At 47.2% G+C, this 224,132-nt stretch overlaps 19 protein-coding genes across 19 annotated transcripts; 7 read left to right on the top strand and 12 right to left on the bottom strand.

Annotated features, from left to right (window-relative positions):
* Positions 1 to 3,872: 3,872 nt before the first annotated feature.
* Positions 3,873 to 4,480, bottom strand: PtA15_3A402 (uncharacterized protein; the record flags this gene model as incomplete). The annotated part of the gene is made up of 2 exons (XM_053167368.1): positions 3,873 to 4,061; positions 4,136 to 4,480. 2 exons carry the CDS (start codon positions 4,478 to 4,480, stop codon positions 3,873 to 3,875), a joined length of 534 nt encoding a protein of 177 aa, XP_053018591.1.
* Positions 4,481 to 6,589: 2,109 nt separating this feature from the next.
* PtA15_3A401 (uncharacterized protein) lies at positions 6,590 to 7,840 on the top strand (the record flags this gene model as incomplete). The annotated part of the gene is made up of 6 exons (XM_053167367.1): positions 6,590 to 6,776; positions 6,852 to 6,896; positions 7,222 to 7,289; positions 7,361 to 7,472; positions 7,550 to 7,662; positions 7,730 to 7,840. 6 exons carry the CDS (start codon positions 6,590 to 6,592, stop codon positions 7,838 to 7,840), a joined length of 636 nt encoding a protein of 211 aa, XP_053018590.1.
* Positions 7,841 to 17,379: 9,539 nt separating this feature from the next.
* PtA15_3A400 (uncharacterized protein) lies at positions 17,380 to 18,615 on the bottom strand (the record flags this gene model as incomplete). The annotated part of the gene is made up of 3 exons (XM_053167366.1): positions 17,380 to 17,607; positions 17,877 to 18,040; positions 18,111 to 18,615. 3 exons carry the CDS (start codon positions 18,613 to 18,615, stop codon positions 17,380 to 17,382), a joined length of 897 nt encoding a protein of 298 aa, XP_053018589.1.
* Positions 18,616 to 31,096: 12,481 nt separating this feature from the next.
* On the top strand, positions 31,097 to 32,028 carry PtA15_3A399 (uncharacterized protein; the record flags this gene model as incomplete). Its single annotated transcript, XM_053167363.1, has 5 exons — positions 31,097 to 31,238; positions 31,328 to 31,427; positions 31,523 to 31,703; positions 31,793 to 31,893; positions 31,974 to 32,028. The coding sequence occupies 5 exons, from the start codon at positions 31,097 to 31,099 to the stop codon at positions 32,026 to 32,028; spliced, it is 579 nt and encodes a 192-aa protein (XP_053018588.1).
* A 1,166-nt stretch (positions 32,029 to 33,194) lies between these two features.
* PtA15_3A398 (uncharacterized protein) lies at positions 33,195 to 33,551 on the top strand (the record flags this gene model as incomplete). The annotated part of the gene is made up of 2 exons (XM_053167362.1): positions 33,195 to 33,228; positions 33,322 to 33,551. The coding sequence occupies 2 exons, from the start codon at positions 33,195 to 33,197 to the stop codon at positions 33,549 to 33,551; spliced, it is 264 nt and encodes an 87-aa protein (XP_053018587.1).
* A 731-nt stretch (positions 33,552 to 34,282) lies between these two features.
* On the bottom strand, positions 34,283 to 34,969 carry PtA15_3A397 (uncharacterized protein; the record flags this gene model as incomplete). Its single annotated transcript, XM_053167361.1, has 3 exons — positions 34,283 to 34,303; positions 34,394 to 34,659; positions 34,762 to 34,969. The coding sequence occupies 3 exons, from the start codon at positions 34,967 to 34,969 to the stop codon at positions 34,283 to 34,285; spliced, it is 495 nt and encodes a 164-aa protein (XP_053018586.1).
* Positions 34,970 to 42,115: 7,146 nt separating this feature from the next.
* PtA15_3A396 (uncharacterized protein) lies at positions 42,116 to 44,601 on the bottom strand (the record flags this gene model as incomplete). The annotated part of the gene is made up of 6 exons (XM_053167360.1): positions 42,116 to 42,513; positions 42,588 to 42,641; positions 42,712 to 43,063; positions 43,142 to 43,392; positions 43,455 to 43,484; positions 43,578 to 44,601. The coding sequence occupies 6 exons, from the start codon at positions 44,599 to 44,601 to the stop codon at positions 42,116 to 42,118; spliced, it is 2,109 nt and encodes a 702-aa protein (XP_053018585.1).
* A 12,549-nt stretch (positions 44,602 to 57,150) lies between these two features.
* On the bottom strand, positions 57,151 to 57,956 carry PtA15_3A395 (uncharacterized protein; the record flags this gene model as incomplete). The annotated part of the gene is made up of 2 exons (XM_053167359.1): positions 57,151 to 57,542; positions 57,842 to 57,956. The coding sequence occupies 2 exons, from the start codon at positions 57,954 to 57,956 to the stop codon at positions 57,151 to 57,153; spliced, it is 507 nt and encodes a 168-aa protein (XP_053018584.1).
* An 834-nt stretch (positions 57,957 to 58,790) lies between these two features.
* PtA15_3A394 (uncharacterized protein) lies at positions 58,791 to 62,626 on the top strand (the record flags this gene model as incomplete). Its single annotated transcript, XM_053167358.1, has 9 exons — positions 58,791 to 58,802; positions 58,950 to 58,997; positions 59,062 to 59,176; positions 59,251 to 59,323; positions 59,445 to 59,529; positions 61,009 to 61,110; positions 61,177 to 61,982; positions 62,060 to 62,435; positions 62,495 to 62,626. The coding sequence occupies 9 exons, from the start codon at positions 58,791 to 58,793 to the stop codon at positions 62,624 to 62,626; spliced, it is 1,749 nt and encodes a 582-aa protein (XP_053018583.1).
* Positions 62,627 to 63,048: 422 nt separating this feature from the next.
* Positions 63,049 to 63,495, bottom strand: PtA15_3A393 (uncharacterized protein; the record flags this gene model as incomplete). Its single annotated transcript, XM_053167357.1, has 2 exons — positions 63,049 to 63,312; positions 63,466 to 63,495. The coding sequence occupies 2 exons, from the start codon at positions 63,493 to 63,495 to the stop codon at positions 63,049 to 63,051; spliced, it is 294 nt and encodes a 97-aa protein (XP_053018582.1).
* A 4,169-nt stretch (positions 63,496 to 67,664) lies between these two features.
* On the top strand, positions 67,665 to 68,153 carry PtA15_3A392 (uncharacterized protein; the record flags this gene model as incomplete). The annotated part of the gene is made up of 2 exons (XM_053167356.1): positions 67,665 to 68,028; positions 68,110 to 68,153. 2 exons carry the CDS (start codon positions 67,665 to 67,667, stop codon positions 68,151 to 68,153), a joined length of 408 nt encoding a protein of 135 aa, XP_053018581.1.
* A 611-nt stretch (positions 68,154 to 68,764) lies between these two features.
* PtA15_3A391 (uncharacterized protein) lies at positions 68,765 to 71,062 on the bottom strand (the record flags this gene model as incomplete). Its single annotated transcript, XM_053167355.1, has 4 exons — positions 68,765 to 68,905; positions 68,974 to 69,807; positions 69,897 to 70,804; positions 70,897 to 71,062. The coding sequence occupies 4 exons, from the start codon at positions 71,060 to 71,062 to the stop codon at positions 68,765 to 68,767; spliced, it is 2,049 nt and encodes a 682-aa protein (XP_053018580.1).
* Positions 71,063 to 71,105: 43 nt separating this feature from the next.
* Positions 71,106 to 88,247, bottom strand: PtA15_3A390 (uncharacterized protein; the record flags this gene model as incomplete). The annotated part of the gene is made up of 4 exons (XM_053167354.1): positions 71,106 to 71,341; positions 71,423 to 71,551; positions 71,655 to 71,763; positions 87,891 to 88,247. The coding sequence occupies 4 exons, from the start codon at positions 88,245 to 88,247 to the stop codon at positions 71,106 to 71,108; spliced, it is 831 nt and encodes a 276-aa protein (XP_053018579.1).
* Positions 88,248 to 91,760: 3,513 nt separating this feature from the next.
* Positions 91,761 to 94,369, bottom strand: PtA15_3A389 (uncharacterized protein; the record flags this gene model as incomplete). The annotated part of the gene is made up of 4 exons (XM_053167352.1): positions 91,761 to 91,962; positions 92,483 to 92,619; positions 93,354 to 93,497; positions 93,986 to 94,369. The coding sequence occupies 4 exons, from the start codon at positions 94,367 to 94,369 to the stop codon at positions 91,761 to 91,763; spliced, it is 867 nt and encodes a 288-aa protein (XP_053018578.1).
* A 423-nt stretch (positions 94,370 to 94,792) lies between these two features.
* Positions 94,793 to 96,654, top strand: PtA15_3A388 (uncharacterized protein; the record flags this gene model as incomplete). The annotated part of the gene is made up of 4 exons (XM_053167351.1): positions 94,793 to 95,104; positions 95,171 to 95,449; positions 95,539 to 96,144; positions 96,226 to 96,654. 4 exons carry the CDS (start codon positions 94,793 to 94,795, stop codon positions 96,652 to 96,654), a joined length of 1,626 nt encoding a protein of 541 aa, XP_053018577.1.
* A 354-nt stretch (positions 96,655 to 97,008) lies between these two features.
* On the top strand, positions 97,009 to 137,298 carry PtA15_3A387 (uncharacterized protein; the record flags this gene model as incomplete). The annotated part of the gene is made up of 3 exons (XM_053167350.1): positions 97,009 to 97,221; positions 136,819 to 136,891; positions 136,970 to 137,298. The coding sequence occupies 3 exons, from the start codon at positions 97,009 to 97,011 to the stop codon at positions 137,296 to 137,298; spliced, it is 615 nt and encodes a 204-aa protein (XP_053018576.1).
* Positions 137,299 to 140,346: 3,048 nt separating this feature from the next.
* On the bottom strand, positions 140,347 to 141,179 carry PtA15_3A386 (uncharacterized protein; the record flags this gene model as incomplete). Its single annotated transcript, XM_053167349.1, has 3 exons — positions 140,347 to 140,492; positions 140,569 to 141,057; positions 141,134 to 141,179. The coding sequence occupies 3 exons, from the start codon at positions 141,177 to 141,179 to the stop codon at positions 140,347 to 140,349; spliced, it is 681 nt and encodes a 226-aa protein (XP_053018575.1).
* A 39,411-nt stretch (positions 141,180 to 180,590) lies between these two features.
* On the bottom strand, positions 180,591 to 181,145 carry PtA15_3A385 (uncharacterized protein; the record flags this gene model as incomplete). The annotated part of the gene is made up of 2 exons (XM_053167348.1): positions 180,591 to 180,594; positions 180,697 to 181,145. 2 exons carry the CDS (start codon positions 181,143 to 181,145, stop codon positions 180,591 to 180,593), a joined length of 453 nt encoding a protein of 150 aa, XP_053018574.1.
* Positions 181,146 to 209,810: 28,665 nt separating this feature from the next.
* On the bottom strand, positions 209,811 to 210,719 carry PtA15_3A384 (uncharacterized protein; the record flags this gene model as incomplete). The annotated part of the gene is made up of 2 exons (XM_053167347.1): positions 209,811 to 210,236; positions 210,576 to 210,719. 2 exons carry the CDS (start codon positions 210,717 to 210,719, stop codon positions 209,811 to 209,813), a joined length of 570 nt encoding a protein of 189 aa, XP_053018573.1.
* Between the last annotated feature and the right edge of the window lie 13,413 nt (positions 210,720 to 224,132).

Raw genomic sequence — 224,132 nt, 5'->3', positions numbered from 1 at the left:
AGAACTTTCCCCTAACGTCTCCTTGTCACGGGAAAAACATACAACCATGTTGTGTGAAGCAAGTTCTAGGATATCTTGTTTACCAAAAAGGTTTACTAGGCTGGCCCGTTTGATCATGTTGTGCTTGTAAAGGTAGGCTATTGTTTGAAACAGCATTTTTCCACTGAGAATGACCTCCATCCGTGGATCCACTGGATCCATACCAAAGGTCACCAAGGCAGTCAATTCACCAGGAAAAAACAGTCATCACTTGTCTGCAAGTGACATAGCAAAGTAAAAAGGGGCCTTTGTACTTTCTCATGTCACTTGTAGGCAAGTGATCATTGTTTTTTCCTGGTGATTGTTTTTCCAAACGTGAATAAATTTCATATATCACGTTTTCAGTGAATTTTTGGGTGTTTTTTTCAGAATTTTTATTTGAACTCATTCTGAAAATGGATAAAAAGAGTGATACATTTTAACATCTTTTTTGGCAAATTTATCTTCAACCAAATAATGGATGATGTAAAAATGAAGAAAGACCTAATTATACTGACAATCTCAACAATTTGATTTTGTTGGCTTTGGTATCCTTTGAGTGTTTTATCAAAGTGTGGATGTTTTTGAATTCTTCTGCAATCTTGATACATTCAGTATTTTCTTCCTCCTGAGAAATTTTCAAAATCCTGTTTAGATTCTTCTTCATAGATTTCAACTCCTCCTTTGCAGCCTCTGTTTTTCCTATGGCAAATCCCAGAGAATTTGAAGCAATAGAAGTATTTTTGATTAGCCTAATGATGGAAAGGTGAGAAAAAAAACTGTGTACCAGGTTTCCCTGATTCAGACACTGAAAGAACAAATGGTAGAGTGAAAATAGGTGTTTCTATCAAATTTCAGTTTCATGAATACATTTTCCAAGATTGTATGATTAAAGCTTACCCTCAATTTCTGATTCTGTGTTCCTTTTTTTTACCAATTGCATATTGGGGAATACTTCTGCCAAAGCCTTTACTGCTTTGAAATCTGAATGATTCGCCAGGGCAAGACGTACTGCTGATATACTGGATTTGTATGCCTCAGTGGCAGCTGATTTATTCTCATCAATAACATCATTGTCCTGGATATTTGCTAGAGATTTATTCACTTTTATAAAAAGCAATTGCAGTCAGAAAATCTTTTGGACAAGAAAATGTGCGGAGAATGATTCCTCTGTTCATCTCTATTCAAATTTTTTAATTATTCATTGTTAGGAAGGTTCAAAAAACTTAAATTTTAGGGGTTTAACTTTTATGAATGATAGACAGAGAGTGAATCAAATTTTAAGAGACTAAATACCCTGTGAATTGTGATCCAGCAATGATCCATGACCTGTTTAATTTCATGTTACAGAAGACAAAATTGAGATTTGGTTGATGGGAATGGTGATGAATTTGTTTTGGGAAAATGCTGAGGGGTCACATACTGCTTCCAACACAATCTTGCCTTGGTGAATTGCCTTATGAAAGGTGTACAGAGAAATCCAGCAATCAGGTTTGGGGGTAGAAATTGGAGTATATTGCAGTGAAGGGAATGCTAAGAAAATACATACTCAACAATTCAATTGCAGAGGGTCCAAAACCAGATAATTCAATTCCAGATGACTCAATTTCAGATGATTTGATTACAGGTGCTTTGATTGCAGGTGATCCAATATCAGAAAGCTCCGTGGAATTAATCCAAGTTGTTTGTAAGTAGAATAAGGCAAGAAAAAATATGTGTCTTAGGGAAAAGCCTGCCATTTTAAATGGGAAGCTGAATGAAGGTACAATGTGGTACAGAGAAAGGATAGTCCACCTCTGAGAAAACTAGCCTCTTCTTATATTGGCCAGAGACTCAAACTGATGGCAGGGAAAACATATCTCTGCAAGCACTATGAAAGCAGCATATTATGTTGCTACCTGTCACAGAGGCAGGATTTGGACCATATTAAATTTAAGTCCATATCCAAGCTATAATGGATTGGAAATGATATTACTGTAATCATATCAGTAATTCTTGTTTTTGGTAAGCATACAGGTTTGCAGCCCATGATGAAGTTTCAATTTTGACTGTTTTTCCATCAAAGATGGTCATGATGAATTATGTATAGACTCTATAAGCTATCTGATTACAACAGATGTGACTTGATCACTTGGCCCAAACAAAGGTGGATTAGGCACTGCTGTCAACACACATTGCCATTTGTGGGGATAAAAATTGGACTCTCTGTTGAATAAAATTATAATATGCCTGCGCTGTTTTCAAAGAAGAAAGATAAACTAGTGAAACAAGAACTCAAAGTTCCAATTGTGCACTTTTTAAGCTTTAAAGTGTGCATGACAGAAAAAAACTGGTGATCACTTATTGTGTGGCCCTTCCGGATGACCTAACTTGACCAAGTTCCAAATCAGAGGGAGGAGGGATCTGTCCTGCAGAGACACTCCAAAGGAGGGAATCGCGGGCTATTTTGAACCAACAGAAGTAGAGAATTAGATTTTTTGTGGGGACTTTTTTGAAATCAATCTCACAACTGAGTGTCTGAACCATTTTTTAGGGTTGACCCAAGCTGTCCCTGTCCTTCTACATATTTTTCACATCCTCAACCCCTTCTCTTGACCTACACTTTGAGTTGTAATATCACTTATTTAAGATACTGTACAGTCAAAAATTAGTGAAATAGGATAAAGTGAAACATATCTGAGTTACAAAAGAAGGAATTCAAGAATTAAAGGCTGTATGATAAAACCTCTAGAAAAAGATATGAAGATTTTCCATAATCTTGTGCATATTTCTTTCACCCAAATCAAACCAAATGAAATGATCAAGTTAGTTCAGCCTGATCCTTGATCTTGGGAGTCCAGAAACGGCAAAAATTCTACAACCAGTGGCCAGTGGCTGTAGAATCCAGTGCAGATGACTATATCATAACCCTATCAAAGGCTAGAAAAAGTGGTGTTGCTTTTTTCAATAAACTGTTGGAATTTCCCTCTCAACCAGTGCTCAATGGCTTTGTTTACACCACCTGATTAACCAAGGGGCTAAAAATTTACCCTCCTTTGTTTGAAGGTTGACCAAATTCCATTTACATTAGTCAATCAGCCTACTATGGATAATTCTGAACTTTTTTGGCAACTGATCCAACTTGATGCATAGCTAGATAACAATATAACATGACCTAAGTAAGCCATTATCAATTCCGTTTGATTGTCTTCTACGCCAATATTCCGACCCCAGCATCTCATACCATGGGCAAACTCCTTTTTATTGGATTTCATTCTTTTAATCTTTCCAACCTCTTCCGCGTCAAGTTGAATTCATTTTTTTCTGAAAGAAGCAAAACAAAATGGAATTCTAGTTCCAAAGAGAAAACAAAGAAAACTTAACGTCCTATGATCAAAAAGGGCTATGTATATGAACAAAAAAAAAGGGTGGGGTGTAGAAAGCTGCGATGGACGTGGTGCCAGTGACGTGTGAGCGAGAAGCAAATGATAAAAAAAACTTCTTGTAAAAAGAACAAAAAAAAAGAGAAGAAAATGGATAAAATGAACACAGAGGAATTGAGAGAAAAAGTACAGGGATAATAATGAAAGTGAACAGCAGAATTATCTTCGCGTGTTGTAGAACAAAAAAAAAGTAAGCCACGCAATATACATATGGGACAAAGGGCATTTTATATCAACAAAAACTCTATTCGTACAATGTTTTTTGATAGGAAAGTAGTGAAGATGTAACTGGTTAGGTTTGGGTGAGGATAAAACTCCCTTCTGAGAATCCTCGAGAGACGAGCTAGCATGTGTGGGCCAATGGTGACCGAAGCAGTATCTAAGTACAAGTCGGCGATAAAGCAGATGGAAAGGCGCCGGGTAATGGATTGATCAGCATTGGTTTCCGAGAAGAAACATGACTTCGATCCATTCTTGTTTGAGACAAGCCCAACGTTTTATCCGGCATTCGCAGGAAGGCGCGCCGTTGGGACGAGGACAAGGTTGGTGTTGGACGATGGACATGAAGAGGTCGATCATGATCACGACTCTTCTCGGGGCCATTTGAGGACCACCAACAACCTGAATAACCGGGGAAAAAAAAGGAGTGTCAGTTGAAAAGAAGAGTGCAAGACCCAGCTAGGAAAGTGACCGACTGATTCCAGTGCGTCCCCCTTTAATCCAGCCCGGCGACTCCACTCGCGACTGAGCATCATCAAATCAGTCTGGTAGATTTTGAAGGTCTGGTCGGATCGGTCAATAAGACACAGACGGCCGACGATGGACTGATAAGCTGGGGGAGGGAGAACATCGCCATAGGGCGGCGGCTCGGAGAAGTCTGATGTGATGGCTTCCGGCTCCGGCTCGGGTGACAATAATGCTCGAGTGACTTTGCTGTTGTGGGAAACATGGGTTATCGCTTGGCCATTCACGTATCGCGTCGACGTCTTGTCGCAGTACTTGTAGATGTAGGCGCTTAATGCTTGGATCGGAGAAATCATGGTGGTTATGAAACTGGGCGAAAAGAAAAACGTTTCTCGAGAAACGCGTTGAAAATTCTGGCGAAGTGGTCGTAAGGAGGAACGTTCCGAGGAGTTTGGTCCAGAGACGTGAAAGCAGGTACAATTAAAGAAATATGATATATGACGACAAAATAATAGAAGAACAGGGTCGAACAGAATAATACAAGTGCTATATGGCAAGGGTGGACAGAAAACGGCGAGCAGAACTATACAGAACTCGGGATGATGAGGAGGAGAGAAGGGAAGAGCAACGAGAGAGCAGAGGATGAGAGGCCCTTAAAAGGCCAGAATCGGCTCCGAGTTCGCATGACGCCCCTGGACGAGGAAGGGGATGAAGGAAGAGGAGCCTGGCAACACGAGCAAGGTTACGACTCGCAAGGATTGGCATGGCCCATGGAACCTTCAACAAGTCCTCCCCCATTCGGGAGTGCTTGCGGCCTCGCCGCGTCCGTGGCTACATAAGGGTCTCCGCGTCCTCCTACCGGCCCTGGCACCACCACCATCACCAACATAGTAGCACCAGCAACAGCCGCGCGAAGAATGATCAGCTCTACCACTCTCCCTCGCAGGCGACCATGTGGCCTTGGCCTTGCGACATTACGCCGCTTGCGGCACGGTCAACCACTTTCTCCCCCTTATCAATGCCCACACCGAGTTTCCTCTATCAACAGCCACATTTTTTTTTCTGCCGTTGTGGTGATCTTCGCCGTCTACTTACCTACCAATTAGTACGTAAGCACAAATAACGCCCCGTTTTTAACTTTCCTCAATATCCGAGAAACCTTTTGTTTCTTTGAGTGTAATACTAAGGCCCTGAAACATGCGTGCAGGCAGTCGTGAGCACACTGCTCAGAGGCTCTTTCCCAGAAGCAGGACACGCGGCAGGATAGAAAGCGCGGAAGAATACCTCCAAGCGGTTGAGATATCCGGGTAGAGACACAGAAGACAACGGATAAGAGCGGGGGCAAGGATGGGTACCTTGCAGACTAGGGCTCGTTAGACTAAATTTGCCGACCCTTCTCTGCTCTTCCCCTTTTTTCTCAAAAGGAGGTGATGATGGCCGGTGTGAAGAATAGTGGCACATGCGAAGAGCCCCAACGAAGCGTGCAGAGTGCGAGTACGCTTTTCCAGAGGGACATGAGATTGTGGGATTAAAGGACACGCATTAGAGGTCGGATCTGGAGAGTTTATAAGAATATGGCCCGGAAAGAGCCCTTGATACGGGGGCTACACACCTCGAAACGTTCCTTTTTTTCCGAGTAAGAGTCAGACGGGCTCCTACAAATCCCTCCAACCGATCTCTCCCCCCTCCTTCCCCTCGCCCGGACCGTGGCCGGTATGTGTGTGTGGATGGATCATCATCTCCATCCTTTTGTCTGGCTCAGCTTGGGGTTCTCCTTCCTCCTTCCTCTACCTACAAAGATCCACATCTTCTTGATGATTTCGGCTGCTCCTATTGGGTACTTAGCTCTTTTTTTTTGGGTTGAGATGATCCCTTTTTGTTGTGTTCTCCTGTCAGTTTTATATAAAGTCTGCTGGACGAGATAAGCCTATTTTGTTCCGGCGATTATGTACCTTCCTGAGTGAGAGTGGTGGGTGAGGATGATCTGGTTGAGATCGAATGCTCCTTGGTTCTTGATGATGATGCTTTCGTCCCCAAAAGAATTCGTTGGAATCTGGCTATCACCTCCGAGTGTCTCTGATCGCATCTGTCTGTGGGCGTGGATGGTCCCGATAGAAATCAGCGGCAGTCCCAGCGAAAGGGTTCAAAAAAGATAAACTTATCCCAGCGGTATCGTCCAATTTGATTTGATTTTTCTCTTTTTTTTCTCTTTTTTTTGGGCGCCGCCAGGAAGCCTGTGTGTATTTTTTTCACATAAACCCCGCCCTGCCTCTCTCTCCGCCCCTCTCTCCTCCTCGCTGCCTATAATAAACTACCAGCAACCACAACAGCCAAAAGTCAGTCAAGCTCACACCTTTCTCTCTTCTTCTTCTTCCCCGTCGACCCCAAACTCATCACATCCCGCTTTTGCTTCTTCCGACCCTGACTCTGATAGCCAGTCCTCAAACACCTCAATCCAGCCGAAAATGCCTATCTTGTGGGAGCTCTCCACGAAACTCTTCGCCCAACTGCCTCCTGTGCCTTCTCACTTCACCCAATGGGAACCTCCGCAGAGCCCGCTGTCAACCTACTCGGGCGTCTTTGCGGCCATCGTCACCTATCTCTCTATCATCTTCGGCGGCCAACGTCTGATGGCTGACCGGAAACCAATGCGTTCGTACTCTCTCTCTCTCTCTCTCTCTCTCTTTATAAAACGTGTAAACTGACTTCGTCACCCTCGGACTACAGAATTCAAGCCTCTCTTCATGCTCCACAACATCCTCCTCTCCCTAGGCTCGCTATGGCTCTTGCTATTAATGATCGAACAAGTCGCGCCGATCGTCTACAACCACGGCGTCTTCTACTCCATCTGTCACGTCAACTCATGGACCCCGCAACTCGTCACCCTCTACATGATCAACTACTAGTCAGTCCTTCTCAAACCTCTTCCCCCCCTCCCTCTTGTCCCCTCATCTGACCCTCTCTCTCTCTCTCGGTTTTAGCTTCAAATATTGGGAACTGCTCGACACCTGCTTCCTGGTCGCCAAGAAAAAGAGTCTCCAGTTCTTGCACGTCTTCCACCACACTGCCACCGCCTTACTGTGCTTCACTCAATTAGGCGGGCGAACGTCGGTCAGCTGGGTGCCAATCAGCGCCAACCTGACCGTCCATGTCATCATGTACTACGTATGCATCCCCTCTTTCTTATTTTTAGATGCCAGCTTGTTGACATACGTACACACACACACACTCTTTAGTATTATTTCACCACGTCGGCCTTCCCAGGATACAAGCCTTGGTACAAGAAAGCTTTGACAACGCTCCAGATCAGCCAATTTGTCATCGACCTCTTCATTGTCTACTTTGCCTGTAAGCTCCTTCTCACAACTGTATGGACTGACTCTTTCCCGTGTGTGCATGTAATGACTCTGCTTAAATGGCTCTAGCGTACTCGTATTTTGCCGCCGAATATCTCGGCTGGCCCACCATGGGTAACTGCACCGGAACCGAAGGCGCGGCCCTCTTCGGATGCGCCATCTTGACCTCCTATCTCTTCCTCGTACGTCCTCCTTTCCATCCCCTCAACACCCGACACTAAAACGCTGACTCGCCTGTCCCTCTCAAAGTTCATCAGCTTTTACCGCAAGACTTACAAGCAGAAATCCGCCAAGGGTCGCGCGCCTGTCTCTTCCTCCCAAGCAGAGACTGACTCTTCTACTGTTACCAAGAAGAAATAGCAGCATTCCTCCTCCTCATTCGTCTCTCTTCCCTCTCTTCCCTCTCTTCCCTCTCATATCTCTCTTTCCTCTCTTATCTCTCTTTCCTCTCTTATCTCTCTCTCCTCTCTTATCTCTCTTCCGTCTCTTATCTCTCTCCCCTCTCTCCCATCTCTTCCCTCTCTCCCCCTTCTTCTCCTAATCTGCTTGGTTGTTTGTGATGCGTGTGTCTGGGCGGAAAGATGTTGGGTCGTGTTCAACAACCACTTAATATATATACATACAGGTAGATATATGGTATAGACTTTCATCTTGAATCAACTTTTCACTTTCCTTTTTTTTGTGGCTGAAGTGAGGTGAGACTTCCCCAACACATTATATAGATCCTATATGAACATCTTACTTTTCTTTCTTTTTACATAGATTGAATTCCCATTCACCAAAATCATTTTTTTCCCTTTGATCTTTTTCTAAGTAGCAGTAGCAACAGTATGGGAGTAGGAACTCACTGGTCTTATCAAGTGCATCAATTGGCACAGCTTCGTCCTGCTGTTAAGTATATACACACCCATCCTCACGCACATACACATATGTATTTTGTTTTCCTTTTCTTCATTCTTACATTGATACATTAATGGTGTTCAAAGTTGGTTTGCATAATTTTATGCATGCATAAATCATAAAATCATAAAAATATTTTGGTGAGGGAATTTTGTATTACATAATCAGACAGTTATATCCCCTGCAAAAAAGATTTTATGATTTTACAATTTATGCATGCATAAAACTATGCAAACCAACTTTGAACACCATAATTATATGTCTTTGTCTTTCCCTTTTTTAATAACAAAAGAAGAAAAAAAACAGCAGTTGTTTTGTTTTGCCTTTTTTTAATACAAAAATCTGCATTATGGACTGCAGACCTGGCTCTGTAGCCCCCTACAGAGCTAATGGGAAGTCCTCCACATCCAGTCAAATCTGGGAACCTTGTGGATGTCAATCTAGACCCAGAAGTCTAGGATTTGGCATGGAAATCTAGCTTATCACTGAAAAAAACTCATGAAACTGCTGCCAGTTGACATGTGTTATGGTCTGTTCTGGGGAGAGGAAGATGGAGTCTGGGGGTTCTGGATCCAAGATGGTAGATTGCAGGATGAGGAAGAGGCTTGGATCTCTAGCCTCTCAAACCTTGAGTATGGTCTGTGACATGTATGTGTGGTCTATGTCCATGCAAGTCTGCGCTACGGCTCATAACATTATGCCCCCATTAATGCCCAAGCAGCCCCCTTTTCTGGTTGATCAATGAGAAATAAAAAATAAAAAAATTCCTCCTCTGTTGGCTCTGCATTCTGTCCCTGGGCAGCATTGAAAAACCCAGTGGGAAAAAGCTTGCCCTCTCACTTTCTTCTGCGCGTCCTCCAATGCCTGGCCGCCCCGGAAATTTTGAGTTCAACTCCGCTGTTCTTCAGGTTTGTTTCCGGTTCCCACAAATTCTCTGCCGGTCCAAATCCGCGCCAGCTGGCAAGGTATTGAGTTGTCTGCCCTCTCTGCCGTTGAACTCCCACTCATCTCCGCCATTGAATGTTACCGGTTCCGGGGTCCGCTGCTGTTGGTGGGCTTGTGTTTGCAGAGTACTGACACGTGGAAAACTGGGTGGACTCCCTGCATGCAGAGCAGAAGGGTCAGTTTGTAAGTGGAGTTTGAAATTCTGCTAGCTATTGGAAATGGTCCAAGCCAGCAGTGTTCCAACTTGGGGCGGGGGCAGTGTCAGGCTTGGTGATGCCAAGAACAATAATTCTTCTAGCTACACCAAGTGAGGGAGTAAATTGTGGTTGGAGTTATTCAATAGAATAACAAATAATAAAGAAAAAATATATATAAAAGAGGGGCCTGACGTAGCAGGGGTTGTTTGATCCCTCTGAAGATGGCTGGGACCTGCTAAGCAGGTGTGTTTTGGTTCCAAGTAGATAAAAATAGAAGATTCAAGGCAAAGATAGAGAAAGTTTATTGTACTCACTTTGAATAGCCTTGATATAGATATTGCCTTGATCTCTGATGAAAGGACAACGGCTGAAAAAAAGGATAGCTAACAACTGAATTGATCTGATTTGGAAGAATTTTGAGTCAAAAAGTTGTCAGGATATCGCAAGTTGTTTCTTAGCTGAGGAGAGCAAGAATAGAGGACAAACCAACCTCTTTAAATATTATTTCTCCTTCCTGGTAACAAATCCCACATCAGTCTTCTTATCTCTAGTTAGTATCAATGGGGCTGTTGATGTCATCAATTGTATATTACTAGCAAGCTTGGATGGGGCAGTCAGTATTGGGATGATCCTCTTTGGGGAGGATCTCCTAGTTACCAAAAGACATCGGACAAGTGACTCATGTCACTTAAATCTCCGTGACCAACAATTCAATTGTTTTGGCGCCTCCAGAGACCTTTGCAGGAATCCTGGATGCTAGAAAACACTGATTAGATGTCTTTTTCTCAACCACTGACCACCAAATTTTAGATCCTAATCTGTAGATTTCTGATATTTTCCTGTGGTTTGAAGCTGGATGGGGTGATTTAAGGATGGAGATCTGGTTTGAAAAGGTTTGAATGGCTTTCTGATGAAAAGTGAAGCTGTTTAGTTGCAAATTTCCATGAAACAGAGAAGCAGAGGCTGAGTTGTGAAAATTTTGAAATTCCAGGTTGCTGCTTCCAGAGGTTTTGCTGATGTTTGAAATGTTTCTGTTCTGATGCTGGTCCTCCCCCAACTTAGCTGATGTCCCCAGAAGCTGTCCAAGGAAAAAGTGCTTGATTCCAACTGACAGCCAACTTGGAGTAATTTTTGGAGTAGGAAAAAATGGTGGAATACTTGTCAGAATAAGAGCCTGTCCGCTCACTTTCTTTTTCCTTTCATGTCTGGCCATGTGGTCTTTTTCTCTCCTGTTTGACCAAGTGGTCTTTTATCTTCCTGTCCTTTCTGGCCATGTGGCTATTTTCCTGTCCTGTCTGACCAAGTGGTCAAATCCTGTCCTGTCCTGTTTGACCAAGCGGTCCATCTGTCCTGTTCCCTGTTCCTGTCCCCTGTCCCCTGTTCCTGTCACCTGTCCTGTCCCGTGTCATTGTGGTTAGGCCCCCCTTTGGATCTTTCTGGGGGGCTCTCTGGTTGTTTGGTTAAAGTCTGCTCCTCGGACATGAAATAAAAATCATCAAGTCTGAGTGCCAATCAACCTCCTTTCAAAGCTCCTTGGTCCTATCAGCTACCCTAGATAGTCCCTCCCCCTTTGGTGCCTCTTCTTGTTGAGCTGAAATCTTAACAATACTGAGAGGAGGATTGGGAGAAATTTGAATAGCTGCCTGCCAAGCAGGCCGCTGCCATCTACCTCAAGAACTTCACCCGGGCCCCCTACAATGGCCAGACCACAAGATATCCAAGCACAATTGAGCCTTCCTCAAGGAGCACATCCTCCAGGCCCTCGCCTCAGTACCCTCCTCCTCCTCCCATTTATCCTCTCTACACCGTTGTGACCAAGACAGAAGTGTCATTACCCAAAAGGAACAACGGAAAGAGGAGGAAAGGGAAATTCAGATGATTGAAATGCGGAGATGAGCCAGCGGGTGTTGGGAAAATAGAAAGAGAAAACACTGCTGGACTGATGGAAATAAGAACAATCCTTGCTGAAAGAGAACGAGCCGTCCCATTGATTAACAAGCAACACAGACAAAACGGTCCCTTTTTAGGAGGGACATAAAATGACATTGTTGAGACAAAGGAGACCTGTTGGACTTTGGACTGATTGCAATATGCGGACACCATCTAGGGGAAGGCATTCTTTGGATGCCATGCAAAGCCAAATATCAGCTGATTGAAGATATAAGACAAAGAAGAGGTGGTGAAGCGACCTTACTTGACTTTTTGCACCGGCTGATGGATGACCAGTACCCGACGAAGATTGCGCTGTAGCCGCCTGATGGAAGCGAGTGGCAAGGTTGAGTACATCGGCAGACGTGATGGTGATGCTGGGGTCCATGGCCAATTGAGCGTCCATCACCGCAACCACGTCGTCGCGGTATTGTTGAAGCCTGGAGAGAAAAGTGAGAATCAACAGCTTATCTGTTGTGAAGCCTCCTAGTCTCTGCTCCAGCTCCACCACACCCCTCTTGAGAGATTCAAAGCTCTCCGGAATTGAGTTGGATTCGAAGGGGTCTGGGGCCTGTGTAAGCTCAGTCCAAAGGCTGAGTAGGAGAGACCAGGAAGTGAGAGGCCCAGCCAATCGCGCATCCAGGTTGGCGCGGGCCGTGTTTGAAGTCATCCCGTCAAGTAATGAGCCCAGCGGAACGTCAATTGGTGATTAGATTACTGGTTGAACGCCAGACTGTGAGGATGAAGCTGTGTTGCAATATTTGAGTTACTGCCGAAATTATCAGCACTGTTTGGTGAGAAAATCCGATCAAGAAGATTTGTGTTATTTGAGTGGATGACAGTCAACGGATTTGTTGAGCTATATTGAGGTTGAGGAGAGTAATTATTAGTTTTCTTCTCTTTCCTCTTGACCAACAGAATCATTGACTTAGGTACTTTCACCACCCCCAAAAGGAAGGCAATGTGCACACATTGCCATGTTCAATACATTGTTGATACCAAGGTATATCACATGGTCAACCTAGGTATTACAGAATATCAACCTTGTTGTTCCAGAAGTTTTTTACAGAAGTTTAACCCTCTTACAGGAGTTTAATTCAGCTGTCACAGAAGTTAAACCCATGCAATAAAAAATTCAACAAGAAATTTCAACTGATAATTTTAATGAAAATATTTTTTGGTGTGGTTTAAAACTCATGCCCTGGAGCACCCTGTCATTGGTTTAAATTCCTTTGAAAGTGCATTATTGCCACATATGTAGGAACCTATCTGCAGGGGTTATCATTCTGAAATCTCCATTTAGTTGTTGTACTAGAGGCCAAAGCGGCTACGCCGCTGCAGGGTGTAACCCCCCGCCCCCTGTAAGCCCATTGCTTGGTGTTAGAACTTGGATTGCCCCCCCCCCCCCTTTCCAGTAGTCTCCACCATGAACCATCCCACTGTGAAAACATGAACCCCTGTCCAGTTTCCATCCCACCATTTCACACCCACACTCACGATTTGGCAGAGGTCTCACATTGCCACTCACACAGCACAAGCTCCTTTGGCCAGCCATTTGTCCCCTTCCCCCCGCAGTTACCCCTTATGTCCCCCAACTGCATCACCCCGTGGGATAAGTGGCCGCTGTGACTCTACTATTTGCAACTACTCAATCAACGTTTTCCATGTCACCAGTGTAAATTTGTTTACCAAATTGTATGATTTTGATCTGTTTTCAGAACCTGTTTGACAAATTTAAAGGGGAATGCCCTTCAGCACATCTGCTCCCAAGGCTTAAAGCACTGAAACTGGAGTAAGCCCTCATTTGTTGAATAGAGTCTATGATTAACAGCAAACCCACCCATAAACAAACACACACACACCTACAATATATTTCAATGTTAGGATCTACTTGCCAATCACCATGTCCTTTTTTCTTCAATTTCATGAAGTTCACCCAACAGGAATGTGTACTTTTTTCAGAGTTTAATACAATTAAAAAGTGTCTGTTTTTATCCCTCTATTTCTATTTCTCTCTCCCTACATATTAGAATTACTACAAGTGTGCAGATTGTCAGATTCATTGACTGAAATGAAGTGGTTAAAAAACGCAACCATGGACTTGAAGACAAACCAATTGCCATTGTTGGATATAAGTTGTATAGGTTAGAGGATTTTTTTGCTGAAAACCTCCATTGATATTGTTGATAAAGACTATGATACATTAAGGATGGCTATAGGGCGGGCCGGCCAACGGGCCGCCCGAACCCGCGCGGGTTTGGGCCGGGTTCGGAAACACATTTCAGATAATAATTTAAAATCGGCCCGGCCCGTCCGACCCGTTTAGCAAACGGGCGGCTCGCGGGCGGCCCGCGGGCGCCCGTGGGCCGCCCCTGGTCAGGGGACCGGTGTTCTCCGAAGCGGGACTGGCTGCCGCTGGCAGCTGCAGTGCCACCTCAGCCAACTACGAACTAGCCATCGACAGTCAACCGGTGACCAACTCACCCCCACGGGCCACAATGGCAAAGAGAAAGACACGCGCACACCCTGGTTCGTCCAAGGAAGAAGGCGAAACTGACGATATCCGCGTCGCCGAGAGATCGGAACCAGAAACTCCATCAACTACGCAGCAGGAGATTGATAGGCAGCCACCTAGAACTGAGGCTTCAGCCCCCCAGACACCAGCCCCCGCCGACAGTTTGAGTGAATCACAAGAAACCGCCGAAGGGAGCTTGTTCAAAAAGCGTAAACTCACCAGCAAGGTGTGGGACCATTTCAAGAAGATTGAAGAAGGTAGGCCGTCCTGTTCTTATCCCTCTTAGTTTCTATCAGTATAGATATAACTGACTCGGATCTTTTGAATTTTGATATTGCAATCATCAGGAGGTGTATCGAAGGCAATATGCAACTACTGCAACCTCAAACTCTCGGCTACATCATCGGCAGGAACGAACCATCTCCGACGACATTCTGATCGCTGTATCACAGACAGCGGGGCTCTTGTTCAACCCAGACAAGGACTTCTCGGTTTCACCAGCTCCTCCCAAACCACCAGCAACCGTGTTTGGATCTTCTCTCAAGAAAAAACTCGAGAGAAATTTGCAAAAGCGATTATTGAGCATGAATACCCGTTCGCGATGGCCGATCATCCGGGATTCCGAGAGTTTATGGAGTCAGCCCAGCCCAACTTCACCATGCCCCGACGAAAGGCAGTGCGGAGTGATTGTATGGCTATCTACAATCACATGAAGCAAGGCGAAATGGCGATGATGGCGAAAGCGAAGATGATCTCCTTAACCACTGACATGTGGACAGCCTCCGATCTGACTGGCTACATGGTAATAACGGCCCACTACATCAACAAGTGGGAACTGAACAAGAAGATCATCAGCTTCCGGCCCCTCCCGCCTCCGCACACTGGCCATGCAATCTCGGAGCAAATATGTCAAGTTCTCAACGATTGGAAGAGCTTGAACAAAGTCGCTTTTGTTACCCTTGACAATGCTGTCAACAACACAGCAGCTATGACCCGGCTACAGCGATTGATAAAGGATCGCTCGGTTGCTAGCTCAACTCCTACGACGTTGCCATACTTCCATGTCCGATGTATGGCGCATGTCATCAACCTAGTGGTCAAGGATGGTCTCAAGGTCGTAGGTCCCGCAGTCGAGTCACTCCGAAATAGTGTTCAGTACATACACGGATCTTTGTCTTGGATGGATGCCTTCAACAAGGCTCTTGTTTCTGTGAATCTAGCCGAAGACATGAAACACCCATCCAAGGATGTACCGACCCGATGGAACGCGACCTTCTTAATGATTGAGTCATCAATGCCATGTAAGTTGGCCTTCCAGCAAATCAATCTTGAAGACGACAAATTTGAAACTTGCCCAAGCGAAGCACAATGGGAGGAACTCGGCGTCATCCAAGATTTCCTCGAGCCTTTCTACCAAGGCAAGCTTATTTGAATCTTACTGTGAGCATCCATCAAACATCTACTGATATATTTTCTCTCAGCCACCCTTGTCTTAAGTGGAACACAGTATCCAACCATCAACCATGCCTACCGCGCAATGACCGCCATTCAGAAGCAACTAGCCCACTACGCCGAACCTCGCACCTGCCCTAGTGAAATAGAAACTCGCCTCCATGACATGGTCAAGCCAATGCTCGAGAAGTTTCACAAGTACTGGGATTCATCAAAGGAGCTTGCGGCGATCGGACTGATTCTAGACCCACGATATAAGATTCGTTATCTTTGCTACAGCCTTGAGCAGCAATCCCACCTCCCAACATCTGAGGTTGATTCTTTCACAGCAAAGGTTAGGTCTTCCATCCTATCGCTTTGGAACCAATATGTACCCCCTCAATCACCTGTTGCCGAACGATCCACTCAACCCGCCTCAACGGCCAAGGTTAAAAAGATCGACGAAGATCTATCCGGGTTCAACGAATACATGGCCGGTACCATGTCTGGACATCAACTCAACGCGCCCGGAGCCGAATTGGATTTGTATCTAGAAGAACGGAACGTTGTCTGTGACCCCAATAGCGAGGACGATCAGTTCAATATTCTTGGCTGGTGGGAGGGAAATGCGGCTCGATTCCCTTCATTGTCCCAGTTTGCAAGAATAATGCTCATGATTCCCATGACATCTGTGGCATCAGAGTCGGCTTTCTCAACGAGTGGGTGTGTGCTGGACGATTATCGGATGCGGCTTAATGACGAAACGGTTGACGCATTGTTGTGCACTCAAGACTGGATCAAAGCAGCCAGGGCGAAGGAATCATCTTAAATTTCTTTTTTATTTTCATATGTTGTAACCGGTGAAGGGTTGTAATGCAACCTGAGTCTGACTGGTGAAATAGCGGGCGGCCCGCAGGCTGCCCGTGGGCTGCCCGCAAATTGTAAGCCCGCGGGCTGCCCGCCACCCGCCCGTTTAGTAAACGGGTTTGGGCCGGGCTGCGTTCTTGGCTGCACTGGCCCGGCCCGGCCTGTCCGCTAACTTCACAGGCTAGCGCGGGCCGGCCCGCGGACGGCCCAAGCCCGCCCAATAGCCATCCTTATGATACATCCTTGATTGATACCTTCTGTGTGGAAGTTTGAAATGAAATTACAAAAAGAAACAGCAATTAAACTTAGCTACCAATGTCCTAGCCCCCCAAAAACACTCAAAAAACTGCATTTTTTCAATTTTCCCACCACAACAGAATAATTACAGCCCAAAGACTTGTACAGTGGAACATGCTGCACAACTATATCCTATCTAATTATAATCAAACTCATTTCAAGCGTCATTCTGCACCTCCCCAGAAGCACATTGGAGAATAATCCTAAATCACAGTCCAGCTCCAAGGTTGAAATACTTGGCTAAACTTCTATCAATCTTACACCCAAAGCATGAGACTCAAAAAAATAACAGCTGAGGCAGATCTCAAACAACAAAGGTTGGATCCAGATCAACAATGTGAAGGGTGGGGACTGGAGGAAGAGCATGAGGAGAGCTGATGAAAGGACTGTAAACCCTAAGAATAGCTGTGTGGCGACTGACATGAAGGCAAATTGTATGTCAGTGTGCTATCAGTTGAGCAGGTGGTTGAGTGGAATGGCCCAGTTGAGGTATGTAGTGGAGACGCTTCGGTGGAGGGGAGCGATGACGGTCACAAATAAATTGTGCGCGGCTTCGTTGAGGTTCCAAAACAGACAATCTCTGGTGATCAGCAGAAATAAAATCAGCCCCAATGTCCATATATCAATCTCTTTTCCGCCGTGTGGGACACCTTTGAGGATTTGGGGCTGCAAAGCCTTTATATCCAAGAGAAGTCATTATCAATTGTCAGCGATTATCGAGAAGGTGCACCTGCTAAAAAAACCTGGAAATTGATGCTCACTCTAATGTACCCAAAAACGTCTCAAACTCGCTGCCCTCTCTGACGTAAACAGCACGTCTAAAATAAACCAGTTGGGAAATACCATCCCGGTCGAGGATGACATTCTTGTCTTAGATCCCGATGGACGATGTTCCGTTCGTGCAAGAAGGCGACGCCGTCGACAATCTGGCGAAAGATCCTGCGCACCTCGGCGGTCAGCAGGCCATTGGGGGCCAGCTCAATGTGTTCGAATAGATCTTTGTTGTCTCCAAATTGGAGTATGACCAGACAATAGCAGTCCGAGTCCTCGAAGTAGTCCAAGATCCCACAGATGTTTGGGTGTCCGGTTTGTTGGTGAGGAACAGAGTGCCTCTCTCACGTCCTCCTTTGCACAAAGCTGAAAGAGGTTGCCTTTGGAGTTTCTAGCTTACATGTACTGTGTGTCTATGTATATGATTGATGTGCAATATTTGACTCTCCTGAGATGGTCCAGGACGTGAATCTTGACCAGGACCGGACCAAGTACTTTGTGGCGCTCCCAAAAGTCGGCGAGGATTCATTGTTTGATGAAATACTTGATCACCAGCGGCGAGCCGACTGGCTATCCGTCTGCGCCCTTCTCCTGGGAATGTTTGACGATACCGTAAGCACCGGAGCCTCTCCCTCATGCCCTCAACAACACCTCGTGCGGCCAATACTTCCGCGAAGAGCTTGGGATTCCCGGGCTCAGAGACTTCATCTACAATGACCAGAAGTCCGTCCAGCTCAGCTTCCCCGCCTGGGAGTACGACTACCTCCTCCCGGCCTACCGGAGGAGTGGATGACGGACAAGTCCAAGTTGCGATGTCCGGTGATGGCAGAGTATGAGCGCGGGTTAATGGTTTTCCGGGCAATTACATCATGGACTAAGGAGCATGGTTGGGAGGCGATTGGAGTGGCGTTATCAAGAAGCGAGAAGAGTAGGGCTTTGGAAGGGAGCAGTTTCAGGGCGGAGGATTTGGTGGGTGAGCCAACGGAGTAGGAGGACATGGCTGTCAGGGTGGGAAAGGAGTGGTGAGGCTCGGACTTGCGGATCTGCAAGGTATCAACAAGTGGACTTGAGGGCACGTAGAATAACCCAGGCCATAGATAATGGATGTTGATGCAAATTGTGCTGGTGTGCAAGCTTGGAGACCTTGCTTGTGCTGTTGTTGAGGGATGGGGAGCTGTTTTCTCAGGAAATGAGGCTTGAGGATCTTGGAGGGTGGAAGGGATCGTCCGGAAAAGTCTGGATCTCGTCCCCATCACCTGGACCAGCCCGGAGATAGCCACCATTGCCACACTCGTGCCCAGCGCAAGGCAAAGTGATGCATCATACAGCTGAACTATGGCGGGTGTGGCCTCGGATGGTTGCCAGCATGGTGGGAGGGTACATACATAGTTGAAAATGGCAGCAAGGCAATATCTTCTTCTGACCGGGACCGAAGGGGTGGCGTGGGTTGGGCAGGCAACAGTGTGGCGGTGGAGACAAGGTCCGCTGAATACAAATCCAGGCATGGGGGTTGATGGGATATTATAAATGGAGGGTGGGATGGGCAAGTTCCCCCCTCCCCCCCCCCAGGGGATCCGGTTTCGTCCGCCCCCTCCCTGGAAGCCCCCTAGTTGCTTGATTAGGCCCCTCCTTGGCAGCTCTTTCAAGAGTCTTTCACAACCGGCCCTTTTTTGCTTGTTGCTTTGGCACAGCTGGAGGGTCATCCATAGGGCCTTTGGGTCTTTGGGGATATTTTCAACTTCTGTGTGTATTGTCCAAATTGTGTGCTCTTCTGTTGTCTTATTTTTGAATTAGAAATACGCTGTAACTTAGATCTAGGTTTCCATGTTTGTGTGGATTTAATAAACTTGGATTTTAGCCAAATGGAGGTACAATAAAAGATTTGAGAACACAGTTCATATATGTTTGTGTAATTCTCTTCAATTTTCCTTGTATTGAACATAAAATTGTTAATCATGTGTTTTCTCAAATCAGTTTCACTGCTTAGTTGTTGTTTTTCTATCATAAGTTGATTTTCTCTTTCAAATTGAATAAATACTTTTGTGTAAAAAATGGTTGAAACAGGCCAGGTGACTTTGGAAAATCATCAGTCACATTAAAGATGGTGGAAGTTCAAAATCCTTTGGGTGGAGGTTGCAGCGCTGCAACCCCTACCCAATCCCAGTAGGTATTAGCCTGTCCCATCCAGGAGGGTATAGGTCGCCAGATGCCTTTGCTACGATTCCGGGCGCACTGTAACCTTGCAACATGTACCAGGGCTTAACGGGTATATCCTGTCCCTTCCTGGTGGGTTTGGGTCACAGGACAGCCCTAAAACAGCCGGGTACCCCGCGAGTTCCAGCCTAGGTGCACATCTACCCTAAAAGCAACTTTGGACAATCATCCAAATTCACCTGGCCTTGATTTGGCCTCCCTGACGAAGTACAAACTCCGTGTTTATTCAAAAGGAGGTATGACCTTCATTTGGACCTCCATAAAATGGAGGTTGTACACCCATCAAATTAGGTTGTACGCCCATTGGTTGGAAGTACAACCATCTTTCATCAGACATTGCATTCACATCCAAGTTTTGACTACACGCACGCCAAAAAGCGTAGACAGTTGTGTACACCATTATTTCTTCGGCGGGCAGGGAAACATACACCCAGATACCCAGTCCTTGGTCCCGTACGCCTGCATAATTGGCGTACAGGACTGGGGACACCAATTCCCCAAATTCCAGCTCTCCGAGAGGAATACATACCTCTCAAAGAGATTTACTTTGACCAGCTCGCCGAGAGGAATACAAACCTCTCAAAGAGATGGACTTTGAACAGCTCGCCGCGAGGAATACAAAACTCTCGGCGAGATGGATTTGTACCAGCTCGCCAAGAAGAATACATCCCTCTTGGCGAGCTGGGCTTTGATCAGCTCACCCAGAAGAATACCCTTGGCGATCTGGTTTACAAATTCAGCTCTCCAGGAGGTATGTATTCTTCCTGGCGAGCTGGTACAAATCCATTTTGCCTAGAGATATGTATTTCTCCCGGCGAACTGGAATTTGAACAGCTTGCCGGGGGCAATTGGCTGGGGTTTCTTGGTGTACTTTTCCCTGCATGCCAAAAAACAATTGCATATACACCTGTGTCTGCCTTTTTGGCATGCATGTAGTAAAAATTTGGTGTGCACTTAGCATGAACCAAAAGAAAAATAAAAGAGAAAAGGAGATTTAGAACTCTATTCAAACTTCCCTTCCATGAGGGGGAGTGGAGTTCTGACTCACAAGAAGCTGCAAGCCCCATATTCAAAATTTTAGATGCGCCAAGGCAGTGTAAGCAACCTCCTGGGAGCCAGAATCCTAATTCTAGTGAGTTTTTATGTAAGGCCAAAAATAATTACACATCTTATTATAAACTGCACACCTTTGGGTTTTTTCAAGGTAGAAGGTAGGAAGAAGCATATCTGATCTTTTTAGGTTCAAAGTTGAGAATATATAAGAAACATATACAACAAAAGTTTCAGCATTATTTGCTCTGTTTACAGCTGTTGTTGTATATATATATTTCAGCATGGCAATGTGCACTCATTGCCTTCTTTTTTTGGGCGGTGTTTGAGTTCAATGATCACTGATTTTAACTGACGTCACTTCTTGATTCACAAGCAACTTGCTTGTTCAGCTGTTCAAAATTGGAACCTGCTGTCAGCTGTGTCTGAACAAAATATGTTTCAGCAACTAAATCCTTGCGAGTATGCACACGCACAACTCACCTAGGCAAACCGGTCCTATTTTACAAGCTTCCAGACCTTTCCAGACCTGCTCTGTAATTGTTCTCAGTCAAACGCCGGGAGCACACTTTGATTCCTCCTTGTAAGGGTTTTGGGCCTGCTAATTCCCTCCTAAGGGGAGCGAAGCAACCTCTGAAGGAGCCGAAGGAGGGTCCCTGCAGGACAGCGTCCCCCCTCCAATGGAGGACTTCCCGCCGATCTGGAAACCCAGATTTTCCTAGATTTCGCAGGGAAATCTAGGCAGATCTAGGATTTGGGACAATTGAGCCCAGATTTCCCTGAAAAATCTGGAAAAATCTGAGTTCCCAGATTGACAGGAAGTCCTCCAATGGAGGGACTTAGGTTTTGGGCTTGCTGCAGGCTTTGTTATGGGGCAGATGAATTTTACAAAGTATATTTTACGGGGTACAGGGCCCTGTAAAACAGGTGCTGTGCAAAACTATACATAAATAGGGGTTATGTGTAGTTTTACAAAGTGTGGGCCAAATTTGCCCCCTTGCAAAGACAGGCCCTGCAAAATGTGGGGTGTATTAAACCACCCTCAAGCGGCCAGATACACATTTGCACCGCCGTGTTTACGGCGCTGGCCGCTGTACCACTTAATTTTCCGGATTGGGATGGGCTGTGTTGATTTTTACTATTTTACAACCACTTTTGTGATTACAGGGCTTGTAATAGTACAGTGTCAGCTTGTATAATACGGAAATACAAGCATGTATTTGCCCAATTTACGTAGTACACACAATCTCACAGTTCATCACGTTTGGCATGACACCATGCCTCACCATGCGTATTGAGGAGACGTGAATACCTCTCAGGATGTTCGAACTTCGAACAACTTTGGCGTACTTGAGCGCATCTGCCAGAGCATCATTCCCCCCCACCCCAAACACCGTTTCTGCACAATCTGCATTGCTGTCCGCTCCTCCCTTTTTTTGAACAAACATCCCAATGTCTTCACCGTCGTTGAACCCCCCAGCACCCGACCCACCCGATATGACTGTGAAGTGGGAGTTGCCTGTTGACTTTGATTTGTTCCATACTTTCATTGACCACGGATGCACCCTGGACCGTGAGGGCTATCCAATTTATCCTAATGGCGCAACCATTTTCGTCAAGGGGGCCGACCAGGTTGTGGTCAACTTTGGATCTGTAGGATTTACTAAAACCACGGGAGTTGAGAAGCGTGGTAAAGGAACTTGGAAAATTCAGCGGACATACTGTCTTGGTGTCCTGGTTTGCAATATCGATACCTGCCAGTGGGTTGGCTCCCCCCCAACAGCAAGGGGAGGTATTCAGGAATACCTTGAACGGCGAGTTTCAAAGAGCTTTGTTCATTTATTTCCACTCCAAAGATGTTACTGACAATTCATAAAACCCTTTGAATCATTTCAGTGAGCCTAAATGTCCAGGAGCTGCTGGCCGATGTCCGGGCAAAGTTACTTGGGAAGCTTGCAATGGAACAGCTCTCCGATTTGATTTTCACATTCCATCCGGCTGGGCTCTGCTCCGACACCGAGGCTTACACGACCACCCCTGGCCCGAATCCAAAAAGCCGGACCCACTCGCCCGGGCTGATCTCAAAGCTGAGATTGTGAAGAACCCATCAGCCGGTGCTTTCAAATTAAAGGTAGGTCTCACCTGTTCATCCCCTTGTGACTTGCAAAATTGGTTAATCCCATTTCTTCCTTTTGACTTTTCAGATGGGTCAACCAAGTACGCTTGACGATCCAATCACAAGCGTAACAGAAATTCACGGCTCATTTATCAACGCTGATCGTTTGAGATACTACCGCCGGCTTATGCTCCGAGAGCTGAACATTGTCCCTGACAAGTTAGGCGCGGGTGTTGGAGATAAGTTCATGATGGACTTATTCCAATGGAATGCGTGCGTCTCTTTTTCTTGGATTTATTGGGTTCCATTAGCTGAAGTGTCTGTTTTGTTAGGCGCGGACTACTTATAATCTCCTCAGGCTTTCAGACGGAGTGCGAACACTTCACTTTCCAGACCAAGTGGATGGCCGAGCGGCTATTGGCACGAGATGAAAACAACGAGGTGTACCAGGGTGGCCTCATCTCCGATGTCACATATCGGTTCTTCGAGAATGGCTATTTGCTCACAACATCAATGTTCTGTGAGCAAACAGCTAGGTGGATACCAGCCCAGATTTCGTGGATTCGAGGACTCAGCGTCAACTACTACAAGCTTCACTTCTCAGCCCTCTTGAGGCAGTTTGTCCGGCCCGACATCACCCCGTCGGAGCGCGATCTAATGGTTCGACAAGTGGTCGATTTTTCTCTTGCACAAACCGAAGGGTTCAAGGCTGCGTACATGGACGTTTTTGCATGTACCGACCCAATGAGAGCGGCGAAAATGATTAAGGGATGTCACCAGCATTTTCGGGCTCAGGTGACAAGGGTTAGGCGCAATCGCTCAATCCTCTCGGCAGATCAAGATGTAAGTTTTTGGTTTCTTGCTTGAGTCTTCCGTCCTCCAACCTGACCAGTTTTGCTTAGGCCGACTTTCAGAAAAAGTGTATGGCTCTACTGGATCCAATCGAGGAGGGTGGTCTTACCCATGAAGAAAAACTGGACGAGTTGCGCCGCCTTTTTCCCAAGACAAAGCGTTGGCTCGACTGGTGGACGATGTCAGACATCCAATCAATGCTTTTTCCTTCTCGTCGACCAATGTTGGATGATCATCCTGATGGCGAAGACGGACTCCCCGATACAACCAACGCCATCGAAAGCATGCATCGTGTCTACTACATGATCAGGTGAGGGCGGGAACACCAGCTTTTTCTGCTTTTCGTGCTCAGAGCTAATCAAGATCTTTTTCTTTTTCGTCTGAAGTTCAGGCAAGAAATGTCTGATTGTCGGCATGGTGGAGCTTTTGGGGTTCATCAGTGTGCTGGAAGAGGAGTACAATGCAGTCATGTGCGGGGTATCGGTCGAGTATGGATCTCAGACCAAGATGCAGGTCAACATTTCACATTCAATGGGCTGGGCCAAGCCAAAGAAGCGGAAATTCATCAACGACGGCCGTCCACCTGACACCACAGCTGGTCTTCTTGATGGCCCCGAACCTTCGATCAAGAAAAAGAACGCCGGGCGTCCCAAGAACTCACTCAACGTTGACCGAAGTCCGTGGTCCACTTACCAATCATACACCGCTTCAGTTGAGCCCCATCTGAAGAATCGATGCTGGATGTCTGCCGCTTTGGAATCTCTTTTTGCGCTGTACAACCCCCTATGGCTTCGGGACAGCAAAGGGAAAGGGGCAACCCTTTTTTACCATCTTGCCATGCATTTCGGCTCCCGAACCACTTTCAACTTAACCAAAATTGGAAGGATCCGAACAGTCTTGACCAACGCCCAGACCAAGCTTTTCAACATGTGCAATGAGAGGCACCAAGCAAGGTTTCAGCCTGGTGCCTTTGCTTCGTGCGATTTTTTCATCGAGCTCCTCTTGGATCCGAAGCTTAATCCAACCAAGGCTCTCACAGGATTGTTCGAAGTTGTTGAGCATCGAGACTTCGCTTGCAGATCAGCTGAACCATGCCTGGTCCCTCAAATTCGATCGTTAACACCCATCAAGATCGAATTGAAGAATTTCCTTGAGAACGGATTGAACCCATCTGATGTCTCGGGCCTGATCCTCCTGTGGACAACCACCGGTCTTTCAAAAACTCCTGGGCTAGTCTGTCGATGCGATTCAATCAAGGCATCATCCGAGCAGAAGCCCAAGCCCAGAGGCCGACCCAAGAAGGTCAAAGACCTATCCCCCGCGATATCGGTAAAGTCCCAACGACCTGAAGATGTAAATTCAACTGCTGAGTACGTTAGGGAGACATCTCGGCTTGGATTCAAAGACGACCTTCCTCCGCAACATCTGTACTTCTTCATGGAAGTCACTCAGCCCAGCGATCCCATTGAACGAGAGCAATACATGGGCGCTATGGACTGGCCATACCAGATCACAATTTCTGGCGTGAAATTCACTCTTTTCTCTCGCGGATACTGGAACGGATGCCACTACTGGTGTAAGTTTGTACGAAGTGGACGAGGCAGTACCCGAGGTGTCTGGTTGCACGATGATCGGCAGAACGATGGCAACGCTCGACTTGTGAATACTGACATGTCATCAATTGGAGGCCGCCACCCTTTCACGAGTTGGCTTTTCTACACCCGTGTATGGACATCCGAGGAGGAGGAGCATGTCAAATCTGCAATTGCTAAGATCTCCAACGCGAACCCCAATGCCGAAGGTGACATCCCATTTGTTCACTTGGCTGGCATGATCAATCCAAATCAGCAAAACTCTCTTCACACCGCCATTCCCTCCTTGGATCCCCTTGAGGATAAGCCAATCAAGCCGTTGATCGTTCGCGAAGGGTATGTTGTTGATGAATTCGACATTTCGGACTCAAGCGATGTCGATGATGCTTCTGAAGAGGCTCAGGATCGAAAGGATAGCGCAGGCGAATCGGATTCCAGCGATGGCGAAGAAGATTTGTCGGACTCAAGTGCAGGCTCATCTCCTGAGTCTGATTCTGAGGAAGCGAAGGCAGTCAGAACTGCTTCAATCCCAAACATTAAGGTCCCAGTTTCCACGGCGGACATCTCAGCTCGCCCAAATCCAATCGAACCCCCAGCCAAACAACCAATCACATTGAAACTTAAGCTCTCGCAGGTCGTTCCCGAGGTTTCGTCAGAGGACCGAGTCGATGATCCAGCTCGAGTTGCAAAGGCAACTAAGCCAGTCCCATCAAACACTGAAGGCCTTTCAGGCCGCAGAAGGAGCCAGAGGGTCGCAAAGAATTAAACTTCATGTTGATCTGTTTTGTTTCCGTTTATACGGTTTTTTCCTTTTGGTTCCCTAAGTGTAAATAGGAAATGCACCTTGCAAAATTATGTTTCTCATTCTTTTGGATATAATTTTACAACGTGCATGTGACAAAGTGTGGTATGGAGCTTGTGAATTTGGGGCTGCAGAGGCACAAATTGAAATTTACAAGCCAGTCCTCTTACAAAGTGCAACCCCGTATAATGATGGCCCTGCAAATTTACATTTTGAGAACTGGGGGCTTAATTTTACCCAGTGTTTTTCACAAGGGGTGAGTTTGCAATGGGCTAGATTTGGCCCACAATTTGTAAATTTACACATAACCCCCGGCAAAGCACATTTTTACGCAGTACTGACTTTACAGGGCCTTGTACCCTGTAAAAGGCACTTTGTAAAATTCTATATCCCCCTTTGTTATTTGATTCTTGACTTGTTCAGACATGTTTACTGGGCCTCAATAACACAAACTCGTCATGTATTTTGACCATTCATCTTGGCATTACACACTCTGCAAGAAACAACACAAGTTTAGGATTTTGAATGGATTGGTCAGGACCATGAAAGGCCCTCTCTTACAAGCTCTCAGACCTGCACCAGCGGGGAAGCCAGCTGGTAATTTAAGTCACAATGCCTTAGTGGTGATTGGCCTCCTCATCAATTAATATAAATAGTCAGTATTGTTGAATGTTTTGTGATTTTTTGCACCCAGTCATTCAGATCATTAAGAAAAATCAGATATCAAAGAGTTTGCCAACCCACTGCATCCTATACCAGACCCCCCATAAACCCAAATACGTAGATTTACTTCAAAAAAACCATTGATTTCTTTTGCTTGCTATATACAGCCTCATCATTTCAGTTCCTCATATAATATTCCCTGGATATTGTCCAAGTGCTTGTGCTTCATTCACATAACCAAACCTTCCCCAGGTGCTATAATTAATACCTATCAAGTTAAATTCTGTTTTTTTACCAACCATCAATACTAACCAACAAGTCATTGACATACTCAGATTTTAATTTTCAACAGGTCTGACATTCACATAAAAATTTACATATATCTAAAAATGTGGGCTCTTTGCCAAAAGCCTGGGGGGGTTATGCAAATATTTTGTATCATGGCAGTCCTATTGGTAGGCTTCAATCCAAGGAGCTGTGGCATGGAATTAAACCACATGTGTGGCATGTCTTCTCGAACACATGTGGCTTTGCCTTCTGCCAATGATGATGGGAAGGGTTTGTCCTCAATGAGCTTAAAATTGGAGAAAAGATGAAATTGAACTGATCTTGAATCTCACCTCTGGATTTGTTTTCTTGCCCTCTCATGTATTGCATTTTTTTGTCTCCCAGAACCAACACTCTCTACACAACAAGGCTTGGGAGGTGGTGGAGGTATGTTGTCTAATTTTCTGAATTTCTGATACCATCTTCAAACACAAATTTATCTGATTCTGACTCAAGTGCCATGTGTATTGTTCATATTCTTATGCAGTTTATGAGAAGGACTTGAAGTCAATGATAGAAGGTGAAATTGATCCAAAAGAAAGCATTGTGGATTTAAAGGATGGGGAGAAGGGAGGCTCTCCTTCTTTCACCAGTGAACCAATCCCTGGACCAGAAGGTAGAAAAAAAATCATTGAGGAATCATCTCCTGGTTGCAATTTCAGTCTGATGTTGACTGAAATGGTAATTTTTGTGGTAGATTTAAATCATTTGGAATCAAATTGGGAGGGAATTCCTCAAAAAACCCACTTATCTGTTCAGCCAGATGAAACTAATGCAAAACTAAGAAGTCTGTATATCAAAATCTTATTTCAGTAGTAACAACTTCTCCTTTCCTGATGAATCCATCTTTCTTGTGATTATAGCACAGCATAAAGAACAAATGATGAGCAAGATATCCAGCCTTAAAGCCACATTGTCAAGCCCCATCTTGCTGGCAGACTTTCACATTTCCATCACAGACTTAGAGCGTATTGTGGAGTGTCTTTATGAGAAAAAGATCATTTGGATTCAAGAAGACAAAGAATTTCTACTAGCAGAAAAAGAATTTGCATTACCTGTTGAAGTTTGGGATATAATACACCTCAAGGCAATAGAATATCCCCTCTCAATTTTTGGGTATTTTATGAAACTGATTGCGCGGAAGCCTCTAGAAATTTATGAAAAGGAAGAAAGATTGCTAATATCACAGTGGACTGACCTGATGATTGATTTAATTCACGACTTGAAAAATCTTAAAATTGTCTCTCCAGAAGCTCTTTCAGAATTCAATAAAAATGATCATGGTCAATTGTTTGCAAGATTCATTACTTCAAAATATCCTCAATATCAATTTCCAAGCACATATCTCAACTTTGATCTCAGATTGAGCATAGCTGAGGACAAAAATCTCAAAAATAGCAATCTGAAGGAGCTTGCCAAGGGTTAGTCTAACTTCCTAAATAATAGTTCATTATTGAATGGAAAGAAAATTCAAACCCTCTTCATTAATTCATGTTCTCTTTTTGTTATCAACATGACAGATTTTGATGAGGACACTTGGAACCAGGTAGAACTCCAAGTTCTTCAAACTCGACTGGTGTGGGAAGATTACTTATCAACTTTCAGTGGGCTTGATGCTTTCAAGTCAGTCAGGGAAGAGTTTCTTTCCAAAGCAGCACCAGAGATTAAAGCCAATTCATTATCTGAAATGAAACTTCTGTTTGAAAACATAATCAACTACATAACTAAATTGAATTTCCAAATTTACGATGGAAATGAAGCACTTGCCCACTACAAATTGATGTATGACATGGAAAAAATCCTCCAGAGAAAATGTCCAGGGGTAATCTCCAATGAATTCAAGCAATCAATTGCTTTTCATCAACTTTGGGCATTTGAAGAAGCTATTGGGATGATTGCACTTACTGAGCATTTTCAAAATGAGCTATCAAATTTGTTCCCACTTAATTTAAAAACAACATCAGGACAATTACTAAAATTTCTTGAAGAAACACATGGGATGCCTCAGGATGAAATTACAGCTGCTATTGAAGAGGGTCCAGAATTTCTAAATGTAATGGAAGATGTTTTTCAAAGACCAATATACCTAACTGATTCCGGCAAAAATAGAATAATTTCAACCTTCAATCACAATACAAAACTAGAGCCAAATCTTAATGACATGGAACAAGTGCCCAAGCTATCAGAAGTACTGCAAGAGTTGTCTTCCTTCTTTGAACCAACCAAGGAAATCTTCCAGAAACAGGGAAAGGAATTTCCTGAGGTATTGAAGGATAGACTTGATGAGCAGTGCAAAAGATACTTCATTCAAGTGGAGAAGCTCAAAGAAATGCAAGATGAAACCAATGGGTCTTTCTCAGAAAATATTGAGAAATTAGTATCACTTGCATTTGGAAAATTCATTTTGTTTCAAAAAACCCTCAAGGAAAACATGAATCGATTTCCAGATTTATATAAGCCTTAATGTTGAATTTTAAGCAATTTGTGTTTATTTATTCACATAGATCTACATTCTGAGCCTTCATCAGCTGCAACCTCTGTTTTTTTTAATCACATGCCATTGTATGTGATGTGTTATACCTGGGGAAGAAACAATGGAAAGAAAAATTTGCTGATCCATCCACACTCAAGTCCTGGCACTCTTCTCATCATTGCCATTTTTCTTCTCTTTCTCTCAAGCTGGTATCTGATCATCTTGATTTCTATCTTGCTTTCATTCTCTCTTTTCATTTTCTTCTTCAGTTCTTTTCTCCAGTGTGGGTCAGGAATCAATAATACTTCTTGTGTAGTGCCATCCTCATGAGTCAAACTTTACCTGTCATTTCACACTATCCCCCCCTTGTCTCCCAAGTCTCTTTCTCTCCTATCAAATTACACCAATACATTTTCAATTTTTATAAGTTCAGGTTGATATGGCTGATACAATAGCTAAGTAAGAAGCTGACACAATGACAAAGAAAAAGTCCAAGCTTAGTGGGTCCAAAAGATGATAGTCATTCAGAAGTAAGGAAAGTAGAAATGCCAATTGGCTACATAAGGATAAGATAGTGTATCATGTAGAGATGGTCAGTGGGTACACATTTGGAGAGACCTGGCCCCCACAGGTAGCTGACCTTGTCATCAATTACCCTCCTAAACAGCATGTCTTGTGCTACGTACTTGAGACAAAGGCAGGGAACATGTCACCCTCCCATATTTTCCTTAGTAAGCTCTCTGTAGGCTTCTCATCCTCACTGCACCTTTTTCACCATTCAAATCAGAAGCTTCTGAGCTTATTTCCCTTTCCTTCAAACTCCTCTGTATCAATTCCCCCCGGAAAAATGTCTTGTATTTTTTTCCATGGTTGGTTTCTGTAACCAATATGCCCCTTTCAAGGGCAGATATCTCTGAAGAAACATCTGGCCATAAACACATAGTTTTATATGTCAAAGTCTTCATTAAGTTGGGATCATCCCATGCATCATGTACTAGTGAACCAGAAAGGCAATCCAAGCTTAGCCAATCCATTTTCCTCATATGAGGAACAGATACTATGGCGCATTAGTAATAAAACCCATGAGGTTCTACATGATCCAACTTTTGGAGATCCAAGAGCTCTGAAAATTTCACCGGGAACATCATTTCAGAAGTAGTGGATTGGCTCAGTAATTATGAGGGGCAGTGGGGTAAAAAATATGAAATGAAAGCTGAGGTACGTAGTAGGCTCCGAGATGATCTACTCCATTTTTAACAAACATTTGTAAAAACATGCTGATAAGAAAAGTGTTTTTTACAAGAATATCTCGAGTCTGTAGGGCCAACGGTGAGACATTTGAGGTAAACCTTTTACATCTCTCCTTCAACAAGATCTACTTCTCAATGGTGTGGCGAGTGTCATGGGACTGTCACAGTTCCACACGTAAGTATCACAGACCCAGCCACAGGTATCACAGATCAACATCTCAACAGCCGGGCTGTGCCCCGGCCCTGCCACTGCCGCACTCCACCGATCCGAGAACTGTATCAAGCGCACTCCAGTCTCACGCACCTCACGAGAGATCGAACATACCATCCCGTGTTACCCCCCATTCTGTGCGACCGAAGAAAGCCCGTCCGCCGAAGCCGAATTTCCCTGCCACAATCGACATTGTACACACATATCCGCAAGCATGCCAACAGGGCCGATCAGTCTGCCGCAACGCAAGTACGATCCTACTCGATTATGTCTCATCAGTTTCCCAAAGTTTGACTTTGGATCTAGGGGCCGGCAGACGGCTGTTTATGCCGCCGGGGCCATCTTTGCTGCCGGATGTACGTCCCGCTTCGTCTCGCATTTTCCTCGAATCCCGATCGACCATCCTTCTAACAAACTCTTATTTTCCTTTTTTTTCGTGATGTAGGGTGGGTGTTTTTCGATGCGTGTACGCTATCGGCTACGATGAAGCCTTCGCCCGAATCCCCCTTCGACCCGGTTCCGGTCCACGTCACGTTCACAGACTGGTGAGACAACAATCCCTGCCCCTGAGACCCTTCACCGCGAGAAAAAAGACGCAGACTCTAAAAGAAAAGGCGGGATACGATGGTTGTGTTTGCAGGATTCCGGGTATCTGTTCGACGGTCGGGATGATAATCGTGAACCTTATAGACAAGAAACGGCTGATATCCGATGGGTCGGCCGGGGTATCGTTCTCGGCACATGAGGGCGTAGCATGGAAAGCCCGCCTATTACTGTTCATGGGCTTTGCGCTGATGGCCGGCGGATTAGCCGGAAGCATCGTCAGTCTCCTGTCCCCCCTCTGCACATCCCCCTCGAGCTGTTGCCCCTTAACTCATTCACTCCCCTCCTCCCCATGTTTCTCGTGTAGACCGTACTTATTCTCAAGTATGCTATTCCCGATTGGGGCACTTATGACGTCACTTACTGGGGTGTCGCTAACGTCCTGCAGAATTTGGCCGTCATGATCTGGTACGTCCCCTCTCTTTCTCTCTCATCACTTTTTGCCCTTCTCTCTCTTCTAATCGACTATCCTCCTTAATTTTGAGCAGTACGGTGGCTCTTTGGCTAACACAAAGTACCGAAGAATACGAATATCCACTGTAGAACAAAGCAAAACAATCCGGATAAAATTATACTTCCTCAATACTTCAACTGGATCGATTTCTCATCGCACATGTAATACTTCCTCAAGCAAATTATCACTGTTTATCTTAGAAATCTCGTGCCACTTTTTGATGCCTACTTTATTATCTGGTTATACATAAGAGGGGCAATCATCAAATCTACTTGCACTCCTGTGAGTCGTGTATTCTAGGCTCCTTTTTCAGTCATACAACAGAGTATGTATCAACTGCAGAGCGGTGTTGTACAAGCCAACCTGATTCCATCTCCTTAAAAGTTGAAACCCGGTCCATATGGTTGTGATAAGCTACTATGCTTCTGATACGCAGTTGACCATAATTCCTCATTCAAAGTGCGGATCAATGAACCATTTGCTCATGGACAGACTTGTGTTTGGTGAGCGTGTATTGAGGATCAAGCACCTCCAAGTTCACGCACTCTCCTCAGATCCACACTTCTTGAGGCAGGCAGTATGTACAAACACTCTGTTGACTGGTGCAAGGAAGTTAGCCGACATTTTTGTCGAGTTGACCGCGCAGTACATAGGTGTTTGATGCAAGGAGACATTCTACAGGCACCACCTCGACCGCTTTCGACTCGACGGCCACTCTTACCTTGTCCTTGGCCAATAGCATAAATACATGAGGCGGGGTGAATTTTGGCCGCCAACCGACTCTGAGACGATGATAGTGGGCGACTGACAGAGTGACACTCGATCCCAAGGGAAAATGATCAGGCCCACTCCTTTCCTGCGCTCGGGGCCAACAAACACTATGCAGTTCTGCTCACCTCGACCCAAGTGTGTCCAAAGGAGCAGTCTGACCGTCCAAATCGATCCCCCAGTCGCCTTTTTTCACAAGAAAGTAATTATTTACCCGGCTTTCACGCAGAGATATTTATCGCCCGCCTGTGCATGTATCGAGCCGACTTTTTTAAGTAATCTCCAAACCACTTGCAGGCCAACCCCCTTCCACCCACTCTTTTCACACAAGCCTCCACAGCAGCAGTCACACTCGACCAACAGAACAAGAAAGCCCCAGCAGCAACAGTTGGAAAGAGCCGGCTGACCTCCCACACGATAATCCTCACCGGATCGAAAATCGAAGGCATCTCGGGCAGGTGTCGAGTCGAGGGTTCTCTTTGCCGTGATGTCGAACACCTGGAACGGAGCGGGGGGAAGTAGTAAGTCTAGAGGTTTACCATATATCTGCGGAAGTAATGTTATTGATTATGGTTGACAATTCCATGACGGGCGGGGACGTGAACGATGGAAAGGCTGCACCACTGGGCCGCCGACGGCCGACGAGTACTACAACGGGGCCCACTCCGACTCGCCGACGATGAGCAGCACCACCGGCTCGGCAAGCTGCTACCAGCCCACTTATCGCTCCGCATGGAACTTCGAACGGCTCTTCCGTCTCCCTCATAACACTAGTCCTTTGCTTACCACTCAGGCCCACTCTCGCATCTCGATGGTCTATCGTCACCTTCATCGCCCCTCTTAAGCTCTTCTCTCTCCTCTAGTTTGTATCGTTAGACTATCTCCATCAGCTGTTTCCTCCATACTATCTACCACACGCTTCTCTCTCCATCAATAATTTATCTCCTAAGCTTGTGTAGTACGAAGCGTCGCGCGCGCGCGAAAACAGGAGCATGGTCCATTCCGCTATAAGCTCCTGTTCTATTCCACAATGGGGAGCTGTATGGAGGTAAATGTGTAGACGCTTGTAGCAGTCGTGCGCTGGCCTCAAGCAATAAGATCCTTCATCCACGTCTTCACCGTTCTGGTTTCGAGATGGCATTTGCCGTCCAGGCTTTGGAGAGCCTGGCTTGCTCTTGAGCCACTAGATCTGGTTCAAACCTCGAGACAAAGACAGAGATTTATTGGAGATTCTGAGTTGTTTTATCACAAGATTGGTTGCATCTCAGAACTTCACTCGATGAAAAGTAATTCTGCGTGCATAAAGAGGTAGCTGAAATTCGGGAGGACAGCCTTTTTCTCGAATAAGAGACTGCACCAAATGATAGTGTATTTGATAAAGGGAACGGCATTTGGGAATCGACAGAATGATGGTGTGGTGGGATAAGCACAAAAGTAAAGGACAGGAAGCTTGTGAATATGGGGGAGGCAAATTCAAGTATTGATGTGGATATGTGGAATTTCCGAGCAAGATCAAGGCCAACAGGACAATGGGAACCGCTCTCATGTTGATCGGACCGGAGTGATCATTCTGAATCATTTGTAGTAGAAGGTGTACTAAAAGAAGGGAGAGAAGGTGGTACATATTTCAGAGACAGTTTGCAGACTCGATAGCCAGAAGCTGATCAGAAAGTGCAGGAGACTTACGGTGGCAGAGTACGGCACCTGGTAGTTCTGTTGACCGGCCTTGCAAGCAACTTGGGGGACACCGCCTGAAACATTGCTCCGGGTGATCAACCTGAAGGGGCCCGAAGTGGGCTGGAGCCTCAGCGAGGGTACATCCCTGCGGAGATCCCGTGAAGCCGACGATCCTATTTGCGTGGCCGATATGTGCCATGAGCCCACGTCGAAGGTCGCCGTATTGCCCGAAAAGTAGTGGTGGCCGGACATTCCGCTTCCTTGCAATTGTGCCTCTGCGAGGACGAGAAGAAGAAAAACCGTCGGTTCGTTATCGGTCGTCAATATTCAATGCCCTCGCCTGCACCTTACGAAGACGCATAAAGATAATAGCGTACCTGCTCCAACTCGCACCCAAGCACCAGTTGAACCACAGCTGTATATTTGATTTCCGTTTCCTTGGAAGGCCAAAGGTGCTTGGCCACTTGATGTCTGTTGGCCGGGCACATTATAGGGAATACGTTGGTCACCGAAGACACCCGCAAGCATTACTAACGAGACTAATTGCAGACTGAGCACGACGCGCTTGACAATTAAAGCGAACATGATGGTTTGTTGATGAGTTCTGTAGCTGCTTAAGGGCACGACGTGTGGTAGGGATTTAACGCAGTAAGTGTTTTTAAAAGAAAGTGGGTGACGGAGTGCTGGGTGGAATTTCTCTGGGGATCGATCAAGGGCCTGGGCGGCGGGTGGATCGGGTTATCTACGCTAGGGTGGACTCTCTTTATAACTCTTTTTGCTGGGGCGGAAGGGGACCTGGAGAGCCTGGCTGCATGACAAAAGCTCTGTTCAGTTTCCCATTCGAAGCCGACCAAGATTCGGGGTCCATTCACCTGAGTAGCCTGCATGTCATGCACCTGTCAGGTAGGTTAGAAGCCCACGCCCCCCTGCAAAGTTCGGGCCACTCTGACCACTCAACCACTCAGCCACTCTGTGTTTTTTCCCCCGCCAAGTCGCCCGACCCCAGCCGCACCAAGCAAACCTTGTTCTCACCACTCCTCTGTGCTCCACCAAACCATCCCAGCAGCACCCGGCAAGACAACCCATTCGCATCAACTCTGATAACCATTGCAGCTCAAAGTGTTCAAAACGTTCCCCGGACTTTGCCTTTTTTTGCTTCTTTCAACCACTTATTTTGTGTCTTTCACTTGTCTTGTCCTCACTCCTAGTGCGTTTTCTTGCTGAATTGTCTTAATTGTTCAATAACAAAAGAATCTAATCCTTGCATATATACACATTAAATGTTCAATAAAGTGCGATCACATTTTTGATAAACATTGATCTTTAATTGAAGAGAGAAAAAAGGAGGATAACAGAATTTGGCGAGTAAGGATTGCTTGAGTGAAGAAGATCAATGTAATCACACTCTAAACATCATTGATGAGGATACAGAAAATAAAGAGAACAACATCATTCTGGATCTGTTTCCCATCCTGCAGTATCCGCGTCCAACGTCTCCTCCACCAAACTATCATGGGCAAATTCCCCATCCTCCGCTTCATTCAAGAAAATTTGTTCCTGCAGCGCCTCATCCATCTCCTCTGGCCTCAGCTCCAATTGAACCTCGTTGGCAGTCAGATTGGGATCCACAGTTATTTGTCCAATCAATCTGAACCACGGGTGTTGAGCACCTGATACACGAGTCTTGCACCACAACCACTCAACGTCGCCTGCCCATTTCTGCATCATTTCATGATGCTCAGCGCGCTGTGAGTAAAGCTCAATTTTAAGGACTTGTTGTCCTGTTTGCGCATCTAGAGTACCCACTTGGGTCGGTGTCACTACTGCTTCGGAGTTGGGAGGAAGGACGTCTAGCAAATAAGAAGTCAGACATTGTTGACAAACAACATGATCAAAATGAAACCCACCAATTTGTCCCGCAAGTCCGTCTAACATTGAATGAATCTCCACCGCCCAAGACATTGCCCGGCCCAATTCTTGTGCAATCAAATCAAGTTCCTCCTCCGCTCGATCAACCATCAGCGAAGCTCCTATGCCCTCACGTACATCTGACGATACAGCCCATGGCGCCTGTGAGTGAAAGTGATGCGCTTCATTCCAGAAAGGGTCGTCCAGCTTCATTTTGACAAACAAATCCCACGTCAAAGGTTGATACAAATCACTAGCCAGCGCACCAGGGTCATAGGCAGTCAGATAAGATTGGTGCCGCTCGTTAAACTTGGCAATTGCCCGAAGTACCGGTCCCTTGCGTTTCTTGATGGATTCATAAATCCTCTCCTTCATTTTGGTTCCGACTCGCCGACCTCGTGTTTGCGATTCAGAGATTGGCTGCCGGACACCCATGATCTCTACAGCCTTTGCATAGAGCTCGCGTCTCGAGCTCCACAAGAGAAGAGACTTCTTTTCCTTTTCAACTAAATAAACCGAGGAAAACAGAGTAAATAAGTTCTCAACATCAGGCAAGGAATTGTCACTACAAACAAAAACTGCCCACTGTCTGTGCTATTGCTATCATACATAATTCCCACCTGCTCGGCCAACTCTCTCTGACATATTTCGGTGTTGTGTATCTCACCTGTGATCCGTTCAATGAGATTTGAAGGTATATCCCACTCCCTTGTCTCTAATACTTCTCTGTAATCACTATCAGCAATGTAATAATTACCCAAATCAACCTCAATGAACTGACCGAAGTTTCTTCAGTGCATCCTCCTTTTCCAAAAGTTTGGTGAGATCCTTTCGGCGTTGTGTGTCTTCTTCGGCAACTTGTGCCAGATGGCCAACTTGATTTTGCCACTGCAACTTGAAGAATTCTCTCGTGTATTTGTTACCATTATCCAAGAATGGATTTTCCTTTTGGAGCAATTTCGAAAGGGTTTCTTTAGCACACCTCCGGCGCCACTTGGCTGCACCATGCTTCTTCCGTAACCACACAACTAATCCCAATCATCTGTCAAGAAACTACCGAGGTGTACACAATGAATTGAGATAAAAATGCTACACTTACTCAGAGTCCTCCGACCCTCAGTATTGTGGAATTGGCAACGATGCGACAGAGATCCCAAGCGATGGTTCCGGGCCGAGTACCGCAAAGTCCGTACCAGTGGGGACAATCCTGACCACAGTCGTTCCATACCTTCACCATCCGACAAACCCCACCCTATATTGTAGCGTGGATTGTATTTGACCTGGCATTTCCATTCATGCACATATGAATGAAAAACTGATGTACCAAATTTAATTTTGTCTTTCTTAGATGCAAAAGCAAAAAAATCACGCTGTACAATTTCCAAAATCATCAGGTCAAATACCATGTCAAGGAAAGATAATTTTGCTGCCACTTGAGTTCACACTGACCCGTTCTAAAAATTTGTCCAAAGAGCAGCCAATATTGTAAAGTACCCCAACTGGTCGCTCGGGTTCTATTTCTTCAAAGAGTTTCTTCAACATAGCTAATGGGAGACACCTCTGCTCTCCAGAACGATATATGTTAGCTAATGAAACTACCTGATCATGGCGGCAACAACACCCCATGAGTCCCGTATCATCACAGCCTTTCCACGTTGTTTCGGATCGGGTGTCGTTTGCTGCCTTGTGGGACTCTGAACAAGGATCCGGCTATGTAAAGTTTAAGTCAGTCTTTTCAGTTGGCAAGTATAACACGTTTTGTCGGGATGAACCAGTGAGAGCCAACCTGTTCATTGCATGCAGCCAAATTGCTAATGTTGTTTTGCATGGACTGGATTCTTTCCGGGTCCAAAAAGATGGGTGGAGTGGTTAATGGTGCGTCCAGCCCTGCCTTGGCATTATGACGGTGTTGAAAGTTGCCATCAAGGCATACAATCAGTGAGTCTTTGACAGATGATCTTGCGCGGTATTCGTCGTCCGAAGATTTTTTTCCAAAGCAACCTGGACAGCACGATCTAGCTAGCTTCTGTGTTGTACTGAGCTGAAGGGCACTGTCGACGGTCTCACTGGTTTTGAGTAGCATGAGTCGGAATATATCTACCGCGGCAGAGAAGCACTTGCGTAGCTCGCGGCGCTGAGGAGTTTTGTATTTCAACAATGATGTTTCAATTTTGGATAAATCAAGGCAATAACCTACTTCAGTGCCCTTAGCATCAAGTATTTTAGGAGACCTTTCTTCTAGCCAACGCGACAGCATCTCGGTGAAGGGAAGGGTGGCCACGTTACACCACTGCCAGGCTAAATTGTGAAAGTGAAGCAGTCGTACTGAAAAGGCGGTCGTAGGCCGGACGGGCGAGCTTGCAATGTAACCGGTGGCGAGCAATCGAACGACATCTGGCACGCATTTACAAAACCGCTTCTGTATGCGTTTCTGCCCTAAGAGCACCAATTCATTTATCAGAATCATTATTGGAATTGCCAGGTTAGGTTGGGGTTGCATACACATCAAGTCAAATAGATCAATGGTACGATAGGTGAAACTTGTACAGCTGCAAATGTGATCTTCCCAAGAATCAAATGCATTTTCAAACGTCCAATTCCCTGTTTTGGCTTTGAGCCACATATACATACCGTGAAGTTGAGGGATGTTGCGGTTCCAGTTGTCCACAAGTCGTTGCCGGGTCTGAAGAGCATTGAATTGATTAATTCTCTGCGAAAGGGAGGATTGTTGTTGAGCTGGGGCCACTGTATGTAAATCCTCCCACTCGTTTTCGTCAAAGTTGTCCCAGAGGTCTGTTTGGGGAAAGGGCTCGGGTTGGTTTGAAGATGGGTCGTTGTTGAGCTGATCGTCGAAGGGAGGATCCACAAGTTCATTGCCAGGGCCTGACTGTTCAGCTTGTAGGTGTGCTTGAAGCGCTCGAGTGGACGACGGCATTGGCAATTCTCCCCGATGCAAGGCTTCCAATCGCTGAAGGGATCGCATGGTGCGTGCATGAGTTCTGTTTCGCAAAGCTCGGTTCAACTGAGTTTCGTGTCGGAAGGGATTGATCCTGTTGGTCCTTGGCCGAGCAGCGGGAGGGGAAGATCTTGGGTGTCTCGTTTGATTGGTTCTTGGGGTTCTTGCAGGAGTTGATCTCGTATTCTGGCTGGATCTTGGAGGCATGATGATGATTGTAGCATAGGCAATAAAGCTGAAAGTGTGTTGAGCTGGTGGTATGTATAAGAGGAATTCCTGTCGTTCTTCGAGAAGGAAAATTAAAACATATGCGCATAAAGCTGGAGCAAGCACGTCAGGCTTGCCCGCAGCAGAGGGAGGATGGTTATTGCATGGGCACCAATTTTTTAAATAAAAAGGGTAGAAACTATCATATCCCACTTCATAGCAATAGCTTAGGCATGATTCAAGAGTAGCATGTCTAGGGCAAGTTTCTGTAAGGAAAAACAGATTTATCCTTTCAAATGATTGTTCTGTTCCTTGGATTTACCCTTCTATGTTCATTCAAATTTCACTCCAGAGTAATGTGGTCATTCTAAATGTTGAAGTGAAGAAACATAAAATTTTCAATCCAAAACATAGATTGTTCAACCATCATGGTAATCAATAACTAATCCTTGCATTGTACTTCTATGTTGGTAATTCACCCCTGAGTAACAGGTCACTTGGAATTATTGCAACTGATATTTGCAATCCCATGTTCATTTAGATTGGAGCAATATAGGAGGGTTAATCCAAAGCTTTTTTTTATTCTTGGATCTTATAATTAATCAATGATACATGATTTTAATTGAACCTTCCATGTTGCTTCATTCCACACTGACAGCCTGTAATTTTTTTTATTGTTGATATATCAATATTTGCAATGTCCACATGTTACTCTGGAGTGAAGTGACATAGAAGGTTCAATCAAAATCATGTATCATTGATTTATATGATCCAAAGAACATATGACAAAGTTTTTTCATTGAACTTCTATTTTTCTTCTCTCCATAATGACAGGTGGTCACTTTAGAATTGTGATACTGATATTGAGAATGACTCCATGTCATTCTGAAGCAAACCAACATAGAATGTTGAATCCAAAGCATGGATTATTTCTGGCTTATCATAATGTCATAATATTCTGTGTTTGAAGTTGAAATTTTCTGTTAATTCACTGCAAAATAATATGCACTTTAAATATTGTGACTGATATTTAGAATAGAAGGGTAAAAAAGAATAAAAATTTATTCACTAGTCTAAACAAAATAATATACTTAATAATTTGTTCACAAGTATAAATAAAATAATATACTTGATTTGAACCCAAAATTTCAAGTTTCTTCACTCATGAGTAACAACTCAAGGCCATCCCTGTGTTGGCCAACTTGCATGGTAAAGCAACTTTGAGAGGCTTGCCCTGATTGTGTTGGGGGGTCAGGGAGCCAGCATGCATTTGGCCTTGCCCTGAATGTGGCTATAACCTGAATTGTAACCTCAGCGCCTATGCCAACATGGCCTTTGCTGACTTCCAAGTCCCCCAACCCAATTGTCAATATTGTTCCTTTCTTCTCTCTACTTATCTTAATGGACATCTGTGGTTTAGCTGTAGTATTAAACTTTGTAATGTATATTTTGTGAAGATTTGTTGTGTTCAGAAGAACACCTCTCATAGTTCTCTTTCTTGTGGATATATATCCTCAGTTGTAACCTAAACATCTCTTCTTTTTATTAGTAACTCAATGAACCATAGATATTTTCAGCTCTTGCATACAGTTAGATAAATAGTTGGAAAATAAATGAAAGAATAAGATCCTGCTGTGATCAAGATTTGTATCTCTTGGAAATCAAAATATAAACTTGTTTGCAAAATACAGTTATGGTGTTCAAAGTTGGTTTGCATAATTTTATGCATGCATAAATCATAAAATCATAGAATCTTTTTTGCAGGGGATATGACTGTCTGATTATGTAATACAAAATTTCTTCACCAAAATGTTTTTATGATTTTATGATTTATGCATGCATAAAATTATGCAAACCAACTTTGAACACCATAAGTGAGCGGAGCTATGGATCAATCAAGTTCTAATTGCCCCCGTTGCAAGTGGGGGCTAGGCTCCGCGCGCGAACGCTGAGACAGTAAGCGCGCGCGCTTCAGCACTCGTACTGTTGGATTACACGCAATCCGACAGTACGAGCGCTGAGACAGTACTAGCGCGCGTGCTTCAGCGCTCGTACTGTCGGATTACACGCAATCCGACAGTACGAGCGCTGAGACAGTACTAGCGCGCGTGCTTCAGCGCTCGTGCTGTCGGATTACACGTAATCCGACAGTACGAGCGCTGAGGCAGTACTAGCGCGCGCTTCAGCGTGTAATCCGACAGTACGAGCGCTGAGACAGTCCTAGCGCGCGCGCCTCAGTGCAATACAACGTAACTACAGCGGAGGATGCTGGGTTTCATGATAACTTTCATCAATATGTCTAAGATGACTACCGCGACGAGGATGCATTCACAGCTGAGCAGGAGCCGAGGCGTCAATGCTTGTCGTATTAAGTAATATAAACCAGAGCTCTCATGATATTAACCATCATTACGATATTATCCATCCTTCCAAAATGAGTATGGCTGTGACGGAACCCAAGCTAAAGAACTGGCGGAAAGGTTAAACACAACAAGACTTGGGGAATAAGAAAAACAATTCAATCTTGAGTGATAAGAAGAACGATGGGGAAATCTAAGAAGAGAAGAGGTGGAGTGTAAGTTAATTAGAAAAAAAAAACGATGATGTGGACACAAATGCAAATACAAGTTATTGAAAAACTGACATGGTCTGCAGTCACGTCAGTCGTTTTCCTCATCCTCATCCTCACCATCTTGATCACGACAACCACGGCTTTCTTGATCAGAAGCTTCATCTTCCTCACTGCTATTAACCACAGAGATCTTGCGCGGAGCTTTGCGACGAGAAAGACAAGCACGTTTGTTATGAGAAGGAAGGTGGCCCTTGTTTTCTTCTTCATTGGAACTAGCATCTTCCTTGAATTTAACTTGAACCCACCCTTCACCAAGGGCTCGCAATATCCTTTCTGAAGTTTCAATTGAGATAGCGTTGATTGGCTGACAAAGCTCGTCTGCAATAAATCTATCAGGATTGTTTCGTTTGACCTTTACTGAGATATGCGCCGCTTTCAGATCGCGGGCAGCATTTTTTCCGGGCCAGCCTCGAAATTTCTTCCCGCCTGCATTATCTTGAACCGCAATATTTTGTCTTTGATCAGATTATGGAACAATTTATGCAAAAATGTCGACTTACTGAGAAGGGCAAGCAATTTTTGGCTGATAAGCTTTTTATTATCTTTTAGTGTGCCTGTGCGCCCAATTTGATTGGTGTGAGTATCTGTGCACAGGGCTGTGGGAATAGATCGCTAAATACTCACCTTGGCAATATTTGTCCTTCTGATGATCTTCTTGCTCGTCATTGTTGGTGAGCTCGGCAAGCTTCCGTTTCTTTTGAGCTGGCTTGCTTTTGCTCACAGAGGCCGAGTCTCTCGGATGGATTTCATTTACGCATGCGAGCTCGTTTGGATCTTTGTTGGTGAGTTCGGCAACAACTGACATACCTGCGACATATGTGTGAAACTTGCGCAAGGGATCACCGTTGTTTGTGAGTATGTTTAGGAACGCGTTGCCCATCTTTGTACCTTCTTGGATGAACAGATCACCCAAAGATTTAGCCGAGGCAACAACAAGCATTCCTTGAATTCGATGACAGGCGGCAATCTCGTTCATCTAATCCATTTGCATGTAACAGCTTAGCTAGTATTCACCACAGGCCTGAACAAGCAGCCTCAAACAAAAGTGACATACCCTTCTGACCGTTTCTTTCACCCATCGCCTGACAAAGGTGATACTCTTTTGGTTCGAGCCAAGAGTTAGTTTTGTGTTTGAGATGTGAACATCTCTGGCGGTCTGGACTACGCCATTAGTGATTTCGAGCGGCTTGTCTCCACATATGGATTCGAGAAAGGCCGGATCCTTGTACTTGAGCTTGGTGGCAGGATCAAAGGTCTTCCATACCTGAGCAACGGCGGTGCACCTTTCTTTAAGTTTTAAGACGGCTACAGCTCAGAGAATGGATTAGTTTGTTGAATCTATTCAGAATAATCTGCGGGTGACTTACTCTGAGAGAAGATTTCCCGTGCCTCCGGATCTTATTGGCAGAAGTTGTTATAGCTGGTTGGACCACGCATGCGGTTGATCTGGCCAATGTGCATGTACAGCAATGCTACGTGAAGTTGGTAACGGATGGCGAAAATGTAGAGTTGCCGCTCGAATTCGTAATATAATTCATCGACCTCTGCTTTGAGGTACGACGGCAGACATTTTGATGTGGCATGCAGGGCCTCGTATTCTCGTAGCTCATCAAGCTCCATACCAACGATCTCCTCCATAATTTCTTCTGGAAGCTCGGTGATACGGTTTTTAGCATTTTCTCCATCATCTGCAGGTGACTGCCCTGGTTTATTCACGTTTCCAGGAACGCAGGTGTTTTCTGATTTGATGTCTTTCTTCCTGCTGTCAGCGGCATTTTCACTGGCATCTTTGTCCGATTCGACTTCATCTTCCGGGCATGGGGGAGGATTGGAACCGCTAGTGGGTTGGGTGTTTGAAGGGCAACGATCTTTGGTGAGATTACAGAGGATCTTGTTGATTTCAGCATGATTCTTCTTGGGAAGAGCTCTGCTGTTGTCCGCGGGAACTTGGTTCTCTTGAGGAGCGCTGCGAGTGACAGGGGGAACTTGGTTCTCTTGAGGAGCCCGGCGAGTAACAGGGGTAGTACCAACGGGAGAGTCAAAAGATTCGGTGCTGGCGGTATGATCTTGATAAAGATTTGCTCGTGTATAGTTAGGCGGGACGGGAGTGGTTCCAAAAGGCGCGCGGTGAAAAGGACCTGGATAGGAATTTGGTTGTGCGTTGTGACGAGGGAGGTAAGGAGTTCTTCCAAAAGTACCGTCCTGATGATAAAGATTGCGATGGGGGCCAAGTGCTGGGTTATTGGGCTCTAAAGTTGGGTGGTGGCCTTGGGCTTGTTGGTTGACGGGGGCGCAAACAATCTCACCCCGACTGTCAATAAAGTATATCTGTTGAGGTTCGCTTCCTAGCTCGTCGAGGTTATGTGACTGGTTGTGGTTGGTGGCATTCTGCGAATAAAAGTTTCCAGTAGGCTGGAATTTAGGGTTGGGTAGGCCATATTGAGGGTTGCGCGAGTTGTGTGCTGGGGTGAAATTTTGCGCTCTTTGAAGGTGTAGTTCGTGGTTGGGGTTCATGCTGGTCGCGGGTTGATTTGAGACAATTTGGATTGTTTGGATCGATGAGGGTGTTGGTTTTCTGTTGAGGTGAAGGGTGTGAATGAAGGATAAAAAATGGTGTCGCGACTTGGTGCGGTTGGGTAAATTTTAAAACAAGTCAGGGGACTTGGCGGGGAAAAAAACACCGAGTGGCTGAGTGGTTGAGTGGTCAGAGTGGCCCGAACTTTGCAGGGGGGCGTGGGCTTCTAACCTACCTGACAGGTGCATGACATGCAGGCTAGGTACTGTGTAGACATAGGGTCCTCAGGTGAATGGACCCCGAATCTTGGTCGGCTTCGAATGGGAATGTGGTGAAGTGGGCGCACCGAGATGTGTTGAGTTCGTGGACGCGACTGACTCTGAGGAACCAACTCTCATCAAGAGATTATTAGGACTCAGCCAAAAGCCCTTCCGATGTACTGTCTAGTTAAACAGCAAAAAACACAAATGAGCTGCGAGATGCTGATAACAAGAAGCACTTTTCTTTACAGAGAGCACCTTGAAGCACTCAGTGAAGGGTCTGCTTCAGTGTTCAATGGTCAAACGCGATGATTGATGATGACAAATCAAACAAGGCAAATGCCCAAAACCACTACATACATTCTCCCGGGAAAAATCCTTACCAGAGCAGTGCAGTCAAAGACATCGCAACAATCGTCGTGATATGCGATTTACAATCTCTGAGCCAAAGAAGGTGCTAGTCTTATTCTGGGGGTGTCAACCGGCTTGTATTCGTCTCGTGAGTCTAATGCAGTAACGCGATGCATTCTCAGATACACCAATTCTAGTGCTGCAGATTGGCAGCTGTCACTGTCCATGGCTACTTTGCCTGTTGTTGATTTTTACTAGGGGCTGTTGGGGCAGTTATCATATTTGACATTCACTTTTTGTTGATTGCAAGTTAGTACAGTTGAATAGGAATAGATTGCTGATAAGAGAGAAGGGAATGAGGGAGATAACAGCTAAGCTTGTCCCGTGTTAGAAATGGATTGATTCCAGAGCTCGGTAGCAATACGCTCTCGTTCCTTCTTCAGATAGGCGTCGTTATCCAAGGACGTAAGAGGGTAGCGCGGGAAGTTAGAGCAATTGGGCTCGGCGGATTCGTCTGTTTCGTCGAAGAGGTTTTCGAGGGGTTCGTGTTTTCGGATAAAGTTCCAGAGCATGCAAAGTGCATAGACCAGTCGGATCTGCTTGTCCAGTTCGACTTCTTCATGTGCGGTTTGGAGGATAAGAAACTTCCTTTTCATACAGCCAAAGATCTCTTCGACTATGTTCTTTCGAAGCGTTGCGTGTCTGGAGTTGAACAGCTCTTCCTTATTCTCGGGTCGTGTAATTCCTCCAGAGGATTTCTCTTTGGGATCGTAGCGCGCCCCTCGGAATGGAATCATGAGGCCTTTTTGAAGTTGATATGCCGGATCCGCTAAGAAATACTTCTTCTCTGGAATCTTCAATTGTCCTTTTGAAATTGCACTATTAAACACTTGAACATCGCTTGCACATCCTTCCCAGCCGGCAAGAACGTTTATAAATTCGTAGTTGAAGTTTACTGCTGCGAGCACGTTTTGAGATATCACCCCGTGTCGGTTCCGCCAGGGATCCTGGACTTTTTTGGGGGTACCGCTCACTGGGATAAAGATCCCATCAAGAGCTCCTATGCAGTCTTCGAACGGTTCGTAATCGGGATTTTCTGCAATGTCTTTCGGGAGCCGACATCTTTTCGTAGTCATCTTGACATATCTGGGGTATATTTCGTGCAAGGCGTCGAGGACAGCGCCGAAGTACCTTCAAAGAAATCGACCCGAAAATCAATTCAACGAAGCCCATAACAAAATAGTGAGACTGTGTGGGCGGGAGGGAAGCTTACCTTTTGACTGTGTACAAGCCACGACGAAACTTGACAGCGGTTTGGCGCATCGAGCTATTATTGCAGACGATATCCAAAAGATCAAGACTTGTTCATCGATCGAGACCGAACGACCGTCTTCGAGAAGCTCATGCGAGTCCAACTGTTCGACCAGGTCGTCGAACGTTTCACGTTCCATTTGCGTAATTTGTTTGAAGAGTTCGGGACTAGCCTCGTTGAGTAAGAACCGAGTATAAGCTTGGCCGCCATCGCCATATTGCTCGTTGTCGATGTCATGTTGGAGTCCGACAAGCAGGACAATGGCCGCTCCGGCAGCCGCGATACATGCGACCTGGTGTCTGTCCATCTGGCTGATTTTGATGGCGTGTGGTCGAAATTGAAGATTGACCTTTCACCGAGCTTAACCAAGTCCCAGAGTGTCCAGACTCCGAGCCCCCGGGGGGTATGTAGGGCAAATCTGACATTAATTATGTAGCAGATCCCCGAAGTCGCAGATGATGGATGGTTTATGTAGACTAGATTTTCGCAGAGGATCCTAGAGGATCTATGTGGCTGTTTGGGCTCCAGATGATTTCTGGGAGGCCCTACATAGATCTCGATGGTGACTTCCCCCGGATTCTTGGCGTTTCAGGGGGCATCTGTTTTTTTTTTTGGCTAGATTGTCAGGGCCTCCATACCGCTGTTGTGGTGGTTTGTGATAGAAACGCATGTGTATTGAACAAACTACCACGCTGGAACCTCATGTTCCGGTGTCTAGTGAGCTGCGGATGGTAACCCAGTAACTGGGTTACAACACCGCCCCCTCACCTAGCCACCGGCCATAGAGAGAAACAGTGGAAACTAAATACAAGGTGATAAGAATTGGAGATAGGGAAAAATATAAAGAAGATTTGAAGAAGAAAAAAATAAGAAAAAAATCAACAGATGGAAAAAGAACAACAAAAAGGAAAAAAAAGAGGAACAACAGCGGTAGAGAGAAAAAGGTATCAGTTGCCCAACAGGTGCCTCCTCAGACGCTCAAAAGGTTCACGCGTCAAAGACTTTGTCAGTATGTCCGCCAGCTGTTCATTAGTTGGTACCCAAGTCAAATCTGTCTTTTTCTCAAACAGAGCATGGTTAGTGATGTGGAATTCTCTGTCAGTATGTCTAGCCCGTTTGTTGGAGGCATCGTCAGTCCCAATCTTAACCGCGGACTGATTGTCACAGTAAAGGTTACCTTTGAAATCAATTCGCAAAATATCTTGTAGTAGGTGCCGGACCCAAAGAACCTGTCTCGTCGCTATCCCTAGCGCCATATACTCCGCTTCACACGTCGAAGCAGCCACTGTTGCAAGCCGCCGAGAGGCCCACAGGATGGGGCAGCCTAAGAACGTCAAGAAGATCCCATATGTGGACTTACTATGTTCTCCACCCCACGACGCATCACAGTAGCATTGGAGTGCTTTCGGTCCCTGGACGGGGCGGAGAGTCATCGTCTTCTCCTTTGTTTGCGCCAAGTAATTCACTAGATGCCGCACGCCTTTCCAGTGGCTCGGTCCCGGTGATGCTGAGAATTGTGCTAAGAAGTTAACTGCAAACGCAAGGTCTGGTCTTGTCCCTACGGCCAGATAGCTGAGGGACATAACAATAGACAGGTAAGCGGTTGAGGAGGAAGGGTCTCCTTCTTGTTCAGACGTGATGTCCAGGTTAGCAGGCAGGGGAGTCTTTGCCGTAGAAAATCCATCCCAATGGAGACCCAAAATTTCGTGTACTAGCTTGCACTGGTCGAGCACAAAAGCATCAGAAACTCTTACAATGTTTACTCCTACGATCAAATCAAGTTTGCTGCTCCATTTTATCTCTAGCTTGCCCTCCAGCGAAGCTTCAAGCTTCTTCAGGATCGCTTCTGAGTCGCCCGTGACGATCCCGTCATCGACGTGGATCCAAATCACCCCTGTCTTGGTTTTGTCTTGAAGGACATATAGACTCGAGTCGTATTGGCTAGCCGAATAACCCAGATCGAGTAATATCCCCTTCAGGTGGAGCCACCAGCAGCGCGCTGCCTGCCGGGTTCCATAAAGTGCCTTCTTCAGCCAGAGTCCTTCGCCATGCTTGAGAGTCATGCCTTCTGGCGGTCGGATCCAGATCTCTTTGTCTATATCTGAATTCAAATACGCTGCCACAAAATCAAAGGAGTGAACTGGCCAGTTGTAAGCTGCCACCATTGTTAGTACTAGACGCATGGAGACAAAAGTGGCTGTCGGTGCGAATGTCTTCTTAAAATCTATCCCTTCTACCTGTGTGAAACCTTTCGCCACATATCATGCTTTGTAGCGAGTGACTTTCCCGTCAGCCGCAGTCTTTACGGCAAAAACCCAGCGACCGTCAAGCGCTTTCTTGGTGGTGTCTATGATCCAAACTTCCCATACTCCTTTCCGATCCAGGTTGCCCAATTCTTCCTTGACTGCTGCTTTCCAGCTCTCCCAGTCATCGGATTTCAGCGCCTGTTTGTACGTCTTCGGGATTCCTGCCAAGTAAAAGCCGCAATTCCTGATCACATCATCTACAAACTTTTCTTCCTGTTCAAAAGCTATTTCGTGGGAGAAGTCTCCTAGCGAAACACAGTTAGTAGACGGGTTAATGTCAATTGGGGTCTTCAGGGAAGACTTTGTTTGCTCTAGCGTCAGCATTGTCTTCTCCGGGAAACACTCAAAGGTAGCCCACGCCGATGACACTAGATTGTCCAATTCTGGCACCCAGAACAGCCAACCTTTGCTGTCTTTCAAGTGTGCGATCACATGGGCTTTAAAAGCCTGGTCAGCCAGTTTATTCCTTTTCTCTGGTGGTTGAAGAACACAGGCCACACTACCGAAAATCCGCGCTACATCCAGCTGTGGTTTTCTTTTGAAAAGCGCCTCAAAAGGAGTGACCTCGCCGCTCAACTTGTTCGGCAGCCTGTTGAGGGTCCACAACGCCCATTCAAACGCGAATCCCCAGAAACGTTGCGGAAGGTTGCTGTTGCCGAGCACCATCCTCCCCATTTTGGACACCGTGCGATTGAATCGCTCTACCACGCCATTTTGATAATGGTGGTACAGTAGGCTGTGTTCTGCCCTGATGCCTTTGCCGCCTAGAAAATCCGCGAGGGCCTTGTTCGCAAACTCCCCGCCGTTGTTGCTACGCAAAACTTTAACTGTCAGTTCTGTTTGCTTTTCCAGTCTGATAATTGCATCCATGATATGCTTGTTAGCATCGCTTTTGTTAGCCATTATCCTAACCTCATTGTAACCTGACCCAATATCCTTTATTGAAAGTACATACTGCCCTTTGTGGTATGTTGCGACCGGGAAAGGGCCCATCAGATCAACATTCAGGATTTCCAAAGGTTTTACTGTCCTGTTTGAGCTGCCGAGGACATTTGTCCGAGTACCCTTGTGTATTGCGCACACCGGGCACCGCAGCTGGCCAGAAGGCATCTTTTCGGGCAGGCCAAACGCCGCCTTTTGATCTATCAGCTTCCTTATTACCCTAAGGCTTGCATGGCCGAAAACCCTATGCCACATTAGGAGAGTCGTCTCGTCCTTCGTCAGATCTTCTGGTCGCCATGTGAAGGTAGGGGACATCTCCAAAGGAGATACAAAAAGGTCTTCCGCTGTGCTTTTAGCTGCTAGACTCAACGGGCATGAAGTCAGCTTGGGAGGCGGCATATCAGTTGTATCATTGCATAACGGAGGTTCTTTTGAAATATAGGAAGAAACAGAATGGGAAACAGGTAAAGAAATGGGAGGAGTTGTTGGAGCAGTTTTGAGAGGAAAACGGATATGAGACGGTGGACATCCAGATAGGGTAGGCGGCAGCAGTCGGGGCAGGCACCACTTGTTTGATGCTCTTCTGAAAGGACAGGAGAAGAGCAATTGCCAGTCTGACGAGAAGATATCAAAAGCATCTTCTACGTGATTGTAGAGGAAATGGGAGTCAGCTTTCCGTAGCGCTGCTAGGGATATAAGCGTTGACAAAGCCCGCTCACAAAAAAGTACTCCTTTAAGAGTTACGATTTGCCCATCCCGGGTTGGAAAAGAGAGGTCCCCAGTCCCTGTGATGAAGGAGCCGTCGCCCTTAGTGGCTACACGGAGGGGAATAGGACAAGATAGGAGCTTAAAAGAGCTAAGTGCGTACCTGTCTGCAGTCAAATGGTGTGTGGCCCCAGTGTTGATGACCGGATCATCACCGTCACCCACCAACAGTTGGCTGAACCGAGGCACAAAATCCTGCCCCAGCTCGTTGTCCAACACTCCGATCTCGAGCAATCTTGAGGTTGATCCCTGATTTGGGACTTCTTGCAGTGGGCAATTGGGAGTCGATGGTTGTTTGTGGTTTTCTTGGGGGGCTTTTTGACTGTAAGGGGGGAAAATCGGTGCTGCTTGAACGATATTGGCGCGGGACTGGGAAGGCTGTAGTTGATTTGCCGATTGAGCTGACCGTTGCCGGTGATCAGGTCGGTACAGGTCCGGTTGTCGTGAAGTCGGTGGAGCATAGCGACTTTGGGCCTGCGGGGCATAGTTTGGTTGTGGCAGGCCCAAACCCCCTACAGAGTATCCTGGCGGTGTGACAATCGGGTACCATGCATTGAAGTTACCGGGTGCCATGGTTGGCGCCGGTATTGCGAACGATCTTTGAGGTGGTTGAAACTGTCTGCCCGGAAGTCCTGATGGAGCTGGTCTTTGTTGGGCATATGCCGGGAATGAATTTGGGGGTTGGCTAAAGTTCTTCCGTTGAGGAACAGGGCACTCGGATAAGAGGTGGTCTGGGGATCGACAATTCCAGCATTGAAGGCCTGTTATTGCCAGTCCTTCCACCATTTCGGGTATTTCCGGCCACACCTTTGGGTCAAAGTACTCCATTGCTGTAGTGATGTGGGAGTCAACACCGGTTTGATATGCGTCTGGTACCGAGGTTGAGAAAACTGTGGAAGAGGTTGAGGTAAGTTCTACCTGGTGCTTGGCAATGTTGATGTGTTTGAGAATCTGGTCTGGTGTGATCGCTAATTTTGCTTTCGTCCTGCTCGAGCTTGCAAAATCTTGCTCAACTCTTCAATCCACTTCCCGGCGCAGATCAGATCCGGTTTCCAACGATGCTTGCAGGACTAGTCCGCCAACACTCTCCCGGTCTAGATCCAAACCGAGTGAGTGGAAGTTGTCCAGTAGTTTGAGGATTTGGGCGATTGCCTCCGAGCTGCTGGAAAAGTCGGACATCTTGATGTTCTTCAATTTTTCCCAGATCATCATCTGTTTGGCCCTGCTAGCCGTATGAAAACGACTACGAAGGTGAGTAACGATGTCAAAGCAATTGTTGTGGCGGAGCATACTGCGGTGCATACTGCTATCGACCGTCGCCAGTAGGAGGGATCGACCTATTTGTTCCTGTACTGGATCGGTACACGCCATTGAAAACCAGGCGCCGTTGCCAAACACCTCCCTCGCCAGTTCGCGCATGATCAGATCCCATCCGGCGAAGTTGGAACTGCTGGGACTGAGCTTGTCTTTTGCTGTCAGTCTTGATGTCGCGTGAGAGACAATTTGGCCTGGTGAGCGACCATGGTACAACGACTGGACTGACGCCTCCTCCAGGAATCGGTTGACTTCGTTTGCTGTGTATACTGGTACGTCACCGTCGTCTTCAGGGGCTGGTGGTCGGTTTCCAGTTGGGGCTGTCTGGTTCGCTCGGGAGGCTGGTCGGCTTTGTGAGCTAAAGCGTCGATTTTGATTGGCGTTCTGTACATTCGAGGAGAAGGCCGCTGGAAGGCCCCACGGGTTGGTGGTGGGTTCTGGGGAGTGGGTGTTACGGATCGGGGAAGACATGTTCTGGGAGGGCAGAGGATGTACGGGTAATTAAAACAAAAAAGAGAGAAGAAAAAAAAATGAGGATGGGAAAGACGATGTGGTAAATAACAGAGTAGCAGGAGACAAGAAAAACTATGTGCGGATAGGTGCCAGCTGAGGTGATCGAAAAACTCTATCTGATATCTCCGTACTATTTTTTTGCTACAAACAAAGTCAGTCCCTTTGGTACCGAGGTAGAAGGTTTGAGGTAGCTAATCTCTGGCTGACTCCAAAAGTAGTTACTTTCTAGATTGGATTAACCAGGGACAAGAGTTGCTGAGGAAAGCAATGATGATGTCGGAGAGTTTGATGATTGTGTAAGGATAAACGGAGTCGGAGGAAAATGCTTTGGCGGATTGATATGATTATGGAAGAAGATACCCTACGCTGGGCGACGATTTCAAGAGACGGAATTCCTACGCTGGACAGGGACTTAGATAGAGAGGTGGAAAAGGAAAACAGGAAAAGAAAAGGGAACTGCTCTACGCTGAGCTTACTGAGAGGAAAAAACGGAGATGAGGGCTCATGACCTGTGGTGGTTTGTGATAGAAATGCATGTGTATTGAACAAACTACCATGCTGGAACCTCATGTTCCGGTGTCTAGTGAGCTGCGGATGGTAACCCAGTAACTGGGTTACAACAGCTGTGACTCGAAGGCAACAGCTGCTTCAGCCCACTCGCAAATCTCATCGCCAACACACCTAACTTAACTAAGTCCCTCTATTGGAGGGGGGACACTGTCCCGCAGGGACCCTCCAAAGGAGGGACTTATGCACTATGTCAACCCCGTGGCAGTAGAGAATTAGAAAAATGATCTTTTTCAATCCTCTCTGGACGCACCATTTGTCACCAGGCAATGAAACTTTGGGGGAGCAAAATGTGCACAACATCATGGAGTTTCTTTGTACATATTTTACAAATTTTTTGGGGCCTTGGGTGCCCCATGAAGTCCTTTTTGTGACTGACAAGTGTTCACTTCATTGTGCATTCCACATTTTGCATTGTACAGAATCTGAAATTGATAATGTTACAACTATGATTGCAGCTCAACCAGAGGAGTTGAGGATGAGAAAAAATAGTAGAAAGAAGGGGACAGCTTAAGCCATCCCAGAAATTCAAATTAGAAAAAAAAAGGTTCAGAAACTCATGTGGGAGATTGGTTTTAAAAAAGTCCCCACCAAAATGCCTAATTCTCTACTGCCGCGGGGTCAACATAGCGCGTAAGTCCCTCCTTCGGAGGTTGCTTCGCTCCCCCAAGGAGGGAATTAGCTAAGTTAGCAACACACACACGTACATATAGTGTTTTGAATAAAGCTTGGATGATTTCTCAAATTTTCTGGTTTCGTTGACCGAGGTCAACTCCGTGTTTTGAATAAAGCTTGGATGATTTCTCAAATTTTCTGGTTTTGTTGACCGAGGTCAACTCCATATTTTTGATATCCTTTCCACATGGTGCATCTTGACAGATGTCAGATGAGGCCCAAGGCTAAATCCACCCCCGGAGCCAATTTCCTCCAGTAGGGGGTGAAGGAGTTAGGTTAGAGAAATACCGAGTTCATTTTCAGAACCAGAGCAGCTTCTTTACCCCACCCACCACAGGCCATGACCATCAGCCGTTTCCCTCTGCCAGTATGGGCCGGGCAGGCAGAGGCCGACCGAGCGCTGGGTTGTGACACAAAGACATCCCGGGCGGAAGTCAATATCAAGGTTTTGTTTAAAGTTGGGTCTGGCTTTTACAGTTTGGTGTGAAGTTTAAAATAAAGTTACTACATAACGAAACCAGAAAATTTGAGGAAAGATCCAAGCATTATTCAAAACACAATACCAGGTGAGTCAGGAAGTGCTTGTACATTGAAGTTAACACTTTCATTTTCACAGCTTCATCATCTATACTCTCGCGTTGCCACAATCTAGAACCAAAGAGTTCGCGTTTTGGGTAACGTTTAATGCAACAGCTTAATAGCCCGGTTGTCACCAAAATGGAACTTGGACACCAGCTTTTGACCATTTCTGATTAAAATTTTCGAAATTTTATGAACTGATCAGATTCTTCATATATCACTAATTCTGGATTCTGATTTTTTATGTAGATTTACTGATAAAATTTGATAAAAATAGGGGTAAAGCGGCCAACGCGATCCGGGCAAATATTCAATCTCTCCGTTACTACTAAACCAACGTAGGATATAGATAACACATCGTGGCTTTACCTATTTGTGTAGTTTTTTTCTCTCTCACCAAGACCTAGGAAGTTTCCACCCCAGTAAGTTCAATAAGAAACCCCTTGGATAACCTCGCTGGTACATACACGCTGATGCCCCTAAACCCGCCAGAAATTTCAACATGACAAAACAATACATAGACCATGTTATTCCAGCTCTTTGTTGTTGCTCTGGCTTGCACTACTACCCTTGTCCTGGGGACTATTGAAAACCAACCGAGCACGTCAGGCAATCTCCAGCTGGCGGAGGAACAAACCAAGAAAGACAATGACTGGAGCCGCATTGAAACAATCCCATACATGGCGATCAACCTTTCACCGGATTGGGAAGAGCTCCACGTGTCTTATTCATTTTCCCTAGACAGCTATGTAAGGGAGAGGCGTATGAATTTCCAAGCAGTAACTGATAGCGCAATGAAGGAAGGTGACAGCCTCCATAGGGCTCTGTTAATTTTTCAGCTGCCTTACATCCCGCGGGGTAAGTGGCTGGTGGTGGATTATCACATCGAGGGAAAGTCGCATTGGGAAAAGTACTTGAATGTTAAACCGATCCACAAGCTTCAAGACATTATAAGTGATTCAATTAACAAGGTCCTTACCAAGCAACTTGACAAACAACCATCCATCATTCTTTTCCCAACACAAGGATACCTTCACATTCAATATCCAACGACGACCTCAGATCAGAAAACAGAAAGCTACATACTTCTACAAGAAAAATTGGTAGACATGATGTCGTTAATGGATCTAGCATTGCTTGCTGAAAAGCCTGCAGACGGTAAACTCTCCACCTCCATCCCAAAGCAAAAACATCCGACGTTGCGCGCATTCAATCAACTAATCAAGGCCTCCAAAGAGAACTCAAAACATCCTCTCCCAGCTTCAGATCCATTAGGCAACCAACAAAAAGTGCTACCCAAAAGATGTTGGTCACATCCAGACCCCTCAATGTTTTATTTTGAGATAAATGATCCACTATTCTGTAACAGTCTGAGTTAGAGTGTGGAAAGTCTTCCTGATCTCCCTGTGTACATAGGGCACAAAGTTTGGGTTCCATGAACATTTGAATCTTTCTTTGAATTCAAACCATCAGCAGCTTGTGTTCTCATTCTCTCTCTTGCAATCAAGCCAGCCACCTCCCTGTTATAAAATTGGGACTGTTTTCTTTTGACTGTGTCCACCAACACCAGCCTAAAGCTTTATGTTTTTCTTTTCTTTTCTAGAAACATTAGCCCTGTTTCTGACAGTGATACCCTCACTGATATCACCCGTTGAAGCTATGATAATGTAATTACTTAGAGCATTTCTAATGGCACCACAATTGCTGGACCTGTGAAGAAGTACAATTCTGGACAGCATATTTACACCTTCAACCGGCACTGGGTTGCTCCACTAAGCTAATGTTAGTGGGCACTAACCACTAGTTTGGAGAGCTGTGTGCAATATGTCTTGATCAGTCCTGAAGGAACAAATTCCAGGACTTGAGCTAAACTCTGGTAGGTCTCTAGGTGGCTGATCAGAAGAGACCAAAGACTGCACAGTTTTTGAGACTCTATTTGTTGAAAGTCGTGCGCTCGTGCGCTCTCTGCGGCGCAACTCACACCGTGAATCAGTGAAACAACCAGTATCATCAAACCTAACCTAAACTGTCCGATACTTCCGGCACTCACGCCTCCACACGGTCGTCTCACATCATCAATCCTCAACCCAAATCTTCTTCTCAACAATATCCCCACGTTCTTCTCTCCCTTCTCAATCAATCATCCGCTCTGATTCATTGACTAAGATCTGGCAGTCTTTGTACCTCAACTACATTGTTGAATCACTTCTCCGAACTCAAGCTCCGGCGAAGCCTTAACTTGGACAGCCTTTCTGGCTTCCAACTTGGTGAGAAATGCACCTCCGCATTTCTGATCTCTTGTCGACATGGCTCCTCCAATCTTCAACGCTAACTCCACCTTCCTTTTTCAGTTTCCTGTCATAGATCTAGTCCTCAATTTTCCATTCTTACATTGTCAGATTTGTTCCTATAACTATACGGTTTGTTTCATTTCTTTTCTATCTTCTCAATCCTCTCGACGACTAATCATCTTATCAATCCCACACAGCCTATCACACTCTTCTATCGTCCACTATTATTGTTGTCTTCTTTTGATCATCTACAATAGCCACAGGGTTTGTTTATTTCATTTCTCTTTCAGTATCATTGTCACATTGCTTGTTCTTACATTTTTTGTTCCCAGTTCTGGTTCTTGGTTGTTTGAAATTTAAGTCAGGTTCTTTACTATTTGGCATTTATTTCAGTTGGTATACATCAACAAGGGTATAGTGATGGGTATGTTGAGTTGGTTGAGGAGCTGCTAATTACAGGCAAGAGTGGAGTTGATGGTTGCAGATCAGGGATTTGCAAGGCTTTAGGGAGAAGGCTGCCCCGTTTTCCATCTAGATTTCTTGGGCAACACAAGTGGAGCAATTAGAGCGTTCTTGGGAGATATCTGGTTTTTGAAGCAATGGGAGCTGGAAGTACTCTTGATGGGGTGGGGATGTTCAGTTGTTGTCCAGTGCCGGCGGCGGCGAGGCAGCTTCACTCGGAACTGTCCTCGTTGAGAGCGGCAGTGACGACATCGCCAAAGACGATCGGCAGGTTATATCGTTTGAAGTCGTCCATTCTACTGCACACCTTTGGCCGCAGGTGGGCATTCAGACATTCGAGGAACGCGCTTCGGGGCTCGTAGTTGCAGTGATGATACATTGCGCGGAGTTCCCAGTGAGTGAACCTGTGATAGAAGTGCTCGGCGGTCTCCTGCTCGCCCTGGCGGAGCTTCTGGTACTCGTCTTGGACGAGACTTCTGTTGTAAGCTTGGACGAGGAGCGGGGGGAGGGGGTTGAGAGTCTTGGCCCATCGGCAGAAGCGGGTCCAATCGCGAGGCCCGACGGGCGAGGCGAGCGCTTGGGCGAGCGCATCGAGCGCGGGTCCTGTGAGCAGCCGGATGCCGACCAAGTGCCATATGTCCCGGTGGGCGTGTCTGATCTCTAGCATCAGGGCGAGGGCGTCGAGCCAGCGCCACACGTCCGTCGTCTTGTGGCCATCGTACGTCGGACAATTCGAGTACGGCCACTGCTCGACCACCCAATCCACATCCCGCTGCCGGCCCTCGTCCGGGCCCACTCCTTGAGACATACTCGTGACTGGCCGCCCCGGCGTGGTGTTGGTGTTCAAGACTCGGCCTTGCACAACTTTGCTGGCGCGCACGATACAAAGCGCTAGAGCTGGCGCTTGCGAATGAGTTCGAGGGTGTGGATCAGGTCGGATGCGTCGGTGGGCGGAATGTGTGGGACACGCCGCCCAGCTTTATCAAGTGGCAACGAGGACCCCTGCACGGTTGCCATCGCGTTTGATGTATGTAACCCTGGATAGGCCGGACAGGGCCAGACCAACTTGAACACCCCGGCTTGGGGAAATAAACACGCCAGGTTCGCCAAGCAAGGTGCTTACTTGATGGTGCGCCCATCCTGGAAAACCCGGGTGTTTTTCCTCCAATGACCCCCCGGTTTGATGCCCCGGTGCTGCAGCATACATGCAGGTTTCCGCCTCTGCAGCCGGGCTTTTATTCACAGTGATACAAATATGTGGAATGGATCGAGGGTGGTAATTTTATCAGATGGCAGCGGCTTGTTGAACCCCACTGTAGTGTGCCCAAAAGTGCCTTCCAACTGCGTCTTCTCTCCGGTGGAAGAACTGGATTGCTGCAGTATGTTTTCCAATCCAGAGCTGGGTATGATGGTATTTTTTTCTGGCTAGATGCTAGGAATTGATCTTCAAGGCGTCGAAGCCTAAGCTGAGCAAACGTGTTCTGCAAGGTGATTAGTGGGAGCATGGCAAGCCTGTTGGATGGTTCCCGGCCATTGGGGGGCGCGCACGGGGCAGGCGCGGCTCACCCGATGCACTGCAACCGGCTGACGGGGCGGCGTACTGTCTCAGGGACGATAATCGGGGGGGGGGGGGGGGGGTGCTGTGCTGTGTGCATGTGTTTGCTGGCGTGCCTGATCCTGGCGAGCTCCTCTTGCCGGCCCGGGGTGTGCTGTGATCTGGCTTATTTTGCTGGCGGTTGGGGCTGGGGCGATCAGGGGCGATAATAGATGAGCACCATCAAGGTTTGCAGGCGAGCATGTATGTACATAAGCGGCCGGATCGGGCGTTTCTGTATATAATAAGCCGCTGCGATGCTCTTCTCGGTCAGCCACTGCGAAATGGCTCGGATCCGCTTCAACCTCTTCTTCTTCGCCGCCATCATCCTCCTCCACCTCACCCAGCTGCTCGTCTTCCCCCTCGCCGTCATCCTCAACGCAACCATCCTCAGCCACTGCAGGCTGCACTACAAGTGTCTCGCCCGCAAGACATTCGCAATCATCCTCATCCTAGTCACCCAGGTATGTACCAACTCACACTCACTAACGTACAGGCAGACAGAGACTGAACCATCCTGCTTTCCAGATATTTGCGCCTACCCGCCTCGTTCTGACCGCCGATGACTCCTTCGACCTGGCCCACGCCGTCCACAGAGACACCCACGGAACCATCGTCGGCCTCGACTTGCCCTCCCACTCCAGTCAGTCCCCACAGAACCATCCCCAAATCCAATCCTGCCCGATCACTGATCCCCACCCCTGCCCCCTCCGACAGTCATCATGGCCAACCACCAGGTTCATGCTCTTTCTCTGCCCCATCTTTCCGTGAACAAAAACCGGCCCCATGTGTACGAATAGCTGACCACAGCTCTGTCGCTTGGGCAGATATATGCCGACTGGCTGTATATATGGTGCGCAGCCTTGATCATCCACGGGCAGAGGCTCCGTACTGACGAGTGGTCGTTGCAGGTCTCTGGCGTACCTGGCCGACATCCACAGCGCCCTGATCATCATCCTGAAAGCCTCGCTGAAATGGGTCCCGCTCGTAGGCCCGGTGCGTCCCTAGAGCCCTATCTCGCTGGTGGACCGTCCAGCTGACGAGTTTCGCAAAAAGGCCATGCAAATGTTCTCCTTCATCTTCCTCAACCGCTCCTGGGCCACCGACAAGAAAGAGCTGCTGGACCAGCTGGACACCTTGGCGGCAGACACGCGCCACCCAGACGTGCCCGCGCTCGACAAGATCGGGCTGCTGATCTTCCCGGAGGGCACCCTAGTCAGTGCGTTGACCCGGCCGATGAGTGCACGCTATGCGGCCAAATCCGGCATCGTGAGTCCCTCTCTCTCTCTTCCAGGTGGGCAATACGGCAGCTGATCCCGTGCGAGATAAGGACGACCTGAAACATTGTCTGTTGCCCCGGTCTACCGGCTCGCTGTTCTGCTTGCGCGCCCTCAGCCGCAAAGTGCCGACGCTGCAGCTCATCGACCTGACGATCGGATACCCGGGCGTCCCAGCAGACGGGTACGCCGCCCGCACCCTTCCCGTAGAACTAGCGCAGCTGATGTGATGGTCGGGCAGATACGGGCAGGACTATTACACGCTCCAGTCGATCTTCGGCCACGGCCGCCCGCCCCCGAAAGTGCACATCCACATCAAACTCATCCCCGTCTCCGCCATCCCCATCGGCACCTTCCCCTCCCCAGCCGACCAGGCAGTGGCAGCGCAACAGGAGGCCAAGGGCACGACGCCCAAGCGCGCCGAGATCGTCGACCCCTCGCCCGATGAAGTCGCCCGCTTCGACGCCTGGCTGCGCGCCCTCTGGGCCGACAAAGACGCCCTCCTCGCCAGCTTCTACAAGTATGGCCGCTTCGATCCGCCCCCCATGGCCTCACCTGACACACCGTCCTCCGAGAAACTGGCAGTCAAGGAGCTGCCAGCCGGGGAACTGCCAGAGAAGCTGCTAGCCGGGGAGCTGCCTGTCGAGAAACTGCTAGCGGGGGAGCTGCCAGAGAAACTGCTGGCCGACTCGCTGCCGTCTGGTGCAGACAAAGGCCCGTTCGAGTGCCCCATCAGGCTCAAGTCCTCGCTCGACCTCATCAGGACCGCCCTGCTGACGGTCCCTGGCCTCAGCCTGCTCCTCTACATCTCCAACCGTCTCTTCTTCCGACCCTAGCCCCCCTCCTCTCCTCCGCCATTTCTGTATCTCCATCTACCCCACTATAGCATGCATACTTCTGTCTTTTTGTTTTTTGCTATATTTTTTTTTTCTCGGCTGGATGCGTGTGCGGCTCGTTCTTTGTGTTCTTCGGGCCGCGAGCAGCGCAGTCTTTCCTCTCGTCTTCTGCGCTTGGGTGGTGTGTGTATCGTTGTAGCAATCCGACGCTGCTGTCGTCGTCGTTGTAGCAGTAGAATAGTGGCAGTAGTAGTATACGTGTATGTTAGAGTGAGATGTGTACATAAACTATCAAAAACAGCAAATTTAATATTTTGTCCATTTGCGTCGATGTGCGGAGTGTGTCCCCTTTCGGCGGGCAGCGTCCGAGCAAACCTGACCCGCAACGCCCACCTCACCGCCAGTCGAGCATGCCCTCCACCCAGCACTTCGCATTCTCGGTCGGCTGGATCGTCATCAGCGCCGTGAGTGTGGCCCAGCACAATCCGCAGAACTTGTCGAGCTGACCCTGCAAGATCCCGCCCCCATAGTTCTCGTACGGCTACCACATCTCGGCCTTGAACGGGGCGCAGGATGCGATCAGCTGTCGCTCGAACAGGGCGCGGCCGGACGACCAGGCGCTGTACCCATCGCTCTCGCTCCTCACGCCCTGTATCGCGATGTCCGACACGCTCTTCGGCCTGCTCACCTCCTCGTACACGGTTGGGGGCTTTGTGGGCTCGATGTATGCCTCGCGAGTAGCGACGGGGCGGGGGAACCGACGGACGCTAGTGTTATCGGCGCTGGCGATAGCCGGAGGGTCTTTAGTGATGGCGCTGGCGAACATGTTTGTGCTGCTGCTGCTCGGCCGGACGTTGGTGGGTGTGGGATGCGGCCTGACGACGGTGCTTGTGCCGCTCTCCCTGGCCGACGTGGCCCCGTCGACGATCCGCGGCGCCATAGGCGTGACCAACCAGCTCGCCATCGTCCTCGGCATCTTCGCCGCCCAGATCCTCAGTCTCCCGCTGGCCACCGCCTTCCGATGGCGCTGGATCTTCGCCTTCTCCGCCCTCGTCTCGCTCCTCCAACTCGTCCTCGCCCCCCTGCTCGCCGCCGACTTGGCCGCCGACCCGTCGTCGGACCGCTCCGACGACGACGACCCGCTCGACTTCGAGCATGAGGCCCTCTTGGCCCCCGCCCACTCCATCCATCTCCAGCCGCCCTCGGTTCCCCCCCTCCCGCCGCTCTCCCTCGCCCAGTTGCTCCGCGACCAGCCGTGGAAACTCGACCCCGCCCTCGCCAGCGGCCTCGCCATCGTCCTCATCACCCAGCTCGCCCAACAGCTCTCGGGCATCAAGTCCAGTCCCTCTCCCTCTCCTCCCCCTCCCCGTCCAGCTGAGCGGCCTGCTGACGCCCGCTGCTCTCCTCAAACAGCGCGGTACTGTACTATTCAACGTCGATCATGAAGTCGGTCCTGCCGACCAAAGCGCTCTACATCTCCATCTTCGTCACCGCGATCAACGTCCTGATGACCTTCCCGGCGCTCTTCCTGGTCGACAAGCTCGGCCGGAAGCGGCTGCTGGTGCTGTCGGCGGGGATGATGGCGGGGACGTCGTTGGTGCTCGGCGTGGCCATCAACCACGAGCTTGCCCACCTCTCCAGCCTCGCCATCGTCCTCTTCGTCGCCTCCTTCAGCCTCGGCCTCGGGCCCATCCCCTTCGTCATCCTCTCCGAAGTCGTGCCCGCTTACGCCGTCTCCGCCGCCGGATCGCTCGGCCTGGCCCTCAACTGGGCCGCTAACTTCCTCGTCGTATGTCCCCTCTTCTCTCCGACCTCCCTCCACCCGACTGACTTTGGGCCCCGAGACAGGGACTGGCTTTCCTTCCGCTCCGCAACCGCTTGGCTACCCCGGACGGCGACGGCGACGGGAACGTCTTCTTCATCTTCACCGGCCTCGGCGCCCTCTCCACCCTCCTCATCCTCCGCCAATTCCCCCGCTAGCTTCTCCCTCCCCCCCCCTCCAGCACCAGCACGAACGACTGCGAGGCCCCGGTCTACTGCCCGTCGTCCGCCGCCGCCCTCGTCTGCGCTGCTGTTTGGACCCGTTTGCCTAGAGTGTCCACATTGCTTCATCTTATCATCCCCCTGCTTTTTCTCTCTCTTTCCCCCCATTCGCCTCGTTCTTCTGCTCCTCTTATCTCTTCTTCCCCCGCCTTCCTCCCGCCTCCTTGTAGACTACCACACCCCCGCATGCATATTTATCCACCCCTATACATACATGTATTCTCTTTTTTTCTCTCTCTCTGTCTCTCTAAGTTGGCCCGGAAAAGCGACACTCTAGTCGGTCTTGTACGTGTTAGTTGTGCGCGCGCGTGTGTATGTATGCCGATGGCACAGGTCATACTTTTTCTGTTTGGCTCGGCTTAGAGGCTGAGTAAACAATGGACGGGAGGAGAGAGGAGGGGGAACAGCGTGAGGATTTCGGGCGGCGCGCGGGGTGGCCCGGTCTTGCGGGCCTGTGGTCGCCGGATGAAGGCCGGGGCCGTCGGGGCCCTTTGATCGCGACCAGGAGACGTTTCAGAAGACTCGGTCAGGGACAGCCCCGGATGGTCACTGGCTTTGCCGGCGAGGCTTCCCCGCCCACCATTATGCAGTACGGCTCGAGTGGGAAGAGATCGAACGGTGAGCTACGAGGGGAGGAAGTCGAGGGAGTATCGGCTGTTCTCCTATGCCAAGGCGTAGACAATCCGGAAACCTTTCCCAGGCACGCAGCGGATGTTCTCCAAACATCCTCCGTGGACCCTACTCCGCTGGGAGCCAAGAGGAATGCCACCACTTACACGCCCGGAGTCGTCCTCCAGAGAGCACATTTCAGCGTAGCCTTAGTCCTCGGCCATGGAATATAAAAGCAGGGGGAGATTGTGAGACCCCCCTTGAGGCCTCACAAGCAGGGATTACATAATCCACTCGTCAGACTCTTAGACTCGGAATCCCCGCGCCCTCCTAGCTCAGCAGAGAGAAGCTAACCTCTCTCCTGGGCTAGGTGAGCATTTTTCCTTCTTCCTTATCTTCAGTTGTATTAGAGAGAGAAGCTAACCTCTCTCCTGGGCTAGCTCTTGCAATATAAGTGGTTCCTAGAAAAGTCTCTCCTTGGCTTCGAGCCAACGTGCCAACCCTGATAAGCGCCCAGTGAAGAGTCCCAGAGCGGACTCTTACACTTTTTTTTTCTTGACACCACTTTTCATGGATCCTTTCGCGATGGATCCCTTGACCTCGTCTTCCGCTACAAGCAACTCGGCTTCGACCTCGTCCTTGTCTTCGTCACCTCCCAAATCTTCCATCGACCTCGATCCCTCCTTAAACCCCAATAAACCAGCGCGAGTAATCATCAAACTCCAAATCGAGGGACGCTATTTCAGAGCTCTTATTGACACGGGATCCGAAATTGATCTTATTTCAGATCGGGCAGTCGATGAATCTTTTCTCGAACGTCGCCCCCTTGCTAGGCCGAGTCAAATCAGGTTAGCGCTTGGGGATGGAACAGCGAGACCCCTCTCAATTCTTCACTTCGTTGCTACATCTTTACGGACAATCCAACCGGTCAGGGTCTTTGATGACGTTTCCCTGCGGGTTGGCCCGGTCCTTGGCGATTTTGATCTCATTCTAGGCACGCCATTCCTGCATTGACATGGCCTGCAAGTTTCAGTCGAAGACCAGTCTATACTTTGTTCCAGATCCGGTCTGTCTTTCCCGGATTATCGCGCAGCTTCATTGGAACCCGCCGCGGTAGACGCCATCACAGATCAGTATCCGTGCGAGGCATCAGAGAAGCAGATTCTTCGAGAATTCGCCAACCTCTTTCCAGAAGACATACCAGCGGTAACGGAGGATTTGGATGAATCTGGCCCGACGAACGGACCTTCCTTTCCTGCAAAAATTCAGGATGCGGCTTCACGAACCCGCCACAAGATTATCTTAACCAATCCTACCGCCGTCATTAATGAACGTCAGTTCCCCTATCCGCCCAAGCATCTCGCGGCGTGGAGGGTACTGCTCGACCAGCACATCAAAGCAGGACGGATCCGGCGCTTGACCAGCCAATACGCGTCCCCGAGCTTGATCATTCCTAAGAAAGACCCGACAGCCTTACCACGATGGGTATGCGATTACCGCAAACTCAACAGCCTCACGGTCCGCGACCGTTCTCCTCTACCTAACGTCGACGAACTGGTCCGATTGGTAGCTTCCGGAAAGGTTTTTTCCATTCTTGATCAGACCAACGCGTTTTTTCAAACACGCATGCGCAAGGAGGACATACCACTAACGGCAGTAAAAACCCCATGGGGACTCATGGAGTGGGTTGTCATGCCAATGGGTCTCACTAATGCCCTGGCAACCCACCAGGCTCGACTCGAAGAAGCTCTTGGCGACCTCATCAACGATATTTGTGTCGTCTATCTTGATGACATTGTCATTTTCTCCAACTCATTCGCGGAACACAAACAACACGTTCGCAAGGTTCTCCACAAGCTCCGGGCTGCTAATTTGTATTGTAGCCCCAAAAAGACCAAACCATTCCGCACCCGAGTCAAGTTCTTGGGCCATTGGATCTCAGCAGATGGTATCGAGGCGGACGATGAAAAGGTCGCGGATATCAAGACTTGGCCCTCCCCGCAATCAGCGAAGGGAGTCAAACGTTTCCTCGGTACAGTCCAGTGGATGAAAAAGTTCATCTGGGGACTGCAACGATATGTGGGTACACTCACACCTCTCACGAGCTCGAAACTAGACGCTAAAGGATTCAAGTGGGGACCTCGAGAGGAGGCAGCATTCCAGAACATTAAGCGGATCATGACGACCCTCCCATGCCTCAAGAACGTCGACTATGAGTCAGACGATCCTCTCTGGCTTTTCACGGATGCTAGCGGGTCGGGACTTGGCGCGGCGCTGTTCCAAGGAAAGGATTGGAAGCAGTTGTCCCCCATTGCGTACGAATCCCACCAGATGACGCCGGCGGAACGTAACTATCCGGTACACAAACAAGAACTTCTCGCGGTCGTTCATGCATTACAGAAATGGCGAATGTTATTACTGGGGATGAAGATCAACGTCATGTCAGACCACCACTCTCTCGTACATCTTCCACGCCAACAATCTCTTAGTAAGCGACAAGCGCGTTGGTCAGAGCTCCTTGCGGATTTCGACCTGAACTTTAACTATATCCGAGGCGAGGACAATTCCGTCGCGGACGCTCTCTCCAGGAAGGATCTCCCAGAGGATGAACCGTTAGAACAGGAGATCGCCTGTGTGGCCGCGTTGACAGAGATTGGTTTGTCTATTTCCCCCACCTTGAAACACTCTATCTTGACTGGTTATGCCCACGACCAGTTCTGCATTGCCTTACGCGATGCCCTACCTCTTCGCACAGACTGCGTGGAAGAAGATGGGCTGCTATTTATTGATGGCCGCCTCGTCATTCCCGCAAATTTTGAGCTCCGGAGAAAGCTGATCAACGAGGCTCACCACCGATTGGGCCATCTGGGATTTCTCAAGACTACACACGAACTTTGCCGCGATTTTTTTTGGCCACGGATGTCAACGGACATTCGACAACTCCTTGAACGATGTGAGACTTGCCAACGCACTAAAGCACCTACCACGGCCCCTGCGGGCAAGATGTTGACGCCATCCTTCCCTCGACAACCTTTGACGGACATCGCCATTGACTTTGTTGGCCCTCTCAAGAAAGCGACCCATTATGATATGATTCTGACCTGTACATGCCGACTGTCAGGTTTTGTCCAAATTATTCCGGTCCTCCAGACAGACACTGCTGAAAAGACCGCCAGCCGGTTCTTCAACGGCTGGATCGCTCGTTTTGGGCCACCCTCGTCAATAATCAGCGACCGCGACAAAGCCTGGACTTCTCGTTTCTGGAAGGCTCTCATGTCTAGGCTCAACATTGGTTTCCATATGACAACCTCGTTTCATCCTCAAGCAGACGGACGTAGCGAACGATCAAACAAGACCATTGGACAGGTCTTACGTGCTTTTATCTCAAAACGGCCGGGCAAATGGCTCGAGACTCTTCCTGCTGTCAAATACGCGCTGAACTCGGCTACCAACGTTGCCACGGGGTTTAGTCCCTTTGAGCTTTTGTATGGCCGTAGGCCGTCCCTCTTCCCCACCCGTCCTGCCCCACTTACAGATACTCTCCCCGATCTCCTGGCCCTCGATAAATGGTTGAAGCTACGAGAAGATGTCTGGGCGGAAGCACGGGACAATCTTTGTTCTAGTCGGATTCGACAGGCAGTTCAACATAACAAACATCGTACGGATCCCCCGCCTCTGTCCATCGGCACGCCTGTTCTTCTGAATTCTGCTGATTGGTGAGGAAAACACCAAGGAGGCGTCGACAAGTTGAAGGACCGATTCGAGGGTCCTTACATCATCACCAAACTTTTCAACAACGGTCAGAACATTGCTCTGGATCTTCCAAACGGCGACAAACGCCACCCGGTTTTCCACATCTCCAAGATCAAACAATTCCGACCAGCCTCGACTCACACTCTGGAGTCTCCTGTGAACACTGCCGATACTGTTTGACTGTCGCCTCTGTCTTATAGGGGGGGAGACTGTGAGACCCCCCTTGAGGCCTCACAAGCAGGGATTACATAATCCACTCGTCAGACTCTTAGACTCGGAATCCCCGCGCCCTCCTAGCTCAGCAGAGAGAAGCTAACCTCTCTCCTGGGCTAGGTGAGCATTTTTCCTTCTTCCTTATCTTCAGTTGTATTAGAGAGAGAAGCTAACCTCTCTCCTGGGCTAGCTCTTGCAATATAAGTGGTTCCTAGAAAAGTCTCTCCTTGGCTTCGAGCCAACGTGCCAACCCTGATAAGCGCCCAGTGAAGAGTCCCAGAGCGGACTCTTACAGAGATTGCCCTCTTTTCCGCCTCATCATCAGCCATCCAGCAGTGCTTCCTTGTATCCAATCAATCCCCTCTAACATCGACATCTCCCACTCCACAACACCATCACCATGCACTTTGCTCTCGCCAGCTTGCTCGCTCTCGCCCTCCTCCAGGGCAGCCTTGCCGCTCCAGCCAGTAGCCCGGCGACGCCGCCCTCGCTCGAAAACACCGCGGACCCGAGTACGCTTCTGCACAAACGTCAATCTTTCAATAGCGCGCTCGGCGGCTATGGAGGCTATGGCTTCCCCCGTGGCGTCTACTCCGGAAGCTCGAACGGATACAGCGCGCAAAACTACCGCAACACCGCCACCAGCTACTCGCCCTTCGGCGTGTCTAACAGCTTCAATGCCGGGAGTAGGACTGCCGGCTACTCCAACAATTGTGTTGGCTATTACGCTAAGGACGCAGACGCCAAAAAACCTACCAATGTCAGTCTCTTTTCTCTTCGCCACAATTGCCGTCTCATTCTTGATGTTGCCTCTTATTGACTCATCAATCCTTGATGCTTCACAGGATTCGTAATCGTGATTATCCGCTCAAGTCTCCTCCTCCTTTGATTCATATCCCCCTGCCGTTCTCCCTTGTCTCTCTGATCAGATTTTTAATGCCTTTATGTGTCTGAATTATACACTCCACTATACCCGTTCCTATTTCTTGACGCATTCAATGATAATGTGTGGCGGCTTTACTATTGTATTGTAATTTTTATCTCCGTCTGTATCCACTAACGTTACAATAAGTCATGAATTTCAGTTTTATCCTTTTGAATTTTTAAATTTCACATTGCTTTGATGGTTATTGAGTCTCGCGCACAATGACATAAAAACTTAGTGATCAACGCCTTTGGACGACTTGCTCAACACAGCAAAGCCAACTTTCTCCGTTTTCTCAAAAAGAGGTACGGCGTACGCAAAGCTATCTCCTAGAGCTGGGAGGGAGGGATAGGGAAGCCACACTTCTTGATGATTATCACATTTAATTTGTCTATCCATTTCCCCATTCTATCACACACATCCACTCCCAATCAATGATTCAATAATCTCACAAGTGGCTTGGTGCCATAGTGGATCACAAAATGGATCTTCCGAAGGCATTGTTTGGGCATTGACACACACTTCAGAAAAGAGACATGTAAAAAGAAAGAGATGGAAGAGAAAGATGGACGGAATCAAGAAGAGAGCTTTGTGTGTTTACGGTCAATTGTGCTCTCAGAACTCAGGGACTTGCTGGAGCGCTGATAGGCTGGATGCAAGACGTTTTCGACGTAGCTACTGAACGTGCTTCTCGGGGTGCCAATGATGTGTGAGCCCTATGAGTGTGTTTCAATGAATTTCAGCGATTTTCTTTGACTCATCAAGTGATCAGGGAAATGCTTACTTTAGAAACAATCATCGACTCCAAGACCGGAAATAGGAACCTATCAAGATTCACGCCGTCGAGGTTACTCTTCAGCTGGGAGAACTCATATAATTCTTGCACCTCTTCCCCATGACCTGCTTCATGTTGACCATCGTGATATGGTGAAAAATCCAACTTCCCAGAAATAGCCTCTCGAGCGTCATGTTTCGTTCGAGTTTGGGCCGATGTTTTCGGGCTTGAATTGTCGAGACCAGCAAGCCCTCGGTTGCTCGATTTAAGCGCCTCTTTTGAGTCTTTCGGTGTAAGAGCCTTGATATCTTTGGACGAAAAAACGCAAGGAAAAGTATCAAAAATTATACTCAAGACTTCTTGGGTCTTGACAGATTTTGAAGGGAGGTCTGTTGAGATATATATCGGTACGTTAAGCTTTTCGAGTTGTCTATCCGCTTTATCATACAACTTTCCATTGCATTTGAAACGTGGTTTGGGTCTTCGATTGATCGCCATCGCGGTGCTCGCCCGTCTCATAGTTCTCGCCGGACCCAATCGGCCCCTTCTGACTCTTCCGGAAGCTTCTTGGTCCGTCTTCTTGGAGCCGTACTTAGGATTTTTGTTGCCGTACACAGGGAAATCGAGATCGCTTAATCCGTTTCCAGAATCGGCTTGATGATTGTCGCTGAGGGTTTTGAGGTTGGAGTCAAGATGCTCCTGCCCGCCTTCGACGTAGGCAACTTTCAGCATTGCCTTTGATTCGTGTCGTGCAATCAAATCGTCTACTATTCGTTGGTCTAGCTTCAAGATCTCCTTGCAAATTTTATGGAATGTTTCTCGTATTATCTGTGGGGACTGGACCTGAATTACCATTCGCAGAGGAGTCAGGAAAACTGGGTTATGATCAAGACTGCAGTCTGCCGACCTAAGCGGTAAGGAATAGAACTCACTTTGAAGAAGGCATTTGCTACTCTGAGGTGTAAGCCGATGTAATTTCCTCTTCCTCCCAAGCGGTCAGCAATTTGATCAGAAATCTTTTCTAGCAAAGGTAGATTTAAAAATTGATTGTCCTCGATCGTCTGATTAAATTTCTGCATTTCTGGACTACTTAGTACAACCCGTTCGCTACCAAAGAGAGACCCAAAGCTCAAGAGTCTCGTATCACTGAAGTCGGCCAAGTCGTCGATGTTCAGTCTCCATGTGTACTTCGACTCAGCCACAGAGGCAGCCGTTGTGGATTCGTAGACTTGGTAGCTATATCGAAACTCATCCTTCACCTCCAGCCACTCGCCGGGGTAGAGCTTTAAGGTGTTCCATAACCAAGCCTCGCGTAAGTCAGTCCGGTCAATGATCGGCACTTTCTTGTAAAGCTCTTTGGTATTGAGGATGTAGTCAACTTGTACAGTCGTCCAGTCAGAATCATACTTGCATTCTTCGAGTAAACTCGATTTATCTTCGTCTACAGGACCTCGACGACTTGCAGAATGGAGGGCTGAGCATTCAGATAAGCGTTCATATTTCTTCTCGTCCTCTTCTAAGGCGTGACTGAGCAATGTGGAGTTGGCCCAGCGTAACGGATGTCCTAGTCTGAAGGGTGGTAAGATCAGCGTGCGATTCAATAATTTTGCCAACTTGAACGCATTTTTCATTTCGATCCTTTGGTTGTGGAATCCGGAGTGCGGCAAGAATGTCAAAAATTTGGTGCCCTCTAACTCTTTCGTCAGATGATGCACACTCGGTCTAACATTTTCATATCTCAAGTTGGGTTGAAATCGCATCCTCGGCAGTGGCTTGTATGGCTTATTCGGCGCTTCTTTCACTATCAGTCGTTCAAAAATTGGTAACGGTCCTTTTCGTTCTACAATTTTTTAGAGGGATTGAGTCAGTAATCCGGCACTTTGGAGAACCCCAATTCATGGATATGAAGCTAGTCTTCCGAAAATTTCTCACCAGAACTTTGAGCTTCCGCTGGGTCTGTATTAGCTGGATCAACAACTTGATCAACACGAGAAGATGATGCGTGAAAGCTTTGCGGTGGCTTCCTATCGCCGGGCACCTCGTCAAACTGATGAGCGCTCTTCGGTTGATAATAGGGGTTGGAACTTGCGCTCGACATCTCATACGACTCGCTTTTCCAATCTCGAGAGTCTTCCTTGACGTTAACCCTGATTGATACCAAGTGAGGATCCTGGGACGATTGAACATTTTGAGCCGTCCAAGTATAAAGAAGTGTTCGGGGAGGGAAACGTAGTAGGGCCACCGTCGAAGCTATCAGAGCGATTATCACAAGAAGCCTGCGGGAAGTTCGTTTCTTCAGACTTCTCAGTGGCGTGTTGCGAAGGGAAGAATCCTCTAGGCCAGCAGACCCCTTCGATTGATGGAAAGATGGTAGATCCTGGTTCCGCATTATAAGAGCCACAAATGCATAAGTATTGAGGATCAAAACAGTGCCGTTGGGAAGTGCCAATTTCGTCACCTTCTTCTGCTCCTCTCAAAGCGACACATGAGCAACGCTCACACATCCATCTCCGTCCAAGATTTGTGGATCGCGCTAGATTGGATTTGGACAAGTACGACTGTGGCAAAAGGAACAACGCCCGATCATCTAAAGAGAGGAAGCATCCACAAATAAATTGATGATCGAACTATCTTCCCAAAAGACCGAATCGGCGCAAAAAACAATGCTTCAAGACAGATGCACGGCTCACCTTCATAAGCTAAACCAGGAAAGCTTGCGTATAGCAATTCTTCTGATCCTTTCAACGGGAATAATGTATATATGATAGCTTGTAGGGGCAAACCGCTTGATTTTGGGACCTGGCATTTTACGAATAAAAGCGAGGCATCAAATTTGACCTCAGGGAAAGGAGCGCTTGACACAAGTACCGTCGTTTCAGAGGGCAAGTGGCTATGTACGAGCTTAACCAAGCCTCTCTGGAGGAGAGCCCCGCAGGGTGATCTCTGTCTCACAGAGAGGCCGAACTTGGAATTTTTGCAAGATCACAAAAATCCAAAAATCAGACTCTTCAAGATTGAACTGAAGTTGATTCTTGATTTCTCAATCAGGATCCCTCCTTCACACAGTTCCTCCATTTAGGCCCCAATTATAAACAAAATTTCGAGTTATATTTTGAAAGTATTTGAAGAGAATTTTGAAACGGAAATGAAATCAAAATGAAAGATTTTTGATTTCAAAATCCTCTCGGAAAAACTTCAAACAACAGGGTGCACATATAAACAATTGTGCATCCCTGAGCAAGTAGCCTGCCGGAGTGGGCAGGCAGGGGCGATATGTCTGTGACACGGGCAAGCTGGATAGAATACAGCTTGCCTGTTCAGCCTTGGCTGTCTGAACCAAAAAAGAACCCGCACACCTCGCCAGGCCAACACGCACACGATGATCCCCCTCCCAATGATTGACTCAACGAATCAGCTCCTCGCCACTTGGCTTTGGAACAAGCAGAATAACGCGTTCGGATAATCTGCGGCAAGATTGTAGCTGTATTGATGTGCGTTTTGTCCCGTGGTCCCGCCGCCAAGGGCAGGATCATATTGCCCCTGGTGGTCCCGGGCTGCCTGGAGGTGTTTGTAAGGGGGCCATCTGTTTTTTTCTCAGTGAGTGCAATCGTGCAATCCGGTACATATATTGCACAATTGCAGCAGCAGTTTTTTTCATGTGTCAGCCGACCCCCGCCCGGTGAACTCCGCCAACCCAGTACAGCCATTAAATGGGGGGGGGGGGTCTGAGGCACCAGTGGCCTGGCAACCATACAGGCATACTGCCTGTTCAAAATTTTGATTCCTCGGATTTTGAGATTCTGGAATCTTAAAAGATTTGTGAATTGAATTGCTAGGTGAAGCCAACACACTTAAAGAGAAACAAGTTAGAAATGAGAAGTGAACAAAAGTGAAATGAAACTGAGAACCAAAATTGAGATCAACAGAGACTTGAGTTAGGACAGGAGTTTTGAGATGGGCTTGGAAGAGAAGGACAAGAGTAGGACAATAGACTGAGAACAAAGTGATCAGTTTGAAGTATCCGGAGAGCTGTGGATTGAAGAGTGATCTCACCAGACAGGAAGGACTTGAGTTCAAGAGAGGATGAAGAAAGGGGAATGAGAAGAGGATAAAAAGTAAGAATGAGTTGTTGAGGGGTGAGTTGGTTTGAGGAGTCGAGGATTGAGGATTGAGATCGAAGAGGTGATTGTTTGAGGAAATGAGTGAGTTGACTGTTGAAGGAAAGAGTGAGTGAGAAAGGAATGGGTTAAGGAAGAGGAGTCGAGTGAGAAGGGAAAGAGATGTCACAGGTGTGACATGGCCATGATTTTTACACTCCCCGTGGCTGGAGAGATCAGGCTGAGAAGGTTGGATCGATGGTTTTTGTGAGATTTGAAACGGAAGACTTAGGAGCAGCTTTTGTTAAGGCGTCGGCAAGCATGTCAAAAGTGCGGATAAGGACAATCTTGATGTTTTTGTGCTTAAGTTCTTGTCGAATTCCCTTGGTCTTGAGGTCAATATGTCTTGTTTTTGGGTTGGAACCAAATTTCTTCAATTTGTCGTCGAGGCCCTTGTTGTCGATGTAATGGGAGGTTGCAAATTTTTCTTTGAATTCATGGTCGTCCATCATTAGTCGTTCATTGAGTTCTTTGTTGTTGATGTAGTGTGTGGCGGTATCCACTTGCAGGTCCCATATGTCGGACAGCAGAGCCTTCAACCAGGTACCTTCGTGGAAAGCGTTGACTAGAGGATTTAGTTCAGCTTCAGTGGAGGAATATGTCACATTGTGTTGTCTGCAACTGTTCCATGAAACCAAAGCTCCGAACAAGTAGCACAGATATCCAGATTGAGAAGTCCTGTAGATCGGATCATCGCCCCAGGAAGCGTCGCTGTATATTTCTAGTAACTCATTGGGATTCCGAATTTCTAGAGTGAGTTTCATGTCTTTGGTGTGTCGAATGTATTGCCACACTTTCTTGACCTCATGCCAATGGGACATTCCAGGTTTGATTGAAAAACAAGCTAGGCTTGAGACGGCAAAGCTGATGTCCGGGCGAGTATAACCGGCGATGTAATTCATGAGACCAATAGCAGATCGGTAATTGATATTCTCCTTTTTGAATAAGGCATGGTCTTTGTCCGAGGCCTCCTTCAATTTGAGATTGGGAGTGAGTGGTGTTGTGGAAGGTTTGCAGTTGGTTAAACCGAGTTCTTCTAGACCATGTTCAATGTGTTTTGGTTGTGACAGGAGAATCTTGTTACCGATCTTTCAAACTTCATGCCAAGAATGGTATTGGGATCATGACAAGACGAGTTGGAAAAACGTTGCTCAAATTTTTCTTTGAAGTTGTTTCTTGGTCCCACTAGAATCAAGTCGTCTACATGGAAGAATAGACGGGAGACCTGATCGTCGCACAAGTATAGACAGGGATTGCAGTTTGATTCGTGAAAACCAACTGTTTCAAGCCAGGACCCGAGCGTTTTGTACCAGTTCTTTGGTGCCTGCTTAAGTCCGTACAGGGCCTTTTTGAGTTTGAGGTATGGAGCGCTTCTATTCACTCCTTTCGGGGTTTTGATGTATATGTCTTCAGATAGAGGTGCATGTAGAAAGGCTCCTTGGACATCAAACTGAGTAATCAATAAGTTTTGATGGAGTGCGTAAAGGAGAATCATCCAAAGAGTTGAGACTTTTCCCGTTGGAGCGAATGTTTCACCATGGTCGATACCTTCGATTTGATTGAATCCTTGTACACAAAGTCTTGCCTTGTGCTTGAGAGGGTTGCCGTGGCAGTTGTCCTTGATCTTGAATACCCACGTTGTGTCTAGCGGGTTAGGTGGTTCATCGAAATGGTCATCCCATACTTGGTGGTTCTCGATCGAGTTGACTTCCTTCTTGATCAAGTCCTTCCAGAATTTCTCATCTGCACATCTTATTGCTGATTCGAAAGAGTTTGGTTCGTAGTAGTGATGGAAACCGAATCGGACTGGCGGTTTGATGATTGATAGATCCCTTAAAGTTCTGCCTTGTGGTTTGGTTTCTTTTGGTTGATTGGGAGCTTTGGGATTGAGAATTTGTGAGACTGTCTTGTCTGATTCTGAGTCTGAGGAGTCATTGATCTCTTCGTCCTGAATGATCTCCTGCTGACTCACAGACTCGGAATTGTTAGGGTCTTCCTGAGTCTGTTCGGTTCGAACTTGATTATGTCCTGATTCCGGCAACTCGAGAGTTTTGTCAGGGTGAAACTCTTCCCAGTCCGCAGAAGTCGGTTCTCCTTGAGGCATCTTGAGGAATCGGACGTGTTTTGAGTCCACGATAGTGCCGCTTTGCAAGATGATTCTGTACGATTGGAGCATCGCATTGAAGCCTACAAGGACTCCTTCTTGACCCTTGCCTTCGAACTTTCGACATTTCACTCTTTTCATGTTCAGTACCACTGTGGTAGTGCCGAGAGGCTTGAGGAAATTGTCCAGAATTTTTCTTCCGTGAACAATCTCGTAGGGTGATTGTAATTCGCCCTTGCAAGGAATTTGATTCAACATGAGACAACAGGATTTAACTACTTCATGCCAAAAGTTTTTCAACATCCCTGAAGAACAAAACGTTGCACGCATGGATTCGACAATAGTTCTGTTTGCTCGCTCCGCTCTACCATTGTGTTCAGGGTGGTAAGGTTTGGATATTAGTCTTTGAATGTGATTTTTCTCAAGGAAGCTGACTAACCTGTCCCCCACAAATTCACCTCCTCCGTCTGAGCAGATCAGGTTGGGGAAGTATCCTCGGCGTTTAGCTTCAGATTCAAGTAGGTTTATTAGGACATTGGTCGTATTGTCCTTCTTTCCTATGGGAAATCCTGCAAGGTATCCAGAGAAGTTGTCGACGAGCGTGAGGATGAACCTGGACTTGATTTTTGATTCTGGCGTGATGGGACCGATCAAGTCAAGGTGAATTCGCTCGAAGACTTTTGATGCAGGTTGAGATTCATTTTTGAAAGGCTGCTTCGTGATTTTCAAAAGAGCGCAAGCTTTGCATTTGAAGTCGTCCCTCTCTGCTTTTGAAATTGAAGACGGGATGAACTGGTCTATGCGTTGAAGAGAAGCGTGACCGAACTTTTCATGTATCAATCTGAGCGATTCCGCTGAGCTTTGAGCATAATTAGCAGAGTAGTTGACTGTCCCTCCTACTGCGTCTGGATTGTCTACAACAAAGAGATTGTTTTTGACTCTTCCTTGGAAGCGACAGATGTTGTCCTTCGAGACTACGAAGCTGTCTTTCTTTGCTGATATTTCACACCCTCTCTCTAGCAAGACTCCGGCGCTGACAAGATTGATGACGATGTCCGGAACATACAGGCAGCCGTCGATGGAGATGGTTGACTGTCCCCATTGTAGAGTTACTCGACCTATGCCCTTGATTGGTAGGGTTGCACCTTCTTTACCGGTACGAATAACGTCTCCATCACTAAGGTTGATTCTGTCAAAGAATTTGGTGTCATTGAAAATGTGAGCTGATGCACCGCTGTTGAGGACTATTTTGAACTTGGGGTTTCCTATCTCGGTCCAAAGTGTGACTAACAACAAGTAGTAGTTGACGTTGTTGCCGTTTTTGTTGGCAAGATATTTGGCCTGTGCCTCTTTCCACCAATCAGGAGCTTTGTCGGAGTTGAGATGCCAGCACAAGTCCGCCGAGTGATTTGAATCTTGTTTCGGATTGTGAAACCCCGACGTGCACCTCTTAGAGCCGTTCGATCCCAACAATCCCTGTCCTCCTTTTTGATTAGACTTCTGGTTTCTTGTTGACAGAAGCGCAGCTTGTGTTGAAGAGGAAGATTCCTTCACTTCTGCACGGTTCTTGTTGTTGAACTGCGTTAGATGATTGCATACAAACTGGACCGTTAGATTTTTGTCAGAGTGCATAATCTGCCGCTTGAGGAGTTGTAGGGTGTCCGGAAGTTTGAAGAGTATTAGATAGGCGAGTATGTCTTGAGGGAGATAGATTCCCACATTGACGAGTTTCTTGATCGCAACTTTGATATCCGTCACAAAGGCTTCTAGAGCGTCTTCCTTGAATCTGACGTATAGGAATTCATTGAACACTCAAGCACGGTTGGCGGATTCGTCAGAAGCAAACCGGTCCTTGATAGCCTTCCAGAGGTCTTTTGCTGAGCCTCTGTTGTCTGCCGTGACTATGTTGTTATGAGTCACGCTGTCCATCTTTGATATGAAGAGCAGTTTCAGTTCCGCATTGACGTCTTCTGCTAGAGGTATAACGTTTGGTGGCTGAGAATTGAGAGCAGTAAGTACCCCCCGTAACTCTAGCAGCGCCGTCATCTTGTCCTTCCAAATCGAGTAATTCTCTTCTGATAGCTGCGGCGTCGTTTCAAGAGCCGTTTTGAGCATAGCTTGTCGGAAGCCATCGTTATTCGTTGAGCCTGCCATTCCCGTTGTATTGGTTATTACAAACGACGGTATCTGCTGTTGTCCTGCGCCGGCTTCACCAGACATAAATCAATCGGTCGTAGGCTTTTAACCGTAAAAGATTTGTGAATTGAATTGCTAGGTGAAGCCGACACACTTAAAGAGAAACAAGTTAGAAATGAGAAGTGAACAAAAGTGAAATGAAACTGAGAACCAAAATTGAGATCAACAGAGACTTGAGTTAGGACAGGAGTTTTGAGATGGGCTTGGAAGAGAAGGACAAGAGTAGGACAATAGACTGAGAACAAAGTGATCAGTTTGAAGTATCTGGAGAGCTGTGGATTGAAGAGTGATCTCACCAGACAGGAAGGACTTGAGTTCGAGAGAGGATGAAGAAAGGGGAATGAGAAGAGGATAAAAAGTAAGAATGAGTTGTTGAGGGGTGAGTTGGTTTGAGGAGTCAAGGATTGAGGATTGAGATCGAAGAGGTGATTGTTTGAGGAAATGAGTGAGTTGACTGTTGAAGGAAAGAGTGAGTGAGAAAGGAATGGGTTAAGGAAGAGGAGTCGAGTGAGAAGGGAAAGAGATGTCACAGGTGTGACATGGCCATGATTTTTACAAATCTCAAACACCCCTCCCGGGTGTGTTTGAAGAGGTTTGGGATTATTTTGAAATGAAAAGAACTCAAAACGAAGTTGGTTTTGATTTCAAAACAATTTCAAAATTATCTCAAAATTCCATTTATAATTGGGGCCTTACTATCCTGGGATGGCAGCCTTGTCCTCTATTCATGGTGTTCAAAGTTGGTTTGCATAATTTTATGCATGCATAAATCATAAAATCATAGAATCTTTTTTGCAGGGGATATGACTGTCTGATTATGTGATACAAAATTTCCTCACCAAAATATTTTTATGATTTTATGATTTATGCATGCATAAAATTATGCATTAAACCAACTTTGAACACCATAATTGATTTAAGGTGTTCAAAGTTGACTTGCATAAAATCATAAAATTTTAAGCAGAAAAAATCTGTACCACCCAAACACTCAAAACAGAGCAATTGTTTGAAAATGGTACTACATAAAAAATTATCACCCAAAAGTTTTATGATTTTATGATTTTACTAGAGTTCAAGGCGGCTACACTGCTGCGACCCAACCCGACCCGCGTTAAACGTTGGGTTGGGTTTGGGCGCTGTTTTTTGACCCAAACCCAACCCGTTTACACCCTGACTCTGATGTAAGCCCCCTCCTATGTTGGGCTTACAAGATGTCATCAGATGATACAAGCCCTTTCACAGACTTGTATATAGCCCATTCCCCTTTCTTCCTTGGCTCAGCAGAGAACTGACATGCAGTCTCTCTGAGCCAGGGAAGCTCTCTTCCTTTGTTTGTTGAAACTTTGTCTCTTTCTCTTACTCACCCCAAATTCCCAGATCCTTTAACACCTTCTGCTCTTTGTTTTCTTTCACTCATCATAATCTGTACAGTGTCTAGTTATGTATGTCTGTCCACATGTCTTGTAGTCTTTGAACCCTGACATCCCTGACTTATCAACTCTCTAGCATGTCTTATCTTTTTGTGTGACATTCACTCATGAGCCTCAGTTATTTTTTTTTGAATATTCATTTTCATCTCACCCACAGTTTGACCACATGTACATAGTCTACTTATACCGTACTAGTTACATGTGAATCAAACCATTGGTTCTCCTCCATCTTTTTCCGCGCCCCAAACTGAGCTGCATCCGGTGAGAGATTCATCCTCACTGCCCTTCACTCTCTTGAGCCACGGAGCTCATTCTCTTTTTTGCTCTTTTGGTTGCCACGGACAAGTCATAGCTTCAACATTGTTCCCTCTCTCTTTCTTTCTTCTTCCTCTCAGGGGAGAACTGACATGCAGTCTCTCTGAGCCAGTGCAATCCAAAGCCCCCCCTGTTTGGTCCTAGAACGTCTCCTCTGCGCCTGTTCCACCACTCATCCGCCATCCGCTCCAGTGAAGGGACACAACCCTTACATCTTAGCTCAAACCCAATGACCAGTACATAGTGGTCATCAAGCCAGGGATTTTATGGGCTCAGTAGGCAGTACATACTGTCCACAGATCTCGGAAAAGCCCAGCTGAATCGCCAGTACATGCTGGCTGTTGAGCTGGGACTCTCCCAGCGCAATGTGTGGTGCATGCTGGTTCTCCAGGCTGAGGAAGGCTCCAATCAACAAACATTAGTTGCTGGTCATTGAGCTGGGATTTTCACATCCCAGTGCCCTGTAATCAAGTGGACTGTGTCTCCACTTGATGGCCAGTACACATTGGACATTGGGAGGAGAAAACCTCCACATGATGGCCTTAAAAACTGGTCATTGAGCAGAGGATGTCTCCACTCAATGGCAAGTATACATGGTCATCAAGTGGAGTTCTCCAATCCATTGCCAGTAAACAGGGTCATCAATTGGAGTATGTATTGACTTGATGACATTGCAAACCACCATTGAGTGGAGGTTGTCCCCACTCAATAAATTATTGGTACTCAAGTGGAGGGTGTCAGGACCCAGGAAAGCCCCTATGGAACACAGTAACAAAGATGTATGAATTTTTGGTCAAAAAACAAAAAATGAATGCACCCCAGATGTATGAATGGGAAATTTGGTGGATAAGGTACTCACCCCAATTGTATGAAGTTTTTTGGGGGACACACCAGGGGGGAATCTGTGGCACTCTCCAGGGAGTGCCAGGCTGTAACTTTATCAGTCAAATGGTCTGAATTCATTTCAATGTCAGTGTGCAACTTTTGTTTGATTGTTTTTATAACTCATTAGAAACTATTTCATGTTAGTATGATGATTTGACATGTTGAATAGTTTGAACTCACAATTCACTCCTCATGAATTTTTGTTCAACTGTAGTCTATGTTACTCATAAGTCTAGATTTCATTGTCTTTCATATTGTGATTTGGCAGAGCATGACAATGACTGAGGTTCAATTCCCTCTCCATAAGCATTGAGTTTTTTCTGTTGACCAAGAGCATCTGCAATAATTATGTTCAAATGGGTATGTTGTGTGTTTAAGCCAACTGGTGATCACTCATCAAAGCCATTTTGAGATGAAGTGTATACACAGTTTTATCTTCAAGTCACAATAGTCTCTTATATTCTTTTTTCTGGCAGGGTTGGCTTTGTCCAACAATTTTGCTGCATAGTCTACCTATTGGGAAGTACAGCTCCTGCCAATGATTCTTTTGTCCCGGTTTTTTGAGGAGAGTAAAAACTCCTCTGGAAGACCTGTTAGTACCCGCTGGATTTGTAACTCCCCTTGATGACTGGTACAGTTGGTCATTGAGGGGAGTAAAAACTCCTCCTGATGACTGGTCTGTACCAGTCTATGGGAGGAGTTGTAACTCCCCTTGATGACCGGTACAGGTGGTCATTGAGGGGAGACTTGGAGTGACAACTCCTCCTGATTACTGGTTTGTACCTTTCATCCATCAGGGTTAATGTAACTCCCCTTGGTGACCAGTATGACCGGCCATCAAGGGTAAGTTCATCAGGGTTAATGTAACTCCCCTTGATGACCAGTACTGACCTATCAAGGGGAAGTTTCACCTCCTATCTGGTCATCAAGAAGTGGTGACTCCCTTTGATGTCCATCTGTACTGGTCATCGAGGGGAGTTACACCTCCTCTTGAGGACCGGTCCCGGCTGGCCCTTGTAAGTCTTGCAGCTCCTCTCAATGACCGGACAGACAAGTCATCGAGGCAAGGTTTAACCCTTCTCAACGACCAGTCTGTGCTGGTCATTGAGGGGAGTAACAAATACTCCCGATGACCAGTACAGATCAGTCATCAGGAGGAGTTGTACATCCTCTCGATGACCTACTATACCAGTCATCAAGAGGAGTTACAACTCATCCCAATGACCAGTATAGTCGTTCATTGATAGGAGTTGCTACTCCCTTCGATGACCAGTACAGGATTTGATCGAGGGGAGTTACAACTCTTCCGGATGACCGGTCATCAAGAGGAGTTGTAACTCCCTTCAATGAAATCCAGTACTGGTCATTGGGGAGTTACACATTTTCTTGATGACCAATTGGTGCTGGTCGTCGAGCAGAGTGACAGTTCCTCTTGATGACCGGTTGGTTCTGGTCATTGAGCAGAGTGTCAGCTCCTCTCAATGGCCAGCTGTACTAGTCATCGAGGGAAGTAACACCTCCTCTCAATGACCCACTTTACCGTGAGGAATTGAATAAAACTTCTTTAATTCCGAAAAGAGAGGCAGTTGCAATGATACAATCAGCAACAGTTGATCATCCACCAGGACGACGACAGCGTAAAAAAACTTAACTACGTTGTAGAGCCTATTGGTTTCTTGCACCTTCTGAATCCGCGGCTTGGCCAGCGGGTACACCTCATCAACACTGGGATGAGTGTTATTTGGTGAGCACCTGCCCACCAGGAGGGATTTCACTATGGAGAAGTCCGTACCAGCTAGCCGAGAAAGGCTGCTTTTGCTGGACGGCAGGGAAGTGTATTGGCTGGCCGGACAACAGAAGGTGTCTTGGCTCGCCGGGCCCGGGGGAAATATTGCTCCTCGGAAATCACCTTCTAGTCTCCATCCTTGCCGAGGTTGCTCCCCGGCAACCACCTGCACATGCATGCTTGCCAAGGATGATTCCTTCCCACCGGGCAGAATTCTCGACGCCTGTACATGCCTGCCAAGGAAACTGGCCATCAAATGGAGTACATACTCCCTTCTCCACTTCATGACCGCTTACATTGGTGGCCATCAAGAGGGGTTCCTGAAAACCGAAGAGGCATTCTTGTGCCGGGCAGGCAAAATGTGGACTTCAAACACCTTTTGCAAGCTTCTTTGAAAGAGTAAGGCTGGGTGGGACAATCATTGCAAGATCAGCAATGTGTAGGTTCTTGGGCCATTTTTTTAGCAAATAAAGAAGTTTTATTTGGGGGTGCCTTTACCGCTCATCAGGATGAGTTCTAACTCCCCTTGATGAACGGTACCAACCTGTCATCAAGAGGAGCTTCCACTCCGCTCGATGACCAGCACCAGTACCCGTCATCGACAGGAGCTACCCTCTTGATAACTAGCACCTGTACTGGCCTTTTATTACCGTTACAGCTGGTCATTGAGATTTTTTATTCCCCTCAATGACCAGGTGTGATTATTACAAGGTCATGTCTCCCCTGATGTTTGGCCAAGCATCAGGGTGTACACCAGTTTGCAACGGACCATTGTGTCCACCCTAATGTTCGGCCAAACATCAGGGGAGACATGTCACACAAGTGACAGGGAAATGATGCCCCTTAACACCCCTTGCAGGCTGTGTTACTCCAGCACTCCTCCCCAGTGACAAGCGGACTGAGCACAGTGCGCTCCAAGCCCCAGGCTAACCTGGACTTTGTATGAGCAGTTGGTACCAGATTCAGCACCTGTTTGATCATGGCGCAAAGGGACTGGTGGAGCAAGGACTCTAGTGATATTATTATATGTCCATACTCCAGGGCCCACAGCCACAATCTTCCACCATCATACTTCACAGATCAACCTGGCTCCAGGAAGAATTCACCATTGGGCCTACCCCAACCACGCAGGAGGTCTTGAGATTCCATTAAATAAAAATTATTAAACATTGGGCTCTGTGAGGTTCAATTCAACCTCCCTGAAATTCTAATATACGCACTGGTCCAAATCTCAGTCTACTGCAGGACTTATACTTTGGGATCTTATCTCACGGGATTTTGCAGAAGAATCATGGTTGTCCTATCTAGTATCTGCAATTTGTGACAGTAGCCCATGACACAATCCCAGAGCCTACTAAAACTTCAAATGAAATTCAAGTTGTTTTGCACTGGAGTCTTGAATTGGCAAAGGTGACAATCTGTTTTTCCACCATATTCAGTTACAGATCCGATCAGCTTTAGTTGAAAATCACATCAATGTGGGTTCAAGCTTGAGTTGCACATGCTCCAGCAGTTGACATCAGTCTGGGTTACTCAAGAAACATATGGTTTGGCACTCCCTGGAGAGTGCCACAGATTCCCCCCTGGTGACAAGAGTAGTAGTAACCAAAAATGTATGAGAATGAGAATATGATGCCACGGTTTTTCTTTACACCCCCCCCCCCCCCCCCTATATTGGTCCAGCTCTTCCTGTATCAACCACATATGCCAATTGCGGCTGGTTTCTTCACTTCCTTGCCGAGTTCCGGGATTTTTGTGAATCTTGAAGTAGCACATCTGCACCATTTATTCGCAGTCACCAAAGGCTTGAATATTACGGATTCTGGTGGGAATTGTGTATCCATTTCCCAGAGATTACATTCTATTCTTATTACAATGTAAAAGAAAAGTGACTGGATGCCAAGGATGAGGCGAGAGAAGGGCTGAAGAAGACAAGAGCACAAGATGCTCAGGGACTCAGAACAAAAGATCAGAAGTCTCCAAAGGAGCAGGTCTGTCTGATATGGGCCTGGAACTGAGTGAGTGTGTATTTCGCAAGGGAACAGAAGAAATGCACTGTGACAAGGGGCCTAGAGAGGGGGCCTAGTTGGCTATGGAACCCTCTGGAAAGGAAAAGAACAACAATAGGAATAAGCCCTCTTCTGGGCATGGGGCAGAATTCTAACACAATGTCTCAAATTGATTTTCTAGAACACTGGCAGAACAAATTTTCAAAGATAAAATCTCTCAAGAAAAGCAATAAAATGTAGATGAAGAGTAACAATCAGTTGTTGATGATAGTCTATGCGGTTTTCTACTTGAATATGAAAGTTAAAATATCTTCTTCTTCCATTTTTTACCTTTGTCACTGCTCTTCTGGGTATGTAGCAGAAATGGCTACTCAAAAAAGTATTTCTGGAAGTATTTCTTCACGCCCGCGGCAAAAAAAAACATACACACAAAATTTGTATGAATTTTTTGAAAAAGCTCTGCATCCTACCCACAAAAAGTGTATGAATGGGCTCCAAAAATGTATCAATTTTTCAAAAATCTTGGAATTTAGGTTACTGTGTTCCATAGGGGCTTTCCAGGGTCCTAGGGTGTCTACACTTGATGTCCAGTACACATTGGCCAGTGGAGGATCCCTGTTTGTATCAGCAATTGATTGGAGAAACCCAATATTTGAGTTACATTACTTTAAACTTGTGTTATCCACGCTTTTTGTGTAACATAACTACCTGCGTTATCCACCGCGCCCTGTTATGTTACAAGTAACGCGCCGTTTAAGTTGCAAATGGTTGGCGTAACAGGTCTTTTTCCAACACCGTTACCCTACGTTATTGCTTGGACAACACAATAACAAGCCCTCAAAGGCCGCTTTGGCGCTGAAATTGGCTTAGCATCTGGCGCGCCGCGGGCCCCAATAATGTAACGAGCAGAAAAAACTGATTCAAGCAGTGGTGCAATAACGTAGCCCACCACCGTTATGAGTAACTGTAATAATAACAGCTTAAAACCCGTTACGTTACCGTTATTGGTAACATAACTACCCACCGTTGCCGGAAAGAATAAGATTGAATATGGAACAACTCAATATGAGTTCAGTATAAACACGCAGCTGGCCCACAATTTAGTTACAAATGAGGAAATGGTTCACATCTGGAAGACTTCCAGAGAGAAATACAGTCTGGAACTCCCCAGAGAGTGCAACACATCCCTCCCTAGAGACACTTCTTCTACTGTACAGGATCCAAAACTAACAATATTACAAAGGGTTTTGTAGATGAGGGAAAAGGGCTGGGGGGAGATGGAAATAGTACATGGATGGGGACAGCTTGGGTGGTCCCAGAAATGAAAACTAGAGGGAATTTGGTCCAGAGACCCATGTGCTATGTTGATTATTAAAAATTGCCCACCAAAAGTTAAAATTCTCTCAGGCCATGACATAGCATGCAAGTCCCTCCTTTGCGGGTCACTTTGCTCCCCCAAGGAGGAGGGACTTAGCTAAGTTAGGTGTTTCTCCAACCACAAGGAAACCATACACATTTTATGTTGTTGGTCAAGTAACAGCCAGAGTATTTGACAAGAGAATTTGGGAGATGGACTTTGTTACTTTCTGTAAGCTGTATGTTTCATGCAGAATCTCAACCACCATCCAAATGATCTTCCCCCCATTATTCATCCCCAAATGATTTCACCTATCCAGTGTAAGCCCTCATCAATTTGGAACACTCACTCTGTGCTGCACTTCTACTTGCTCTTATGGTGTTCAAAATTGCATAAGAGTTTTTTACATAAAATCATAAACTGCAATTTTGGCTGGGAGATGTCACTTTGAGTTTTATGCACGCTGACATCTCCCAGCCAAAATTGGCTTTATGATTTTATGTAAATAGTGTCATATGCAATTTTGAACACCATATCTCTTTCTCTCTGGGCTGGGTGTTGTACCATTAAGCACATTGCACCCATTAGGGGGGGTTCACAATTGAAATTTACAAAACTTTGGGACACATTTCAAGGTGTTTATGAACATTTTTTTAAAAAATTGATAAATTGCACTGATTGATCAGTATCACCTGCTGCTGTGCATTTTCCCAAAATTGTAAAACTTTGTTCATAAAGGCCTTAAATTTGGCTCCAAAGTTTAGTAAAATTCAATTGTGAACCCCCCTATTGTGTCAAATTCCTGTTAGTTGACCAAATAGCTTTTCAGGCAAGTGGCCTAGAGGCCAGAAAATTGTAGCACGCCTGTCAGGGCGCGTCTCTAAAGTGGCGACGCCCTGAATAGAAAAGAACAAGTGGTGAGTTCCTAAAGAGGAAAACACGCTCAACTCAACCGCGGTGCGGGAGGAGAAAGCCGCACCTCCGGTGGAGGGGCTGGTAGAGCTTAGTCGTACCTGAACCCTTAAGGTGGTTCGTGAAACTCTAGCTTACCTTAAAAAGTAGCAAGTGGAAGAAAACCGGATGAGGTGAGGTCGGAGGTTGGTACGGAAACGGAGCGGTGGAGGATGAGCGCAGTAAAAGAGAAAGGATATAAAAGGATATGAGATGCAAATAGAAGTAAAGCCCCGGTCGTTTGTATCAAACAAGATGGACAGGCGTAGTATTCTAATAATGATCTAAGGAACCTCCTCTTGCGCGGAGATTCCTGATCTTTTATAGCCTAGGAGGCCAGGAACTCAGGCGTTCCGTGTCCTCACGGTGTTCCTGTTTGAGCACAATCCACGCGTAGAACATTCGCGTGTTTGTGCTCACTCAAGCACAACAACCGGTGAGAATCACCTAGCCAAGCGTGACAACCAACAGCAGGATTCACATCTGGTTGAATCCCCAGCTTGTTTGCGCTTATGCGCGCACGCGTCATCTCATGTGGTGCGTGTTGTGCCTGGAATGGCATTTGGCGCGCACCCGTCTTCTGTGGCGCGTGTCGTGTCAGCGTTGGCACTGTCTGGACTAGCCAATGGCTGACAACGCCGGTCCCCTGTTGCAATCTTCAGCAGCAGGAGGCTCAGGTCACAATAAAGAGAGTGTGTTGATTGGAGCGGTCTATACAAATTAAAAGCTATTTAGCTAGATATGTGAAATTTTTGCTATGCTATACTATGTGTTTCTTGAGTGGGAGTGAAATTTTTGCGATGTATTTCTTGGTAGCTTACCGGAAGCAAAGCGGGAGGTGGGCCTAGTCCAAGGAGCGGTAGTAGTGCAGACGGCATGCAGCGCAAGCGCGCCATAGAGCAGTAGACCTGAGGCAATATCAGCGCGCCGCGCAGCCCGAGTTCGCAGCAACCGGGGCGCAAACCTAGTTGGCGGAGGACCAACCGGTACCGGCTGGACACTCCTGGCCAAATCGGTACTCTAGCGCAAACGCCGAACGCCGAACTCAATCTGCCGTCTCCTTGCAGGAAAAATTTTCGCCCCCACCCACCCACCCAGTTAGGGGTCCCGCCCACCCGTCGGGCTCTGACCCCAGGGCTTGATACTCCTACGGAGCACGAGAGATTCACAGCTTAGAAGAACGTGAAGTCTCTACTCAATCCTCCCATTTTCCACCCCATCTGTCAGCTGCGGCGGCAACAGGCAGAATGGAACAAAAAGTGGAAAGGAGGGAGGAGAGTGCCAACCTTATCCCACACTTGGAGGGCTTGGGGAGCTACTGGTGTAGCTTCCGGGTCATCCTAGGCAACTGGAACCTAGTAGAAGTTCTAGCACCCGAAAAAGTAAAATACACGACTGGGCTGGGGAAGGAATGATAACCCCAGCCCACAACAAAGACAAACACGAGAGTGGATTGGATGAGTGAGAAACTTTAGTGTATCAAATGCTGGTGGGCAGGAAAAGGGTGATTATTTCTGAAGTTGTATAAATTGAAAAGTGTCGAATCCTATCTCCGGCAGGGAGTCAAGAAAAACCATGAGTCCAAATTATGTACAAAATTGGTTGTCCAGGAAGATATGTGATGTAAAACAGACTCAGAACCCACTTTAAGTTTCTGACTCCGTATCGGAGCCGGCCGGGGCTCCAGTTATATCAGCTTTTTGACGGCGCCATGCAAAGACGTACTCCACCTCAACTTTTTCAGGAATCACCCGAAACCTTCCGATTTCGGTTGGGGGGGCACCAATCGGCAAGATGATGGGTTCTTTGAACTGGGGATGGTTGTCCAATTTTAACATGATTTCTGCTTCGTTAAATGTGTTATTGTCAGCCTCAAGTATGTGCTCTTCTACGTCGTTTACTGTCTGGGTTTTTATCTCAACACGGGTTCCACGAATGTCAAGGCCGTAGTCTTTCAGGATGAAGCTATTGCGGTTATCGCGGTTCAATATGTGCCGGATTACATTCCCACTGGCATCACCAAGATCAGATAAGCAGCCGCCAGTAACTCCGAAGAGGACGAGAAGGTATGTAAATCCAGTCCTGGCTCTCATCTGATAATTGTAGCCGGAAAACTTATCAGACGGTTGAATTAGAATGCGGATAGAGAAATATCATCACACACTTTTTAATTTATCTGGGTAGAGCTTTGGCTTCTGGACTGGGATGTTGTTTTTCGGGATGAATGGCCGCAGAACGCGTGGGAACAAACGAATGACAACGGGTAGCTGAGGATGTCGTTTCTTTCCGAGAGATTGGTCTATTATGCTGGGACGGACACCTCAAGCGGTCAAAATGTTTCCTCGGGACTTGTCCATAGCCGGTATTGTGTATTGGAAGGGGAGAATGAGTAAGACCCGTATGGCAGGACCATGGGAATGAGCAACCCGTCCCAATCCGTCTGGGTAATAGCTTGGGACCTAGACGATGAATATGCAAACTCCGTATCAGTATTATACTGCATGTCATGTTTCTGCTCTAGTCTTCAGTATCGATTCAAATGGCCTAGTCCGGGAGGTGAAATATACGGACCGTGAGTGAGGAGACGTTTCTAATCTCGATTTTACCATACAATCCCGCTTTTACCAGGGGCTCTCCAAAACTAACGGAAAGCGCGGACAAAGGCGGACATTGTCACACATGTCCTCGGTATAATGCCTCAGTCATTACGACATTCGCCTCATAGATATATTCAAGGACGGCAATAGTTTCAGTACATGGTGATTCAGATTCTGTAATCTGAAGGGTCTTTTTTCGGAGGAGGTCTTTGTCACAGAAGGCACTCACGATTGATCTGAAGAAGAAACGTCCATCGCCAAAGGGGCTCGCCAGGGAGAGTGATACCGACAAGAATTCGGCAGCCTGTGCAGCTTGATATCCGTTTCAGATCTTGCCGGTGGACTGGATTTGTGGAGACACAGGCACTGCAGTGGGTTGAAAAAATTGGGCAGTTGGAATGGATACGTGAGCCGGGCCGTTGCTCATAAGAGAAGCCCTGGAGAGTGGAGAAAAAAGGTTTCGATCAATGATGTTTTCCAAGGATAGTGAGGTTGTGGTTAAGTGTAAGAGGCCCCCGTAAAAAAACTGGACTCTTAGCGCGATGGGCTGTATGGGTTCGGGATTGAGAGGGGCTTCAAGCTCCCGAAGGTGCCCCTGGTCGGACACTACTACATACCATCCCTCATCCTCTTCCCTCTCGACTAAAGCGTTATAACGAACTGATCACCTTCAGAGGAATCGGACCTCATTGCGAACTCGCTTTCTCGAGGATCTCCATCTTGTTTGCCGAGGCCTGCGGTACATGCGGGACTTCGGTCTCTCCTGGGACGGCCTCATCCGACCCATGTATCATCAACCAAATCGGCTTCTTCCTCGGCTTCCGGGTTCGCATCTTCGATAATGGTCTCCCGCCTAACTCTAGCCTCTAAACCTCTCCGACTCCAGATACTATCCACTCTCCCGGGTTGTTTCGTCGCCTCCTTTTTTCCCTTTATCTCGCTCTCTCGCTCTCTCGCCTCTCCCCCCTTCCTCTTGATTATCGCAATCATTGATGTACACGAAATATACATGCAATTTCTCTTACTTCATTTCTTAGTCTCATGAACAGCAATAAAAAATAGTTTGGCAAGCAACATGAATTTAAAATCAAGTAAAACACAATTTGTTTTTCTCATCATAGTACTTACTTTTTCTTTGTTCGAGCATCTCCTATGGAGGCGCTGGACCGACAAAAACGGCCAAATTCGTGTTTTTTTTTGTGAAATGCCGGTGAATCCACGACAAAATGGACAAATGAACCGACAAAGCGGCCATTGTTATGCTTTCAGAGCGACAATCCGGCCGCTTTGGTGTTGGTCTGATGGCGCCTCTGGCGCGACAAAACAGCCACCATGGCTCTGAGCCAACATTCCTAGCCAAACATGGTGCCTGAGCCGACACTCCTAGACAAAAATGGCTCTGAACCAGAAATTCTGGTCAATCACGTTTCATGTTTCTAATCTAGCCATCCTTCCTTGCTTCCGCTTCAAGCATCCACCAAACATGTGGGATCAGTATCAGTCTGTATCAGTGTATGTATACAATGGTAGCAGTACTCAAACACGTGTCAGTGTCAGGATTGGTTATAAATCCTTTAATAGTACAAGTACCTCACCAGGCAGGAGAGCAGCCTGGTTCCTATATATACTGCTTCTGTTTTCACCGGCTCCAACCCCCCCATCATTCTCGGCAACTTCTTTATCACTCAACAGGGGGTCGGTTAGGTGCCCTGAAGAGTTGGTCAAGCTGTTTACATGCTGCCTTTTGTACTCTCTCTATCATGCTCCTCTCTGACTTGATTGGGGGTTGGTTAGGTGCCCAGGAGAGTCAGAACAGCATTTCAGAGCATATAAGCTGAGGAATTGAGACCACCTCTTCCTTTTATTCCAGCAAAAAAATCATTATTGACTGGATCAGAAGAAAAATGGTTGTCAAGTGATTTGCCAACTTACACCAGACTCTCTTTGGAGGGCCTGGTGCAGCCTGGCTGACGCTAAGTACCCCTCGCAAAGGGAGCCTCCGCAAATCACTCTAACTTAACTGAGTTGACAGGCCTCATCCCGCAGGGACCCAAGTCCACTCAACAAGCCGTTAACCTCTGCAAGGACATCCAGCAAGCTTTACGACTTGTAGGACATCCTCAGATCGCCTTTGTGTATGGTTAAAGGCATCGCTTTCGTACCCATGCGGTGCAGAAAGTAGGTAGAGTTGCCACAATAGCCCTTATGTACATATTTATATACATATTGGTCTGTATATGTGGTTGTGGCACAGTGGAAACCAATAATCTGATAGCTTCTGGCCATCTTGGAGAATGAATTTGTATAAAAAAAAGATGCCAATGCAAAAAAATTCAAGACACTGCAAAAAACAAAAAGCTGTCCGACATGTCGGTCCAGCGCCTCCATAATCTCCAGTGTTTTGTATATTGTTGTGTATTCAAGTGCCAGGCGACTACGCAAGGAATTTTGGGAGATGGAATTCATGCACAATCTGAACCAGAAAACCTGGACGATTGGCCCACCGGGATTATCTTCCCTCTATTTTTCATGCCAAAATACTGTCACCTATCTATTGCATGTTTGATGCTCAATTGCAGCTATCTTTTACCATTTTGCAGCTCCTCCCCGTTGTGATGGATTCCTGTCAATCAACCAAATGGCTCTCTACTCAAGTGGCCTAGAGGTCATGTAATGGCAGCACACCATTACGCTGCTGCAATGTTCAGCAGCACGAGACTCACATCACGATAACAAAAATGAGTGTTGATTGGAGCGGTTTATATATACGAATGAAAAGCTAGCTAAACGAGTGAAAATTCATCTATGTATGTCTGAGTGAGAAACCATGTACCAGGTGCTACGGTGGGCAGGAAAATGTAGATTCTATCTGAGAAGGGATGCGTATAATCGAAAACGGCTCGAGTTCTATCTCTGGCAGGGAGTCAAAACAAAGCCATGAGCGCAAGGAAATTGGTTGTCCAGAGGTATATGTGATATCGAACATACTTAGAACTTACCTTAAGCTTTCTACTCTGCATCAGAGGCGGGTGGGGCTCCAGCTATATCAGTCGGGTCCCCAAAGGTGTACAGAGCCTGAACTTGAGGCCTATGGTCTAACGGTAATACGAGAAGCTGGGTGTCGGTGGCACCCGGGGGTAATTTGCGGTTGAACGGACGCCCATTGACTACCAACTTGACTGATGCATGGTAATCCGTCGGGTTAGCAGCACTAATATAGTACGATGGGCGCGAATTTCCTATTTTCAAGCTTGTTACACAGCGGGACAAGTGGGATGTCAGGAGGGCGGCCGACCGGACGCCAGCAGGGCCCCGCAGTAGTCGGACGCCCTGATGCCGCCGTTCTGCCACACGCCGCCAGGGCGTCAGCCAGCCCCGCCTGGCCGACCTCTTGGGTGGCGCACTTAGGTCAGCCCAGATGGGCGCCAACCCGACCGAGGCGCAGGGGGGGCGACCGCATGGCGCCATGGCTGGATTTCCCGCGGGCGTCCATCCCGAGATCCTCGGGACATATGTCTCAGGAGGACCTCACGGCGCCTACGGGGATGCGAGGCAGGCGGGCTCTTCTACGGCATGCTGGCGCCTCTGCGGTCACCATGAGGGCATGCATGGAGATGCCTCGGGGGCCGCCGTGGGCTAGCGGGCAGGCGCTCAGGTGACGTGGCCATCGAGGCCACGAGGAACGGCCTGGGGGCGAGGAGGGGGTGGATGAGGGACCGCCGCTCGCTGACACTGGGTCACCAGTGATGGGTCTGCGAGGCGGATCTCGGGTGGCAGGGTGGGCACCCGGGCGTCGTCTCAGCTTGATGCCGACAGCGCCCATTGCAGGTGACTGGCGTGGCATGTGTGGGGCGGCCTGGAGGCGGCCCTTGGGTCCATGCGGACGGTGGCACGGGTGCATGCAGTTGGGCCAATGGGTGGGTGGCCCTCACGGGCAATAGTTAACGTTCGGGGGGTTCTTGATCAATTCTCAATGGATTTCTAAGTACGGGGACATCTACTTAGATACACATAAAGCGGGGGAGACACGATATTGAGGGGGTGGCAAGAAGGAGCGAGCGTTGCTATTGCATGTTTTTTTTCGTGGGGGGGCAATCACAGGGGCATTCACATTTCCGCGATCTCGGTAGCTAGGGCCGCAACGTCGGCCTCGGACGGGCAAACACAGGCCGATCTATCTAAGTCGTCCAACATGGGGGAATCGCCGAAGAGTTCGGCGTCCTTCTGGCAAATCAGGCGATGCCACCTACATTACGGAAGAAATGTCAGATTCAGAGTTGATCGCGAGAGCCATCAAAACTCACGCGTTGATGTGATTCTCGTCGAGGGTCCGGTTTGCCTGGAGCTGGTGATCTATTGTGTCCCAGTGGGACACGGTCCTGGCGTCGGGATCAAAGTGATTCTCGAGCGTGGCGAGTCGGATGTAGGCCCAGCGGGCCTTGAGCATGACGTTGCGATCCTCGCCCAACATTGCATCGATTTCCCCGTTGGTTAGCCAAGGGTTGCCCATAAGTAACCGCCACATATCTCGGCAGTACCTATGAAGGGGGGAATCGGGGGCAGGGTCGGGGAGAAGCCCGTGGGGATAATACCTGTGCAGACGAGGTTCCGAACCTGGTATCGGACATTCTTGAGCTGTTTACGGAGCTCGGAGTCAGCGGAGCCCAATGCTAGGCGGTTACGGTCGTGGAACCCGGGGGGGAAGTGGTTTCGTAGGTACAACTCAGGTTGGGCCCGCAGATTTGTCTGCAGGCAGGCATGGAAGATTGTCAGCATCACGCACGGACGCGCGAGGGGTGGTACCATTGCTTACCATGACCATCCGGAAGAGGGAGCGCTCGCGATTCTCATTGGCGTAGGCATCGAGATTCGGGACCATTATGGCCTCGCGGGCTGCGACCCGCATGAGCTCCTAAGCCAGGAGAGGGGGGGTCAGGATGATGGTCGTCAGGAGGGGTGAGTCTGCGAGGGGTCCTACCTTGTCCGCCGGGAGGAAAAGGAACCTCCGGATCTGTTCCGCCAGGGGTAGGTTGGCCGCAGCGGGGGGCTGTGGACCAGCTAGGGCCGCGGGGGCTCAAGTTAATGAGTCCAACCTTGAGAGAACTGCTCGCAAGGTTGACAACACGACTACATTGCGGTCGTGCTCGGTCATCTGGGCTCGGGAAAGCAAGGGCTGGGATGAGCCAGCGGCTCAGGGCTCATGGTGATGAGCCCTGCAATTCAGGACCACTGACCTCGTTGAAATCGGTTGCGAGATCGTCTGGGACAATCGGGACCCCTCCGAGGTCGGCCAGGAATCGCTCGTTGGGGGGCAAAACAATAGGATCGAGGGGGAGGGGAAGCTGTTGAGGCGGGGGCCTTAATGGGAGAAATAGGTTCCCCCCAGGGGGGATTGCACCCGCACCGGTCCGTGGTCGTTGGGCGGCTCGCTTGGGCCCCGCGGCTACGATGTTGAGGGTAGCAGGAGTCAGGAGGTTTGCCGAGGGGGAATATCGACAGAGGTGGGAGTGCTCACCAAGATCGCTGGGGGAACGGCCCCTGCGTGTGGGCCCAGGGGTCGATTGGGTGGCAGTCAAAGGAGGCCCGGCGGGGCTGTGGGGGTCTGGCTGTGACAACATTATGTGGGGGGGGGGGGGGGGTTGGTGAGTTGTGCCGGTGTGTGGTCCTGAGTAGGTGGCAGGCGTGGGAGGTTGGGTCAAGGAAGATCCTTCCGCATTGGGGCTGGACTCGTGGGAGAGTTGGCGGGTATCTTGGAGCCGCGGAGATGATATCCCCAGACCTAACCCAGGTCCGAGGTCTGGGTTAGGTCTGGTCAGACATGGTCAAGCCCCCCGATTGGCCGCTGCGCTGCTTGCCAGGGCCTCAAGAGCAATTGAAAAGGGCAGGCGCGGGTCGGGCCTAGTCATCAGATATGTACCGGGCCCGCGGGGCCCGGCGGCCCCCGTGCCCCCGTGCCCCGATCACCAGGGGCCGCCCAGGCCACAACAGACAAGTCATCATGCATTCATACCATTGCCAGCAAAACAGACCGGCGTATACCCATGGCGCCATCGGGTTCCCCCCCTCAACAGCCGCCGCCGAAAAGGATGCGAGAGTACGCCCCCGACGAGCAGATCCCGTTCGACGAGTTTGCCGTCGATTTGACGCTACTGGAGGTCCAATCCCAATACCCCTTCCCAACCGGCCCCGCATCCACCGTTGACCCAGGCAATCAGTTCATCAACATCGTCCTGCCGATCACCTACTCGATATGGTTATCGACCCCTCGCGCCACGCGCGAGACGTTTGGGCCCCGACGAGATCGTGAGGTGGAATCCTGGACCCCGACCAAGGAACATGCCGCCCGCCCGTCCGTCCGATTCGCAGGTTTACCATTGGCCTGGTCATGGGAAGATTTTTGAATGGGAATTCTCTGCAAGGTCCGGGCGAGCGATGGATGGCACGCCGAGGAGATGCGGGCATGTCACTTTTCGAATGAGCTCATTTGGGAGTTCATCAAGACAGATGATGCCAGGACCCAGTCGGCCACCATTGTTTGTACCAAGGCCTTGAGAACATGCCTGAAGCAGATCTCAGAGGCCCCGATCAGCGTCTCTTTCATCCTGCACATCTCAACCCCCGACCCGCGACACCCAGTCAAACAAGCCGCACCACACCCCGCGCTACCATCTGCTCAGACCCCTTGTGGCCCCTCCCAGGTGAGTTTTTGGCCCATGCAAAAAACTGATAACAGTCGCCGCCCGCTGAAGTGCAATGCTGACCTTTATCAACTGAGACCTTGCCGCAGGGGGGTGCCAGCATGAAATCAACTTTTGATTGGCCTGTGAATTGGCCTGCAACCAAGTTCTTCCCGTCCAGCACCTCACTGAACCGACGCCGAGCCGGAGCCCATCAAGTCCCCCGCCCTATGACACCCCCTCCCGAAATTGGGGCAATCGAGGAGGCGTTCGCGGCCCTTGTACCGAGACCTCCCGGCGTTCCTATCCAAGTAGATCTAGAGTACAAACTCTATATCCCATTGGGCTGGAGTCAGAGCGGTGGGAAGAATGCCCAATTGTACTCCCAAATTTACACGCACGAGTCAGCCACCAGACGCCCGATGACGGTACCCATTGAGACCCTCGATTTTCCTCAGTTACAAGCGATCGTCTATTCCCACTTGGCCGAAGAGGACGCCTCGGTATTACTCGGCAGCCGCGCGAAGTGCGTGGACGAAAATGACGCCCTCATGTGGAGGTTTGACATCACGGAACCCGGCCAACCCAAAACCAGCGGCATCATGATACCAGGCCCCCTCCGCTTTCGGCAATTCGTAAATGCCGCGAAAGCCTCATCCGCGCTGGCGAGGGTAGCGATTCGTCTGGAACATGAGAGTCACACAGGACATATCAAAGTAAGTCTTCATCATGGATCCATCCGCTAGTCGACTTACTAGGTGTCTAACCACCCCCGCCCCTGTCCACAACACCCCCAGGTCGTCCCTTATGCCCAACGCGTATACTACGCAGCGCATCACCCAGGTGACCCGATCCCTGTGGCTCCAGATAAGCGAGCAGACGCGCCTGCGCCCCGGATGAACCTCAAAGAGGCCCCCCCCGCTCGGGCCGGCGTGGACGCTCACGACCCGCCAGGAAACACCAACCCGAGTCCTCCGACCGAGGCCACCCCCCCGTCGCCCGCGCGGGCCCCTCGGAGCGCAGTCGAGGCCCCCGCGCCAACTCCACTCAACCACATGAACCCTGACAAACTCACGATAGGCCAATTCCTGGCCGTGTGCCATATCGACCCAAATGAACCCAAAGTATTGAAGCTTTTGAACGAACACGGGATAGTCCACTGGCGCGCGCTCATGGGTGTTCCTGATCAGACTCTTGGCGAATTGGAATTCCCCTGGGGGATTTGACGCTTACTCGCAATCGGTCTCAAGCTCCTAAGGTAGCCTGCCCAATGTGGCCCCTATTCAATCCCACAATTTATTTTCCTACTCATGTTGCTCGTATAAGAAATGAAACCCCAAGGATATGTCTGCGTCAATGTGCGCCCTGCTCAGGCTTGGCGCCTCACCGGCCTAAGCCAGCCATTTATATTTAGCATCTGATCGCAAATCGGCTCTTTTGGCCAAGGATGTTACCGCATCAAGGTATTATTGAACAACCATAGGTGCAAGAATCCTCAGTGAGGGGTTGAAGTCTTATGCCCCTCAGAGGCTGACTGGCCTTCGTCCTCGTTGCTTGACTCGCTGCCACCCTCGTCGCCCATGTCGCTCCCATCTGAGTCACTGCCCTCGCTGTCGGAAGAACTCTGTTCTTCATCTGACTCATCCGAGTCGGTAATCCCCTCTGCATCTGCGTCAGCCTCTGAATTGGAGCCATCGGAGGCCGGTTCCCCATCTGATTCTACAGGCTCACAGCCATCAGTCCAGATCGCAAGTCCCCTGGAAATAGCCTCGCTCCAGTCGGATCCGTTGGGTGTAAGTATGGGGAGATTTGCGACAGTTTGGTGGAGGTGGGGATCGTGTAGTGATGCCGCATTGATGATGTAGTTGTCCGTGTCGGTGTGCGCAACCTGGCCCGTCTTCACCCTGGATGCTTTCCCTTCCATCAAAACTGCCTTGGTCCGCTCGACTGTGCATTCCCCTAAATGACAATTATGTTGCACATTTATGCACCCTTGAATGTACTATAACCCACCCCCCAAAATGAGAAGTCAAGTATTAATCAGCTGTTTCATTCAATGGAGAAAGCCCAGGTGCGTACCTTCGCATTGACCACAACACGGTGCTGGCTTCTGACCACTTGCCTCATGTGGTAATGTGCATCCACATCCCCCATGGTGAACACTGAGATTTCTGCAAAGAAGGTGGCGACACGCCCACGAGGAGTTACCTACCACAATGATTCAACCATTCCCACAACCAACCCCCCATCAGCAGACTCCCCAGCCTATCATTCACAACATCATTAGCATTAGGGACAATTTGTTCACAAGAAAGAAATCCACTCCAATCAAACCACTGAGCAGGGACTCACTGCAACAAATGATCCATGGTTGACCCGGTCGTGTTTATTGATTAGTACTTGAGCAACCTGGGATATACCGGATGTTCCATGCGCATTTTGAAGGCTATCAGGTATGGCACACTGGAGATCTTCTGGTAGTGGTAACATAGTACGTGATGGAAACTTGCACGCATCAGGAGACCTCGCCAGATCCGCGTTGTACCCCATAGACCTTTGGACAGAGACATTGTTCCGAAAGAAAGAGGTGACCTCTGGCCCGATCTTGCGCGTCATGCCAGTGATATCGTCCAGAATTACCCCATCAGACATTACCAACCTTAGTGATGATAAATTTTCAAAGGTGGTAGCTATGTCTCTTCCTGGCGCCAGTTTATTTGAATGCACAGATGCCTTGCGTAACACCCCATTGAAAGATTCGAATTTCTCAGTTGAGAATCCTGGAGCAGGACCGAAACGTTCGATAGACTCGGGCAGGTGTAGGAGCATGTGAAACTTGGGTTTGTTAACCCATTGAGCATTTGATTTGATCAGGTGGTATAAAAACTCATTCAAATGCGCCTTGAGATTGACCAGGAATGTCTTCATGTTGTTGATTGTTGTTTGGAATATGAATGGAGTCAACTTGCAGAGTGCAAACCAGATTGGCTTGGTTTCAGAACACATATAGTCAGTGAAGACAAAAGGTGCAGCTTGTAGCAGAATTTTGAAGTCCCTTCCAACTAAACTCTTGATGTGCTTGATGAGATACTTTGGCTTAAATGATTCAATATTCAGCCCAGAGCGATTGAATCCTTCCAGACGGCCAATTAATTCAGTTCGGTCCGAATCTGAAACTCCTGAAACAAGATCCCGTGCTAGATATTTGACCGCTCCCAGGAGAACCACATGTAAAACCTCAACAGGAGTGTCCAGGACCCCATCAAAACCTGAAAATGTGAAATGAAAGGTCAGAATATTGAACTAGCATAGCCATCATCAGAAACAGTGTACCTATCAGTTGTTCCAATATTGGGTTATACAATCTGAGTGAATTTTCCTCATAAAACTTCTTCATCCTTTCTTTGATTGCTTCATCCAATTTGGCTTTGGTCAAAAATCTAGTTGTAATGGGATCCTTCAGGCCTAGTTTCTTCCCTTTGATTGTGAATTGATTGAAGCTTTTTGACATTGCAGTTTCAAATAGCTTATGGCATCTGTGCTTGGTCTGAGCCCATGATTGATTCCTTCTTCTTGACTAAAGAAACCATGAATCATCAGATCAATTGTCAAAAGGCAAATATCTAAGACCAGAAGTAAATACCTCTTCACCAAATTGGTCACGCTGCAAGAAGTGTTGGATGAAAGTGTGAGTCTTCTTAAATTTCTTCATTCTGACCGACAGTTGACACATCCTGCAAGGGTTGAGGGATGAGCCAGGATTTGGGGTGCAAGTAATCTCGGCATGCATTGGGGAGTCTGCAAGAAAACAGAAGACGGTAGAAGTAACCCAGACTTGTTCTCCAATACTATGATCATATACTTCAAACCCCTTGGTGGCCATTTCACTGGAAATCATCCCAAATCAATGGTTATGTGATGCTGACCTAGTGGAAATAGAAGAGAATACTCACTTGATTTCCTGTACAATTTGCTCAGCAATCTCACAAGCACTGGCCAAGTTTGATGTTGCCAAGAAGTGGCAATTGTACTCCTGGTTTGAGATGCGGGGGGGCAGACCAGACAGGGTGAAATAATAAGATATGTGCTTATTGAATTGCTTGGATACATTCCCTGAGGTGTCGTCTGAATATAGAGTGATTGGGACATTGCGGAGAATCATCTTCTTTGCTTTCTCCCTCCATGGGTTTGGAAAGGGAATGTGTTCAAACGAGTAGCTATCCTGGCCCACTGCATAATGGGGTGCAGAAGAACATGAATGCAATTCACCACACATAAATTTTTGCAATGGGAACCTGTGCTTACCACATAATTTCCCAGCACACACCTCAGCCAAAAAACCAGTTCCCATCCATGTGATCTCCGAGTAGTCCCAATCAAATTCATCCACAGATATTGATTGTAGGCGAGAATCGTGGAAATCCGGCAGAAAGGGGATGTGAATTCTCACTTGGGGAGTAATCTGACTGTCTATAATTTCTGTGAAGTGTTCAAGTTCCTGAAAGCGAACCTCCCAGCACCTGGCCCGTAATATGCCACCTTGAGTGAAGAAATTTATTGGTATTACTACCATGGTTGAGTCACCAGGAAAAAACAATGATCACTTGTCTGCAAGTGACATAAAAAAGTACAAAGGGGCCTTTGTACTTTGCTATGTCACTTGTTGACAAGTGATAATTGTTTTTTCCTGGTGAGTGGAGCTGCACTGGCTCATAAATATAGAAATCCTTCTTATTTGCTCGACACATTTGGGGCCGGTGTTCTCGTGACATTCCTGTGAGCCACTTGCATGATATTGGATTGGATAGTGAACAACAACCAATCAGTCAAATCAGATTGTGAGATGTTACATGCAAGTGGGCCACTTGCCTGATTGTGAGAATTTAGATATCATCAACCCATCAGTAAACTCAGGATAAAAGTCCAAGTGGTTAGCTACCAGAGGATTGGCCAAATCCTGTCCACACCAAGAAACAGATAGATCATCAAATCACAGTTGTTGTACCAAAACAAAGATAAGATGACCTCACCTGGCTTATAATTTTCTTGGCACTCAGTGCATAGCATGGGATGTCAAAAACGGAGTCCGCACAACAAAGCTTACTGCCTAGGAGTTCACGAATCCTCTTGCGTGATGCTTGAACAGTAGCCCAACAGGGAAGTTGTAAGCCACATAGTTTCAATATATCTTTAATTTTGGTGTAGAGTGACCTGGATAACATCGAGTGTGTGTGTCCAATAAGCAGTGAAGCCACTAGGTCCTGTGTTCAGCATGTCAAACAAGTGGTGAGTGACCAAGGAAGGATTTGGAAATGGGAAATACAACAGGCCTGTCTTACCATCTTGTTCTTGAAAGGGTACCAGGCACTCTTGTCTATCCGGTCGGACCTCTTGTCAGTCCGAAGAATAGGACGCTCAACCTCCATTGGTTCGTCGTTGTCCTCCATGTGCCGGTCGTCATTTGCAGCGATGGCATTTACAGCCGTCACAATGATTGCGCTCCTCATCGCCCCGGCGTTAGGCGGATCAGCAGCGTTCGTGTTCCTCGAGGCGTGCAGCCTGGCGAGGTCAGCATCTAGACAGCGTGGATTCTCATCTGGCTTGGCTTCCTCAGTGTTCAGGGCAAGCAATCCGGCTAGGCGCGCCCAAGCCCGTTCCTCTTGCGCGAGATCATCTTGGGTCCGCGAGCTTTCCTGTTCCGGGTATCGACCGGGATCCTGCGCAGGGGGGGTTGGGGGTGGGGAACTTGTCCTCCTGATCTCCTCGCGCTGTTGGAGATTTTTGAGGTGTGCGGCCGATCTCAAATGTTTGCGCCAGTTCTTCGTCCCTCTGGCCAGGGGACATATGTTGCAGTAGGTCAGACCGTCCTCATAGGTGTAGTCTGACGGTGAAAAATCATCAGCCAGTGTCAGTCACCACCATAGGAATTTAGCATGCGTACCTTGCTGTACGTTCGGATCCATGACGGCAGCGGGTTCCTCGATCGTGGCCGTGGGCGTGTGGACTGTGCGATATGAGAAAGATTGACCGCCGGAGTGATTCTATCAGGCTCGGTGATGCCAAGACACGAAGTCCTCTAGCTACACGAGTGACTGCGGCGAGTGGGCGCGTCTGTAGACGCGGTAAGATGATGGTTTATAAAGATTTATATCCCTGATGGGATGTAACGGAGGGGCCGCGAGAGCAGCGGAATGGTTAAGGTGCCCTCCGGGGCGGTTCTTACAGGGCCTGACAAGCAGGGGTAGTATGTCCTGTGTTGTCTGGGGTCCAACAAGCGGGGGTTGTTCGACAAGTTCCCAAGTATATAATTGATGGGGATTACTCCCGAGATGATAAAGAGAAAATGAGCTGGACTTACTGTTGGAGCAGGAGTCCAGCGACGAGCAATGAATCTAAAAACAATCTAACACAAGCTGAGAGCGAACTGATCAACGAATATGTTCGGCGAAGTAGTGCGCTGCTGGGCGGTTAAAGTGATTGACGATTCTGGGGAGCCAGAGTCCTCCCAACACCGGCTTTTTATGCTGTTTCTGGGAGGCTCGTCGGCTCGCTATTCTCCTGGCTGGCCTTCCAATACATTTTGTTGGAAGGCACAGCCTCTTTACTGGTCTTGCTACTCTTAAGACCCGTATCTCTTGGATACTGGTCGCAAGGGGATTCTTCCTTCTCAGAACCTGTTTACTGAGTTCTACTCGGAATGACACGCTAGAGATCTTCTGCTCTCTAGTAGAGGATCACTAGGAGTCATTTCCTATGCGGAGCTCTTCGGCGATTCATATCCGAGTCTTTCCGCTACTGTTGCTGCGACGGAGCTCGGAAGAAGATTATTACCACGCGACCAGGTACTGTAGTTCTCTGAGTCGCGTGGCTTGGTTGTTTAGCCGCCTACCGGCGACTGTTGTTTCCATGCGACCAGGTATTACAGGCTGAGTGATTTAGCCGCTACCAAGCCCACATAGTCTTCACACAACCAGTGGCTGTCTGCTGAGTATTACATGGGTTTTCTGAGGGGGTCTTTTCATACAGGCTCCCTTGGTTTTGTTACTTGTACTTAGTTGGAATATATTGTACAGAAGAGGTTCTGGACCGCGCGGCGGTCCTCTTGGTGTCTAGCTTCTCTAGGAAGCTATTTGCAAGTAATTAAAACAATCAAAACTAATCTATGCTGCGCAGAGGTCCGTGCTGCGGTCTGCTCTGCACCCAGTTTACGGTGCTCTTGGCTGCGCTACCGGAGCTGCAGGCGGGGCTCTATTTTAGAATGGTAGCCCGGCTGACATTCCCCACCACCAAGATAAGTTACTCTTAACTTAGCTGAATTTCTAAAATTATTTACGTTTAGAAGCTCTGTAGCTACGTAGGTGAATTGCACCGTCCGGGATGTTGTCCTCTGGCAGCCATTCATCTTTATCTGCAGATTGGTTTCTGTATCTTACGAGGTATAACCTTGTATCTTTTCCTGAAATCCTCTCCTTTTTATCTTTGAGGATCTTATGTACCTTAAGTTGTTCTTTCTTTAAAGGTTCTTCTATGGGTACCGGTAACGGTTTGGGGACCACTTCATTTGCTCTTGGAACATATTTCTTGATAAGGCTTACGGGAAACACAGGGTGTTTCCTACTGAATTCTTCTGTCAAAATTACTTCTACTGCATTTTTACCGTGTAGGTTCTTAATGACAAAAGGTCCCACAAACGCGGGTTTCAGTTTTCTGCTGCCTCCCAGATTATTAAAGTTCACTGTGGACAGAAGCACTGGATCTCCTATTTGGAATTCAGGTTCTTTGTGACTTTTATCCCAGCGAGTTTTACTATACTCTGCTGCTTCTTGGACACATCTGGCTGCGTGAGCATTTGTTGCGTCTAACATCTTTTTGAAGTCTACTGCGGTTGGGTGGGCTACAGGTAATTTATCATTAATAGTATCCTTAGGTAACCGCGGTATCCATCCTCTTTCTAAGATGTAGGGCGTTTCTTTTGTAGTAGAATGTTTGCTGCTATTATACGCCATTTCCAATGCTGGCAACAGATTGACCCAATCATGTGTGTACCTGTCACTGTTTTTAAACTCTAATCCAAACACACAGAACCTTCTGAGTAGGTCTTCTAATGTTTGTATCATGCGTTCCGCTAAGCCATCTGTCTGCGGATGGTATGCAGTGGAAAAAGCTAGTTTAGTACCCAGCATATCATGCAAGTTTCGCCAAAATTCTGACGTGAATTTAGGGTCCCTGTCACTTATAATAATTTTTGGGATACCTACGTCAGCCATTATTCTATTCCAAAATAATATGGCTACTTCCATAGCTGTATCATCTTTATGATGCGGGATAAACCTGGCTCTTTTCGAGAACCTGTCTACTACTACTAGAACAGAGTTGTAGGAGAAAGGTCCTCCCGGAGGTAGGCCAGTTACAAAATCCATGTTGATAATTTCCCACCGCGTTTTTGGTTCTGCAATGGTTTGTAATAATCCAAATCTCTTGCCGGTTTGTTTATTAGACTTTTGGCAAATTTCACATGACTTAACATATTCTTTAACTTGGTTTTTCCAGTCAATCCACCAGGCAGTTTGTTTGACTCTTTCAACGGTGCGCTCTTCGGAGAAGTGACCAGAACCAACATTGTCATGGCATTCTTGTAACATATTTTTGATGTGACTCTCTTTGCTTAGCACAATTACGCTAGAGTGTCTATGACGAAAATAAATTATGCCGTCTAAGAGCGTGAATTGTCCGGCTTTGTAAGGAGTAAGCCATTTCTCCTGTAGACTAGCAATTAATTCTGGCGCACTGTTTTCATTGTCCAATATATTGATTAATTTAACTAGCTCCATATCTTCATTGTAACTAACTCTGACTTCTTCAAAGAATACATCATCAATGTCACATACATGAATGCCCAAGATTGGAAATACGTCCTCATCTTCTGGGTCGTACGCTGGGTTATCTGGAGTATTGGGTAGAGCCCATCTACTTAGTCCGGCGGCGTTAGTATGCTTAGCTCCCGCTCTATGAATTATAGTCATGTGGCCTCTATATTGCTGAATTGCAATTTGCCATCTGAGCATGTGACGGTTAGGTGTCTTCATATTCATGAGAGTTTTCACAGCAGTACAGTCGGTGACTACTATGATTTTACAACCTTCCAGATAGTAGTGTAATTTTTCTAATGCCCAAACAAGGCAGAGACATTCCATCTGACTGGCGCCGTATTTCATCTCTGTTTTACGGACTTGTCTTGATATGAACAAGATTGGTTTTTCTACTGGTACTCCATCTATGATGAATTCTTGGTGTAACGCGGCACCTATTCCCTCAAAACAGGCATCTATGTACAGGATAAATGGCAAAGCGTAATCTGGTTGAGCTAAGACAGGGGCAGTAGTTATGAGTCTCTTTAGCTGCTCGTAGTCTTCCACTCTCCCGTAGGTCATCTCAAAAAAGACATCCTTGCTACATAGTTCATACAAACTTTTGGTTATGTTTGCAAACCTAGGGATGTGTTGACGGTAATAGCTACAGAATCCAAGAAATGACTGCATTTCTGTAATTGTCTGTGGCATAGGTTTGAGTAGTACTGCCGCCACTCTATTTTGATCTATAGCTAGTGATAACCCTGAGACAATGTGGCCTAAGGCTTTAAGTTCTTTGAATCCAAAGTTGCATTTCTTAATGGACATTTTCAAACCGGATTTTATAGCTGTTTTGAGTACTAATCTTATTTTCTCAAGATGTTCCTCCCAGTCCGCAGAATATATGATGATGTCATCTATGTACACCATCATCCAGCTTTGTCGGATAAAAGATCCAAATATGGTATCCATCATACGCTGAAAGTGGGACGGCGCATTTTTAATACCAAAAGGCATGCGTAAATATTCGTAAACACCCAAGTGGCAGATAATTCTCATAAATTGCCTACTCTCTTCCTTAATAGGAATTTGGTGGAAACCTTTAAGCACATCCATTGTCGTGATAAACTTCGCGTTAGCCAAGTTATGTAATGAGTGGTCTATACGGGGGATAGGGTAATTATCCGCTTTCGTATAATTGTTAAGCGCTTGAAAGTCTCCTACCATGCGGGACTTCTCATTATGCCATGCTATTATTACTGGTGTAGTTATTTCTACTTGCTCATTATGGCCTACTTTCCTCAATACTTTAAGTTCTAGCAGTTCTTTAATGTGAATTTCTAGTGCTTCACGGGACTTAGGGCTTGAGGGATACGCCGCTCTCCTCAGCGCGGGGGGATAAGGAGGTTTGCAAGTAAGTTCTATCTCAATGTCATGTCCGGAGATATTACCTATGGGCTCCTCTTTTGTGCAGAAAGCTTCTTCATGTTCAAAGCAAATTTTTAACACATCTAGATGTTGGTCTTTGCTCAGCGTGTCACTGAGGGCAGCTTGAGACATGTAATCTTGACGGAAACGGTTCAGCTCTTTCTCGTCTTGGTTTCCTTTTACAGGGCTCTGGAAATTGATGTTACATATCTCAAACTTCCTTTTCCAATCTCCACCTATAGTGTAGAACCTGTCTTTACTTTGGAAAACATCTATCCCGTAAAGACAGAATGCATCATTTCCCAAGATTAGGTAATCACACACAGCATCTTCTAACACTACAAATTCTATATGTAGTCTAAGTGAACCCTTGGTGTGCGGGAAAATTAGTGGCATCTTTACAACTCCTATAGGCTTAAGTGCAGAATTACAACTACTAAACTTGGCACGCGGGGTTGGGAGTAATTTCTCCCGCCATCCTGGATAGTACCGGCTCAACAAGTTGGTACTGGTACATGAACAGAAGGCTCCAATATCTAGGAGAGCTTTAACTTCTTTACCATCATAGAGCACAGTAGTGTAACTTGTTTTGCCTAGGGTATAACTCATACCTTCTTCTGGCTTATTAGTCATCAATTTGGCATCAGATACATGTCCGACTCCAGCGGAAGGGTTCCAATTTTGTGGCAAGTTTGAATCACCTTGGATTACTGTAATGTGAAGGGGGTCACCCAAGTCTGCTTGAATCACGTTGCAGCGGGCTATTGGTTCGGATCCACAATCCCCGGTGACACTCTCCCGGTCATTTTCAAAATGTACTATATCAAACTGGGATCCAGTGTCAGAGTCGCCTTCGTCATCTGTAAACACCTCAATGTTGTTAATCCTTCTGCGGGGTTTGGGGCACTCAGGTCTCTTATGGCCCTTTTCCCCGCAATTATGCCTTTTTTGGCGCAGTTTCAGCAGGTTTTGTGCCGGTGGGCGCATTATCTCTATACACAGCACTCTTTCTTTCTTCATAAGATTTGGGCTTCTTATCTAAACCTTTTGCAGCAATCACCAATTCTATAACTGAGACTAACTCTGCTAAGTCTACGTCAGGATCTCGCAGGCGACACATTACATCATGCTCTAAGTCACCCCGACACTTTTTCAAGATTTTCTTGGTGACAAATTTTAGAGAAGGTTGATCATATATGCAGTCAATTCTCTTCTTTTGTGTCAAGCACCATTTGTAAGGCACATGTTTCATAGGGTCAAAGAAATCGGTTTCATATGCGGCAAGCATTTTATCTTCCCAGACGTCAGTGCCGTATTGTAAGTGGATCAGTTTCTTCCATTCCTTCCAGCTGATTTTGCCAACTGATTTCTTTTTTCCTACAAACCAATCTAAGGCCATGCCTTCAAACAATCGGGGTAATCTGGATGTCACTATTTCATCTGACGCTTCGTAGGACTCAAGGAGATGATCTATGTAATTCATAAAGTATATGTGATCATATTCTCCTTCGCCGGTGAATTTGGGCCATTCTTTGATGGGTGGCAAGAGTTTGTTCATTGCAAACATATCAAAGTTGCTCAAATGTGATGAGGTCTGTCTTGCTTGGTTTTGGTAAGGAGGGGTTTGTTCAACAGGTTCCTCTTTTTTGGGAGGCATTGATCTTTCTTTATGTTGAAAGACTCTCTCTTTTGTGTTCAAGAAAGGGTTATTGAATTGTAATTCTTCTTGAACAATGGATTCCGCCTTATTGGTCATGTGGGGCGGAGTTTGATACCAGAGGCTGCCTGTTTAAGGGACTTAATCTCAATTTTCAAAGTGCTAATTTGTTCCGAAACAGACTGAGTGATTTGTTTGGCAACTTCTTTGATTGTGTCATCCTGGTTGCTGACAAGGTCAATCAGAATTCTTAACTGAGCAGATTGGTGCTCCTCACGCTCACGCTGAGCTACCATTATCTCAGATTTAATCATGGTGATTACTTCATTTTTGAAGTCCGCCAGGCTGATGTCAAGATCAGTTAATTTGTCCTGCGCTGTGAGATTGGAGTCTCTTACTGCAGCAACAGTTTTAACTATGTCACGGAGTTCTCTCTCAGTTTTCTGAACTATTTCTCTCAGTTCTGGGATCTTAACAAAAGGTTCTTGGGACAATTCCAGCGATTTTTTTACGCCGGTCTCAATCATGTTACTTGTGGCTTTATAACAATCAATAATTTTGGAGACAGTAGTTTTATGGTAATTATTTGAGTTGTAATGTAATTTGTCTAGATTACTGTATACATTCTCAAACAAAGAAAAAATAAAGTCTCTGTCTATTGTAGGTGATCGTAAGCCTTGTCTAGTGTGTCCGCCACCTTCATCAGGCGCTTCCATCGGATGACGTCGTCTCTGGCTGCTTGAGTTGGGGGTGCTTTGCGCTTTTTCCCGGTGTTTCTGGCTGGGTAGAGTTGCTTCATCACCGTCCAAGGATTTCAACCCTCGACGTAAGACTCTAGCTGTTTTTGAGTCATCAACTTCTGCGCCATTTTCTGGCTCTCTTGAGCTCTGCGGAGAGCTGTTCGCAGCTCTTCTGTCGCTCCTCCTTTCGCTTGGAGAGCTACACACTCCTGCCAGTTCAGGACGTGGTCGCGGACTAAGTCCTTGGTCTTGTCCAGCTTGATTAGCTGTTCTTTTGTCTTGAGGATAGTCCTCGCCGGATTGGTCGAGGTGGTCGTCGAGGTACTCGGAACCGGAGCTGGGTCCTTCTTCTTGAATTTCAAGGAGCTCAGCTTCGGAGTCTTCTCCTTGGGAGGCTCGGCAGCTACCTCCTCGGCTTCCTCTTCCTCCGCGGCTTCCTCCTCTTCCGCCGCCAGTGGCTTGTCGAGGATGCCTCTTGGGGGTGGGCAGAGGTCCTTTGAGATTGGGTCTGCTCAATCGGGTGGACATGTTAGTTTATGTTTTTTTTTTTTAATTGTTTTTATACGGATTATTTGCTATAGAAACTTGGACTAACCGAGTTCGTCTGCTTCAGAATCGCTTAATACGGGATTCTCAAACTTCTCGGCTTCCTTTGCGGTAAAGGAGCTTGTTTTTTCCTTGTTTTGTTTGGCCACTAGGCGGAAGAATTAATAATTTGTTAGAATTCTTCAAAGTAAATTTTTAAGTACGCGAAAAAAGGCGATTTACTTCTTTCTTTTTTTCTTTGAATTCTATTCAACCGGTGTTCGTTGAGTAAAAAGTTCAGAGTGATTCGAGCCTCTAAATCCTTTTTCTTGCTCTTTTCAACTAGGATCGTGCCGAGTTGGATTCTTTCTTCGCAGGTTAACTTTTCAAAGTCATCCGGCTGGTAGTTTTTAATAAACTCTTCGTTTCTGAGTTTAAGATAGCGGAGGTAATATTGGATCAGCTCGGCGTTCTGTTGTAAATGAGCCACTGATGTGGTAAAATAAGAACGCAAAAAGCAAGTTAGGGAGGTTCAAAAGCGAGTAAAGAGATGATAGGAGATAATTCTGAAGGATTAGTAGCTTCTGAATTGTTCAGGGGTAAGTTGTGCGCGAAAGAGCGCGGTCTTTGAGCTTTACTAGACTAAAAAGTCAATCTAATGGTGCGATATAGCGCGCCGTGCTCAAACTGCAGAGTTTTCTAGACACAATCTAACGGTGATATAAGCTAAAAGAGCTTTAGGGGTAGGTTTGGTTTGGTTAATCGTCAGATAGACGAAAAAGTAGGATTTTTTCTGGTTTTTTGGGATAAGTTCCCGGCCAGACCCCCAATTGTCAGGCTTGGTGATGCCAAGACACGAAGTCCTCTAGCTACACGAGTGACTGCGGCGAGTGGGCGCGTCTGTAGACGCGGTAAGATGATGGTTTATAAAGATTTATATCCCTGATGGGATGTAACGGAGGGGCCGCGAGAGCAGCGGAATGGTTAAGGTGCCCTCCGGGGCGGTTCTTACAGGGCCTGACAAGCAGGGGTAGTATGTCCTGTGTTGTCTGGGGTCCAACAAGCGGGGGTTGTTCGACAAGTTCCCAAGTATATAATTGATGGGGATTACTCCCGAGATGATAAAGAGAAAATGAGCTGGACTTACTGTTGGAGCAGGAGTCCAGCGACGAGCAATGAATCTAAAAACAATCTAACACAAGCTGAGAGCGAACTGATCAACGAATATGTTCGGCGAAGTAGTGCGCTGCTGGGCGGTTAAAGTGATTGACGATTCTGGGGAGCCAGAGTCCTCCCAACACCGGCTTTTTATGCTGTTTCTGGGAGGCTCGTCGGCTCGCTATTCTCCTGGCTGGCCTTCCAATACATTTTGTTGGAAGGCACAGCCTCTTTACTGGTCTTGCTACTCTTAAGACCCGTATCTCTTGGATACTGGTCGCAAGGGGATTCTTCCTTCTCAGAACCTGTTTACTGAGTTCTACTCGGAATGACACGCTAGAGATCTTCTGCTCTCTAGTAGAGGATCACTAGGAGTCATTTCCTATGCGGAGCTCTTCGGCGATTCATATCCGAGTCTTTCCGCTACTGTTGCTGCGACGGAGCTCGGAAGAAGATTATTACCACGCGACCAGGTACTGTAGTTCTCTGAGTCGCGTGGCTTGGTTGTTTAGCCGCCTACCGGCGACTGTTGTTTCCATGCGACCAGGTATTACAGGCTGAGTGATTTAGCCGCTACCAAGCCCACATAGTCTTCACACAACCAGTGGCTGTCTGCTGAGTATTACATGGGTTTTCTGAGGGGGTCTTTTCATACAGGCTCCCTTGGTTTTGTTACTTGTACTTAGTTGGAATATATTGTACAGAAGAGGTTCTGGACCGCGCGGCGGTCCTCTTGGTGTCTAGCTTCTCTAGGAAGCTATTTGCAAGTAATTAAAACAATCAAAACTAATCTATGCTGCGCAGAGGTCCGCGCTGCGGTCTGCTCTGCACCCAGTTTACGGTGCTCTTGGCTGCGCTACCGGAGCTGCAGGCGGGGCTCTATTTTAGAATGGTAGCCCGGCTGACAGATTCACGCCGCTCAACAACTGATTTCCCGCTGGAGTGATTCACAGGGAAGCGTCCTTGAGCGGCGTGGGCTCAGGTTCACTTCATGAAACAGGGCTCCCGGTTTTGCCAACCTTCGTGTGAGGCGAAACAAAGAGGCTCTGTTGTATGTACATATTTTGTCTGAGGCATCTGAGGGGGAGCCGGGCGAGGACCACAGACACTGCCCACCCTCATCCATGCCGCGGGCCTGCCGGAGCCAAGCCGGCTGGATGGCGGCTCATGGGCCCTTTGATCGCCCGCACCTGGACGGGGAGACCATCGGGCGTCCTAGCCGCTCCGGCGACCCCAGGACGCAGTGGCGGCTGCCCATAACCAGTGGCGCCATCTGGACCCCTGCGTCATCCAGGCGACCGGCATGGACGCCCCCCTGACAGCCGGCGGTGACGCCTCCCCTACCGGTGCGTCACGCTGGCATCTCACTGGGGCGGCCATCTGGCGCCCAGGTTGGTGGCATCTCAGTGGCGCCCCTCGGGCGCCACCTATGCCCACAGTCCCGGTGGCGCCCCCTAGCATGACAGAGTGGCGCCTGTACGGCTCTGGGTCCCTGTCACGCCACCGTGGCGCATGGAGTGCTGTGACGCCAGCTGGACGCATTGGATTTTCCCAATCTGCCCCGCTGTGTATGTTATCGCACCATCTTGAATAAGAGATAAGCAGATGCCAGTGGCCGCGAAGAGAACAAGGAGGTAGGCGAATACAGTATTGGCTCTCATCTGATAATTGAAGTCGGAAAACCTATCAGATGGTTGAATTGAATGCGGATAGAGAAATATCACACACTTTTTTTAATTTATCAGGGTAGTACTACTTCTGCCCTAGTGTTTTCTCTTTCTTTTTTTAAGTGATAACGGGCATGTGACGATGTGGTTCCCCCGAATGGGCAGGAGGCACTGGGCTTTATGCTGGGACAGACAGCCAGTCATTCTCAAGAAATCAAAACGTTTCCTCGGGGCTTGTCCAAGGGGCACTAGCAGGTATGGGTATTGCAAGGACGGAATGAGGAATACCGGTTTGGGAGGACCATGGGAGCTAGCAATTCCTTCGGATCCGTCTGGGTGATAACTTGTGACCTGGACAATAAAAGATGCAGACTGCGTATCAGTATTATACTGTTGCTAGCAAAGTGTTTCTGCCTTAGTCTTTAGTATTGATGCAAATGGTCTATTATAGGAGGTGAAATATACGGACCACGACTGGCGAAACGTTTCTGACCTCGATTTCACCATACAATCCCTTTGAAGATGAGTCAATGCATCAGGCTGCCGGGGAGGTATGGGATGTCTCACATATTAGGGGGGTTCACGATTGACTTTTACCAGGGTAAACGTTGGGCCAACCAAGCCGTTGGCTGGGTGTTGGAGGTAATCCCCGGAGCGGGTGCCAAATGTACCCGGGTCACCACCTCACCGGCAGAGGCCTGGTGGCCCGGGCCGCCACCGCCACCTGCTGGGGGCCCGATTGGCAGGCACCAATAGGCATGTTCCGGCCAGTGGCTTGGCTGCAAGCAGTGTCAATGCCACTGGACGACACTGCCAGCAAACAGGTGACGTAATCCAGGTTTCGTCGCGCTGACGTAATCCAGATTCCAATTCAAACCCGCGCCCCGGGTGTGTCGTCACCTGTTGTGGATTTCGTCACCTGCCATTCTCAGTGGCAGGTGCAAGACAAAAGTGTTGTAGCTCATTACGTAACCAAGGATTACGTCTCACTACAGTCACGTCATGAGTGACACTCACGACATATCTCGATGAGTCATCTAGGTTTCTCACATTCTCCTTTGTCATCTGTCATGTTTGTCTCTTACATAATATGTACTATAAATACCTTGTATTTCTAGCACATTATGGTTTTCCTCTTTTTCTATGCAATCTATGATTTCTGTCTCTCTATTTACATATTCGAGCCTCTTTAGGTTATGAGCCTTTTTCGCTAGTTATAAGGTTCGAATTCACGGTTTTATATTGTGTTCTCCGGGTGTATCTTCCTGTGCCTGTGTGGCTATTCCGTATCTTTCCGGGTGTATCTTCCCGTGCCTGTGTGGCTGATCAGTATCTTTCTGGGTGAATCTTCCCGTGCCTGTGTGGCTATTATCCTTAATCCCCTTGGAAATCTCTTCTACCCCACCGGATTCTCTCACCACTTACAAACTCTTAGTATTATTACAGTTTTCTGGTCCAGCCGTTATAAATTAGCCTCCTGGTTTCGTTTTCTCACGCTCTTCATCCGCTTCCATCAAACTTTCTACACAAACACCTTTTGCGACTATCCCAATTACCTTTCATCATCTCCACACCTATATCCTTCTCTGTCGCATTTTTTCTGGAAAAGAACTTCAACAACTACCACTCTCCCCTCCGACAAATTTTTTTTCTGTTGCCATGTCTGTCCAACTCTCCCCTCCAGCTCACCACACCCGTTCCAACGCGCGTCGAGCGGCGGCTTCTCACCCCAACTCCGATGAAGAGGACGACACTACCTTCCGGGGTCACGGACTTCCTATCAAAGATCATCTTTTTGATGCCCCTCGACCGGAGCTCCCTCCACCGCCTGTTGTTCACCCGGTTCAGCCAGCCCCCTTGGACTTGCGTACTGAGCAGGCGCTCATTCGGGATGGAATTGCTCGTTTTGCCACTACGGCTCTCCGACCGGATGGGAATAACTTCCGCGTGTGGTTACGGGAGCTAACTGAGACTGCCTTCTCTGTTCTCAGGGATGAGCAATTTTTCCTCAATGATAATCGTGGTCATCCTTACGAACGGGTAGCTCGTGGTATTTTGCTCGGTTCAGTGGATGCTTCTATCAGGACGGACCTTTACGACTTCGACCGGAGTGATACCATGATGAGGGCAATTCGCGGTCGGTTCTGCACTATCAACAGGGCCACTCAGCTTTCCCGGTGGAATGATTTGAACTTCATCACGGTCAACTCGGACACCAATGCGAGTGAAGTTTCCTCTTTATGCCGTACCCGTTTCGATGATCTTATCGCATCCGGCATCCCCTTATCCCGAGATGCAATTTTGGGTCTCATCCTCCAATCATCCATTCCTCACGGTACCGACTTTCGAAACGAGTTCAATCAACAAATGGACATGGAGTTGAACTGGAATAATAATGCTACTCCCCGTTTTGATCGAGTGGTGGATCTCTTATCGGCCAGTCAAACACGGCTCAATGTGCGGGAACGGGACCGTCTCCGTGGCTCAGGCGCAACCGGGATGGCGGCTGGGCTCCAAAGGACTCCGTCTATTGAAAGTCATCCGGGTAATGTCTATGGGATGGCTGGCCAACCGGATCGTCGACCTGACAATCGGACTCGGTCTTGCTATTGCTGTAACTCCACTTCCCATGTCATAGCTGATTGTCCTGAACGACCTTGTTCAAACAATCGACCTACTCACCAGGCCCCAGTAACCAGTGACCCGAATCGCTTCCAAGCCCACTATCCCATCATTACCCCGCCTGTCAACTATTGGCAACCCGCCCCTGGGAGAAATTCTGGAGCTCCACAAGCAAGCGGTCAACCTTCAAACTTGCGCCCGGCCGACAGCTACAGACCGGCCAACAATTGAGATGCTACCCGGCCACGGCCAGACAGGCGGAGCTGGATCATCAGGATGGTACTCCACCCGGGGTACCAATGGAGTACGAGGACCACCCGGCCCCATCGCCAGAAGCCAGGAATGCGGAGTTTCACTTCCCTTCACCAACACCGGAGGCGCTCTTCAATACCGGAGCGACTCACCACTTGACGGGTGATAAGTCAGCCCTTCATCATGTTGAAGTTCTAACTGACCCGATTCCCCTTAAGGTTGCCACTGACGGAGATTCGCAATTTATCACTGCAGTGGGTATCCTGAGTTTTCCTGGTCCCAATTCAACGGTCATCGAGCTTAGACAGGTCCTTTACTGTCCTAATGCTAGCAACACTCTGATCTCTCCTGCGGCTCTCCGGATCGCTGGTTTCACCTTTTCTTACAACTGTCGGGACGACTCCTTTTCTATTTTCTCTTCTTCTACTTTCTGGACCAAATGCGTGCTCAATTCCCACAGCCAGAAGTGGCTTTTTCCGTCCCCGCTTCCATCCCCTATTCCTTTCCCAACCATTCCAACTGCTACTGTCGCTTCAATACCCCTTTCCCCTCCTGTACATAATTCACGACTTGGTTCTTCCCGTTCACCTGGTCCCTCCTTTCCCAACACTGTCGCTACTCCTGTCATTCCCCTGGCCCTAGCCCTTGCAACACAGCCTGAGGATGAGATTCCATTCGTTTACAACATCCCGGACATGGTCCAACGTTCCCCTGTGAGCTCCACGTTAACGGCAGACAAGCGGTGCCTCCTGCTCATCCATCTGCGACTGGGTCATGTTTCTCTACGTGTCATCCGTAGGATGATTAAGAGTCAGGTAGGACTTGGTTTGCCATCCGTGTTGCCAGCGGGACAGATACATTGTCCTACATGTATGATATCTAAGAGTGTCCATAAGAACTCTCTGGCGTCTACGCAGCGGGTTTTTGTGCCTATGGACCTGTGGAATGTTGATATAATTGGACCATTCGAGGTAGAGGCAGTAGGAGGGGGCAGGTATATCTTGACCATTTGAGATGTGGGCTCAGGGTACAATGAAATAAAGATCTTGGCTCAAAAATCTGAATCTACTACCTATCTTATCGACACTATTCGCCATTTAGAAGTGCAAACAGGGAAGCCGCTGAAAGCTCTTCGTTCAGATAATGGCGGTGAGTTCAACAGTCTAATTCTGGCGAAATTTCTACGGGAGAAAGGGGTGTGAGTTGAGCGGGCTATTGCATACCATCATTTTCAAAACGGTACCATCAAACGCTTCAACAGGACCTTACAGGATATGGGACGTACTCTTCTCATTGGCAGCAGTTTGGACAAGCGCTTCTGGGCTTTTTCTTTTGTATGGGCATGTTATCTTCTCAACCGTATTCTCAACGGGGCTAGTGGGGACGTTACTCCTTTTGAACGTTTTTTTGGACACAGACCATCACTCAATACTACTCGGGTATTTGGCGATCAGGCGTACATTCATGTCTCCGCGGAAAAACGAAAGAAACTGGACGAGCGTGCCATACCTGGTTTTGTGGTTTCTATTCTTCCTGATTCCAAGGGTTGGTGCTTTTGGATACCCTCATCTAACACTTTTATCAACTCGGCTATAGCTACTTTCCGCCATCACCCTGCAGCGAAGGACGCCTCTGCCCCCCGATTCTCTCTGGCAGATATGTCAGAACTTCGTCTGGGTGATTTCCGTGATGAGGCCACAGCGGCGGAGCAAGATGCTTTGGTGGATCTCATTTCCTTATCCGTTCCGGAGGTATACGCTGCTGATGCTCCACGTACATACAAGCAGGCGGTCAAAAGTTCGGAAAGCGGAAACTGGGTCTCGGCCATAGAAGAGGAAATCAGTAATCTCGACGATTTGGGCGTCTGGACAATTGAGAAGGTCCCGGAGGGAACAAAGGTCATGACGGCGAAATGGGTGTTCACGAAGAAACTAAAAGCGGACGGGACGGTGGACCGATACAAGGCCCGTTACGTAGCACGAGGGTACTCCCAAATCGCTGGACTTCAGTATGGTGAGACTTTTGCGCCTACTGCAACCTTTGTTTCCATGAGACTGTTACTTTCCATGGCAGCGGCAAACAACTGGCCTGTTCATTCTTTCGATTTTGTGGCCGCTTACTTAAACTCTCCAATAGATGAGGATCTTTGGGTCGCAGCTCCGGAGGGCTTATCTACCCCTTCTGGGTACGCTTGCCACCTCAAGAAGGCACTCTACGGGACTAAACAGGCCGCGAGGTGCTGGTGGCGCCACCTCACAAAGACGCTAGAAGGACTTGGACACAAGGCTTCTAAATACGACTCAAGCATGTACATCATTGAAGGCAAATCCAACGGAGGCGCAATCTGGATCCATGTAGACGATGGAATAGTGACAGCACCCAACGAGGCCATTTTGCGGAAATTGGAAAAAGACCTGTCCGCTACCATTAGGATTAAATGGGAATGCTCATTAACTGACATTGTAGGACTCTCCATCATCAGGACTGCCTTGGGATTCAGCCTCTGCCAGCCCAAACTCATCAATAAGTTACTTGCGGATCACTGGGATGGCGTGTCGCACAGTAAAACACCACTTCCTTGCGGGAATCTTCCGTTGACAAACACGGAGGGCTCTGGTACTCTTCCTTCTGAATTTCTTTCTGTTGTCAGGGTTCTCAGTTACATCGCGGTGGGAACTAGGCCTGATATTTGTTTTGCTGTTAACTTTCTGGCACGGTTCTCCAAGTGTCCTTCTACTACGCACTGGACTTGGCTGAAGAACCTCATCAATTATGTGGCAACAACGAGGACGCGGACCCTAACTCTTCGACCGCGGAAGGACAGTCCTCCTCTTCTGGGTTATGTTGATGCAAATTGGGGGGGTGAGTTCTCTCGATCTACGTACGGTCTTCTTATTATGCACTTCGGTTGTCCAATAGCTTGGGTGTCTAAAAGAATAGCGACTGTAGCGTCTTCCACAGCGCATGCGGAATATATGGCTTTAGGACATTGTACTAAATGACATGTACGGCGTGTGGTACGTGGGCGACATCAAATGCGATAACCAGGCAACAGTAAAAATCAGCTCAAACAATACGTCTAACAAGCGGGTGCGGCATACGGATCGGGAATTCTACATCACAAACCAGGCGTTTTCAGAAAACAAGATTTCTGTTCATTGGGTTCCAACCAAGGAACAATTTGCCGATATTTTCACGAAAAACCTCAGTCCTTCGATTCATTGTCATCAACAACTTGTAGTTCAGGGAGGTGTCTCGTTGAGTGGGGGGGTGTTGTAGCTCATTACGTAACCAAGGATTACGTCTCACTACAGTCACGTCATGAGTGACACTCACGACATATCTCGACGAGTCATCTAGGTTTCTCACATTCTCCTTTGTCATCTGTCATGTTTGTCTCTTACATGATGTGTACTATAAATACCTTGTATTTCTAGCACATTATGGTTTTCCTCTTTTTCTATGCAATCTATGATTTCTGTCTCTCTATTTACATATTCAAGCCTCTTTAGAAAGCACGACTGCCTCGATGGCCGGTGCTAACCGGTCATCAAGGGGACACACACACCTCCCTTGATGGCCCGTCTGGACCGGCCATCAAGAGGAACACACAACATTATCTTGTTGGCCAGTCAGTACCGGCCAGCAAGAGTAAGGCACTGTTTGCACTCTTGATGGCCGCTACTGACCGGCCATCGAAAGGTGACACATATACCCCTCTACACCGGCCATCAAGACGAAAACACTAAACTCTTGATGGCCCGTACTGGCCGGCCATCGAGAGCAAAACTCTTTTCTCGATGTGTATACACATCACCCTTGATGGCCCATCAGTACCGGCCATCGAGAGGAACATAATACACTCTTGATGGCCTGGACTGATTGGCCATCAAGAGGACATGCGCATCTCGCACAGTGACCCAACTGGTCATTGAGAGCAAAGCGCTTCACTCTTGATGGCCAGTCAGCGCAGGCCATCAAGAGTGTAGTATATTCCTCTTGATGGCCGGTACTGACGGGCCATCGAGTGGGGTGTGTATTTCCTCTTGATGGCCAATCAGTCCAGGCCATCAAGAGTGTATTATGTTCCTCTCGATGGCCGGTACTGACAGGCCATCGAGGGTGATGTGTATACACATCACCAAGAGAGTTTTGCTCTTGATGGCCGGCCAGTACGGGCCTTCAAGAGTTTAGTGTTTTTGTCTCAATGGCTGGTGTACTGACAGGCCATCAAGGGGTATGTGTATCACCTCTTGATGGCCGGTCAGTAGCGGCCATCAAGAGTATAAATAGTACTTTACTCTCGCTGGCCGGTACTGACCGGCCATCAAGAGGGTGTAGGGTGTTCCTCTTGATGGCCGGTACAGACGGGCCATCAAGGGAGCTAGGTGTGTGTGTCCCCTTGATGACCGGTTAGCACCGGCCATCGAGAGAGTGGTGCTCTCTTGCACCTGCCACTGAGAATGGCAGGTGACGAAATCCACAACAGGTGACAACACACCCGGGGCGCAAGTTTGAATTTGAGTTTGGATTTCGTCAGCGCGACGAAATCCGGGTTACGTCGGTCAGCTGTTTGCTGGCGGTGCGAGTGTAGTAAGCTTGGCGAGCTGCCTTGCTCCAGGGCTACATGTACTGGGGGCAGCCGACCCCAGTTCAAGCCTTGGTGCTGGCAAAAGCAAATTTGCCAGCAGCTGTTGGCAATTCATGGCTCAATCTGTTTGGTCTTTGGTTTCAAAGCAACCGGTTGACCAATGGTCTGACCACCATGGAGCCACCGACCGGGGTTTTTTAAGCTCTCGTGAAAGAGCTTCACTTAGCTGACAAGGGTCTGGGCGAGGTAGGTGCGGTGGAGCACAATTACCAGGGCTGAGCCTGGGAGGGAGCAACTTCTAGAACCTGACTATGAATTGCAACTAGTCCAGGGGAAGTGTTAGTTCTTCCCTCCTATATACAACAATAGAGAATGAGAGAGAGAGGATGGGAAAGGGGAATTGGGGTGCTCACCTAGTCCAGGGGAAGTGTTAGTTCTTCCCTGCTGGACTAGGCTGGCAGGGCCTAAGGACTTGGTCTGAGGCGGGTTGGTGACACCCTTGTGACTTGTTTGGTGAGGTTGCGGGGTGCGGGCTCACATTCTCCCCTCCTATAAGCTGGGCCAAGGGGGTGGCTGTGAAGGCGGGCGTTGGGGCGGCAGTTGGGTTTGCTAGTGGTTGAGCAGGGTCAGTGGCGGGTGGCGGTGAGACAGTGGGAGGGTTGGGTCCGGTTGTGTTGATCTCAACAAATTTTTTCACCTTGGACACGTGAAAGACTGGGTGGCGGCGGTCGCCGGTCGGGAGCCCTAATTCAACGCTTTGGCCGTGATTGGAAACGTTGATTATTCGATACTGTTGGAATTTCAGCGCTCTCAGTGCGCGTCCACTGCGCGTCCACTCACTGCGCATCATCCCTGCTCTTCTCACTTGTCTCCTCAAACTCCTCCACGTCTCATATCTCTAACAACCTTCCATATTTCTTCCTCCCAACTGATGACCCGAAAAACATCCCTGAAACACATTCCTGAAACCATTGACAAACCACAACTTGACCAACAAACACTCAAAAAGCAACCTTGCAACCACAAGTCAGCCCTTTGATCTGTTGGTATAAAATCGGTCTCTGTCGTCTACCTCGCTCTCTCCTCAGCAGTCTCATTGACCTCAACCTTGTCTCCGTTGTACACACTCACTCAGCCTCCACTGCTCGGCCTCTGCTCCCATCTCCACCAAAAAACTCACCAAAATTCCCGTCCTCAACATCTCCATTCGACTCCGACTCTTCCCCTCCTTTCTTCTTTTCTCCCTTTCTCTTTTTTCCCTGCTCATTCAATCAAATCGCCTTTGACATTGCCTCGACTTCACCTCAACTTCTGCGCCTCTTATCCTAGTCGCCCTTATCTACTCACTTGAATTCATCAATTGGCTTCTTCCAATTTGGTGAGAAAATACAATCACATCAGCTCTCAAAACTGTCATCACATCAACACTTTCAACTTATTGACCAATCTTATTCCACTCTTTGCTTGCTTTCACAGTGTCTACTATCTTTCCTTGTTTGATATCATCTACCTTAGTCTATCAGTTCTGATTCCCTCCAAAACTCATTCTTATCGTGGTATGCTTTCTTTATTTCAAGATCATATATTGTTGTTACTTATCAATTCTAACCTATTCTTGTTTTTAGTTCTGGTTCTAGTTTCTATAATAAAAACTGTTTCTTCTCAGATACGGCCCTTCAAACCGGGGCTTCAGCTTGTCAGTGCCAGTCTGACGTCGGTCTTGCCAGTCCGCGGAATTCAACATGGCTTTCTCTCCTTTGACAAGCGGGGCGCGATCCTTGTGTTTTTTGTTGTGATGTGCTGCTTGTTGAATGCGGCTGATCCATAAGGTGTCCCGCGCATCCGCCCAGCTGCTCTCTTGGAGTTTCAGCCCATTTTCTAGCGCTGGTATTGGATTCTTGTTGTCCGGTGCGGACGGGAATAGACGAGATTGTTGCCCAAAGACAAGCTCGAACGGGCTGATCCCTGTGGCCCGGTTTGTCGCGGTGTTGCTTGCAAATTCTACAGCAGGGATAGCTTCCAGCCATTTTCCGTGTTTCTTGATGGTTGTTGATCGCAAGATTTGCCCCACCGTTTTGTTGGTGCGTTCACTGCGTCCGTTGGCTTGCGGGTGGAATGCTGAGGTCATGTGAAAGTTGATTTTCATTCTGGCCATCAGTGTTTTCCAGAACTTGGATGTCCAAGATTTATTGCGGTCACTGATGATTGAGTGTGGTGCACCAAAGGTTCCAATCCAGCCACTGAAAAACCGGGAGGCTACCTTCTCTGCCAAATCCATTTGTAAACAGGGGATTATTCTTGTGAATTCTGATAGTCAGCAGGTGATGGTCAGGATCATGTCAAAGTGACTGAATTGTTTAAGAGGTCCCACGAAGTTGATTGCAAGGTCAGACAGTGGTACTCGTGGTACCGGTGGGTGCCATGGTCGGCGCCTTTGTCCTCTGGCAGATTTCACACGAGGCTGTGAATTCCAGGACGTCTGTTGCCAGTCAGGGCCAGAAGAAGTCAATGCATAATTTGTTGAGCGTCTTTTGGTAACCTAGATGACCGAGGCAAAGATGCGCCTCCTTGATCAGGGCATGGCGTATTGTGTCTACTGAAGGGATCACTAACCGGCCCTCGATGAACAGCAGTCCGTCTATCTCAATGCAGTCGTCCTGGAACGGTAGAACATCCCGCATCATTGTACAAAATTTATCCACCTTGTAGCCTTCAATGATCTGGCTGCGCAATTCCTCTGAGAGTGCCGTTCCCATTTTGGTTACTGCTGCTACGCGTGTGATGTTGGCAGTGGAGGGCTGATCAACCTTCTCATCATGATCTTTCCTTGATAAGGCATCCGCAACAGTGTTGTCCTTGCCTTTGATGTATTCAAAGTTCAAGTCAAAGTCCGCAAGTAGTTTGGTCCAACGAGCTTGTTGGCGGCTGAGGTTGCGCTGTCGGAGGAGGTGTGTGAGCGAGTGATGATCGGTCATCACATTGACTTTCATTCCCAAAAGGAGCATCCTCCATTTCTGTAACGCGTTTACCACCGCTAGTAGCTCCTGTTCATGGACTGGATAGTTCTGTTCTGCCGGGGTCATCTGTCGCAATTCATAAGCAATTGGTGAGGCGTGTTTCCACTCGGCGCCTTGGAAGAGTGCTGCTCCCAGGCCCGAGCCACTGGCGTCCGTGAATACCCAAAAAGGGTCGTCTGAGTCAAAGTCAACATTTTTTAACGCTGGCAGGGTTGTCATGATCCGTTTGATATTTTGGAAAGCTTTTTCCTCCACTTCTCCCCAGCAGAAGGAATGCTTGTCAATCTTTGAGCTGGTCAGTGGGGTGAGTGTGCCAACGTATTTCTGTAGGCCCCAGATGAATTTCTTCATCCATTGTACTGTCCCAAGGAAACGTTTCACGCCTTTTGTCAATTGTGGGGAGGGCCACTTCTGGATGGCTTGGATTTTATCATCATCTGGCCAAATGCCGTCTTTCGAGATCCAGTGTCCAAGGAATTTGATTTTTTCCCAGAACAGTTGGGTTTTCTTGGGGCTGCAGTATAAGTGTGCTTGACAAAGGCATTCAAGAACCGCTTGTACATGATGCTTGTGTTCGTGATGCAAATGTGAAAAGACTACAATATCATCCAAGTAAACAATGCAGATTGTGTTGAGTAGGTCTCCCAGAGCTTCTTCCAGTCTGGCTTGGTGGGCGGGTGCTTTGGTCAGTCCCATTGGCATTACCACCCATTCCATTAGCCCCCAGGGGGTTTTCACGGCTGTCAGGGGAATGTCCTCCTTGCGCATTCGAGTTTGAAAAAAGGCGTTTGTCTGGTTGAGTATTGAGAAAATCTTACCTCCGGCGACCATACAAACCAACTCATCTACATTGGGCAATGGTGAGCGGTCGCAAACAGGAAAGCTGTTGAGTCTTTGATAGTCACAAAACAACCGTGGTAGCGCTGTTGGATCTTTTTTTGGGATGATCAAGCTTGGTGACGCATATTGACTGGTGGAGCAATGTATGCGTCCGGCTTCCAGATGTTGACGGATCAAGGTCTGCCAAGCTGCGAGGTGCTTCCGGGGGTACAGGTACTGTTTTTTGTTCACTACCGCGTCCCGGTCCGTTAGAATGATCTTATGCCCCGTTTTTGACGCTTCGGATTGGATCTTTTTAGGGAACGAGCTGTCGGTGAAGTGACCGGCTTCTTCTGCTTCGTCCGAAACCGCCGGGATGTCAATTGGAAAGAGATCTTCGAACTCAAGGAGCACCTTGCGTTCTGAAGCTTCTCTGTCACAGCAGCTGTGGAGGGCGTCAGGGGCTTGAGAGGGGACCTTCCGCGGATTTTGGTGCCTGAGGGTTCGTGGATGATGGATGTCCCTCGGATGGAAACCAAGAGGTCAAATCGGAAAAGGAAGGGTGTCCCTAGGATGGCGTCGTAGGAACCTATCACGGGGCCGATTCGGAGCAAAACTTTTGGGAAATCAAGTGGGCAGTCCGTAACACTGAGATTGCCAATGATGTATTCCCGGAGCAGCAAAGGTTTAGTTGCTGGCGTTTTCATCGCTAGATGTACTCGAGTCGGCATTGGGAGCGGTAGGGGAGGGAGATTCAAAGCGTTAGCGGCTGCCGGTGAGATAAGGTTGATTTCCGAGCCTGTGTCGATCAGGACTTGGATGGGGTTGCCCGCCAGTTGCATTTTGAGAATCACGCGAGCTGGTGGTCGGATGCTTTTGGGGGTTGTTTGGGGTTTGAGGTGCGAGGGCGAGGTGGCGTCTGCCAGGCGTTCGAGGTGCGAGGTTGAGGCCATTGTGTACAAGGCGCCTCCGAGGACGGTTCAAGAAAAAAAAAGTGTAAGCTCTTGTGAAAGAGCTTCACTGAGCTGAAAAGGGTCTGGGCGAGGTAGGTGCGGTGGAGCACAATTACCAGGGCTGAGCCTGGGAGGGAGCAACTTCTAGAACCTGACTATGAATTGCAACTAGTCCAGGGGAAGTGTTAGTTCTTTTCTCCTATATACAACAATAGAGAATGAGAGAGAAAGGATGGGAAAGGGGAATTGGGGTGCTCACCTAGTCCAGGGGAAGTGTTAGTTCTTGTTGTGATGGAAGAACACACACACGTAATCATTGCTCGAGAGAGGAAGGAAACCATATATATATGTCTATGTACAAGCATAACTGCGCCGTAGTCGACACACTATAGGACTATGTATATATGTATGTCTATGTCCTAACAGTTCTTCCCTGCTGGACTAGGAGGGCGCGGGCTGGCGGGGCCTAAGGGCATCCACATCCGTGGCTAGATTAGCCTGGGCTAACTAGCTCGGATTACGATTGGAATAGGATAATCCAATCGACCATCCGCATGGGTGGGGATTAGCGAGTCCGAGGCCGTCGGAGGTTATGTGTTATGTGTTTGGCACCTAAAACACATAAAGTTCATGCTAACAAGCATGATGCATATTCACTTTGGGATTAGTCCCAGGATTAGTGGGGTCTACATTTAGACCCCACTAGCTCCAAACGGAGCTCCGGGCTAAGTTAATCCCCGGTTGATCCAACCCGATGCGGGTGCGGGGTCGAACTAAGTGCCCTAATCCGGGCTAACTTAGCGCCCGGTGCAGATGGTCTAAGGACTCGGTCTGAGGCGGGTCGGTGACACCCTTGTGACTTGTTTGGTGAGGTCGCAGGGTGCGGGCTCACAGGTTTCTCACCAGTTTGCCAACGCCTGAGGGGTTGGCGAGATGGTTGAAGAGCTCGGCCGCGGGACCGACGGTCCCAATTTGAGAAAGTGCACCCATGGTGTATGCCCCGATCATTATCATTGGGTCAAGCAGGACACACCCATGCACCTCACTCAATGACCTAGCTTAACAAAGCCTCTCAAGCGGAGGGTCCGGGGGACCCCGCCCAGAGGGCTCTCCGCAGGAGAGGCTTATGAGTTATGTCTTGATTTAAGCAGGAGCAGAAAGGATCTACTACACTAAAAATCCCAACCAATATAGAAAAACTGAATACACAGAGTTGTAGTTTCTGTTCTTGCAAGGAATTTGAGCCACTTATCTATCTTGTAGCCAGAAAAACAACTCCTGGTGTCCCAAACAAGTGGAGCCTCATTTGGAAGACTTGTGCATTTTTGATCTTTTGAAAAGGTCAACAGATTGGGATAGAAAAAATCTGAGTAGACCAAATTGTAGAGAAAGAAAAGTAGCATAGGGTACAGATAGGGCATATTGGTGGAGAGGCTGGGGGAGAAGCTATAAAAATTTTAAAAACCTCTCAGCCAAATGAACTTTCTGCTCCCGCGTAAAATTTGGGATAATGCACAAGTCCCTCCCTGTGGGAGTGGGTACGACTCCACTCAATGACTTTGGGTCATCAAGTGGATCACCACCACCCGGTCATCGAGTGGGTAAGCACTCCCCCACTCAATGGCCAACCCGGTCATCAAGTGTGACAGCTCTGTTTATGAAGCTGAGGGCAAAAAACCCGTCAAAATAAGGGTTTTGGGCCCTAGCACTATAACTGTGCTGATGTAAACACTGGTAATTTAAATTACCAAGCTTGTTACGTGGCAAATATGGCCACTACAAGGGTTTTAACACTCTGTAAAAGAGGAGAAATTACTGATGTAATTAATAATATGTAATTATTAATTACAGGGAATTAATTTGGCATAAAAGTAGGTGGCAAGCGCTTAAACTGATTGGCTGCTTGACAGAGGCGGTGGTCTTACGGCAACTACTTATAAGGATAAAGCTTTAAATATGCTAATAAGGGATTTTTTGATGATTTAAAGGGTTTAATCCAGTGGATTTTACGTGCTGGGGATGGTTTATAAGGAAAAGTGGCTACAAATGTAGCAGAGGAGAATATTCACGGCAAACTTACAGTTTTATGGGCGGTGAATGGTCTGGGGGATCTTTTCCAGAGGGCCAAATAGGCCTCTATTTATAGAGGGGACTTCAGTGGGCGTAAACACTGAGTCCTTTTCTCCCTATGGGAGTATCCAGGGTTGTAGCCGTGAAAAGGGCTTGGCTGTGGGTATTTTAATTGTATTGTAATAGACTAAGGCCCCGTTTGGAGCCAATATAAATATAGGTGACATAATCATTTGTAAATTCAATAAAAAAATACAAAACTCTACATAAAGAATCCATTTTTTTTTGTAGGAAACCTGCAGTACTGGTCTCATCAACTATGAAGTCAGATTTAACTGATTCAGCCATCTTCAGCACCATAATACCATTATATTGCTTTGTTTTGGTCAAATGCGAGATAATGGTACTACAGTACTGAATATGGCTGAATCAGTTGAATCTGACTTCATAATTGAAGAGACCAGTATTGTAGGTTGCCTAGAAAAAATATTTGGAGGCTTTATGTTGAATTTTGTAGTTTTCATTGAATTAACCAATGATTATATCACCTATATTTATATCAGCTCCAAACAAAGCCTAATTTCCCTGCCTCTGTCACATGACATGTTTATAACCAATTGCCATGTGAAAGAGCTTCAGTAGAAGTCTACATAATACTTTCACGGGGTATTTTTACACGAGTAATATTACTCATTAATGTACAACAGTTTAATTTTATGTACATTGTTTGTTTTACTAATTTTATGTATGTAATACTAACTTGGGCGCTTTCTGGGGCCAATTCTTATTTATACAATTAGTACATGAAGGAATAGGAATAAGGGGGTACTTTAAGTGGGTGACCCCCCTTAATTTATGATGAGAAATCTGATTCTGCAATAATAATTTAATAATTATTATTATTTACTAAGTTATTGCAGTCTTTTGGATACTTGATGTATCTCTAAGGCTGACAAAGTGGATACACACTCACTCAATGACCGATGACCCAAAGGTCATCAAGTGAGTGGGTAACCAATACCCGGTCATCAAGTGGGTACAACTCCACTCGATGATCCAGTTGGGTCATCCAGATCCACTCAATGGCCGGACCAGTGTGGTGCGCTATCCGGTACACGCGGTGTCAAGATCAAGATTCACAATGGCGTGCGGATTGGCGTGCAAGTTTTCTTTTCTTCTATGTAGTGTCGTGTCCATTTTCTCATTTTCTTTCTTTTTTCTATTTCTATCCTTGTCTTTGTTGAGTTTGTGGTATGAAATTTGCAATAATAATTCTATTTTCTATCTGTTTGAGCAAAGGCTACCAGACAGGGCTATGGTTGTATATATGATGAGATCAAGATAAAAGTGGATGTGTGTGAGTGAGAGCAAGTGTGAGAGTGTGAGTGCGAGTGTGAGTGTGAGAGTGAGAATGAGAGTATGAGTATGAATGAATGTGAACAAGAGGGGCAAAGAGAGCCCAGTATTTATACTAAACAAATGCTGCTGAGAGATTGATTCTCAGCGTACTTTCTCAATGAAAAGTCATTGTCAAAAGTACCTATACTTTTCTCCTCTTTGCAGGAATGCTCCAGTCCTCTGGAGCATTTCTTTTCTTATTACTTTCTGCACTGTGATAAGCAGCTGCAGCAGGAAGCTGAGCATAATTGGCAGCAGAGAGCTGAGCATACTTGGCAGCATGGGTCTCAGCAGTTAGATCACTGCTGGCCATGTTCCCTTCTACAGGGATTACACCTTCAACAGTCTTCTGTTTTGTTTCTTATCTGCGCGTTTCTGGATGGTTTGGCTATGTGGTGGGTTGGTTTTGTCTGAGTTTTGTTTGTTCTGTTTTGGTTTTGTTCTTTTTGTCTGTTTCTTCTCCTTCTTGTTTGTTGCGCGCGCGGGGCATGATGAGCTGTCCCGCAGCATGTCACAACCCCGGAGTCTGAGTTCAGTTTGAACTCAGATGATGGGGCGGCATGGGATTAACTCTGAACCATAAAAATCACATCAAAAATCTTATAGATCACCTTATCAGCGCTTCCTGGATGCCTTCTGAGCTTTATCCAAGTATATTAAAGTCAGCAAATCAGAGAATGAAACTTCAAGGGTTCTGCCTACAAATTAACCAAATCACAAAAAAAAAATCCAGGGTTCCCCCTTTGAAAAACCAGCAAAAAAAAACAAAGAGGACCCTGCATTAGATTACAAAAAACCCAAACAACAGTTGTATTTTAACAGAAAAATCCCCACAGCGCCTGCCACCCAACACCAGCAAGCTGGTGTACCGTGGCCCACTGCCCATCCCTGTCTAGCAGGGTTAAAAAGCGGTGAGAGGAAGACCCCCAGCCCGTAAGCACAGGGGGGTCCACAAGTAGCGCCCCGCCAAACTGCGCAAGTGCAACAGCGGACAGGGGTGAGACAACCCCCCAGCTGGAAGCCAGCCTGGAGAGTCGCCTGAGGAAACAACTGTTCCTCAGGTCCCCCTATTTATAGACTCCAGTGGCCATCACCTGAAGCTTGCTGTGCTCCCCATCATCTCAACAACGACCAACGCCACAGCCACAGCCTTATGTAACTCACCTGCTCCAGCCTGGCAACCACCACCGCATCCTCTGCAACGCTTTGTCTGGTTGTTCTTTCTATGCAACTCAACTGCACCAGCCTGGCGACCACTGCCACATTTTCCACAACTCTTCATCTTTCAGGGCCTTTGGTTCCTACTGCCCCTGCAAAAAACCCTCATACCTCCATCTAAACCAGAACCAGTTGCAAGCATGCCAAGCCACTCCTTTGTCACATCTCCCACCGCCTGTCTCTGCCCTCGTCAGCGAAAGGGACCCAGACATTGAGGTTCTCTATCCGCTTCCCGCCACCTCCCTCAAGCACTAACTTACCCTGGACCTCTGCCCTCACCCTCCCTTGCTCTCCTCCCTCGGCTAGCTCCTCCTGTCTGACGCAACATGCCTGCGCCTCTCGACCAATATCGAGCTTGAAGACCCTGGCCGGCTTTCCGCCGCCGACCGCATCAACCTAAATCTCACTCCACCTTTGCATTCTTTGGAGGCTGTTCTCTTGCTGTTCTATCGTCATTTGTTGTGCCAAGACGCGCCAGCCTGCAAGCGCGAAATAGGATTGTCCGAGAGTGGCACCTTGACCACTGGAGCTGGACCCAGAGGCCATACACCAGGGGGGAAAGTGTGGCACTCTCTGGAGAGTGCCAGGCCGTAATTCTGTCAGTCAAATGGTCTGATGTGAGTTAGATGTGAGTCGTAACTCTTTGTTCAATTTTCTTCCCAAAAGATGTGTAACTGTAGGTGAAGTGGTTGCGGGATGATCTGTAACTCAATTCCAACACATGGAAATATCTTAGTTGAAATTTTCTGTTTGGTTCATATCAAACAAAATCCAGGATGTGAGCTTCAATTCACAACATGTTTTGCCAAGAATGTAACTATCCTGATGCGCAAAGATATCCTTGACCAAATGAGAAGGAAGGTTTTTCAGGGCTGATTTTTTTCAATCAAAACCCACATAAAATCACATAATGAAAGATAGCTGTAAATTATAGCAACCGCAAAGACTCAGCTAACTGGTAGATTAATCCTTGTGGGATATTTCTGCCATGCCTGTTCCCTTCATCAATTGGGAGGAAAGTTATGTAAAATTAAATGTCTCTTTTTTGAGTATCACACAGTGTCAAAGCTGGGAAAACCTCTGTAACCTGTCTTCCCTCCCTGTAATATGAAATGTGAACAATCAAAGAGGCCTTTTCACCAACCATGTTTACCAAGTGATGGTCCACTTATGCAGGCTAAAGTTTGGCATGCGGTCAGCTGTTCATTTGGGTCCATGCACCTTTTGTATGTGAATACACATTGCACAATTTTCCTTCACTTGACCTTCATCTGACTGAAAAATGCAGCAGCTAGAGGTTAAAATTATTATGCTTCACAGAGGGAAGGGTGCAGATTGGTGGATATCAATAGATGCATCAATATTTTGATGATCCCGGAACCAGCAGGAGAAAGATTTCAATAGCTGGTCTGAACTCTGAGGTGAAAAGTCAACTCTGAAATGTCCACACACATCTCAGCATGCAGGCTCATACCGTTTGTCTTGTAGATTGATCATCTTCACACCTTTTGCCTGACTGTTTTGGGCAATTTTTTCCTTCAGGTAGCATACCTTCATCACACCTACCATTATGTCCGTGGCCATTGTGCAACAAAATGGTGTTGATTGCTCTTATCACATGGTAATTATTAGCACCAGGTGTAAGATAAGAATGATGCTCTTTTGACCTGCTGTATCCAGAACAATCAAAATCATCATCATTTTGTAGTGGCAAAAATGGTGTTCATATGTGTTGCAAATCACCAAAAAAGCTTGTGTTCCAGGAGTTTCAATCTGGGCACAAGTCAACTACGGTGGCAGCGGGGCAACAGGGATCAGCTCTGTATCCCCGGGTGTCCCCGGGGAGCGTGTTTTTTTTTGTTGCTATGTCCACCGTCATGTTCAGCCAAACATCAGGGTGGACATTGGCGAGTTGCTTGTTTACACGGGCTCAATGACCTTTGTTTGCTGGTCATTGAGCTGGGAAAGCCCCAACTCAATGAACAGTACACTAAATACTGTTCATTCAGCTTGGCTTTTCCGAGGTTGGTGGACAGTACAGACTGCTCACCAAGCTCAGACAGGCCCAGAACAATGACCAATAGGTGCTGGTCATCGGACCAGGGCTTCTCCGACTGGATGGCCAACACAAACTGGCCATCGAGTTCAGAGAGGCCGCGCTTGACAGGCATCATGCCCTGGTCATCGATCTGCAGCCTCTCCGAGCTCAAATCCAATGACCAGTAGATACTGGTCATCCAGCGAGAAGCCCTGGCCCAATGACCAGCAAATGCTGGTCATCTAGTCAGCCTTTCCAAGCGCGGTAGGCAGCCTACACTGGCCACTCAGCTTGGAAAAGTGCAGCAGGATGGACAGTACATACTGTCCATCAAGCCGGGACTTTCCCCGCGCTGAGTACAGTACATAAAGTCCTTAAAGCTGGGAGAGGCCCGGCTCAATGACCAACATGCAGTACTGGTCACTGCTCTGGGATTTTCCCAGCCTAGTGAACTGTGATCAAGTGGAGGGTGTCTCCACTCAATGGCCAGTAGAACCAGTCACCAAGTAAGGAACCCCCCCACTCAACATCCAGTATACACACCAGTTGTCAGCTGGCTACTATGGCAGAGCCACCGTGACATGAAAATAATACAAATAAAAACATAAAAAGTAGTGTTACATATGAAAGAGACATTATCACTCTTACATATGTAAAACTACACAAAAACATTAAATACATATATAAATAATTAATTACTTAGCTTTGTGTAATTAATAAGTAAAATATTATAGAAGATTCTGATTCTACGGGTAAAATAACCTAGGGTACCTCACTTACACATACCCTTAATTATTATCCCTTCCTTGTGTAAACTAACTTCAAAGTTTAAGCAAGTGCATCACGCCCCACGTGAATGAACTTGTATGCACAAATATATATAAGTACATATATTTACAACCATTTCCAGTGACGTAACTGAGGTGTTGTGTACAGTTCAAAAGATAGCTTTATTTGTTGCGTGGCGCACCCAAGCCCGCGTGTTCTGTTGCCTAGAGCTCAAGCCCGCGCCCATAGTGTACATATATGCATCATGCATAAACTAGCCCGCAACCAAAGCGCTCAGGCTACCAATAAGTAAGAATGGGCCAGAATACGCCCCAATAACAATATTTCATGTGTTATAGGGCTTGTACACATGTAATTAATCACCAAACAAGATGTAATTACCACGTCATTCAATATAAAACATTCTAGATTGAAAAGAGCTCTTGCAGCGTGCACAGGAGACACTAGAAAGCGCCCCAGCTTCTCCCAAGCCTCACTACACGTAAATTACAACTGTAGTAAATATGTAGAAGGGGTCAAATGAACTGGAGCACTTAATAAGCGCCTCCAGAACATGTATGAAGCACTGCTTGCACATGTACAAGTGCACAGAAGACAGTTCTAGTACCTTCTGTGGCACATTTCCACGGAAATGAGCGTCACAGAACCCCCAAACCAGCCCCCATGACGTGTAAGGCTTGTGCAAAAACACGCAGAACCTCTGAAAAAGGCTCTTGGAAACCCTTGTATCCAAGCCCCAAGGTTCTACGACCCACAGCGCCTTCTAGCGCAACCAAATTGTCTCAGAATGCGCCCACAAGTGTCCCCCTGTCCCCTGGGCGCCCCTGGAGGCCTGCCTAGGCTATAAAAAGGGCCCTTTCTCCGCCCAAAAGGAGATTCCCCAGCTTTTACATTACCTATTAGAATTTTACCCGCCTTCAACAGCCTCATTAGCCTGTGATTTGCCAGGTAAAATACCTACTTTCGTGATTTTTAGCCCCAATTTCCGCCCTGAAGCTGTCCAGTAACCACCCTGCCCTCAAGATTACCACTTCTGAGCGCCTCCAACTGCCCAACTTCACGCCTGAAGAACCTCAAGTGCCCCTAGGGTCTTATACTAGTAAGTTTAAGCCCCTTCTCTTGAGATTCTCCGCTATTTCTTTCTGGGATTTGAAACACCCCTGTTTACAGGCCCCAGTTCTTCATTCTAGAGGGATTAAACACCCCTGATTTATCAGGCCCCTCTTTAAAATTAATTATATTCATTTTATTACGTCAAATTGGCCCAAATTGGCCCAAATTGCCTTATTCTTACGCCATAATTCCCAACAATTACGTTGGAATTAACCCTTATAACCTTGTCTTAGAGTTTTATAACTCTAATCTTTTGCTTTGCACCACGTGTAGCTAGAAGGATAATATCCTTGGCATCACGTAGGCTGACACCAGTCCTCAAGTGGAGAATCCCTCCACTCAATGACATTAAAAACCAGTCATTGAGTGGAGGATGTCTCCACTTGGTGGCTGGTAATTTAAATATGGTCATTGAGTGGACACAACCTCCAATCAATGGTTGTCCAACAGTCATCAAGTGGAGGGAATCTCCACTAAATGACTTTACAACCCCTTCATTGAGTGGAGGGGGTCTCAAATTGATTCCTGAAACACACCACTAAGTGTAGAATACCAGGGTGTACCAGGCATTAAGTGGGGGTACCCTCAACTCAATTACCAACATGTTCACCATGGAGTGGATCAAAGATCAGCCTGAGTTGAACATAAGGTCAACATATTTGAAGCCTAGATCCCACATGCTCACACATTTGACATCAGACAGTCTTCCCAAAGGAACATACAGTCTGGCACTCTCCAGGGAGTGCCACACTTTCCCCCCTGGTGATAGTTTTTCAGAGCTGGGAACGGGTGGTCCACCAACAGTTGGGGTAGTGCTTGTGTCCCCGGAGCTCAGAGGCCTGCTTCAACTGGCAAGGCTGGTGTGAGCCTCGCTTGTCAACCTCAACATAACCTGACCTTGTCTGCACGAAATGGTGAAGCGCAAGAAACGTGGGAGTAAACTGAATCAGATTGCCGACTTAAGCGGTGAGCAAGCAAAATATCAGCAGCATTGGCACCAAGGAGGTACAATCAAGTCTCATCAAACATTATCAAGCTTCACATTTATGAAATCTCAAATTCTTGGTTCAATATTCTAATGCACTCGCTGCAGATCTTGTGGTACAGGTATCTAGATGTCTGCATAGCAAATACTCTCTTTGAACCAATGAAAGTCCCGCCCAATCGCTTCAAGAATCTCTCTCGTCTCTTTCTCGTCAAAGTGAAGCCAAATTCAAGCAAGTTCTTTTAAATCAGCTCCAATTCCACCTCCTACCGCTCCTCCTTCGCCAAATTACTTCTCTCGCACAATCACTCAACCAATCCAGCCTAATCAATGACCCCGGCCCAAATCTCCAGCTGATCTTGTAGATCCAAGCAGAACTTGAACCCATGATGGATGATATTCAATCTAACATCACTACTATGTTTCCGGGATCAATATCTGCCCCACATCAAGCCAACAATCATCACCTAGGAGTCTTCAAATCCTACAGGCTTGGGTACCTGAAATGTCTATTCAATCATTTGGGGATCCTATTCAATCTGGATATAATTCCTCTTTGTATCATGTACGTAAAAGGATCTGAGCGCATTGTTCCCCAAAAGTTTTGAACTAAAAACTTATTGAGAAAATCCTACGTGCCTTATACTGCTTTATTACCTCCCAATTCTCCCAAGACCAATTCACTTGGCTATTTATTTTGCAATGTGAACATAAAAAAAACAATGAAAATTCAAACATGAGAAGAGAACAATAAATGTTAACTTGATAACCTTTTTTTTTTTTTTGCAATGGACAACTTTTGGGATGGTTTCTGTCAAATTACAGCTCCACTTGGTGGTGTTTGAATTCTTTCCAATGAATAATGTACTGTAGATTTGGGCTTCACAAAGACTTGAATTGACCTTTTGGCTACATCACTTCTCTTTGTGTTGTGTGTCTAACAGTTTTAGGTCCAGAATAAGAAGAAGAAAAAGTGTCAGGGCGAGTCTCTACAATGACAGCACCCTGAATAGGTGAAGAAGATAATAGCTACCACAACACACTTGTCGGAGCTCTTCTCTTCCGGCTAGGCGGGAGGAATGAACCACACCTCCTTCGGGAGGGGCTGTTGACTTCTTGTCAACCGGATTCTATCAAGACTTGCTAAGAAACTTGGGGAGAGAGATGAAAGAGGAAGCTCGACTTACTTGGTATCAGCGAGGTTGAGCGGAGGAGTTGAAGTTGAAGGGAATAAAATGAGAGATTGATGATAGCCCCAATTGTAGTATTTGAGTAAGGCCAAAGACTACAATCTTGGCGGGCTTGGTAAACTCTAATCTGAGGGATCCTCTGTTTTGGAGAATTCCTACTACTTGTACTCTGTAGATCTGTCAATCCCTTGCTGCGGTTACGCAGTCCTAAGACGCGCGCTTCACGCGCCTTTCACTTGAATGAAATGTACACTCCATAGTGTACCTAGCGCGCTGTCAGTTAGCTGCACTGGCTTGGCTAGCTGCTGTCTGACAAAAAGTGTGACAAGCAAATGAGCCAGATACTTTGCCAGCACCCAGCTGACCACTCCATCCTCCACCTGCACATGACAAGAGCTGAATGGAGATGGAATATTCATTCCAATCCCGTACCCACTGGGGGAGTGATAGAATTACTTCCCAAGCTGAGCCCAAAAACCTAGGGAATTTCTGGCAGGCCAAACATGACCAGGCCTGTCCAAATACCAAAGCAGTAGGGAATGGTAGTGTGGACAAAGAGATCCATGGAAAACAGATATTTCTGCCTGTTTTCCATTTGAATGGTGGTCCAACTATGCTAACTGTAGTGGTAGCCCAGTGTCAGGCCATTGACATTACACAGATTTTGTGTCAGCTCCTAGAAGTATTGCACTAACACCAACTGTTTGCCCAGAAATCATAGGGGGTATCAAATCTGACAAAATACATCATTAGGCAATTGGCAGGTTTGAAAAAAACCAACATTTTGAAAATGTGTTGGTCCTTCACCTACCTCATTTTGGGATCCACTGGTGATAAATTTTATTTTTGTCTAATTTACCAGTTCCTAATTTTGTTACCCCTAATCAGATGCTATTCTGTGTTACAGCGCTTTTCAGGTTGTAACTTTAGTTTAGCATAGCAGTGCCAGAAAGCCTGCTAGCACCACAGGAAATGGGGGCTATGGCAAGAGCTGCTGTGCGTCTGCTAGATGGCAGTTTAGCATAGGGTAGCAGCCCACCATTGGTTTTGCCCTCACTTAACACAGGGATGGTAAATGTAAAAAGCCCTGCATATATAAATAGCTGGTAGATGATTGCATGAATAACAACAAAATTTTTAGAGTGGGGGAAAAGGATGTAAGTTCAAGATCACAATTGAATGTGTATCCTTTAGATCAGAAAGGCTATTTAATTTAGAATATTTGTCTCAAGTTGGAGTTTAATAACATTGGCCCTGAGGCCATTTGAAATAACCTTTTTATTTTGGATTTTAACCTAACCAACTATTGGGGCCATTTGAAATAGCCTTTTGATTTTGAATTCTATTTTATGATGCTAATATGTGGCTGTGTCAATTCAAGGCCTTTATTTGAAGGGGGGGGGGACTGAAAGTAGGGAATGGAGCAGCTTGAGCTGGTATTTGCAGCGGCGAAGCCGCCTTGGCCTCTATTCCATCCTGACGATCTGGGATACTCTTTTATCACGCATGTGGCGTTTTCTTGTTGATCCTCATCTTCTCTGATCCCCGCCTTCCGGTGCCCTTCGACGATCCCCCACATCTCAAACCTTCCTCATCCATCCCAGTTTTTCTCTCTCCCTCTTCTCAACTTACAATCCGGCCAACGCGCGCTCAAAGCCGTCGTAAATCAAACACCCCCCTACCTCATTGCTCTTAGATCTCCCACTCTCTCTGCGACCATCCCCGGAGGGCATTCCCCAAACACCTTTTCCCCTCCAAAAACTGCCGCCGCCTGGCACGGACGGAGTTCCACACCGGGTCATTGAGTGGATACACACTCCACTGAATGGCTGGACTGGGTCAATGAGTGGATACACACTCCACTCAATGACCAACCCGGTCATTGAGTGGATACACACTCCACTCAATGACCAGACCAAGTCATTGAGTGGAGCGGGTATCTGTCAGAATTCTAGGCTCTTCTTCCGCTCACAAGTCTCAATATCTTCAATCATTATCACTTTGCTTATTTTAAGTAGTTTCAATATTTATTAATCACTCTACTTATGTTGTTTTATTTCACTCTACTGTCTTGGTAGTTTTATCTTCACTCTAGTGTTCTGCTACTTTTATTATCCTGTTTTCACTCTAGTATTCTGCTAGTTTAATTTATCCTGTTCACTGGGTATGCTACTAATCTTTGTAGTGTACACTTTGATTGTTTTGTTTGTTTTAGTCTCCTAGGCCCCCTTTGGATCTTGCAAGGGGGCTCTCTAGTTGTGACTACATATATTCTGCCCTATGATTTGAAATAAACCATCATGAACGCAAGCTCTTTGTGGAAATCCACTCCCAACACGTGAAACCAGACGATCTTTGGAAAAACCTTCTTGACACTGCTGGACGTAAGTGATTCTTTTTGGTTGATTACAAGCTACAGAATAGAAACTGATCTTAGTTCATACTCCTAAAAAAATCTGAAGTGGAAAAGGTGCACGAACACACCGACCAACTAGCCAGTGTGTTTGACTTTGTGAACCTGGCCACGGCACGCCGCGCAAAAGTTGCCTTGCGCTGGAGCGATTTTACCGCAGGGGAAACGAGATCCTGGAAATTGCTCCAAAAGGAGCTTGGAATAAACGAAAAAGACCATGTCGATAGGACGGAGACACTGATCCGGCGTGCCTACTTTGTCCGATTCCCCGAGCGCGACGCTTCTAAATTGGATGGAGATCAGATGCTTGCTGAAATTGACATTTCCACCCTTGACCCACATCTTAAGCTCCTGGGTCCAATCCAAGCTCCTCTGTGATTGTCCCTCTCTTTGTCGCACCTTTTTTTTTCTTTGACTGAAAATTTGACAGTATCCACTCAATATCTACTCAATGACCCAGTTCGGCAATTGAGTGGAGTGTGTATCCACTCAATGACCGGGTCCGGCAATTGAGTGGAGTGTGTATCCACTTGATGACCGGGTCCGGCCATCGAGTGGAGCGGGTATCCACTTGATGACTTGGTCCGGCCATCAAGTGGAGTGTGTATCCACTCGATGACCGGGTTGGTCATTGAGTGGAGTGTGTATCCACTTGATGACCCGGTCCGGCCATTGAGTGGAGTGTGTATCCACTCAATGACCCGGTCCGGCCATTGAGTGGAGTGTGTATCCACTCAATGACCGGGTCCGGCCATTGAGTGGAGCGGGTATACACTTGATGACCCAACCAAGTCATTGAGTGGAATGTGTATCCACCCAATGACCAAGTGGGTCATCGAGTGGGGTGTATTAGTGTGTCTGATTGCCAGTGTTGGGGACTGTGAGTTGAGAGTGTACTCAACCCGATGAACCGTGTTGACTGGCCATCAGATGGAGGTATGTATTCCAGGTGATGACTGGTCATCAGAAGGGGTGCCGGTGTGTACACTTATGAGTCTAAATTTTTATGGTCCCTGTTGGATGACCAGAAATGGTTTACAGTAATTTTATGGCACAAATGTGCACCAGCAAGAAATATTTTATGGGGTCACCAGGAGCCAAAAAGTCAATTGTGAACCCCCCTATTGTGTTTTGCTTAATGGTTGGACTTCAAGAGTGAAGTTGAGTGCTATAGTTATGGGGTTGTCTGGCACAGCCCCAGTTTAATCTCCATCATTCTGCCATACGGAGCCCGCCTGTACCGAAGTGAAAATGATCATGATGATCTTTATTTCACAATGCAAGGCAAAAACAAAAACAATGGAATTATGGAATGCCATGATTGGTGCACAGCAACAGGACCATCTGTCCAAGCATTCTACAAAACACAATATGTACTGGTTGAGCTCCGGAGGCCGGCGGACATCATTAAAGGCCAAGCTTAAAAAAGCCTCTCCAAGGAGGCGTGAAGCGTCTCCGAAGGAGAGGCTTACCTCTAAAGTCACACCATTGGCCCTACAGACTTGAGAATTTCTGGCAAAAAAACACTATTTTCTTTTCAAAATGTTTTTAAAAGTGTAGTTTTTAGTTTAAAAAAAATCTGAGTGTACAGACTTGTAGCCTGCAATCTCAGCTTCCATTTCACAGTTTTTTACCCAGCTGACACACATAATTACTAGCCCACTCCACCTACTGTGAAGTGGTTCTGGAGTGGTGATCCAGCGGTTTTTGGGCTCAAAATTTGAAATTCCCTGAGCCCACGCGGGCTTGAAGAGGGGGATTGGGTACAAAAATCCACCATGTAACAACATTTACAGGACGTTTCTTCCCAGGGGGGATGGATACGGGGGATTTTGAAGTGGGGGAAAATAAGCTCAGAAGCGGGTGATTGTAATTATGGTGTTCAAAGTTGGTTTGCATAATTTTATGCATGCATAAATTGTAAAATCATAAAAATATTTTGGTGAGGAAATTTTATATTACATAATCAGACAGTCATATCCCCTGCAAAAAATATTTTTTGATTTTATGATTTATGCATGAACTAGAGTCCAAGGCGGCTACGCCGCTGCACTTTCAGGGTTCCAACCTCCACCTCCATTCCCTTACCCCCCATAGTCCACACCCCAATACTTGCCCAAAACCCTGACCATTGGCAATCCCTGCCCTTGTTGACATTACAGCTCCCGCTGCCACTGTTCCACCAGGAATACAACTTACAACCCCAAAGCTATGAACCCCACATCTTTGGGTTGCATTCTTTTGTAGATATTCAATTCAAACTGTGCCCAATCACATTTGGACCTCAGTTTGCAGCATAAAATTTAGACATTATTAGCTTAACTTCTCATCATCTCAATTAGTAAGTGGACAATGAAAGTCACAGTTTCATGGTCCATTATGAGCCCTGATGTGTTCTCAATCAAGACCTTACCCTTAAATAATTGGTGTATTAGTTTCTGGACAACACAAATTTTCCTTGTGGGGCTTGAATAATAGGGAACAACATTTTTTGATTCAATCTTGTGATTGTCATAGTGCTGGGTGTCCTTGTCCTTCAACCGGCAACCACAAACAGATATTGCTGGACATTGCCCAGCTGGAGGAGGGGGATGCTAGGCGTTGGCGTGTGATAAGGGCAAGGATGATGAGCAGCTTCAAGGCGAGTGTGTGGCTGCGGATGGATTCCTTAGCCTTCTGAGCAATGGAGCCTTTGAAAGACACACGAGGGCGCAGCGGCCGTCCAGTTGATTGTTCCTGCCGCCGAGGGGAGGGCAAAGGCAGCCATGGCAAATACTGTTGAGGATCAAAAAGACAATGGCCCGATAATTACCATTTTTCTTGTCATCCCTGAACCTCAGTAGTTTCCATGTATTCTGAGGCGCGTCCCAGACAACGTCAACAACTCGATGACCAAGCTGCTCACGTCTTTGTTTTTGTCTATTTGGTTGTTAAAACATTGGTGGTGTCAGTAATCACACAAAGCTGTGTTATTTGCGCCCAACTTTTGGCAGGAATCACACTCAACTTCATCCATTCTTCATCGGACATCTTGAGTGTTTCAAAAAACTGTTTCCCTTCTCTCCGCAATTCATCATCAGAACAAATAGTGTATTTGCATAAAAGTCTGCCTCCTCTGGGCCGTCTGTTAAAAGGGAAAACACTGAGTTCTAAACAGAAGTCAATTGAGTTTTCAAATGGTGGCTTCCATTTTAATCTACAGAAGGGATGTGATGATTGTCAGTAGTATGTCCTTCTGATGTATATTTGATATGCAAAACAGGCTAATACGTCTTAGGATCCGTCCCTATTCGGGAAGGGGCCGTCGCGCTGGTAAAAAATCAGAGGAAGATCCGCACACAAACGACAACAAGCGCGACACTGCTGGCGACAATGTTCCGGGCCTCGAGCTGCCCCCCAGGGAGCATCCTGGCGAGCATCCGTTTCTCAACCTCCGTGTCGTTCATTGCCCAAATCCACAGGCCAATGACCACCAGGGAGAGCAAACAAGAGGGATGACAGCTGCTTGTCAGGCCCAGGAAATACAATACAAAGATTTGGGGTAGCAATCTGAACAGGGTATTTGTATGAGACTATGAGTACAAAAGAATACGAAATCTTGGTAAGTGTCATGGTCAGCTGGACAAGTCCTGAAGGGAAGTATGCAACTTTGAAGCTCTTCATGAAGCAGTTCAATGTCTGGCATTTGGGGGACAGATGGATTGGCGGGGGTGGGTGTCAGCGGAAGTTCGGCGACGGCTGGGGGTAAATTGGGGGATGCGAGGCTTGGGATGAAAGCGACTGTGTAGGTGGTCACAGCGGCGGCGGCGGCCTCTGCTGAAGCGCCCAGCAGGACATCCTGCGCGCCAGTTGAGGCGATGGCGACGGCGGCCTGCTTGTTATTTGCGATGATCTGAGCCGTCGTCCGGCTGAGGGGAGAGAGGAGGGTGGGAAGCAGCGAGAAGCTGCGGTCCAGGATCCGCTTTTTGAGGATGTACAGACACGCCAGCACGAAGAAGGTTGAGGCCCTCGTGAGTAGGATCCGGTCGAGCTGATCGGCCCTTTGCAGCCTGCTGATCAGCGCCTGTGAGGGCTTCATCAGCTCGCCAAAGCTCAAGTATTGGTCCGGGGTCAGCTGAAGCGTGGCCATTTGTTGTTCTCGATATATATAAGGAATGGGATGAGCAGTCTAAGTAGCCCTGTGCAGAGAGAATGTGTGTGGGAGGTGACTGACCTATTAAATGGGGGGACATCAACGAGCGATTGAGTTCCTGTCGCATGATCTCGAGCGTGTTCTGGAGCAACTGGGTGACATGAGGCCATAGACGGCCAAGGTAGCTGCTGGGGTTCTATCAAACCGACACAGCCTTTTCTGTCTGCGGTTGTCTTCATCATCTGCATTGATGACGAGGCAGGCAGCAGTAAAGGTCAAAGACATTTGTTTGCTATGAGTTACCAGTAAGAGTCTGTGCGCGATGGAGAGGATGGTCCTCAAAGGCCGGGCGTAATGGGCAAGGAGAAGACATTGATGAAGAGGATTTTGGCAAGACTCCCTACCGGCGTCTCATTGCGGAATGCCTGGGCACTGGCTGGTTAGGCTTCAGGGGTAGTTACAGTGGCTGTACAATTGGAATTAGCGCTGTACATCACCTGGCAACGGTCACAGTGGCTTTCTGGGCCATCCTGGGCCAAGGTGATGATGAAGCGGTCTGCAATCACAACATATTGAGCATATAAGGGGGCATCTCCTGCACCAAGTTTTATGCCCCAGGTGATCCTCCCTGTTTGTGCATTTGCAGAGCACTGGTGGTGATTGTCAGGGCGTGCCTCTATAGTGGCAACGCACTGAATGAAACCGTTGATATAATCAAGGTTTGACGGCTGATCTCAGCTGTCACGACTGTCTGTCGGTGCTTGACTTGGCCGCAGCACAAGGAGAAAAGCCGCGCCTCTGTCTGGAGGGGCTGGTTGAGCGAATACAACCGGAATCTAAGAGATTCGAGAGAGAGTCCTTTCTAGGACGGAGAGAGAGAAAAGGAAGAAAAGGTCGACTTACCGAGACAAAGCGCGGAAAGTCGAGGGATAAGTCGGAAAAAAGAGAAAAGGTGGATCAATGGGCCCCAATCGTTGTAAGTCGGCGTTGGTGGTCAAATACAACAATATTGGTGGGCTTGGTAACTGATCTGGGGGATCCTTCCTGGTAGGAAGGTTCCCCCGTACTTATACCCCATCTGTGCTGGGCTGACTTGTGGTCCGGTCTACCGGACCATCTATCCTCCTGGGAATCTCTAAGGAGGTCCCAGGCGGTGTTCACTCGCTCACTCGAGGTCAATACCCGAGTCCTGAGTCCTTCAACATCAATGTGCTCACTCGAGGGCTCCAGGCCCTCTCTTACTTGGTTGCGGGCCGCCCTCGCTTGTGGCGGCCCGAGGGTTGTCGTCGCCTGCGCTGTCTGGACTAGTAGGCGGCTGACACTCGCCCCCCCAAAAAAGCACTGCTCTGATCGGAGTAGTGCCAGGATTGCGACGCTTGGCGGCGCGAAACTTTCGCAGCAACATGTCTGCGTTAAGGATAGCGTTCTTCGGCAGCCATTTGTCATGGTCCGCCAACAGCCCTTTAAACCTTGTCAGGTAAAGACGACAGTCTTGACCCTGGATCCTCGTAAGCTTTTTGTCGAGGATCCGGAAAGCAACATTGTCGTCTGTCAGCTCAGGAAGCATATCCGGAACCACAGGAGCAGGAGGCTCGCCATGGTCGCCATCAACCACATACTTCTTGAGCAAACTAACCGGGAACGTAGGATGCTTAAGATCAAATCCTTCCGTCAGAACAACCTCGACGGCGTTTCGCCCGTGCAGAGCTTTAACAAAAAACGGCCCCACAAAGGCGTCCTTCAGCTTGCGGTTGCCACCCAAGTTCTGAAAATTTACGGTCGAGACAAGTACTCTGTCGCCAACACATATGTCATGGTCGCGGTGTGACTTGTCCCACTGTTCCTTGTTATACGCAACGGCCTCCGCCAGGCAGGAGCTGGCTTGCTCTTCGGCTCGCAGCATCATCTCCTGAAACCGTGCAGCAGACGGGTGCAGAGTAACTGCCTTACTAAGGACCAAGTCCCGCGGCATATGCGGAATCCAACCTCGTTCAAGCTCAAACGGCGTCTTATCCGTGCTGGAGTGGACACTGGAATTGTACGCGTGTTCCAACGCTGGTAGCAATGAGACCCAATCGTGGGTATAACCCTCACTATCTTTGAACTGTAGCCCGAACGCGCAGTACCGACGGATCATGTCCTCTAACGTCTGGATCATACGTTCAGCCAGCCCGTCGGTCTGCGGGTGGTAGGCCGTAGAGAACGACAACTTTGTCCCCATAAGCTGGAAGAGACTCTTCCAGAACTCAGAGGTGAACTTGGGGTCGCGATCAGTGATGATGACCTTAGGGCAACCAACATCATGGATAACCGAATTCCAGAACAGAAGCGCAACATCCAGCGCAGTGTTCTCCTTATAGCAAGGCAAGAACCGTGCTTGTTTAGAAAAACGGTCCACAATAACAAGAACGGCGTTAAAGCTGTCCTTACCCCCCGGCGGCAGCGCAGTGACAAAGTCCATATTGATCACTTCCCAGCGCTGTTTAGGCTCCTCGATAGCTTGCAACAAACCAAATCGCCTGCCCGTTGCTTTATTAGCTTTCTGGCAACGGTCACAGCTGGAGCAGTACTTTTCCACACGAACGGTCCATCCCGGCCACCAGGCCAACACTCGCAACCGCTCCACCGTCCTTTCTTTCGAGAAATGGCCTGCTGCAACATTATCGTGACACTCGTGGAGCATAAGGCGTATATGCTCTTCTTCAACCAGAACTAACGCACAATGATTGCCGGTGCAATGGTATAGAAGGCCATCCAAGAGAATAAAACGGCCGGCGTTGAAGTTCGCTTTCCAGGGCTCTTCCAACTGGGAAATCAAATCCGGCTGGGGGTACTTAGACCAAAGAATCCCAACCAGGGCCGCCGTGTTTTTGTTCGCGTCGTAGCTACGCTCGACGGAGTCCCAAAACTCGTCAGATAACCCACTGACACTAATAGCCATGATGGGCACCTCTCGCGTAACCTCTTCTTCGTCGGACGCCGGGTTATTGTTGTCATTCGGCAATGCCCACCTGGACAGCCCATCCGCGTTTTTATGGACCAACCCATCCCTATGCACAATGGTCATCGAACCGCGCCATTCTTGTATAGAAATTTGCCAGCGCATCATGTGCCGACTGGGGGTTTTCATGTCAAGTAGGGACTTCAAGGCGACACAGTCGGTAATTACCGTAAAAACGCAACCGTCCAAGTAATAATACAGCTTCTCCAGTGCCCAGACCAGGCAGAGGCACTCCAGCTGTGAGGCACCGTACTTCTTTTTGGATTCCTTCAGCTGCCGTGATATAAAGCAAATCGGGCCCTCCAGCTCCTTATCACCTACCATCTGAATCTGGTGAAGCGCCGCGCCAATACCTTCCATACAAGCATCGACGTACAGAAGAAACGGCCGGCGCGAGTCCGGGTGGAACAGAAGTGGCGCCGTGGTAAGAGCAACGCGCAACGCCTTATACGCTTCAATCCGCTCAAGCGTCATCTCAAAAGCTACATTAGGGCTGCAGATTTTGTATAAACAGGAAGCCATAAGGTTGAAGTCTTTGATATGGAGGCGGTAATACCCCGCAAAGCCCAGGAAAGACTGTAGTTCTTTAACAGAAGCAGGAATAGGCTTCAGGAGGACAGCCGCCACGCGGTTCTGATCAATTCCTAGTGACAGGCCATTAACAATATGCCCTAACGCCTTCAGTTCCAAAAAACCAAAAGAGCACTTAGTCAGCGAAATTTTCATACCCATCGAAATGACCTTTCGGAGAATAATGCGCAATTTAGTTAAATGCTCCTCCCAAGCATCAGTGAAGACAATGATGTCGTCAATGTAGATAATCAGCCAGAGCTCACTCAGTTCCATACGGAACTCCGTATCCATCATGCGTTGGAAGTGAGATGGCGCGTTCTTTATGCCAAAGGGCATGCGCAGGTACTCATGGATTCCCATATGAGAAATAATGCGCAGGAACTGCCTGCTATCCTTGCTAACAGTGTTCTGGTGGAAGCCCTTCAGAACATCCATGCAGGTAATGTACTTAGCCCCATGCAGCTTAGTCAAAGATTCAGTGATCTTTGGCATCGGGTATCGGTCAGGAGTCGTATAGGAGTTCAGAGCGCGGAAATTGCCTACCAGTTGAGACTTCTCCTTGTTCCATACAATAATTACCGGGGTTGTGATAGAAACCCCCTCATTGGATCCTACTTTGCGTAAAATGCCCATCCTGACCAACAATTCCACATGCTCTTCGATAGCCGCTCTGGTGCGCGGGCTGGCCGGGTAGGGAGACTTACGCAGCGCCAGGGGATAAGGCTTATCCACGGTAAGAGTGATTTCGACCTCATGGCCTTTGATCGACCCAAAAGGCTGGTCCGTTGTAGCAAAGGCCGCTTTGTTTTCCGACAAGGCTCGGAGGAGCTCAGACCGTTGCAGCTCGGTGATCTCGCCACTGATCTTGCAATCCCGTAGAGCCTCTTCTTCAAAGGAGAGCGCCACCTTGTGCTCCGGAGTTATCAAATTGATAGTTTCATCAAAGTCAAAGGTGCGGATCCCAATGGTGAAGCGCCGCTTATCGGAATTCAACAGGGAGATTTTATAATGGGACAAGTAATCATTACCCACAATAAAATACCGTGCAGACATGTTGTCCATTACCACGAACTTCATAACCATTTGCACATTCTGTAATACCAAGCGTATATTAACAACACCCAAAGGAACCAGCGCTCCCGACGCGCTGTGGAATTTTCCAGGCTGAATGGGCAATATGAACTTCTCCCACCCGGGACAGAAGCGTGCCAAGTAACCTTTACCGACCACCGAGCGGACCGCGCCACTATCCAGCAGGACCAGACAGTCCTTGTCACAACAAGTCATCTGAACCAAATTGTTCCTACCACGGGACGTGTCGACAGCAGCCGTGCTACTAGAGATAGCCCCAATAATTGGGCCGTCACCCTCATGGTCGCTACCTTGTTCTGTCGCGGGGTCAGCCTCGGGCTCCTCGTCGACACTGTTAACATTCTTGGGACATGTGCGGGAGGTATGACCCGTTCCTTTGCACAAATAACACTTAACATCCGACAAGGGAACCTTACCCTTATCTCCCACCGCACTCGGCGGCTTAGCAGGGGCGGCTGGGGAGGCCGGCGTACTCTTGGGAGGGAAACGGCGACGGCCAAGGCGGGTTTTATCGCAGATGTCCTCCAAGATGTTAATGAAGGAGCTCAGATCTTCATCCGGCTTTTTCATAGCATTCTTGGCCGCGTACTCAACCTCATTGTCCATAAGGTTCAAAAGTTTAAAATTTATGGACTCGTTGTCAATTGTCGGCTCAAAGCAACGGAGCCAATTGTACTGGCGCGTGACCCACTGCGCCGGTGCCGTCTCGCCAGGAATGAACCTGTCGGATGAAAAGGCATTTTGCTTCTTCCGTTTCCATGCGGAGTGACCAAACTTCTTACAAATCTCCGTCCTCCAAAACGCCCAGGTAGTGTCATGGTGAGAAAGCCGCATTGTTTTGTACCACGACAGTGCCGTACCCATGAGCATTGTGAGGAGCTTCAGAACAATGACCTTGTCATCCACGTGGCTGTCCTTATGCGCGGTGTCTATCCACTGCACAAAACGTAGGTGATCATACTCACCTTCCCCCGAGAAGGTAGGCCAATCTGACTTAGCAATTGCCATGTTCAGACGCTTCTTTAATTCAGGGTCAATGCCTCCCTCATCCCGCTGGGGAGGCCGAGCCGAGGGGGCATAGGGGTGAGCATGGGCGAGATGGGGAGGGGCATCGCGGCTAGGAATGGATTTAACAGCCGTTTGGACTGTGTCCGACAGGCTAGAGATGTCTTCCCGCAGGCGGGCTCCTTCCGAGCGGTATTGACTCATTACCCTGTCGATTTTATCATTTAGCTTAAGGAAATCAACACGCTGATTCTCACTCTGTTCCTCCAGCTTTTGTTCGACGTCGCTATTGGCCCGGGACTCTTGCGGCGAGGAGCTTCTCTGCTGGAGACGGTCAAACAGTTTATGCTCGAGTTGAAGGAACTTTTGGTCAAAGTAGCCTGTCCACTGCGGGCTCGGTGGTTCAACCTTAGCAGGGGGAGAATCATGCCGCGGTAGGCGCAATATATGTTGTTCTAATTCAAAGATGCGGGCGTGCAAGCTCTGTACCTCATGTATAAGCTTGTCGTCGCTGTTATCGCGGCTCACAATATCAGAAACCGTGATATCAAGCGCATTCTGCACGAAGGCTTTTATCCTAGATTCCATGCCATCAGTGTCACCACTTCGCTCTCCAAGCCTCAGCTTTTCCACCGTATCTTCCAGCTCATTCACCCGTGCATTCAGGGTTTGGACCAACTCAACATTTCCGGTAACAGAAGCAGCAATAGTATTACTAGTTTGAGACAGACCATGAATAGAAAACTTAACAGACTTAAAATTATTGTGTATAATATCTTTAAGAAGGTGAACATTATTAGACACAGGAGTGGAAACATCTTTGTGTACTGATTTGACTAGGGAGGAAATAGAGGAATCGGTGTGAGACATAACTCGACGGGTATTGCCGTCGACAACTTTCTCGATCTCAGCAAACATCTGCTTGAGTATACCTGTGGCGTCCACCAGAGTTAGTGGCGCTAACGAGGCCCTTGGTTTCGGGTCCGCGACTGATCGATTGCCTGATATCCGCCCTGAATTGTTCGGCTCATGCGAAACAGTTCTTCGTATATTGACGTTCTGTAGTTGCGACGGCCCCTCATGCGACCGTTCTGTCCCGGTCCGTTCTGGCCCGGTCGGGGTCGAGCTGCTTGCTGAGCCGCTCCCTGTGGCCCGTTTGCCGGAGGCGCTGGTGGAGGGGCCTGTTGGCGTACAGAGGCTGCTGGGCGGTTTTGGCCCCGAGTGCGTCGGCTGGGGATGCTTGCCGGGTTGTTTGCTGGGTGGTTTGGCTGTCTGTTCGCCGGGTGGTTTGGGTGGGTCACGTGGGGATTCCATCCCTCCGTCAGAGACAACAGAATTTCCCGGCTGATCAATCGTTCGAGGCTGTTGTGAGTCGTGATGGCTTGGTCCCGCAGGAGTATCATCGCCTCCTGGTTGTTGCCCGCGCGAGCCTCCAGGAACGCCTGTTTGAAGCGCAGGTGAGTTTGCAGAAGAAGCTCTGTTGTTGGGTTCCAACCGAGGCGGGCCGCTGCCACGTTTAAACTTGCCGGCCGGGACGAGGGAGGGTTTCGCGGACCTAGTAGAGGAGGCATGAGACCCAGTGTTACTGCTGGTCTTCTTAGGAGGGGTCATGGTATTAATTTCGAAAAACTAACCTGCCGGTTTGGTTACAACGATAATGGATTCGACGCTATCCGGAGATTCTCCCCGTACCGTGCTGTTGAGACGGATCGGTTCCCCAAGGGTGAGGATTCTTTCAACTTCCGCCATGGAGCCTCTATTGGATGTCTCGCGGGATCTGACGTCGTCAATTAACCTGGCAATCGCTGGATGCGCGGGACGACTCGCGGTAGAGAGAGCAGGATCGATGCCAGTGGCCACCGGAGATTCCTGGGTTATCGCAGGGTCCCGATGGGCAGTAGTGGAGGTAGTTGACGGGGGTACAGTATCAGCTGTATTACCGGTTCGTCTGAACAATCGATCAAAAAGATCCGCGACCTCGGTGGATCCTACTGGGGGAGCTGCTGGAGGAGCTGAGTTTCGTTGGACTTGTTCTTCCCCGGGGGCAGACGCAGGTCTTGGACGGTTCGACTGAAAAAAACTATGCAAGGAAGTTTGTTGTGAAGACACTAGCAAAACAAGATCCTTGTTAGAGTCGGGGTTTCCTGACTTGCGGGAAAAACTAAAACTTACTACTGTTACTGGTAGAAGTTTTCGCGAGAGAATGGGTTCGATTTCGGGACTCGTGTCTTACGATTGAACCTAGAGAGGGAGAAAAAATCAAATCACACTGGTAAGTGGATAATAATCGAGTATATATAGGCTCAGGAAAAGGAAATTTCCCAATGAGGCCCCCAAATGTCAGGGCGTGCCTCTATAGTGGCAACGCACTGAATGAAACCGTTGATATAATCAAGGTTTGACGGCTGATCTCAGCTGTCACGACTGTCTGTCGGTGCTCGACTTGGCCGCAGCACAAGGAGAAAAGCCGCGCCTCTGTCTGGAGGGGCTGGTTGAGCGAATACAACCGGAATCTAAGAGATTCGAGAGAGAGTCCTTTCTAGGACGGAGAGAGAGAAAAGGAAGAAAAGGTCGACTTACCGAGACAAAGCGCGGAAAGTCGAGGGATAAGTCGGAAAAAAGAGAAAAGGTGGATCAATGGGCCCCAATCGTTGTAAGTCCGCGTTGGTGGTCAAATACAACAATATTGGTGGGCTTGGTAACTGATCTGGGGGATCCTTCCTGGTAGGAAGGTTCCCCAGTACTTATACCCCATCTGTGCTGGGCTGACTTGTGGTCCGGTCTACCGGACCATCTATCCTCCTGGGAATCTCTAAGGAGGTCCCAGGCGGTGTTCACTCGCTCACTCGAGGTCAATACCCGAGTCCTGAGTCCTTCAACATCAATGTGCTCACTCGAGGGCTCCAGGCCCTCTCTTACTTGGTTGCGGGCCGCCCTCGCTTGTGGCGGCCCGAGGGTTGTCGTCGCCTGCGCTGTCTGGACTAGTAGGCGGCTGACAGTGATCCTCCCCCTCCCCGATTGCACTTGCAATTGGCTGAGGGGTTTCCAGCCCCAACTTTTGCCCCACACACTTGCGCCAGGCTGAGCGGGTTAACACCGGTCTCTTTTCACCTGTGGCATGTCACAGGCTGGGAGTTTGTTAAATCCTTTGCTTTTTTTGTACATATATTAGTTGATTACAATATGCATTGTTTTTTTGTTTAGTAGTTTAGCTTGTATTTTTTTTTTGATTGCTTGTATATAGGGGAAACCCTTGAATTTTTTTTTGGCAAAACTGTGGTTTTAATAAACTTAGATAAAATTATGCAAACCAACTTTGAACACCATAAATGGTGCCAAAGGCAAGGAGAGAATTGGAAGTCTAGAGGGTGATATATTTAAGGTGTTCAAAGTTGAAATCATAAAATTTTCAATACATAAAATCATGAAATCATAAAACTTTCAAGTGATGATGTCATATGTACCATTCTAGAAATTTTGCTGTAATTTGAGTGTTTGGGTGGTACATATTTTTTTCAGCTTAGGATTTTATGATTTTATGCAAGTCAACTTTGAACACCCTAATTGGGGGAAATGAGGGAGTGTGGCATTCTCCCTGCCATTTGTCTTGATCCTGTAGGGCCAAACATGCGGCTTTAGAGGCAAGTCCCTCCTTCAGAGGTTGCTACGCTCCCCAAGGAGGGTACGCTTGTGTTAAGTTTGATTAGAGGCAGGTCATTTAAATGAACAGTTTGGCTTGTTGTTTGAAATACTAGAGGAAAAGGCGGCTGCGCCGCTGCAGAGCCCAGGTCAAGGTGCCTGGCTCAACCCTTTGCTGTGTGGAAGTAATTCAATGTCATGTTTTTTTTTGAATTCTGAATGTATATATAGAAGGTTTTGAGATATTGATCATCCAGGTTCATCCCTATGTGGAGCAAAAATTAATACCTTAACAATAAATCAATTTGATTATCTACAATTGCCAAGCATCATTTGTCTATTAGGGGGTTTCAAAATTGAGACCTGCAAAAATTTAGGGCCCATTTTTTGAGGATTTAGCTTACAGTGCACATGAATGATGATTTCATTAGTATGTGCAAAATCATGTACCTAACTCAGAAACTCCCAAAGAACTACATATCTGTCACAAAAATTTTAAGTTATTTAGGTTTTTTTTATAAAAAAAATCAAGCTGCATAGATTGATCAGCAAGACTCAATCATATGGGACTTGCCAAAATTTCAATTAAATCTAACTCCAAGAGGTTGTTGCAAATAAATTTGCTGGTAGATGCAGTGTGTAGTGTCATTTTGTGTTTGTGGTGGAAACTTCCAAGTTTCTTGCAAGGATGAATGTGACAGTCATGCAAAAGGTAGTCACATCAATCTAGAAAAACAAAACTATTTACATAATCTATGAATGGAAATTTACACTGGATAAAATGGGTGAAGAAAGCTTAGTTCGTGGAGAAAGATGATTGAGGGCAGAGTGATGCTGCTGATGGTGGGAAAGGGTGAGGAGTTTGAGGATGGAATTAGTTGGAGGAGCTGGCTCTGGACAAAGCTGGAGTGGCCTCTGAAAGAATGCTTACAGAGATGTACATCTCAATAGCTTCTCAGTTTGCAGATTGCCATAGAGATGGGCTTGATGACCTCAAAGTTTGAAAGTTTGGTGGCAGTTGTACAATTGTTGTGTCTACATACCCAAAAGATATCAAAACTCTACTTTGCAAGACAAAGTAAACCCATGATTGACTTACCCAGATCCAATAACTTTCTGAGAAGGAGATTGGACTTGGAATGCACCGGCAAATAGCTTACTGTTTGGCAAGCATTATGGGTAGTGAAGGTGAAATTGCTAGGAGAATTAACAGGTCTTTGGAAAGCATGATGTGCTTCATTGTGAAATGGGGATGCTTCTGTGGGAAAAGCAAATTCCTACTGATTCAAACTGTTCTGCCAATAACTCTCATCAAAATTGATGTTGTGTGGTGGAGATGACAATCCCACAAAATGTGGCTGACAACCAAGCTGGTGGGTCCCTTCAAAAATGGTGGACAAAGGAAGATAATCCCACTTGAATTTATGGTGCACATGAGGTGATCCAGATGAGGTTGTGGCGGAGAAAGCTGTTGAAGACGTGCGAGGAATGTAGGGACTGTTTGGTGTATCAAAAAGTGGCAAATGACGCGGTTCTTGGGAGTTCTAGGATTTCAAGTGATTGATCAAGTGGTTGTTCAACAACAGAAATATCAGTGGATACGTCTCTAGATGGGCAACATCTACAACTCGTAGGTTAATAGGTTTTTGGTTGGCTGAAAGTGGTGCGGTGATTGGATTCAGATTCGCGTGCGCCTTGTATTCTAAATCTCCTCGCCGAAATGGGACACTATCCTTGATATAGAGCAAATGTTGATGGTTGTTGATCGGTCGAGGCACGCTTCCATTCCGACTGCCAACTGTGGTGGCCTGGCACCTGTCTATCATGTGGAGAATGCCCCAAGGCAATCTCAAGTTTGCTCCCGCTATCACTGTCGATCCAACCGCCACTACGCGCAGCTTTCATGCTTTGTTTGAGTTTCTCTAATACTTCATCAAAGCTCTGGCTGCTTGGATTTGAAAGATTGAATGCCTACATATCTCAACCGAACCAAATTGGACAAGACAAGTATTTGTATACACGATGACTCGTTGTTTGCTGCACAAGTCTAGCATCAGAAAAGACCATTGGTAATCAGCATGATGATGAATATCAAGCCCGCAAGACTGTTTGGAAACCAGCGAAAAAAAGGAAAGTATGATTACCTGTGAGTAGCTGACATACGTGAGAGCCAAGCAAAGCGGCCAAGCGAGAATTAGCTGATCAAATCTCAAGGTGAGGATTGCTTATACTGAAGTTGCCGGCGATGACGGCGGGCTTGCTGCCCAACTCGCGCGAGAAGGAAGGGTGGCGCATGCGGCTCTTGGCCTGGTGGATGATGTTGTCGTAGAGCAGCAACAAGACGTGGATGAGCCCAGCACTCTTGGCAAGCCGGCGTTAGCTGGGCATGATTGGGACGGCTCCGGAGGATCACAATGATGAATATTAGGTCTGTATGGGGTCGCGAGGGATGCTGTCGAGATGGCTTTAACCCTCCTGGAGCTCCAGCCCGGCCGCCGCCGTCATCTGGCCGCAGAAGCTGATCTCAAGGTGAAGGAGGCTCGGACCACCGGGAGCTAGAGGCATAGGACCTCGCCGACAGAGCGTGTATTTGTATTAGCAGCGCCTTATCCACGGGTCCAGATGAGGTTGTGTGGCACACCAAAAGGCTTGTCTGGTTGTTATGCGTGGAAAGGGTCTGTTGGGCAGGCCGTGGCCAGATTGTAGGTTGTTACTGGCATATTTGGCTAGATTGAAATTGGTTGGTATGGGGGCAATGTGGCGTCGTGGAAAAAAGAAACGGTTGCTGAGTGGCATCAAGGAACGGAGAGGCGTTTGCAGACAGCTTGGGCAGGTGGACGGGCCATGGTTTGATATATAGGAGGGTGTTATCCAATAGTATTTTCCCCAGGGTGATTGGGGATGCTGCACTTCCAGCTACCCATCATCCTCAACCCCTCCGCTGTTGCGCGTGCACAGTTTGAGGGGCAAAGAGTGGGCCCCCCACTGGTCAGCAGCCTTTGCTGTGGGCCGGGGGCCTTCATCTCCAACCTTTTTGACCCGTGCGCTTGTCGCGGGCTGGAGGTTGAGCCTGGGGGCACAGCACTGCTGATGTTGGAAGGCTAGTTTGAGAGTTTATAGTGCTACTTTGTTTTTTTTGATTCATATTGATTAAGGAAAAGTTGTGGATTTTGTAGTTTTTTGTACAATGGGGAAACCCAAGATTTTTTTTCTCATTTTGTGTGTTTACAGGGGGAACCCTTGATTTTTTTTTTAGGGTTCTGGAAAATCTGTGTCTTTAATAAACTTGGATATGTACAGCAGATTTGTCGTGCACTTTGAAGCTTTTTTGGGCAGCAGAAATGGGCTGTGCGAGACCTATGTAACCCCTGTTCTCCAAGTGTTATGTACAGTCACTGGACAGATACATTGGTACCCCCAGGAGCTCATTCTAGAAGGCCAACCCACAAATTTGAAGTCATGAGAATTCAATAATGAGTGGGTAAAATGACTTCAGAAGAATGAATATAACAAAATAAAAAGTATTTGGAACATTACAAAATTTACAAAATCCGAGTTTATTAAAATCACATAAACACGGAAGGCAAGATCAAAGTTTTTGCCTGTGCTCATTAGCAAAAATCCCATAACAGTTGAAATTAATCCCCAAACACCCAGGAGGGTACCTCCAATTGACCCTCCAGCCCGTGCCGGATCAACAGGCAAAAGAAGGTTGGTCAAAAATGTAATCAAGGAGGCCCTAATCAAGTTATTAGTGGGCTTCAGGGAGGAGGTGGGACAAAACCAGATCCCCTGGGGTGTGAGCCTGAGTCTCTATAGTGACAGCAGGACACAAGGATATGGGGGGCAATATTTGGATTTCTTGGGATAAAGAAACTACAAATAGAAGAGAGAGAGAGCAAGAGAGCAAGAGACTGAGCAGATTCAAGATATTCAGATATTCAAGGTTATTCTGGTGGGAATGCACGTCCACTGGCAATGCTACCTCTTTAGAAGAGTGCTGCCAAGCTGTGCTAGAGAGTGCAACAGCCTCCTCTCACCAAAGAAACATGGAGGGCTTCTGGATTAGACAAGTTTAATCCAGACACAATTTTTTAGCTTCCTTCTGGATAGTCAAGGTTCTTTAACCAACGGAAACCTATGTGGTTTGTTTCTTAGAAAAACCACAGAAAAAGAAGGATATGATGCAGCAGAATCCTTTGGTTGATGATGTCAAGATAGGTGCAGACCTGTGATCAAGGATTGGGCAAAAGCAAGCAGAAAGAGAGAGCAATCAAGAGACACAGAGTTCTACCTCTGAGATAGTCAAGGTTCAGTGAAAGAGCAATAATTACTGTCAATATCCTAGGCGCCTGTGACAGTAGGTATACTGGGAGCGTGGTATCCTCTTTGGTGGTGATCCTGGGCTATCTGCGGGTGTGGTTCTGGGTGTATGAAGTCTGTGTTACCTCCTCAGGCAAGGGAGATCCTGAATTCAAAAATTTTCCCAGTTTGCTTACATAATTACACGTGTACAAGTGGTTGGCGTGCCTGGTAGCGCTGCCACGTCACAACTGCGCACGCGCGCCATAAATCTCATTGAGTCGCGGGACTCAATTGTAATTCATTGAGTCGCGGGACTCAATTGTAATTCATTGAGTCGCGGGACTCAATTGTAATTCATTGAGTCGCGGGACCCAATTGGAAGAACTTAAAGAAAGAGTAGAGTTACAAAGAAATGATAAGTTGTAACTAGGGTTTGAATTGCAGGGGAAAACAGAATATGAAGTCTAAAAAAGGTTATCTCTCAAGATGGAAAAGATATGAAGTAATTCATATGTAAAAAGATAGAAAAGGCAGCTTTTAGGTCATCTGTGTTGCCTCTCAGGCTGACATGGGGGGACAAACAGCTTCCCCCACACCCTTTAAGTATCCAACCCAGCTACACACAACCTGGGCCCTCATGCCACATGCTTTGCACCCTGAAGGTTGCCAGGGCCCTGCGCCTGGGCAGGCACAATTCTGGCCTGTACACACTCATCTGAGTGGTTACAGGTCAGCTCAAGGGCCTAAAGAGGAGGCTCAATGTGTATTGGTACAGTATGTATGTCTATGACCAATCTGGACCACCACTCTGTGTGGTCATTGGGACTCACATCTCGTCTTGATGACCGGTCAGACCAGTCATTGAGGGGACTCACCACCTCTTAATGACCGGCAAAGACCGCTGATTGGGAGGACTGACAGCTGTTGATGACCAGTCTGTACCGGTCATTGAGGGGACTCACGTCTCCTCTTGATGACCAATCTTTGCCGGTCATTGAGGGGACTTGCATCTCTCGATGACAGGTCTTTGCCGTTCATTGAGGGGACTCACATCTCCTCTCAATGACTGGTCAGACTGGTCATTGAGAGTACTCACCACCTCTTGATGACAGGCACAAACTGGTCATCAAGAGCTGTAATGGGGACTAATAGCTTTTGATGACCGGTCTTTGCCGGTCATTGAGGGGACTCACATCTCCTCTTGATGACCGGTCAGACCGGTTATCAAGAGGACTCACCACCACTCAATGACTGGAACAGACCGGTCATCAAGAGCTCAAGGGGACTCACCGCCTCTTGATGACTTGCACAGACCGGTCATTGAAAGGACTCACAGCTCTTGATGACCGGTTTGTGCCGGTCATTGTGGGGACTCACATCTCCTCTCAATGACCGGTTAGACAGGTCATTGAGGGGACTCACCACCTCTTGATGACCGGCACAGACCGTTCATTGAGAGGACTCACAGCTTTTGATGACCAATTTGTGCCAGTCATTGTGGGGAATAACAGCTGTCAATGACCAGTCTTTGCCGTCATCAAGGGGACTCACATCTCCTCTCGATGACCGGTCTTAACTGGTAATTGAGGGGACTCACATCTCCTCTTGATGACCAATCAGACCGGTCATTGAGGGGACTCACATCTCCTCTTGATGATCAATCAGACCGGTCATTGAGGGGACTCACCACCTCTTGATGACCGGTTTATAGACCGTCATTGAGGGGACTCACCACCTCTCAATGACCAGTCAGACCGGTCGTCAAGAGTCGATGTGAGAATGTGACTCCCCCACCCATCAGGTCGCATGGTCCCTTCCCCTGCCGTACCACTCGCGAGTCGAAGGCCTAACTTAACTAAGTCCCTCTATTGGAGGGGGGACGCTGTCCCACAGGGACCCTCCAAAAGAGGGACTTATACACTAAGTGGACCCCGCGGCCTGAGAGAATTTGCAACTTGGCCTTTTTCAAGCCTGTGTAGCTTCTTCACATCACAATGTGTTTGAGTTGTAGGGGGTCAAAAGATGCACAACATCTAGGAGAATCTTTCCACCGGGGCCGTTGATTTTTACAATGTACCTACATTGTAAAATAACAACATTGCAAAATTACACATTATCCACAAAACAAATAATTTTACAAAACCCCCCATAGATGAGGGCCATGCAAAACTGGAGGGTGTAAAGAGTAAATTTCAAATCTGCACATGGCAATTCTTATGGCCAAATTTGCAATAACATTCTTACCATGCTCAGCCATTGCAAAATCTGAAATTGCCAAATTGCAACAGGAAGGCAAAAAAATTAGTTTTGCAAATTAATTTTTTTACCACGTGCTCCCATTGTAAAGCATGAAATGTAAAAGTACATATCCCTCTGCAGGCTGGCAATTCTACATTGCTTTGCAGAAAAAGGCCCCCCTGGACAAGAACAAAAAATCAAAACAAAGCAAAACCGCCAGACACATGAGAGGGATAACATAAGCAAAACGCGATGAATTAACAAGCAGGGAAAGTAAACAAGAAAGGAGGTGAGAAGGATGCGTAGAAAGTGATAGGCAAAAGCTAGCTAGATCAAACAACGGTAGAACCCCTTGAGGACCTGCGCAACCCTACTCTCATTGGTCTCGCCGGCAATGGCCGACCTGCACCTTGTTGAGGTGCAGGTTGGCTTGTTGCTTGAGTAGCCACCCTGCCGCTTGCCGCTTGAGTAGCTAAACTGCCAATTTCCAATTTTGCTTGTTGGCTTGCCGAAGGGGTTTGTTGATTATTCTGGGTCACCATATACCTTTCACAGTTAGATTTCCAGTTGGCAGCTGCGCGGGCCGCAAGGCGCTGTCAATCTAGATTGTCCAACGGGGCAGGCACAAGGTTTGACTGGTTTGCAGCCTTCTTCCTGGGTTGTCCACGCTTTGCTTTTGCTTTGGTCTCAGCCGTGTATTTCTTTACCGGTCGCTTATCCAAGGTACAATCAGAAGCTGGGTGTTTGGGTCCAGTGTCATGAACATCTTGGTCGGGATTGGAAAGGTCGCCAATCTGAGCAGTTTGGACCACAGGTGGGAGCTTTGGAGGGCGGCCCCGCCGGGCTGGGAGCTTTTGATCGGCCTTGATGATCGGCGCGAGCAAATCTACTTCTTCTGATTGATATTTAGGCTTGTTAGAAACAGGTAGAGCCTTGATCACGCGAAGACGGATCTTGATTGGTTCGCTAGGTGGACTCGAAGGATTGGCTGGATAATCATGTTGCTGACAATTTTCACTGGAATCAATACCATCTTCACTGGAATCTTCTCCAGTTTCTTCGCCACTACACCACGGGTGCACTAAGCCATCCCAAGGACAGCACTCTGTGGGATGACCCCAGGACGGCGCAACATACTCCATGGCCCATCCCAGGGGCATGCTCATCCAAATATAAATGATCATCATAGGGACGGCCCTACGTACCGTCACCAAAACGGCTTGAGCATACAGCCTGGGGCTGGATCAACAGTACCATACTGCCATCCCGCGGCATGAAGGCCGCTAACCACGCACGTAGGCTGAATGGCCCATGTCTGTCCAAATGCCAGCAACCAAACATCCCGCCCAGACCATGCGGCCGTGCCACAGCACTGGGACATTTGCACCACACCTCGTGGAGTGCCCAGTAGCATGCATGGTCGGCTTGGATGCATCCCCAGAGCATACTCGCACTGCACGCCACCCAACAGACTGGCTGCAACAGCGTCAGCTTCGCTTTCCAGAAAGCAACCGAAAAAGAGGGACGCGCGTGTCCTGACCAACAAGGTCACAAAAGAACAAGAGAAAAGTTTGATTGTGCCGGCGCAATAGGCAAAATGACAGAGAAAAAAAGAATGTACAATGAAAAATATGTACAAAATAGCAGACTGGAAAATATTGCCTGTGGTCAAAAATCAGCTTCGTTGCCTTGCAAAGCCGGTTTGTTGGTTGATGTGTTGGCTTCCATGCAAGCTAATATCTGCTCCTTGGTCGGCAAAAGGTGGTAGATGCTTGATTTGGTCAGTCCAAGCAAATTCAGCAATACATCCATGCTTGATGTACTCACTTGGCTGACTGGGCTTACTACGCACAGAGGGGACTGTCCTGGACGCCCGCGTTGAAACTGGAGTCGGAACAGATTGGGATTGCAGAAAACACGGGTTCTTTGCGTAAGAAAATGATGGCCTGTTGATAGGAGAGTAGAGAGGTTAGTTGGGATTGGATCTGGACTGGCTCGAGGGGTTGGTTTGGAGTACCATAGTAGGTCAGTCGCGCTTGATTGTAGAAGTTGAGGATGAAAAATAGACAGGACACATAGAACTGGATGAAGAACAAATGGATCAGGCGTTGTGTTAGGCTGTTCTGTCTGCAATAATCAAAAAGCTCTGGTTATAACTGACTTTGATATAGTGAACATCTGCTCTTACTCATCTGAGCCTGGTTGGTGTGCGTGATGGTTCTGTTGATGATGATGTTGTTTTTGACCAAGAACAACTCTGTTCGGGAATACACAGAGTAGGATGGATTCGGGTAGTTCCATAAGTGTTGGATGAAATGTCAGTCACATGTCACATGTTACATGAACGGACGTGGAACTTTCTCAGAATCTCCCGAGAACGTCTACTCGCGGAGAACCAATCAGAACCGGCTCAGATCCACACGGCAACCAGACCTACAACAACTCCGAACGCTAATTACCGGCACAAGCCTAAACTGACACCAAATCAAAGGGAGCTATTGTTCAGGGGGAGGAGGATAGGTATTTTGCTCATTTTCAACTATCAACCTCAGTACTTGTCAACTCAGTTTTTCTGTTTCACGTTTATCTCTCCTTAGTTTCACTATCTCTCATTTCATCTCGCCTTCTCGTGTAGTCTACTCAGATTGTTATCGTCACAACCTAGGTAAAATACTCAAAGTCTCATTGTTTTCTTTTCTCATGAAGATCTTTATTAATTGTTTTGTTTTTCTTAGTTTTACTACTACTGGTTTTGAAAGTGTTTGCAATAAATAAGATCTCATCAAACTACATGAAGGGTGTTCAAAGTTGAAATCATAAAATTTTCAATGCATAAAATCATAAAATCATAAAACTTTCAAGTGATGATTTCATATGTACCATTCTAGAAATGTTGCTCTAATTTGAGTGCTTGGGTGCAACATATTTTTTTCAGCTTAGAATTTTATGATTTTATGGTGTTATGATTTTATGCAAGTCAACTTTGAACACCCTAATGGTAGCAAAAGTCTTAATTGCATAACCGCCAGGGATAGAAATAGGTACAGACTAAATACGAGAACACGATGTTGTCTGACTCCGATGATTTGATTTCACCAAGCAAAATCCGCATAAAGAAACTCAACCAAACTAATTATGCAGCTTGGTGTTATCATCTGGAGCAATACCTAAACGGACGAGGCAATGATGGCCTATTTGAAAAAAGCTACTACAAGAAACTGCTGGCAAAAAAATTCAAAAAGAAGAATACTGCAGCAATCTCTCTCTTACTGAGTACAGTGTGCGACGAACTACACACTGAAATTTGTTCGCATCAGACCTTCTTGGACGCCTGGAACGCCCTAGCTTGAGCGTGCGGTAAAGGCTCAATCGTAGTGATATGCGAAAAGCTTTTCGAACTCCTATCCCTAGAATATGAACCCTTGTCATCTCTCCAAGCACACATCTTGGCTTTCAAAATGTCAAACACCGAACTTATTGTGCTCACGGCCTCAAACAAGGAGCTCATGGAAATCTCCACTGGACTGTCGGCCGCTTTTTTCCTTCGAAGTATAAGAAATGATAAAAAACTATCATTTCTGGTTCAAACTTTGTACGATGTCAAGCCATTCGATCTCCAGACAGTTACCAATCGAATCGGAATAGAGCATATTCGCAGAGGAGGCGACAAAGATAGTGTTTTGACATCAGGCTCAAAAGGAAAAGGACGGTCAAATCATACATCCGGATCAGGCCGAGGTGGGCGCGGAGGAATAAGAGGGCGTGGAGGATTTTGTGGAGTAGCCCCAACTTTTCACACGCATTTGGGTCAATCATCTTCCCTGGAGCAATGACTCGCTTATCTCAAAAGAGCGCTAAGCTCCACCCAGGGCTCCTCAAATCCATCCGTTCGAATGGTAGATGATCAATCATTGTCTCAACAACGTGATGAAGACGCTGGAGAATCGTGGTTTCACATTGACATTGATCCAGAAACTATAATGACTTCAGGTGCGGTCAAGGACACCGAACTAATTTTCGACACTGGAGCAACTGGGTCTGCGGTGTGCAATCTCACACTGCTGAGTGATGTCAAACAAATTCCTCATAAAAAGATTTCCACGTTCTCCTCACCTCTCTACGCTACTCACTCTGGTACCCTTAAGCTCGGAGACATGTTCATTTCCCCAGTCCTGTACGTTCCTGGAGCTAGCGTGAATGTTCTATTGTGTGCACAAGCAGAAGATCATGGGTTACAAGTTGTCCATAAGGAAGGATTGGTTCTACTGAAACGTGGGAACTCGATCATCAAATCCTTCAAACAACGAGGACGTCTATATATTGGTTATGGTGAAGAAACAGCGGTCAATGCTGTCCAACATCAGTCTTCTCCTCCGACTCAACGTCAAGATTGGCACGTCCTGCTCGGTCACCCTTCCAATCAATATCTAAAAATCATTCTGAACAAGATTGGTGTGACTCTTAGTGGAGATATGCTGAGTGCACAAAAATCTTGTGATGTATGTCGTGCCGTCAAACTGAAACGGACCCCCCATGTTAACCATATTCCCTCTGCTTTGCTTCCATTTCAAAAGCTTCACTTCGACACGATGGAAATCAACACGCCCGCTAAATACAGGCACAAATACATACTCGGCATAGTAGATGATTTCAGTCGGTATGTTCGAATATACATTGTGAAATCAAAGACCAAAGTTGAAGGCAAACTGTTTAGTTACTTTGACAAAATTCACAACAAACTGAACCGGTATCCAGCCTATCTACATAGTGATCACGGCTCTGAATTCAGCTCAAAGGGTTTTCTCGAAAAATTCAAGGCACTATGAATGACGCTTGAACGCAGGGCACCTTATTCACCTCAAACCAACGGAGTAGCTGAACGTTTTAATCAAACTCTACTTGTGAAGATACGGTGCTTACTTGCTCAGTCGAACGTTCCTCTGTGTTACTGGCACGAGGCAGCTCTATATTTGACGGTTCTGATTAACAATGCTCCACATAAAACCTTGAACTGGTCGACACCGTCCGAGTTATTGTCAATGTCTGAGTCATGCATCGAACCACAACACAAACTTACAGATTTGATTCCGTTTGGAGCTCTCACATTTGTGCACCAGAAGGTTAAATCAAAAATTCAGCCCTCTGGCGTTCGGATGATATGTCTTGGTTTTGAGCCCTCCTCAGATGCTATGCGGTTTTTGGATAAGTCCACCGGAAGGGTAATCTTGAGTCGAGATTACACTCAAAGTGCACCCAAGGACACTCAAGATCTGTACTCAGCAAAGAAGCAAGCGGATGAACTGCCTAGTGCAACTTTACCCACGTACAACACCTCCGAATGGGTCTCTCTTCCGTTGCCAAGATGTGATTCAGAGTCTACACCAGAAGAGGACGAAAACACTCAGCCTCCGCGAAAATTCGCAGCACTTCCTCAAAGACCTCCTTCCACTCCGATGCAACGACTTGCTGAATCAGGATCGGCTGGTCCCACGGGCGGCTCTTCCTTGGTTGTTAACACACCACAATTCCCTGGTTCGTTTCCTGGCGCTGCATCATCATCACGACAAGCGGAGCCCAGTCAATCGAACAAAGGCAAATCATGTGTTCCGCCTCCGACAACCCGATCCAGTCGTCCTAAGACGGGTCCCACCCTCAAAGACTTGATCAAGATGCCTGAAAAACCTAGAAGGCCTAACTGGGAGTATGTCGTTCGGAATCCAAACGACAAGGCCCCAAAAGATATTAGCAGCAAGATTTCAGCCGAAAACATCATTCCAGCTGGTGACGGGTCGAATGATGGTGATGATGAAGTTGAAGATGAGGATGAGCCGGAAAATGACGATCGGGTTCATTTCATTGCTCTGGTTGATCAAGTTTTGGTCGACAATGCCTTATCTGACAAGAAGGAGCGCCCGATATGGGAAGAAGCCATGTCCAAGGAGTTTGGGTCTCTTTCGTTTCATAACACTGATATACTTACACCTCCACCCGCCGATGAAAAAATAATAGGTGGAATGTGGTTTCTGTCGCGAAAACGAAATGAGTATAATGAAGTCTACAAGCACAAAGCACGTTGGGTCACTTTTGGAAATCATCAAGAATATCAAAAACATTACTGGGACACCTACACTTCTGTTGGCCAGAATGAATCTCTCAAGATACTACTCTCTCTCGCCATCAACAAAAATATGAGTGTATGTCAATTTGATGTCGAGACGGCTTTCCTGTACAGTGAGATTGATGCTCCCGTGTATTTTTGTCAGGTGAAGGGATTCAAAGAACCGGGGAAGGAAAACTGGGTTTGGAAACTCAATAAGTCTATGTACGGCACCAAACAAGCTCCTCGCTGCTGGAAAGCTCACTTGGTAAAAACTCTTAAATCAATTGGCATGTATCCTTTAAATGCTGATGATGCTGTCTTTGCCAATAAAAATAAGATGCTGTTTCTACACATGCATGTAGATGACGGCCTCCTGGTGGGGGAATCGGATAACCTGGTGAAGACTTTCCTTGCGGACCTTCAGAAGACGTACAAGCTGAAGGTCACAAATCAACCAACGCAACATCTAGGATACACACTCAAGTGGCTAGAGAATGGTGAATTGGTTCTACATCACTCGCATATGATATCTCAAATTATCGAAGATTTTGGGATAAAAAATGCAAAGAGCGTGAAGATACCGGCTCCGAGTAACATACATGAACTACTGAATAAGCCTGATGAAGCGTTTGACGTCAACACAATGCAACGAGTTGTTTGGAGCCTCAATCATGTGGCTTTGCATACTAGACCTGACATTCAATTTACGGTAAATCAGCTCGCAAGGTTCACATCTAACCCAACGCACACGCACTGGTTCTTGGTCAAGCACCTTCTTCGATACCTTCAAGGCACTAAATCACTTGGATTGCATTTTAGAAAGACAAGCCCTTCTCCATCTTGCCCAGCTCACCTCGTTGGATGGGCAGATGCAGACTATGCGAATATCATTCCGTCTCGGAAGTCAATCTTGGGATATGTAGTTGAGTTTTTGGGCAATCTGGTGTGCTGGCTTACAAAGAAGCAACCAGTAGTCGCGCAATCAACCACGGAAGCGGAATATATAGCGATAAATGTCTGTGCCAAGCAGATAAGGTGGCTCTTGAATTTGATAGTTGAATTGAAGATTCCAATAACGGCTCCGATAATTTTCAACGACAACTCAGGCGCTAATTGCATTGGTCAAGAAGTACAACTGAACCCAAACTCAAAGCACATTGAAGTTAGATATCAATATGTCCGCGATCAAGTGCAGAAGAAGCGTCTACAAGTGAAGCAAGTATCAACTACAGACATGACTGCTGATATCCTGACAAAATCTCTCGGACCTAACAAGATCAATGCGGCTATTCAACAACTTCACATGGTTCATGTGAATGACATTTAGGGGGAGTGTTAGATGAAATGTCAGTCACATGTCACATGTTACATGAACGGACGTGGAACTTTCTCAGAATCTCCCAAGAACGTCTACTCGCGGAGAACCAATCAGAACCGGCTCAGATCCACACGGCAACCAGACCTACAACAACTCCGAACGCTAATTACCGGCACAAGCCTAAACTGACACCAAATCAAAGGGAGCTATTGTTCAGGGGGAGGAGGATAGGTATTTTGCTCATTTTCAACTATCAACCTCAGTACTTGTCAACTCAGTTTTTCTGTTTCACGTTTATCTCTCCTTAGTTTCACTATCTCTCATTTCATCTCGCCTTCTCGTGTAGTCTACTCAGATTGTTATCGTCACAACCTAGGTAAAATAATCAAAGTCTCATTGTTTTCTTTTCTCATGAAGATCTTTATTAATTGTTTTGTTTTTCTTAGTTTTACTACTACTGGTTTCGAAAGTGTTTGCAATAAATAAGATCTCATCAAACTACAATAAGCGCTTCTCTGTCAATTGTGAATGAATGGTTTGTGAGTTTGAGATGGATGAGGTTGAAATATGAGTTGGTGCAATGGGCTTTGATGGAGAGGAGTGGAGAGAGTGGAGAGGGATCTGGTAGGTGAAAATTGATTCGGGAATGTTTGTTGGTTGAGCTTTGTATGCATTGAATTTCTTTGAAGTACTAGAACCTGGAGATTGCCCCCTGCGGGGCTTGGCTTGGGTCGCGAAAAGGCTGCCTCTTGCGGATGTCCCTGGTACATCCACTGATCCCTGGATGCCAGTTGGTTATGTGGGTAAAGGTGTAGGTAGCCCGGTGGTGCAGGTTTCTTATTTCTGGGTTATCTGACTGGTGCTGTTGCAAGAGCATTGGATCTGCACCCATTTCCTGCCTTGGAAATGGTCAGCTGCTGCTGCACAATGCGAGGGGGCAGCTGTGGAGCAGGGGTGGCAATATGACAGACCATTTGCAACGGTTACCCATTGTGCTGATCTCATGGCAGCCCAGGGACGGCTGCCCAGCTTGCGGGAAGGTGTGGTGCGCTATCCGGTACACGCGGCGTCAAGATCAAAATTGGTGATGGTGCGCGGATTGGCGCGCAGGGGTTCTTTTCTTCTATGTAGTGTGGCAGCTTTTCTTTGTTTTCTTCCCTTTTCTTCCTTGTTGCTTTTCTTTCTACATTTGTCTGTTGATTCTGTTTCGTATCTGCACGTGTTGAAAGGTTTGGCTATGTGTGGGTTGGTTTTGTCTGAGCTTTGTTTGTTTTGGTTTTGGTTTTTGTTTTTGTTTTGTTCTTTTGGTTGTTTCTTCTTTCTTTGTGTTTGTTGCGCGCGTGGGTGTATGATGAAGGTCCCGCTGCGTGCTGCGCCCGGAGTCTAAGTTCTGTCCGAACTTAGATGATGGGACGGATGGGAGACACTCTGAACCATATTTTCCCCATCAAAATTTTTATTGATCATCGGTTTTCTTCACTACTCCGAGCACCCTGAGCCTTATCCATCCCGACGATCTGGAATATTCTCTTATCACGCACGTGGCGTTTCTTGTCGATCCTCATCTGTCCTGACCCCGCCTTCTGGCGCCCCTCGACGATCTTCTCATCTCAAGTCTTCCTCATCCTTCTCAGATTTCTCTCCCTTCCTCTTCAACAACACAAACCCGCCGACGCGCGCTCAAAACCGTTGTAAATCAACCACCCTCATACCTCATTGCTCAAAGATCCCCACCCTTACTGAGACCATCCCCGGAGGGCATCCCCTAAACACCTTTTCCCCTCCAACAACTGCCACCTCCTGGCACAGACGGAGTTCCACAACGGCTGCGGAGCAGGCACATCCCAGAGTTGGCTGAGGCTGGGTGGTTTGCCCCCACAGTGTAGCTTCAGAGGAATTGTCTCCAGTTTCTTACGAGGATCTGGGGGGCAATATTTGGATTTCTTGGGATAAAGAAACTACAAATATAAGAGAGAAAAAGACTGAGCAGATTCAAGATATTCAGATATTCAAGGTTATTCTGGTGGGAATGCACGTCCACTGGCAATGCTACCTCTTTAGAAGAGTGCTGCCAAGCTGTGCTAGAGAGTGCAACAGCCTCCTCTCACCAAAGAAACATGGAGGGCTTCTGGATTAGACAAGTTTAATCCAGACACAATTTTTTAGCTTCCTTCTGGATAGTCAAGATTCTTTAAAGGGAAACCTATGTGGTTTGTTTCTTAGAAAAACCACAGAAAAAGAAGGATATGATGCAGCAGAATCCTTTGGTTGATGATGTCAAGATAGGTGCAGACCTGTGATCAAGGATTGGGCAAAAGCAAGCAGAAAGAGAGAGAAATCAAGAGACACAGAGTTCTACCTCTGAGATAGTCAAGGTTCAGTGAAAGAGCAATAATTACTGTCAATATCCTAGGCGCCTGTGACAGTAGGTATACTGGGAGCGTGGTATCCTCTTTGGTGGTGATCCTGGGCTATCTGCGGGTGTGGTTCTGGGTGTATGAAGTCTGTGTTACCTCCTCAGGCAAGGGAGATCCTGAATTCAAAAATTTTCCCAGTTTGCTTACATAATTACACGTGTACAAGTGGTTGGCGCGCCTGGTAGCGCTGCCACGTCACAACTGCACACGGGCGCCATAAATCTCATTGAGTTGCAGGACTCAATCGTAATTCATTGAGTCGCGGGACTCAATTGTAATTCAGGTATCAGAGCCAGAATTGTTGGAGCTGGAACTTTGGGAATTGGTTGAGTAGTCAGAGATTTTGTCAGCCAGTTCTTTGGTAGATGTGCTTCTGATGATTGCCCAATGAGGGGGTTCAGGTGGGTTCAAAGATTCCACCGTCACATCACCGTTATAGGATATGTTTAAAAGGCTCTTCATGTGTGTGAAAGGAAAACCCAAGGAGATTGTAGGGTTATGCCTCTTGGCTCCGTACATCTCTCCCTGCCCAGACCTGCTTCACGTCTTTGGTCTGTAGGATTATGGACCCAGACCCTCACCCGCAGCTACCCGTCAGGAAGCTTGCGCGGTTAACCCCAGACGCGCAGCATTCTGCAAGGAAGCTTGCAACCAGACTAAGCCCAGCTGCTAAAAAAGGTAAGCTGATTAAGCCCCTTTCCAGTACAAAGCCCCAGACCATAAGCTGACAAACATTGCTTTGACAATCGCAGCCGCGGGTCAACCAGCAAGAACCACACAGGTCAAAGCCCAGCCAAACAAACAAGAAATACCAACCTTGTACGTCCCAAGAGCTAGATCATAGAAGACTTAGAAATAAGGCTGACTAGATCTTACTTTTTCTGCTACAGAACTCTTGCGGATCAACTCGGACCCAGAAAGAAACAAGACCTACTCGTAAGACTATCAGAGGCTCAAGCACCCGGTAAGCAGAAGGAATACATCCAAGACAGAACAGAGAGACAGAAGAGAAACTGACTCAGAACGTTGCGCGCACAACAAACAGACTCACAACAAGACCACCCGTTCCGACAGGACAAGACCAAGCTGCTACGCTGATTGGTCCCTGTCTTGGTGAGTACAAGACACAGAACAGAACAGCATGGTGCAAGACCTAGAGCTAATGTAGAAATATGTTCCAGTCTCATACCCATGTTCAGACAGACCCCAATCTCACGATTGACGGTACCAGACTCAGAATCAAGCAACTGGACAGAAGATCCCTAGGCAAGCACCCTCCAGTGTTGCTTTTAGGTAAATGCTTCTGTCCGAACTATTTCTCACTTAACTATCAGTTTGTAAATACAACTAGTTTAACGGAGAAATTATCATTTTAGTTGTTTGAAATCTTTTAGATTTACAGTCTTGAACTGCTCTCGCAAAACACCTCAAATCACAACTGAAAGCAAAACCGGATGGCCAACCCCAAAGATCCTAAGGCTCCCAGCACTTGAGCTAGCGTGGAGCGTGCATCTCAGTCAAGGAACACCGCGAACCGGAATGACGCCTACAGCCCGGATAAAGATCACGTAAACATCCCGAATTTCGACGGTTCTAACTTCCCGCTGTGGGAGCGCAAAATTAAGATGCATCTGCGTCCGCGGTATCTCGAATCCTACCTGGATGAGCCAATGTCAAAGGACCCGGATGAAGATGAGTTGCAAGGCGCTTTGTGGACATGCAGCATTCTGAGTGAAGCAATATCAAATGCAATATTCACGAGCGTGATCAACAACAAAAATGAACAAGACCTGCACGCTATCTGGACTGACATCAAGACAATCTACGCGTCCGACTTGGGGAATAACGATTTGGACCCATTGCTAGGTACCCGGCACCGCCTGGCGGGTACCGCCGGCACCCGCCGCGCACCCGCCGGGCGGTGCCGGGTGCCTGTTTTTTTGTGAAAAGTGGGGGGAGTACCCGGGTACCGCTTGAGGTACCCGCTCAAGTGCCTCCCGATGCGGCAGGGGCTGGAGCCCGTGCCTAATAAATCGCACCCGGCGAGCCGGACTTTGACCATCTCGCCAAGAGAAATTCACACCTCTCCGCGAGATGGATTTGTACCAGCTCGCCGAGAGGAATGCGTCCCTCCCGGCGAGCTCGACTTTGACCAGCTCGGCGAGAGAAATCTACACCTCTCGGCGAGAAATCCATCTCGCCATGGGGTGTGTCTCTTGGCGAGCTGGTCAAAGTCCAGCTCGCCAAGGGGTGTGTCTCTTGGAGAGCTGGTCAAAGTCCAGCTCGCCGAGAGGAATACACACCTCCTGGCGAGCTGAATTTTTACACCAGCTCGCTGAGGGGGTTCTTCCCGGTGAGCTGGTCAAAGCCCAGTCCGCTGAGAGGTGTGTATTCATCTAGGCAAGCTGGACTTGACCAGCTCGCCAAGAGACATACCTCTTGGCAAGCTGGACTTTGGGGAATTGGTGTCCCCAGTCCTGTACGCCAAGTATGTGAAAAAAGGCACAAAGTACCGCCGGTACCCGCCCCAAGTACCGCTGGTACCCGCCAGGCGGTGCCGGGTGTGGTACTTGGTCCCTGCTTTGGGAAAAAAATCTACCCGGTACCCGGGTGCCAACCGTACCCGGGTCCAAATCGTTATTCCCTACTCTGACTTACTCCTGTCAGTGTTCCAAGTCTGGAACAAGTAGATATTCAATAACAAAGATATGAATAGCTACATTACGGAGATGGAGGAAAGCTTAGTGGAGTTCAGTTCGCTTGGTCTAAAAGTCCCAGACGTCCTAGTAGGCTGTGGAATCGTCGGAAAAATCACAAAAAGGCGACCAATTCTCATGCAGGCACTGTTTGCCAATCTGAAAGCGCTGGCAAAGCCCAAAGAAATCATCGCCAAACTACGAGACATTGGGAGACATGAAACTGCAACAAAGAGGAAATATGTCAAGGACCCAGAACCTACCTCCACCGCTCTTGCCACCGGAACCAGCCGCCGACCTCCGAAGAAATCCAATCACCTAATCACTCGTGATTTGGGGAAGGCAGCACGGGATGTGCGTGGTGCGCGTTAAGACTCCACTCAGGTGCTGCGGATTCATGTGTTATTCTTTGTGTCACTTCTGTACATGTTCAGTGACTCAAGTCACCTAGGCGGCCCCGAGAGCCGCGTCCGCTTGGGACAGGCTCCCCAAGGCCACCGTGTGTGGGTCGAGGGGGGGATGACAGGTGCGAGGCCCGAGGCTTTTATCAAAAGCCCAGTTCCTAGGGGGAGACGCTGTAGTGCCTTCCTGATGGTAAGGCTGCGTCTCGCTCCCCCGTGGCGCTGCCAACTATTGCGCCCAGTAGCGCCCCCAGAGAAGAAGTGCACACTAGAGTGTGCCGGGGTCGGTGCAAGACCCTTAACTCACACCCGTAGGTTGTGAGCCCTGCACCGACACTTCAGTCTCAGTTGACGTACACGGGGGCTTCCCATGCCACACTGCGTTGAGCGGTTGGAGTCTACGGATGATTTTAGATTGCATCCCAATACTAGACTCGTTTCCAAGAGGCTTCGAGGTCTGATAATAGCTTCATCGTTTGCTGTTTGTCTTGTTCCGTGTATTCCCTTAGGTAGAGTTTGTAACAGTCGGAGGTCCACCTCCCTAATAGACATATCTCGGTGGTGGGAACGCCGACGGCGTAGCGCAAGGATGCTCCTCCGACCCGAAACGAGTGGCCTGTCAAGCCCCCGTAGCCTCGTGACTTCCAGACCGAGTCTAGGACCTTGCACGCGACTTGCTTTGTCAAGTGGATCCTTCCGGTTGGTGAATTGAAACCAAAAAGGGATGTAGCGCCTAGTCCGGCTTCTTTGACTCGTCTCCTGACTGCGGCGACCGGGCATAGGAGGTGTGCTTGGCCTTGTACATGGATGGTTTGCGCTTCTCCTGGTGCCGAGGTCTTGGCCCCTCTGATAATTAAAGCAGCCGCGGGACCGATCTTAGTCTGGTAGAAACGTGCGTCCGTGGAGAGTAGGGAGGCTGAATGCCTCAACAGCCCTTCGGGTCTGTCGTAAGTGAGCTCGGAGAGGCGGGCCATCCCCCAAAACGCTACGATTGCTAGGTCGAGGACCGCTGCACTTAGCTTGTCTTTCCCGTGTAGTTCTTCGACAAGCACGACCAAGTGTTTGACCATGACCGGTGACTTGGGTGGTTTCCCCGGGGTCTCTGCGTCAGCGTGTGCGGATGACCTTAGGAGGACCTCTATCTTAGCTTTCGCCTCGGCAGGGTAGTTGACCGAGTGATATAGGTGCCAGGCTTGGATCCCGTATAGATACTTAGTCAGGGTCCCCGTTGAGACGTCGTGTGGGGTTGGCTTTCCCGAGACTCGACCGGCCCAGCAGCAGAATCCGTAGAGATCAGTGGCCACCACGGGGAGAGTGAAAGGGACTTCTCGTTTGGCGAGCTTGTACTTGAAATACTTCCTCGTGGCTGCGTTATAGCTAAGAAGGGTATTCCATTTGTACCCGCCCAGGAAGTGCAGGTTGTCTTCGGTAGGCTCCTTCGGTAGTGTACCGTTTTTCAGGAAGTCCTTGACTTTTGACAGACTTAGCTCCATCGTGGAGATTCGGAGAACCGAAGTGTGGTTTGGGGCGGAGCAGGACTCAAGACGTTAGGAGGACCTTTTATATTCCCGAGAGGGGGGAGTGGAAAGTAATGAGTTGGAACAAATTCTCCGACACTACAAACGGCTCTACTCATGCAGGGATGAGACATTCCTGTCATACAGACAAAGAGACGGGAGGGGGCTATATGGGGGTACATAGAACTTATTTGGTCTCGGTGGGGTGAAACAATCTTTCATCGAGATCAAGGGGGAGGGTAACTATCATTCTTCTCCTCCCATCTAAACCTGTGCGATCGCCGCGGGATAAAGCATCGGCTCTGTTCTCCTCTGAGATCACCCGTTTCGCCACCAGGTCAATTTGTAAGTCGATGAGCAGGTCTTGTATGTGTTTCCACTCTTCGTTGACGTGGAAGTCTCTTGACTTCCTGCTTTTGATGGCGCCTTCGGTGGTCGTGTTGTTGGTCCATACAATAATGGATTTCCCTTGTTTTACTCCCAGATCTTTTAGCATGAGGATGCCCACTCGGATAGCCACTGTTTCGAGCCAGGCGATTCCCCTTTTCGGTTTCTCGCCCCCGTTCCAACCTTCTTTGAGTCTTAATTGGGCCCATGATCGGCCAATGGTCACTCCGATGCCATAACTGGTTGAGGCATCTCCCATCCACCCAATTTCGGTCGGCTCTGGGCTTGCTATCAAGCGTGTGTGCTTGAAAGAAAGCAGGGTTATCTGCCAGTATTCTAGATCGTTTCGCACGTCTAGTGGGATTGAAAGAAGCGCCCTTCTGTGCACCCAGCTGCACATCCAGCGGTATATACCGCATAAGAAGGCGCGGAGCTGAGGAAGCATGTATGATACGTGGTTTAGTCGTCCGGCGAGTATCTCTGCTTGGTTGTAGGAGAACACCTCGCCAATGACGAGGAATGCTTCGATCTGTTTTACCCGCTCTCTGAGTTTCTCTTCGGGTAATCGGACGGTCTTCTCGTTGGCGTTCCAAATGAACCCAATGTATTTCTGTTCTGTTTTGAAAGGAGAGACTTTCGTTGGGTTGGTCTTGACTCCAAGCTCATCTGATCGTGAAACGATATCGTCCATGGTTACCGAAGACGAGACCTCTTTGATAAACAAGTTATCATCAACCCAATGAAAAACATTAATTAGGTCGAACTCGGCCATCATTATCCGTTTCCAGGCGTCCGCCGGTCTGCCGAAGGATCCGCAGCCGGCGACGCCCCCAAATGCAATCCTAGTGTTGATGATGATTTGATCGTCAAAATCTTTCAGCATTAGGAAGGGCCATTGGTTTGGGGCTGTCGGGATTTGCCTGTAGGCCTTCTCCCAGTCGAAAATTGCTAGGAGGGCCGGCTTCGTGAGTTCACGCAGGAATCTGGAGACCTCTTTGAAATCGTCCCAGGTGGTTTGGAAATCGTCTTTATCTACAAACGAGTTCACTGAGGGGATCCGTTGGTCGTTGTGGGGAAAGGAGAGGTCGTTGATTGCTCGTAGTGAGCCATTGCCGTTTACCACTGCCCCCAACGGATTTGTCCGGAAGAAGCCGAAACGATCCCACACCTGCTCGGATTGGAACGGTCCGAACATGCGGCCTGCCTGGATTTCCTTCGTGATTGATTCCTCGATCTTTCCACGGGCAATCAGGGCGGACTGATGGTTTGGGGGGGCAAAGTAGGAAATCTCTTTGCCGAGGTTATGGACGGGGATTCCCTGGTCGAAACCGTTCGTGAAGCCTTCGAGTACGTCTTGGAACTCTGGAAGTAGGCCCGCGGAGAGGAGCGCTGCTTCCCAGGCTTTTATGTTCATGTCGCATTCGGCTTTCACCGGCCACTTCGGGCAAGGGTCATCATGCTGAGAGCAGTCGCTCAATATCTCAATGGGTTCATCGTTGTTGCCGAACGGTGGAGGCTCACTATTGGCGCGGCAAAAAACGTTGCAAAGGTGGTCTCAGTACCCAATTTATTGATTGCTTTGTAAGGTACGGGTGCCGTTGGACTAAACAACGGTTTTGGGTACAGCTCGGGTAAAAACTTCTTTAGAAGGGGGGAAAGGACAAGAGATGGGAGTTTAGATGGGTGATGAGGTGAGAGTTGGTGGGATGGGGATTTCACGAGAGGGGGGATCGGGGAGTAGGGGGTAGAATGGCTAAAGGACGGAGGAGAAGAAGATAAAAAGATTCTGGTTTTAGGGAATAAAGCCTACGGTCCGTTAGATCCGCTTGGGTTTTGCTTTGCTCCTTGCCCGTTGGCCCTCATCTCTGCGAAGGCCGGGTTGAAATTCTTCCCGAGGTAGCCGGTGCTCTTAGGTCTACTTTCCTTTGGTTTGGCTGGGAGATTAGCTGTTGCCGGACCGGGGCCAGAGCCGGACGAGGTAGTTGGCGCGGTGTGGGGGGCTGATTTTGGTGTGTTTGCCGAGTTTCCGCCGCGTTTGTTTGGGTTCAGGCCGGTGTGGGGGTTGCAACCGAACCTCGCCCCACCTATGGCGTAAGGGTTATTGTCTCTGAACGAGAGTTTGTCTAGGCGTCTGGCTTCGCCATAGGCAGTGTCGTAGAATGTCCGAGAAAGATGAGACCCCATCTTTGACTACCCGGTGTGCGAACGCGTTCACACGGATCCTGATGTCGTAGCGCAACGCCACCATGAACCCGTCTTTCCGTAGTATCTTGTCTGCATTTGCCTTGTGTAAGACAATCCATTGCCCTAAGGTTTCGTAGCGGTAGATGTCCCGCATTGTTATCTTGAACACGAGTGACAATAAATCAATCAATGTGCATTCAAGATAGCTAATTGTGGGTTTGTATGTTCGAAAGGCTTACCAAGAATTCTGAGTAATTTAAGCTCCAGTCGCTATAGGACATTAGCCACTCGCTTGGATAGGGATAGCCGGTATAGCGCATCCCTCTTTCGGTAGAATTATTGTCGTTCTTCGGACGTTTTTCGGCATGATACTGGAGTGCGGCATCTTGCCATGCTTTGTTAAAAATTGTTAGGGGGAGTGGGGCTTTGAGTTCGAGTAGGTTTTGTTCAATATAAGGGGTAAATCCCACGTCTTCATGGGAGTTGGTGTGGCCCCAGTGGAAATTTACCCCTCCGACGGACGTGTCTTCTTGTTGGTCAGAAGGGGGTTGGGAAGGGATGGACACAAGGGCTTGTTTGACCGGAAGTTCTGTTGTTGAGGTATCTGTTGCCGCCGGTACTAGAGTCACTGGGATTGTGACCGGATCACTAGGGGGAGTCGGAAAGCGTTACCAGATTAGTGGTTTGAATACGGGTGAATTTACGTAAGGGGGAGTGAATCGTACCCTAGGATGAGGGCTTTATAGCAGTTAAAGTACATATCTGACTTCACCTGGTTACCCTCTCTGCCGGCTTTTAACGCTGCTTCGAGCATGATGGCGGTTAGCTCATCCACGGCTTTCTCTGGCGCGTCTGTTGGTTGGGCGGGTTGTTCCTCTCTCTCCGGGATATTATCGACGTCAATCACTGCATGTTCAAAGTTAGTTAGTCTAGCTTTCCTTTTTGTCTTGGTCCTGTCATAGACGAAGTAATTCTTGCTTACCGTGTTTAGCTCCAATTGATGTGGATAGCTGCTTGGTTTGGGCATCCCCGGTTTCTTTGGCAGCCGTTTCCGGCGCTTTTTGGTTAGTGCTCGTGGAGCCGTTTTTTGCCGCTGATTTTGTCGTTTTGGACTTTTTTGTAGTGGTGGATTTTGCCGTAGCGCTGGGTTGAGGGGTGGGGAGGGTATCGGATTGGGCTTGTGGAGGGGGAATGGCCATAGCGGCGGTATCTGCGGTTTGCGAGCGAGTTAAGCGTGCCGTGACATCAGTGTCATCGCTAGGGCTGACAGGGTTCGCGTCTTTCATGCTAGCCGAGAGATGATCAAGGTTTTGGGACATGGTGGGTTATACGTAGGGTAGATTTTTGGAGTTTATTAGTGAGGATATGGATGTTTCCGTTCTCGGGTTCGTTGAAATTACTTTGATAAGAGTGTAAACAGAACCGAAGAAAAATTTCTTTATGTTATCGCAGAGGCTGATAACTAAAGGTATAACCGGTGAATGGGGACAAGAGACGGGGGCGAGTCCTGGGGGGGATAGCGATGGCGGCTCCCAGCCCGGCTATAAATACCCGTCCCTTATTGCTCCCTATCGGGGTGGCTTCCCCATTTGGCCAGAGCCCGTGGCCCGTTTCAGCAGTCCCATCTGGATGCGGAAATACCGGTAGCCTAGTTGGGCCACCGGCCGGGCTTAAGTCCGGAAGGCCGCCTACAGGCGGCTGTTCCCGGAGCTGGGCTGAAACAGTGCCTGGTTTGGGAACCTCATGGCCCGGATGAGCTTAGGTTGAAACCCAGCTGTCATCCGGAAAGGTTCCGCTAACCCTTTTGGCCAGACCGGTTTGTAGGGGGTAGCTCCTTGGTCCGCTCCTTCGCCCCGCCGGTTTGGGTCTGGCCTGGTTAACCGGTTATTTGGACAAACCCAAACTTCCGCTGCGCTCTCGTACAAGAGACATCAAAAAGCCCCAAGGCAAGTGGATCAGGAAACTCAGACGTGGGATGCAGCAACGGCAAGCACAACCCAAGGGCAACAACTCACGTCGAGGCCAACTGTTGGACGATACATCCTCTATCGCGGCCGCAAGGCAGGCCTGTACAAGATAAAGAGCGTTGTGGTGTGCCAAATCTGTTTCAAGTATCAAATTACATAAAGTGATGTTTGGATACATGAGAAGGAGATATATTCTTAGATTTATTATTGCATAATTAGATTCTAAAGGTCATTTAACCCCTAGTCACTTATTTGAACCACTAGGATAGCTCCACTCAGTCAAAAGTTATTTTGGTTAAATGGTTTGTGACAGAACATAATCAAATACTATAGAATTATATTTGGTAGTACATAGTATAGAATCAAGTACAAGTACATAGTTAGGGTGTAGTTTCTACAGGTGCACACACGTACCCCTGTATGGTTGCATGACATCATCAGTCACATGTTGGATCACACGTTTATCAGAAGGCTCACTAGCTAAAATCCCTCAACGGAAGCTTCCATGCAGCAAAAATCCCTCACAGGAGAAGTCACACCAGCATAAATCCCTCAACTGACTTCCCCACCAGCAAAAATCCCTCACATTTTACTATATAAGGAGCCCTTCCTCCCCCCTCATTTGAATTCAGCATGTGAATAGCAGCCACCAACCAACCAGTCACTCATTCATTTAACAGTGTGATCTCAAACATCCACTCACCCAACACCTGTGATCATAATCAGGTTCTTAAATAGCTTGTGTCATTGCACATCATCTACATTGTTTGATCTAAGTCTGATAGAGACTACTGCACATAGTGATCTCTATCAAGGTTTTGCCACAACAATAAATAAATTTTGTTGTCAGAATCCTTGTGTAGTACAATAGAGGGGCAGGTCCTTCAAACCACCCGTAACATGAATATTGCTTAACTGCAAATATCATATTTGTTATCTCCCCCTCACAGAACTGCCACCCGCCCCAAAGGAGTTCTCACAGCGTCCACAGAAGAAACAACGTCGTTCCTACCATACTGAAGCGGACGAGGATGACAATGAAGAAGAAGCCCAGCATGCAACCATAGTCAAACCAACCTTCACCTACAACATGACGACCCCAAAGAAACCGTTGTCCACAATCCTGGACTTGGGAGCAAGCAATCATATGCTCAACTCTCTCAGTTTCTTTGTACAGACCACCCCCGTCCATATAAGCATACTCACCGGCAGCGGTAAATCCAAGCTTGTTGCTGTTGCCCAAGGAACGGCAGAATTGCATCTTCCAACTGGAGAGATCCTAGTTCTGCCAGGAGCACTCTATGTGCCAAACCTAACTCAAAACCTGGTCTCAATGATACAGTTGATGGATTGACGAGTGATCATTGGCAAGCGAAGCGGCTGTTTTGAGGTAAAAATCGATAACAGCAAGCCATTCCAGGTCAACTTTTCCAGCGATCTCCTTGAGATTGCCAACTTCACCGCAGCCCCCATTTCTCCCACCGGTCTGGCCACAATGGCTTCCAATGCTCTATCAGACTTCCAAAAGTGGCATAATTGGTTAGGCCATGCTAGTTCTGGACAAATCACGCAGGCCGTGTTGGAGAAACTCAATCTGACAAAGACGCATACATGCACTGCGTGCATGCAGGAGAAACTCACCTGGATACCGTTTAACGGAACCTTTAAATCCGTTGATGCTTCTCTCAGCGTTGTTCACGCCGACCTGGTTGGTCCCATCTCTCCTCCAATCTTTTATGGTCAACCACCATGACCCTTTTAAACCAGCTGACGCTTCCCAACCTTTAACAAACTGCACAGTGCAAAAATTCCCCGATCTGATCTACACCACGGGAGAATGTCAAGTTCAGCTTGTTGGTTGTTTTTGCCGGCAATATGACCCTCCCCAACCCCTGCTAAACTTTGATTGTGGCCGCCGTTGTACTGTCGAGATTTACAGCCAGTATGCCGGCCAGTCAACAAACACTGCCGCATGTCCGACACCAGCAGGGGCAGGCCGTCAACATTGTCTCAGCGACTCTTCAAGGTCCTATGATTATGTTTTTGGGCAGCCAAGATCGGCCTGTCGGCAAACAGCCGTCGTGCCACCTGTACAGCGGTCATAACACCAATTCTATATTTCATAAATACTTCATTATTACTTCATATTCAGATTCTACACCCCATTTTACCCCTAGTCACCCACTCATTTCACCTAGGATTTCCAAATGGATCAGCAGTTATTGGCATGTATAGTTTTGGCAGGTATTTTCTTCATACATATCCTTAGCATTATTACCTACATCATTCATTAGTATCATACACCAGGAAAAATAAACTGTCACTAGACTACAGGTGACATCAGCCTAAGTCCACTGAGTTACCCACCAGCTGCACAGTTGGCCGCATGGACAGCCCCCTGTAGGTATCACAGGGGCCATTGTAGCCTAGTTCTGGTGGCAACAGAGCTGGAACAAAGTGACAGTCATTGTTGCTTGATGTCACCTGATGTCTGGTGACAATTGATTTTTCCTGGTGATAGCTACATAGGACTGCAGATCTTAAATAACTTCATTACTCATTTCCTCCTTCATATGAATCAGCAGTACATTCATTCACAGCTCTTGTAGCTATTACCAAATGCTCATCATTATTTCATATTCTAAATAGTTACCTTTCATGTACACTCCTTGGTCATTGCACCTTCATCATTACTTCTCATATTCAGATTCTTTTACTATGTGCTCATCATGTATCACCCCCCTGTAGTACTTCTCACATATATAAACACCCCTCTAGATGTTGTATCCCCATCATGCACTTTCACCCACTACACTTTGTATGCACCTCTTCCCCCATACTCTCCGTAGCACCTTTACACACCTCACTTAGATAAACTTTCATCACTCTAGAAATATATCCCCAAGCATATATCTCATTACCCATCTCAGAGTGACTCTAAAGAGATTCTGCTTTTCTCTCATCTCACTTCTCCTCTCTCCCTCAGTGGGATTTATACACCTCAAACTCATAAAGTGTTAAAGTCATCTAAGTCAAAGAGAATCATCAGCCACACCTTTTTCTTTTTCTTAGTGTAACCCTCTCTCCATCAGCTTTAGTCTAGAGGGCAGCCTCACCAGCACCTGTAGTCTCTTCTACATTATTGGTAGTGTAGTTGACTATTTCCCCTCACAGCTCTTTCCTGATCTTTTAGGAGTTCCACACCAGTCATCCTATTGGTTGCATCAATGACTGGTCATCCTAGTTATGTCTATGACCAGTTATTGTATTGAACAATACAACAGTCATCCTATTGATCAACGGTCACATCAATGACCGGTCATCCTAGTTTTATCTATGACCTGTCATTGTATTGATGCCCGGGCATCCTATTGATACCTGGTCTATCAATGACCAGTCGGTCTGGGTCGTGGTATCAATGACTGACCAGTCTATTGATGACTGGTGATCATTGTATCAATGGCTGTTATGTTATGACCGGTCTATCAACAACCGTTTATTGTATTGACGCCCCAGCATGGTATTGATACCCGGTGCTCCAGTTGATGGTTGTTATATACATCCCGGTCTGTTGATGACGGGTCATCCTAGTATTTATTTTTTTCTGTTGGTAGAGGCCCGGAGGGGGGGGGGGGGGTTGAAGAGACAAGATATCGGGATACAATGAGATGTGATGGAAAAACTCCCCCAGAGGGAAGAATAAGATTGCAACACAAGTAGATATACATACAACTATGTTTATGTACTTGGGTTGGTGAGAAGAAAATGTATAAAACCATAATGCAAATATGTGGTAAATCTTGAGATGATGTAATGAAAATATGTGAAATAATAGTGTCTACATAATATATAAAATGACCTGTCATAACAGGGGTGAGGGTTATACATAACATATGTAGCTATGTAGGTAGGCTCTGCAAAATCTTCCTTACAGAGGCTCTGTAGCCGTTGGTAAATCTAGCAAGTGTTAAAGATTTGCCAAACAACTTTTTAGCTAAAGAGCCCTAAAGAGGGCACGGGGGTAGAAAATGGCTTACATACTCGGTAAATATGCCTTACTGAGTGGGTTTACAGAGTGTTGGAGTACCTCCGGTAGAGTCACCATTGCCAAGATTACATCAACATAGTTGTCACAGAATCATGTACTTAGAAGCTAAACCTAACCGGTGCTTAGTCATCATCAACCGGTTAGGTTTAGACTACATAAGCTGGTTGGACCCGCGCCCGGCTCCAGTCTCTTTTCCTCATCCAGATTTGGAGCCGGATTCATCAGTGCCAAGACTGACCGCGACGGGACTGCTCCGACCAGATCTCATTTGCTTTTCTCTATTGAGGCATCTGATACAGAGACGGTGGTGGATGCTCTTAGGCTAAATCAAGTAAAAATACTCATTGGTTCTCTCTCCTTTCTATTGCGCCCCCTCTGAGCCAATCCGGTGAGAGAACTCCAAAATCATCTGCCCTTCTTCCTCGAGCCTCTTTCGCTCATCTCAATTCTCATCACTGTCTCTCCTCGGTATCGGTGGCATCCAGTTCACAATTTCGACATTGATATGTACGAATTAAAAGCTAGCAAAACGAGTGAAAATTCATCTATGTATGTCTTGAGTGAGAAACCATGTACCAGATGCTACGTTGGGGAGGAAAAGGCAGATTCTATCTGAAAAGGGATGTGTATAATTGAAAACGGCTTGACTTCTATCTGTGGCAGGAAGTCAAAACAAAGCCATGAGCTTAAGAAAATTGGCTGTCCAGAGGCATATGTGATATCAAGCAGACTTAGAACTTACTTCAAGCTACTGACTTCGCATCGGAGTCGGCTGGGGCTCCAGCTATATCAGTCTTGTGCTGATGGGTGTACTGATCCGCGCGAACTACATCATGAAAGGCGTACTCCGCCCGAACTTCAGGCCTATTTCGTACCGGTAATCGGAAGAGCGGGACAGAGCGGAACCTCGGAGGCAATGTGCGGAGGAACTGACGCCCGTCCACTAGCAATCTGACATATGCAACAGAATCCGTTGGGTTGTTGGCATAAATAGAGTGCCTTGTGCGGTGCCCAACCCCTCCCACGGTCACTATGTAGACGTTGGTTTCATGGAATCGGGGTACGAATGGCTGGATGCCGTAGATACCAATGTCTCCGTCACTCGTGTGCGAAAATGTCATCGCATTATTTGCAAGATAGGATAAGCAGATGCCAGTGACCGCGAAGAGGACGAGGAGGTAGGTAAATCCAGTATTGGCTTTCATCTGATAATTGAAGCCGGGAAATCTGTCAGATGGTTGAATTAGAATGCGGATAGAGAAATATCACACACTTTTTAATTTATCAGGGTAGTGCTACTTCTGGCCTAGTGTTTTTTCTTTCTTTTTCTAAGTGATAACGGGCATGTGGCAATGTTGTTCCTCCGAATGGGTGGGAGGCACTCGGCTTTATGCTGGGACAGACAGCCAGTCATTCTCAAGCGATCGAAACGTTTCCTCGGGGCTTGTCTAAGGGGCACTAGCCGGTATGGGTATTGCAAGGACGGAATGAGGAATACCGGTTTGGGAGGACCATGGGAGCTAGCAATTCCTCCGGATCCGTCTGGGTGATAGCTTGTGACCTGCGCGATAAAATACGCATCAGTATCATACTACATGTCGCTAGCGAAGTGTTTCTACTCTAGTCTTCACTATTGATGCAAATGGTCAGTAAGGAGGTGAAATATACGGACCACGACTGGCGAAACGTTTCTGACCTCGATTTCACCATACAATCCCGTTTACTATTCCCGTTTACTATGAGTCAATGCATCAGGCTGCCGGGGAGGTATGGGATGTCTCACATACACCCGGGGAGTCCTTCGTCGAGGATATCCCGAGGAATCCTTGTGGATTCCCCGTAGTGCCCCTGCGCGAGGTTGGACCAGCGGCTGCTGGTCCACACGTTCACGTGGTCACCACCAACTGGCCCCGGCGCGGATTCCACGTGAGCTTTTGGCTCTCCGTGGATTCTTCGTGGGTTCATCATGTCACCGACGGGATGGTTGGGTCCACGCCGGCCCCACCACACCACCGACGGCCATTCCCCTGAGGAAAACACGTGATCCCGACGGGTTGGTTGAGCCCACGAGGCAGCAACACCTTGAGCGGTGGGCTCCACGTGGCTCACCGGTCCGTCGCATTCACCTTATGGGGGTGCGGTGGCTTGGTTAGCCTTGTGCGGAGCGGATCAAATCCGCCGGGTATATGTGTAGCACAATGTGGTGCCGCCTCGGAATGATACGGCCGCAGGCAGGAAGATGATGTTTATTTCAAAGGGTGCAAGACTACAATGTAGGGGGACAAGTGGTGATTGTGGTACTCTAAAAAAACAAACATTGACAATGTTAGAGGCTCAAGCTAAAGCTAGGATGATTGCAGCCAAGCTTGCTGCTGTCAATGCTGCAAAACCTTCAGCAATCAATACTACTGGGGTGCAGCAGACAATTCCACAGCCTAACCAAGCATCTGGTTTGATGGGGCCAACCGCTGAGGCACCAAACAAAGCGTTAGTATATCTTCACCATTATCGATAATGGTGATATCATTGTCCATATGATCCCTGCAAGCCCGTCCAAATTTGGACAACAAAGTAAACTATTGATTACCGCTGGCCTTCTCGATTAGTCCGGGCCAGCCCGACTTCGCCCGGCAATTGATGGATAAGTACGGCTGAAAAGAAGGACAGGGATTAGGAGCCAATGAATCAGGCCAAACAAGCATCCTGACGGTAGCAGCCACCCCCTCGGCCCCTGGCGGCAGCAAAAAGCGCGAAGAGAATCCTGGTGATCTCGCCATGCCTGGGGCGGCGGGACCGCAAAAGATCGGATCGATGGCCAAGGGAAGAGGTGTGGTGATCAATGAAGCGAAATCCCAGAGAGATCTGGAAGAGAAGACCCGGTACGGGGAGCCGACCCGGAGACGAATGTTGTAGCGGTGGGGGGGAGGGGGGGGGAGGTGGATGATGAGTTGGCAACAGAAATTGGTCAGTCTTTTGTGTGATTATCAAATCTTTTAGAATTTACACAGATGATATCGGTGGCGATGCAGCTGACAGGGCCGTTGGGTTTGTCAGTGTTGATGAGCTCGGGACCGAGGAAGGCTGGGCTGCCAATTGTCCGGGAGACCGTGCTGCCGTTGCCCGACTTGACAAAGATGGCCAAGTCGCCAATGTCGTGGTTGATGAAGGGCTGGGCTGACAAAGGCCAAGGCGGTTGTCACTCAAATAACCCTAACTGTTGTTGTGGAACCAACGAACGGTCTGGTGTTCTGTTCCCATCAGCTCCACGGGGAGCCTGAGGGGAGCCGTGGATTACACGTTGTGGGATCCACGAGGACTCCTTGTCCAACTGAGCTGTCGGCTCCACCGTGAGTCTATCACAAGGAGACCCCAGGAGGGTGGAGCCGACTTGGTATCCCATTGTCTCCACCCATTTTCGACGGGGTGATGATAGCAACGTGGGGCGCAGTGAATTCCACACGGTTTTCATGGAGACGGTGATACGCGTCGTATCCACAATCCGAGGCGGCAAGAAGTACCCCCGGCGTGTACTGGTTGAGCTCCGGTGGCCGGCGGACGTCATTAATGAGCACTAGAGGCCAAGGCGGCTTCGCCGCTGCAAAATCAAGGTCCAATTGCACAACCACCTGCGCAGCATCAAAAATTTGAATCCATTCTGTGTTCAACATTTTTAGGGCCTGTACCATAGCGGCTCAAAAAGCTGTTTTTCGGCCGGAAAACGACTTTCCTCACGGAAAACAGTTTCCCCTCGAAAACGTGTACCACAGCACCTGTTTCTGGGGGAAATCAGAACTCGTTTTTTGCTCAAAACAATCAATTTCCAGAAACAGGTCTGACCCTGTTTCTCATGTGTGTTTTCCTTCTGCTGAGCCCCCTCCAACCAAGACACCGGTGCCTCTCTTGGCCAATGCAACATGTGTATTGGTCTCTCTCTCATCTCGGACCAATGCAACATATGTATTGGTCCATCTCTCACCTCTGACCGACCCATGATCACCTTGGACCAAGCCAACAACTCGGTCTGTCTATCCTCCCAGACTGATATTATCAGTCTGAAAGGAATTCTCTTCTTCCTCTCCGACCAATACTACTAGATTGGTTGGAGAGGAAGAGAGAGGGTTCTGCCACCCATACTATGTATCAATTAGCTCTCTCCCCCCTCCTCTTGGACCGCTGTAAAGCTCAAAAGTGTTCCTGAGAACCTTTTGCTGAGTGCGGAAAGGGATGAATGAGGTTACCTCTGCCTTTCCTGGGTCACTAGACACTAAAACAAGCCCCCCAATCTACGATTGGAAGGTTTAATGTAGTGATAGTGGAGGTGTATCAAAAGATAGCCTACTTTGAGCAGGTGGCTTCAGGGTTATGGTGATGTAGCTGATGAATAAGTGTTGCAATGAGGTTGTAATTTGTATGTAAGGGTTTTAAAACCACAATATAGAGCAAGGCTAATACTGTAGAGTGAGCAAGTGTTGTACTGTTATGGGGTAAGCTGAGTGCAAGTAGTTTACTGAGAGAAATTACAACTGGGGGGAGGAGAGCCTCCTTAAATAGAAAAGAGCGAGATATTGTAAAACCCCCGCGCTGGAGGCGCCGCGGATTTCACAAGCCTTTCACAAGACTCCACTTCGACCCGATATAGCCTGTTCCCCAGTCTCATCCTAGCTCAGCAGAGATCCCGACTGACTACTCATCTCTCCTGAGCTAGGTGAGCCTCCCATTTCATTCTTCCATCTTCCCTTCCCTTTAGTTGTATATAGAGCAGAGATCCTGACTGACTACTCATCTCTCCTGAGCTAGTGCAATAAAAGACCCCACATTGGTATCAGAATCTTGAGACCATTGTCTCCTCAGGTGTTCCGGCCCCTAGCCCAGTGAAGAGTGTCCCGCTCTTACACTTTTTTTTCTGATCCCAACGAAGGAACTCTTTTCTTGTTGCAACATCTCTCCAAACTTGATCACAACGGACCCGCTCGACTGACAACAAGATCTTCACTACTCCGTTGTGTGGACTACACGAACTACACAAACTACCGAACTGCCCGCGTTTTTTTTCCCGAACTCACGAACTCCTGGACTCATTGACTTCTCTTAACCCTCCCTCTCGGCCCCAGTCAAAAGTCGCCGAGCTACAACTTCCCCTCACTCAACGGTGGACAGCTCATGTCCACTAGACAAATGATTTCGTCCGATCAACTCCTTCCCTTGACCGATCCCAAGGATATCCTACGGCGGGCACAAGCCGAACAAAGGAGGCTTCAGCAAGTGGCATTGACCCCGGCCCAACTCAACAGTCCCCTAGAAGCCATGGAAACCAAATCGGTCGCGTCCCACGCTTTCGCTCCACTGGTAGTAGGCTCCGCACCAGCGTTGCTCCCTTCTGGCAAACAACTCTCCCTCACAATAGACTCTCAAGAACCACTCCCCACCCCCGGCCCGGACCCACAGGACCCGGTAGACGCCCCCTCCCCGATGATCCCCCCCTCCATGACCAACACAGGCCTCCAAGCCCCGACAGACACGACTACGGCGGGCGCCTTGGGAGATCCCGGAGCGGGACCGGAAACTAAGCTGAGGGACTCAGACCAACCAACAGACCCAAAAACAGGGTTTCAAACCGACCCCCCCGCCGCCACCCCCAACACCCAGCGCCTCCAGCAACCTCTCCACAAGAGATTGCATGAAGATGCTGATGTCCTCCCAACACGCCAGCATTGCTCAGGCTCACGCGGATAGGGTGGAATATGTGGCCCGTCTGGCAAGAGCTGAGGAGGCCGCCACCAATCGTACAGCCCAACTGGAGGAAGAATTTGCAAGCCTCCTGGATAGTTCTCTGGCTCACTACCAAGATGGATGAATTTGCGATGTTGTATATTGATCAATATAGCGTATATTGATTGATTTTTTTTTTATTATTCCTCTTGATACCTTTGTCTGTTTTCCATGGCTCCTTGATACTATTCTATAATCTCTCTCCTTCTGCCTGTGTTAGCTTCAAGCCACAGGAATCTTTTTTTTTTTTTTTGCCTGATAACATTCATAAATTTCTACATACACCAATCAATTCTTCCTGAAAAAAAGACGTTGCAAGTTTTAGGATTAATCCAGGGTAGCTGAGGGGTCTCAATTTTTTTTCTTTTTTTTTTACTTCAACAATTGATATTATCAGAAGTATCCAAATCTAATTTTTTTCAAAAAAGGAAAAACATTGACCCCTGCACCAGGAAAAAAAAGTAGTCACTTGATGGCAAGTGACATGACACAGCTTTGGTTTCATCTCCAACACTGCTCCAATGCTGCTCCTCTCCACCAGCAAATCTAGGGCTCACATGAAAGGTGTCAGGATCAAAGCAATCCATTTGACAAAACCAGATGATGCTCAGCTTTGGCCCTGGCCCAGGTGATGCTCAGCTTTTATCCTGGCTCAGCTGATGCTCAGCTTTTGCCCTGGCCCAGCTGATGCTCAGCTTGGCACCGGCTACCTGATTATCATCTTTTTCCCTGGCACAGCTGATGCTCAGCCTTGGCCGTGGCTGAGCTGATGCTCAGCTTTGGCCCTAGCCTAGCTGATTTTCAGCTCTGGTCCTGTCCAAGCTGATTCCCATCTTTTTACCTGGCCTGGCTCAGCTGATACTCAGCAAGCTGAGCATCAGCTGGCCAGCTGGCCCAGGACTGGATCAAAGCTGAGCATCAGCTGGGACAGAACTAGGAAAAGGCTGAGCAAGTACTGGTACAAAGCTGAGCATCAGCTGCGCCAGGACTAGTACAAAGCTGAGCATCACCTGGGCAAGAACTGTTCAAAAGGCTTCATTTCAATTCTGAGACTGAGCGGCGTGAAAAAGCTGAGTATGAGCTGAGCAAAAAAGCTGAATATGAGCTGAGCAAAAAAGCTGAGTATGAGCTGAGTATGAGCTGAGAGAAAAAACTGAGTATGAGCTGAGTATGAGCTGGGTACCAAAGCTGAGTATCAGCTGGACAGAACTGAGGATCAGTTGGGCTCATCAAAAACTGAAAAGGACCTCCTTGGTAAATTTTGGAAGTTGTGGAAATGGTTGGGAGATTGGGGTAGATGGTGGATAGATATTGGATAGATGGTGGGTAGCTGGCTGGAGCTGGTGTGATGTCACTTGTCATTGACTGACTATTTTATTTTCCTGTTGCTGACCTCTCTCATGATACCATCCTGCACACATTTTTAATTTGGTTGGTTGAACTTCCTGAAGATATTGCATATCATACTTGAAGTCCTATATGCATAGAAGGCCTTTTTGAAATGAGTTTACCATGGTTTAGCATATTTTTGTCAGGTTCTTTTTTTTATCTACTTTTGTTATCAACCACAGATTAATGAGGAACATTTCCACATAAAATTTCATCAGAAAATTTTTCTGCATATAAAACCCAGAAATATTTTAAAATATAATTTATCTGGGGTCAGATCCATTATGCAGCAGCAACAATGTGATCAGTTGCCAAATATCACTAATTTGGTAGTTTCTTGGTGTTTCTGCCACTATATATCAGCCCAGTATGGGAGTCCTTCCATGATATTGGGTCCAAAATGATCACATCCCCCCAAAGATTCATTATGTACCTTGAATGACCACAAAACCCCCAAATGAAGCAGCTAGGATGTGATCAGTTGCAAAATATCATTAATTTGGTAGTTTCTTGGTGTTTCTGCCACTATATCTCAGCGCAGAATGGGAGTTCTTCCATGATATTGGTACCAAAGTGATCACATGCCCCCATAGATTCATTGTGTACCTTGAATGACCACAAAACCCCCAAATGTAGCAGCCACACTGTGATCAGTTGCCAAATATCACTAATTTGGTAGTTTCTTGGTGTTTCTGCCACTATATCTCAGCCCAGCATGGGAGTTCTCCCATGATATTGGAACCGAGGTGATTGAATGCCCTCAAAGATTGATTGAGTAACTCGAATGACCACAAAACCCCCAAATGTAGCAGCTACGGTCTGATCAGTTGCCAAATATCTCTAATTTGGTAGTTTCTTGGTGTTTCTGCCAATATATCTCAGTGCAGCATGGAGTTCTTCCATGATATTGGAACCAAACTGATCACATTCCCCCAAAGATTCATTATGTACCTTGAATGACCACAAAACCCCCAAATGTATCAGCCACAATGTGATCAGTTGCCAAATATCAGTAGTTTGGTAGTTTCTTGGTGTTTCTGGCACTATATCTCAGCGCAGCATGGGAGTTCTTCCATGATATTGGTTCCAAAATTATCACAAGCCCTCAAAGATTCATTGTGTACCTCAAATGACCACAAAAGCCCCAAATGTAGCAGCCACAATGTGATCAGTTGCCAAATATCACTAATTTGGTAGTTGCTTGGTGTTTCTGCCACTATATCTCAGCGCAGCGTGGGAGTTCTTCCATTATATTGGTACCACAATGCTCTCACGCCCCTAAAGATTCATTGAGTACCTTGGATGACCACACAACCCCCAAATGTAGCAGCCACAATGTGATCAGTTGCCAAATATCACTAATTTGGTTGTTTATTGGTGTTTCTGCCACTATATCTCAGCGCAGCATGGGAGTTCTTCCATGATATTGGTACCAAAATGATCTAACGCCCTCAAAGATTCATTGTGTACATTGAATGACCACAAAACCCCCAAATGTAGCAGCTACAGTGTGATCAGTTGCCAAATATCACTAATTTGGTTGTTTATTGGTGTTGATACCAGTGACCACTATATCTCAGCGCAGTGTGGGAGTTCTCCCATGATATTGGTACCAAAATGATCAAATGCCCTCAAAGATTCATTGTGTACCTTGAATGACCACAAAACCCCCAAATGTAGCAACCACAATGTGATCAGTCGCCAAATATCACTAATTTGGTAGTTTCTTGGTGTTTCACCACTATATCTCAGCGCAGCGTGGGAGTTCTTCCATGATATTGGTACCAAAATGATCAAATGCCCTCAAATATTCATTGTGTACCTTGAATGACCACAAAACCCCCAAATGTAGCAGCTACACTGTGATCAGTTGCCAAATATCACTAATTTGGTAGTTTCTTGGTGATTCTGCCACTATATCTCAGTTTCTTGGTGTTTCTGCCACTATATCTCAGCCCAGCATGGGAGTTCTTCCATGATATTGGTACCAAAATGATCAAATGCCCCTGAAGATTCATTTTGTACCTCGAATTAGCACAAAACCCCCAAATGTAGCAGCTACAATGTGATCAGTTGCCAAATATCATTAATTTGGTAGTTTCTTGGTGTTTCTGCCACTATATCTCAGCACAGCGTGGGATTTCCTCCATGATATTGGTACCAAATTGATCAAATGCCCCCAAAGATTCATTGTGTACCTTGAATGACGGCAAAACCCCCAAATGTACCAGCTACGATGTGATCAGTTGGCAAATATCACCAATTTGGTAGTTTCTTGGTGTTTCTGCCACTATATCTCAGCACAGCATGGGAGTTCTTCCATGATATTGGTACCAAAATGATCAAATGCCCTCAAAGATTCATTATGTACCTTGAATGACCACAAAACCCCCAAATGTAGCAGCCACACTGTGATCAGTTGCCAAATATCACTAATTTGGTTGTTTATTGGTGTTTATACCACTATATCTCAAGGCAGCGTGGGATTTCTTCCATGATATTGGTACCAAAATGATCAAATTCCCTCAAAGATTTGTTGAGTACCTTGAATGACCCCAAAACCCCCAATGTAGCAGCCACAATGTGATCAGTTGCCAAATATCACTAATTTGGTAGTTTTTTGGTGTTTCTGCCACTATATCTCAGCGCAGCATGGGAGTTCTTCCATGATATTGGTACCAAAATAATCACATGCCCCCAAACATTCATTATGTACCTTGAATGACCACAAAACCCCCAAATGTAGTAGCCACACTGTGACATTTGCCAAATATCACTAATTTGGCGGTTTCTTGGTGTTTCTGCCACTATATCTCAGCGCAGCGTGGGAGTTCTTCCATCATATTGGCACCACAATGATCTAACATCCTTAAAGATTCATTGAGTACCTTGAATGACCACAAAACCCCCAAATGTAGCAGCAACAATGTGATCAGTTGCCAAATATCACTAATTTGGTAGTTTCTTGGTGTTTCTGCCACTATATCTCAGCGCAGCATGGGAGTTCTTCCATTATATTGGTTCCAAAATTATCACAAGCCCTCAAAGATTCATTATGTACCTTGAATGACCACAAAACCCCCAAATGTAGCAGCTAAGATGTGATCAGTTGCCAAATATCACTAATTTGGTAGTTTCTTGGTGATTCTGCCACTATATCTCAGCGCAGCGTGGGAGTTCTTCCATGATATTGGTACCAAAATGATCAAATGCCCCTGAAGATTCATTGAGTACCTTGAATGCCCACAAAACCCCCAAATGTAGCAGCCACAATGTGATCAGTTGCCAAATATCACTAATTTGGTAGTTTCTTGGTGTTTCTGCCACTATATATCAGCCCAGTATGGGAGTCCTTCCATGATATTGGTACCAGAATGATCAAATGCCCATGAAGATTCATTGTATACCTTGAATGACCACAAAACCCCCAAATGTAGCAGCCACAATGTGATCAGTTGCCAAATATCACTAATTTGATAGTTTCCCGGTAATTCTGCCACTATATCTCAGCACAGCGTGGTAGTTCTTCCATGATATTGGAACCAAAATGATCTAACGCCCTCAAAGATTCATTGTATACCTTGAATGACCACAAAACCCCCAAATGTAGCAGCCACACTGTGACATTTGCCAAATATCACTAATTTGGCGGTTTCTTGGTGTTTCTGCCACTATATCTCAGCGCAGCGTGGGAGTTCTTCCATCATATTGGCACCACAATGATCTAACATCCTTAAAGATTCATTGAGTACCTTGAATGACCACAAAACCCCCAAATGTAGCAGCAACAATGTGATCAGTTGCCAAATATCACTAATTTGGTAGTTTCTTGGTGTTTCTGCCACTATATCTCAGTGCAGCGTGGGAATTCTTCCATGATATTTGTCCCAAAATTATCAAATGCCCCTGAAGATTCATTGTGTACCTTGAATGACCACAATACCCCCAAATGTAGCAGCCACAATCTGACCAGTTGCCAAATATCACTAATTTGGTAGTTTCTTGGTGTTTCTGCCACTATATCTCAGCGCAGCCCGGGAGTTCTTCAATGATATTGGTACCAAAGTGATCAAATGCCCCTGAAGATTCATTGTGTACCTTGAATGACCACAAAACCCCCAAATGTGGCAGCCACAATATGATCGGTTGCCACATATCACCAATTTGGTAGTTTCTTGGTGTTTCTGCCACTATATCTCAGCTCAGCGTGGGATTTCTTCAATAATACTGGTACCAAAATGATTAAATCCCCCAAAACTGAATTTTGTACCTTGAATGACCACAAAACCCTCAAGTGTAGCACCTACGATGTGAATGGTTGCCAAATATCACTAATTTGGCAACTGATCACATTGTGGCTGCTACACATGGGGGTTTTGTGGTCATTCAAGGTAAACAATTCATCTTTGGGGGATTTACCCATTTTGGTACCAGTATTATTGAAGAACTCCCAAGCGGAGCTGAGATATAGTGGCAGACACACCAACAAACTACCAAATTAGTGATATTTTGCAACCGATCACAGTGTGGCTGCTACATTTGGGGGTATTGTGGTCATTCAAGGTACACAATGAATCTTCAGGGGCATTTGACCATTTTGGTACCAATATCATGGAAGAACTCCCACGCTGTGCTGAGATATAGTGGCAGAATCACCAAGAAACTACCAAATTAGTGATATTTTGCAACTGATCACATTGTGGCTGCTACATTTGGGGGTTTTGTGGTCATTCAAGGTACACAATGAATCTTTGAGGGCAGTTGATCATTTTGGTACCAACATCATGGAAGAACTCCCAAGCGGCGCTGAGATATAGTGGCAGAAACACCAAGAAACTCCCAAATTAGTGATATTTGGCAACTGGTCACATTGTGGCTGCTACACTTGGGGGTTGTGTGGTCATTGGAGGTACTCAATGAATCTTCAGGGGCATTTGATCATTTTGGTACCAATATCTTGGAAGAACTCCCATGCTGCGCTGAGATATAGTGGCAGAAACACCAAGAAACTACCAAATTAGTGATATTTTGCAACTGATCACAGTGTCGCTGCTACATTTGGGGGTATTTTGGTCATTCAAGGTACACAATGAATCTTCAGGGGCATTTGATCATTTTGGTCCCAATATCATGGAAGAACTCCCATGCTGGGCTGGTATATAGTGGCAGAAACACCAACAAACTACCAAATTAGTGATATTTGGCAACTGATCACAGTGTGGCTGCTACATTTGGGGGTTTTGTGGTAATTCAAGGTACACAAAGAATCTTCAGGGGCATTTGATCATTTTGGTACCAATATCATGAAGAACTCCCACGCTGCGCTGAGATATGTTGGCAGGAAAACCAAGAAACTACCAAATTAGTGATATTTGGCAACTGATCACATTATGGCTGCTACATTTGGGGGATTTATGGTCATTCAAGGTACTCAATCAATCTTTGAAGGCATTTGATTATTTTGGTACCAATATCATGGAAGAACTCCCATGCTGGGCTGAGATATAGTGGCAGAAACACCAAGAAACTACCAAATTAGTGTAATTTGGCAACTGATCAGATTGTCGCTGCTACACTTGGGGGTTTTGTGGTCATTTGAGTTACTCAATCAATCTTTGTGGGCATTTAATCACCTCGGTTCCAATATCATGGGAGAACTCCCATGCTGGCCTGAGATATAGTGGCAGAAACACCAAGAAACTACCAAATTAGTGATATTTTGCAACTCATCACAGTGTGGCTGCTACATTTGGCGGTATTGTGGTCATTCAAGGTACACAATGAATCCTTGGGGATTATCAATCATTTTGAAACCAATATCATGTAAGAACTCCCAGGCTGCTTTGAGATATAGTGGCAGAAGCACCAAGAAACTCCAGTTTAGTGAGATTTGGTTACTGATCAGATTGTAGCTGCTACATTTGGGGGTTTTGTGGTCATTCAAGTTACTCAATTAATCAAAGAGGGCATTCAATCATCTTGGTACCGATATCATGGAAGAACTCCCATGCTGCGCTGAGGTATAGTGGCAGAAACACCAAGAAACTACCAAATTAGTGATATTTTCCAACTGATCACAGTGTGGCTGTACATTTGGGGGTATTGTGGTCATTCAAGGTACACAATGAATCCTTGGGTACTATTGATCATTTTGAAACCAATATCATGGAAGTGTCAAAATATGCCTTCGTCTGCTCAAGCGCGCGGAAGGCGCAGTCAAACCCTCCGCAGCTTGTGGAACAAACTCGCGGCTCAACTCAGATCATCGCCTTTTCCTCATCTCAAGTCAAACCAATCAGGTCCAGCAAGAGTACGACGAATCTCGCATAAAGCCATCCTTCAGTCGTCCTCCTCGAGATCATCCGCTGCCAGCAATCAGACCTGCGGTAAATTTCTTTCTCTCTCCGATATCCTCCATGTGTCTCAACTAATTGTGTTCTTCAGTCTGTTGTCTGAGAGTTATAGTGTGGAGTATTGTGGTTGTTCTGGTTTATCAAGTCTTCTTTCTTTCTAGCTTGTCCCAATCCTTTAGGTATTTCAGCTACTCTTTGTTTTCATTTCACTTCTGTTCATCTCTAACTGAAATATACTTTAGTTTTCGCCTCTGAATCAAACAGATTTACAGTCTCGAGCAAAGAAAACAAGTAAACGATCGAGATGGCAGACAACGAGAGCTCCGCTGGCAAGGTCAACATTCCTCGTCTCAATGAGAAAAATTTTCTCCATTGGTCGATGCGAATGAAAGCCCATCTATGACATCGCGGACTGATCAAATATGTCCTAGAACCTCCCGTCACCCTTGCCGGTGCTGCAGCCGAAGCCGTTGCGAAGAAGCACAATGAAACCATGGACATCCTGATGAACTACATGACCGAGACCGTCTTCGAATGCGTCGTCACTCCTGAGAACAAGGAGAGTCCTCACGGTATCTGGTCAGCCATAATCTCGCGCTTCGCCTCGACAACAGTAAACAATAAAGGCCGTGTCTGGCTCAAGTTTATGCGATACGAGTACAAAGGAGATCTCGCCAATTTCATCAGCGACATGCACAAAATGCTCACCGAAATAGCCGTATGCAAATTAGGCGTTCCTGAGAACATCCTCAGCTTTTCGATTCTCGCCAAACTGTCGGAAGACCTGTACAACGTGGTCGATAATATTATAATGAACGAAGTCATTTGCAAAAGTCCCTCTGCAACGCTTACCAAATTGCAGGAAATTGTCCATCTTGAGGAATCTCGAAAGAGCAAAAAGCCAGTCGCCTCAGCTCCCACCAAAACCCCCGACGAACCTGGGGAATCAGCCTCGGCCCTTCTCAATGAATCATCAAAGAAAGGGAAGAGACGGCCCAGGAAAGGCCCCATCTGCGAAGACGGTGTACACAACGACGCGGTCAAGTCCCACGACAAGGCCAACTGCTGGCAAATCAATCCAGCCCTTCGCCAAGCTCACTTCGCCAAACTCGCCGGTATTCCATTTCCGCCAACGACTCAACTTGTCCAAGTGGATGAAGGAAATGAGACCGATGTCTCTCTGTTGCTCACGGAATCCACAAGCAAACCAACGGTACTGGACTCAGGAGCCACACATCATATGGTCAATGATTCCTCAATCTTCAAAGCTTCAAAGGAGACGAACATTCGAATTACCACCGGAGGCCACAGCAACTATCTCAACGCCACGGCTATTGGATCTGCCGTGATCGTCAACCACAAAGGCAAGAAGTTGACTCTGGAGAATGTTCTGCTGGTACCATCTCTCAGTCGATCATTGATCTCAATCCCGCGACTCTTTGGAAAAGCACTCTCTATCACCAAAATGACTGGAGACAAGGTTAATGTCAATATCAACGAGAAGTTTAGTTTTCGAGGAACTGTGAAAAACAACCTGTTAGAATTGTTAGATGCCTCTTTTGCTGCAATTGAATCTTCTTCTTCCTGTTATCTCTCAAGTCCAGCGTCACCTGACTGGCATGCCCGACTGGGGCATCCTCATCCCAAATACTAACTGATCATGAAGCCTGGATCAGTTTGTTCCGACTGCAACATTTGCAAAGAGTGCAAACTAAAGGCATTGCCGTACAGCAGCCACTTCAAGCAGGCAACTCAACTGCTTGAAGCGGTTCATATGGATCTAGTAGGACCACTCTCCACGAGTTCACTGTCCGGATACAATTACTTTCTCACTCTGATTGATCAGGCAAGTGGTTATCGAACAGTCAAATTCCTGAGGAACAAGTCAGATACGTTCGAGCGGTTCAGAGAATTCAAAATCCAAGCGGAAAAGCAAACCGGCTGTCATCTTCGCATGCTTGTCTCCAACGGCGGGGGTGAATTCGTCAACAGCAGCTTCAAGGACTACTGTGCATCCAAAGGTATCATTCACAATATCTCTCCAGCCTACAATCCACAAAATAACGGAATGGCTGAACGAGCCAATCAGACAATCATAGTGAAGGCCCGATGCTTACTTGTACAATCAAAGCTACCCAAATCATTCTGGGCTGAAGCTGTCAACACGGCCACACTGCTGTCCAACCTCACTCCGTCAGGCACTCGGAAGCTGTCAATTCCATACGAAACCTGGATGAGACGAAAAGCAAATCTAGATGCGCTAAGACCATTTGGCTGCCTTACATACTCGCTTATCCCTAAGGAGCTTCGCACGTTTAAGCTCATGCCCACAGCCGAGAAGTGCATCATGCTAGGCTACGAAAACGATCTATCCACGTACCGAGTCTACAAGCTGAAGGAACGAAGAGTAGCAGGCGTCAGGAACGTTACCTTTGATGAAAACGTCTTTCCCGGCCTAACATTTCAAGAAGACTCTTACTCGCCAGATATTTTTGAAGTCCCAGCAAGGAACACGTCGTCCACATCTCTCAACCAACAGCCGCTGGAAGTTGAGTCTCAAGAAACTATCCTCGATAACTCGGACACGGATCCCGCTCCTGCTTTGACCAAAGCCCCAAGGGACATCAGCAGTGAAATATTGACCGACAACATTCTGGACGTGGACAGAAGGGGAAACGCTGTGATGGTATATCTGACTGAAAACGCGGAATGTGACACACCTTCCTCCTACATCGAAGCAATCAACTCCCCTCAGTCATCCTTCTGGAAGAAGGCAATTGCGAAAGAGATTTCCAACATGTATGAACATGATGTCTGGATAATCGTCAAGAAAGAAGGTGATCAAAAGAGAATAAATTGCACTTGGGTATTCAAAGTTAAGAAAGATCAACTGAACATACCCATTGAATACAAAGCCCGTTTATGCGCAAAAGGTTTTCAACAAATCAAAGGGACCGACTTCTGGGAAACCTACGCACCCACCGGCAAGATTGTCTCTCTTTGAATGCTGATTATCTTTGCACTGAAAAGGAAGCTCCAGTTCCATCAAATTGACATCAAAAGTGCCTTCTTGAATGCTCCTCTCAAAGAGGACATTTTTCTCAATCCTCCGCCTGGAGTTGATGTTCCTCACGATCATGTTCTCAAACTTGTGAGCCTGAGCCTCTATAGTGGCTACAGGACACAAGAAAAGTGGGAGGCACTGGTTGTATTTCTTAGGATAAAGAACTACAATCAGAGAGAAGAGAGAAAGAGAGAGAAAGAGAAAGAGACAGAGGATATAATGATCTGGAGGGGGTCTATCTACTCCTTGTAGGAGGATCCTCAAAAGTCTACTTGAATCACCTGGAAAAGTGATAAGGACAGCTGTGCCAGACCAACAAGGGCTACAGCCTCCGCGCGCACCAAGGAGACGGTGGGGGGACACAGAATAGTAATACTAATCTGCTCTGATTTTTAGACTGATTCTAGGATTAACAGAGTAACCTTTGATCTTGAGAATAGTAGAGGTGAAAGCAATAAAGAGGAGCAATCAGGAGGCACAGAGAATCACTCTGGATAATCAAGGTTCAAATGAAGAGTATACTTACTGTCAATATCCTAGGCGCCTGTGACGGTAGGAGTACTGGGAGCGTGGTATCCTCTTGTAAGGTGATCCTGGGTTATCTACGGTGTGGTTCTGGGTGGTCTGAAGTCTGTAGATCCTCCTCAGGCAAGGGGGATCCTGACTTCGAAAATTTTCACAGTTTGATTATGTAATTACATATGTACATGTGGTTTGGCGCGCCTGGTAGCGCTGACACGTCACAACTGCGCATGCGCGCCACAACTCAAGGACTCAGGGAAGGAGTAGAGTTACAAAGAATTGGTGAGTTGTAACTAGGGTTAAAATTGCGTGAGGAAACAGAATATGAAGTCAGAATAAGGATATCTCTTAAGATGGAAAAGATATAAAGCAATTCATATGTAAAAGTAGATAAAAGGCAGACTTTGGGTCAGCTGTGATGACTCTAAGGCTGACATTCCCTACCACCAAAAAGGTTGGATTTCTGTAAGAAATTAAACCATAGGGGTAGACCTCTTTTCACTTCTGAACTTCCTGAGAAGGATAGCAGAGTCTGGAATGTCCTTCTCTAGGAGCCATTCATCATGGTCAGCACTCATACCCTTGTATCTAGCTAAGTACATCATCACATCTCTGTTCTCTACTCTCAATCTTTTCTCTCTGAGAATCTTCTGTATGACTTTATTCTGAGGGGTCTTATCCATGGGGGGAATAACAACTTTAACCTTCTGTCTCAAGGGGAACTTATCTGGATTGGGGTCTTTGTATGGTTTCACCAAGCTGACAGGAAATGTAGGATGTTTTCTGCTGAACTCTTCAGTCAGAATCACTTCTACAGCATTCTTCCCATGTAAAGCTTTCACAAAGAATGGTCCAGTGAAGGAGTCTCTCATCTTCTTAGGGCCAGACAGGTTGTTAAAGTTTGCAGTGGATATTAGGACTTTATCACCAACTTTAAAGCATGGTTCTTTGTGAGTCTTGTCCCATCTCTCTTTGTTGTAGGATGTAGCTTCTGTTATGCATTGTTCTGCATGTTTTCTAGCTTTCTCAAAGATTTTCCCATAGGCAAGAGCAGTAGGATGGATGTCTACAGAGTCTTGTTTCAAGAAATTCCTGGGAAGGTTTGGGATCCAGCCTTTCTCCAGGATGGCAGGAGGTTTTCCAGTAGTTGAATGTATGCTGGTGCAATAAGCTAGCTCAAGGATTGGTAGGAGTGAAACCCAGTCATGAGTGTAACCATCATTGTCTTTGAATTCTAGACCATATGCACAAAACCTCCTGATCATGTCTTCAAGTGTTTGGATCATCCTTTCAGCTAATCCATCAGTCTGAGGGTGGTAAGCAGTGGAGAAGGAGAGTTTTGTTCCTAGCATGCTATGTAAGCCAGTCCAGAATTCAGATGTGAACTTCGGATCTCTGTCAGAGATGATGATTCTGGGGATGCCAGTTCTAGGCATTACTCTGTTCCAAAACAGTATGGCAGTGTCCATGGCAGAGTCATCTTTGAAGCAGGGTACAAATATTGGGGTCTTAGAGTATCTGTCTACTATTACCAGACAAGCATTGAAACTAGCAGCTCCTCCAGGGGACAAGGATGTTACCCAATCCATGTTAATCACATCCCATGGCTTTGAAGGTTCTTCTATTTTCATCAGCAGTCCAAATCTCTTGCCTGTGGCTTTATTGGCTTTCTGGCATCTATCACAGGAAGAGCAGTATTCACCAGTGTCTTGTCTCCAATTAGCCCACCAAGCAGTATCAGCTACTTTTTCCAAAGTTCTGTCTTCAGAAAGATGACCAGAGTAGACACTGTCATGGCATTCATGCAAGATTGTGTTAATGCTGTCTTTATCAGCTAGAACCAGCACAGAATTGTGTTTTTCTCTGAAGTAGATGAGGCCATCAAAAAGTGAGAATCTTCCTTCATCATATAACTTTCTCCAAGGTTCCTGTAGAGAGTTTTTTAGTTGGGAATCCTTGGCATCCTTCAGCAAAAGCTCAGACAAGATAGTAGTGTTCTTGTCTTGCTGGTAACCTTCTCTTACTGAGTCAAAGAATTCATTCTTGAAGGTAGAGACATGTATACCCATGATGGGGAACCTATCATCATCTTTATCTTCTGGGTCATAAGCAGGGTTACTTGGATCATTTGGTAAAGCCCATCTGCTGAGTCCATCAGCATTCTTGTGAATGTTCCCATCTCTGTGGATGATGGTCATATTGCCTCTGTATTCCTGAATGGCAATCTGCCACCTGAGCATATGTCTGTTGGGAGTCTTCATGTTCAGCAGAGATCTCAGAGCTGTGCAATCTGTTACAACATGAAAGACACTGCCATCCAAGTAGTAATGGAGTTTTTCTAGGGCCCAAACTAGACATAAGCATTCAAGTTGACTAGCACCATATCTTGTTTCACTGTCCTTTAGTTGTCTGGATATGAAAACAATGGGTCCTTCTTTCCTCACTCCATCAATAACTTGGACTTGGTGTAAAGCAGCACCTAGACCAGTCATGCTAGCATCTACATATAGTGTAAAGGGATGGGCCCAGTCTGGGAACAGTAGTAAGGGTGCTGTAGTCAGTTTCTCTTTCAACAAGTTGTATGCCACTATCCTATGATGAGTCATCTCATATATGACATCAATCCTAGTTAGCTCAGTAAGAGGTTTTGCTATCTCAGCAAACTTCTCAATGTGCTGTCTGTAGTAACCAGCAAAACCAAGAAAGGATTGCATTTCCTTCCTGCTACTAGGCACAGGCTTTTGGAGGACAGCAGCTACTTTGTTCTGATCTATTCCTATAGCAATTCCAGAAACAAGATGGCCTAGAGCTTTGATCTGGTCAAACCCAAAGTTACACTTCTTCAAGGAGATTTTCATGTTCATGTTGATGACAACTTTAAGTATCCTGTCTATCCTAGTCAGGTGTTCCTCCCAAGTATTGGACATAATGATAATATCATCAATGTAGATAATGACCCACTTCTCATCAATTTCTTTTCTGAACTCAATGTCCATCATCCTCTGGAAATGAGAGGGGGCATTCTTGATTCCAAAGGGCATTCTCAGGTATTCATATATTCCTTTGTGCATAATGATCCTAAGTAGGTGTCTGGAATCTTCTGCAATGACATTTTGATGAAAACCTTTGAGTACATCCATGCTAGTCAGAAATTTGGCTTTGGCTAGATTGTTCAGAGTTTCACTTATTTTTGGAATAGGATATCTGTCTGAAGCAGTGTAGGAGTTTAGGGCTCTGAAATCTCCTACCATTCTGGACTTCCCATTATGCCAGGCAATAATAACGGGAGTGGTGATTTCAACTACTTCATTATGGCCAACTTTCCTCAGAACATTCAGGTTTACTAGTTCTTCAATATGTTGCTCAAGAGCTTCTCTGCTTTTGGGGCTAGCAGGATAAGGAGGTCTTCTGAGAAGAGGAGGATAAGGCCTTTCAGTTGTTAACTTGAGATGAACTTCATGACCTTTAATGGCACCAAGAGGTTGGTTGGTGTTAGAGAAAGCAAGTTTGTTATTAAAGAGGACTTCAAATAGCTTCTCTTTCTGCTCAATAGTTAACTTATCACTGAACTTGGCTTCACAGAGTTCTTCCACAATAAATTGCTGCAGTTGAGGGTGGGACTTCTTTACAGCAGGAATTTCATTGGAAGGACTCATTTTCTCCAGATGATGAGATTTAAAACTGAATTTCTTCCTCTTGTTTTCATTTCCAATGGTAAAGAATCTCTCTTTGCTGTTAGTGATATCAAAACCATAAAGAGACATGTAATCATTCCCAAGGATAAGGTAGTTTATTCTTGCATTTTTCATAACTACAAATTCTGCTAGAATTCTAATGGAACCTTTAGTGTGAGGGAAAACTAAAGCCATTTCTATTATGCCCATTGGCTGTAACTGATCACTACAACTATGGAATTTGGCATGATTGATTGGCATGAGCTTGTTCTCCCACTCAGGTATTATAGAATCTAGCAATTTGTTGCTGATGATTGAACAAGAAGCTCCACTATCAAGAAGGCATGAGTGCTCTCTGGAGTCAATAAGGACAGTAGTAAGATTAGCTTTTCCAGTGAGATGAGCTTTTCCTCTATCAGGTTTACATTTCATGAGTCTGGCATCCTCTATATGAGAAGACTGGCAGGATTTGTCCCAGGTCTGGGGTTGATGAGTCTCTGCTTGGATTTCAGCAATGGAGAAGTCTTGGTTTATCTCACATTCTACAGCATGAGCTCCAAAACCAAAGTCAACCAAAGGATCATAGTTGCCACCATTTCCATTGTCCATGGCAAGGATCATGTGGTTGGTTCTATGGTTCTCTTCTTCCTCATCTAGTTCAGATTCAGACTTTTGCTGTTCACCTTGATCTTCTCCATTATCACTCTTGGGATCATCATCATCATCCATTCCTACATTATTGATTCTGTTCTTCTTCTTAGGGCATTCCCTGGAGAAGTGGCCAGTTTGTTTGCAGAAATGACATATGAGTTTTTCTTTCTCAGGGGCAGAGGCAGGATTCTTTTTGGTAGAGGAGTCAGATGGCTTATCAGCTTTCTCAGGGGCAGGACTGTTTCTCCAATGGGATCTATTTGGAGTATTATAATTGTTTGACACAGGCTTGTTTCTTTTCATAACTCTGTCTATGACCTCTTCAGCAATTATAACCATGTCTTCAAAGCTCATTTCAGTAGCATCTCTCTTGTATCTGCTTTTAACAGCATGCTCAAGGTTTGCAGGGCATTGCTTTAGAATCTTCTCACAAATGAGATACTCACTGAGCTCAGGTTGGTAAGCTTTCAGTCTTTCTCTTTGGGTACCAAACCATTTATGGATTTTTCTCCCATCATAGGCAAAGTGATCTCCTTCAAACTCTTGTTGCATTTTCCATTTCCAGTTCTCAGTACCAAATTTGTTTCTGATGGCATTCTTCCACCAGGCCCAAGACTTGTTCCCACACTTATCTCTAATTCCAAGATACCAATTTCTTGCAGTGTCAGTTAGCAGTATTGTCAATCTACTGATTATCATGTTATCAAGCATCAAGTAGTCTCTAACAAGGATGTCTGTGTTCTTAATCCAAAGCTCATGATTATAGGGTAATTCTCCTGAGAACTTATCCCATTCACTATTCTTTGGTATGCTCTTCCACAGCTCTCTCCTCATGTCATAGTCAATTGGTCCATGATCAATATAAGGGAATTCATCATTGGCATTAGGACTATTTTCATTAACAGTTGGCTTATAGGAATTGGCCCTAGTATGATGATGGGAGTCAGGTAAAGGGGTACTGTCCCAATTAGGAACGGGTCTGTGGGAATCAGAATGCTGGGGATGCTTCTTATGCTCCTGATTATTTTGCTCTTCCTGCTGGACATTAAGCATTGGATTGTTGTAGCTAATATGAGGAGGGTGATCTCTGTTCACAGGTTCTATGAGGGCTTCCAGTCTAGAATTCACACTGTTAACCACAGAAGAAATGTCACTGCATCTCCTTTTTACCTGCTCAAATCTGTTATGCTCATTGACTTGAAGGTCACTCATCTGATTCTCAAGGGAAGATAATTTGTTGCTCATTTTATCTTCCATTGTGGACAGGCTCTTACCAAGTGTATCCATGTTTGATTGGCATTGGGACTCATTTACTAGGATCAAATCTTGGACACTCTCTAGTTTTTCATCAATGTGTTTTCTCAGTTGCTCCAATTCAAGGTGGCTCACACTTGATTTTTCTCTGGTATGTTCACTCAGGTGGGACAGGATATAATCAAGCAGAGTGGGCATAAATTCCTCTTTAAATATTTCTAGGACAGAATGATTTAAAGCTTCCTTGAAATTGTTCACACATGAGTCTAACAAGGTACCAGGAATGGTTTCAACAGTTCCAGTCAAATCAGACAAAAATTTAGAGAAAAGGACTTGAAGTTTTTCTTCTACTAATAGGGGACCATTATTAGACAGATTGTTGGTTAAGTTGTTAAGGAAAAATTCTCTGCTAGAGGGGCTAGAGAGATTATCAGAGTCTAGGCTTAAGCCTACAGGAGAATCAGAATTTAGTGAGAATTTCCTCTGCCTCTCCCTCTCCCTCGTCTGCGGCTCCTGCCGCTGGTGATTCTCATCAGGAACTCTCCTACATTGAGAATCCTGTGAGTTTCCGCTACGCCCTGATCCCTGTTCCTCCCGTATCCTCTCCAACCTTGCGAAGAGGCTCGGTGCTGTTGGTGCCCGGCTTGACCGCCCCATTGTTGATAATGGGGTTGATGTTGATGGTATTGCGCGTTGTTGTGATGCTGATACGGGTGGTGGCGCGGAGCTTGGTTCCCACCGTGGTGTATGGAAGCTTGCGGGCGTGTAGCTACTGGCTGCTGCGGCGGCGGCGGAGGGGCCCTCTGGCCTTGCTGATGCGTATGCGCCTGGGAGTGCTGGTCTGGTTGATGGAGTTGCATAGGCGCCGGCGTAGGAGAGGCTATTGGGAGCCTGTGGTTGGGGTGCGGCGCCAAAACCGTGCTCATCGTGGCAGGGGGAGCTGTCGTGGATGTTGGAGGAGCGTACATCGGCGGGGGTTGCTCTGTTGGAGGTCTGTTGTACAGAGACCGCTCCAGTTCGTTCAATTCTGCGCGAGGAATCCACTCCTGACATAGGCGCAAAGAATCCTCCCGCCCTACTAACTCCTCGATCAAGTCCTGCGTGGTCGCGGCTTGAGAGAGAATCATCCGCATGGTTCTCACGTTTTGGGACTCCCTGGCCCTGACGAACAAATCGAATTGGTCGTTGAATAGGTGGACTAAACTCGCTATCTCGCTCTCCTCCTGGATGATTTCCATTGGGGCGTGCGTTTCTGCCGGCTGTTGGACCGGTGGTTGGGTCGAAGCAAACGGATGAAGGGCCAAGTCCGGTGAAGTCCCCGGCCTCAAGCCTTCTTGTTTGGTAGGCTGGGGGGGCTGCGGATTCGTCGTTTGGAAGCTGTCTGGCGGGATCATTTGTTCCCTCTCGACTGGTCTCGGCACTGGTGTAGACCTGTTCGACGCCAGAGCTAGGGAAGTTTCCCTCGGATTGTAGAGAGCTGGGGGGATTCCCGTGTCCGACGGCAAGGTTTCCTCCTGGGGGAATTGAAGAAAATCCTCTCCTAGCGGAGGCAAAGCTGATTCTAGCTCTTCGAAGCCTCTCCTCGGCGGCGGGGCTGAGTTGGTATTGGAGTCTCTGCTCTGCTGAGAGGTCTCTTCCATTTCTAAGATGGGGAGGCATTTTATGTAGGATTTATTATTAGTTTTTTGTGTTTTTATATTTTATTTATTCAGAATAAAAGAAGTAAGGAAATAAAAAAGTAATAAAAATACCTGAAGCTCTAGCTTTAGCGGAAAGTCTGCGGCTTTTGCGCGTAGTAGAAGAGATTTTCTTCTTCTTTTCCTTAGCTTTGGTCTTAGCTGGAGGTTCAGAAGTCCAGTCGGCTATGTTGACAGCGGCGGTGACCTTTTTTCGACGGACTTTCGGGTATGTAGTAGTAGCAATGGGCGTCCACGACGTGCTACTAATCAGGTTACCGTTTTGCGGAGTAGCTATAATCCTATTTTCGTAGTCTTCTTCCTCTGCGCTATCCTACGGCGTTAGGAAAAAATTTACGGTCACTATCGGCAATTATGCTTCGGAAGGAGAGGAATCTTTTGAGCGCACTCCGATTTTCAATATCTCTTCTTGATTCGACGGTACAGGGGAATCAATGGAGGATAAGTCGGACGAAGGAATAAAAAGGCCCGCGGAGGAGTCGCAATTCTGCACTTTCACGAGTAGAAGAGACGTAAAAAAAAATTTTCAAGGGTTCAGTTAGGGATTTAACCAATATAGAACCAATTTGAGATAATTTTGAGAGATTTTTAGCGTTAGTAGTATGTGTAGAAAGAATTTTTTCTTAATTTTTCCGAATTTTTTAGAATTTTTTTGTTTAATTTTTTCAGGATGATCAGTCCTTGGCTTTTTAAGCAGTCTAGAAGTATGGAAAAGGAGGATATTTCCCGATGAGGCCCCCAATTGTGAGCCTGAGCCTCTATAGTGGCTACAGGACACAAGAAAAGTGGGAGGCACTGGTTGTATTTCTTAGGATAAAGAACTACAATCAGAGAGAAGAGAGAAAGAGAGAGAAAGAGAAAGAGACAGAGGATATAATGATCTGGAGGGGGTCTATCTACTCCTTGTAGGAGGATCCTCAAAAGTCTACTTGAATCACCTGGAAAAGTGATAAGGACAGCTGTGCCAGACCAACAAGGGCTACAGCCTCCGCGCGCACCAAGGAGACGGTGGGGGGACACAGAATAGTAATACTAATCTGCTCTGATTTTTAGACTGATTCTAGGATTAACAGAGTAACCTTTGATCTTGAGAATAGTAGAGGTGAAAGCAATAAAGAGGAGCAATCAGGAGGCACAGAGAATCACTCTGGATAATCAAGGTTCAAATGAAGAGTATACTTACTGTCAATATCCTAGGCGCCTGTGACGGTAGGAGTACTGGGAGCGTGGTATCCTCTTGTAAGGTGATCCTGGGTTATCTACGGTGTGGTTCTGGGTGGTCTGAAGTCTGTAGATCCTCCTCAGGCAAGGGGGATCCTGACTTCGAAAATTTTCACAGTTTGATTATGTAATTACATATGTACATGTGGTTTGGCGCGCCTGGTAGCGCTGACACGTCACAACTGCGCATGCGCGCCACAACTCAAGGACTCAGGGAAGGAGTAGAGTTACAAAGAATTGGTGAGTTGTAACTAGGGTTAAAATTGCGTGAGGAAACAGAATATGAAGTCAGAATAAGGATATCTCTTAAGATGGAAAAGATATAAAGCAATTCATATGTAAAAGTAGATAAAAGGCAGACTTTGGGTCAGCTGTGATGACTCTAAGGCTGACAAAACTCAAGAAGGCCATGTACGGCTTGAAACAAGCGCCAAACGCGTGGCACCGCACTCTTACCGATTGGCTGTCTCAAATCGGCTTTCGCCGCTGTGATGCCGAGCCATGCGTCTTCTGGCGAAAGGGAACATTCTTGTATCTTCACGTCGACGATCTAGCCATCTTCAGCAAAGATCCCGAAATCTTCAAAGAGGAAGTTCAATCTCGGTTCAAAATCAAGGACCTTGGTGAATCAAGCTTGCTTCTCGGAATGAATGTCACCCAAGGGGAAGATTATGTCACCCTTACTCAAAGTCACTACATTGACACCCAACTTGAAAGATTTGACTGTCAACATCTCTATCCCGCGTCCACACCGTTAAAACCTAACAGTCACCTGGTCAAGGCCTCCAAGCTCAAACGCAAACAACATCTTGAATCCGGCAATAACTATCGCTCTCTGGTGGGGGCTCTCAACTATCTCAGTGTAACTACTCGACCGGACATAACCTTTGCCATCAGCTCATTATCTCAATTCCTCAACGAACCAGGCTCCAATCACTGGGATGCCGCAATTCAGGTTCTCCGATATCTAAAGGGCACCAAACACATTGGTCTGAAGCTCCAAGGATCCATTAACTCAGATGACACTCTCGTAGGATACGCCGATGCTGACTGGGCCTCATGTCCTGAATCTCGACGATCAGTGTCCGGTAATCTCATCCTCTTCAACGGCAATGTTATCTCCTGGAAATCCAGAAAACAACCAACCCTTTCTCTGTCTTCTACTGAGGCAGAGTACAAATCACTTGGGGACATCACAAAGGAACTCATGTGGATCAAGACACTTCTCAAGAAGATTTTCAACATCAAAATTCCTGGTCCAACTCCCATTTTCGAAGACAATCAAGGGGCCATAGCCCTGGCCAACAACGAATCCAATCACTCAAATTACAAAACTAAACACATGTCATTGCGTCACCACTTCATCAGAAGAGAGATCAAGATTAAGTCCATTGTCCTCCATTACGTGCCCACCAATCAAATGCTGGCCGATTTCCTTACAAAGGCAGTGGGAAAAACCACCATTCATCGCGCTCTGAGAAGTCTTCGGCTGGTATGCTCATCATCCTAGGGTAATGCGCATGGGGGTGTGTCAAAATATGCCTTCGTCTGCTCAAGCGCGCGGAAGGCGCAGTCAAACCCTCCGCAGCTCGTGGAACAAACTCGCGGCTCAACTCAGATCATCGCCTTTTCCTCATCTCGAGTCAAACCAATCAGGTCCAGCAAGAGTACGACGAATCTCGCATAAAGCCATCCTTCAGTCGTCCTCCTCGAGATCATCCGCTGCCAGCAATCAGACCTGCGGTAAATTTCTTTCTCTCTCCGATATCCTCCATGTGTCTCAACTAATTGTGTTCTTCAGTCTGTTGTCTGAGAGTTATAGTGTGGAGTATTGTGGTTGTTCTGGTTTATCAAGTCTTCTTTCTTTCTAGCTTGTCCCGATCCTTTAGGTATTTCAGCTACTCTTTGTTTTCATTTCACTTCTGTTCATCTCTAACTGAAATATACTTTAGTTTTCGCCTCTGAATCAAACAGGAAGAACTCCCAGGATGCTTTGAGATATAGTGGCAGAGGCACCAAGAAACTCCAGTTTAGTGAGATTTGGTTACTGATCAGATTGTAGCTGCTACATTTGGGGGTTTTGTGGTCTTTTAAGGTGCACAATGAATCCTTGGGGACTATTGATCATTTTGAAAAAAATATCATGGAAGAACTCCCAGGCTGCTTTAAAGATATAGTGGCAGCAACACCAAGAAACTACCAAATTAGTGAGATTTGGCAACTGATCAGATTGTAGCTGCTACATTTGGGGGTTTTGTGGTCATTTAAGGTACACAATGAATAATTGGGGACTATTGATCATTTTGAGACCAATATCATGGAAGAACTCCCAGGCTGCTTTGAGATATAGTGGCAGAAACACCAAGAAACTACCAAATTAGTGAGATTTGGCAACTGATGAGATTTTGGCTGCCACATTTGGGGGTTTTGTGGTCATTTAAGGTACACAATGGATCCTTGGGGGCTACTGAACATTTTGAGGCCAATATCATGGAAGAACTCCCCGGCTGTGTTGAGGTATAGTGGCAGAAACACCAAGAAACTACCAAATTAGTGATATTTGGCAACTGATCAGGTCGTAGGGGCTACATTAGGGAGTTTTGTGGTCATTTAAGGTACACAATGAATCCTTGGGGACTATTGATCATTTTGAAACAAATATTATGGAAGAACTCCCAGGCTGTGTTGAGATATAGTGGCAGAAACACCAAGAAACTACCAAATTAGTGATATTTGGCCACTGATCAGATTGTAGCAGCTACATTTGGCAATTTTGTGGTCATTCAAGGTACACAATGAATCTATGGGGGCTTTGAAACATTTTGGTACCAATTTTATGGAAAAATTCCCAGGCTGTGTTGAGATATAGTTGCAGAAATACCAAGAAACTAACAAAGTAGTGAGATTTGGCAACTGATCAGATTGTAGCTGCTGCATAATGGATGTGACCCCAAATTCATTATTTCTGGGTTTTATATGCAGAAAATTGTTCCAATGAAGTTTTATGTGGAAATATTCCTCATTAATCTGTGGTTGATAACAAAAGTAGATAAAAGAAAGAACCTGACAAAAATATGCTAAACCATGGTAAACTAATTTCAAAAAGGCCTCCTATGCATGTAGCACTTCAAGTATGATATGCAATATCTTGAGCAAGTTCAACCAACCAAATTAATAATGTGTGCAGGATGGTATCATGAGAGAGGTCAGGGGTCACTGTTTTTCCTTTTTTGAAAAAAAGTCGATTTGCAGACTTTTGATAACACTAGAGGCCAAGGCGGCTACGCCGCTGCAGGTTTCAGGCAACGCTGAAACAAATGCAATACAAAAAATGTATATGGTAAACATTTCACATTGAAGATGCATACCTACATGTCTTATTTTTTTTTTTTTAGCCGTTATCCTGTATATAATGGCTAAAAAAATATTTAGACATGTAGGTATGTATCTTTGACGTGAAACATTTACCATATACATTTCTTGTATTGCATTTGTTTGAGCGTTGTTTCAGGGAGATTTTCCCACCTCACTACATGCTATTGCTAGCATCTTGCCCCAAGCAACAGATCACCCCATTTCCCCCACCAGTGGAAAACCTGGCTATTATAGCTTTCTCCTTGTTCCTGATTCCTCATTGGCAGCCCTGGTGCTAACCCAGTGACTGGTTGGCCATTAATTAAAATTTTGTGAGAAAAGATGTTGGGATTGGACCCAACCACAATGATTTTCTCCAACAATACACATCTCTATATAAACCTCAAATTCATTGAGAAAATTTCAGTAGAATAGCTTTAATAGATTGACAATGAGATAATGTGTGTCTTGCATTCATAGATACAAATAACTTGCAAAGCCATGAAAAAACAGCAAATCACAACGCCCATGCAACAGAGCAATGCTTGTTCAAGGAAGGAAAGAGGCACGGTAAGCAATTGGCCACACAGGTTTCTTTTGCTGCTTGATAGGGAGTGGTAATCCAGTCACTATATCTCTCTCTCATATGTTGTTTGCTGAAAAATAAAAAACTGACTGGATAGGCTATGATTTGAGCAACCATACATTACTACTTTTCAAAAGCTTGAGCACAATTAAATTGAGAAGCAGGGAGAGAACTATGTAGAGGATGGGAGGGATGTTATTTTAAGTTCAGCAAGGGTTGAGGAGGCCGATACCTTTCTTAGCATCCCAAGGAAAGACTTCAGCGTTAAGTTTAACGAGGGAGTGAGCAGAGAATTGGGAGGGTTGTGAAGGAGGAGGAGTGGACAAGACAGGATGGTTAGATGGACAAAGAGGATTGAAGGATGACAGGGTCGAAAAGCTTGCATTCGTAGCAATTTAGGGGGGCCATGAGGGCCTCTTCGAGTGCGGGGAAGGTGTAATAATGATTGACGGAAGGGTCAACCAGGACAGGGTCCACGGGGCCATAAAAGAGGGAGTCAACTCGCCGGGAGTTGTGGTTGTTGTTGGAGCGGATTCGCAGGAGAGGCCCGTTGAGCCGAGGAGGCAAGCTGCGCTCAGAAACATTCATCCCAGCCCGGCTTGGCTTTGGGGTCGACAACGTGCCCCCGCTGACGAGCTTCCTTGGGACGCTGGTCCCCCAGCCCGTCTTCATTAGTAGTAACGGAAACGGTACTGGGTTCGCCGGGTTCTTGAGGTAGGCTTTGATCAGTAAGTTGGAGCTGAACGTCGCATCCCTACGAGTCTTTTTTGAGTGTCAAGAAGCTGGCCGAGTTGCATCGAGACCTACTGATTGTGCCGTAGGAATCACTCATCGCTGAAATTGATGCTTGCTGGACTTTGAATTTTCCGGGTTGATTTTTGGAGATGTCAGATTTCAAGTGTCAGTATCTGAGTGCCAATTGATCAAATCATCTTTAGGTCGCTTCTTCAAAGATGATGTGGATGCAAACCTTGAGCTTTTGTCAATCATCACTTGCACGAGTATTACTGAGCAAACTAAGAATCATGGTGGGGCAAGGAAAATTATAAGAAGAACGAGTTGACATAAGTTGACCAATGCGGCGAACAGGTAGAAGCTTACGGTCAGGAAGACGAGTGTCTGAGAAGGTGTTGGTCCTCCCGCCGCATTGTTGGTTTGGATGTGTTCAGGTAGTCCTGCGCCTGTGCCCTTCATCCTGTGGTTCTCGCGTCCTGAGCTGGTGGTGTCCCTGTGTCTGGCTGGCATGGTTTGGCTTGAAACTTGGTGCTGATTAGCTGTTGGCCGGGCCGCGAATCACATAAGCCATTAATGAGAGGCCCGGTACAGCCAAACCGGGAGGGAATAGACTCGACCACACCGGTCTTACTACGCAGGGTCTTTTGAATATATGATACGAGCTCTGAGATTCAATCAAGGTTTGTGTTTAATTGTTGTCGGGGCACATTTAGTGGAAGAGGCGACGAAAAAAACTTACGTTGTGCAGGTTGTCACCTGGAGCAGTTGGGCCTGAGAAACTGAAGCGGTGGCACCGCCATAGCAGGGACTGTTGCCATGGGAAAGAGTCAAGCGGCCACGGTGGCAGTGGTGCAGGCAACGGAGGCGCGGTGAGTAGTTGGCAGTGGGGCAGCTGAGGGTATTTAAAGAGGTTGGGTGGGGTGGGTTGAACACCAGGGGATTCGGTTTCGTCCGCCCCCTCCCTGGGAGGCCACTAACTGCTTGGTTAGGCCCTCCCTGGCTAGTTTACCAACCGGCCCTCTTTTGCTCGTTGCTCCGGCACAGCTGGCCGAGGGTCATCCATAGGGCCTTCGGGCCTTTGGGGATATTCAACGTGCCAAGTGAGAATAATGGGGCATTTTTTGCCCCATTTTGTGAGAAAAAAAACACCCCAAAACTTAGATCTAGAGATCTAGGATTCTGTGGATTTAAGAAAGTGGGATCAATTGTTGAAGTAAAAAGAAAAGAAAAAAAAATTGAGACCCCTCAGCCACCCTGGATTATGAATCCTAAAACTTGCAATGTCTTTTTTTCAGGAAGAATTGAATAGTGTATGTAGAAATTTATGAATGTTATCAGGCAAAAAAAAAAAAAAAGATTCCTGTGGCTTGAAGCTAACACAAGGGGAAGGAGAGAGATTATAGAATAGTATTAAGGAGACATGTAAAACAGACAAAGGTATCAAGAATAATAATAATAATAAAAAATGATCAATATAAATTGATCAATATACGCTATATTGATCAATATACGACATCGCAAATTCATCCATCTTGGTAGTGGCTTTGGGTTGGTTCACTGCTATACCAAGGGAACGAGTGGATCACTGTCAATTCAACACAGCCAATTCGCCGAAATACGTAGGCCCCTACATGGAGGTAGAGCCTTTTCTACTTTGGATCAACGCCGTGGAAATCTTCTTCATGTCAAAAGACATCACCAACGACCACGACAAACTCCTCATCATCGGCTGTTTAATTTCGGAAACGAACCTCCTGTCCTTCTTCCAAGCTGAGGCGCAGAAGATGACCAAAAGATCTTGGGCTGAGGTGAAGGCAGATCTGTTTGACGCGGCCCTACCGTCACAATGGCTTTCCGACCTTCAGAGAGAGGTCCGCTACCTCAGGATGATGCACTCCGAGTCCTTCAATCAGTACAAAACCCGCGCGCGGACGCTCCAGAGGATGATTAACTTCAACAGCACCTCACTCACTGACTTCCAACTCGCGGAGGGGATGACATTTGGTCTCCCACAAGAGCTTCAGAACGAAGTCAAGAAACTAGACATACTCAAGCCGGAAGGGTTCAAATTCAAAGAATTTGTCAGACGAGTGGGGAACTGTTACGATGCAATGCCTAAGAAGATCCCACGCTCCCGTTTTGGAGGATCAAACTCAACAGCTCAACAAGGATCAACCCTGAGCTCCTTGCCTCGAGAGGAATACATCTGGCGGATCCACTTGTACCTGGACTTGGTGGGCAAGTGCCATCATTGCAAACAACATTGCGGCAACGCGGCCGGCACTTGCCCTGGACCGGTCTACCGCGGCCCCGTTGACGCTCCTCCCTCCTTCATCGTGCCACCGAAGTCAGCTGATTAAGTGGCCCCTAGGGCGTGGAATAAACCACAGACAAACTGAGCCAAGGGGGGATTCTCACAACCTGGACGCCCAACTGGTAAACCAGCAGGAGTAGCGGCAGTCGCCAACCAGGGGGACGACTTACTGGACCCAACGGCCGTGATCGACGACGACACCCACTTTGATGAGTATCACGCGGCGGCAGTAACAACGTTTGACAACATAGAGTCCTCCCTCCATGACGACACAGACGTCGGACCTCCCGGCTTGTCCTTTGCCTCAGTTGCTGCTACGGCAATGGATTCAATCATCGAAGAGGAAAGTCAAGCCTTCATGGAAGGCAAGGCGCTCATGCAAGACTACCCAGGATTCAACCCAGCCCTGCTTGATGAACTGGCGGCGGAGTTCGCCAAGGACGATTCGGCTGATGATGGGTATGTCCGCCCCCGTTCACCCTGACAGAGGACACTCCATCAGTTTCACGCTGGTAGGTGCTTACAAGGCACTGTTCATACAGGTCAGAGGATTGAGCCACCAGGATTGCGCCGGCGACCCCAGGAGCTGATGACCGGCCTGACTCCACACAATGCAACGCTCACCATCCGACTCCATTCAAAATCTCCAACATTTTTCGTCTGCGCAATGGACCCAACTATCAATTCGTCCGCTACCCACCCGACTAAAAAGCCCGTTTCCACTAAAAACACTCGCAACCAATCAAAACCCCCCGCAATGCGCCCCACCGCACCGCCTTCCGCTGCTCCAACCACGGCAGCAACAGTGGGCCGCTACGCTAAACTACGCTATTTTAGCCCTAAAGTTTAGCGTAGCGGCAAAAAGCGCCAACCTTTTTTGAATAGCGTTAGCGCGCTGTTAGCGCTGCTACGCTTTGCTAATTTTCAGCGGCGCTAACAGCATACCAATTTTTGTTTAGCGTTAGCGCTGCGCTACAGCCGCTATGCTACGCTACGTGGCGCTAAGGCGCTTCTAGCGGAAAAAAGACACTTTTTTGCCGCGAAAAACGCTTTAGCGCAGCATAGCGCGCGCTCTTTTGCGCCTTGCGTGCTTAGCATCAGCGCAATTGCGCGCATCTGCGCTAACGCTACGCTAAAAGCTAAAATAGCTTTGCATCCTTTGCGCGTAGCGTTAGCGCAGATGCGCGCAATTGCGCTAACACTACGCTAAAAAATAGCGCATTTGCGCTGCGCTACGCTACGCTAACAGCTATGTTAGCGTAGCTGACCCACTGTTGACGGCAGGCTCGCGACAATCTTCCTCTTACTCTGCGACCCAAAAAATATACCGCTGCGCCGCTCAACCGCCCTTGTCCCAATCAACCACTCAAGCCTCCTTCCCTTTCAATATAGGGGGGAAGACTGTAAAACCCCCGCGCCGGAGGCGCCGCGGATTTCACAAGCCTTTCACAAGACTCCAATTCGACCCGATAGAGCCTGTTCCCCAGTCTCATCCTAGCACAGCAGAGATCCCGACTGACTACTCATCTCTCCTGAGCTAGGTGAGCCTCCCATTTCATTCTTCCATCTTCCCTTCCCTTGAGTTGTATATAGAGCAGAGATCCCGACTGACTACTCATCTCTCCTGAGCTAGTGCAATAAAAGACCCCACATTGGTATCAGAATCTTGAGACCATTGTCTCCTCAGGTGTTCCGGCCCCTAGCCCAGTGAAGAGCGTCCCGCTCTTACAGATCTTTTAGCTCCAGGGGAACAAGAGAATGAGGGTTTTTAGCTGCCCTGAAAGCTACAATGAGGTATTTTGGCTGGTGGTTGACAGGTCACATGAGGTGATGATGTCATATGAGGAAATTTAGCTAGTGAGAGATAGGAGGTGAGATGTTTTAGCTGGCCTGACCTGTCAACTGATGTCATCTGCAAGCTGCATGAGGGGTTTTTGCTATCTTGACACCTGCATGATGTCATCTGTCAACTGTCAGACTGCAGCCCCTATTACACCAGTCAACATGCACCTGCATAAGACTGCATTAGACTGCATAAGCCTGCATCAAGTGTGCATAACACTGCATGACATGTTGTTGGAATTTCAGCTTCTTCTCTTTACTTACCCCAAAAATCCCTTATTCGATGTTAATGTTTACTTAATATTGTATCCTGTTTTTTGATCTGATGTTAGCCTTTATGGCAGCCTCTTGTAGTCTAGAACCCTGAGGAATAGCCTCTAGTACTATTTCTTATTCAAAACATGTCTCCTTATTATTTTATTCATTATACATACATTCTTTATTCATTATCAAAAATCATGTATATATTACTTTATTTTTACAAGTAATAACATCATCAGTTCTCCTCTTTTCCTGAGTTGACCACCTTGTGCCCCCTCCAAGGATCTCAAGACTGTTCACCAAAAACACCCTCTCTCCCTTTTCTCTTGCCCTCTTCGGTGAGAATTCTAACACATGTGCATAGCACAATGTAATCAATGGTGAGCCGCTACGCTAAACTATCCGTAGCGTGCGCTATCCGCTAGTTTAGCGTGGTGTAGTTCCTGACACAGTGCCGTTAGCTGTAGTGCCCGCTACGGGCCTCTACGCTACACTAACGGGCGCTAACAGCGCTATCAGCTTTTTTAGCGGTTGAATAGCACTGCTAGCGCTGATAGCGGCGATAGAGGCCCTGTAGTTTCAAGGGGGGCCTGTTAGCGGTAGCGGGCAATCACTGCCCGCTAACAGAAAACCCCGTCATTGGTAGTTTAGATCCGCTACGCTGCGCTGAACTACTGACTAAATGTAGCGTAGCGGCCCACCGTTGATGTAATGAGTGCAGCTGATGAGGTAAAGCTTCTGTAAAGGTTTAGAAAAGCTGTCAGGGTGGTCCATGTAACTGATTACATGTCCTGGGTAAGTGTGGTTCATGTAACGGATTACATGACCTGAGTATGGTGTTTGTGTGTGTGAAACTGGCTGATGGTGTTTTGAAGGGGTTGTATCTTCTGATCCAGAGGGGTGTCAGGTGTGTTGTCCATGGTGTCCTGTGTAGTTTTGGCCGTAGAATCCAGTGATGCCGCCATATTGGTTGATTTGAGAGTGTACATATGAGAAAAAAGGAAATTTTGAAATGGGCTAGATGGGTAACCATAAAGCATACCACACTGCTCTATTGGATCGGTCCGAGAGGAATCCTCCCCTTCTTCCTCTCTGCCCAATAAATTTGTCCAAGAGGAAGAAGGGGAGTGTTCCCCTCAGATCGATACATTGTATTGGTCTGATGGGATCTCATCTTGGACCAATACACAATGAATGTATTGGTCTAGTGTTGAGGACCTTCCATCCCCCCCAGACCCATGTGTTATGTATTTATGTATGTACATACACAGTTTGGGCCGGGAGAGAAGTGCAGGAAGCCTGCAGTTGTGGTACACGATTATGGGAGGCTGTTTTTACCTCTGGCTAAAATGAATATTGAAAAAAAGAAAACTGTTATCCTTGCGCGGGAAAAACATATTTCGTATGGTACAGGCCCTTATCACAAAGGTAGTCTACCTTGCCTTCATACCAATTTGGTAGCTTTATTTTGTGTTGTATGGCTTTCATTATTATGTCACATATTATTCTTTCAGTGCCAATCAGGACATTTCTTTAATATGTTCTTGCAAGAAAAACTCAAGAGACAGACCCTGGTTGACAAGGAGCAATCTCAAGCCATACCTCAAGGGAAAAACTGGTCAAAGCTTGTATTGCGAGCTGAAGTACCATTTGTTTTGTATTAACAGGATATTCAACCCTCTCTGCCCAAATTGTGGGGCTAGGGAGACGGTGGACCACCTGATGAATTTTTGCCCTCACACAAAGAGACAACGAGCAACTTTGCGCCGGGGGTTACAGCAATCAAAAATACACTTCAAGGCAGATTGACTTGATTTACTTCTCAAAGACCGACCACTATGAAAAAAACTCAAGAAAGTGCTGGCAGTTGACATGCAGCATACTCAAGTTCATTTCTAGCTGATACCAGGCTCACACATATGAATCCCAGGTGGTACACCCTGGAATTTTTGGAAGATCCTCAGCTTTAGTCTACAGTGCACAACACACTAGACTGAGTTACAAACTAAGTCTGAGGTGCACGGACTTCCTGAGGCAAATGCTAAGCTGGGTGCACACTTGCCCCTCCTGCGCAACAAGGTCATCCATACTGGCCCTTGTTGACCAACCCCTGGGATGAATGCCCCCCATATCAGCAAGAATACGCGCCTGTGTTGACTAGGAGGATAACCACGCCCATCCCCTTCAAAAAAGGGCGTGTTGAGGGGCACACCCTTGATTTCCCTGCTGTACACTCCCACATACGCCCAGCGGGGGCGTGTAGGGGTGTGCGAGGCCAGCTCGCCAAGGGAGAGACAGAGCTGGTATGTGTATACCAGCTTGCCGAGAGGGGAGAGTTCTTGGCGAGCTGGTATACAGATACCAGCTCACCAAAAGAGAAGCTCGCCAGGAGGAGAGTCCCTCGCGGCGAGCTGGTATACACATACCAGCTCACCGGGAGGAGCTCGCCGGGAGGAGATTCCCTCTCGGCGAGCTGGTATAAACATACCAGCTCACCAAGACGAGCTTGCTGGGAGGAGAGTCCCACTCGGCGAGCTGGTATACATATACCAGCTTACCAAGAGGAGAGTCCCTCTCGGCGAGCTGGTATACACATACCAGCTTGCCAAGAGGAGAGTCCCTCTTGGCGAGCTGGTATACACATACCAGCTCGCCGGGAGGAGCTTCCCTCTCGGCGAGCTGGTAGATATACCAGCTCTCCGGGGGGCAAGTTCCTCCCAAGTCCTGGCAAGCTGGTGTATACATATACCAGCTCGCCGGGGGCTATCCCTTGCACGCCCCTACACACCCCTTCTGGGGCGTGCACGTCCACGCCTGTACACGCCCGACAATGGGTGTGCATAGGAAAAAAAGGGCGTGCCGCCCCTCTTGCCCTTCTTGGAAGGGTGTGGGCATCGGCGTGGGGGACATGTGTTTATCAATGCCTCTCCCGGTTGGCACTCAATACAATGTTGTACAATGTTGACTGGGAGGAATTCCCGGTCAACATTGTATTGAGTGCCAACCAGGAGAGGCGTTGATAAACGCTGTAAGACTCAAAAGTGGTTGTGAAACCCTTTTGCTGAATGGAGAAGGGGATGAAGGAGGTGCAAGCTCTGCCCTTCTATACTACCAGCTACAAGACCCACCAAGGTAAGCTTGGCAAGTTTTAATAAGTGATAGGAGTGGTTAGCTCAAGATAAGTTTCTCGTGACACAGTATAAAAAAGGTTGTTATTCAGTATGTAAGAGTTGTTATATGTAAGTAAGAGGGTTGAGTGGGTACGTAAGTGTTTTGGTTGATGGGTGAGTATAAAACTTGATGAGTAATAAACTGAGGAACTACAAATGGGGGGGAAGAGAGCTCCTTATATAGACAAATGTGAGGGATTTTGGCTCCAGGGCAGCCCCTGAGTGAGGTATTCTAGCTGGCCTGGACTGTACAACATGAGGGATTTAAGAGGGAGTGGCTGTGTACAATTTATGCAAGGGGTGCATACATGATGAGGGGCTGTGCCAGATGATGTCATAATTTATGCAAGGGGTGCATAAGCTGTGCAGGGAATGATCAGGTGATGTAATAAGACCAAACAAAGTGGAGTTAGAAGGAACTAGAATGCGGGGAACCATTCAGTTGAAGGGGCACAGCCTGCAGGGGCAGTGCTGCATGATGTCATGTACATAACAAACAAAACCAAACCTATATATGTAGTGGGGATAGAATGGTGCGGGGAATGTGACTTGGGGCGCCTGACAGGTGGTTGACTGGGTGCTACAGGTTGTCCAGAGGGTCTAACTTCCAGTGTAGTGGGGCTCCAGTGATGCTTCCAGTGGGGAATAGGGGTTAATTTAGCCGTGGAGTCCATTTATGGTGTCCAGTTGATGGTATCTTGAGGCCTTCTGTATGTACATGAGAAAAACTTTTGATTTTTCACATTTTGCGTACCACAACGCATGTCCCCCACGCCAATGCCCACGCCCTTCGAAGAAGGGCAAGAGGGGCGGCACACCCTTTTTTTCCTATGCACGCCCATTGTTGGGCGTGTACAGGCGTGGACGTGCACGCCCCAGAAGGGGTGTGTAGGGGCGTGCAAGGGATAGCCCCCGGCGAGCTGGTATATGTATACACCAGCTCGCCGGGACTTGGGAGAAACTTGCCCCCCAGCAAGCTGGTATGTGTATACCAGCTCGCCAAGAGGAAAGCTCCTCCCGGCGAGCTGGTATATGTATGTTTACCAGCTCACCAAGAGGGAAGCTCCTCCCGGCAAGCTGGTATGTGTATACCGGCTCGCCGAGAGGGACTCTCCTCTTGGCGAGCTGGTATGTGTATACCAGCTTGGAGGGACTCTCCTCTTGGTGAACTGGTATGTGTATACCAGCTCGCCAAGAGGGAAGTTCCTCCCGGCGAGATCATCTTGGTGATCTGGTATGTGTATACCAGCTCGCCGAGAGGGACTTTCCTCCCGGCAAGCTCCTCTCGGTGAGCTGGTATGTGTATACCAGCTCGCCGAGAGGGGCTCTCCTCCCGGCAATCTCCTCTCGGTGAGCTGGTATGTGTATACCAGCTTGTCGGGAGGAGAGTATCTCTTGGCAAGCTGGTCATACCATCTCGCCGGTGCCATCCCCCTCGTACGCCCCCACGTACCCCCGCTGGGCGTGTGTGGGAGTGTACAGCAGGGAAATCAAGGGCGTGCCCCTCAACACACCCTTTTTTTGAAAGGTACATATGCCCTTGTCAACCCTTCCAGTTGACACGGGTGCGTATTCTTGGCGGGCAAAGGTATGCCCTTGTCAACCAGGAGGGATTCCTCTTAGTCAACACGGGCAAGTGTTACCCTTAGCACATGCAAATACTGTGCTAAGTCCAAAGCTGAGCTACAGATCTGTTGAGATTTCAGCTCAAGGTGTTGAGGCGATGGAGACGAGGGGTGGTGAAAGAGGAGCTGGTGGTGGGGGACACAGGTGTGTCAGGTTGTTTAAGGCTCAGACTCAATGATTTTCATTACTCATCTGAGGAGCGGACACGTAACACACAACTAGAGAGCCCCCTGCACAAGATCCAGAGGGGGCCTAACAGCATGTCACAACACAACAACAAAAACTAAACATGTAACAGGCTAGTAACAGGAACTGGAACTGGGGACAGGAACTGGGGACAGGAAACTTTACTGGGGACTGGATACTTTACTGGGGACTGGTTAATTTACTGGGGACTGGGGACTGGGGACTGGATACTTTACTGGGGACTGGTTAATTAACTGGGGACTGGGGACTGGGGACTGGAGACAGAATACTTTACTGGGAACTGGGCACTGGAAACTTTACTGGGGGATGTGAGCGGACAGAGAGACAGATATTCTAACAAGATCTTCCTATGATGCTGAGCTAACCGGTGATAAACCATGGAATGAACCTGGATGAACTTGAAATTTCAACCTGGATTTCACATGTCAACTGACAGCGCTTTCTTGAGTTTTTTTCATAGTGGACGAGTGGAGAAAGCAGTGTCCCAGTTCCTGCTCAAAACCAAACGCTTACCTGTGCAGTTAATCTGTTAAATTCCCATTGCCCCTTCTTTTTTTCTTTTTTTTTTTCTTTCTACACCCATTTTCCCTTATTCTCTCTAAATCAAGTTATCAGACCCCTATTGCCTTGCCCCCCATCTCACGAGCGTCCTCACGTAGTTGTGTTAGAGGTGTATGTATATGTATTTATGTCTACCAGCCCGTCGACAGGGCTTTCTCTCCGCGGGCTGGTACACATACACCAGCTTGCTGAGAGGGCTTCTTCTTGGCGGGCTGGTATACATACACCAGCTTGCCGAGGGGGATTCCTCTTGGCGGGCTGGTACACATAGACCAGCTCGCAGAGATGGATTCCTTTTGGCGGGCTGGTATTACACCAGCTCGCCGAGAGAGATTCCTCTTGGCAAGCTGGAATAAATACACCAGCTCGCCAAGAGGGATTCCTCTTGGCAAGCTGGAATAAATACACCAGCTCGCCAAGAGGGATTCCTCTTGGCAAGCTGGAATAAATACACCAGCTCGCCGGAGGGATTCCTCCAGGCGGGCTGGTACACATACACCAGCTCGCCAAGAGGCCGAGAGGGCTTCCCCTTGGCGGACTGTTATACATACACCAGCTTGCCAAGAGAGATTCCTCCTGGCGAGGTGGAATACATAACCACTCTCAGTGGTCTGGTACATATACACCAGCTTGCCGAGAGGAAGACCTCTTGGCGAGCTCGTGTATGTATACCAGCCCGCCAAAATGATCCCTTTTGGCGAGTGATGTATACCAGCCCGCCAAGAGGAATTCCTCTTGGCAAGCTGGTGTGTGTAATCCAGCCCGCCAAGAGGGAGCCCTCTTGGCGAGCTGGTGTATTTATACCAGCTCGCCGAGAGGAATCCCTCCCGGCGAGCTGGTGTTTGTATTTCAGCTTTCCAAGAGGAAGCCCTCTCGGGAAGCTCCTGGTGATGTGGGGGGTATATGTTGGGTACCTATTGCACAAATTGGTGGACACCTGTTGTAGGGTTCCGATCCGGACCCCAAAGATCCGGTGCTACCCCACTGGATACCGGGTTGAGTTGGGTCACGGGATGGCTCCCAAGATACCGGGTATCTGTAAAGCAGAGGAGCAGAGGACAGGCATTTCATTTATTGAATCCTCTGCTCAAAATAGCTTTTCCCTGCCTGAAACTATTGAAGTCGCCGATCAGGCTGGCGTTTTGAGCGCCTGCAGCCCATTCAAGGTAGAGGATCAATCCGTCTGCTTGGGCAATCAATCCAAATTTCTTGTACCCTTTGGAGAATGGATCTAATCCGCCTTTGGTTTTGTCAATTTTTGTATGCCATGTTTAAACTTTAGAATGCTGATTCATATACAGCAGTGGTAGTCAGTAGTACTAGGGGAAGGAGAGACAGTCAAGACGAGTCACTTACCAAGCCTCGATAGTCTGAGCAAATGGCTCTAGCCTGGGTATTCTCCTCAGCACGGCGACTGTCAGTTGAGTGAGATGGATGCTCTTACCAGGGGTTGTTGACCACCAGCTGAGGTTTCCCCAAATCACTTGTCATCACGGCCGGTGTGGTGGCTGTTTGGTGCGGGGCGCCAAAGTGCCTGATAAGGTTCGGGCGCGCGGCTGCGGCGGGGCATGAGGGCTCCGCAGGCGGTAGGGGCGGCGCAGGATCTTCAAGCGGCGGAGGCGGAGCGCATAGTCTGGGCGCGGAGCGTGCGGTCAGAGACGGCGGAGCTGCGGCGTGCAGAGCAGAGCGGACTTGCTGAGTCCAGGCATTCCAGCGCGGACTATCTAGAACGACGCGGCAATTGGGGGAAGCCGTGGCAGCTGAAGCCGGTTACGTCAGCGGACGTAGCTGGGGCAGAGGCGGCGTGTGGGATCCCAACACCGGAGGCTAGACAGGGGCGTGGATGATGGATGATCGGAGGTTGGGCGGCTGTCTACGGCGAGCAGTGGAGGCGCAAATGACGACGTGGGAGCGGAGGCATGCGGCATGCGTGGGATGGGAGGAGGATTTCTATTTGTTATTTCCTTTTCTATTGGTTTATGACATGTGGCAGAGTTTTCTCCTGGTTCATTTTCTATGGTGGAGCGTTGGAGAGTTGTTGATATGGGGGGGGAGGAGGAGGATCTTTCCCCCACGGACTTTTTTTATGGAGGATTATTATTATTATTATTATGATTGAGGATTCTTACTTGCTTTATGGGGGGATTTTTGATTGCCAAGGAGTTTTTTTTTATGGTTATCTTTTTCTTTACGGAACGTTGAGCGGAGTTTTTCAGAGTGTTACTTTACGGTTTGGATGGACTGTTCTTATTATGATTGCTCTATGGTTATTTTTACGTCTGCGGAGCTATTTTTGATGCTTTCATTACGCGGAGTTCGGAGTCTCCCTCAACTACTCGGGATTATCTTGCGTAGAAGAAGGCTCCACCTGACATTTCGTTGCGGTAGGACGCCTTCTGACTACCACACCCCAAAAGAAAGGAGAAAGGCAATGCAGTCACAAAAAGCTCCGCCTAACTCCCAGTTGTATCATTGCTTTCCTGTCCATTGGCTGGCCAGTTCTGCGACTTCCAATCCCAGCGCTCCACTGTTTTCTGTTTGATCTTCTCAGGATGTGGATAGAGTGCTCAAGAAGATTGCCAATCTGATGATTCCGGGTTTTTCCACTTCTGCGCTGGCCAACATTCATCTTCCCAAGAGTCAAAGTTCCAAGAGGCCAAAGGCAAGAAAAGTGATTCTGCGGAGGCATGGAGGAGCAAAAGTAAGTTCTCTCCAATGTGCACCTCTGGAGCGTGATGCTACCATCTCTGCCAAAACCCTATCTTGTGCCACACTTGTGAGCAATGGACAACGTTCTGCCTTTGTTTCCCCAGGAGGAACAGACCCGATTCACTCCGATGTCCTCCGCAAAGAGGTTAAACTATCCCCATCAATGTTGGGTTCCGATCTTGTTTCTAGCCCCCCGCTTCACCCAACTGCGGGGTCTCCGATGTGATAACTCCTTTGGGACGGGTAGCAGTTCCGTGAGGGGGAGATAACAAATATGATATTTGCAGTTAAGCAATATTTATGTTACGGGTGGTTTGAAGGACCTGCCCCTCTATTGTACTACACAAGGATTCTGACAACAAAATTTATTTATTGTTGTGGCAAAACCTTGATAGAGATCACTATGTGTAGTAGTCTCTATCAGGCTTAGATCAAACAATGCAGATGATGTGCAATGACACAAGCTATTTAAGAACCTGATTATGATCACAGGTGTTGGGTGAGTGGATGTTTGAGATCACACTGTTAAATGAATGAGTGACTGGTTGGTTGATGGCTGCTATTCACATGCTGAATTCAAATGAGGGGGGAGGAAGGGCTCCTTATATAGTCTATCTACAAGGCGGCTGACTTGTGGTTCTAGCCCTAAGTCTAATTGAATATGCATACAAATATGACCAACTTGTGGTTCTAGCCCTAACTCTAATTGAATATGCACAAAAAATATGACCCAGTTGTGGTTGGCTCTAATACCATAGTATGTACTACCAATGTACTACTATACTATGTACTTATGTTGGATGAAAACCATTTAACCAAAATAACTTTTGACTGAGTGGAGCTCTCCTAGTGGTTCAAGTGAGTGACTAGGGGTTAAATGACTTGCAGAATCTAATTATGCAATAATAAATCTAAGAATATATCTCCTTCTCATATATTCAACCATCACTTTATGTAATTTGATACTTGAAACAGATTTGGCACACCACACCGATCTCCCCTCCTGCCCTCCGAGATGAGGCTAAACTACGCCCCAGTTCTTCTTTGGTTTTGGTTTCCAATCTTGATTCTAGTCACCCACCCTGCCAGACGACGGAGCACCCAATTCCGCCTCCTGACCTCCGAGACAAGGTTAAACTATCTTCTTTTCCAATTCCTAGCTCTGACGGCCTCCAAGATGAATGCCCTGATCTCTCTCTGACTTACAACTCCCGCCCCAACTCTCCAATCTCT

The sequence above is a fragment of the Puccinia triticina genome, chromosome 3A (genome assembly GCF_026914185.1).
Source record: "Puccinia triticina chromosome 3A, complete sequence".
NCBI classification, from domain to species: domain Eukaryota; kingdom Fungi; phylum Basidiomycota; class Pucciniomycetes; order Pucciniales; family Pucciniaceae; genus Puccinia; species Puccinia triticina.
Note: the sequence above shows the minus strand (reverse complement) of the source record. Positions and strands in the feature narration are given on the sequence as shown.